At 42.7% G+C, this 239,300-nt stretch overlaps 2 protein-coding genes across 4 annotated transcripts; both read left to right on the forward strand.

Annotated features, from left to right (window-relative positions):
* The first annotated feature begins 2,687 nt into the window (after positions 1-2,687).
* Positions 2,688-33,946, forward strand: gtdc1 (glycosyltransferase-like domain containing 1). Of its 3 annotated transcripts, none has more exons than XR_003299813.1 (12): positions 2,688-2,720; positions 8,463-8,644; positions 12,278-12,445; positions 13,946-14,119; positions 15,274-15,381; positions 20,949-21,017; positions 21,212-21,346; positions 28,664-28,773; positions 29,670-29,814; positions 32,665-32,751; positions 32,916-33,007; positions 33,287-33,946. XR_003299813.1 is itself a non-coding variant. In XM_026376441.1 (12 exons), the coding sequence occupies exons 1-12, from the start codon at positions 2,709-2,711 to the stop codon at positions 33,359-33,361; spliced, it is 1,341 nt and encodes a 446-aa protein (XP_026232226.1). In that variant the 5' UTR covers positions 2,688-2,708; the 3' UTR covers positions 33,362-33,946. The 3 variants fall into 3 exon arrangements, 2 of the variants coding, with proteins under 2 accessions (XP_026232226.1, XP_026232227.1); XM_026376441.1 differs by having other exon boundaries at positions 32,665-32,735; XM_026376442.1 differs by lacking the exon at positions 15,274-15,381 and having other exon boundaries at positions 32,665-32,735.
* Positions 33,947-72,477: 38,531 nt separating this feature from the next.
* On the forward strand, positions 72,478-239,095 carry ttn.1 (titin, tandem duplicate 1). Its single transcript, XM_026376632.1, is given in 238 exon segments — positions 72,478-72,698; positions 76,418-76,521; positions 76,821-77,024; positions 77,462-77,749; positions 77,893-77,978; positions 78,523-78,743; positions 78,978-79,131; positions 81,807-82,067; positions 82,441-82,554; positions 83,566-83,830; positions 84,348-84,403; positions 84,488-84,746; positions 84,973-85,045; positions 85,223-85,432; positions 85,740-85,882; positions 86,082-86,209; positions 86,778-87,005; positions 87,081-87,319; positions 87,424-87,656; positions 87,744-87,908; positions 88,027-88,195; positions 88,416-90,112; positions 90,253-90,531; positions 90,876-91,142; positions 91,429-91,701; positions 91,803-92,066; positions 92,458-92,718; positions 92,831-93,091; positions 93,229-93,492; positions 93,598-93,858; positions 95,391-95,651; positions 95,771-96,031; positions 96,193-96,334; positions 96,421-96,589; positions 96,895-97,126; positions 98,329-98,613; positions 98,834-98,953; positions 99,123-99,311; positions 102,260-102,310; positions 106,897-107,175; positions 107,437-108,003; positions 108,223-108,504; positions 108,593-108,871; positions 108,952-109,233; positions 109,332-109,610; positions 109,703-109,990; positions 110,093-110,371; positions 110,457-110,738; positions 110,984-111,262; positions 111,575-111,853; positions 111,976-112,635; positions 112,735-113,013; positions 113,094-113,375; positions 113,473-113,751; positions 113,854-114,132; positions 114,227-114,505; positions 114,587-114,874; positions 114,961-115,239; positions 115,494-115,775; positions 117,499-117,777; positions 117,869-118,150; positions 118,234-118,512; positions 118,625-118,912; positions 119,031-119,309; positions 119,387-119,668; positions 119,828-120,106; positions 122,065-122,355; positions 122,544-122,831; positions 123,207-123,323; positions 123,569-123,851; positions 124,095-124,278; positions 125,148-125,228; positions 125,520-125,787; positions 128,405-128,467; positions 128,851-128,922; positions 129,119-129,196; positions 129,686-129,913; positions 130,605-130,694; positions 130,853-130,942; positions 131,202-131,591; positions 131,767-131,841; positions 131,941-132,003; positions 132,184-132,461; positions 133,326-133,407; positions 133,793-133,891; positions 134,087-134,182; positions 134,396-134,521; positions 134,757-134,831; positions 134,999-135,088; positions 135,411-135,446; positions 135,690-137,711; positions 138,130-138,180; positions 138,667-139,065; positions 139,247-139,525; positions 139,977-140,246; positions 140,326-140,465; positions 140,934-141,060; positions 141,210-141,476; positions 141,594-141,860; positions 142,518-142,781; positions 143,227-143,366; positions 143,487-143,613; positions 143,850-144,116; positions 144,255-144,521; positions 144,757-145,023; positions 145,270-145,409; positions 145,918-146,044; positions 146,561-146,703; positions 147,683-147,806; positions 147,905-148,171; positions 148,551-148,648; positions 149,105-149,273; positions 149,532-149,801; positions 149,916-150,182; positions 150,268-150,546; positions 150,938-151,346; positions 151,647-151,771; positions 151,857-152,123; positions 152,370-152,639; positions 152,754-153,053; positions 153,148-153,450; positions 153,624-153,811; positions 154,047-154,161; positions 154,352-154,639; positions 154,851-155,002; positions 155,631-155,778; positions 155,923-156,100; positions 156,200-156,321; positions 156,511-156,798; positions 157,173-157,469; positions 157,591-157,777; positions 157,900-158,015; positions 158,186-158,485; positions 158,813-159,112; positions 159,295-159,400; positions 159,648-159,844; positions 159,983-160,291; positions 160,389-160,667; positions 160,921-161,220; positions 161,466-161,768; positions 161,869-162,065; positions 162,157-162,340; positions 162,534-162,836; positions 163,095-163,394; positions 164,100-164,218; positions 164,344-164,521; positions 164,788-165,072; positions 165,208-165,501; positions 165,581-165,880; positions 165,970-166,151; positions 166,302-166,431; positions 166,759-166,949; positions 167,117-167,546; positions 167,754-168,059; positions 168,490-168,671; positions 168,768-168,897; positions 169,085-169,236; positions 169,326-169,473; positions 169,910-170,075; positions 170,340-170,491; positions 170,817-171,113; positions 171,915-172,214; positions 174,857-175,171; positions 175,257-175,405; positions 176,000-176,150; positions 176,228-176,509; positions 176,600-176,902; positions 177,177-177,479; positions 177,857-178,138; positions 178,249-178,436; positions 178,526-178,637; positions 178,829-179,131; positions 179,367-179,675; positions 179,994-180,275; positions 180,391-180,690; positions 180,895-181,188; positions 181,281-184,250; positions 184,369-184,689; positions 184,774-185,058; positions 185,219-185,524; positions 185,632-185,795; positions 186,014-186,251; positions 186,445-186,720; positions 186,804-187,103; positions 187,359-187,661; positions 187,754-188,053; positions 188,219-188,506; positions 188,627-188,929; positions 189,053-189,355; positions 189,473-189,778; positions 190,260-190,547; positions 190,717-191,007; positions 191,094-191,381; positions 191,479-191,761; positions 191,883-192,190; positions 192,289-192,393; positions 192,542-192,739; positions 192,834-193,130; positions 193,250-193,837; positions 193,967-194,269; positions 194,359-211,638; positions 211,729-212,025; positions 212,193-212,780; positions 213,006-213,308; positions 213,440-213,736; positions 213,828-214,115; positions 214,218-214,523; positions 214,694-214,996; positions 215,076-215,381; positions 215,506-217,269; positions 217,383-217,676; positions 217,866-218,150; positions 218,252-218,551; positions 218,677-220,743; positions 220,907-221,209; positions 221,311-221,616; positions 221,854-222,144; positions 222,255-222,554; positions 222,779-223,084; positions 223,233-223,535; positions 223,692-223,973; positions 224,137-224,730; positions 224,936-225,223; positions 225,309-225,608; positions 225,713-226,015; positions 226,214-226,516; positions 226,625-227,209; positions 227,300-227,602; positions 227,912-228,211; positions 228,327-228,902; positions 229,002-229,307; positions 229,474-230,079; positions 230,218-235,313; positions 235,391-235,547; positions 235,639-236,099; positions 236,199-236,352; positions 236,608-236,931; positions 237,750-239,095. Coding segments are annotated over 237 exon segments (89,631 nt in total). The 5' UTR covers positions 72,478-72,698; positions 76,418-76,430; the 3' UTR covers positions 238,043-239,095.
* The last annotated feature ends 205 nt before the right edge of the window (positions 239,096-239,300 follow it).

The following is a 239,300-nucleotide window of genomic DNA, read 5'->3' on the forward strand; positions in this document are numbered from 1 at the left end:
CAACCGGCATTTTCAGTGTCAAAATATCACAAAAAATTGGCTTTGGAGGAAAAAGTGCAAAGTGCCTCCAGTGAAGCGATGAAATCAGCTGCATCATAATTATCATATTAGTATGTATGTGTTCTTGTAGCTTTACAATAAGGATCAGATTTGTTAATTATCATGTAAAGCCTTTAAATGCCTTTAACCATGTGTCACAGTTTCATAGCTTTGGAGCCAGCCTAGATATTCATCAGGCAAAAAACTGACAGCTGACACAGCAGCTTAGAAACTCGGAGATTCTGTATTTATGGCATTTATTCATTCTCTTGTTAAGTTTGGGATCTGCTACAAAGAAATATTCCTGTGATTTGTGTTGAAAACACTTCAAACTGTCCGTCAGGATTTTTACCGTGCGATAGTTTTCCATGAAATACAGTAATGCTAGAATTCACTGCAGTGAAACTAACTGAAATGTCCCATTTCATCACGTGTTCCATGTTTTTCTATTAACGCTTTAATTGGAACCAGTGTTTTCTCTGTAACATGTAAAATATGAATGTTCAGATCATAGTAACAACCTGATAATTCAAAGGTCATGAAAAGTCCTGGATTAAATCTGACTGTCCAACATCACACCTTGCTGAATGCTCCATTGAAAGAAGTAAAACACGGTGTAAAATATTTGCTTGGGGGGGTCTTTGTTTTGTTTTTTTCTCTCTAGCCCTGATAATTTTCATGCAGACTGTGACTGGACATCGAACATGATGTCCACGTCATGAAACTGGGTGGGATTGTTTAAAAATCCGCATTATGCAAAAAAATCAAATAAAAAAAGAAAGAAAGAAAAGAAGAAGACGTAATAATGATTATTACTATAAAGACATGAAGTGAAGCTGTTTTTATGTACAGTATTATAAAGGCCTAAAAGCTGTGTGGTGCTATCATGTTTTTAACTTCCTGTGTCTCGTGTTCGAAACCCCACATCAGGAAATTGCACTCTACTCTCCAAATCACTACAAACTAAAAAATGAATTTAAAAAAAAAGAGGGAAAAGTCTTGAACACGCCTTGTCAGTGTTGTATCTTTGTCTTCTTTTATTTACTGTGACGTTTCTTATTTTTATCCTCTTTAATTATTTTTGCCAACTAACCACACGATTTTGGGCCTCCTGATTTTTTTTTCTTTATGTGAAGGAACATTTAAAGCTGTGTGATTTTCAAAATAAAGTGTCGATGTGAGTCTTAAAAAGGACAGGAAAGAGTGGGAAAAGAAAGGGCTCAAAAAGATCAAGGTAAAAAAAGGACAGAGCCTTTTTTGTGTGTTTTTTCTCCAGAGAAAGCCTTATTATATGCAAACCTTCTCATCTGTCTGCAAAGTGCCATCCCTGTACAGTGTACATCACCTGTGTCCTCTCTGCTCTGCTTCAGTATTAAAATACCGATTTCATCTTGTTTTGATTCGTCAGTATTAGTGTAGTTAGACAGAAGTTTGTTAGTTTACATATGTTTGTGCAATTTTCTGTATTTGTTGATGACAGTATTTTTGTCAGTATTACTTTTTTTGTTTTTGTTGAATTTTCCAATACATTGTTTTGAGAATTTACCACTTTATTTATGTGACTCATTTTATATTTCCTAATTTTATTTATTTCATACTGTAGTGTACAGTATTAGAGTTCCTCACGAATAGATATATTTTAGTAAAATGATTCTGTCGAAGACTATTGGAGCAAAAATATGAATAGAGAGCATCTGTGGTATTTGGACAGTTTTACTTTTTTGTTGCTTTTTTTATTTTCTTTGAAACTACTGGAAATTCTAAATTCGGGGAACTTTTGATACAATGATTATTGTGAAAACACTGTATTTTTGAGAATAAAAAAAAATCCACTTTATTCATCCCACTGAAGAGGGAGAGACGAAGGACTGATGACGACGATCCTTACGATGAAGGAATTCCTGAAATGTCTGAAGTATTATTATTGAATTTGTAATTTTTCTTGGAAATGACCATGCTCGAATAAATGTAGCCAAATGAAATTTTAATAAAGCTGTGTTATTCTTCCTGGAAGGTGTCGTCCACTGCTGTTTAATCTCACAGCACATCATCAGGATGTGGTTCAGCACAACACGTGACAAATACCTGCATAAGCAGTAAGCAGTACTATTAAAAATCCTTCTCAAACGTGTTGTTCTGAGAGACACAGCGTCCACAAAGTGTTCAGCACATTCATTTTAATCCTAAAAAGCTGAATGGGAACACTACAGCCGCAGTACTTTTACTACTACTACTAGCTCATTTTGCTGTCCTGTCATTAATTACTGCGCCTGTGGTATTAGTAGTATTAGTATTACTGCTCTTGGTACTGCCACTCACTAACTCTGCTACAGTTAGTATTACTACTGCTACTACTCCTAGCTGCTACTGGCTACTACAACCACTACTGCAATACTTCTCTCACTCCTTCCAATATTACTTTTACTGCACTAGTTACGCTTCAGTTACTGTTACATAAGTACTACCACAATGAGTACAGTACTGTTGCTTTTACTCCTACGACTTTTACTAAAACTGCTACAACTACCACCACTACTGTATCGTTTACTGCTGTGTAGTAGTAGTAGTAGTAGTAGTAGTAGTAGTAGTACCACGTATATATTACGTTAATAACTGCGACGTGATGACGCACGTTGGCGTGCGGCGTGCAGCGTGTTGGCGCCGGGCTGATGGAGTCGGAGGTGAGTGTCCCGCTGCTGTTGAATCGATTCTCGGTGTGAGCGGACTTGTGGTCGTTCGTTCCCCACTGGGACACAGACCGGGGTGTCTCTGCTGGCATCGGCCCGGACAGTGTCCCGGTGCCCTCACAGGTTGTTACATGGGCTAACTCGGAACGCGGAGGGTTGTTTTTAGCCAGTTAGCTGTTAGCTGCTAGCAGAGCCTGCGCTGTGTTTGGCTAACGGAGCTAACAGCTAACAGAAGGACTGACACCCAGCGTCAAAAGACTTTTAAGGATATTTCAGTAAACACATGTACTACTGTACTTCAACCGAGTAGTTTGGAGTAAATCTTTTCAAAACGTTCGTATTGTACCTCAAACTACAACATTACTTCTCGAGTACTGAACTTAATAACCTATTATCAGACTATTAATTTAACTAATACAATTCTAAAATCAGTAAATTTGTTTTAATTAGTTAATCAGTTCAATTTGTGCTGTTTGCATGTGTCCATGTTTCAATGATTAGGTCATATTATTATTAATTAAAGCTATTCATTGTTCGAAAGATCATATAAAAAATCCCCGTGGACAGTTGTAGTTTTTTGTAGTAGACCTGTTGTCCTTCTTGTTTTCCATCATATTTTGAATAACATTGTTGAGTTATACGGAATATAGTAATTTCTGCTGTAAAATTGAAGTTCATGTATGATACCCAGTTTAATCTAGGAGACACTGTAAAGTATCTAAAACTGTAAGTACTGCAGGAGATGTTTATTATTACTCTGTTTAATATTGTGTGTAAGAGCGCATTTGAAGGATTTTACAATCAGAACAGGATCACAGAATATGACTCATGTTTTAAATTGAAACCACATAATATGAAACAGATTTTTAGGGCTCATATTTTTGTTTCAAGGCCCTAGAAAGTCTCATAATCACAGCAGAAATGAGTATTTCTGAAGGGTTTTATGATGTCCTGTGAGTTTCATGTAGATTGCATACCTTTCAAATTTAAATTTGATTGTAAATGCCAAACAAATATTGATCTTTGAGCGGCGTAAACTTACAAGCTAACGTTCAGATGTTAACTCTAGCTTTGTAAAGACCACTTCATTTTGTCCTACATTAGGCATGCTTCTATTAATACTACCGTTGTTTTGTACCTGCCGCTGTGAAATGTTTGAGATTTCTGTTGATGTTTGTAGGACCGGTTATTTAATGTTGGGGTTCATCTGTCTGTTTATTGGATTCAGATTATTTTAATAGAATGTTCAACTCCACCGTGACCTCTCTGAACATGTTTGGGTGTCGTGTGGCTGTGAGCTGTTATGATGTACAGTGCTAAACACAAGTTTTCCTCTGGGGATTCATCAAATTGTTTGTCTGTCTCCATTACACAAAGATAGTTATATAAAAATGGATGTACATACATTTATACATACATGATCACTTTATTAGGCACACCTATCCAATCTAATAAAATTCACTACAGCAGTTGTTGTTTTTCTGCTTTTGCAAAGTTATAATTTTAAGTCAAAAATAATCAAAATAGTGATAGTTCTACTATTTTTATTTTTATTTTTTATTTTTTAACTCTTTGGGTCACAGTGGCCGGAGTGCATCGTATTAAGAGGTGATTCTAAGGTTTTGGCCAGTTGTTAATGTAAATGGTGTGGCCTGGAGGGCATACCTTTGGTAAAGAAAAACTTGGATTACCATTTTCATTTGTATTTATCTACAATGTTCACATCAGGTTAAAATCTAATGTATAAAATATGGAGGGGAGAATGTGTTGTCGTTAATGACAACATAGAGTCCACAGGTTTGTCCTGAACCGGATGACTCTGCTCTCCCACCAGGACCTGACAATGTTCCTGTGAGTGCTCAGCCTCCACAGTCTTCTGGTGCCCTATTTGAATATTGACAAAGCATCGAGGAGCTGGTGTTTGTGTTTTTAGTTAGTGAAGAGGGCGTGTTTGGGATAAAACACGCGTGTTTGGGATTAAACACGCCACGTGTTAAGTTTATAATTATTTACAATCAGTAAGTCCACAAACAAGTTCACTTTCTTCACATCAGAAATTTTGATCATACATCATAGAGGTTTAGTCAGCGGATGTTTCTGGTATGTAGCTGAGATAGTATAATCCGATTAACAGTTTGAAACGTCAGAGGGATGTGCGGTAATAGTGGAGTATCTTTCTGTGGTGTCAGACGGGTATGATATCACCAAGACGTCATGTCAGATGAAACAGTGAATTCCTGCTGCGCCCACAGATTCACAGCAAACATCATCATGAAGAAGCAGAAAAACATTTCCAGCGTGATTCCACTGACAGACTTTAGTTTCCAGCCTCACTCGGCCGGCTGACTCAGCCTCTCAGATGACTTATTAACCCTTCACCGGCTCACTGCACAGGGGGATTCCCTGCCAGGGGGAAATCGATGACATTAACCCTTTGTTTCATGTGTGTCGGCAGCCTTCCATGTTTGCAGCAGTGGGCGAGGAAAGGTGTCTAGGTGATATGAGTCTGCAGAGCTGGAATCCCCCTCAGTGGTTTATAGGGACTCTTGGTGTGTAAGGTGGAATGATCTGTTCTCTCTGCTTTACTCGATCAATTTCACATTTACTAATAAACTTCCTTCCATCAAACACTGGACGGTCACACTGAGCGGGGTCGTCACATACTTGATATTCCACTGCAGGATTCACATTTTCATTTTCCCCCATTATTTTCTCATTCCCTACTGTGGGTCAGCTTTTTTGTCCATTTCCCAACGTGAAGTACGTTCAAACTTTGTATTGACGTTCTCACCAAAAGTGTCACCTTCAGCTTTTTGACAAGTGTTGTACCTGGAAGTTACCTTTCTGCCGACTGCTCGGACCATTTTTATTGTTCTAATGATGTTCCAACAGTAGAAGTACCCTAAAAGTAATTTTATCAGTATCAGTATTGGTACTGTTATTCCTGGTGAATTTGATCATTAAATTTAATGGGCATTGTTTTGTTGTCTCCATCATTAGAACAGAAACTGTGACTTTGATTGTTCACTTTAACTTCATCTAACATTAGATGACTGTTAAGATTATTGTTTGTCGATTATTATTACCCCATTGACTTTAGACATTTTGTCAATTCTTGTTTATTTCACAATTTTGATTTTTCCTTTTACTGGTTGTCAGCTTTTACACCGTTTATGCTGACTTTTAACATTATTTTTATTTATTTTTTATTTTTATTTACTTATTTTACATGAGTAAATAAATGTGTGCTCTTTTTCAGATTCTTGCATTTTGACTTTTTATTCTTCTTTAATAATTGAATGGTACTTTTTAGTTATTGTGCTCTGTCAACTTCTTTCTTTTAATTTTTTCATTTCATTCAACTTTCATTGTCTTGTTTGTATTTCTCTTCATTCATTTGTCCACTGTCATCTCTCCCTTTCAGTTTTTATCACTGTTGAAGTTGTTTCAGCTTTAATTTTTTCTTTTTGTAGCAACCCATTCTTTGGTATTTAGATGTTAACTATTAGGTTTGTACTGTATAAGGCAATCGTATCTTTTGATCCTATGTCTGATCGACAACTACAAATAAAAATCTTTTTTTTCTGCCAATCATCACATTTTCCTTCACACATAAACAAATAGTGCTGATGTGAAATATTTCCCTTCATAAATTGCTAAAGTAAAACAAACTGATCCCTTCAATTGCAATGTCAAAAAGGTCAGAACCCACCGAGTTAATCAAACCATCTCTGCCCTGATACATTCACATTTTCATTTTGCACATTATTTGACCGCATTCAGGAAATAGATTGGACCATTTCAGCACAATGGACGACATTATGCCCGTGTTTCCAATCAGATTTTTATATTTGACACATTTGCATTTAACCTCTGCTGAACCGGCAGACTGGTATCTGTCTCCCACTGGCAGAAACAGAAAAGAGTGAGCAGATTGCACAGCTCATTTCCTTCTCCAGATATGAGTGGCATTACAGAGCTGCAGGGAGCAGATATTGACTGATTGAACAGTCTGTGGGCGAAGACTGAGTGCTGCTGCTCCTACATTAGCTCCCATTGTGGGTAGCTAAATGGAGAGCGGACTGGAAATCACTGCGAAGGGATTCAGTGGAAGGACAGAAAGCTTGGGCACTGTAAGTCGTCCACTTCCTCCTGTTGGCCATGTAAAGCTCCTCACATCATAATGGACTCAGAGCTTTGCTATCAGGACACATTGTGCTGCAAATAGATGGATGTTACTGCTTTACTGTGGTTTATTACTGTAAAGTTAACTCTCTGCAACAACAATCACTGTCAACAATAGTTTGTCATTTACTGACTGAAACGTTTAGGAAGATGAGCTCTGTGCTCAGGACTACGTCGCCTCCAACAGGCTGCTGTGTGTTTCACATGCCACAGTGTGACAAATTATGTTTATGTACCATTTATAATTCCCATTTTTGATGAATTAACAAACCACTGATTTAGCCAAAACGTGAAATGACAAATGACCATGACCATGTGTGAAAGCCTGGAGTGGCTGTTCATTACCTGAACCTCTGTTTAACCCTTTCAGGTCAGCAACCTGTAGTCAGTTCGGCAGTGTTACAGGTTTCAGACAAACATGAAACAAAAGTAAAACAGGTAATGGATGGATTGGGCCAAGAACAGAGGATGTTAAAAAACTCTCACACTGAGAAAGCTGACAAGGGGCTAAACTTTAAAGTGGGTTTATCGAGTGTAAGTGTCGGCAGCAGAGATTGTGAAAGCGTTCTTTACTATGTCCAACTAACATTTGTCAGCAAACAGTCCTACAACGCTTGACGTTTACTTAGATAAAAGACTGAATATTAATTACACAAAAATCCTGTAATTTCCAGATATCCAGTAGAAGAGTTGTTGCAATGGTGTGAATGAAAGTGAATTGATTCAGTTAGACTTTTTACACTAACAATAACAGGATCTTTTCTTTTGACAAGATCAACAAAAGGAGATTATATTTTCAAAACCTGTATGTGCAGTCTGCTCTGGCAATATCTTTAAGCAGAGCAAGTTTGTTCTTTACTTTTTCATGTTTAGTCATCCTGAGTTTGCTTTGTTGCTCTCACACAAATGGCAGCAACAGGATGTGAACACGCATACTGTTACAAACATTTAAATTTGGTTCTGATTGTTTCCTGCTGCAACTAGTATTTGTATTAATTCATCTGTCATTTTCTTAATAAGCTGGTTCATTTTTTTATCTACAAACATTAAAAAGTGTTGTAGAGATTTTGTAGACACCCTCAAACATCTTGTTTGATTTCACCAGCTTTGGATTTATTCTCCAAGCTGTGGTAAGAACGACTAGCTTTTGTAAATTGCCCAGTTCATGGTGGGACATTTGTGTTAAGCTGTGCAGGGCAGCTATAATTCAGAACCCGTGATAAAATCAAAGCTAAAATGTTACCATAGGCTAACATTAACATTTGCTAAAACACAACGTGACAAAAAGAAAGAAAACAGAAGAAAGAAAACACAGTTACTGCAATAACTTTGAAATGAATATAACAAAGAATCAACAGTTCATTTATAAGCAGGTTCGGCAAAGACTCAACTGTGTCAAAGTCGATGACTGCAAAGAGCTTGTCAAAAGCCAAATGAAACAAGTGTAAAACTGGATTGAATTTATAGTTTTATCAGTCAGTCAACTGTCTGCCTTTGACCTGATAATTGTGTCTGTAATATCATCACTAATCTGCGTGCCTCCTCTCTCAGGCTCCTGTTGTTCTTCTGGTGGAGCCGTTTTACGGTGGCTCGCATAAGCAGCTGATTGACCTGCTGAATGCAAACATTGATAACTGCTCCGTCTTCACACTGCCCGCAAAAAAATGGCACTGGAAGGCAAGAACATCCGCACTGCACTTCAGTCAGACCATCCCCACCTGTCCATCATACAGGTAAAACTCATACAGGTGACCTCATACAGTAACATGTCTAGCATACTGGCAAGGCTTGTACATTATTACGTAGTGGTTGTACACTTAATGTTCAACTTTAAAAGAGTGGTTTGTTATCACATCAGACTAGAATCTTTGCACAGCACACACTTAACTAATCTCTCCGCTGACTGTCAGCAGCGGCCAAGGCAGACTGGAACCCTCAACCCCATCGTGAGAACTCTCCTTAATACTGTACGTGATCACTTCCTTTTTCAGTGAGTCATCAGTGAGACCAAATAACACTATTCTTTTTTCAGATTTCTGGAAGTTGACCAGGAAGCTAGCTGACTGTCAGAATATAATCTACCTAGTTCATGATGGGTTTTTTTTTTTTAAACTGTGCAAGGCAGCTAGAGCTCTTAACCTGTGGTAATATCACAGGGATGAGTCGTGGATTGGAGGTAAAACTGTTGGAGAAGTGTAGACATACATCCAAAAGCTCCTGCCAGGGGTGTATACGCCTGTAGACCTCCTGCCTGGCAGCTCCAACATCAGCATCCGTTTACGGATATGTCCACAATCTCTCCTCTGAACATGACCAAACCACCTCAATCTGGCCTCTGACTTTACCTCCAATACATCTGACATGGTCTGTTCCTCTGATGGACTCATTCCTGATCCTCTCCATCCTCATCACTCCCAAAGAGAACCTAAGCATCTTCAGCTCTGCTACCTCCAGCTCTGCCTCCTGTCTTTTCTTCAGTGCCACTGTCTCTGAGCCATACATGTCCTGCACTACTCTAAAATACTTCTCTGCCACTCCAGCCTTCCTCATAAAAACCACAGCTCCTCTCTCTGCACCCTGTCAGACACTTTCTCTAGATCTACAAAGACACAGTGCAACTCCGTTTGTCCACCTGTGTACTTTTCAATCAACATTCTCACATCCACTACTCTTTCCCACAACTTCATTGTATGGCTCATCAGCTTTATTCCTCTGTAGTTCCCACAGCTCTTCGTCGACACTTTTCCTCCATTCCTTGGGCATCCTCTCACAACAAACTATTCAGAGCCTCTTCTGCCACCTCTCCATACCTCCACAGGTATGTCATCGGGACCAAATGTGTTTCCATCTTCCTGAGTGCCCTCCTCACTTAGCCCTATGTTCTAGCCTTGCTACCTTTCCATCTGGTCTCCTGGACGCACAGTATGTCCACCTTCCTTTTCTGCATCATGTCAACCACCTCTCTAGCCTTCCCTGTCCTAGTCCCAACATTCCCCACTGTCAGTCCTACACTCTTGCCTTTTCTCTTCTCTTTTTATTTCTACGAACACACCTTCTCTTCTACTTTCTCGACCAACAGTAGCCCAGTTTCCAACAGCACCAGTGGCAGCCTCTGTTAACTCAGTGCGGCTGATCTAGTATGAAGTCATGTTGATGATTTGCATGTTTGATTTGGCAAAAGTTACATTAGATGCCGTTCATGAGGAAACCCCTCTGCAATTTCCCAGACTTGGAATTGAATTGTGCCCCATTGTGGTTGCATTAGATTGGGATTAGGCTAACATTTGGTAACACTTATGATCTGATGAAAAATGTGATGGCCCACATTTTTACCCGTTGTTTAGCCTGGAAATCAGACAGTATAAAATTAGTTATTACACTGCTTTCAATGGGAAAGACAAAACAGTGGGCAAGCTAGCAACAATTAGCCAGTGTTAGCTGTCATCAGCACCTTTGCTTTATGCTACTAAACCAGCTAACGAGACAAAAAACACTTTTTTTTTCATTCATTATAATGTATGGATGGAACTTCTTAATACAGAGAGGTGCTGTTGTAGTCTCCTGATCCAGATAGCCTGGCAGCTGCTACATGCAGATTGTTATTAGTATGAAACATTTGTAAATGTGTAGATATACATACAAATCTGTGAATTTTGTGCAACTTATTCAAGAACCCAGAAACTACTAAAACTCTCAAAATAAACTTTGTAACTGATTGATTTGAGAAAATGTTGTCAGCAGCTGGAGTGGAGCACTTTATATTTTAGTCAGGTGTTTCTGATTTTAACCCCAATTTAAAAGTGTGAAGTGATGAGGAGCAGCGTGAGCAGGGTCTGATCACAGGTTTCAGTGACTCAGAGGTCTGAAGCTGCTGACTAATATCAACACACCAACATCAACCTGATGCTTCAACTCTGAGCTACTTAAAATTGACAGTTCATACCCAGAGATCAAGAAAGGCCTTAATTCACTGCTGGTTGGGTTGTTTCAGTGTGTGGGGGTGCTGACTCATTCTTAGATTGTGTTTTTTAAAAAGGGCATCATGAACAAACATGATTCACTGCCCTACTTCGTACCTTTTTCTGAATTTGAACAACTGCTTGTTGCTGACGGTATCGCAGCTGCAGCAGCACGTTGGCGGGGCATCTGAGAATACAACATGATGACTTTGAACCATTAAGCTGGTCGGCCATGTACGTTGGTAACAACACATTTTATAGTGTAGATAATCACTGAACCCCGCCCCCTCCCAACACCTGACCTGATAATGATGATAATGAAGATGTGTTGTATTCTGTGTGCTCAGTAATCTTTGAAACTCGGGGTGTCCTTGACTGACCATGTCCTCTGTCTTCCACTACAAACTTGGACTCTCCCTTCATCACTCATGCACCAACCCTCAGAATGGGGGACTTTAATGTGGCTTCTCCACGAGCCACCACTGATGACTGAGAGACTCTCAGACCTGGATTAGGCTAATTTCCTGGACCTGATGGGGTGTGTTTTCAGGCGTGTGGCGCAGAAGTGGAACAGAAATCAGTCTTCCTGTGGTCTCTGATTCAAACCTTCAACAGTTTCTGAAGAACTCCAGAAAGGAATCACCTGATGGAACATCCTGACATGAAAACTCAGTTTTCTTCAGATCCCTCACCAGAAGTCAGTGTTTTCTTATTAAAGCTCTGTACTTGAGACAAGACTGGGATTCTGTGATATAGGTCTCTGTCCTGAGAAACCTTCAGATGGTTTTAGTTTCTACAGACCTGCAGCTAATGAGTCTTCACTTATTAATCTGCCTGTTTTTATTAAATGTAGTTGCTTTAACAATTATTTTATTTTATCCTCCATCAGGCCAAAAACTATTTTCAGTTACACTCACACGATGAGGAAACGCAGCAATTACGCTGGAACCAGACCTTCTCCTCCTTTTTTATTTAACAAAAATTGACAAGAAACCCTCAAAGTCACCACAGGACACCGCTGAGCTCATGGAAAGACCTGCTGGATTGATCAGCACCTGGAGTGTAGACTGTTGAGTAAATAACAGGAGATTGGACCCTTGGCTCAGATAATTACATTTTTAAACTTATTGCACAACCCTACTATACAACTCATGTCCTGCTCATGACCTCAATGTATTTTTATGAGAAAAAGTTCTGATGTCTTTATTTTAGGGACCTGTCAAACTGAATTTCATTGTAGCACCTCTGATGACGATAAAAAAGATCTTATCAAACGTTTGGTTGTGAATCATTTTGTAAACCTGTTTTGGGCGCCATCGATCCTCAGACCTGCTCAGAAGATTCTAACCCTAGGTTTAGACTCTTCTGTTAACAGCATGCTTTATCTCTGTATGTCTTCCCCTGCAGAGTCCTGTTCAGCAGCTCGGTCCTTAATCTGTGTGAGCTAGTGGCTCTCAGACCAGATCTGGCCCATCTTAAGAAGGTTCTGTACTTCCACGAGAACCAGCTGGTTTATCCAGTCCGCAAACACCAGGACAGAGACTTCCAGTATGGATACAACCAGGTCCTCTCATGGTAAACACCAGTCCTTTTTCGCCTTGTTTTGTTGTGTGGGCACATGATGATTACTGTGTTATCCTGCAGAGACCTGACAACTCTCAGTCACAGATGCTGTAGTGGTCTGACTCTTGGTGCTGGTTTTACTGTGTGTTCTTTTTTAACGTCTGTGTTTGCACTGGAATGAGTTTGATCAAAATTAGACTTGCTTCTCCAGCATCAAGTTTTAATAGCAACACGAAACCTGAGAGCCGCATTAACTTACTGTTTGTTGCCTTGCTGAGCTGGAACCGTTTGTCTTAATGAGCGTGTCAGCTGCGTGTGATTGGTTAACAACCTGGGCTGATATGATTGGTTAATTACTTGTGTAATTGTAGTGGGTGATGTTGTCATTAATCAGACGTCCAACAGAAAAGTGATTGTTGTTGATCTGCTCGGCAGCATGTCAATAAGTCGCAGTCTCTCCATCTCGGCTAACGTCGTTACAGCAGCATTAAATAACCTTTGATTAGAGCCAGCACAGATCACTCTACTGTAAAGGCAGACCAGGCTCATTTCATACTCAGATCAGGATTTCCAGTGGTGCAGGGGAAGGACACGCATTCATGATCAGGATACAGAGTTTACTGAAACTTTGACAGGAAAATTCCGCAGGTTTCTTTTTAATATGAACTTCAAGCTGTCTTCGAACAGTTTCAGTCAGATAGGTCTGGTTCTTAAAAACTGGTTCCTCCCTGCTCTGTTATAGTCTAAGTTGAAGTCCAGTTCGTGGTTTCAGTTGTCCTTTGATGAACGCCTACAAGGACTACAGACATGCTTCTCTTCATACTGTAATCAGGTGTACTGCAGGTTTCTTGTCTGGTGCAGGTTTGGCCAGGTGATAAATTCACACATATGAAGATAGTGGCCTATAGCCCAACCACGTGGTGTTCTCCCTGTTTTCTGCATAAAGCTGAACATGTTTATTACTTTATGTCTACATTAAGTTTTAAAACCTGTTTTTTTTCTAACAGCATCATGTCTGAAATTTTAAATATGACGCTGCAGTCGCTCCTATATCAGCTGCTGAGCGGCAGGAACTGCAGCTGCTCTGCTTTTTATGACCTTCTGCAGTTACACTCTTGTTTCCTTCTCCATTGTCGTCTGTCATGTGTGACTCTTCCCACATTGGCTCTTTTTTGCCTTCAGCAATTGGTTTTTCTTGTTTTTTCACAACACTTGTTGGTTCGGACCCAGTTACTGAGGTCCAACAGGATGGACCCAGATGCAGATCATAGATTTATTGATGGAATCTTGATGTTCCTCTGAAAATGGTACATCAACAGGCAGCTGGAGAGAACCTACTTGTGGACTGTCAACCACATGTGTGGGTGTTGGGACAGACTCTGTGTCTTTGTTTCTGGCCTGTCCCTCTTCAGCCCCTCATCTCTAGATTTTCTGGAAGTAGCTGCAGCTGTAGAAAATCTTAGTATTTACCATTTACTAATCAGTATTTGTCTGTGTGGTTCTGTGATCCAGCCTGGTGTCAGACGTTGTGGTGTTTAACTCGTGCTTCAACATGGACTCCTTCCTGTCCTCCATCTCCTCCTTCATGAAGACGATTCCAGACCACCGACCAAGAGACCTGGACCAGCTGATCCGTCCTAAGTGTGTGGTCCTAAGCTACCCGGTCCAGTTCCCTGATGTCAGCAGGTCAGTGTTGTCCTACTCCTCAGGTTAAGGAAGAGTTTGGATGGGAGCAGGTTTTAATGATGTTCAATTAATGTTTGATTAGTTTTAATCAGCAGCAGCTGAGTTCATCCATAAATGTTAAATCTGACAGGGATTACTGGTTAGAATGGGGGCCCACGAGCAGAGTCCTGGTGAAGGTGTGTAAACTAAACCACATGTCTGTTATAAAGAGTGGAGGGTAGGGTGAAGTGGAGGTTTCATTCTGTAAAATTATTAAGCGTATGAACAAACTGTGTCTTTACAGCCTTAGACTCGCATTAGAATCCACAGAATCCACTTAAAGAGGAGTCGAAGAAATATGGAGACCGTGAGCAAACATTGGCTCCCTGCTGTAGAATTAGAGCTCAGATCAGGAAGTTCTAACGTCTTTAGTAGCGTTACTATGCTGTAGAAATACTGTTACAGGAAAAAGATCTGTATTCAAATAATATAGTTAGTAGATGTGCTAAAAGTATTTCTTATACATACATACACATAAATATTACTCTTATTAACATTTTGCTGTTCAGCCGGTTTAGGCTACATTAAAATTTAAATACTTTACTGTTTAAAATACAGCAGTATATAATATTCTGTAATATCGTACTGGATATTTGTTTACCAAAAATTGCTATTCAGTTGCAACTGGACTTTAAAGTTCTTAAAGATATTTCACCTTCGATCCAGATGTTTCATCAGTTCTGTATGTTTGTAGTATTGTACAGTACCTGTATAGAAATGCAGGTCTGTAATCTCATATGAACATTAAATATTTTATCAGAGCATAGAATAATTACTAACCACAACTGTAACATCATTGTAGAAGGAGTAAAACTATAAAGTCACATTAAATTAAAATACTCAAGTAAAAGTAACTTGAATTTGTTCTTGATTTTTACCTTAAAATAACTACAATAACTACCGCACCCTGGCACAACAACATTTAGCTCAGACATTTATTGAGAACAGTCTCTGGATTTTCACAATGTGTTTAATCAGAATGTTCATGTGTGATTCAGCTTTAGCTTCAGTCGGACTTTGAGGAGAAGACACTGTGTGTGTGTGTGTGTGTGTGTGTGTGTGTGTGTGTGTGTGTGTGTGTGTGTGTGTGTGTGTGTGTGTTGCTGTACGTACAGTGTGTGCAGGATCAGTGCAGAGCTGCAGGATGACTCTTCTCTCCCTCCAGTGTTTCTCAGCTCATTTTCACATGTTAATGTGTCGGATCCAGAGCAAACTCACACAGTGTAAGTAAGTGATTATATGCATGGCCGACAATCCCTCCACCCGCCCGCGGTCCTCCTACCGAACTTTGAGCCCGCCTCTTTGAAAATATAAAATGCTCACAGAAACAGAGCAGGGGGTGGAAGGGTGAGGAGGGGAGGAGGGAGGAATAAACAGAACGGGCCCAGAGCTAAACCGTTTCTTCTTCTGGTCTTCTGTTTGAGCTCCTACTGGTGGCTCTGATTCAGCTTCACTAACAAACTGAGAATCTGATGGACATCAGGTTTCTATGTATTAGTCAGTGCACACATCTGTAGTGCAGCATGTATCAGCCATAAGCTGTTTCTAGTGGGCTGGGTTCAGATCTGAAAATGACTTTCATCGTCGATCACAGTAAGTCGCAATTCAGCATGAAAACTGTCCTGACTTTTCTTGATCTGTTAAAACACAGTTTTACAGTGTCAATCTGAAGTCTTAAATTGCATTCAGAGCGCTCTAAAACTGGACCTCCTGGTGTAAATCAAAACCAGATTGGCTTAATTAAAAAGAGTTGAGAAGCAGAGCAGCTGGGCACAGACTTTGCACAAAAGGTTCGAGTCCAATTAAACACTTCAAGTTAAACTGCATATCCCAATCACTATTCCTCATAGGAAATATTTGAATACTTGCTAACTTGTTTACATCATCTGTCTCCAGTTTCTACTTTTCTTGTTTTTCTGTCACTGTATATCTGAGAAAATGCTCCCAGCTCAAATCCAGTTTGAGAGTGCAGATGAATTAATCCTGTGACGTTACACTGAGGTGAATTCCTGCCAACCCAAATCGAAAAGTGTCTTTTGTGGGGGGCATCTGGTGTGTCTGAATGTGCTGAGCCCTCTTTGGCATGTTCTTTGTCCTCTTTGTAGTTGGTGTGTTTGCAGTATCCATCTATCAATTGGCATTTGAGTGGTGGACTGTAATTTAATAGTGATTGACCCGAGGCAGCAGAAACCTGCAGAGGGCCACAAAGACATCACATCCATCACAGCCCAGCAGCAGGATGCTGACTTCTCTCTGAGTATTGTTGGAATGAAATCAGATCAATGTGGACACCACATGATCAGCAGGTGCCTGATTCTGGAGAACCCAGCGGCTTTTCTTCTCTGTTGAGACCGGTCTGTTTTGGTCTTTGTGCATTCCATTTTGTTTTTGTTTGTCTGTACAATATGACAGAATTCTCCATCAGTCTAATTGGAACTAGACCACATTCTAGGTCTAGGTTGGGTTCTGTTCTGTTGCTGCATGGTTTTAGTCAAGGAAGTGGTGAAAGAAAAACTTAATTTTTGAATTTAGTTTCCTTGGACCCTTTGTACTCGCCCTAAATATTCTGAACTCCTGTTTGGATCTGGTGCACCGAAGAAACCAGACCCAGTTCCTTTTGGAAGGAAACTCTGTCTACTGTATGTCTTTTGTCACATTTTAAAAGGTCTGTTTGAAGGTATCCTGGTTTTAAGGTCCAAGTTAGAATCAAGTTTAGATTTGAATTAAGGTAAGGATAATGGTTGACTTTTTTCCACTAGGGAGGTTCTGTAGTTTAATCTTAGACAGTTAGCTGCGATGGTTAAAAGCAGGAAGTGAAACACGTAGGGTCCGAGAGATCAGGTACCTGTGTCAAAGGTTATGTTGTGATGGGATAAATTCTATTGGTTGGTTCAACACCTTTGTTAAAATGAGAAATTAAGTGGTTTCTGTTCTGGTTTAAAAAAATCATAATAAAAAAAAATCATGGCAAATACTGTCTACATTTTAATTGATAAATGTTTGATTCTGTTTGTCAGGTTTGGCTGGTTCAGTTTAAACCGGGCAGAAGTCTGTTCTGGTATCCCAGTGGGATCAGTCTTTAATCTGTACACAGATCCACTGGACTACATTAGAAGGAAAGAGTACCTCCTGTCATTTCTATGCTGATGACACACCAATGTTCGACCTGTGTGGTGCCTTCTACCTGCTGACACTGGCAGAGAGACAAACCTGCTGTGGTCTTTTCCTCCATGCTGACATGAAGTCGACTCAAACGCCGAAGAAGAAATTCCACAGGGGGGTAAGGAGCTGTGTCCTCACAAGTACAGAGGGACCACCGTGTGTGGGCGGTATTAAGAACAAATCACCGGCGCTGGTTTGATCTTTAATTTGTTCTCTTCATCAAGTGACTTCAAACACACATATGGAGCCAATTGTGGTCATCTCACGAACCAACGAGACCAGAGTCCCCGGCAAACCTCGACATCCAGCCCCCGCCGCACTGTAGTCTTCAGCATTAGGGTGGAGGTCAGAGCAGAAAGAAGGTGGTGGGCAGCTGTTCTCATCTGTGCAGATTAAACATGTGAGGGTGTGATTAGGAGAGGAGCTTCCTGCTTCATCAGCTGCCTCTAATCAAACTGCAGATTTTCCACACCAGGTCCTCTAGGGATTCACAGCGACACATGGTGACTGAAGGTTAAACCTCAGTCCAGCAGCCTGTCCAGGTCCTAAACCCACAGATGGTCACACGTTAACCACTGGGTGACTTGGATGAAGTGCAAAATTGCTCTTTACGCCTCTGGCCTTTCTCACCCTGTTCCCACAAAATAGCTCTCACTCCACCTGTTGTATCCCAGAATGCATTTCACTTCAACCAGCTGTGTCCTTATTTTTGTGATTTAGAGCTGTGTTGGTGTGATCTTGGTGTAATCTTTCTTTAATGTGTACAAAGTCAAAACATGATAGGTACACTTTCTTACTGTGAAAAGTGAAAAGTCAAACTGTCAAACATTAACGGCTGTGTTGAGATAATGTTACATCGCAGTACTCTTTGTTCCGTCCTGTCGTTGCTGGTAACAGATCAGGCAGGTTTCACATTTATTGTTTTGGGGTTTTACAGCCCAGCAGCAGATGCTGCAGCTTCTCTAGACCGAAAATAATCCGATCGCTCCCGATGTCGCAGTTTTGCCTCCATATGATTGTTACATAACTTCATGTTGTTCCCCAAAACCAGCAGAGAGAGACACCAGGAAAACCGTTTAACTGTCAGCTGTATCAGGACAGGTCAGGATCCTCCTCAGGCCTTGTCTCGTAATGACTGTAATGTGGATCTTAATGTGCCATAATGACCTGCTGAGAATCCCCCAGTCCATGGGACCCTCCGCCCCCCTCAGAGGCTCTGATCCACAGCTCTGTGCTAACGAGATGGGTTTTGAAGTGACAGAAACCTTCGAGCTGTAAAAACCCTTCATAACCGGGGTGAGACCAGGACAGTTCCAGGCCTCAGGCCCCAGGGCTGGATCTTCATTCTTAGCTCAGCTTCCTTTACTCTGTAAACTGTTTTAAACAGGGTCAGAAAAACTAGATACCAGAAATGATTAAAACACATCCCTGTGAGTGGTTTGGACTCACAGCCCTCGGTCAACAAACGCTCAGGTCAACTCAAGTTGATATCTGTTCCCCAACATCACAAACTTAAACTTAGTAGGTTTTAAATTCTGTACAACACACATCCTCATGTGGAAATAATCTGAGTCACATGCACTGTCTTCTCCTGTTTGATTGGAAACGTCAGTGGTCTGCTAGTTTCAGCTTCAGTAGGAACCAGACAGTTGTGGAGGCACTGTGTTAAAGCACCGGTTGAGTTTTTGAGACAACAATGCTCACATGGTACAGTAAATGTGTGCTGAAAGTGCTTAGACCAGTTTGATCTAATTGGTGTACTCTGTGATCCTGCAGCTTCTAGAGAAGCCTGAAAGCACCTTAAACATTAAAATGAACAGACAAGGTTTAGTTTATTATTTGAATGTTGCTATTTCTGTAATGTGACATTAACCTCTTAACAGCTGGTGGTTTGTTTATCTACCTGATGTGAGCACGTCCAGGTTTGACGACAGCATTGAAGACAGTGAATCTGAAGCTGTTGTGCCACGTGTAAGGAAACACGAGCCCTGGAGTTACATAGGAAGGCAGGTCAATACAAAACCACCTTTAAAACCCTCCAGAATCGAACAGCTTTTTAGCTGTGTAATGTTGAGGTAATGGAGGTAACGTTGTTCTGTATGTAGAAAAGACTTTTATTTCCCAGGTTGTCCTCGTGTAAGCCGTCTCTGCAGCTACAGACTCTTGTGATTATGGCCAATAAAGTAAATGAGCAGAATGATTTTTGACCTTCATCTTTTCATCTTTAATCAGACTCATAGAGGTGAGGTCATCACACAGATTACTGTTGATTTATCAATAAGATAATTGCCCCCCACCCCATCTGTGGACACACTCGTGTTTTTATTGCCTCCAGTCAAACATCTAATTTCTAAAATGGATTATTGAATCAAGTTTTCCCAGAGGCCTCGGAGCAAAGCCATCGCTCACACTGAACCACAGTCTGTTTGTGTTACATAACGTGTCCGTCCAACTTTCCACTTGGAGGCTTTTAGAAAACAGTTAATATCTTCAGTATCTGCATGTCTTGTCCCTGCAGCTTAATGTCTCATTGTCTGAATTAGTTTTTTTGTCTTCATGTGTTAAATGTAATAAAAACATTTGTACTTGTAAATATCTACATGTCTACATTTTAAGTGTCTAGGTCTAGGTCTTCATCCCTTTGTTGTCTTCTGTCTTTGTGTTCTTTAATCTTCAGATGTCTTTGTGTCTAAACAGTTACTACTACTTTTCTAAATGTATGTTGAGAAGACTGGAGCAGCATCGTTTCTCTTTGCACCAGCACATGGTTCCTTGTTGGTTTTTGGCTTGCTAGTTGGAAGGAACCTTGAGCAAACTACGTTTTATTCCACCTCCTTCCAGAGCTCAACAATAATAAATTAACCAACATAGTTTTAAAGACCAGAAGAGTGCTGGTCATACTGAATGACGTTCGGCCTTTTCCTTATCTTTCTCAACGAGCTGATTTAAAACAACGTTTGGTCTGTGAGCTCTTTGATCTTCACATTAACAGTCCAGCAGGTTGTACGACAGATCGCTGACACGTTCACACTGACACTTTTTTAAAACAAGTGTGATTTCTGTGAATAACCAAACCTGCTGGTCCTTGTTTTTAAAAGTAAATGTTAATTTGATTAAATGTGTTGAAGATCTTTTAGGACCGGAAGCTGAGGACCTGGACTCGGCTTCCTGGACTTAGACAATTATCGATGGCTTGGGTGTTGAACTTTTTACTTGTTGGTGATGACCTCATGTAGGTTTTTTCATTATTTTAAATTGATGCTTGAAACGTTTTATACTCTGACCTAACTCTGGGCTTGTTTGACTGAACTTGGGTGTTGGCATTGATTTGGGACTTGTTTGGAGACTTTTGTTAATTATTGACCAGCTCAAACCTTTGCTGAATAATGACTTCAAATGAGTCAAAGTTTAGCACTGACAGTGTCATGTCCCCTTTCATAGGAAACTGCTGTGATGTATATCAGAGACCACTGACTAATGTACAGTTTATACTCTGGTGTTGTTGTTCTGTGGATATGTATTGATTAGTGGTAATGAGGTGTTCAGGGACAATCAGGCAGTCAAATACTTCTGTTGTTTTCACATATACAAATACAGTAACAAATTATTCTGCGTGTTCTTTTTTTAGGCTTCTGCCCAAACACAAACTGGACTGCAGGTGGGTCAAGATCAGCCCTGATCATCAACACACTTTAAGGTAATACATGGAGCTTTACTTTCTGTATATGACCTTTTTATGAAATTAGCAAGCTATGTATGGTGAAATCTGCCATTTCCCTGAAATCAAATCAGAGGAGAAGCCCATTTTATTCACGTTCACTGTTTCAACCTTTAATGTTAATGTGAGTCCAGACTTAGTGACACTAATCTAAGTTGTCATAACCCTGACAGTTCTGAGGAGTTTTCATCAGAAGAGCAGGGTTCACGTCAGTCTACATCTAAAACCAGAACTGACCAGAAACTTGTTCCTAAGGGGGACTCTGAAGACCACATGAAACCTCTGCATATTGTCTGGCCTCACAGGTGGTAGGTAACAAGTATGTTGTCAGGACACAGAATGTCACTTGATGAGACAAAGCTGAAGAATGAAGATGTTACTATCAGCTCACAGTTAAAAAGTTAAAATAATAGATGTCTGTAGATTAGTTGTTAAATATGAAGTAAGACAGAAGAATATTAGTAAAATTACACAGTTGAAAATAATGATCTAGAAAAATGAATGTGTAATAATTGAACAGAAAAATGACAAAATAATATACATAATAAAAAATATGAATTAAAGAAAAGACGAGAAGAATCGGAAACACAAAATATTAGCTATTAGCAGACTAGATAACGCCTAGCCTAATCTGTTGTGCTTTTGTGTCTTTCAGTGTAAAACTCTGTAAATTGCTCTTATTGTGATGTTTCTGAGAGTTTCTGTGTCGGATGGTAAATGGGGGCTCAGGTTGTTCATGAACATGTTTTAAATCAGATTACGGGAGAGAAAGCCGAAAGTCCTCTGTGATTTTCACCTTTTCTCTTGTATCACTAACAAAAGCAGCGGTCGTGTAATCTGCTCTGAACTGAGCAAAACACTGACAGATTATTGTAGTGACGGGCCGGACGCTTTTATTCTGGTAGAAACCAGGATTTCCACTGAGAGGTTCTGTTAATCTCTCTGATTGAAGCTTCATCTGTTTTTCTGTTTAATCTGCGAGTGGCCTGGATCCTCAGATCACAGCTCCGTCTTATTGCTGCTGCTTTCCAGGGGAGGGGAGGGGGGAACAGCTGTTTCAGGTGAAGAAGCTGCAGCACCGGCGCTCCATCCTGTTGGGGTGGGGGGTTAAATCTGTGTGAGAGCTTTATGCTGATCAGGGTCAGTGTTTACCTCCAGAGGATTGGGGCCCAGAGTCTGATTGAAAGAGGAAAAAAAAAAAACAGTAAATAGCAGGTGGTGGAAACGCAACACAGCGACGACAGTTTAATACACGGTTGACTGGATTCACTGTCCTTCAGTCAGGAAGCAAAGATGGACAACAACATCAAACCGGCAGGCTGCTGTAAATGACTGAAAAGACAGAGAAACTCTGCTCATGAATAACTAATGCTGCTGATACTAAGAAAATGACAGATTTATTATCACTGTCAGAGAACAAACGTTCCAGATCTTTTATTATTTATTTACCACACATGTACAGTATTGTTCAAAATAATAGCAGTACAATGTGACAATGCAGTGTGGTGTTCAATCAGGGAGGTCATTCATTTTGTGAAAAAACAGGTGTGAATCAGGTGGCCCCTATTTAAGGAAGAAGCCAGCACTTGTTGAACATGCATTTGAAAGCCTGAGGGAAATGGGTCGTTCAAGACATTTTTCAGAAAAACAGCGTACTTTGATTAAAAAGTTGATTGGAGAGGGGAAATCTTATAAAGACATGCAAAAAATGATAGGCTGTTCAGCTAAAATGATCTCCAATGCCTTAAAATGGAGCACAAAACCAGAGAGACGTGGAAGAAAACGAAAGACAACCATCAGAACAGTCAGTCCCTCTGTTAAAAAAAAGGCATGAAGTGCAGAAGAGGTTCCAATTTGCCAAAGAACACATCAACTCACCTAAAGAGAAATGGAGAAACATTTTGTGGACTGATGAGAGTAAAACTGTTCTTTTTGTGTCCAATGGCCACAGACAGTTTGTGAGACGACCCCCAAACTCTGAATTGAAGCCACAGTACACAGTGAAGACAGTGAAGCATGGTGGTACAAGCATCATGATATGGGCCTGTTTCTCCTACTGTGGTGTTGGGCCTATTTATCACATACCAGATATCATGGATCAGTTTGCATATGTCAAATTCTTGAAGAGATCATGTTGCCTTATGCTCAAGAGGACATGCACTTGAAATGGTTGTTTCAACAAGACAGTGACCCCAAGCACACTAGTAAACGAGCAAGTCTTGGTTCCAAACCAACAAAATTAATGTTACTGAGTAGCCAGCCCAATCCCCGGACCTTAATCTAATCGAGAACTTGTGGTGTGATATCGAAAAGGCTGTTTCTGAAGCAAAACCAAGAAATGTAAATGAATTGTGGAATGTTGTTAAAGAATCATGGAGTGGAATAACAGCTGAAAGGTGCCACTGGTTGGTCGACACAGATGTGAAGTAGTTAGAAAAAACTGTGGTTATACAACTAAATATTAGTTTAGTGATTCACAGGATTGTTAAATCCTAGAAACAAAAACCTTTGTACAAAATAGTTTGAGTTTGTACAGTCAACGGCAGACACTGCTATTTTTTTTAACACTTTCAACTAATTGCCCAGTTTCACAGCCTTAAGAGCTGCATGTCATGAATAGTGGGTCTGGTTTGTTTTCTGAGAATCTACTGCACCTACTGGTAACTTGTTTGACATGTAGCAATAAAAAATAGACTAAAAACCTGGATTATTCTGGTTAGTCACATTGTACTGCTATTATTTTGAACAATACTCTTTCTGGGAGTCTGTTTTAACCACCACCATCATTGTCCCAGGTCCAGACCAACCGGTCTCCTGGAAAAAGACTGTTCAGCTGTAGCGACCAGTTTATAGACTCTGATTGTTCTGGTCACGATCAACAGTTATTCTGTCTCAACATTTCCGTTTCCTGCTGAGACTCTGTAGCTCCACCGTCACCTCTCTGCTGCTTCATGTGTACATACAGTTTTTGTGGAGGAGTCGACATTAGAATGGGTTTTATTTTTTGTGATTTTATTGTAACGTGTCTCCTTTGTCTCTGTAGTGATGAGCCCTGGTTCACTTTGTGGTTTCAGCCTCACATTGTGAAGCTCAGTAAATAATATTTGAATTTTAAAATGCACCTCTTGGGTTCAACATGAAGCAGAATATTTAATCACTCGTCTGTAAATGAGACCATCACAGTTTCTTCTCTTGCCTCATCATGCATATGAATGAGCTCTGCTCTGCACTGAGCATGCTCACTGTGCCACACTTCATCTGATCTTTAGGAGGAGGATGACGATGAAGGAGCACAGAGAGGGAAGGAGGCTGGGAGGTGTTGGGGTTTAACTATGTAAATCTTTAAAAAACTGAAGATGAATATAAAATAAGACATAAAACAACTACAGAAAATACAAAATAAAAGACAAAGCAGAAAATCGCAATAAATATTGACCAGTAAAAGCAGTGTTCCCATTGTTTTTATCCTGCATTTGTTTCCCTTGAGTCATTCGTTTTACTGCTGTCTGCAGTAAAACCTGGACCGTTTTACTGACGAAAACCCAAAAACATGAAGATTCTGAATGAAGTTATGCAGCCTCTGATGAGATTCTTTCTCCTGTATTGAGGCATCTGATTGGATGGCAGCAAGCCCAAACATCCACCCAGAACAAAGAACCAGATTCTCATTTCCACTTCAGGGAGTCGCTGAACCAGAACCAAGAGGTTCCCAAATCCTGAACCCTATGGACAAAGGTTGCAATGTGTATGTAATATGAATAAACCTGTTACAGGTTTGCTTCAGCGATCTGGTAGAAACAGACCTGAATACACGAAGACATGAAGGAAACAATCTATATCAGATGTGGCTCATGGATCTAGCAGCAGAATGTGAGTAGAACAGAGACCGTGTTCTATGGGCTGAACAAACCCATCAGGACCTAAGCTGGAAACAAACACCTGTTCGACCAATCACAGGCTCAGGTGTCACTGGGCAGAAAGGAAAACTGAACCCCAGGCTGCTCCTTGTCCACGGGGGTGTGAGCGTGGACACAGAATTGTGAAGTGCTGAGTGGGCTGAGTCCATTTACACGTTTGCTCCTGGAACCCGGAGGACCATGGAAACCCACACAGGTTTAAGCCCATGACCACCCTTGGCCTCCACACTGTCCTGAATCAGCTCCTCTCGGAAACCGAACATCTAACGACAAATGTGCTCAGTTTTTTCTCACTGATTCTGTGAAGAACAGTGAAAACAAGGTTGGATTCAGTGTCTTCTCTTATCTGATTAACAGGTCAATACTTTACTCCAAAAAGGCAACAGTTATTCAATTAACAGATTAGTTGCTGATGAATTTTCTGTTGATCACCTAACATATTTTTTTTGAGTTGCAGCTCAGTGTTCAGAGCTTCATTTTGTTTTGTTATTGTATTAGTATCCATCTAATTTTAACTGTCCCCACTTTGTAATTAACTGTCATGATTCCTCTGAAAAGGGGGAGGACGGGAGCAGCGTTATTTCTCTCTCATTCAGTCTTTGTCCTCGTCCGTATCAGCATGGGTGGGACAGAGGGATTGGCTGCTCACAGAAGGAGTTAAAAAGATTTTGGGGAAATGAGGGAATTATCTTTGTGTCCAGAGGGAAACGAGAGACTGAGAGCTGAAAATGAGAAGAAATAATCTGCTCACTAATACCTCACCTTAGGAAATCCACAGAGGTGCTTCTCGCTGTTGACTCTGCTGTTTGACCTTCACGCTCTGCACGAGTTTCTGTTCCAGTAAAGCAGCTTTCATTAACAATAGGACTAATGTGGTGACTTGTGTGGGTCTTTGTTTTATCAGACCACCAACAACTCAAAATCAAAATAAACACATTGGCTTTTATTTTATTTTAATGACAAAATTTACAGACTGACTTACCAGAAATCAAACAATGAAAGAAAAGACAATAAAGGAAACCATTAAATACCAAACTCTGATGCTTAAAAATGTGATTTAGATTCAAATTTTAACCTAAAACTTTAAAGAAAGCCTATGAATATAAAAATACCTTTGGATAAGCATGAAAAGCATCAGGTTTATGTCTGGTTTCTACTTGACTTAAATTCAACTAATTTATTATAGTTTCGTAGAAGTTTTATTAACGCTTTTTATTTTGTCTCATTTTCTGTCTACGAAAATTTAGTCAAATAATAAAATGCATTAATTTTATTCAAATATTCAGAAGTGTGTAGTTATGTTCTCTAAAAATGTACACAAAAAAAATTGGTCAAATATTTGTTTTCCTAAAAATGTTTTACCAAAATTGTCAGAATTTTTCTCAATAAAATGTGCGTGGAGAGGCCTGAAGACCACCTCGGGCCTTGGACAGAGCTCTGTCAGACCGACAGCTGGAGAAGATCAGTGCTGTGCTGATTCGCTCTGTGAGGTGATCAGTTCAACCTGACACATTTTCAACCTGAGCCTCAGTCTGTAAAATGTCCCTGTCCTGTGGATAATGTCCTGTGTGGTTCCTGTTCCTATAGCTGCACATGCTAAGGAGCCAAACCAATATACAGTGGCAAGAATAAGGATGTGAACCCTTTGGGATTATGTGGAGTTTTGCATTAATTGGTCATAAAATGTGCTCCGATCTTCATCTAAGTCACAACAATACTGCTGAAAATAAAAGCACACAAACATTATATGTTTTCATGTTTTTATTGAACATGACATGTAAACATTCACAGTGCAGGGTGGAAAAAGTATGTGAACCTTTGGACTTAATAACTAGTTGACCCTTCTTTGGCAGCAATAACCTCAACCAAATATTTCCTGTAGTTGCAGATCAGACCTGCATAACGATCTGGAGTCATTTTGGACCACTCCTCTTCACAAAACTGTTTCAGTGTATTAATATTCTTGGGATGTCTGGTGTGAATGGCTCTCTTAAGGTCATGCCACAGCATTTCAATCGGGTTGAGGTCAGGACTCTGGCTGGGCCACTCCAGAAGTTGTATTTTGTTCTGTTGAAGCTATTCTTTTGTTGAATTACTTGTATGCTTTGGATCATTGTCCTGTTGGATCACCCATCCTCTGTGGAGCTTCAGTTGGTGGACAGATGGTCTTACGTTTTCCTGCAAAATGTCTTGATAAACTCTGGAATTCATTTTTCCATCAATGACAACAATCCGTCCAGGCCCTGAGGCAACAAACCATGATGCTCCGCCATGTTTTACAGTGGGGATGAGGTTTTGATGTTGGTGTGCTGTGCCTTTTCTTCTCCACACATAGTGTTGTGTGTTTTTTCCAAACAACAAAATTTTGGTTTCATCTGTCCACAGAATATTTTGCCAGTAGTGCTGTGGAACATCCAGGTGCTCTTTGGATGCAAACTTCAAACGTGCTGCGATATTTTTTTTGGATAGCAATGGCTTCCTCCGTGGTGTCCTCCCATGTACTCCATTCTTGTTTGATGTTTTCCTTATTGTAGACGTGTCAACAAAAATGTTAGCATGTGCCAGAGATTTCTGTAAGTCTTTAGCTGACACTCTAGGATTCTTCTTTACCTCATTCAGCATTCTGCGCTGTGCTCTTGCAGTCATCTTTACAGGACGACCACGCCTAGAGAGAGTAGCAACAGTGCTGCAACAGTAAACCCAAAACTGATGTGTGTTTTTAAAGGGCAACACATCCAATATCATCACACTGATTGGACTCGAGGTTGGTTCACTCCTGGCTCCAATTAGCTCTTGGAGAAGTAATTAGGCTAGGGGTTCACATACTTTTTCCACCCTGCACTGTGAATGTTTACATGTTATGTTCAATAAAAAAATGAAAACATATAATGTTTGTGTACTATTATTTTCAGCAGACTGTGTTTTTGTACTGTTGAGAGTTAGATGAAGATCGGAGCACATTTTATGACCAATTAATGCAAAACTCCACGTAATCCCAAAGGGGTCACACACTTTTTCTTGCCACTGTAGACCTGTAGCCTTGACCTCCCACCTAATGAAAATCGTGGAGAGGCTCATCCCCAAACACCTCTGCTTCGAAATGAGCGCATCAATAGACCTGCTGCCTACATGCCGAACATTCAGGTGGATGATGCCATCATCTACCTGCTGCACTGGGCAGTGACTCACCTGGAGACAGCTGAAACTGCTGTTAGGGTCATGTTTTTTACTTTTCAAGTGGCTTCAAGACCATTCAGCCGGCAATGCTGCGAGGAAAGCTGTAAGGAGCAGGAGTAGATAGACAATCTACTCCTGGAGTACCTCACCAACAGGCCACAGTACGTGAGGCTAAGTAACTGTGTCTGTAGTGTTAGCTTGCAGCACTTTCCACTCACCCCAACTGGTCAAGGCAGATGGCCGCCCACCCTGAGCGTGGTTCTGCTGGAGGTTTCTTCCTCTAAAGTTTTTCCTCTTCACTGTCTCCTGGTGCTGCTCAGTGGAGTTGTTGGGTTTTCTATATAATTCTTTAAACAGTTTATACAAGGTTTAAGACATTACAGTTTTGTAAGGTCTTGAACCTTAAACACTGTAAAGTTCCTTGAGATGACTTCTATTGTGATTTGGCGCTATACAAATAAAATTGAATTGTCGCTGCTGCAGCGTCTATGGGTTCATGAGAATCACTGAGAAACTTTTTTTTTTTTTAAGGGAACATGATAAAAACCCGGAGCTGTTCTTCTCCACTCTGCTGAAACTGAAGGATAAACAACTCCACTTCCACGTGTCCGTCCTCGGAGAGACGTTCACCGATGTACCAGGTATAGCACACACAGTTATTATTTTACCCAGATCACATTAATAACTTTACATTAAAAACTGCGAATCAAATTCAGGAGGAAAACTTCTGATTTAATCTAGACTAACTGGAGGAGGAGATGCTTATGTTATCACTGACCTAGAGCAGCATAAGAACATTTTTATATGATTAAATAAAATGTACAATAAAAAAATTCCCAGTTGGGAACCACTGGTCTGCATTTACCTGGTGTCTGTGAGTCTGAAGATGTAATGTCTGAGTTTCTGGGGCAGTTTCTTCACCACACTTATTGTTAGTTTGACTTTTCTCTGACCTTTAAGACTCCTCACATCTCTGTAGTTTTTTTTCAGGCAGGAAGTAGACGATGAGTTGGAGTTTCTAATTGATAAAACACACCGTGTATCATCAGCTGATGATGCTGTAATGAGTGTGTGTGTGTTTTAGTGTAATGAACACATTCTAGAACACACTCTCAGTTATTGAGACGTAAAGTTTTACTGCAGCATAAACACATTGACCATAAATCCAGCTTCATATTCTCTGATTAGCTTTATGAGAGCTGGAAAGCAATCACATTAGGACAATTTTAATCAACTTTGATTTTGTTAATAGGGTCAGAGTATTGATTATTTTCACCCCTCACCTGTTTGTCTTCCTGCTCCTCTCATAAATGTCCCTGCTCATAAACACCAGCCTTTTTAAAAAAGTGTTTTTATCTCATTTCATTTTGTTCCTGCTGAAAAAACTCCTGAACTCTACAATTTGTTAGAAAAGTCACAGTAGGACGAATATCTGTTTTTTGTTTTTTTTTAATATTACACTTTACATCAAATTCAGTGAGTATGCTTTTCTTGGTATAGTATGACGTCTGTCTGTCTCTCCATCTTTGTTCTGCAGAAATCTTCTTGGAGGCCAGACGTCTGCTGGACTCTCACATCCTGAACTGGGGTTTCCAGTCCAATAAAGAGGATTACCTCCGAGTGCTGTGTCAGGCTGATGTGGTTGTCTCCACTGCCAAACACGAATTCTTTGGAGTGGCCATGTGAGTCCGCATCACCTGAGTTACTGTAAAGACACTGATATTCATACTGTAAATAACACATTATCATATTGAGTCCAGGGTCCGATGTCTCTAAAAGGATTTTACTGAATAATTAAACCAAACTCACTGTTTCTGCCCGGTGCGTTGGCTGGTTGCACAAGACTTCCTTCTGGGCATTTGATTATCAACGTAGATGTGAAGAAAACAAGAAAATCTAAAGTGGTCTTTGCTTTTTAATGCTACTTAATCTTGTTGAAGGCTTCAGTGTCTCTGCATTAAAAACACAGGATCCCTCAGATTTAATATGTAATAACTTTATTTAATCAGGTAGTCATTTGTTATTGACATCAGTGTCTTTTAAAGCTGAGTGACCTGATAGAAACCTTCTAGAGTCCTTCACAGTCCTGTAGATGTCGGTTGGCCTGCAGCCCAGACTTCAGTCACCTGCCGACCCTCTGATCTCTGTCTCAGGTGGATTAGAGCTGCAGGGTGAACATCCAATCAGACACTGAGCTCTCTGAACTACAACCAATCAAACGGGTCTGATGTGACGCTCTGATCTTCACCTGTTTCATGTCTGAGGTTGTTTGTAGCTGACAGAGACTCGCTGAGGTTTTCACTGAAGTTTGCACATCAGTTCATCACAGAGTGAACAAAAATAAAACTGGTTTAAATCAATTTCACATGTCACTGTGGACAAACTTATCTGAAATATGTGAAATAGTAAGGTGGCAGTGAAAATATTAAGAAATATTATACATGTATTTAACTAATGTTAAATCTGAGTACATTTAAAATGAGGTATTTTACAAGTAATTTTATATTTACTTGAGCACAATTTCACCACCCTAATAGTACTTGTACTCCTCTGGAACTAGTATTTTGTTCATTAGTTTTCATAGCAACCCCTCAAATTAAAGAGCATTCATCAAGTATCCAGTTACTTAATGACCTGGTACTAAACTTAGCAGGTTTAGCACTAGCATCCACAATGAGGCTAACTGCATACGGTAATGTTTCATGTTGGATGTAATAACAATGTGAGTATTTGATAAAAGTGTGAGTATGATTTGTGTACTCAGCGCAGACCTCTCGCTGTTCCCTCTCTTTGATAATGAGTCAGGAGCTAATTATGGCAGAGAAGAAACACTGTCGTCCCTGAAGTGGGGGTAGTCATGCTTGTTTGTCTTTGATCCAGTATCGAGGGGGACCAGGACCCTCAGCTCCCCACAGAGCTCTGTTGTTCATACAGACTCTGAAGGTTCACACTGAGAATTGTGGACTTTAAATCATTTAATAAGCACATGGAGTTCGGTTGGTGAGGATGACGTTACATTGCGGCTTGTCCTTTGGCTCCTTCGTGTGAGGAGAAGTGCTCAGTATTCACCATTTAAAAAAATCACATGTACTTATTATTTACTGTGGACAATATGAAGAAATGTCACACGCAGAAGATTCTACTATTATGATGTAGATAAAAGAGTTTTAAGTGTTAAGTACAGTAAAATATTAGCACAGAAATACACTATCTACTCACATGTTGAAATATTAACACTAGCTAAACTTTGGTTTGTTAGCATGCTAAAATAAATACAGGCTAATCCTAACATTTATCTCATTAATTCACCATTAGTGTCACCTAGTTATAACGTGAAACAACGTGCCTTTAAGATGGTAATGTTTCCTTACACTGACTGTCCTAAATTATAAGTAATCTTTTCTGACATTACATGCTAATCTGTAATTTTAGTATGCTAATATTAGCATTAAGCTTGTGCTAGTGTTAGCATGATAACTGTCATATCATGAGAAATTTATCGATAATTTAATTTTAAGGCACAAAACTTTGGCTCAGGTGGTAGCGCAGTCATCAAAGAATCCCCGAGTCAGTGGTTCGATTCCCGGTAATAACTCTCACTTTCACAAGAAATGATAAAACTACGTCTAATGTCAGGTTGGAAGCAGTAGAACCACAGAAGAAAAGGAACAGTAGAAACCCCTTCATGTGAGTGTTGATGTCCGTGTGAGTTTCATCCTCGTTAATCAGGTTTAATCAGATTAATTGTTACCCTCGTGCTTTTGCCCCGAAGCTGCAGCAGATAATTAATCAGAGACTAACGTTTGAAAACACTGACTCACATCACAACTAAACTGACCTCAATAATCCACATCACACAGATCCAGGATTGGACCCTCTGAGATTCTGTTTAGAACCAGGTTTTTACAGGTTCAGATCTTTGGTTAGAGTCAGACATGCTGGTTAAATACGAAACGTTCCCATCGTGAAGAGATGCTGAGATTGAAAAGTCATCAATTATTCATCAGTGATCCACAAAATATTTAAACAGGTCAGTAGAGTTTCAGTTCAGTCTGTTCTCACTGCTCCAAAGTCGTGTGTGTGTCACATTAATGATCCTTTAACAGCAGATATTATATGTTTTCATCTGTTGTAAGGTGTCAGTTTTAAATCGGAGGGGATGAACCATATGTTTCTCAGCCACCAGTTCAGTCTAATATTATTATTCACTATTTAACGTGTTCTTTACTGTGTCTTATTTGTCAAAATGACAAATCCAAACATTCAGGCTGGTCCAAACCAATCAGCTGAATACTGGTTCACTGGTTTGTGATGCCATTATCTTATTGAAGATAGAAATGACAGAAAGAAGACACCGCTTTTAGGTTTTCTTCAGTCTGTCTCATGTTTTTGTGGATTCTTTGTGACCTTCAGTCTGGGGGTCTTCCCCAAGTCTGTGTCCATGGTCCTATTGTAAAACTGAAAATGGTAAAACAGAAAATACTCCAGTAAAAAGTTCCTGGACTGAAGTAAAATGTTTTTATCCTTCACAGGTTAGAGGCTGTACACTGTGGCTGTTTCCCTCTGTGTCCCAAGGCGTTAGTGTATCCTGAAATATTCCCAGGTAATAAATCGCACAGGTGAGTCCGAGCTGGCCCATTGTAGTTAAAGTGGACAGGTTCCCATAAACCGTGGGGGTCTTTCAGGTCACATTTGTCCCAGTTCACAGTGAGATGGATATTTACTGGTTACACTGGTTACTGTGGAGCTGTAGTTGTTCTTCTCTGGTGTTTTATTATTGCAGCAGAGTACCTGTACTCCACACCTGAGCAGCTCTTTAAACGTCTTCAGGAACTCTGCCGGAGGCCTGATGTCGCCCGCAGACACATCCTTAAGGTAACCATGTAAAATTTAAATTTACATCAAATAATTTAGTCCAAAATCACTGGATCCTACATTTCCCATAATGCAGCAGGGTCTTGTCTTTTATTTATGGGGGATTACAGAAATGAGGGAATGGTTCTTTTAAAAGTTGAAAAGTTGAAAGTTGAGTCAAATTCAGAAAAGGTACTTTGGCTCAGGTAGAGTAATCGCATCATGTTTCCCAACACACTCAACTTTTACTATAGGCACGTCAGAATTCATTCAATTCAAAAAAAATATTTTGTTCTCCAGGTGGACACCTCGTCTTTCTCCTGGACATCTTTGAAACAACGTTTTGAGACTCTACTGGCAGGCGGAGGTCCCTGAAGGCACCGTAGACCGGGCCACTTAGACCTGGGTCCATTAGAGTTGGAGCTTTGAAGGCGGTCGGAGCGTGTGCCAGGCCGCCGTCATGCACGACTCTACGCCATGTCCCGCAGAAAGTGGCGGTGAGGTCCTGGCCGCGCATCTCCGGGTACCTCAGAGTGTCTGCTGAGCTGGAGACACTGAGTCTGGACCTGTAAATGTCCCCGTCTTCTCCGTCTGGAGAACTTGCTTTTATGCGTGTGGTTTTTGGGGAGGAGGGGGGGTTAACGTGTAAAAGCTTTCATGTTTCCAGAGGCTGTGCCACCTCATATATCCGTCTGGATCCATTTTTATCCTTTGTTGTGTTTCTGCTCTTCACCGCACCGACTGAGCGGCAGCCAGGCACTGGTTTCTGTCTGCAACCCCACCTGAGCTGCCAGGTTTGGGCCTGGAACAAATTATTACAATAAAGTGGATCCACAGATGCTAGTTAGCGCTGAGGCGATGGTACATCACACACTTATTAGTTTATAAACTCCTGAAACTAATGTTTATTGTTATTAATCTTTCACTTGTTTTTAATAAATGTCAATTTTTTACTTAAAATTTCTATTTGAATTTTGGTCTAATCAAATAATGCCTGTAAAATATGGAGGCCCTTTTTCACCGAGAAGAAACTCACGCAACAGTGTCACTAAAAATAATGATGAGGAAACATATTTGTACCAGAAAAAGTCGTTTGCTGGATTAAAAGGGATTTTTAAGGGAAGTTAAAATTAAGATAAGCCGACAAAATATATAATTACATTACAAAATACAAATAGTTACTGCAAGTGATGATAAAAGGTTGTAAAGTTTTAAATCTGATGTTAACAAAGAGATGCAGGTAAGTAAAGAAAAATTTATAGAGATAAAGATTCGAAATATGACAAAATCTATGGGATTAAATCAAAAGTTTTACAGTAAACAAATTAAGACAATTAGTCAAAATGAACCAAAAATAAATATAATAATATAATTTAAAAATGTTTGTAAACAAATCAAGAACTATCTCTGTGGACTGGCTCTGACTGGAGAAATAAAAGAAAACCAAATACATTTTTTGGAAGTTCAGTTGTTTAGTAGTAATGACATAATAATAAACCTCCAGAACAACTGGCTGCTAATAAAGTTTTTACTGCAGAGTCTATAAAAGCAGAAGCATTACAGCATTTAATTGGCCTGTTAATACATGTGTTTACTGTGTAGTGTGTGACACCTTCAGGTTTTTGGCTCGGAACCTGTTTCTGTGTCCAGTGATGGTCGGTCTTGGTTGAAGTGTTGGAGCGTGTCCAGCCTGCTGTCTTTGTGGATCTGTCCTCTCATGCATGGCTGCATTGAGCGTCATATTCTGCCATAATTAAAGTGTCTTATTCTCTGGCCTGAGGTCAGATATGAAGACATGATGGTTTGTTTCTTCGTGTGAAGGCCCGACATGTTTCTGTGTCCTCGATTTGCGAGCTGCTTGACGAGCTAAGACTCAACACTCATAGAAAAAACTTCACAAACTCAGTTAGTGACAGCGAATTAAGTTTAATATATAAGAAAAGCAATCAAACAAGGTTGCAGGTTTTTATTTTTACTCTTAGTCATTTTTTACACTTTTATCCAAAATTACTTACGAGTGATGTACAAGGCAAAGGCAGGGTAAGCGCAAGGAGGTCTTGCCTAAAGACCCCTACTGGAGGTAGGACACAGCTGGGATTTGAACCCGATATGGAGGGTGGCAATGTTACCACTACACTATCCATCAATATCAAAATATTGTTGTTTTCACGTTTCACTAGGGTGCAGACCAGGAAGAACGCAACCCCTTTGGTTTGATTTCCACATTTGAAGAAAATAATAAGAATAAAGACAAAGAAATGACTAAAGAAATATTAGCAGATGCATGAGCTTAAATATCAGATTCAGTTCTAGCCGTGAGCTAGAACATGAGCTCTATTTGGTTGCTTTAGCCTTCATTTGTTTAGAGGGAGTCTAATGGTTTAATGAAACTCAGCTCAATTCTCTGTGGCCAGCTGCTGTTTGCAGTGTATCATGGACTTACACAGACCTGTCACTGTTGTACTGTGAGCCTGAGAAGAACTTAAAAATATGAAAATTCTGAATGAAATTCTGCAGCCTTGTTATTTCTCTAGCAGGATTTATTCTTGATTAACTAATTCTATATCTGCGCATGTGCGAGTCAAACAGGGCTGTCCACATATTTTAGCCTTTCTTAATCTCAATAGAACCCACTAAAAATTATGTTGGTTTACAGTATTTCTGTGCAGACGAAATCGAGAAGAGAAGCAGTTTAGTTTGGGGCTTTTCTGCAAACTGTTGGATTATCAACAAAGAGCAGCAACGTTAATTTCACGCTTCAGGAGTGAAGCTGGTTTCAGTCTGATTGTGGTTCCAACACCTCCAGCACTAATGAACATGTCAGGCTGCTGCTGTTTGAACCTGCTTGTTAGCTGTTAGCTAATGTTGAAGTGCTGGAAGCTTAGCTTACAGTAGGAGTAGTATCAACTTCTGGAAATGACGCTGCCTATAAAAAGTATTCACCCCCATGGATGTTTCATCCTTTTATTGACATTATAAATCAATCTTGGTCAATAAAAGTTGGCGACTTTGACAAAACAATTTTAGAAAAATACCTCATTGATGTCAAAGTGAAAAAGGTTTCTACAAAGTAATGTCAATTAAATAAAAATATATAAGGTGAAATCAGTGTTTGCATTAATATTCACCCCATTTAAAATGACTGATCTAATCCAACAGAGGTCCAGATATTGGTGCTAGTAGACCCACAATTAGTGAAATGGGGATCGGGTGCAGTGAATGTGTCTCAAATGATTACAGTATTTACAGTACTTGTGTCTGGAAGTTCCAGTCACTGGTTCTTCAGTATTCCTGGCTATCATTACACCATGAAGACAAAAAAACACTCCCAGCAACTCAGAGAACAGGTAATTGAAAAGAATAAGTCAGAGGATGGATACAAACAAATCTGACACTGAACATCCACCGGAGTTCAGTGAAATCCATCATCAAGAAATAATAGGAATATGAAACATGTCTAAATCAGCCTAGAACAGGCCGTCCACACAAACTAAGTGACCGAGCAAGAAGGAGAGTAGTGAGAGAGACCACTAACACACTGATGACTACTCTGAGGGAGTTACAAGCTTCAGAAACTGAGATAGGAGAGACTGTACATACAACAACTGTTGACCTGGTTCTTCACCAGTCAAAGCTTTATGGGAAAGTGGTAAGGAGAAAGTTACTGTTTAAGAAAACTCCTGTTAAATCATGAATTTAGTTATAGACATGTGAAAGACTCCATGGTCCAGTGGGAGAGGGTTCTTTGGTCTGATGAGATATAAATGGTGCTTTTTGTCCATCAGACAAGACGCTATGTTGGGAGCACACCTTATTCAGTCGGCAAGACAACTACGGCTTGGGAGAAGATTTGTTTTCCAGCAAGAAAATGACCCGAAGCATACAGCGGAAGCTACACAGAATTGGTTTACCGACAACAGGGTCAATGTTCTGGAGTGGCCGAGTCAAAGCCCAGACCTCAATCCAATAGAGAATTTGTGGATGGACTTAAAACCCATCCCCACACAATCTGACAGGGTTTGCACAGTTTTACAAAGAAAAATGGCAAAAAATTCCAGTGTCCAGATGTGCAAACCTAACTGAGACCTATCCACACAGACTCCATGCTGTGATTGCAGCCAAAGGTGCTTCTACTAAATACTGACCTAAAGGGGGTGAATATTAATGCAATCACTGATTTCACCTTACATCATTTTATTTGATTACTTTGTAGAAACCTGTTTTCACTTTGACATTAATGAGGTATTTTTCTGAAATGTTTTAGTCAAAGTCGCCAACTTTTATTGCTCATGGTTGATTTATAATGTCAATAAAAGGATGAAACATCCAAGCACCAACATAGGCACTATACTATTGCTTATCCTGCTCTTACCAACAATGTGCTGCTGCCAGAGATAGCCACTAATGCTGCTGGTTAGTGTAGCGGTAACATCATTGCCTCCCATGTGGGAGATGTGGTCTACCTCCAGTAGGGGTCCTTAGGCAAGACCTCCCCACGCTGCCCTGTCTACCCTTGTAACTTGTACCGACTTGTAAGTCGCTTTGGATAAAAGCGTCTGCTAAATGTAAATGTAATGCTATTACTCCTGCTAATACTGCTAGCACAATACCTGCTAGCTGCTGTGGCGTATTAGTGTTATAGCTCCATGCTGCTGGATGTTCGTGTTTTTTTATCCTAACCAACATTTGAATCCTGTTAGCTTAGCTCTGCTAATGCTAGGTAGGTTTTGTACCCATCTGGCTTATGTTAGCTCTGTACTGGCCCTGTCTGTTATTTAAGACGTCCACTTATTTATTAAATACATAATAAAGTGCTTAACTGAACGTATTATTATATGTTAGACATTATTATTATACTTGGGTTTCTTTTACTTGAGGCTGATGTCGTCCTGCTAATGCAAAACGACTTACTTCTGAATTAGGGTTGTTTTTGTAACGTTTACTCCAACCTCGTCCTGCTGAATCACATTTACCACCAGACTGACATGGGGAATATCATCATCGACATCATCACGAAGCCCCCCCACCCCCCATAGCGAGCTGCTTTGTCACACCTGCCTCCAGCCTTTGATAAATTATCCTAAACACTTCCCTGGATCAGGAAACATGTTGAAATAAATGTCTGTGTTTGATGTGGAAATGTAATTTAGCCAGTTTTGTACAGTGAGCAGCAGAAATAAAAAGGAACCTTAACCATCAGCATCAAAGCCGTGCCGACTGTCAGCCGCTATCTGGGGATTTATTTAAAAATGCAGCAGTTGAAAGATTCATTTCTAAATGAAGGCCAGCCTCAGTTTTCCTGCAGCTTCAGAGAGGATGCCCCTCCCTGGAGACATTAGAGCATTAAAGGTGCCGTAATTATCTGAGCGAGCTGCCAGCTCCGCATTAGCTTTTTACTGCTGCCATATGTTAGCTGCTGCTCTCGGTGTGTTCGCAGAGGGACAAGAGCAGAAAGAACAAGGAGGAAAAAGACGAAGCTGTCCTCGTGTGACACAGTCATATGCTATCAATGTGCTGCCATGTTTTTAATGGGCCCTGTGGTTAGAACGTGGCACGCCTCGTCTTTTTCATCTGATTTTCTTTTGTAAGTGAGGCAGCAGGCAGCCGTCCATCACCACGAGTCTCATCCAGAAACTCCTCAGTTATTATATGAAATAACTGCTCTGAGAGGTTTGGCTGCATCACACAAACCATCCAGAAACTCGGAGACTTGGAGTCCTAAAGGAAATGCTGACTTTACTGCAGAGAGAAGAACAGGAGAGCAGCTCCAGGCTGTATATAAGGTGTTAACGTGTTCATTCAGTGAAGCCACACTATGCAGCTCAACATAAACCAACCGAGGTCACGTCAGCGTGTTGACAACACTTCATTTGTTTTGTTAACAGGCTTTACCGGTTCGTATGTAACTGTTACTGACGGTGATGTACACATTACATCAAATGAATCAATAATATCAAAACTAAAACTGCCAGAGCTGCTCAAACAATAATCACCATACCTTAGAACACAGCTGCAAATTCTAATGTCAAATGTTTTGATCTTTTTAATTTGTATTTTTGATTAATTTTTTCACTTGAGAATAATTTTAAAAATAGATTTTCAAAATGGCTGCTAATTATTAATGGACTGATTGTAGCCATGGTAACAGCACACATATAAATACTAATATTATTCTAATCCTAGTTCTAGTTTAGCTAGAACATTATTTTATTAGCTGTGAAAGACATTTTCAGATATTATGTAAATGACCTGAAGCTTTTTCTCTAATGTGCATTATCCCTGTGAGCAGCAGTAGTTCCTACACATATTAATACCATATTTTTATGACTTTAAACATGCACTCAGGAAAAAGACATTATTTTCTACTGTTTCACCAAATGTAGTTTTCAAAAATCAGGCATCCGGCTTATGTCAGAGGGAGAAAATTGAAACGCTGTGTTGATGGTTTTCTTGGCCTCGTCGGTCCGGTTTGGTTTTTGTGTTTTCAAGTGTTGGTGTTTTCCAGTAGGGAGGTCACAGAGCTAATCCCCCCCTCCCTCATTTACTCCTCCTCTGCAGAGATTCAGTAAAACACTCGACCACAAAAGCCTGTTTAAGTCTGTCACTTTCCCATCGTTCCCTGTCGTGCTGCCAAGCCCTGAGACATCTGATTTAAGGAATAATAAAATGCAGAGAAATGGTTTTCCCATAATTACAGACTCTCTTATCTCGGCACGAGAGACGGAGAGAAGAAAAGCACAGATTCCACACCGAGACGCTGCTTCAGCTTTTAAATGGATATAAAAAGAATATGAAAGTGTTTCTGGCTGATTCGAACCTGATGTGTTGAACTGAACCACAGATATAGTTCATTTCACTGCGACTGAGCAGCCTTCTGACAGATTATTAATGGGTTTATAATAAGTTCTTATGTAACATTCGTTTTTCTCTTTATTTACATGCATGTGTATCGCTGATGTTTCCTGTGTGCAGTTTATTTAAACCTGAAACTAAAGTTCTGTTTTTGCAGTAAAGTTATCTCCTGCGTCGGTGTTTTACAGTTTATGTGGGAGATTCAGGTTAAACCACCACCTGCACCACCTCCCCGTCGCCCCCCCCCACATCACCTCAATACAGATCGAGCAGCAGGGCGTCCACGACTTCTAAAAGTGTTGTCGGCCGAGGTCTGACGCTCAGATTCTGGCAGAGAGCAGAAACCAGAGAGGATCTGGCAGCAGAGACCAGGATCCAGAGTGGAGTCCTGTAGCATGGCTGTGGCGAGGTGTTGGTTCTGAAGGTGGAGCTGAACCCCGCATTTATCTCTGTTTAGAACAATGTGGGTGAGATCCCTCCCTTCCTCGAAAAGGCCTCTGCTGGAAGGTGTCGCATTAAGAACTGGATCTGGAGTCTGGGAGGAGGGAGCATGGCTGAGGCTTGGCTGGGGGACAGACTGCAGACCGGAGGAGGGGTTGGAGGGGGTTTCTGGGCCGCTGTGGATCGAGTCCTGGAACAGGATGGAAGGACTGCGGCGCAGGGCGGCGCTCCAAGCTGTCAGCAGGCTCTTGATGGAGCGCTCTGAGGTGGATGGGGCCCTCGCGGGGCCTCTCAGCACATAATTGCATCCAAAAGGTGTTGTCAGCGTGCCAGGCGCTGCGGCCGCTCAGCTCTGCGACTGCAGAGCTGCACTCGTGTTGTCTCTGGCTCATAAGTCATAAAACACTCAGCTTTGCCCTCATACTTCCTCCAAACGTCACGTGCAGCACTGGAAGACGTACTCGGGTATTTGTACAGTGCAGCTTCACTTTTTTCATTTGCAGAAGACCGAGTCCAGTGATGAAGGATTTGTACTCCTAGTAAAAGATGTGTTTTATTCGGCTCATTGTAAAAGTTAGTCGTCCTGTATTTGGTTGATAAAGCTTCAAAAGAACATTCCCTTTCCACCCGCAGACCTTCACTAAATGATTTAATTTGCTTCTGTGTCTCTGAGGGTTTTGTTAATAAGGTCAGGATCAGCACGGATCCGTCACCTTCGAGGACTCTGCTCCTAAACGGTTAATAGTGTGTGATGGTCGACATCTTGGCCTGCCATGTGTCATTATTACGCTGTTGACCCAGAGCGAGCGTGCCATGCATATTCCTGCAGCTCATTACGGAGGCGCGTCCCTGACGATCATCCACACCGACACAATCATTATGAATAATTATCATGTCCCGGTCACGTGTTTTTTAAATCTGCCTGCAAACACGAGACTGACGTACAGACTCGGTGTCTCCGATGCTGCCTTACCGTTGACCATCACTTTAATCTGGACTGTCCTGTGGTGCTTCACCTGTTGGTCGGCTCAGTATGGAATGAATGAATGAGGTTCAAACCAGAGAAAACCAAACAATGATCAGAGACTTAATTTTCAGCTGTTAAAGAAGTTTGAATGTTCACATTTTTAGCAGGAATCTCTTTTTGAACCGTGGTCAACAAAACTCTTTTTCATGCTTTAGATTTTTTTCATGTCAGGATCCACCCTGAACCCCCAGCCCTGGGACTGACCGACTCCCACTAAGACAGAGGATAGATGGAGGTTAATTCAAGTCCCGAATAAATGGACTGATGATTGATCGTACGGGCCAGACCAGCACAGAACCAGCTCTGACCTTGTTCTGGTCTGTACCCACTGTGCACACGACTGGTCCTGGTCCAGGCATGGAAACAGAAATCTAAAAGTTTCCTTCACTGCAGCATATTGAAGCCAGACCCCCACAGACTAAAAGAGCAAGTTCCACTTGAAGCCACAACAAAGACCCGCAGACTTTAGAGTCCTGCAGGAACCTCAGCCAGGACTGAAATAAACCCAGCACAGACCAGAAACGTATAAAACTACAATCCAGCGGTGACAGAGGTTCTGAAAGAATCACGTAGGGGTTCGGGATAAGCTGAGGTGATCACAATAAATGACACACAAACAGCCAATTATAAAAGTAAAAGCTGATTATTTATTCGTACCTGTTTGGCAGAGCTTCCGGTCTTCCCGGGATTAAACACTCACTCAGTGGTGTTTCCACTGATGGTTGCTGCTGATCTGAGCCACATTCACCAGAACAACAAACGGTGTAAAGTTAAATTTTCTGAGTTCTTATGAAGAAGACACTATTTTAAATGTAGCTTTGCAGGTTGTGATGGTGGTGGTGGACTGCTGATCTGCTGGGTTTTACTAACAATGTGAAATTTACATTTGGTCATTTGGCCATGAAGACTTTTGTTCTGAGGGCAACTATGTTGCTTTGTAGGGTTAGGTAATCCTAACCCTACAAAGCAACATAGTGAGAACACAGAGGGAAGAATAGATGTTTTTGATTTGATTACCCAAGGTAAATGCAAGAATCCTGAAGTTAAATTCAATACCTTTTAAGACCGTTTTCAAGGACGATTTCAAAATAATTTAAGACCTTATCGCCACTTTATTAAATTTAAACCAGTTTGAGTTTCTCTGGACCGCTGAACACCGAACAGTGCTCCTGCCAGCTGCTCCCAGTGATGCGTCTTAGCCACGGTTCAGACTGGTTAACAGTTGTCAGTTTAACTATTTTTCTCATGACCCATAACTATCCAAGACCAACTCCTGCTCTCTGAGTTTATATCTCAATAAAAGCTTTTGGCTGTATCATTAGTTTCCCTTATTACAGCTTGCTTCTTTTAGTCATTGATTAGAAATTAAAACATCTTTTCAGCAAGATTTCTAGTTAACTTTTTTTTAAAATAACTTTTAAAGCAGACAGAAACAATAATAAAATGTAAACTGTTCCGCACCAGCTGGCCTCTGGACCATATAACCACCTTAATATGCTGTATTAGCCAGCCCTGGATGGTGGTTACGGACAATTAGGCAGCTAGATATTAGATATGTTTCTGTTATTTTGTCCATCCCAGATAAATGTACCTGTGGTGAAACATCCTCGGTCCTAAGATCAGTACTTTGTGGCGAATGAAGCTCGTCTTAATCGACATATGCTGAGGAGAGAAGCGACGTGGTGTTGGTTTGAATAGATGACTGTGCAGAGACGAGTGTCGGCTGTATGTGAAGGATCTGACCTTTAAAATGTATTTAAACTATTTCCAGCAGCTTGTGTACACGCTATACTTTCAGAGTCACTGTAGTAATGTTCAGTTTAACATCCTTCAAATGTCCATTACACATTTCTGTCTTTGTGTCTGATTTTCTGCCTCAGAACTCGAGGAAACCAAAAGCGAGAAATTAATCCTCTCTGCTGAAATGATATTGTTTTACAGCATCGCTCCACGTGAGTCGACATGCTTACGTAATCTTAATTTTCCTTTTTCTTCCTCCGAAAGTTTGAATTTGCAGAAGCCACAGTTAACAGGCAGTTAATATCAAAATGGGTCGGCCGTGCCTTTTACGCTGATTAGTTCAATTTATCCAAACTCACATTTGCTCTCGCTGCTGAATGAAAATACACAGAACTGTTTTAATTAATACGACAGAACATTTTACTATAAACTTCACATATAAAAAAACCAGGAGAGCAGAGAAGAAAATAATTGGTTTGTTTTTTCTGCAATTTACATTTTTACTCTTGAACATGTTTTTACATAAAGTGATGGGAAAGTATGGAAGACAAACTATGCCAGGAATAGAAGAAATAAGAAATCATGAAACTTCTCCATTATGGAAAATGCAAAAACAAGTATTCTGGGATATGTGGCATAAAATAAATGTGTGGAAAGTGCAAATTGCCATCCATTTTAACAGTGAAAATCAGGCTAGAGATCATGGGTAAATCCCAGTTCCTCTTGGCTTCATGTCGAGGTGACTTAAGACAACACATAAAACCGTGTACCACCATCGTCTCCAATTTCTCTGTGGGAGTTATAAAGTTTGAGGTTAATCTGTGTTCTTTTAAAACTTATTTTCTGCAAAGGATGTGTGCAAATATGGAAGACCAACAAAAATCTAGATGTAAAAAAAAATGTGTAAAAAAAACAAAACAAAAACAAAAGGAAGTTAAAATGAAATGAGATGGACAGGAGAGAGAAACTACAACAAAACCTTGAAACTGAGAGAAACAAACCAGAAAGTGAATGTTTGTGAGTGTGAAGAGAGCAGTGTTTAACACACAGTAATATAACTTTAATCATTGGAATTCAGGAGTTCAACCAAACTAAATGGACTAAATCACCATTTTAACAACCACCAGGTTGGATTCGGAGACACTTACTGAGAGCTGCTCTGTCGTCTCGATTTTAGCTCCTTCAAACATATTTAATATTTGTGAGAGAACGAAAACCTGCTCTGAGGGGAAATTTCATCTAAAGTCTGATTGTTTTTCACTCTGGGACGTCTTGATGGGCTCGTTTCTCGTCTCTAATCTGTGATGAAAGCTGCAGAGAAAGTTTTTCATGACTGCGTCAGAGCGACGACGAGGATTTCCACGTCTCATCAGACACTTGCGACACTTCATCGCAGAGTGCGACTCTCCAATCTTGGAGCAGAGGAGATTAAAGGGGAATTACAACATAATCTTAAATAATCCAGTGAGCTCGGACACTGGAGTGCAGAGTTATTCTGAGGCCTGACAACACTGTCAATCAATAGGCGGATTAGAGATAAAATTAGCACGAAAAGTTCGGGCTCGTTCACACAGATGATTCATCTGAGCGAGATAACGCTGTGATTAAACTCATAATGGATTTAATATTTTTAAACCCACTGATGGTAGATTCATGGTTTGCTCTTCGTTGTCAGGAGGTTTGTTTAGTCTGGCAGGAATTTCCATGTAGAGATTAGAATATCGTCTTTATTTCAAACTTCAGCTGCATGGGGTCAACTTAATGTACGCACCCCCCACCAGCACAGCAGCAGTGTAATGTTGATTTGGGTTTAATGAGCGTGTTCAGCCGGTTCGGAGATCTGGAGTTTTTCTGTCATGTGCATTTTCTCTTACGTTCTGTGGATGAAAAATGAACCCGTAAGACAAACGTTAATCCTGTCGTGGCAACGTGTTCGACGCAGTACTATTGATAGTATTACAAATCAATAAGTCACGAATATATATTAATACTAAGTAATAGATTCATCAATAGAACATATCAGTTGTCTGTATTACATTCATTGGTTTCTCTAAATCTGACACTGGCTTTACTGCATGTTGTGTAATAGAAAATGTTCTCATGTAAAACAGTAACTAGTAACTCAAACGCTCAGAAATGTAATGCAGTAAAGTAGCAATAATCAAGTACAAGTACCTCAAATGGCATGTTTTTGGTCACAGTTACTCAGATCAGCTGTTGTCTTCAGTGGATCGTGATGTTCAGACTGATTCACTGTGACACTGATGGAAAAACCTAAAAAGGTGACGACTCTGAATGAGGTTCTGCTGCCTCAGTTTCTATAGGTTCTCAGTGGATTTCTAGAAGAACACCACAGATGATGTTTTCCTCAGGAAGGGGAAGGCACACAGACGACATGTGTCTGGAGTTTGGACGGTGGCCTGAGGAACCTGCAGCTGCCCAGGCTTTAAGTACTTTGTTGTATTTATCACAGTCTGTCCACTTCATCAGTTCTCTGTCCTCGCTCTGAAACAGGGTCAAGCTGTCGTCAGAGGAGCTGAGAGTTTTTGGGGTTTGAATCGATTTCTGAGTGACGGATTAAGGCTGTGCCGCTGCTGACTGTGGTTGCTTTGGAGGATCGAGGCCAAGACTTATCCCAGCATCACCTCAGATTGTGTTCTCAACACAAGCTGCAGCGTTGATCCATGTTTGAATTAGAGCTCAAACTATCAGGCAGTAAACACATTTACTCAAGTACGGTTTTGAGGTATTTGTACTAATGTCCACACGTGTCTGACTCTGAAGTGGCTTCACCTTAAAGTCAGGCAGCAGGACTCCGGTCTGACACAAAACCAAGTTTCTGTTCTCCAGGCGTCTGTGTGATGGAGGAAGACAGCAGCTCTAGCACCACTCAATCAGCGAGTGATGATATTATATCGCTCCTCCCTGCTTGGACCTGGACCTGGATCTGGACCACCTCTCCCCACAAACAAGACATCTGCTGTCCCCACCCTGCTGGTGTCTGGTTCTGGACTGGGACCACTTGAGTCACTGTTAGTAAAAGCTCAGGTTTAAACTCTGGATTCTTTCCTCCCTCTGGTTTCTGCAGCCGTTATAAACCTCGAACAGTAACTTTTAGAATCTGTTCTTTGTCTCATCTCAACAAATGTTTTTAAAAAGTGGTAAAAGTCTGTTTCTGCGTCTTGTCACATTTGTTCCGTTTTCTTCCTCAGAGACTTGGAGACCTGCTCCGTCGACGTCAGCGGTGATGTGGAGTCACGGTGTTCTCCTCGGGGATCAGTTCTCACACATCGTCTGTGTTTAAACATGAGGAACAACAGAAACCAAATCTGAGCGCGAATCAGTTCCTGAGAAGACGACAGTGTTTATTCAGCTGGCGTCCTTTGTCGCGTCCTCTCCTCATCCTCAGCCTCGTGTCGTCATCTCTGTCCTCGTGGTGTTGATCACATATCAAACTTGTCCACCTTCTGCTCGGAGGTTCAGTGACACCTGAGAGACCTCGCTGTGGGAAGGAAAACAAACAGAAAGAGGAGCTGCTGGAGGTCGCTCGGTGCCGCTGCATCAGGACGCCGTCTTCCCTCCGACTCCTCTCAGGTTCACACTCCTCTCTCCTCTCAGGCTGGGAACTCTGCCGCGTTTCAGATCATCTCGGGTCTTTTCTCAGACGCCAACAACGCTAATACACTGAATCTACAGGACCGAACAAAACTGCTAATGCATTTCACCTGCTACTAGTAGGAGGAGGAGTATCAGTAGTATTAGTAGTTTTATGTATTCATCATATTTTCTGTTCATTTAAAACACAGTTCTACGTTTTCTTTATGCCCGTACAGTATAAGGGGGTATGAAAGTACCAGTACCTCAGCTGTGTACTAATATTCGACCCCGCAGCTGGAAAAACTCGTTTCTTTGACATTGTTGAAATAATTAAGAGAAGCAGAAGTTTGAATAAGAGCTGATGAATCTTTCATGCACGTCTGAATATCTGAGCGAGTGTCTGGTTTAACTTAGTTAAAAGCAAATAACAGAAACGAGTCCAGAACCCGTCCCCCACCCCCGCCCCGTCCCCCACAGCCTCTGTAGAAGAAACAAAAGGCGAGTCGTGTCAGAGGCTGCTGGGTTTCATCAAGTTGCCGCTGCGACAAAGACAGCAGCTCTTGCGTCCCGCTCTCATCATTAATTGATTCTTGTGATTCGCTGCTCCCACAAACCCACAAACAAAAACCCGACTCCACAACAACCGCAAGACCACGAACAACCAGCGCATGATGAAACGCAGCCCTAGGGCAGAAAATAATGAGGAAACACCGACCTGCAACACTTCTCTGTAACGAGACTTTGTTTCTCAGTGATCATAGGAAAGTTTGAGTCCTGCAGACCCTGATCCTGATCCAAGAGTCAAGTTTCTGACCCATCTGGGTGACAGGGTTAACACTGTCACATTGTCCAACAAAAGAACTGCAGAACTAAATTAGAGACTGTATATGAAACAAAATTAAAAAAGGTCTAAATAATTTAATGTTGCTCTGTGATTCAGAGACATTACTGGACAGGACTGTGCTAAAGGTCCAAAATTCTGAACCAGATCCTGTAGGACACCTGGAAACAGAAGAGCAGGTTCAAAAGTGACCAAAAGACATGAACACAAGCATTAATACACCAAATCTAAAATCTGCTTAAGGATAGGTAGTGGTCTTTGGTCTCTATTAAAGAAGGGAACTGAGTCCCAAAATTCTGAACCCAAACAAAATACAGGGCCTAGGAAAAATACCCAACATCCAAAAAGGATAATTAAATCTGGTTCAGATCTGGTCTGGAATGGGACCCTAAGGGTTCTTTCACACCTACAGGCTTTAGTTCGATTATATCAGACTCAAGTTCGTTTTCCCTCTTGGTGCGGTTTGTTTGTTCGTGGAGACGTGAGGAGGTGAAGTGTCTCATAGAGACCAGGTCTGATGTAACTTAATAAACAATAATCAACAGGATCGAGGACCAACCTGTGTTAACATTCATAGTGAACTCATCTCTCTCCTGTCACACAAACGTACAGTAGAACAACACTTCACTTCCTGTATTTATTGTTTCTGTTCCCGCCGCAGAGAAACATCTGACCAATAAGAGGAGAGGACGTTCTCACGTAGTTAAAGTGACGTGTTTTAGCTCACTTTTTTTTTTCTGTGTGTGAAACGAAACCAAACAGAGAAGAAACTGCTCCAAGTTCAAAAACTCATCAACTCATTCGGACCAAAGCAAACCAAGAACAAGGTCTAACCAAAGAAATTTAGACTTGATGGAACAAAGGTCAATTAGACCCCATCCTAAAACAGAAGTATAGGTTTACTAGATCACATCTGGGAGCCGAGGACAGTAAGACCCAGTCCACAAAAGACCCAAAGATTAACTGACCTGTTACCAAGTCAGACCTGATTTGAAAAGAACCCCAGGACACTTGGACTTGGTCAGTGTCAGAGTTTAGACCTGTGTGAAGCCTCGTCATCCTGGGTCTAATCATCCAGCCGGCCTGAACACTTTAATGAAACGGACTCCTTATGATCCCAGCGAGTTCAAGGAGCAGCAGCACAAAAAAGGCCAGACAGAAGGAAACCTAACGACTCTTACAGTTGATAGATCCAGAGGAGCACAGGTCTTTCCTGGGGTACTCGGGCCTGTTGTAGCTAAACTACAAAGAAAGAACTGGTTCAGTCCGGGTGTCAGCTGAGATTAATCCAGTCATAAAATAGCACAGAAACATTTAAATCATGTCAGCATCTGTGTTTAGGAGCGTGCTGATTTTAGTGCAGACTGATGAAATCCAGCTCAGGTGGTTTCTAACTGAGATGTTGGGGTTTAACTTTTGCAGGTTGAGAGTCAAACTGGTAAAACCAACAATGAAAGACTGTGAATGTTATTCATGTTCTTATCTCCTTACTGAGGTCTGGTCCGTTGGACTCTGGGGGTTCAGTCTGAACCAGCAGTTTTACTTTAATCTTTTGGCCGGGCACAGGAGAGAAAAGGTATTTAGTGCTTTACTCCTCAAAGCTGCTTAGAGAGAGAAGAGACTTGAATTTGGTTCTTGAGCGAAACAGAGGAGCAGGATTTATTCTCAGATTGAGCCACAGATTATAATTTATCCAAAAACATCTCAGGGACTCGGTTTTCTATTCTGTAGGAATAAAGTGTCTGTCAACATTTAAAAAGCATCTGTCCATAAATATTCAACTAAACCATTATCAGTCTTCTTCATTCACACACAGTCAGAAAGAGGGAAACTCTATAAATCTGCATCAATCAAAAGATTAAAAAAAAAAAACCTCTACATCAACATGTCACAGTGCTGCGTTCTTACTTTACTGAACACATCTACCAACCACAATCGCCTCCGTCTGTGGAGATGCACAGAAAAACACCAAACCACCAAAAGAAGACCCAGAATGACCAAAACCAGACCCCCACGGTGTGACGGTGTCGGGGTGGGGCATCAGTTTCACCTGGTTTTAAACGGGCGTTCACCTGGAGGACGAGCTGCTGTGTGTTTCTGTAGTCCAGCACCAGGAGTAATGAGCTGTGAAGTCGAAGCCAAACCACAGTGATAATCACAAACACTGGTTCATATTAGCATTCCTCTGAGGCCAGACCTGATGAAACCCTGAAAGAAACTCTTTCTTTTCCTGTAAATCTCTGTGAAGTGGATCTTCAGTCTGACACGTTCACACATATGTTGTTGCAAATTGGAAATAATTAACTTGGCAAAAGCAGAATGCTTCAGTGCTGTATTGTTCCTTTATGAAGAGTGTAATTAATGTTTAATTTAGGAGGCAAATGCAGATGTAGAAAAGGCACAAATGGCAGCATGCTCTCTGCGTATTTAAATATTAATGACTTCAGTCAAAATAAGACTCCACATCCTCTTTATGAAGAAAAAAGTCATTTATTTCTTATTCTTTTTCATTTTCTAAATGAGAAACCACTCAGTGTGACTCGGTTTCACTCTCACACATCAACTTTTCTTCGTTCATTCTGCTCTTTGTCTGCAGTTTGTGAACTCACTGACCAGAGTCTAGTCAAATCCAGAGTGGGTAAAACCTGCCATACCTCAGCTGGTCTACAGCGAAGTCCACCAGTGGTTTTTGTTTGCGTCTCTTTGTGGTCACTGGTCTTTCTGTGCTTGTTCTGGGTCTTTTTCGAGGTTGTTTTGACCAGCACAGTGAGGTCGTTCTCAGCAGACTATCATCAGAGACACACGCCAAGTCCATGTTCTTTGTACACGTGGATTGCAGGAACAAATAAGACACAAACACGTTCCGGACTCTGTGAAACTCAGAACGCCTGCAGCTCTGAACAGAAACCACTATGAAGAACATGAGTCGGTTCTGAAATGTGCAGAAACGGCACTGACGGTAAAGTTCTCCTGCTGGAGTCCGGATTACCATCAGAGTTTGTGTCCGTGCAGCTGGCATGTAGTTGGCGTGTTGAACTGTACCTTTGTCCCTGATGAGATTAGGTCATGTGACCTGCAGCTGTGATGTGAGCGCAGAGCTTATCTCCAGTTTTCAATGAAGGAGCAGAGTAGGATGTCGTCTCTTCCTCTAATCTTTAATATATCTTTGAAAGTGTTGTTGAAGCGATTAAAGCTGAGTCCCCTCGTTTGCTGTTTAATCATCCTGCTCCATGAATCTGTCGACTTTCTTTAAGATGTAAGAGGATTTGAAGATGAGGCCTAAGTGAGCATCTCTCCAGATTTCATCTTTTATTGTTCCACTGATCCTGGATCAGGTCTGAGGTGGTTCTGTTTGATCACTATCATTTAACCTGGGCATTAAGAATGAAAGAAAGAGGGTTCACACACAGATCCCTTTGATCAGATGGTTCAGCTCAGTCTTAGGGTTTGAATGTTTCACATTTCAAGTATGAAATTACGTTTATGACATAGATGAAATATTTATAGTCTGATTATTTAGTAATAATCTAAGTGACACTCAGCAAGATGAAAAACTTTTCCTGTTCAGCAGAGACTATAAAGCTATAAAGTCTCAATGGAGATCTCAATCATGCAGCTCCAGGTGTCATGAACAGCGTCACTGACATGACCATAAACTTTAAACTGTCTTCAGCTGAGACTCTGAAGCATCAGTCTGTTGGTGATCTGCCCTGACCTGGCTGTGGTTCCCCAGCTGTGTTCCCTGGTCAGATCCTGTCAGTCGCTGTTCAGGGTAGAAAGCTATGTTGGCTCTAATTAAACTATCTGCTGGTCCAAAGTCTGTGATGTTACTCTGAACTGTGTTTGGCATGGTCACACTTTTGAAGCTCAGGATCAGGATCATCATGATGGACATGGTTTTATTCATGATGTTGAACAAGGATGAGCTAATTCTTATTATTTTGTCTTATTATATTATTTACATAAAAAGAAAATAATCATACATCAAATCTTTCCTTGTTCCTCCACTAGGTTTGTTGTTCGTTCAAGTTTTAATTTTGCATAGGAATAGTGATAGTTCATTTATTTAACATCCATCTATCTTTACTAACAGATTAACAGTCTTGTTTCTTCTTCTTTTCTTCTACATTACATTACAGTCATTTAGCAGACGCTTTTATCCAAAGCGACTTACAAGTCATTACAAGGTACAAGGGTAGGCAGGGCAGCGTGAGGAGGTCTTGCCTAAGGAGGTAGCCATAGCTGAGATTTGAACCCCAGTCTCCCACATGGGAGGCTGGGGGGGATGTTACCACTACACTAACCAGCCGCCTACTGTGGTCTACTTACCACAGTTTTTACCCAATTTGTTCATGTTAACATTGAGTCTTCCATGCACACAAAGCCAATTTTGGAGTTCTTCAGGGTTCTGTGCCTGGACCCAGTCTTTTCACTTAATACATCTCTGTAGTTAAATGCTGCAGCCAGAGTTCTGACTGGAATTAATAGGAGAGATCATTTTTCCCCCACATTAGCTTCTCTCCATTGGCTCCCTGTAAAATCCAGAATTGAATTTAAAATTCTTCTCCTCACTTATAAATCCCTTAATAATCAGGCTCCATCTTATCTTAAAGAACTCATAGTTCCATATTTTCCAAGCAGAACTCTCCGTTCTCAGGCTGCAGGTTTACTTGTGGTTCCTAGAGTTTCCAGTTGTAGAATGGGAGGCAGAGCCTTTAGCTATCAAGCCCCTCTCCTGTGGAACCAGCTCCCAGTTCAGGTTCTGGAGGCAGACACCCTCTCTACATTTAAGATTAGACTTCAAACGTTCCTTTCCAAGAATTAAAACTTTTCACGTAGTTGATAAAGCTAAAAGTTCACCAGCTGATGATCCATGTAGAAGCTTGGTTTTGCAAGTAATGGCAGTTTACTGTAGCTTATACGCTAGTTAGCCAGACATGCTAACATTAGCAGTTAGATCAGAAAAACTTACTGTTTAATCTTTTCATTTGCATAAAAAGAAAACACAGTTTTTTCTGTTTTTTTCAGTAACATGAGTCCCGAGCTGAGACACCACGTGAGGCGTTCAGGGTCACATGTTGAAGAGATCTACTGTGATGTCTCCTCTTGATGTTTTTGGGCACTTCCTGTTTTTCTGTGGTAAAGGCCAAAAAATGTTGATTTCAATTATTCATCGGGTGCAAGGAGACACGACACAGGATCGTGCTAATTAGCATCATGTCAGCGAATGTCAGGCAGCAATTATGTTAATCCCTGTGAGCGCTTCGAAGCCGCCCTGTCACCTTCAGCTCCAAGAGACACTCGCATTAACATCAGCGACACCAAGAGCGACATGAGCCGCTCTCGTTATGTTAGTGTTATCCTGTGTTTCATGTTGGTGCCACATTTGGACAAAATCAGGCAGTTGTTTTGTTGTCATGTGTTGTATTTATCCTTCTGTTAGCATAAGTAGACAGAGCTCCGATACATCACATGGTAATAAACTAACAAACCTGTGTGATCTGTACGGAAGCTCAGTCCTGCCAGCAAAACACACAACATGTAATTATAACACTTAAAATACTCCTGGTGATTTTAAGTTGTTTTTTTTATTATTATTAATGATACTACTTCCTACTGTGGAAACACCACAAATATGGAAAATGGAAAATTAATTATATTGTTTTCATTATTTAAACAGCTGCGATAATGTAAACTACGGTTTATGAATTAACAGGTTCTTTAATAGTCAGTTATGTTTGTATTGGAACAGTCTCAACAAGCATTCACTTTACGTTTTGTCTGTAAAGTTTTGTTGGTAGTCTTTTTATTTTTGTAAACGATAGAATCTCATTTAATTGTAAATCAGTGATTAGTTCTGTCTGTACTGTGACTCCGTCCTGTTGGTTTTCAGTCAGTTTTCATTTACTGGTTGAACCATTTATTTATTCCCAGACTCCATACTTGGGGACAATCTGCCAGGTGTGCGTATTTCCCTTCATTCAGGTAAACAGTGCATTTTCACATGCTGATGTCAGAACGTTCCTGTCAAATTACTGGAACTGTGGGTGTGAATGGGAGGTGACAGCGACCTGCTGCTGAACCGTCAAAGGTTTTTAAGGTTTTCACTTCTTCTGAACCACCTCTGCCGCGCTCGTATTAACAACAGCAGATAAATGAACCCGGCGCTTCTCGCCCCGACTCAGTGGCCAATCGGAGCCGCCGAGCTGCGAGGCCTTTCCTCACAGGGGAAACTAATTTATTGAGCTCACGGTTGGAGGAAAATACACCATTAAAGGGCATATTTAAGCACATTTGCAATCCTTAGAAGAAGGTAACGGTTTTTGAATTTGCCCCAGCTTGAAGGAGAGTCTTTAATGTTGTGTCCACGGGACAAACGCACATCAAAGCAGAGGACGTTCCTGACGCTCTAAATCAAATACTTGTGGATTAAGAAGGGAGGGGGGCAGGTGGCCCCCAGACTGTCCTTTCTGGCAGAGCTGCCGGGCACGCCGCCTCGCTGAGCGCGCTCCAACCTCAGCCTCGTGCCACGCTATCGTTCCCCGAATGCAAATTAAATCCAGGCGACAGGAGCTGCTTTGAATTCCTGCAGGAGGGGTGATTCCCCCCCCCGAACACCCCCCCCCCCCCCCCGCCTCCCTCTGCTCTCCTCTCTTATCAGCCCAGCACTGGGGGAGACGGAGAGGGAGGGAGAGGGAGTATTTGTATGCAGAGGTACCATGCTCCCAGTCATTTATGTATCTGGCACACCCACCCCCACCCTCTCTACAAACACAAAAAAACATCTTTTGATGTTCCACAGGCTGCAGGAGGACCAGGGAGTCTGCTGACCCCAGATCAGCCCAAAGAAACCAAACACAGCAGGGGGCGCTGTGGGGGGTCATTAGCCAGATAAATAACCATCACAGTCATCTACGCAAAGCAACAAGTCTTCAGACCTGAACACCTGCACCCTGTGGTCGGGGTCTTTACGGGACCAAACCCATACAGATCTTGATCTGAGGGGAACTGAAACACACCAGACGTGACCCAGGAGACCAGGACTGAGAGAACGAGTCAGTCAGACTGGTTAATACAGTCTATCTATAGTCTATAGTCATTAATTGTCAGTAATCAATCGATAATCAATACTAAAACTCCACTCTTACCAAATAAAACGGTCCAGAAGCAGGGTCAGAAGTGAGTTTATCATCGTTTTCTAGTAGAAGAGAACTGACTGCTCAGTTCTGTCTTTTCTCCTTTGTTTTCTGGACCGGTGTGGGTCTGGTCCAAAAGCGACTTTGTCCAGGTTCAGAGTGATCGCACAGTTCTGGTCACATCTCATTCTCTGTATTATGGAAACAGCTGACACGATAACCTCCTGCTGGTGTTTTATGTAAATGTTCTGCTGGGTTAAACTGTGGATGAAGTCCAGTCTCTCTAGAAGGTCTAGAACAGACCTCTGTTCTAGAAGGACTAGGACAGACCTTTTAATCTGGGTCAAACTGTAAAACCCTGCGGTGTCCTCGGACCTGTCAAATCCAATTTTGGTGTCTCAGATCATGGAGCGTTCCGCGGTGCGTTCACTAACACCTAGGACGTGGGAACAGATGAGATGATGCGTGTGGGAATGTTTCAGTCTTAGGGTGTTTCCTCCTCTCTTTGTTCCCACGCGTTGGACTCTACTCTGGTCTTGGTTCTAGTCCAGAACTGATCCAGTTCAGTCTGTTTATGGGGTCTCCCCTGTGCCGGAGTGAAGCTGGAGGTTTTGGCTGAGTGAAAGTGTGGTGAGAAAATAAGTCTGATTAAGATCCACTGATGAAGATTTAGAGCCTCATTATGTTTGTTGACCCATGATGGAAAAAATGTTTCCCACAAATTTTTAACTGTTGATGATCCACAAGGTTTTTCTTTCACTGAACCAGGACCTGTTTCTGACCAGACAGAGAAAAGTCAAAATCTTTTTCTGAACATCGTTAAAGCAGCTTCTCCTCCAGTGTTTATAACGAGGACACTTCTGTTAAAGATCGATATTACAACCAGTTAAGACCCGAGACTCAGTAGAACAGAATGAATCAGCGGAAGTGGTGTTACTGCACATAGTACTGCAGATACTACCACAGGTAGTACTACAGTAGTACTACAGGTAGTACCTGCTGAAAACTAAACTCTTCCCAATCTTTCTCTGCACCTAAAACCATTATATAAAAAACTAAAAAACTTCATGAACACCTCATGTAACTCAAGCTTACATTTTAGTTCTTCCTGACTTAGATATTTTAATTTGTGCCTCACTTGTAATTCACTTTGGAAAAAAGTAACTAAATGTAAATGTAATGTATATAAATGTAGTACTATAGGTAGCACAGCAGATAGCATGGCAGGTATTACTACAGGTTGCACTGCAGGTATTACTACAGGTAGCACTGCAGGTATTACTACAGGTAGCATGGCCGTCTTAATTATTCATAATTGTTGTCTGAGTTGTTTGTTTGCTGTAAACACAGTGATCAGGTTCTGTTGTGAAACTGGACCATGAAGGTCGAGTCTCACTTGCTGAATTGGACTCAGGATTGGGAGTCTCCTCCTCCTCCTGCTCTCGCTCCTGCTCCTTGTTCTCTACAGCTTCCCTCACAGGAACCTTATTGTCTGTTTACGGCGCTCGTTAACATAGCGTGGGCTTCAACATGCTCTGTGTTACAGATCCGTGACAAACGTGGCCTCAAGGCCAACGCACATTCCCCGGACTGCAGCTGAGACTGACAAACAAAACAAAACCCCTGTCAGAACTTGACTGTACGGAAGACCACTGCTGTCAGAAAAACAACTGCTCATGAGATTTGCCTTGTCTTTTAATTGATCAAGAGACTCTAGCTTAGTTCCTAAATTAAATATATAAAATTAATAAATTTCATGATTTAATAATCTGTATTTATCAGAAACTTTAGGAAGAGGAGCCGTTTGACCAGATTTTCATTTAAACCCAGTGTGATGCAGTTTGAGTATTCTTCAGTCGACCTGCTAAACAGCGTCTTTTAATTCCTTCTGATAATTAATCGATTGATTTATTGAATAATCCGCTTATAAACCAGCTGTGATTTTCGGAGTCTGGGAACGTTAGCGTCTGCTTCCTGAACCACTGAACAAACGTTTAGCTCCGAAATCTGTGATTGTTCCCATGATGCTTTGTGTCTCTGCCAGTTTCCAGCAGGATGTTTTGTTTCTGTCTGTGGGGGGGTCTCTCTAGTCTCTGGTCTAAATGACTAAATGTAATCTGGATCAATCTGGGCCCGTCCTCCAAGCAGCCTGGGGGTCCAGGCCTCACCGTCTGCACCAGGTAAACATTAGCATGGCAATTATCCTCAGTTTATTTAGCCAATTAAACCCCTGTTGTTGTTTCTGCGTTGCCCTCCCAAAAGGAGCAGCTGATCACATGGATCTGGTGAATACAATTTCATTTCTTCTCTGTCCTCTGCATGGAGGTAGTTCAAATCTGACCTTAACATATAAAATGGATCTGAAGAACCAGTTCTTCACATCTATCAAGCCTGGAGCTGTACTCACTGTAAACTGGATCATCCTCTTAAGGCTGAAGAGAGAGAGACAGACAGAGAGAGAGACAGACAGAGAGAGAGACAGACAGACAGACAGACAGAGAGAGAGAAAGAGACAGAAAGAGAGAGAGAAAGAGAATTGAATTTTCAAAAGCCTTTATTACAAAATATTCAGAGTAAATAAACCGACAAACAAAAACGTGCCACAGACCAAAACATCAGAAACATAACATCAAACAACAAAATAAATAATGACAGAGATAAATAAACACATCAGTAAATAGAGGGTTCAGCCTCTGGTGAAAATAAACTAATCCCTAAAGAACAGTGTTAAACACAAGATCGTCCTCCACCACAGAGCAGAGGACATCGTCGTAGCACCACTGCTGAACAAAACCCGGCAGATTGTTCATGAACCTATAAAACTCCGGATTGATCCTGCTGGTGAATGAGTTCACAGCGATCGCCCCGTGCAAGATCCGCCACTGAAGATCTCCAGTTCTCTTGTTCAGGGGGGCCTTGTAGAGGACCCTCCACGTCGGGTGCAGACCAACTGCTTGGGACAACCTCCTCCTCCACACCGTGTCCACCCTGACCCCCAGTTGGACTCTATGCAACTCCACGACACAGCAGGCGTACAGAGTCTTCCCCGTGATGGTGTAGAGGGTGAAGCACCTGGTCGAGTCTCTGAAGTCCAAAGTAAAACCAAGTTCAGGAAAAAGATCTCGCTCATCCGGACTCTCCACGCCACTGCAGTAATCTTGCAGCATCTGTTGCTCATCAGCAGACAGTCTAGACAGGACCAGTCCCAAAATCCTCTCTGAGGCCCAGGCTGATCTCAGACCCAAAGCCGAGGCCAAGGCCAGTGCGTCTCCCAGGTCAGGACCAGCCACGTGAACCAGGCGCTTCAGCGTTGTCAGGCCAGAAGAGAGCAGAGCAGGAGTCAGACCCGGGGTGGAGCCGGCGTGGACATCCAACCGGGCCCTGCATAGCAGGGGCTCAGCCAAGAGCCAGTGCAGGGAAACCGAAGGCTCCAGCCTCCTCCAACCAAACAGCCGCCAGGATCGAAAAACACTCCGATAAAACACAGGTAAAACTGAAACATCAAAACAAGTGGAGTCCATTAAAAACAACGCAGAGTCCAGGTGAAGCGCGCCAGCCGTCTGTAGAATGGCAGAGGCCACGGGTCTCCAGACCACATCCTCAGGTCCAGAGAGAAACCTTTGGACAAACTGCAGTCTGAAAGCGGACACTCTGCTGGACAAGTGGATCAGACCTTGCCCGCCTTGATCTTTGGGTAAAAACAAAACACACTGTGGCACCCAGTGAAGCAGGTTCCAGAAAAAATTCAAAATAATGGACTGAACCCGTTTAAGAAGATCAACAGGGGGGTCCACACAGGCCAGGCGGTGCCAGAGCCCACTGGCCACCAAGTTGTTGATCACCAGAGCCCTCCCCCTGTACGACATCTGTGGCAGTAGCCACCTCCACTTTTGTAACTTCCCCTCCACCTTCTCCACAACACCAGCCCAGTTCCTACTTACACTCTCTTCATTCCCCAAATGCACACCCAAGTATTTAAATCCCCCCCTCTGCCAGGTGAGACCCCCCGGTAGAGTGGGAAGCCCACTCCTCCACCTGCCGACAGCCAAGAGAGAGAGAGAGAGACAGAGAGAGAGAGAGAGAGAGACAGAGAGAAAGAGACAGACAGAGATAGAGAGAGAGAGAGAGAGAGAGAGAGACAGACAGAGGAGAGAGAGAGAGACAGAGAGAGAGAGAGAGAGAGAGACAGATGAAAGAACGAATCCGTAACGATCCGTATGAACGACTCGTTAAAGAACTGTAGAGCTCGCTGACATAGAGCCTGAGCAGCCTGGCTGTCACGTGACAAAAGAACGAGGACCTGAGTACAGACTCACAGTTGAGTGAGTCGTGAACGAATCATTTCTGTTTCCTGTCCTGCTGACTGAGCTTATGGAGCTGCTGCCATGTGGCGAGAGAAGGTACTGCAATGAACTGGAAATGAACGAATCACTCACTGAGAGAACTAATCACTCCCAAGTCATAAAAAAGATTCGTTCATATTGAACGAATCGTTCAAGACCGAAACATCACTACTAAACGGCACCTGGATGAAATGCTGAGGGACTGTTGGGTTCTGTAACAGAGGGTCTGTGTTTGGACATGTGCTGACGTGCCACCGGTCCGTTTTCTCTCTTGGTTCCTCTGCCTGTCTGTCTCTCTGTATCACAACCTGTCTGTGTTCAGCTTAGGTCGTAAACACTGCAAAAGTGTTTTTGTGGGATACTATACGTGTACTGTTGGCAGTATAAGTACAACAGAGTAGTATCTGGGTCTGGTTTCTGCAGAGACTCGGATCGCCTGCTGCTGCTGCCCGTTAACGAGACTCCTCCTGTAAAAAGCTTCTGATCATCTTTGACCGTCACCCCTTTAAAACGATATGATTCAGCAGCACATGCACATGTTCTCTTGTGTTCTGGTTCCGGTGTCAGAGTCCCATGGCTCCTCCATCTTCCTCATAGTTTTCCTGTTTTTGTTGATTCTGTCAAACAAGTTGATATTTTTTCCTCCTCGAGAAATTTAACACGGTGTGAGTTTGGGGTTTGAAATGTGGACCGTGTAGCTGCTTCAGGATCTGTCATCTGCCCACATCAACACAGACGGTAGCGTCTGGATCCAGTTCAGCTTCTGTGGCATTTGAAGGTGCCATTTGGAGCAGCCACAGTTTAACCTGAGCAGGTAGACGTCACAGAGTCTCGGCTGTGACCTGCTGCACTGAGAACTGGTTCCTGTTGTTCCAGATGATCTGAGTCTTTGTTTCCACGAGTTTCGTGCTGAAACCTTTGTTTTTTGTTTGTAGGTTCTGACTCCACTCTGACACCTTTTTCCAGCCGAACAGGGGAATTCAGCTTCTCACCCGTTTCTCTTTAGAACTCTGAAAGCGTCCTCATTAGCATGCAGCGAGCCGGCCATGCAAATCGTTTGAAATGCAAAAACATCCAGTTTCTATATTTCATCAAGGAGCTTTTCATGTTTAATAAATTACAGACAGTCCTCCAAGACTTTGTTATTCATTAACCAAAAAGCACACAATCGGGATCCATTTAAAATCTTAATCACAACCTGCAGGATTATTTGCTTTCTGCTAATATTTGCCTTGACGACGGGGTGCAGGGGGGCGCAGAAGCCTGCAGTGTCTCAGCGTGTTTGTAATGGGATTAGATGCTGAGCAGTGTCAGTGTGTCACTGAAACAGTTTCACACACAGACGAACCAACTGCAGGCTGCTGCTCTACAAACTGAGAGAACATCTCTGTGGTCATGACCTCGTGGGTTCAGAAGGTCCTGTCAGAGTTTGACAGACAGACAGACCTGTGACCTCAGGTCCAGCATAGTTACTGGTCCAGAGCTGATCATCAGAGCGGATGAAGCGAACACGGTTAATACTCTTCCTGTGCTGAGCAGAGAGATCAGGTTGGTGAGGGAAAAGTGATTTAGAAGAAGGAAGATTATGTATTTTCCTCTAAGGTCATTTTCTTTGGCAGCTGCAGTACGAGGCAGACGTCAGCCTGAGAAGACGACCTGCAGTCAAAACTAAGGGTTGAAAAAACCTCATGTGCTTTAATAGGTCAGCTTCCTTTCACAGACGAGTTGTGTGACTCTAAACATCAACAAATCTATTTATACTATTATATATAGTCCAGTGAAGTTTGGTGGTAATGAGAGAAATACATCATTTATAGTTAAATACGATTTGCATTATTCACATGAATCAGTAATAATACAGATGATTTCTGTGTTCTAAGATCTAACAAGGCGAGTATAGAGAGTAGACCATTGTCTGATGCTAATAGAAGCTCATTAGTAACCTTTACCAGTGCTGTTTCTGTACTATGATGTACTCTAAATCCTGACTGGAAATCTTCATACAAGTTATTACTGCACAGGTGGTCATATAATTGCTTAGAAACTACCTTTTCCAGAATTTTAGAGATAAAGGGCAGATTGGATATTGGTCTATAATTCACTAAGACTCCTGAGTCCAGAGTAGGCTTTTTGAGTAGGGGTTTGATAACTGAACTGACACCTTTACTGCCGTCATATCCCCAAGACCGAAAAGGGACATTTTGACTTCAATCATTGTTTAAATACTAAGTAGCTCGAGTCTCTGATCCACCCGAGTCACAGCACCAACTCTCTCCATTCTTACACTGAAGGTATTTCCTGAATCCTCACAGACTCCTCTGAACATAGTCCGGTTCAGTCCTGGAAAACTGTAATGTAGTCTATTCCTGAGGAATGACAATATGTTCTCCAGGAAATGATGCCCCGCGTTTACCAAGTGCTAGTTTGAAATGTGACTGTTCAGACTCAGTGTGAATCAGCAGATTAATTTCTCCCTGTTTTAAATTAATGACAGTGTCCTCACCATCTGTCCACAGTGAGGGACTGAGGGGCATCAGCAATATGTCCACCACCAACGGCAAAACTAATGAATGAATCATGGCCTTTGTGCCAGAGACACACAAAGGATTAAATATTTCACTGCCGAAGTTTAGCACTGATCCAACAGTTCAGGTTCAAATCACAGACAGGAAATACTGTCGTCAGTGTCTGGCGTCCCCTTGGGACCGAGGTCCAGAGTTTGAACAACAGTGAGGAAATTTCCGCCTGTGAACCTCCTGCTCTGCTCTGTTTGTTACAGCTGCTCCCTGCAGGGGTTTGAGTGATCTGAGGGCTCCTGGAAACCCAGGCTCAGGACCCAACTCTGGCCTTTTTGTCACCTTGTGTTGACAGAACTGCTCAGATCTCCAACTTGACAGTGCGACACACTGACAGTGCGAAACAAAAACAAGAAGTTAATCATGGAAGGAAGCTGCTGCTGTTTAACAAGGATGGTCTGTATATGTATATATATAATATTGTTCTTATCCATTTCACAAAAATTTAAAATGAATCAGATGACTGGAAGAAGGTGTTGTGGACAGATGAGTCCAAATCAAATATGAGGTCTTCAGATCAAACAGAAGAACATCTGTGAGAAGCAGAACAACTGAAAATATGCTGGTACAGTGCTTAATACCTTTAGTCAAGCATGGTGGAGGCAGCATGATGGTCAGGGTGCTTTGGAGGTGCTAAAATAGGACATATGCACACCCATTAAACAAACATATACAGAGTGATGGTAGAAAAAGTTAGTGAAACACTGGGCTTACCTAGAGTCAGGTGTGAGCAAAGCTGGAGTCCAATCAATAAAATGAGCAAGGAGGTGTGGCCGAGAGCTACCTTCACTTATTAAAACACTCAAACTGTGTCAGTGTTGGCTGGGTTCAATAAAGACATGAAAGATCAGGGCTATTAGTTTTTTCAGATAAGAAAAGAGGGTTAGGGTTAGATTCAAATATTTTCATCATTTAATCTGTGCCAGGTATTTAAAACGCACTAGTGATGGACAATAAAAACAGGAAAACCAGCTCTCCGAGCCAAACATAGCCGTGGTCATCTGTTGGATCTTGTCAGTGTTTAACCAGTGTCTCTGCAGGTGAAGCCGCTCCACCCTGATGGCCTGAGGTCTAACTGGAGCAGCAGGTTGTCAGGGAGGCATTCGGGACATTGTTTGGCTTCTGTCTGTTGTTGCTCCGACTGAGCACGAATGCAGCAGATGTCTGCTTGTATGGCGAGCTGGCAGCCGGAGCGGGCGGCAGCTGCCAGAGTCCGGTGCCAAACGCCAGCAGTAGGTGACAGATGGAGCGTCACGTTCAGGAAGGGATCGAACCTTCTGCTGCTGGAGGTGAGGCTCTGAGGAATGTGGCAACATGAGTCTCCACCTCCACCGAACATTACCATCACATTAACAAGGAAATGTGTGAAGAAATGTGTTTGTTAATTCCTTAAACGTTGTCTTGTATTGAGTTAATCAAAAAAATGTTAAGTCTGAGAAACGGAAAGAAAGAAGCCGGGACAGCCGTCAAATTGTAGCTTTACTGAACCAAGTCTCCGGTGCAGGGAGAATATTTCATGTTCTCATGTGAATCAGTCAATTAGCAAAGAGAACTTCTGATGTTACGTTCCTGACGCAGACACCAGGAGCCGTACTGATGACGGCTCGTATATACCTCTGGAAGTGGGTCTGTGTGTCACCATCTCAAACACTGGGCTGATCCAAAGTGCTGCTGAACAGCAGTGATTTGCAGTCGACCAACATCTGTTCACTTTTCAGATTAAAAAACACTTTGGGCGCCTGAAAGGACAAATTAAAGACTGTGCTCAGTGGGATTATTAAAGTGATCTGAGCTGCAGGTTGATTATCCAGCTTCAACAGAGCACGTGGACAACTCGTCATCAGCACTTTCACTGTACAAACAACAACAGTTCCTGAGGTCAGAGGTTAAAATCAGGATTTCCTAGAAATTGAAGAGTCTCAGTGGAAAGTGTGACAGGACTCGATCAGTGCCACGTCTGCAGCTGTGCTCTGAAGTCTGACCTTTCAACACATGTAATACACAACTGTCATTAATAAGTTCTTGTTCTTAGAGTAGGACCAGATTCAAGAGGACTCGTGTCTTTAAGTAATGTATCAGACAGGTGATGAGCAGGTACAGAGAAAAGTAAAAACAGAGCTGACGGTCGCTCCGCTCGTCACCCTCTTTCTGCTGGTTGACTGTTTCAGCTGTTGTCTGACTATTTAAAAACTGCACATGTGATTCTGGTTTTTGAGAAGCTAACATGTGGACCAACACCTGCTGCGTGTTGAGCATCACCTGTCCAGCGTACGGTGGAATCCGTGTTGTAGCTGTTTGTGGACTCAGCATCATAACAAGGTGAAGCAGCAGGACACGTTCTCCCGGCAGCCTTCCTCCGAGGCCACGCGGCCATCAGGGATCTTTGGACTAATTGAGGGACCTGGCACCAAACAGACAAACGCGCCGTTTGTGTTGCAGCCGGGGGGGGGGTGTTCCAGTTCTGGAGGGCGGCTCATAAATCTGAGATGAGCCAGTTGGCTTCCTGTGCAGGCTGGTGAATATGGAGGCGAGCTGACGGATGATGGAACAGGACTCTGGGGACTGAGGTTTAGCCATATGGCCCTTTAGCCCGGCCTGCGCGACAGAGTGGACAGGGGCGAGTCGCTGAGGTCACTTCCTGCCTCACGTGGGACCTGCAGACTGCTGATCTTAGGACACCAGAGAGTTCGGCCCCTCCATCACCAGAAACAGGGAGTGTGACTCTGCGTCCATCTGCTGACAGCTGACAGCCGACCTGAGGTAGGGGTCAGACCGTCAGAGTTTGGACATTTTCAGGAACATTAGGATAAAAACCGTGACTTTAGCCGAGTCTCACCGGTGGATAAAATCCGATGTTTCTTCAGGCTCCATGCGTCATTTTTTAAACAGCATTATTTTCTGCAGTAAACAGCTCAACACAAAGTGTTCTGGAGCAAACCAGGAGGTCTGAGCTCCGACGGCCTGAATTATATTAATCGCAGTGAATCTAATCAATGTTGTTAATCGCTCGACAGCTCTAATAAAACCGACTGGAGGTTTTGTCAGGGGAACGTCCGATCAGTCAGGATGAGATATTGGACAGGTCGGTGCTGTTTTGGCTCTTGGTTCCAGAGGGTTAAAATGTGACAGCGTCCCCCCAGAACAAACCAGGACGAGTCGACTTCCATCAAAGAGGAAAACGAGTGGCTGTGTGACCCAGCCTCAAACTGTCGCTCTGCAATAATGAAGTGTTGGACAGAGAGTCTGACACTCGGGGGGCTCAGAGAGGGCTTTGATTAAGTCCTCCGAGCTTCATTAAAAACCATGAAAGCTCATTTTAGAGACAGGCCCCCTCCTCCTCCTCCTCCTCCTTCATCTCTCCACCAAACCACTCATCACTTTCTGTTTCTTTTCTCTGTTTGTGTCTCTGCAGAACGTCTCTCGCACCAACGCATTCGCACACAAACCAGGTTTTCTCACAGAAACTAAGTCCTTGAAAGCTGCATCATCATTTCTCCGTCACACAGGTGGAGCTGCCTGTTCTAATGAGGCCGTGTCAGCCAAGTGTGTTGTCGAGTTAACCCGAGTTACAGTGGGTTAATGTGATCACTGTGGACGTGTGGAGACCCGGGAAGAGGCAGCTGCAGGGCTCTGACTTCAGGTGGATTTGCGTTTTTAGACCGTTGAGATTTTCCTTGACTGGAACTGAGAACCAAGTGGGACGAGTGAGTCCACGGACTGAAAGAGATCCAGGTAGAGCAGGAGGAAATGAGGTCATCAGATCCAGCTGGGTCTGACACCATCCGTCACTCAGTTGCTTAATAAACAGTTTTACTCCGCTCTCCGAAGACTGGGGGAGGAGGAGGGGGCTGATCTCGGGTCCTGGTTGGGATCAAAGCCAAAGTTAATTTGCCAGTTTGAAAATCAGAAAATGAAAAGAGAGAAAAACGTTTCATTTCTGAACCAAATCAAAAAGCAAAGAGTTTATGTTAATGCTGACCGACAGCAGGAAGTCAACGCCGCCGCTGACATCATCACTGACGCCGCTGACATCATCACTGACGAAAAAGTCAAGTCTCCGAAAGTAGAGAGAGAACTGTTTAACAGCAGAACATCTGGATCTGGGTTCAGCAAATTTCATTGCTATTACTATTTCTATTACTATTCAATCTAGTTATCACAGAACTGGGAAGTCTGGGAATCTGGATCACAGTCGACCATCACGGCTGCAGCTTCCATATTATTAATATTGTTATTATTGATTTAATGTTATTGTTATTGATTTGTTATCGATATTGATATTGTTATATTTACATTTATATTTTTAAATTGGTTTTAATTGGATCACTTGTTCACTGTCAGAGTTTCTAAATGATTTATGATTTAACATCACTGACTGACAGGATGTGCCTGTTACTTGTTTTAAAGCTGTAGAAACTTGAAATTGGAATCTCACAGATGTTGTTGATCTTGTGTTTTATACATATTATAATTGATCTGTAATCACTGGTTTGATCACATCCGTGTGTTTCGTCGGCAGACGTCCAAGTGAAGCTGATCTGACTTATTAAAGCCTCTGTCAAAGTGAGGACAACACTGAGAAACGAAACCAGTGATGTTTGAAGGTTGCTCATTGTGTTTTCAGTATTTTCCTCGGTGCTGCTCTGCTCCCTGCTGGACGCTCTGCTACACTGCAGCTGCACACACCGACTCCTCTGCTCCTCTAACAGTTCCTGATTTACAGAGCCTGTAGAGAAACTAAATCTATAACAACTGTAAAACAGGTCATCAAAACCATTAGTAAGGATTAAACAGACTCATTTCACTGTGGAACTTGTGTGGTCATCTCTGTGGATCCTGATACAGACCCCATCTCCAGGTACAACCCGAGCACAACACACAGACCTGAGACCAGCGGGAGACTCAGGTCGAGACTCAACAACATAGAATCACACAGACTTTTTTATCCTTTAACCACTGTGTTTGTTTCTTGTTGTTTTATTTTGAAAAGCTGCTTCCTGTCATCGCCACATAACGAAGCTCTTGTCTTTAATGCTCTGATGAAACCTTGCCGTAAGGCTGTTACAGTGTTTTCAGAGTTATTGAGCTCTGGATGATCCTGGTCTGGAACTGCTGGTCCAACAGAAAACCAGATGTTTCTGTCCAGTTGTGATGCTAAGAAACCTGGTTTCTCCAGAGACATTTCTCCTTCTGTTGACACTCAAGCAGGTTTCTAATTAGAATTTCACCAAATGCTGCAGACAGGGAGAGAAGAAGCTAAACAAAAAAGAGACATTTATGTTCCCTAGTGTCTTTTTATCGGAGAAGATTTTTTTGTGGGCTCCTAATATAAACTGCGTCAGTAGTTTTTCAGTTATTTACAGTTAACTGTCAGTTAATGACCTGTTGCTTACAACAGGTCACATTATGTCACTTGTGGTTCATTTTAAATACGAGGACCGAGACGTGTGGTTGCATTGAGGCTGAGTCGCTGTAGTTTCCAGCAGCTGTGGTAACTGTGGTCCTACAGATCCAGAGTTCCTTTTAATATTAATATTTATATTTTATTTTTCATTTTATAGAGTTCAGCCTATAACAAACTTTTGTAAACCAAGTGTGGAAACAGTTGTCAGTGATGGTTTTTCGTCTGTTTATTTCTATATCTCCAGATGGTTTTTACTCACTTTGAGACAGGATGCCCCTTTATTTTAGGGCAGTTCTAGAGATGTCTTTTATGTACGAGGTCAAAGACATCATTCTAATCTCTTGTTGCTGTGTGAATAACCTACACAGGAATAAATGAGATTACAACAGTGTGGATTTAACTGTTATGTGTTTAGTTTCAGTTCAAGGATCAACCTCTTTCAGAGGAGTCTCAGTCACACTGACACCATGTGAAGTAGCGACGAAGGTTTAAGACAGACTGTCCTCTGACAGCCCCCCCACCATCTAATTGACTCAGAGGAAAATTTCTCCAATCCAGTTGTCCGAAGCTTGTTGTTTTTTAACAAAGTACTGACAAAGTAACACTCTCCTTGACTTCGGTTTTTGCCTTGTTCCTCAACTGGAAGTCGCTTTGGATAAAAGCATCTGATAAATGACTGAATGGAAATGGAAATGAGTAAAGGGTCTGAATACTTCCGTACATGGGACTTCTCAGTTTTAAAAAAATATATATTTAAGACATTTCTGAAATTTAGTTTTCACTTCAAATCAGTACATTACAGGGAGAGGTAGACAGAGAGGATGAAGCTCAACTTAGTTAATGACATGTAATGGAGACATTTGATAGGAGAGAGGAGAGGAGCTCAGTGTATCAGTAGAGTTACCCCAGCAGAATAATCTATAGCAGCAGAACTAAGAGATGGTTCAGAGTCACCTGATCCATCTATAACTATAAGATTTATAAAAAAGGAGTCTAGTCTTAAATGTGGAGAGGGTGTCTGCCTCCAGAACCTTTCTACCATTCCCATTCTACATCTGGAAACTCTAGGAACCACAAGTAGACCTGCAGCCTGAGAACGTAGAGTTCTGCTTGGAAGATATGGAACTATGAGTTCTTTAAGATAAGATGGAGCCTGATTATTAAGTGATTTATAAGTGAGGAGAAGAATTTTAAATTCAATTCTGGGTTTTACAGGGAGCCAATGGAGAGAAGCTAATGTAGGAGAAATATGATCTCTCTTACTAATTCCAGTCAGAACTGTGGCTGCAGCATTTTAGATTAACTGGAGGCTTTTTATGGAGTTATTGAGACAAACTATTAATAATGAATTACAATAGTTCAGTCTGGAAGTAACAAATGCATGGACTAGTTTTTCAGCATCACTTTGGGACAGGATGCTCCTAATTTTAACTTTAATGTTTCTTAGGTGAAAAAAGGCAGTTCTAGAGATATCTTTGATGTATGAAGTGAAGGAGATATCCTGGTCAAAGATAACTCTGAGATTTCTTACAGTATTACTTGAGGCCAATACTAAGTCATCAATGGTGAGAACGTGATTAGACATAGTGTCTCTGAGATTTTAAGGACCAAACAGTAAATCCTCTGTCTTTTCTGGATTTAGGAGAAGGAAATTGGAGGACATATACATACTTTATATCTGACAGTGTTTATTAATGTTCATCTACTCATAACTGACACAAACTCAGACAGACCACACACCCGGCCAACAGACGATTGTTGAGCTCAGGTACATTCTCTGTCTATTTCCGTCAATTTCAAAACCAGCTCTAAATCTTATTTGGACAGAAAGTCACAAGCTGTCCAGTAACCGCAGTGTCAGATACAGACGCCGGAGAAACATCATGGGAGTCAAATTGGAAGTACAGTGCTGCAGTACAGGTGAAGTACCTGCAGAGGGTCCTGGTGGTCTGAGCAGGTCTCTGTTCAGAGGACTGTATGAGTCTTGTTTATGTCAGTCTCTGTGGTCTGAGAACAGGATCTAGTGTCCTGCAGCTGTCCTCTCTGTGGACACCTGAGCCGACCATCTGAGACTGCTGCAAAACCCCCGAAACAGAAATGGAGCTGCAGAGTAACTCAATCTCCCTACCCCCAGTAAGACCCCCAGTAACACCCCCAGTAAGTCTCCCAGTAACACCCCCAGTAACACCCCCAGTAAGTCTCCCAGTAACACCCCCAGTAAGACCCCCAGTTACACCCCCAGTAACACCCCCAGTAAGTTTCCCAGTAAGATCCCCAGTAAGACCCCCAGTGAGACCCCCAGTAACTCCCCCAGTAACACCCCCACTAACACCCCCAGTAAGATCCCTAGTGTAAAACAGTAACTAAATGTAAACAGCTGGCATTATCTTCTGTAGTATATGGTCTCTGTGAGTGGATTTGAGTCTGTGTGGTGGATTCTAGTCTCTGTGGGTAGTAACTGATGATGGATCACAGACAAACTGATGGATCTATCTTCCAAGCAGAACTCTACGTTCTCAGGCTGCAGGTTTACTTGTGATTCCTAGAGTTTTCAAATGTAGAATGGGAGGCAGAGCCTTTAGCTATCAAGCTCCTCTCCTGTGAAACCAGCTTCCAGCTTCAGGTTCTGGAGGCAGACACCCTCTACATTTAAGACTAGACTTTTTTATAAAGCTTATAGTTAGAGATGGATCAGGTGACTCTGAACCATCTCTTAGTTCTGCTGCTATAGGTTAGTCTGCTGGGGGAACTCTATTGATACACTGAGCTCCTCTCCTCTCTCCTCTCTCCTCTATCCATTCAAATTCTACCATTTCATGTCATTAACTTTGTGTCTTCTCTCTCCTGTAGTTGTGTTTCCTCCTCTCTGTCTCCCTCTCTCTGTACTTTTCTGCAGGTATCCTCGGCCTGGAGCTGTACATCTCCAGAATCCAGTGGACCTGCCCAATGTTCTTGCTGCTTGTTGTTGTCTTTATTGCCTGCTGTTCTTTTCTCTCTTCTCTTTCCACTCACCCCAACCGGTCGAGGCAGATGGCCACCCACTATGAGCCTGGTTCTGCTGGAGGTTTCTTCTTCTAAAGGGAGTTTTTCCTTTCCACTGTTGCCTAAATCTTGCTCAAATGGGATTGTTGGGTTTTCTCAATTTTTTGTATAAATATTTTCTGTAAGGTCTTAAACCTTAAACACTGTAAAGTGTCTTGAGATCACTTCTGTTGTAAATTGGCGCTATACAAATAAAACTGAATTGAATTGAATTGAATTGAATTGAATTGAATTGAATTGAATTGAATTGAATTGAATTGAATTGAATCTACATTTACATTTAGTCGTTTATCAGACGCTTTTATCCGAAGCGACTTACAAGTGAGGAACAAGACAAACGACCTAAGTCAAGGAGAAAAAACATCAAAGCAAAGTGCTGTTAGAAAGTGTTTCTGATTTAAGAGATGTAAAAACAAGAGAGCAGAAAAGTTTTTTTTTTTTTTGACAGGGTCAGTGGACTGTGCTGTGCTTCACATTGGATTAACATTCAGTGTCTTTGTTGTCGACGATAAACCAAAATTTATTGTGGAACACAGTAGAAACATTTGAGTTTATCACAGCATTTCTTTTTGTTTCTACTTTTTAAAAATGCTAATTCTGTTGATGATTTTTTGTCCCTGGGCAGATGGAGATTAACCAACAAATCTCTACTGGAGTCTGAGTCTGTAATAGGCGTACCGCTCACGAAGGTCCGTTCCTAATAATCAACCACAGATATTAACAGACACAACAGGAAGTGTAAACATGTTTCCAAAAAATGGAAAATGATTGAAATATGAAAAATGATTTACAGAAGTTTTCCAAATCTGGATCCAGACTGTGCTCAGCTTCAGACACATGTCCTGGAACCACCAGGACTCTTCCTGGAGCTTCTCAGCAGCAGGAGGACTGGTCAGAACTGAGAGGGGGACGATGAAGCCAAGTGCAGAGAAGAAAACCTGATCCAGAACGTTTGAGACCTGAGACTGGGCTGGTGTCTTATCTCGAACCAAACAGCCAAGAGGACACTGGGGACTTGAGGACAGGTGTCAGACTGTCCCATTAGATGGTCTGTGGAGAGACCTGAAGATGTCAGATCAGACACTTTTCAATCCAGTCTGAAGGAGGATCTGTCAGGAAGATCGGGGGAAACCCATGAAATCCAGGTGTGAGAACCTGTAGAGCTGGAATCACAGACAAAGGGGGCCACTCAGAACTAAATCTGTGAATAACTGCGTAAAAAAGTGATGTAAAAACATTTCTTACCAATGAATTTTTTAGGAACATGTTTTTACTTTGTTGTTTTGGGTCATGCGTTAGTGTAGACTGACTTCATAAACTGAACCCTACAGTAATATTACTGTGATCTGATCATCACCAACGGTAGCAGACAGTGAAATGGATCAAAAACCAGTTCACTTACTTTTTCTTGCTTGCCAGTGTGCAGGAGCCCTTTCAATATATTTTTGATGCATTTGTTGGAGTGTGGCTGAGGACCTGTGTCACACGTCATGTCCTCTTTCTTCCCATGTTTCCTGTCAAGCTGTGAAAGACTAATGTGCCAAAAAACAGATGGTAGATAAAGGGTTTCAGCTGCTGCTGTTCTGGTTCTCTACAGAACTCTGGTTCAGTTTGTGACAGGAACTGTTCAGGTTTTTAAAGTGTTTCTCTCTTCGGATCTGTTCATGAAATACTCACATAATATCAGGAACTGTTTTACTGCAGTGCTGATAGTTTTAGACTTGAAGTACATGTTAGTTTTGTTTCTGCTGCCTGATAGTATTATCACAGACTCTGTAGGGGCCTCACTGCTGTGAGCTGAGACTTACAGGTGGACAGCCCACTTTTTAGTCCGGGTCCAGTCCTCGGGTGTTTGGGATTGTTAATAAAGACCAGTAGAGCTATGAGCTCAATTACATGTTCGTACCATTGTCTTCCTGCAGAGCTGAGTGCTGCTGACTGCAGGGATGGATGCTACCAAACGCTGAGGAGCTACAGGACTTGGGTTCTGGGCCCAGCGGGCTCAACAGATGCTGATCTACAGAGTGAAGCTCAGACAGGACTCAGACTGTGTCTAGCTCAGAACCTGGATTAAGAGTTGTGAGGCGTAAACACAGTGTGTTGTAACAGTCAGAGGGTGTGTGTGGGGGAGGGCGAGGTAGTTTGAGTGACAGGGACAGCCCGGGCTCCTTTTGGTCAGCACTTATTTAATGACTGTGACACTTTCCTCCATCACACAGATCCTCTGCTTCTCTTTAAGTCTTTAACAAACCAAACTCCTCTGGGACTTTTCATCGAGTTGCTGTCGTACAATCGATCTGAATCAAAGCCTGATCAACACTGACGGGGGCTCTGCCAGGTGGAGGTTGCATAAATGGCTGCCATGTCCCATCATGCCCCCCTGAGGGTCCCACTCGGCCAATGGGGAGTGTCACTGCAGTGATGATGCAGGTTGTCCCCCTGGTATAAAAACCTAAACCACCATCTGGGCCCTCCTGAGCAGTTGGAGCATTCCCAGCCTTGCCTCGGGTGGTGGGATTGCGAGGAGGGAAAGCAAAACTACACGGCCTCACTGTGTAGTTTTGTTTTGTTTGTTTTTTTTTTTGAGGGGGGATATTTCGAGGCCTAACCGTTCTCGCCTTGGATTTTTCTGGAAAAACCTTTCTGGATAAGGAGACTTGTGAGACTCTTCTGGGCTCCGTCCCATCAGATCGAGGCACTCTTGTGGAAACAAGTGAGTAACGTGACGTGATTACCTGCCTGTGCTGACAGATGTGGTGTAAAGGGGCTAGGATCAGACTGGGACGGGGTTTTTGGTGAACTGTCTTTGCTTGTTGGTGTTTTTGTGTTGGTGCAGTTGGAGGAGGCCGCGTGCAGCAGGCTGAGCAGGGATCTGAGAAAAGCCAAGAATAGCTGCTGAGAGCATGAGAGTGGCCTGTCAGCTGGGCCGATGGCTTTTTAAGGGAATCAGCAGCAGGGCTATCAGTTCTCCTCCAGCTATGTGCACATGGTGGCTGTCAATCAACCTGCAGCGGTCAGGGTGGGGGTTCTGTGGGGTAGTTGAACTATTTTTGGTTACTGCCATATGTGTCGCTTGGATTCTGATCTGTAAATATCAGCCCAGTTGATCCGGTTTGATCCAACAGGAGGTTTTTTTGGTTAAGGTTGTTTATTGGTTGTCGATTGATTTGACTGATCAGTGTTGATCAGCTCGGGTGTCGACTCGCGAAACTCAACGCCTTTGCTCAAATCAGCTGACAGCAGAAAAATCCAGCAGAACTAATCAGATAAATCACCGATAAGGCTGATTGATCACCAGCTGCTTCACCTTTAATTTTACAGACGATCGATTGTTTCAGTAAGAATTCACAGCTCGATAAGAATGGACCTGTACATGGTTTATAGTTTGATTTGTTTATATATATTTATATCTATTTAATTGCAAAAAGAAAGAAAGTGAATGTTTCCCTGTAAAAAAAAATGTATTTTACATCATGATCTCAAACTTTTATAAAGATGTGCTCTGTGTTATTTAAGATTTACAGTAGCAGATTTAAATTCTCTGATGAAATTTAGTTGAATCTGTTCATTTCTTGTTTAATTCATCTTCAGGTTTTCGTTTAGTTTTTATATTGTTTGAAAAAGGTCGCTGTGTTTTATACAATGAAACAGGCCTTGAACGAAAATCTAAAGTAACTGAAACAACTAAAAGCAATTTTTATAGATACATTCATTATGTATTAGTAGTACTAGACGTACTCAGATATTGTACTGCAGTAAAAGTAAGAAAACCACAAGTGACTGTCAGTGGAAAAACCTTTTACCTGCTGCACTGACAGAAATACTGCAGTAAGGTATCACAAAGGAAGTATTACTGCACAGTTACTGTGTCTGCTGTCGTGTCTGATGTTATGATTTTTCTCAACCCACAGTCTGAAACCTGAAAGATCCAAAGTAGAGGAACTCGGCCCAGTGTGGAAATACAGAGATAAATCCAGAGACGTTTTTCTGCTTAGTTTTGAGGACGTTGCTGATTTATTGGTTTATTTAAACTGTTGAGTTTGAAACGAATCAAGCACGAGTGAGAAAAGATTAGAACAGGAGGAATGTGATGAGTGAGTTGGAAAATTCTAATTAAAGTTGAAATTAAAAAAAGTTGAAAGTAAAAAAATGAATTACACTGGAAATAACAGTGTAAAAAGTTTTGACTTGGGGGCCCCACACGAGGGTGCAAATTACTGCTCTGTTCAATTAAGCTGTTGCCCCTACACTGGGGATTAAACCAGTTCCACCCTGAGAGCCTGAGCCTTCAGCAGAGATCTGCTGATCAGGACGTGTGCAGAGCGTCACGGCTCACGAGCTGCTCTCCTGTGCTCTGCTGTGGACACGTGTGTGAAGGACCGTGACCGACGAGGACACGTCATGAACCTTGTGACTTAGTATTGTACTAACCCCCCCCGGCCTCCAACACACACACACACACACACACACACACAAATGTTGTGTGTTTCATTTTTAAAACGTTAATGTTAAATAGTTAATAATAATTAATTTTAGACAGTCGCAGTCCCCCCACCTACCCCCCCACCACCACATTTACCTAAATGTCCCATTTGATCTGTTTCCTACAACCTGACAGTCGCTGTATCTGAAATAACTCAAGTTAATAAAAGTGAAGTGGGGTTTCAACATGAATTTAGGTTTAGTTAGTTTAGTTAAGTTTAAGTTTAAGTTTAAGTTTAGTTAAGTTTAAGTTTAGTTAAGTTTAAGTGTAGTTAGTTAAGTTTAAGTTAGTTAAGTTTAAGTTTAGTTAAGTTTAAGTGTAGTTAGTTTAGTTAAGTTTAAGTTTAGTTAGTTAAGTGTAGTTAGTTAAGTTTAGTTAGGTTTATGTTTCGTTATTTAGTTTTAGTTTAGTAAGTTAAGTTAGTTCCGTTTAAGTGTATGTGTATTTAATTTCGTTAGTTAAGTGTCGTTCGTTACGTTTAGTTTTTTAGTTAGTTTAGTTTAGTTTTTTTCGTGTCGCGTTTCGTTCCGTTTAGTTTCGTTCGTTTCCGTGTAGTAGTTTCGTTCGTTTAGTTCGTTCGCAAGTGGTCGTTCGTTCCGTTTCGTTCGTTTCGTTTCCGTTTAGTTTCGTTCCGTTTCCGTGTGTCGTTTCGTTCGTTTCCGTTTCGTTCGCTCCCTGTCGTTCGTTCCGTTTCCGTTCGTTCCGTTTCCGTTTTCGTTCTTTCAGTTCGTTCGTTTCGTTCCGTTTCGTTTCTGTCGTTCGTTTCCGTTTAGTTAGTTTTGTTAGTTAGGTTTTAGTTAAGTTAGTAAGTTCTTACAGATGAACAGAAACAGAGGATCTGACGTCACGTAGTTTAACCAGTGAACAGCTGGGAGCGCGTTCACTTTACTGCTGGTATTAATAAAAACTGCTGCAGAGTCTAAACTTAACTCCAAACCTGAGACCCAAACCAGGACGCAGAGGGGCTGCAGACAGACCCAAGGTCACAGCAACATGTCTGAGGCGATGAGTTATTGATCAGCTGGTGATGATCTGCTTATTCTTTGACATTATTTTATTCATTTCCTTCTTTTTGGTGTTTGTTTTTATCATGTCTCTGAGGGAAACTACGTTCTGCTTCTAGTTCTGGTTCTGGTTTGTTCAGTCACATACTGTTTGTCCCTGTTTATTTCATTTGATGAGATTTAATGGAAAAATCTGCAGAGTTTTTCTTCTCCTAATGACTCTGACACGCGGCCGACTCCAGCTGCTGCCGTCGATCACCCCCCGCCCTCCCCCAGTAACTACTCTGACATTTATAGCTCACCCCCGTCTCACCTGTCTCACCCCGCTGAGTGAATCTGAAGGCGACACTCAGCACATTTTCATTCAAGACATCAGACTCTTGTCTTTTAGTTCAAGAGTCTGTTCAAATGTTGCTCCTCGAGTCAGCATAGACTCAGTTACAGATCAACAGCAGCCGGCAGAGGAGCTGATGAAAAGAGCTTCGGTCAAACGAGAAGTGTGTGTTGGTTTCATGTGTGAATGTGAGGAAGGTTCCAGCCTCCTCATCGCGCTGGGCTGAGTCTTTCTCTCAGGAAGTGGCTCCAGTAAAGATGCCTGCTGCCTCTATGAGTTGAGCATCTGTGACCGGACGCCTACAAACCTGGGACATAAAATGTTCAATTCAAAGACAAGAACTACTTTACGCACAGGACATTGATAGTTTTCCTTTTTATCAATAGGAAAATAATTGTTTTCTGATGGGGTTTCTTTGTCATTATAACAACATTAAATGGACACATGGAGCAGTCAGAGCTTGGTTAGGTTTAGTACGGAGTGGTTCAAAACCTGCTGCACATGTGATGTGTGGACAGCTCTGATTAAAACTGAGCAGAAAGTAGATGCACATTGTTCCACAGCAGATGATGAATTCACACACCCGCTGTGTTTGTGTTTCTGTGCTGCAGGGTGCCGACCAACATGTCAACGCAGGCGCCAACGTTCACACAGCCGCTGCAGAGCGTTGTGGCACTGGAGGGTAGTGCCGCCACGTTCGAGGCTCAAGTTAGTGGTAAGGAGAAATTTCAAGTGTGTTTGTTTCACTGCTGAAGAGCTCTATGCTGCTTCCTCCACTTAAACATGAATGTTCTCAAAACATAAAAAAAGTGAAACCGTGACCTGGATAACCTTCAGCAGACGCTCCCTCAATCAGTAAACACCATCGGCTATAAAATCTTCAGATATGAACTGAATATTTTATATATATTTTCTGCATTGGTCTAAAAATAATCAAAAGTTATGTCACATAATGTCAGTAAGACATAGCTGAATCTCATAGTTGATGGGTTTGGGTACTTGTTTCTTCTGCAGGTTCTCCAGTTCCTGAGGTGAGCTGGTTCCGTGATGGCCAGGTTCTTTCCACCGCCGCTCTGCCCGGCGTTCAGATCTCGTTCAGCGATGGCCGCGCTGTTCTGAGGATCCCTGCTGTGACCGCCGCACACAGCGGAAGATTTTCTGTCAGAGCCACCAACGGCGCTGGACAAGCCACGAGCACCGCTGAACTCCTCGTTACAGGTGAGACCGCAGGTAGAACTTGATACATACTGAAGTGGACTCCACTAAACTTGATGTCTGTGGTGGAATGAATAAAAACAGAATTGCAATATTGACAGACAGTATCCAACATTAAATTCCAATCGGTTCCATTTGAGGACAGAGGCCAAATAAAATAGCTTCAAGTCACATTTTCAGGATGAATAGGAACAACTGAAGAACGTTTTTGGCCCTTCATTGTTTGACCTTTACAAACCCTGACCCTAACCCATATAAGAAATGACTGAACATCATGTTTTTTGGTCAGTTCTTAAAGGGAAATAGCACAGTGTCATCAGCGTAGAAGTTATGAAAGATGTTTGTTAGCAGCAGAAAGCTTCAGATTTGATGATTCTCTTCATTATAACTTAGATCATGTAATAATGCCAGTTTAAATGTATTGATGCTTAACTCTGCAGCGGAGACGGCGCCTCCAAATTTTCTTCAGAGACTGCAGAGCACCACAGTGAGACAGGGCAGCCAGGTGAGGCTGGATGTCCGAGTCACTGGGATCCCCACACCTGTGGTGAAGTTCTACAGAGAGGGAGCCGAGATCCAGAGCTCAGCCGACTTCAAGATCCTCCAAGAGGGAGACCTGTACAGTCTGCTGATCGCTGAAGCCTTCCCAGAGGATTCTGGGACGTATTCTGTCACCGCCACCAACAGCAGCGGACGGGCCACGTCCACCGCTGAACTGTTGGTTCAGGGTAAGCCTTTAACCTTTAACCTTTCTGACATTTTAATATGAATAAAATGTTAATGCACAAATGAAAAAGACATCTGTTTGCTAAAAGAGAACCTTTAAATCAGATAATTACTCAGACACTCACCTGAAGGTTTGTGGTTTCAGGTGAAGAAGTCGTTCCAGCAAAGAAAACCAAGACCGTGATTTCAACTTCTCAGGTTTCACAGACCCGTCAGACCAGAGTGGAAAAGGTACAAAGACTCCACCCACACGCTTCCCATCATTTTTAATTCATCTTTATTTATTCTATTCAGTCCTCAAGTCAAATGGACACTTCTCATCCCATTTTATTCTATTCTTTATGTTTTCCTATTTAATCTACTCAGTGCCTCTGCTTCATATATTCTTATTTTGCTTTATTAAATGTACTACTTTACTAATTTCCTTTATTTCAAACTTAATGAGATTTGTGGGACTGTCATTCCATTTAGAACTGTCTCATCAGACTTTATCTAAATTCATCTAATTTATCTAAATCTATTATAAATTAATCATCTCATCTAATTTCTTGTCCTTATTTCGTGATTTAAGCTCAGATCACTTTGTTTCGGTTATTTTGTTATTTCATTTTTATTATTATTCTTTATTTTTATTCTCTTCAGTTTATCGAATTTGCCTGAACTGGATTATGTCATTTTATCTTATCTCCTTTCTTGTTTTATTGAATCTTAGTTTCTAGTCTAATCTAGTTTAATCTTCTAATGTTTTTTTTCTCTGTATGTGGTTTGTCCTCAGAGGATGGAGGCCAGTTTCCAAGCCACCGCCATGATGGAGATGCAGGTGGATGGCGCTGAGCTGACTCAGCAGCTAGCTCACAAGACTCCACCCAGAGTCCCTCCCAAACCCACATCCAAGTCCCCGACTCCACCCTCGCTGGTCACCAAGGTGACCGCAGGACGCCAACAGTCACCTTCACCTGTCAGACACGTGAAGGCACCCACGCCCACACCTGTCAGGTAAAAAATAGAATAGACAGGAGCCTCCGAGCTGAACAATCAGACAAATCATTCAAAACCCAAATCACACTGCTGTTTTATTCAGTTTGAATTGCTCAAACTTATTTTACTTTATATTATTTAACTTTTTTCTTTTCATATCACGAATGTACTTGTATGTGAAGTAATTTGTGCTATTTAATAAAATTTTATTTGATTCTCTCACACTTCAACTTGCTCCATGTCCTCCATCAGGCCCATCAAGTCCCCCATCACCACACGCAAGCAGGTGGCCGCTGGGGCCGACGTCCTGCCGCCCTGGAAACAGGGAGACTACGAGTCCATCTACAGCACAGTGACCAGCATCACCCAGGTGGGCCAGGAGCAGCAAGTCACCGGGGTCAGAGAGGTGAGGCAGGGGCTGCTGGGGGTTGTTTCAACACATGGTGTTCAACAAATGCAAGGAGCAATTTGAGAGACCTGAAGAATGAGAGTGTCAGATCTGGTTAAAACATCAAAAACTGAAAATGTAAATAATAATAATAATAATAATAATCATTAATAAAAAATTAATGAAATTCTTAAAGAAAATCTCAGAACAAATAGGCTGCAGAGCTTCATTAAGCATTTTCATGTTTTTAGGTGTTGTTCACTCTCACTGTGAAACAGTTGTCTGAACATCTCATCCACTGCAGACAGCAGCTGAACACTGAGAATTCCGCTGCTGTTAATGTCATAGTTTGACCAAACAAGTTGTAAAATAGTTCACAAAAATGACCTCTAAGCAGATCCATTCAAAAAGGAGGAGGCTTTTGGCTGTGACCACAGTGGTGGGTGCCGTTGACCTGGCTCATGTTCGTCAGCCCGTGCATGTTGAAGGTGGTCGAGCTGAAGAGGAGGAGGCTGTAGAGGAGGGGTTAAGGCAGCAGGCTGCTGCCACCATGGCTGTCGATCAACAGTATCAAGCCGGAAGGGCAACAAGAGTGCAGGCTGACCAAATACTTACTTCTGCTCAAGAGCTAAGATCTGAAACCACCCTGCCACTGCCTCAGGTTAGACAGGCCACCAGTGCAAAGAAATCTGTTACATGAGTATCATAAGTCACAGTCAAACTGAATCTACCAATAGCAGGTAATGTTCTGGGACACATAGTGACTGCTGAAGACATGGAACCAAAGGGAACACGCCAGACGTTCCAAAGGTGAAACTGCAGTTCCTCTGATCACCACCAGATGCCGAACCTGGACATGAAACCAGGATTTCTGTGTTCAAGTTAAAAAAAATCCAAGTTAAAATGTACTTTGGTTAACGATAGTTACTTTTGTACTTACAATTCCTTCACTTTATATTTATAATCTAAACTTTACGTCTTCCTGTTGTCGATCAAATTGCTCCATAGTGTGAGTGTTGAATGTTTACTTCTTAAACATGTGAATGATACAACATCATGTTTGTATATGTTTTCTTAATAAGTCCCTATGATCCTGAAATATAGGATGTACCATCTCACAGCTTGAAATGGGACTAACCAACAGTCAGACAACAGACGATGCCATTTAAACTTTGTTGTCAGTGTCTGGTTTCTCTCTCGAATGACACGGTCACCGTTTTTTAACCCAGATCTTTTTAAATTCTGTTTTTCTGAAAACACCTCTGGTTCAAAGGGTTTTAAAGTTTGGGTGGAAAGGAAGTAAATCTCACCTTCAACTCATCCAAATCCTCCACCGTACAGTCCAGTCCAGTTTTGTTATCAGTATTGATTCGTCACTCTGAAATTCTTAATCTGTGCCACATTTCCTTCACTCCTATGAATGAATACTGGTCACTTAACACCCATAAGGACACAATAGTTAATCCTTGTGATTTGGTTATCAGCCACAATGGGCTAAAATGGCACTGGAACCATCTGGCAGACAAGATGAGAAAAGTTTAACCCTGCATGCCAGAGGATGGGACAACGTTCTGAGCCACAAAGAAATAACACGTGAAAGAACTTTGATCATTTAGACACAGACTCGTGTGATGGGGAAAGGAGTATCTATGAAATCTCTAATGACCAAGATGTGATTTCATCAGTCGAAGAAAAGAGAAGCACTTTAGAGAGTCGCGTGGAGACACCATCAACTGACAACACGTGTATTAGTCCATCACACATGTCTCCAGATCTCTTGGCTGTCTTTAACCTCAGAGACTCGTCACCTTATTCAAACAGCGATAACGTTCCCCCTGACACAAGCAAAGAAATGTTAAGTTTTCATGACCGTGATTTTTTACCTGGTTGGTCTGAGGAGAATGTTTTGGATACCACCTCAGTAGGCTGGAGCTCCAACTCAACCAAGACCTATCTCCAGTGATTCCTCAGCCTGAGGAGCAGTTATCTCTCCATCCGTCATGTGTGGCTGCTTCACAGATTTTCTGTAATCTTTACTGCCTCATTTTTCAGTTTTGTCGCCACAAGTTTGTGGTTCACTTCACTTTTCTTCACCTGCAGCAGTTTTTCATCTGTTCATGTTGCCCTTTCTTTTCTTAAGTGTGACTCTCATTTACTGCATGTCAAACAGATTTGCATGGTTGTCCACCTCAGATAGGCTGAAACATTGACATTAGTACATGCACACAAACAGAGTTTCGCAGGATTCAGTGCTGCTCAGCGGTCAGGACATTTAAACTATAATCTTCAATCAAAAAAGCTTAGAAACAGTAATTCTTACTCTTCAGGATCAATAACTGCATTCAGTTTTCCCATTTTAGTAATTCATGGCTTAAAATGGCATTGTATGAGTGCTTCCTTTGCCATTTCTAGTCAGACAACAGCACCCAGGACGTTGTTAGCTTATCTTAGTATGAACACTAGAAACAATGGGAAACAGTTAGCCCGGCAGAATTTAGTTCAAAATGGAACCTCCCAACCCCTTGTACCCACTGTAGTTCTTTTGAGTTTGAGTCATTCTTATACAAACTGAGTATAAAATTCACATTTGAAAACTTTCGAAACCTCCAAGACAAGGTTTTAGTTGTTAATACCAACTACACTTCCTGTCCTGCCAGGGATGTTCTGAGATGTATTGCTGCTTGTGTCTTCAGGCTGAGGGAGGGAAAAGAGCCGGGGCGGTGGCCACAGTGGTGGCTGCCGTTGACCTGGCTCGTGTTCGTCAGCCCGTGCATGTTGAAGGTGGTCGAGCTGAAGAGGAGGAGGCTGTAGAGGAGGGGTTAAGGCAGCAGGCTGCTGCCACCATGGCTGTCGATCAACAGTATCAAGCCGGAAGGGCAACAAGAGTGCAGGCTGACCAAATGCTTACTACTGCTCAAGAGCTAAGATCTGAAACAACCCTGCCACTGCCTCAGGTTAGACAGGCCACCAGTGCAAAGAAATCCCAAAATTACCAAGAGATTTGACCAAATAATCAGATGAACTGTCTCCGTTGTTATATATTTACCTATCTCAAATGTCTGTAGAGCCAGTAACCACTCTCAGCTGTCCTTAATTATTACAGAATCAAGTAAAATAACTATTTCATAGCTGAAACAGTTAAAAAAAAGCAGGTGCTAGATAAATTGCTCTAAAAAGACATCTATGAAGATTCTCTGTAATCCTGGTCTAAAAATCGAAAGGACAAATCTCTTGATAACCTATCAATATTTACAATATTTGTTTATTTTCCAGCTCAAAATCTTCTTGAGGTTGTAATGTTCTTTTGAACTCTGTTGGTTACTCCAGATTCAGAGAGCGACAGAAATATCGTCCCATGTGGACACTGGTCTCGCCCCATCTCCAGTTCCACATTTCACTGTTTCTAAAGTTTCTGTCCCAAAACCTGAGCTTAGCTCTGAGGTAAGGACAGACAGCATCAGGCAAGCAGCAGAAAATAACCTTTGCAGAGTGATTGAAACTTTAAACACATAACAACACTTTAAATGTAACACTGAAAGTCATTTTATAGTGAGTAATTTAACATGAAACTGATACTTTGCTAAGCCCCGCTGCATTGCAGAATACTAACTTCCCCAAATACAAAAAATATCAAGACAGAGCTGCAAACCTTAGTTTAGACTCTTCCGCATCTTCCTTTGCACTTAAAAAAACAAAAACCTTTTTCTGCTCTTTTCTACTCACATCTCTTGAAACAGAAACACTTTTTTGATAGCACTTTGCTTTGATGTTTTTTCTCCTTGACTTAGATTTTGGTTTGCCTTGTTTCTCACTTGTAAGTCGCTTTGGATAAAAGCGTCTGATAAATTACTAAATGGAAATGTAAACTGAAAGATGAAATCTGTAATTCTAAAAAAAGATATAGTTAGCTACAGTGTGTATGTGAGAACTCTTGGCCTTGGATGTTGCACGTGGTTACTGCTGTAGGTAGTTAACTGGTTAGCAACATCAGGAGCTTCAATGACCATATTGGTGAGAGATGAGAGAAACCAACCAATGAGAAACCAACACACTGTTCAACCCTTTTCCTATATTAAAGGGGTTGTGTTTTTAGTTTTAGAAAAACTAAAGAGTGTGACTGCAGCTCTATGTCAGGTGCCTCAACAAGTAAAAGCAAAAGTAAATCCAAGCTATGAGTCAAGGTTTTTCACAGCTTGCCTGAAATGCAAACTTGTGGTGATCCTTAGTGTAGAATAGATAAAATGTCTACAAGATAACAGAGATGAATCTAGTTTTAACCTTGTTTTTCTTCACTCCCTTAATCAATAAACCAGTCCCCATCCCCTTCTTTGATCTGTCGTTGTTTTAATAAGACTAACGTTCCCATGCTGTGGAATAACAAGAACTTAAGACAAACCAGCACATTTTCTTGATAATAGTGTGCTTGTTGTTCCTCCTCTTTGGGCCGGTCAGGTTTCCATCGCTGGCTCAGCTATTGCCACTCTGCAGAAAGAGTTATCCTCATCCTCTGCCACCGCTAAAAAGATCATCAAGCCTGTCAAGTCTCCCAGTCCATCTCGTAGAGTGGCAGAGACCCGACTGATAGAAGAGCACATCCCTCCACCATTTAAAGACTTCCCTGACAAATATCAAAGTGGTTTTGGCACCGAGTTGCAGATGGGGGTGGTGTACTCAGGGTGCATGGAGAGAATATATGAGGACTGGGGAACCCAGGTTTGTAAAGTAGCTAAGTGGACTGGATCTAAACAGGACAAGAAAACCTGCTTAGTGAATGAAGGTCAGTTCCTGTCTATAGGACCAGATCTGTTTTCATCCATTAACAAATAGTATATCCTAAGGAGCTGACTATTCCCACTCCCCAGAGCTCGAACCATTGTGAGTTCAGTTGCCCTTATTTTAAAGAAATTGACATCATATACATGCATACACAGATTTTTGTCTTGTTTTTATAAGTCTGGTTTTCTTGATGTCTGTGAAATTCCAGGACATAACATGCCTCTAATAAAAACTTTAACATGCTCATCCATGCTATTGACAGTTTCATTCTCACCTCTTGAGCCCATCCAGCCTTACTTCCATCCTTCTGTGCTGTGTCATCTTCACTGCGCTGGATGTGAACAGCTGTTTTAAAGCCCTGTGTCACATGTGCTTGTGGATTTTTAAATGGGTGTTTTTGTTGTTTTGTTTTCTGGATTGTTTTGTACTAAAAGAAGTTATGAATTTCCAACAGGGAGTGGAGGCAGCAGCTGTGCCTTCAGCTGGTGGTGTAGTCCCACCAACACTGGTGTCTGTAAGTAGCTTCATTTTTCTCATAACCACCACCACCACAAAGTGTTTTAATGATACTTTAAGAAATGACAGGTTTTGTCTGCAGGGCTTGAAAAACACAAATGTGACAGAGGGCGAGTCTGTGACCCTGGAGTGCCAGATCAGTGGTCACCCCGCTCCCGTTGTCATGTGGTTCAGAGAGGACTACAAGATCGAGAGCTCCATTGACTTTCAGATCAGCTACGAGAACAATTTTGCCCGGTTGGTGATCCGCGAGGCGTTTGCTGAAGACAGCGGACGTTTCACCTGCACCGCCACCAATGAGGCGGGAACCATCAGCACCTCCTGCTACCTGCTCGTCCAGGGTCAGTACACACAGTAAAACCTGAGAAAAGTCACAACTACATACAACTTCAATTACTTACTAGCATCATACTTCCCAAATAGTAAGTGCTCTGAATGTCCAAGGTACATGTTTCAGTTTATATTTTACCTTTTGCTAAACTTTGCTCCTCTTAGATATGATTGAAACACCCGGTATTCCTTCTTTTATCTAAATACAGCAGAATTCATGTTTTTTTTTCTCTTTAGTCTCTGAAGACATTGAGAGCAGAGGGGAGATGACTGTCATCACAGAACATGTTGAAACTGCTCAGAAGAAACTGTGAGTTGATTCAAAGTTAGCACAGTAAATTAATGAATACTTGATAAATATAGTTTAACACTATCACTCAAAAATCAAAACTTAACCAAGGATTATTGATCTTGTTTATTTTTAAATTGTTGAAGCATAAAGATTACAAGTGGTACAGTACAATCCTAAAGTGATTTCTATTTCCAGTGTAACTGAAGAAACCAAAGAGGAGACTGTGTGTCAGGTGACCATGGCTGAGTCAGATGCGGCTGCCACAGCTCCCTTCTTCATTAAGACACCCAGCGTTCAGAAGCTGGTGGAGGGGGGAAGTGTCGTTTTTGAATGCCAGGTCGGCGGAAGCCCCAAACCACACATTATCTGGAAGAAGGGCGGCATACCGCTCACTACCGGATACAGGTATGTACAGTAGTATCTACCTTTGTTGCGTCTGATTCATCATTTCTCCCCCTTCAAAGTTTCATCAGAGATGAGCTCTGACCTGAGATCCACACAATGATCTGTAGTCATGATAAAACCAGATTGCCATGAAATGAGACCAAGACCTTTTCTAAAGAATAGCCCATTACATTACATCCATTACATTTTTACCAAATGTGTGCAAGACTGTAAAAATGTGTTCATATTATGTCTAAGTCTAATGAACACTGCAGCCTCTCATGATTGATTGGTCCCTAACATGCCTTTCTCCAACGCGCTGCATCAGATACAAAGTTGCCTATAAGAAGGAGACTGGAGAATGCAGGCTGGAGATCTCCATGACCTTCTCTGATGATGCCGGAGAATACTCTGTCTTTGCCAAGAATCAGCTTGGAGAGGTGTCACACACTGCCAGTCTACTGGAGGAAGGTACATAAACATTTGCAGCAATGAATGTAACAACCTAAAGAGACAGGAAAGCAAAGACAACAAAAGATGAGACTGAAAGACAAGTTGTGTCTTCAAGGACCTAAGAACAAGAATAACTTTCTCTGGTATCAGCATAAGCACAGACAATGAAATGACTGCCAGAGCTCATGTAATGTTAGATGTTTTCTTTTTCTAACAGAGGAATATGAAATCTACATAAAGAAGACTGAAGTGACAGCAATAGTGGAGGAGCCCAAAGTGGCAGATGTCCCACCCGTTGTTGTTACCAAAAAGGAGCAGATGACCACCACTATTATCTCAGGACAGGTAGGAGCATCATTACCCGGATCTGTCCTAGTAAGAGCCAGGAGTTGTTGAGAAAGTTTGAAAGAATCAGAGTAACCTGCTAATAGGCCTTCGGACAAACTTATCTGTCCTTAGCACCACCTCTTTTCTGAGCTTTGTCTGTGCATTCAGTCCCATATGAAATAGATGTGGAATGTGCGTGAGTGTAACATAAATACGGGTGCAAGATAAATACGGGCCTTATATGGAACCATAGGTTGAGGCAATACGAATATAACCTCTTTAGAGAGTGTCCTCAGTGAAAGATATTTAGCCACAATAAAATACAGCCAAGGAATTACTACTGTTGTAATGGAAAAATGAAAACAAAGTGTTGAGTTTGAATATTGCAAATGTCACCAATCATTCCCCTAATTTGTAGTGTGTCTTTCTAAGCCCCGGCACTTCCTAGGAATTACTATATTTCAATTATTAATCAAATCTTTATATGATCACTTAGCAACAGCCGCCCGTAAAATAACAAAATTATTGTGGAGAACTACTGTGAACATTGTACATTCAACCTCCTACCATCTCTTCATATCTGCAGGAGTTCCATCTTTCTGCCATTGAGCAGAGAATCATTCAGGAGATTGAGTTCCACATCATGAAAATTACCTACAGAGAAATGGTGACAGAGGATGGAGAGCTGATGGTGACTGCTACTCCAGCCGAGGCTGTGCAGCCAACCTTTGACACTCCTGTCAAAAACTATAGGATCATGGAGGCAATGAGTGTAACGTTCCACTGCAAGATGTCTGGAATGCCACTCCCCAAGGTAATGAGATTTTCATGAACTTAAATCCAGTCTCCTTTGTTGAACAGAGTTTCACAATGACATGTGTTTTGGTAGATTGCTTGGTTCAAAGATGGTCAGCGGATCAGGCCTGGCGATCGTTACCAGATGGAGACTCTTCAGGACGGACGAGCCAGTCTTCGTTTGTCCATTGTTCTGCCAGAGGATGAGGGCGTGTACACCGCCTTCGCTACCAATGTGAAGGGAAATGCCGTCAGCTCTGGAAAACTGTACATTGAGCCATCAGAAGCTGGACCTCAAAGATACCCACTGCAGCCAGCAGTGCAGAGGATCAGGTAAGGTTTCACTCTACAGACCAAAAAGGACTATTGGTCTGTAGTAGTAATAGAACTGTGGTCACCCAGATATTGGTGGTAATAAATCCTGGTTACTTTCTCAGGTCCACATCTCCACGTTCTCTGAGCCGCTCTCCTGGCCGTTCTTCCAGCCGTTCACCCGGACGATCTCCAGCTCGCCGCCTTGATGAGACTGATGAGGCTCAGCTGGAAAGACTCTACAAACCCGTGTTTGTCATGAAACCTTCCTCATGTAAATGCTCTGAAGGTCAAACTGCCAGATTTGACCTGAAGGTTGTTGGCAGACCCATGCCTGACACATATTGGTTCCATAATGGTAAGTAAAAATTCAACACTTTCTAGAAATGCACCTTTGTTTGTCACTTTGTGACTCATTTTGTAAAACTATTTATTCTTTTCCCAGGACGACAAGTGGTTAGTGACTACACCCACAAGATAGTGATTAAAGAGGATGGTACTCAGTCCCTGATCATTGTCCCAGCCATGCCTCAAGACTCTGGAGAATGGACAGTTGTTGCTCAGAACAGAGCTGGTCGGACTTCTTTGTCTGTAAATCTTACTGTTGATGGTAAGACTGCAGTGATTTTGATTTTCAGTTAACTCTGTTCAATCTGTTTTAAAAGAAGATAACTGTGACATTAGGCAACTTCAAGTTTTCTTGACAACTTCTTTTCTTGCATTCTCAGCAAAAGAAACCTTGGTGCGACCACAGTTCACTGAGAAGCTGAAGAACATTAGCGTAAAGGAGGGCACTCTGGTTGAATTGGCCGTCAAAGCAATTGGAAACCCTCTGCCTGATATCGTCTGGCTAAAAAACAGTGACATTATCGCCCCACACAAGCATCCAAACATCAAGTATGTTAAAATTTAAGCTCTATAGCTGTAGTAACATTTTCGAAGTGACTCTCAAGCATCCAAACAAGTTTAACTATGTTTATAAACGACTGCATATACTGTACATATTTAAAGAAATACATACCGTTCATTTTATTGACTCTGTAATGGTAGCATTTTAATGGTGAGTATACATTTCCATTCTAGTAACCTAAATGTTAAAACTGTTCTATTGTTTAAGGATTGAAGGAACCAGAGGAGAGGCTAAATTCCAGATTCCCTCAGCCGCTGGTTCAGACAGTGCCTGGTACACAGCTACTGCCATTAACAAGGCTGGTAGAGACACCACTCGGTGCAGAGTCAATGTCGAGGTGGACTATGTTGAACCTGAACCAGAAAGGAAGCTTGTGATTCCAAAAGGAACCTACAAATCCAAGGAGATTGCTCCTCCAGAGGTAGAGCCCCTTCATCTGCGCTATGGTCAGGAGCAGTGGGAGGAGGGTGATCTTTATGATAAAGAGAAGCAGCAGAAACCACAGTTTAAGAAGAAGCTGGCATCTGTTCGCATGAAACGCTTTGGTCCAGCTCATTTTGAGTGCAGGCTGACCCCTATTGGTGACCCCACCATGGTTGTGGAGTGGCTGCATGATGGTAAACCTCTGGCAGCTGCAAACAGGTTGCGCATGGTCAATGAATTCGGCTACTGCAGCCTTGACTATGAAGTTGCTTATGCTAGAGACAGCGGTGTCATCACCTGCAGAGCCACAAACAAGTTTGGAGTTGACCAGACCTCAGCCACCCTGATTGTCAAGGATGAGAAGGGCCTTGTTGAGGAAACACAGCTGCCTGAAGGAAGGAAGGGAGCCCACAGAATTGATGAGATTGAGCGCCTAGCTCATGAGGGAGGACCATCTGGAGTCACAGCTGAAGAAGAAACAGAGAAAATGAAACCTGAGATTGTGCTCCTTCCTGAACCAGTCAGAGTGCTGGAAGGCGACATTGCCCGTTTCCGCTGCAGAGTAACTGGTTATCCAGCACCTAAGGTTAACTGGTACCTTAATGGACAACTTATCCGCAAAAGCAAGAGATACAGACTTCGTTATGACGGTATCTACTACCTAGAGATCACTGAAATCAAATCCTATGACTCAGGAGAGGTCAAAGTAGTGGCAGACAACAACATGGGCTCAGCTGAGCACACTGTGAAGCTGGAGATTCAGCAGAAGGAGGACTTCAGAACTCATCTGCGGCGTGCACCAGATGCTAAAGCAGCTGAGGCTGCACCTGAACCTGGAAAAACACTATTTGAGGTGGTGAAGACTGAGAAAGCTGTAGAGGAGTCTCAGCTGAAAGAGGTGGTCAAGCTCAAGAAGGCCCAGAGAATTGTTCATGAGAAAGCTACAGAGGAATCAGAGGAGCTGAGGAGTAAGTTCAAGCGCAGGACTGAGGAAGGCTATTATGAGTCAATTACTGCAGTGGAACTCAAGTCACGTAAAAGGGACGAGTCCTACGAGGATTTGCTTAGAAAAACCAAGGAGGAGCTTCTCCACCGTGCCAAGGAGAAGGAGGAGGCTGAGAAAAAGAAGGAGGAGGAGCGCCAAAAAATTACTGCTAAACCTCTCAAACCAGAGAGGGTCAAGCTGTCAGCCAGCATGGAAGCTCCTAAAATCTTGGAGCGCATCACCAGCCAGACAGTTGCACAGCGTGACGAAGTCAAGTTCAGAGTCAGAGTCGTTGGCAGACCAGAACCTGAGTGCCAGTGGTTCAAAAATGGTGTTCAGCTGGAAAAGTCTGACCGTATTTACTGGTACTGGCCTGAGGACCATGTTTGTGAACTGGTGATCAGAGATGTCAGAGCAGAGGATTCTGCTAGTGTCATGGTTAAAGCTTCCAACACCGCTGGAGAGACTTCAAGCCATGCTTTCCTACTGGTGCAAGGTATCACAGTGTTTATAATTTGCCTGTAGTTCTATATTCAAATAATCTCATTTCTAACAGAGTTTTTTATTTGTTTGTTTTTTGTTTTGTTTTTTTGTTTACTTGTTTTGGGTTTTTTTTTTTTTTTTTGCGTTTTCTAGCAAAGCAAGTCATCACGTTCACACAGAAGCTGGAGGATGTCGACGGCAAGGAGAAAGACACAATGGCTACTTTTGAATGCGAGACCAACGAGCCTTTTGTTAAGGTCAAATGGCTGAAGAATAATGTGGAGATCTTCTCTGGAGACAAATACAGGATGCACTCTGACAGAAAGGTTCACTTCCTGTCTGTGCTGATGATAGAAATGAGGGATGCTGCAGAATATTCCTGTGTGGTGGTAGATGAAGATATCAGGACAACTGCCAAACTTAATGTCGAAGGTGTGTTGGCTAATAACAAACTAAGCTTCAACAGGACAATACCTAATCTTTTCTCTTCTCTCTGCAGGACAGCATAGGACCACATATTACTTAGTAATATATTAACATATTATAGGTTTCCTCATATAAATGCTTAAAAACAAACTTGATTTCATTCACAGTTGAAAGAAAGGGCAGGTGCACTTTAATAAGCTCACACACCATTATTTATAGATATTAACAAAATGCAGGGACACTGTTCCTCTCTGATGGACTTGATAGGTACATCTTGTAAATTAAATACTGCCCAACTGTATTTTCACTAAAACTGTACTTACTGACTATGTGTATTATGTGATCAACAGGAGCCCCACTGGAGATCTTAAAACAGCTAGAGAGCACTGAGGTGCCTGAGACTTATTCTGGAGAGTTTGAGTGTCTCGTGTCCCGTGAGGATGCTGAAGGTAGCTGGTTCTTCGAAGATCAGCTGCTCTCTCCCAGCAGTAAATATGTCATGTCATCCCGTCGTGGAAGACACACCCTGTCCGTCAAAGATGTCAAGAAGGAGGACCAGGGGAAATACACCTTCCTGGTGGGAGAGTTCAAGACAAGTGCCTCACTGAAGATGAAATGTAAGTTATAAAAGTACAGAAACTGTTCAAAGTCTACATGCACATTAAATACTGACAAATGACAACACAGATGTTTTTCATCATTTGCTAGGCAGACTTGTCAATAGGTTCTATTCACATGAGGATCGAACTTATGTTTTGGAACACTAGATGAACTTCTACCATCACAAGGCACCTTACAATCTGAAGCTCAGTTGTGATGTCGTAGTGTAAAGAATACTACGGCATCTAGGTTAGTTTGTTCTTGATGTATCTATTGCCTAACATGTTTCTTTTGATGTTTCAGTGCGTCCAGTGACCCTGATTCAGCCTCTGACTGATCTCACCGTCTGTGAGGGAGACATAGCTCAGCTGGAGGTCAAGTTCTCCCAGGAGAATGTTGAAGGGAGCTGGATGAAGAATGGACAGCCCATCGCAGCCTCAAACCGTGTGCACATTGTTATTGACAAACAGGTCCACAAACTCCTGATTGAAGACACCAGCAAGGACGACTTTGGAACATACTCCTTTGTTGTTCCTGCTCAGGAGATCTCAACCTCTGCAAAGCTGGTCATTCAGAGTAAGTTGTCTCAGATGCATATGCATAAAGATTTTAGTATTTAGTATTCCAAAATAAAATTTTACAAACTACATATTTCATATAACTATCTTGTGTTGCAGCTATTGGTGTCCTAATTCCACTTAAGGACACTAGTGCCATTGAGGGCACCAAAGCTGTTCTGGAAGCCAAGATTTCTGCTCAGGACATCAGCTCGGTCAAATGGTACCATGATGACCAACTGCTGACTCCCAGTGACCGAGTTCAGATGGTGGCAAAGGGAGCCAAGCAGCGTCTGGTCTTCAACAGGACCTATGCCTCAGATGAAGGACAGTACAAACTGGTGGTTGGCCGAGCTGATACCAGCTGTAGATTCAGTGTTCAGAGTAAGTTAAAAACTAAGAAATGGAGTAAGATTTAAACACATGTTGACAGACCTTTAGTCAAACAGACTTAGTTTTGCATGAATTAGATGATAGCTGTGTTTTAATTAGATAAGTAAATAAATATGATAGTACTGATTTTAAGTACTTCAGTTAGTGGTTAAGTTGGTACAAAAACCCATCCAAGCCCTCATGTGAAGCTTCCAGAGCAGGTTTTCTGCCACATTGAAAAGAACAATAAATAGTGGTCCTTCACAATGTCAATACAAAAATAGCTTTTAGATACAAAAATACTAAAGCTTAGCTAATAACAGAAAAAAACATACTGTATGAGGAAGTTAGATTTCAGTCTGACACCTTCATCTGCTGGACTAATTCTTATTGCATCTCACAGCTGTCCAGATTATGAAACAAATAAAGGACAAACAGTGCTCTGAGTCCGAGAATGTCACCTTTGAAGCTGAGGTTTCTCACCCGGGCATCGATGCCTTCTGGACCTTCAAGAGGCAGCCACTTAAGGCTGGCCCCAAGTACAAAATGGAGTCCAAGGACAAGCGCCACACCCTAACGGTGATAGAGGCAATGAAGGATGAGGAGGGCGAGTACATGTTCGCTGCTGGTGAAAAGATGTGCAGTGCTAACCTCACTGTAACAGGTAAAACTGGCCACATGAAATCAAAGTTTTATTTGCAAGCCCAGGAAACCCAACCTAGCAACCGTCATTTAATAATAATACATAGTAACACTGACTAATCTCCTGTTTCAAGGTGGTGCTATAAAGAAGCCCCTGCACGATTTGGTGGTGGCTGACTCTCAGACCGCCGTGCTGCAGTGTGAGGTAGCGAACCCGTCCGCAGAGGGCAGGTGGCTGAAAGATGGCCAGGCCGTCGACTTAAATGAGAATGTGGTGAGTGAAGCTGACGGTGCCATCAGACGCCTCGTCATCATCATCACCAAAGCCACCGACATCGGAGAGTACACCTATCAGGTCGCCACCTCCAAGACCACAGCCACCTTGAAAGTTGAGGGTAGGTCCAGGTTTTAGAAAGGAACAGATACACAGAACCCAAAAATCTGTTTACACATTTTCTGATGACACAATCCGTTTACAGATTTTTGTGCAAAACGTAATTACAATAATTAACAATGATGTTTATCTCCACAGCTGTGAAGGTAAAGAAAACCCTGAAGAACCTGAACGTGGTCCAGACTCAGGAAGCTGTGTTTAGTCTGGAGCTGACCCATGAGAATGTGAGAGGAGCACAGTGGATCAAGAATGGTGTGGAGATCCAGCCCAATGACAAATACGAGATTAACATTGAAGGCGTAGTCCACACCCTGAAGATCAAGAACTGCACCACACAGGACGAGTCTGTTTACTCTTTTAAACTGGGAAAACTGTCTGCAAATGCCAGGCTCAATGTTGAAAGTAGGCAAACACTAAGTTCAGATTTTTGAGTTTCTAAAAATAAAAACTTGAAAGAAGTACCCAGAAGTACAGTAATGCAGTTACAATACACTGTTTTATCCACAGCCATCAAGATCCTGAAGAAGCCAAAAGACTTAACGTCACTGTTGGGTGCAACTGCCGTATTTGAAGTTGGCATCTCTGAGGACAACATCCCCGTAAAATGGATGTTCAACAATGTGGAGCTGACGGCAAATGAGCACTACACAATACTCTCTGAGAAGAAGACCCACAAACTGATCATCCAGGATGTGGACAAGAGCAAAGAGGGCGAGTACACTGCTGTGGTGGCCCACCTCCAGAGCAGCGCTCACCTGTTCGTCGAGTGTAAGTGTTAGCTACATGAAATGTGTCTGAAAATAACCAGCAAGGATTTAATTTGTTTTTTGGAAGCTACAGAAGTTTCGAGTATTAACTGCCAATAAATAATACCTCTACTGTGTTACTGTATATACTACTAGTAACATGTCCTACAAACTGAAACAAGATTTAACAATGTTTTATGCACAGCATTAAAGCTATTTATGCTGTTTCTCAGCTAACATAGCAGCTTGCAATGCTAAAACCTAGTCTGGAATTCTTCCATGTGTGTTAGGTGGGATAACAAAATTAGTTAAATGAAGACAAAGCTAACCTGTTCAATGTTAGCTGATGTGCAGGTGGTGTTAGCCTATTGGACAAGCTGACATTAATGTTTGTCCATGACTATAAACCATGTGTCATATCTTCTGAAATATAAACCTGAAAACCTCTTGTGTTGTCAGTGTCATTGTTTGATGTCAGTGGTTTTTCTTCAAGCACACAGAAAACACTCGGGATGAGAGCTGTACTGTACAACATCACAGGCTAATGTTGTCATTGCTTCTCCCTTTTTCAATAGCTTGACGACTTGTTAACTAGAAATATGAAGATAGAGGTAAATTTGTTTGTAGGATGTCAGTGTTCCCTTCCATGTGTTTTTATTTCACTTACATGATGCTTTTACAATAAAGTTATAGGGCTGTACTGACCGTACTCAGAAGATTTAGGACTTCACATCGACTTGTGTACGACCTGTAAAAACTTCGAAATCCATCCATCATCTATATTGGTGAATCAGGGTGAGAAAGGTGACACGTAGCTGGACTCGTCAGCAGTGTATCGCTCATGTAGAGATGATTCAGAATCACCAGTTAACCTAAGCTGCTTTGGACTGTGGGAGGAAGCCAGGAAACCCACGCAGGTACAAGACAACATAAAAACTCCACAAGACGGGATGTCAGGTTCCCACCCAGAACCTCTTCACTGTGAGGAGATGGAAAATCTGTTGTCTAGTTGAAGGACTTTTGTTTGATTGTAGACAACTTTCTGTAACTGACTGTAAGCTGTTGGACACACTGGGCTGCACTGCATGAGATGAGAAATTGTATTTCTTCGTGCTTCCATGGTCGTTCTGCCTATAGTGAAAATGACAATCACACAATTAAGAACATAATGTATTTGGATAAAATTAATCTTTTATATACTTTTTATATCTCTGTGTATCTATTAAAAATCAGTTGTCTGTATTATTGTATATTTAAACTCTTTTGGAGTTTAAATATCAAAGTAATTTTTTTTTTGCTAGATGGTTTTATTGAAATAGATAGTGGCAGTTACAATACACATTGTGACCATTTCTATAAGAGCTCAGTAATAATATCTAGCAACAGAAACCTGTCACTGTCTTAAAGAAATGTTGGTTTTGTTTTATTATTTTTTTCTAAGCTTTGATTTTTACTCACTGAAGCCTCAGTGTTGCAGCCATGCTAAATGAGCCCCTGTATATAACTGCAGCGAAATATGTTGACTGACATTCCCTTATTGTATTTTCTCCTTAGCTCTGCAAGTCACCAAACCCATGAAGAGTGTGGAGGTGCCAGAGACTCAGGTGGCCACATTTGAGTGTGAAGTGTCTCACTTCAACGTGCCCTCTATTTGGCTGAAGGATGGAGTAGAGATCGAGATGAGCGAGAAGTTCAGAATCGTGGTACAAGGAAAACTCCACCAGCTGAAAATCATGAACACGAGCAGAGACGACTCTGCAGAGTACACCTTCGTTTGTGGGAACGACAGAGTCTCTGCAACATTAACTGTCAGCCGTAAGTTCTTTATGTTGACCATGAATTATTTCTAGTATAGTTGGTGCAAAACTAAATTAACTCTTCATTCTCTCTTAGCTCAGTTTCAGGGAACTTAAATCAGTTTTGTTGTCTTCCAGCCATTCTGATCACAACGATGCTGCAGGACCTGAATGCTCAGGAGAAAGACACAGTCACCTTCGAGGTGGACGTCAACTATGAGGAAATTACATACAAATGGCTGAAGAACGGTGTGGAGATACGTTCCACAGATAGATGCCAGGCTCGCTGCAAACAGCTCACCCACACTCTGAGCATTAGGAATGTCCACTTTGGAGACAGCGCCGAGTACACCTTCATGGCCGGCTCTGCAGTTACTACAGCCAAACTTTATGTTGAGGGTAAGGTAATCTTGTTCTTCTGAAGATCGTTTAACATATCGTAAAAACTCAAGTAGTCCAACTATAGTTGACCTAAGAATCGCTACTTGACCCAGTTATTTCTTTCAATGGTCCGACACACCTTTAATATTGCTTATGTCAGTACTTTTTTTCTGTTACAGCTCGTGTGGTTGAATTCACTAAACACCTGAAGGACCTAAAGATCACAGAGAAGAAGAGGGCGACTTTTGAATGTGAAGTTTCTGAACCAAACGTCCAGGTGATGTGGATGAAGGATGGTCAGGAGCTGGAGATGTCCGACAGGTATAATTGTTCACTTCCAGCTTTTAAAACACTTAAACACGTCTTAATGTCTCAATCACTTTCTACATTACCTGTGTTTTGTGCAGATATAAAATGACCTCAGATAATTATATGCATCGCCTGGTTCTGCCGTCTGTCCGCCTGTCTGATGCTGGCGAATACACTGCTGTGGCTGGGTCCAGTATGTCTAAGGCCCACCTGGGAGTTGAAGGACGGGATGTCAAGATCTCTGAGCCTGCTAGCAGAGACATCACTGTGAGTTCATGTACTACAAACGCATGTTGGTGCCCTACTTGGGATTTCTGTTCTGACTTCATTATATATTCTCTTCCCAAAATTCCCACATGAATTCAGTTTCAGACAGTTGACCTTACCCACTGTATTTTTATTACTTGAATTTTGTTAGTTCTTGTGGCAGCACAGCAATAATCTGATCTGCTGGAAGTAAAACATCCCTGTGTTCTCATACATACTGCATTTTTCTCAGGAAATGGGAGCAGGTTTTCTGAATTCTTGCAGCAGGATCTCACATGCTATGATTAATTTGTCTCACTTTGTAGGTTGTTGAGAAACAAAGAGCAACCTTCGAGTTTGAGGTGAATGAGGATGAAGTGGACGGCCGCTGGATGAGAAATGGAGTGGAGATTCAGTTCTCGGTGGAGGAGAGGTTTAACTATGTCACCATCAGGAAGCTGCATCGCCTCACCATCTCAGAGACCTTCAGGGGTGACGCTGGGGAGTACACCTTCTTAGCCGGCAAAAACAGAAGCACCATGAATCTTCATGTCAGACGTAAGACATGTTCAGATTCAATTTTTCTGAAAATATGAGTACAGTCCTTTCACCATTGACTCCTTTACTGAAGCATACAGTAGTTCCACTACCACAATGTAAAAGTTCTGCCTTCAGATCAACTCAAGTAAGAGTACTTCCAATATTTGTGACCCTACTACAAATATTTGCCATGTATCAAAGGCTGAAAGGACAGATTGTCACAAAGCTAGGATCCGACTCCATTGCCAGAGACCACAGGACACACAAACTTAAGTTAAATGAAGGTTTATTGACAATAATAGTGCAATGGATGAGTCGCAGGAGTCAGCAGCCAAACAGAGCTTTCACCAGGCGAGTATGGTGGACTAGGAGGGGAGACAGAGTTAGGTCAAGTCTTTGACTGGATCTTGAATAGTGTTATGGAGGTTACTCACTGGAGTCTCGGTGAGTGGTGGTCGAGTGCAGGGAGAAGTAAACGAGATGGGAGCCGGTGAGGTGCCGTATACTATGGAGGGCTGAACTGGAAGTAGTGGTGGCTTGTTGACCGGAGAGTAAGACAACTTCCAAAATGGCCGACAGTAGAGTGAAGCACGTGTGGCCTGAAGAGTGAGTTATGTAGCATTATCACAATACGTTAAACAATCCAAAAGGCAGAATGAGAGGAAAATCCAAGATCATACACTACAGAGGCGTCCAAAACAGTTGAGTCCGTAAGCAGAAGTGCAGAGGTCTAAACAACAATCCAGATCAACACCAAAAAACAGGACCAAAAGCAGAAATCCACTATGCTGTTAGCAATGCAAAGAGATGGTCCAGGTCATACGCAGAGGGGAGCAGGAACAGGATCCAGATCCGGTCTGGTACTGTGAGGGGAAGGAGAGGACAGGTCAGGCAGAAAACACTCACGGTACCAAAGGGATGAGCAGAGACAGGTTCAATATCAGGAAGTCAGTCTGAAAGAACGCTGGATAGCATGTTTTCTCAGGTTGATGTAAGACTATCTGGTGGAGCTGAGAGGCACCTGCTTAAGTGGGGAAGGAGTGGCACAGGTGTGGATAATGAGTAGTGAGTCAGGGAGCGGGAAAACCGGAAACAGACAGACAGGCAGGAGAGAGCTGGGATCGTGACACAAGTGAAGCCAGACAATGAAACGTTTGCCCTGTCCTGTACTCTGAGATGTGGGAGAATGTAGCTTAATTTCTTCTGTTTTGTGCCTTTAGTGCCGGAGCCTCCTCAGATTGTCCGCCACATGGAGCCCCAGACGGTCATGTCGGGTAGATCTGTTCGCTTTTTAGTGCAGGTGAGCGGCCTCCCACAGCCTCAGGTGTTCTGGTACAAAGACTCCCAGCCTCTGTCCACCAGCTACAACTGCAAGTTCCTCCATGATGAAGACGAGCACACACTGCTGCTGCTTGAAGTCTTCTCTGAGGATGCCACCGTCTACACTTGTGAGGCCAAGAACGACTATGGAGAGGCAACAAGCTCCGCCTCTCTCACCGTGGAAGGTATGTTTAGGAATTTATCACAGCAAATTTTCAGCTTGGCTGTCAGAGCAGGCAGAGTTGTTCATTTGGTTATTAGTTGTTAACAGTCTAAACATTCACAACAAGAAAAATCAGTGTTCAATATAATTAATTTCATCTCAAAATCGGAGTTTAACCAGTTGAAACTTGATGAACTGCTTGAGTGTGAAACTTGATCATATTTCATCGCTTTGTCTTCCAGTCCCTGAGGTGATCGAAACTGTGGCTCAGGTCTCACCACCAGCCCTTATCTCCCCCATACGGGACGTTCTGGTCGCAGAGGGGCATCCTGCCCAGTTCCAATGCACTATCTCTGGGGAAGGTAGAAGCCACTGCTCACTTCTGTCTCAGTTGAATTTTGATGAACTGCAGACAGGCTCTGTGTAACTGAGTACTGTTAGAGATGCATTTAATTTAGTTCTGCATATTTGCTCCTTCTGTTTAATTGAAACTTTTCCCCCATGTTTACTGAGTGAACGCTGTGTCTCCAGATCTGCAGATTTCTTGGTTCTGTAAAGACAGAGAGATCAAGCAGTCAGACGTCTTCAGGATGTCTCATTACGGTGACACCTGCCTGTTGGACATTTCCAGAGTTCTCCCTGGACACGAAGGAGAATACTCATGTGTTGTCACAAATTCGGCAGGAATGGTCACATGTGCTGCAACTTTGAATCTTGAAGGTGAGTTTTTCAGATGCTCATCAGCCGTTATCTGTCAGGTTATACTGTCAGACCTGTGCATGAGCTTCAGTAGTCTTCTCTGCTGCTTGTTCATCAGTAGAGATGCTCTGGTGAAAACCTTGATACTGTAGAAAAAGTTTTAAAAATCAGTTTCACTGTCAGCTGCTTTGTTAACAGTGGTCTTAGTTGGAAGTAAGCAGCCACAAACCAGTGAGTACTTGATCAGTCAGAGTGTCTCTATCTGTAACTACAGCACATACTGCTCAGATGTGGTTGTTGGTGTCACAGAGTCATGGCTGTTAAAAGGCAGCATGGTTCAACATGAAGGAAAGTTTCAGACTGGTATATTTGGTACAATCCCTTTCTGCTGCAGACGGCAGCATGTTGTGAAATCCTCCAGAGTCAGATGAGAACATAGGCGTTAGTGTAAAAGTGTTAGCTTAGCTTAGCCCTAAAACTGTCAAAACTGCTCCAAATTTCTAATGTTCAGGCAAACAGCTTAGCCAAACTGTGTTGGATTTATATCAAGGGTTAATCGTGTTTTAACCCTGGATCCCTTTGTACTGGATAACACAGATACAGATAGATAGAGTCTGGCTAACACAGCCAACAAGACAGTTTTGAGTTATAAAACTCCACAAAGCTGTTGATATGCACCAAATTATGAATCACGTTTGCTTTTTGTTTTGTCAGAACTTGACTCTAATTGGGCAGTTGTAAACAGTAACAAAGACTAATTAAGTATTTCCTCTCTTTGTTTGAATGATGTGACAGAAACGGTTTCTGACAGCATGCAGGACAAATATATTGTTACATCTGCTAGTAGCTGCACTGTATCTGTTTTGCTCCTCACAGGTGACAGTCTTGCAGGTTTCTCTTGATGCATGACATCTTCTCTTCTTACACGAGTAGCTCTTAACAGTAGGGATTTCTTTACTCTGAGACACCGATCTTTATTTCAGAGGAATACAGCATGATCAAACCAGAGCTGAATTTTGGAAAGCTGGTTTCCTCACACTTGAGCACAGACTTTAGCCTTTATTATTTGTAACTTTGGCTCCGGTTTGCATGATTGACAGCGGAAATCAGCCACTGACTGATCCTGACTGATCCTCATCACTCTACTCCAACTGCACTATTGGCAGCAAGCTGTGACACAAGTAACCTAAAGAAGTCATCAGAATGATGTGTTGACCTAATCCTTCTACTCTTTCTTATTGCCTAGATGAAAAAGCCTTAGTTAGTGTGTTGAGCACTGGGGCTGAGACTAAGCTAAGTCAGAGAACGGAGACTCAGACAGAGGGTTTCAGCTCTCTGTTGGTTGAACAAACAACCCAAAGTTATGAAATGACTGAGATGGTCTCTGAGAGTTCGTCCATGTCTTGGAGGATGGTTGAGATTGACATGGAAAGTGTGAGCTCACTGGAGAGGAGCTCTGAAAGCAGCTTTGATATCAAAGTCTCAGCAAGCCCCAAACTGCTGATGGAAATGAGCGATGTCCAGGTGAAAAGTGGTGAGGTGGCCAAGTTCAGCTGCTCCTTCAATGGGCAGCCCTTCACCGGGGTGGCCTGGGAACATAACGGCCAGAGCCTTGTGAACATAGAGCGGGTGAGGAGTTCTCAGAGTGGAGGGTTGTTATCCCTTGTGATCCAGGATGTCGGCGTGGCGGACCAGGGCACATACCGCTGCACCGCCACCAACCAATGCGGCCACAACAGCTCCTCTGCCCGGCTCACAGTTGAAGGTGGTTAATGTTTCTTTTTTTATGAGTCTGTCTCTCCATCTGGTCCACCCCAAACCTCCACTGCCCTTCCTGCTTTATCCCCTCCTCTCTTTATTTAATCTTTCCTCATAGCCTGTAACCTGTTGTAGTACTGTAATAGAATAACAAGCTTTGTAGTGTAGTTATCCTCTTGTTGCTGTTTCCAGCTTGGCCTCACTAACCTCATCCTCCATCCTACTCATCCTCTTAGTGTTTAGAGTCATAGCCGTATTCTCTCTGACCCCTAATTACTCTCCCTAACTTTATTCTCACCCAGCTAAAGAAGCAAATCTCAAAGCAGAAACCCCCATCCCTACCGATTCTGTGCGTAAAGTGACTCAAGCAGACAGGGAGACCCCTAAAGGTCCACTTGACCATGACAAACAGGAGGTGGTGGAGAAGCCAGGACCATCGCCTCCATCCTCCCAGAGACCTTACAGCCTCATCAGCCACCTGTATTTCCCTGATGTTGTGCCTCATGACGATCGAGGTCAACGCCTCTCCAGCTGCCCCGAGTTCCTGATCAAACTCCCCCCAGAGCTGCTGACCAAAAACAGAAACAGTGGCTCCTTGTATTGCGTTATGAAGGGGGTCCCCACACCGTTTGTCATTTGGTTGTACAACCGTTTGAATGTTGAGGATTCTGTTTCTTACTCTCTGAAACATGACGGCCCCCTGTGCTGTGTAAATGTTAAAAATGTGGGACCCGGACAAGGGGGCTCTTACACTTGCAAACATGTCATCTCAGCTGGGGATGCTGAGTGCAGCAGAGTGAAGAAAGGTTGGCATCTGCATGCTTTTGGTCCTTGTGCTCTCTCGGGCTTTGTTTGGCCCACCACTCATCCACACTGCTTTCCACCTACACGATCAGCAGAGGCACACTTCTTCAACAAGGGCTTAACCACTGTGTTTAGGAAAGGATGTTGTCCTTTGAGTCCTGCTTCACTGACTAAATCATTGACATATAAGAGATAAAAAGACAGGGGCACTCACTGAGCGTTTTCCAGAAATCCAGAAGGGCTGCACACTAAAGGGTAAAAAGAAGCATGGAAGAATGTCAGTTTACAGAGCAAATGGATGATATGGATGCACGACCTGTCTCTTATTCTAACAGTCATGCACCATATGAGACTTCATGTTTAGTTTTGAGAGTGGTTTTAATTCATAAATGTTTGTGTCTTTGCAGTAACTGCAGTGGCAGAAGAACCTATGATTCAGGTTCAAGAGGAAGTGAAAGGTAAATATTATTTCATGTCAACAGGCAGGTCTTCTTTTTTCAGTTGTTGTCTTTATGTCTTAACACAGGATGTGTTTTTAATATTATGAGTGTATATTATGTACACTACCATTTTTTAAATATTTTAAAAACTGGAAAAATGTTTTGGAAAAAAGGACAGTATTAATATAAAGATGTATGTAAAATGGCTAAAACCTGCATTGTGGTCATGTTGTCTATGCTGTAATCGAGGTTGACTAAGCTGTAGAGGCAGAACGAACTGTTTTCAGAACAGCTGATTGTGGAGTGTATGTGTCTCACTTTGCTTTAAACTGTCATTATTCCACTCAGCCTTCTCTAGCTCAACCACCACAGTGGAGGAGGAAATCCAGGAGTTGTACTACACTGGCCTAACGTTACCAGACAGAACCAGAACACTTGAACTCAAGCCAGAGTCTAAACGCTATTCTAGCACTTTGCAAAAGAAAAAAGAAAAACCAGTTTTCCTCAGCAAACTTTCTCCAGCAGCTGCACCTATTGGTGAAACTGCTATGTTTAATGTCAAAGTGTCTGGTTTCCCTAAGCCAACTGTTCAGTGGTTCCACAATGGGCAGACTATAACAACTTCATCCACATATACATTTGTCCATGAGCAAGATGAGCATAGCTTGATCATTAACAAAGTTCAAAGGGAGTGTGAGGGAGAGTACTCCTGTATAGTCAGCAATAGATTTGGCCAGTCAACTTGCACTTCTTATTTGCATGTTCAGCTTAAAGCGCTAGAAAGGGAGAGAAAGGTTGATGGTACATTATTCGTACCAACTGGCAAACCCCCAGAATTCACTAAAACCATACAGTCTGTTCAGTTGTCTGAGGGAGGTCAGGCTTTCTTCACATATGTGTTGACTGGAGACCCTTTACCTCAGGTTCAGTGGCTCAAAGGCAGCTTCCATATTCAGCCCAGTGGGTTCTGTATCATTGTGAACAACCCAGATGGATCAGGCTTTATTAATATTAAGAGTGTCAAACAAGAGCACTGCGGTGTCTACACCTGTAAGGCCTCCAACCCATATGGGGAAGCATCTTGTACTGCTGAACTGCTGGTATTAAGGGAGAAAGATGAGGAAGAAAAAACATTAGTTAAGAAAACCAAAGGTTTGAAGATTTCCATGACGGAGCAAACCACAGAATCCAGATTAAGCCAGGAAAGAACGCGGTCTGATCAGATGATTTACACCATTAGCACAGAAGACCGGCAGATTATTCCCAGCGAGCAGGTAGAAACCCTCAAAGAGCTTGATATCTATGCAGCCGCCATTCATCGAGAACAGCTCACCCAACAGGTAGCAGTGCTGCAGTCTCATGAAATACAAGAAAGGGTTTCTTTGGCTCCCACCCATCCACCTCACGTCTCAGCTGTTCCTATGAAACAGCTTCACATGGCGACTTTCTTATCTTCAGTCCAAGAGAGACAAAAGATCATTGAGCAACACTCTGAACGAATTCCCAGCCCTGATGTAGTTGAACTTGAGTTAGTTAAAGAGCAGCAATCCAAACTCATGTCAGCTACATCTGAAGAAGTCCTCTCACTTGCCACAGTAAGGGCTAAGGCTTTGACAGACCAGTTTTCAGAGTTTGTGAAGATCATGACCGAACCCAAGCAGCTTGTTAGTGGTCACCAAGTAGAGGTCACTGTACCCATTCTTGATGGAGCATCAGGCATCATGCACAGACCAGAGGAAGAAAAGAGTTTCGGAGTCACAGAGGGGGTTAAGATTTTATACTCAGCTCAGTCTACAGGACAGGTGACACTCACAGGCGGACATTCTGAGCCCCTGCCAGAATTAGATGCAGCTGTGAAACCCCTGACAGAGAAAGAGAAGTATAAACCATTGGTAGCACCAGTAAGTGAGAATAGAGTAGCGTTATCCAAGGAGCAAAAATTGGAAATACAAAGACCAGAGCAAGAGAATATCACCCCATGCAAAGACACGGTCTATAAGTCAGCTATAACTGCTGAGGAGAATTACGAACTCCGAGGCGAGCAGGCAGGACCAGTTCCAGGTATACCATCTTCAGTGTGTCTACAGCCTAAACGAGAGAGAGATAGACTCCTTAATCTGCAAGTTATCAGTGACCAGGATATTTTACAGTCTGAGGGTTGGTTCAGCAGGGAAAAGCCCTCCACAGAGCAGGCTGAAGTAAGAAAGAGTCCAACTTTTCTGAATTCACTAATTAATGATGAACAGAGGACTGTAGTTTGTGAGGCAACTTCAGAGTTTGAAGCAAAGGCCGACGCTACATCCATTCAGCCGAAGAAAGAGTTACCTCAAACAAAATATCTTCAGTCAATTCATGCGTTACCACTTTTATCAAAAGAAGGCGTAATTACCATCACTACACCTGACCAGCAGGTGGCAACACAGAAACAGGAAAAGGCTAGGAGCCATGCAGCTACCTCACAGGAAAGAAATGAGATCACAGCCGATTATTATAAAGACCTCAATGTGTCATTAGCAGGGTTTGAGCCAAAGCTTCGAACTGAGCCCAGACCTCTGAACATCCTCATGGTCTCCTCCCAGCCCATGCAGCTGCCAAAGGAGACCCCTTTTGTTACAGACATCAAACAGCAGCGAGCCCTTGTCCAGAAAGAAGATTACTGGAATATCATGCACTCTCTGAATGTCACAGACACTCAGACTCTCGAGGAGGGTCATACAATTGGTCTTGAAACTGATGAAAAATTCAAACCTAAGATAGACATTGAGCCCAAGATCCCCAAAAAGCCCATTTTCATAGAAGAGAAAGCAGTTGCTTCTGAAAGCTGTACTGTTTTAGAAGCTACTGAGCAGGATTTTGCATTCCAGATCCAGGAGGGCCAATCAGTCCGACAGTCAGTGATGCTAGAAGAAAAGCATGTCGTTACGGGAGAGTGGTCAGATGAAATTTATAAATCTGGGGGCTCAACAGTCAGTGTTGCAACACAGCCTAAAGGAGTTTTGCTGGTCCACGAGTCTCAGGACACTCAGACACTACCTAAAGAACTCAGCTTTGTCATTCAGATTCCCAAACCATCGCATTTGAATATACGTCATCAGCTCAGAGATGCACTTCAATCTGCTGTGGCCACTGATCAGCCAGTGTTACTGGCTGATGTTATAGGAAAATTAAAGGCTGTGGAGGTACACGAGGTGAGAGTTCAAAGACAGCAAAAACAGGTCACATATACATACCTGATCACAACACCAGGTGTACCATTGGAAGTCACACTGTCTTTTGAAAATGAATACCCTCAGACAGCTGAACTCAGGTCTGAACTCCAGGTAGCTCTGCATGCTATGGTTTTCCAGGAGCATCAGTGCCTTTCTTTAGAGCAACCAGGTACGATGGCGATTGACAAGCCTCAGAAAGTGCTGGTCAGCTTGGCACCTTCTAAAGAGGTCTTATCATCTGTGGTGGATACTGTGATGGTGGCAGAGAACATTGCTCGATTTAGTCCTGCTGAAGTTCGGTGTGCATCAATCAAAACTGAAGCCAGTGCCTCTGTCCAAAGTGCAGCAGTTCAGAGTCAGTCTGAGATCCGTGAGTCTAAGCAGGTGTGCAGAAAGCCAGTGAGGTCCCAAAGGGATGCCAGTGCCACTGAACTGACCACCGCAGTACCTGTAAGCCAGGTTGGACAACATATGGACATTTTTGTCCACAGAGAATCTAAAGAGGAGTATCTTTCAGAGGCAATTATGATCAGTGAGTCCTCTGACAATCTGGTAGATTATCCAGTTGTCACTGAATCTCTGGAGGACTTTTGCTCTGAGGAAAATGGCAAGGCAATTTTTACAGCCACCATAAAGTATGTCAACAAAGTAAATTGGTTTTTCAATGGGCAGTTGGTGAATTTCGGCAAAGAGTTTAAATGTTCTAAAGACCACGACACATACACACTAGTCGTTGAAAAAGTTGTCAAGGAAAAGCATCAAGGAGAGTATGTCTGTGAGGCTGAGAATGAAGCTGGCAAGACTACAACATCTTCAAGACTCACTGTGGTCTCAAGAGGTTTGATGATGAGCAAATCTGTCATTTCATCATCAGCTAACTTCACACACTGGTGAATTTCAAATCCTGTTGTCTGCATACCTCACCCATACCTCATATTTTATATGATCCTAAACTTATATTATGCTAAATTTATCAGGTCTCTGGCAATTTTCCAAGAAAAAATAAATGGGATAGTTTGAGGTATTGAGCAGACAGCAGTGGCATCACCACTTTTGTAAAGCTCATCCATACCTCCACAATTATTATCACCATAACCATTCCTCTTTCATTCCAAAGAATCACATTTGACTTTTTAAACATTCACCACTTCTGATTCCTGGTTCATTCTTCTATGCATGCTTTTTCTCCATCTCTTATCACATCTTCAACCCAAACTTAAAACCATTTTCCTCCTCCACAGTCTGGATAACGTGTGTGTGTGTGTGTGTGTCATTTTCCATCACAGGTTCACTATATCACCACCTCCTGCAGAAACATTTCTCGTTGTTTTAATCTCAGCTACCTATCTTTATTTACATTCTAATTTGTATCTTTCTGTCTCTCCAAAAACACAGTGAAACCTGTGTTTAGGCACAGAATTGTCCCTGTGGAGATCAACATTGGCAGCACTGCCAAGTTTGAATGTGAAACTGAGGATGCTCCCAACGTGAGTTTCAAGTGGTTCAAAGACGGACACCCCATCAAAGAAGGTGACAAGTACAGGATTATCAGTCGCTTCAGCACTTCCTCTTTGGAGCTTCTGAATCCAAAGAAGGAAGACTGTGGTGAATACACCTGCAAGGCGTCCAATCGGCACGGTAGTGACGAGTGCTCGGCCTCTCTCATTGTGACAGGTAAGAACAACGCATGTTTCCCTCGTCTTCGCTGGTTGAGCTTGGAGCTGTTATTGGTGTTGAACAAAACTTGAATCTAGAGCTTCAGTCGAATTGTTTCTCCTATGAGATGTCATCTTATGTTGTTCTTTGCCAGTCTTTTGGTGGTTGAGCCTTTATGCGGTTGTTTTGTGAGCTTTCTTGCTCTGCTGTAATTGGCAGGTAAATTAAAAGGTATGACATATTACAACTAATATGTTTCTCTCTTCCTAATTCTCATAGAGCAATATCCTCCTGCCTTTAGAACTAAACCTGACCCTCAAACTGTGTATGTTGGAAAGAGGGCTATAATACAGTGTGTAATAACAGGATCCGCTCCACTGAATGTTGTCTGGCTAAAAGACAACCAGGCCTTACCCAAAGTACCAACACGCTACCAAGCCTTTTGGGAAAAGAACAAGCACACTCTTGAGATAACCAAACTTGAGTCAGCTGATGAGGGGCTTTATGTGTGCAAAGTATCTAATAATGTTGGGACGGCCGAGTGCAGCATGGAGCTGCATGTAATTGATAAGCCCAACTTTGTTAAGCCTCTTGGTCCAGTCGCAGCTGTGGTCGGAGCTCCTCTACACCTGGAGTGTCAGGTGGATGAGGACACTGGAGTAACTGTCATCTGGACCAGAGATGGCAGAAAAGTCCACCAGTCTCCAGACTGTAAACTGTCATTTGAGGATAAGACAGTTACTCTTGATATCCCAAAGACCACTCTGAAAGATTGTGGAAATTATGTATGTACGGTGACAAATGATGCTGGCAGTGCATCTTGCTCCACTTCGGTGAAGGTACAAGGTAAGAGCTGTCTAGTTGATTTTCATGGATACTGCAGAATTTGCAGCTGTGAAAATTAACAGCTTTACTCAGATTTGTCTGATTCTGTGTGAATATAGAAATGCAGCCACAGCTGCCCTTTTTCAAGTCTTCAATCTCTTCTCCTACAATGTTGGGTTGTTATATTAAAACAAATTCTTTGACTTCTTAATGGATCTCTTTACCTGCACACCTCTCCAGAGCCACCAGTCTTTGTAAAGAGGCTGGAAGCAACAACAGTTTGGAAGCAAGGCAGTACTGCACGGCTGCAGTGCACAATCAAAGGATCCCCTGAACTACACACCACGTGGTTCTTTAATAACAGTGACCTATCTGCAGGTGGCAGATATGATCTCAGTCTGAAGAATGGCGTTGCCATTCTTGAGATACAAGATGTCATATTGACTGACAGTGGGAACTATACCTGTGAGATTCTTAATGAGTCTGGCTGTGAAAGCTGCAGCACTAAAGTAACCGTGAAAGGTGTGTAGACTAAAGTAGTATTTATAAGAACACAAGCTCAATGACAATTGAGTTGTTGAAATCTAACTGTACAAAATATTCTGCTTAGAACCACCATCTTTCAGAAAGGAGTTAGTCCCTGTAGAGGCAGTCAGAGGAACCATAGCTGTACTGGACTGTGAGATTTCAGGCTCTGCACCATTTGAAGTGGCCTGGAAAAAGAATAGGAAATGCCTGTTCACAGATAAGAAGTACCGAATAGTGTCACAGGGGTCCCTGACTTCTCTGGAGATCCACTCATTTGAAAGTGCTGATGCTGGCGAATACGAATGTGTTGTATCAAATGATGTTGGATCAGTAACCTCAAAGTCAGTGGCCAAACAGAAAGGTTAGTGTTATATAAAAAACGACTAGGATTAACTTTCGTTATGTCTGCTGTTGTTCATGTTAATATTATTGTTATTTCAGAGCCACCTATGTTCTCAAAGAGGATTGAGAGTTGTACAGCAGTGTTTGGAAATACAGTGAAACTCCAGGGAACCTTAAAAGGCTCAGCTCCAATTACAGTCAAATGGCTGAAAGACTCAGAGTTGCTGAGAGATGATGATCCAAATGTCAAGATGACATTTAATAACAACATTGCCAGCATTTCCTTTTCATCTGTCGAGATTAAGCATGGTGGAAAGTACACTTGCCTTGCTGAAAATGAGGCTGGACAGCAGAAATGTGAAGCTGTCTTAACAATTCAAGGTTAGAACACAGTTGTGTATATTCAAACTCCAAAATTGTTTTGAAGGTTCAGATGCAGATTTTTGATTCTTCAGTTTAAAACTACTGTCGTATTTTAGAACCTGCTAGGATCTTAGAGAAAGCAGCGTCCATCAGTGTGACAGCAGGGGATTCAGCTACATTGCAGTGCACAGTTTCTGGAAGCCCTGACCTCAAAGTGAAATGGTTTAAAGATGGCAAGGAGATGATCAGTGGGCGCAAATATAAAATGACTCTGAAGGAGAATACTGCCATCTTAAAGATTTTCGCAGCAGATAAAGGAGACACTTCAGAGTACAAGATGGAGGTATCCAACAAAGTTGGAAAAGACCAGTGCACCTGCTCAGTCACTGTTATAGGTTAGTTTTAGACAAAAAATGTATTTAATAAGAACCTCCAGATTTGGCCCTTGATGACACTTTGACGTTTGATGTGTTTCCTCCTCACACAGATCGTGCAGTTCCACCATCTTTCACCAAAACTCTAAAGAAAGTGGATGGGAGTATTGGTAGTACTGTCACCTTGGAATGCAGAGTTGCTGGTTCTCAGCCAATGGTTGTTTCTTGGTACAAAGACAATAAAGAAATAAACAGTGATGACAAACAAAAGGTTGATTTCAGTGAGAGTACAGCCACAGTGACAATAACTGACCTGGGTCAAAGTGATGGTGGTGTTTACATGTGCCGGGCCTCTAATGATGCTGGGGAAAAGGAAACCAGTGGCACTTTGTCAGTCAAAGGTCAGAGGACTGGATTTGCCTTAATCCTGAAATTTAACAAGCATTTGATGAGGAGTTACTGACGAGCTTAAACATGCTGTGTTTCTTCTAATATAACTCTAGAACCCCCAGGCTTCACAGTGAAACCTCAGTCCCAGGAAGCTTCACCAGGATCAGATGTTGTCATAAAATCAGCCTTTACAGGATCTGCTCCTCTGGTTGTGAAATGGTTCAGAGAGGAGAAAGAGATTTTCACTGGGGCAAAAATTTTCATAAAGAAAGATGCCTCTTCAAGCTCATTGGAGCTTCACTCTGTGAAACCCAGTGACTCTGCTAAATACACATGCCAAGTTTCCAATGATGCTGGGAAGGTGGATTGTACTGCAGTCCTCTTTGTTAAAGGTGCTGCTTCATTTCTTTCTTTGAAAACACAAGATTGTCTCAACCTAACCCCATTTTTACTGTAAATGTTACTGTTAATTTACAGAAGCCCCAACATTTGCAATGAAGCTTCAGCCTTTGCTGCTGTTGAAAACTGGACAGCCTTTAAAGTTGTCTTGCAAAGTGCAAGGAACACCTGTTATTGCCATCGCTTGGCTTAAAAATGGCTCAGAAATTGGTTCAGACGACAGACACACTATGTCCTTTGACAGCTCAATAGCAACTCTGGAGGTAGAAAGCTGTTCTGTCGAGGACAGTGGAGATTATGTCTGTGTGGCGACCAGCGAGGCCGGCAGAGATGGGTGTAGCAGCTCAGTTACAGTGAAAGGTTGGTTCAGTTTTTAGTTGTGTCTTCACGCAATAAGCCCCTTTAGACTGTTGGGACCATGTCTGGTCCACAGTGTTCAACACTGGTTGCTTCAGTTCAAATTCAAAGCAAGCTGCATATACAAGGGTAAAAGAAACAGCCTAACAAATAAAGGGAATTCTGTGGACCAGACTGGTCTCATCAGTTTGGAACATACAGTAGTTTTCTATTGCCTTTAAATATAACGTTTATTGTTTTTTTTATAGAGCCTCCAGTGTTTGTGAGGTCTTTCGAATCTGCTGAACTTGTAAAGGGATCAGACATTATCTTGGAAGGAGCCGTTTCAGGTTCTGCTCCATTTGAAATAAGTTGTTTCCTCAACGATAAGCTGATAAGAAATGACAGAAAGCACAAGATAAGTGTGGAAAATGACACAGTCATTCTGCAGATCATAAACTGTGAGACTGGAGATGCTGGGATGTACCAGTGCACTGTTGCAAATGATGTTGGGGAAACATCTTGTTCTTGCCAGATTTCACTGAAAGGTTAGTGAACAGACAGGGTTATATACTGTCACTGGGTTCTCACCTTGCATGCTGCACATTTTCTTTATGTCAGATGTTTATAGATAAAATGTAGAAATAATGCTTTGAACATTTATTTACGTCATTGATATTGTCCTCGCAGCACTATGACATTTTCTCCACATTTTGCTTGTCCTAAATGTACATTATATATTTTTGTAACTTGTGGTGATGCTGTTATTTTTCCAGTAGGGAAATACATTTTTTGCCATGTTGCTGACTGTGTAGATCCTCCTGCAGCCTGCAGTCTGACTTCTGGTCTTCTCTCACCAGAACCACCATCATTTGTTCAGAGACTCGAGGACATGTCCTGCATGGTGGGCTCTGAAATTTCTATGAAGTGCATGTTATCTGGATCTCTTCCAATAATTTTCTCCTGGATCAAGGATGGTCATGAGCTCACTGAAGACGAGCATGTTAAGATGTCCTATGACACCAAAAGTGCCATGTTGAATTTGAAAAATGCTCAGTTATCACACGGCGGGAAATATGTCTGTCAGGCACAGAACAAAGCCGGGACTCAGAGATGTGCTGCTATGGTCATTGTGACAGGTTTGTAGGACATTTCCAAGTCTTCATTGTCTCAACTGTCTGTTGCTTTTCTATCCAGCTTGATGTTTCATCTGTCGCATTAACACTGGGTTAATTCAGTTTTGATCGTTTTGTTATTTTAGAGCCGGCGAGTATTTCAGAACATGCACAGTCGATCAGTGTAACCCAGGGTGACCCAGCCAGGCTTGAATGCAAATTCTCAGGCACCAAACCCCTTAAATCCAGATGGTTGAAGGCAGGAAAGGAACTGATCTCAGGCCAGAGATGCAGAATACAGAGTACAGATAGCGGCTCTGTGCTCAAGATTGTTAAAACAGAGAAAAGTGACAGTGGTGAATACTCTTTTCAGGTTTCAAATTCTGCTGGTTGCAACTCTTGTAAAGCATCAGTTACTGTCCTGGGTCAGTTTATGCCAAAGTCTTATATTGTTATTTCATTTTCAGTTTGATTCATACAACCAACTTAACCCTATTTTTGCACTTGGTATGTAATAGATCAAATTATTAAACCATCTTTCACAAGAAAACTGAACAACACAGAAGGCATCAGAAGAGAGTTTGTTCATCTGGAATGTGTTCTATGTGGTTCCCTGCCAATGACAATACAGTGGTACAAAGATGACCAAGAGATCCAGACTGATGACAAACACAAATGCAAATTTTTTGAAAATGTTGCACTTCTGGAAATCTCTCAACTGGACAGTAAAGACAGTGGCAGCTATATCTGTGTGGCTACAAACAAGGCAGGATCTGTGCAGTGCTCTGGGACTTTGTCTGTAAAAGGTTCAAACATTTCACATCCTTAGCTCTTTCTAGCATTAAATATATTTGTTGTGTTTTGTGGATGTTATAATGGAAGCGTTGACCTTTTTCCACCAACAGAACCACCATGCATTCTTGAAAAGCCTAAATCCATGAATGTTTTGCCTGGCTCAAAGGTCCAGTTTAATGTACTGGTCTCTGGTTCACCACCGCTGACAATCAAGTGGTTTAGAAACAACAAAGAGATTTTTTCCAGTGCAGACTGCGCTGTAATGAGAGACAAGACGTCAGGCTCACTGCAGCTCTTCTGTGTCGAATTGTCTGATTCTGGAGACTATGTCTGTGTAGTAGAGAATGATGTGGGCTCCAGCTCTTGTCAGATGAAACTCTTAGTAAAAGGTTAATATTGGTCTCTCACATCATCAGTTTTCTTCATTTTTTACTGCTAGCCAATCTAACTTCTGTCTCTGTTTTTTCAGAACCCCCCTTTTTTACTGAAAAACTTGAAGGCGTATCAGTAGTAAGGGTGGGCAACACTATGGTGTTTGAGTGCAAGGTTGTTGGCACTCCAGAGATCTCTGTGCATTGGTTTAGGGATAGACATGAGATTCATCAAAGTGGCAGACACAAGATGTCGTTTGTCAACTCTGTGGCCACTTTGGAGATTTGTCACATTAGTGTACATGACAGCGGGAAATACTTCTGCGAAGCTCGCAATGAAGCAGGCACACAGAGTTGCACTGTCAAGCTAGAAGTGAAAGGTTGGCTTTTTTTACATTGACATACTGTTTCAGTTGAATGTCAAATAAAGTTAAACGGATATAGATTATTTTAGTTTGATTTGCCTTGTTATTTCAGAGCCTCCTGTGCTTGTTGAAGAGCTGACGTCTCTTGAAGTTGTAAAAGGTTCCACAGCAGTGTTTGCTTGCAAGGTGGCAGGCAGTGCTCTGTTTAAGGTTACATGGTTGAAAAATAAAAAGCTAATCAAATCCAGCCCAAAGTATTGGATTAGCACTGACGGTCAAAATGTGGGCTTGGAAATCCAGGACTGTGAGCCGGAAGATGTTGGTACTTATCAGTGTGTAGTAAACAATGAGGTCGGGAGTTGTACTGGCTTTGCAGCTTTGTCCCTGAAAGGTTAGTTTTACAGAATACATATTATATCTCTTTAACATACATTAGACATGCAGCACTGTGCACTTGTAATTTGGGTGACAGTTAAATTGTTTTCTTTGTTAGTCCCCCCAGCATTTGTAAAGAAGATAGAAAATGTCTCCACTGTTTTGGGAGATGTTGCAGTCTTTTGCTGCGTCGTGGAAGGTTCTCTGCCTCTCTATGTACAGTGGCAAAAAGATGAAAGCTGGATCCCAGAAGATCCATTAATTGAGAGAAAGTTTGAAAACAAACAGGCCACCCTCAGGATTCCTGCTTGTGACGTGACTCACAGTGGGAAATATACCTGTCAGGTTGTAAATGAGGCTGGGCAGGACAAATGTTTTGCCTCCCTCACAGTGCAAGGTACCTGTGCCTCATGCATGATTCCTCTGCCTAACAAAAAGCCAGCTATAACAGCAATAGCAGGTGCACTCACCTCTTTTTCTTGATGTTGTAGAGCCACCTACTATCCAAGAGAAGCCAGATGTAGTTAAAGTGACTTGTGGAGACCCAGTTAGTCTTGAGTGCAGGATATCTGGAACACCTCAGATCGGTGTGAGATGGACCAAAAGTGGCAAAGAGTCCAAGTTGAACAGAAAACACCACATCTGCTATGATAACAACCTTAGCCGACTTTCCATAGAGTCCTGTCAGCTCGAAGACAGTGGAGAATATCTGTTTGAAGCCACAAACTCTGTTGGGACTTGCAGCTGTAAAATCACGCTCGTTATTTTAGGTTTGTAAAATAGTCATTATACATTTAGGAATTTCTGTTTGACTTTGAATCTAACTGTTTTTTTTATATCGTTTTAAACAGAACAGACCATTCCTCCAACATTCATCAGGGAATTAACAAACATTCAAGCAATTATGGGTTCAGTAGTTACGATGGAGTGCAAAGTAGCCGGTTCTCTTCCAATATCAGTTGAATGGAGCAAAGGCAAACAAAAGATCAGCAAGAGCTCCAAATACAGACTTCTGCAGTCTGAAAACACAGTCTCACTGGAGTTCAAACTGACTGAGGGTGCAGATACAGGAGAGTATTCCTGTAAAGTTGCCAACAAAGCAGGCAGCAGTGTGTGCAGTGGCATTCTTACAGCTAAAGGTTAGCAACTAAAGATCAACTTTATAAACTTTAATACACAGAGGCCGTCATTCATGTCACTTAATACTTTTCTGTGTGGGTTTTAGTGCCACCAAGATTCATAGCTGAGCCTGAGTCGCAGGCTGTTATTCCAAAGTCTACGGTGCTCTTTAGAAGTGTCTTTGAAGGAACACCTCCATTTACAGTGAAATGGTTCAAGGATGATATTGAGCTCATCACTGGGCCTTTGTGCATGATTACCCTGGAGAAATACTCTTCGTCTGTAGAACTCTACTCAGCAGACACTCTGTGTTGTGGGATTTACTCCTGCCGAGTTAGCAATGAAGCTGGTGCAGTGCAAAGTGCAGCACAGCTGTCGGTGAAAGGTTGGACTATTCTCTTTTTTGTCCACCAGCATCCCCACTCAGTTAACTCCATCTTTTTTCTCCACCGTCACAGCTCCGCTTTACTTCATTGTCATGTTCCCTACATAACCACCTTCCCCTTGTTTTTGTTTTCAGGGATATCTGTGTTGTCTTCTGAGTCGCCTGCCACCTGTCACTGTCTGCATCTGCCATAAGCATTGATGCTCAGGTGTTAGATTATGATAATACTAACTTTAATCTTTGTAACTTTTCAGAACCTCCTCAGTTTATCCTGAAACTGCCTCCCACTACCTTTGTGAAGCAGTCTGTGGGGCACCGTTTTGAATGCAAAGTCACCAGCACTCGTTCCCCAAATGTGTGCTGGTACAAAAACAACCAAAAGCTAACAGATGGAGGCAACTATAAAATATTGTTTGTGGACTCAACTGCATGCCTTCAACTGCATAACACAAAGTTTGAGGACAATGGAGTCTACAGCTGTGAGGCTCATAATGATGCTGGTAGTGTGAGCTGCAGCACCGTTCTCACAGTCCAAGGTCAGCTATTGAATATATACAGTATATTGGCTCATGTTACAGTTTCATGGATGTTGAAATGAAAACCCACTGTGATGTAAATTGTTTTTCTTGTTTTTGCTAAATGACCTACAATGGCTTGTAAAAGTATTCATACCCCTTGAACTTTTCCACATTTTCTCACATTATGGCCACAAACATAAATATATTTTATTGGAATGTTATGTGAAAGACCAACACAAAGTGGTATACAATTGTGAAGTAGAAAAAAAATTATACAGAGTTTATTTATTTTTTACAAATAAAAAACTGAAAAGTGCAGTGTGCAAAAATATTCAGCCCCCTTTTCTCTGAGTGCATCCAATTGCCTGTAGAAGTTGCCTGATGGTTGCTGACTGATTAAATGTTGACCCAATGACTGAATAGAGTCCACCTGTGTGTAATTTAATCTCAGTTCATACACAGCTGTTCTGTGACAGCCTCTGTGTTTTGTTAAGAGAATATTGGGGAGCAAACAGCATCATGAAGTCCTAGGAAGACACCAGACAGGTCAGGGATAAGGGGATAAGGAGAAATTTAAAGCAGGGTTAGGCTATAAAAAGATTTCCCAAGCTTTGAACATCTCACGGACCACTGTTCAGTCCATCATCTGCAAATGGAAAGAGTATGGCACAACTGCAAACCTACCGAGACATGGTCGTCCACCTAAACAGGCCGAACAAGGAGAGCACTGATCAGAGATGCAGCTAAGAGGCCCATGGTGACTCTGGATGAACTGCAGAGATCTACAGCTCAGGTGGGGGAATCTGTCCATAGGACAACTATCAGTCATGCCCTGCACAAATCTGGGCTTTATGGAAGAGTGGCAAGAAGAACCACAAGAAGTCCCGTTTGCAGTTTGCCAGAAGCCAGTGACCCAGCAAACGTGTGGAAGAAGCTGCTCTGGTCAGATGAGACCAAAATTGAACTTTTTGGCCTAAATGCAAAACGCTATGTGAGGCGGAAACGTAACACTGCACATCATTCTGAACACACCATACCCACTGTCATGACATGGTGGTGGCAGCATCATGCTCTGGGGCTGCTTCTCTTCAGCAGGGACAGGGAAGCTGGTCAGAGTTGATGGGAAGATGGATGGAGCCAAATACAGGGCAATCTTGGAGGAAAACCTGTTGGAGTCTGCAAAACACTTCTAATCTGACTCAGCTTGAATTGTTTTGCAAGGAAGAATGGGAGAAGATTTCAGTCTCTAGATGTGCAAAGGTGGTGGAGACATACCCCAAAAGACTTGCAGCTGTAATTGTAGCAAAAGGGGGTTCCACAAAGTATTGACTTAGGGGGGCTGAATACTTTTGCACAATGCACTTTTCAGTTATTTATTTGTAAAAGAAAAATAAACTCATGTAATATTTTCTTTCTACTTCACAATTGTATGCCGCTTTGTGTTGGTCTTTCACATAACATTCCAATAAAATATATTTATGTTTGTGGTCATAATGTGAGAAAATGTGGAAAGGTTCAAGGGGTATGAATACTTTTACAGGCCACTGTACATAATTGTCTTTTCCAAATTAATTTCTCTGATCTCAGTATGACATGAGCTACCTTTCTATCAACATTAACATAAGACACTAATGATCTTTGCTCTTTCTCTGGGCGTAGCAGAAACTGAACCTAAACACATTCCTCAAATTTAATTTATGCCCCATGGCGTTAAATTGCTTGCTCTTGCAATATTTTCCAGAGTCCCCATCCTTTAATAAAACTCCCAACCTAGTGAAAGGCATAAAAGGGAAAGACGCCAGCTTGCATTGTGAGATGTACGGCACCCCACCATTCCAGGTTTACTGGTACAAAGATAAAAGACTGCTAAAGGAGAGCAAGAAATATAAGCTAGTCAGTGAGGGCAGCTCAGCCACGCTTTACATTATGCAACTGGAGCAAGAGGATGCTGGTCTTTATGAGTGCAGGGTGTCAAACAATGTTGGCAGTGAATCCTGCTGTACTACCATTAGTCTAAAAGGTCAGTAAAGAATCAGGATGATAAACATTTCAAAAGTTTACGTCTAGTGTGAACCTCTCTTCTCATGTTGAATTGTTCCATCACTATTCAGAGAAGCCATCCTTCGACAAGAAACTAGTTGACCAGTCAGTAAGACTCGGTCAGCAACTGACACTGACAGCTACAGTGAAAGGCTCTGAGCCTTTGACCGTGTCCTGGGTTCAAGACGAAGATCATATTCTCAGAGACAGCGACAACAGGAAAATCACCTTTGAGAACAATGTAGTCACACTTGTAGTGCACAAAGCTGACTCGACTGCAGCTGGTAAATACACCTGCCAGTTGGGGAACGATTCTGGAGTTGTGGAGTCTGTCTCACAAGTGATTGTTTTAGGTTTGTAAAACTCCAGACCATATTATTTTAACACTGTGAGAGTGTAAGTATTAATTAGCTTAATGCTTTTCCCTAATTTCTAGAACCTGCTTTTATTGTGGATAGCCCAGAGTCCTTGAATGTGAAGTCAGGAGAAAATGCAGCTCTTGAAGTCACAGTATCTGGTTCACCAGAACTGAAAACTAAGTGGTTCAAGGATGACAGAGAGCTGTCTGCTGGTCCCAAGTATCAGATGTCCTTTTCAAAGAAGCTTGCTATCCTGAAAATTTGGTCTGCTGATAAAGCAGATGCTGGAGAATACAAGCTAGAGGTTACAAACCATGTTGGTCCAGCCTCTTCCAAAACTAAGTTGACAGTCTCAGGTTGGTGACTGCTGTATATATTCTACTTTGCCAGTTATTTATTTCTTTTTTACATCTTGATCTTTTATTTAGCAGCTGTCTTAGAAATACTTTGTTGTTCTTCTGAACATAGACAAGTTGATTCCACCAAGTTTCATAAGAAAGGTGAGAAACACCCAACTTGTTGTGGGTATGCCCGGTGGGATGGAGTGTAAGGTCACTGGATCTGCTCCTTTGACAACTTCCTGGTTCCACAATGGCCAGGAGATCAAGAGTGGTCCAAACTACATCATAAGCTGTGATGAATATACCTGCAAACTGAGAGTTCCATCTATTAAGATGTCAGACTCTGGCAAATACACATGTAAAGCCGTAAATGCTGCAGGAACCAGCGAGACAAGTGCTTCAATGAATGTCACAGGTCAGTAGATGTGAATAAACTACAGAATTATCTTCAGGACAGCACAGGGGCAAGCTTATTACAGAAAGCTAATGATTACCTTACCACAAATCTTTTTTTTACTTTTAATCGACCCCAGAACCTCCATCTTTTGTGGAACTGCCTGAGGCTGAAGAAACACTGGCTGGCAAAAATGTGTCTTTCTCAGCTAAAGTGAAAGGTAGCGCCCCCCTGAAAGTCAAATGGTTCAGGGGAGCTAAGGAAATGCAGCATGGCAGAGGCTGCGAGATCTTTCTGAAAGATGATCTGGCCACTTTGGTGCTTCACAGAGTTGAGAACTCCAATACAGGAGAGTACACCTGCCAGGTCATTAATGGAGCAGGAAAGGAAAGCTGCCCAGTTTACCTGTTTGTGAAAGGTTTGTTAGAGTGATAGATGTGTTTTCACTTCCAAAAGTATGTTTCATGTGACTGATCACAGAATTACCTCTCTCAGAACCAGTCCACTTTGTGAAGAAGCTGAGGGACATGTCCTCTGAGAAGGGCAAACCTCTGAGGCTTGAGGTCACATTTGCTGGAACCCCAAAGGTGAATGTGTCCTGGAAGAAGGATGGTAAACCTATCTTGGCCTCACATCAGTACAATTTCATTACCACAGACACCTTTTGCATCCTGGAAGTTCTTAGCTCTGACAAAATGGAGGCAGCTGGTAGATACTGTTGTGAAGTGGACAATGGAGTCGGGAGTGACAGCTGCGAGTGTGAAGTGTCACTTCTAGGTAAATATTCACGTGTATGTTGTTGTGCTTAAGTTTCATTTGAAATTATTGATGACTGTTCATTTGTTTGTTCACTTGCTCTTCTACTCATTCTTTCACTTATTCATTTACAACTCAACATCCGTAGTTATGTTAAATTATCATCCTTTTTCACTTCAGAACGGCCATACTTTGTTGAAAAGATGGAGCCAGTGGAGGTAACTGTGGATGATCCACTTACCTTAAAATGCTCTATTGCTGGAACTCCTGAAATCTTTGTGGCTTGGTTTAAAGCTGAAGGAAAGCTGTGCAAGTCTACCACTTGCTCAATGGACTTCTCAAATAGTGTTGCCACATTGAAACTGATGAAAACAACCAAGTTTGATCATGGCGAATACATCTGCAAGGCAGAGAACCAGGCTGGTTCAGCTTCCACCAGCTGTAATGTAACAGTAAAAGGTGCTTCCTGTTTTCCACACTTTCTTTTTCTAATGTCAATCAATCCTGTTGTGGTTGTCATTTTATTCCACGGACTTGTTCAAGGGCAGTAAATCTGTCAACAACAGGCTCTACACGCTTGTAACTTCTTTTCATGGACCCTCTTTCTTTTCAGGTTTGCCCACTGTCCAGTAATGATTCTTTACACAGTGCTTCCAGAAATATGCGAACCTTCATTAGAAAGAAAATACAAATAAAAGTTTCCCCCAATGGGGCACTTGAGGTGGTACACATAACATTTCATCCATCACAGCAAATTTAACTGACATTGAAATTCACAGCAACACAACAATGAGCTCATTTCTAAGATCAGCATTACTTCTCCCACAACCCTTACACTTTATCAAGAAACTGGAGGAGGACACTTCTTTCATGATTGATCAGCAACTGAAACTAGTCGGAACACAACCTGGGAAACTGAGGATCTATGTCAAATGGAAAAGGGATGGAAAGTTGGTTTGGGTTACCTAACAGTAAAGTGTTAAATTACTGACTGCTTAACTGACTGATACACTTTCCAGTGCAGTTGAAACTGACGTCTTCCTTGCTTGTGTCAGACACAAATCACAAACACGTAACATACCATCTGCTTGCAGAGACCTCCACAAACTACCTGCTACTACTAACCACTACTAATTAACTACAGCGATTACTTTTCTCAGAACCAGTTCACTCAGACAAATACTGGATTTCAAAACTAGCAACTGCTCCAGCATCCTGGAAGTTCCCAACTGTAACAGTCCTGATGCTGTTAGGAAATAATCATGTGAGACTTTCATTTTACATCTACCACAATAAAGTCAAGATAGGTAAAGCCACAAACAACTGCACATCATCATCATCATCATTTTAAGGTAATTTCAAACTCATCAAAATTTTGAAATTAAAAATGTATTCTTGGAAATCCCCTGCACATAAACACATATTTGATAGATGTAACATATAATACATCCAACATTATCACTACCTTCTGTAGAACCTATAGATTTTTATTGTGAAGATTTTGTAAGAATAATGACACTCATATATTGTATGTGGAAAGAAGAATGATTAAAAGGTGAAAAGTACATATCAAATATTGGTAACATAAATCTCAGATTAGGAAACAGCATTGTTTTATTCAACAATATGGAGGGACTACATGTTGTACAATATTTAGAACACAGACTGCAGCTGTGTGATGGAGGTCTTTAGCCTTTGCCCTGTTACTTTGGTTAAAAGCATCTGACAAATAACTAAATGTATATATGAATAATTGTTAGGAGGAACCTGCTTTTACTACTCTAGCCTGTCCAGTATGGACAAAGAAAGCTCCCTTTTTCGCATTTCCTCTCTTTTCATGCATGTTAACAAACCTTCAGTTCCTTCGAACCCTGACGATTTCTCAACAAATGTCAGTCCTGTCTGTCCTGCTCGTGTTGATGTACTGTAAATAGCAAACTAACAGTTGCTTCACCTCATGAGTTCACAGGTACAGATGCTAACTTCCAGCATATTCTCATGTCTCGTGGTCCTGTGCTTCTAAATAACAAGAAAGAGTTTCTATTCTATCAAGTCCTTGATTATGTTGGTGGATATGTTGTTGGTGAGGTTTAGGTTGGCCAGTAGAGCCAACGGAGATCTCTGGGGGCATGTTTTTGATGTTGACCTGGTTGGGTCAGTTGAACATTTTCTTGACCTGAAAAAGGGACTGATAGGCAGGTAGTATTTATGGTGTGTTTGTTAATAGGGTGGATAGTCAGTATTTGTTGGCTTTTTGTTGCAGGTTGTTTTTATGTTGTAAGTCCTATTGGTCTCTGTTTCACCTCACGCTGTGGTAAAGGCCCGGTGACCTTGTGAATCGCATGCTGAATTTCGAACCATTGCCTCATGTCATAGCAGGGTCTAATGTTTTTTTTTACTTTCTGTCCCACTAACAGAGCGCAAAGTCCCTCCAAACTTTACCAAGAGGCCATCTGAATCCATAGTGGATTTGGTGGGAAAAACTGTGAAGATGGAGTGTCGGGTGTCTGGCTCTCAGCCACTGACTGTCACCTGGTACAAGGACAACACTGAAATCTATGCCTCTGACAAACATGATGTCAGCTTCAGGAACAATGTGGCTGTGCTTTGTGTCAGAAACGCCACCAGCTCTGATGGTGGCACGTACACATGTGAGGTTTTCAACGACGCAGGCAAAGCCTCATGCCAAGTTTTTGTCACCATCTCAGGTAGGAGTGTGTCAGTTTGTCTTTATCATTCTTCATTATTTATCAAAAACGGATCATGAATGGACTTGATGTATTCAGCATGATCCTCTAAAGGTTTCAGATAAATTCAGCAGTGTCCTGTCCATCATGTTTGTGTTTGAAAAGCAAATATCTGTACTTGTCCTGCTTCTCTCCTACCACTCCGTTAGAAACTGGCCAGGCTCCCAAATTTGATATCCCTCTGGAGCCAGTGACGGTGAGCGAGGGAGAGAAGCTGAGCCTCAAAAGTCACATCACCGGCTCTGCTCCACTGACCATTCAGTGGATGAAGGATAGGAGGGAGCTGAAGTCCAGCGGAAACACCAGAATCACATTTGTTGATGGTACAGCCTGTCTGGAGATCAGCCCAGTCTCAAAGACTGATACCGGGGATTATCTCTGCAAAGCTAGCAATGCCACTGGCAGCGACTTCTGCAAGTCCAGAGTCACTGTGAAAGGTAACAGAATCAGATTCATTCCATGACAATTATATTGCTATACACTGCTCTTTGTTTACTTTCTAGTTTTCCATTAATGTTTTCTTTTAAATGCAATAAATTACTAGAGATGTTCTGAGCCAATTCAGAGGGTCGTAATGGACAAGCTCCACAGAGTCAGTGATTGGTGAAATCCAGTGATTCACTAAACTCTCAGCTGCAGCTTCTCGTGTTTGTTCAGAACTGACACTGCATTTACTTAAATTTTTATGATAACCTGATTACAAATTACAACTATTTCACAATTGAAAATTGGGCCTCTTTAATGACAGTGGGCGAGGTGTGACGCTGTGTCTGGCTTTACACAGTAAATTCACTTGCACAATTTCTTTTCAGACAAAGGAGCCAAGGCTACCCCCACCGAGGCTGCTGCTCCAGCTGCAGCTGCTCCTGTGAAAAGGCTCGACAATCTCTTCTTCATCGAGGAGCCTAAAAATGTTTCTGTCACAGAGAGTGAGTACAATCATCTGGACCATTGGGCCTGAAAGTGCTGTACAGTCATAATAATTCAGTCCAACAGGCAGTGAGGAACAGTAGGACTGGGGACAAATATGTGACAGGCTTATTAACACTGAAGGAAACTAAATTAGAAATGCAAATCTGAATCTTGGTATAAATAAATAACTGTAGTACAGATGTAATTTGTAGCATGCCCTGAGAAATTCCATGTAGTCACATGTTTACCTGGTATTTTGCAGAGGGCACTGCAACCTTCATCGCAAAGATTGGAGGTGACCCGATCCCCAGCGTGAAATGGATGAAGGGGAAATGGAGGCAGATCACTCCTGGTGGTCGTATCTCCATCGAGCACAAGGGCCAGGATGCCAAACTGGAGATCAGAGAGGTAACCAAGTCCGACTCTGGCCATTACAGATGTGTCGCCAGTAACAAGCATGGAGAGATTGAGTGCAGTGCCCAGATGGAGGTCACCAAAAAGGAGGAAGTGGAAGAAATCGGAGACTTAAGGACAAGACTGAAGAAGTAAGAGATGTGGCATTAGGATGTATTTTATTGTAGAGCACTGATTTTCTGTATGAATGATTTTTATGTTTGTCGAAGTCTGTTTCCTTTCAAAAGCTGTAGGATGGATAGGAGAGAAAAACAGAGAACGTTCATGAGAGCTCGTAGACCCTTGTTAACCCTCTTCAATAAGGGAAAATTCCATCTTACTGGTCCTGTTGTTAAGGCACCATCATCTCTAACTGTATCTTTAATTTTTGTCAGGACTCCATCAAAGCAGAAGAGTCCCAAGAAAGAAGAAGAGATTAATATTGTGGAGTTGCTAAGAGGTCATGACCCCAAAGAATACGAGAGGATCCTGCGGGACCACGGAATCCACGACTACCGTGCCATCCTACAGGCTGTCGAGTTCCTAAAGAAGGAGAAGGAGATGGAGACTGGAAGAGTGGTAAGAGATTTTGTGTCAGCACTAAGGTATAGTTATGTGATTACAGCTACAAGGTAGACCAACAAACATTCAATCGACGGCTAACAATCTGTTAACAGCAAGTTTTGGGACAGTATAACAGGTATATAAGACAATTCACAGATTTTGGCAGGTCTATCCTGTGAAGTTGAACAGTTTGTAGAGTAGATTAGGCCTGTGTTATTCTTTTTGATTTTTATACGTAATATTGAATAAGTAGAACAAAAGCACCAGCAGTAGGAGATGATCAGAATGGATCAGTGCAACACGTTACATGATTTTAGAATCAATTTATTGATTAACAGATATTTTATAACAAATAACACTTGCTGGTTTGCTTCATCCTCTACTAAAGTAAACCTTTAAGCTCTGGACTTGTAAAGCATCAACTAGGCTTTAGGAAGTAGCTTTTATACATCAAATAAATGGAGAAAACAGTTAATACTGACGATTATGGTTAGTTGTATAATTTGGTGTTGTACTGTCTATGAAGATTATCGTGAACTGATAAAGTTTCTGCATAGAAGGCTAAACGTCTTCAAGAACTTAAAACAAGTCCAGTTGGGTCTGGTGTTGTACTGCAGCATGTTAACAGATACAACACAGTTTACATGGTACAATAAATAGGAAGACTGCAAAACAACCATCGGAAACCAGAACATGGATTTTGTATCACCTCCTAAACAGAGCCCAGATTTAGTTCCAGGTCAATGTTTCCACATGAGGTTACAGATTGTGAGCTTCTTTTGTGGAAAAGGCCGACTGCAGCCACGTGAGGACACATTTCAGAGATGTGAAAGATACAGAAAGAGTTCAGGTAAAACAGTGTGACATTACCTGTTCCTCTGCAGGAGCTGGAGCATGGTGGTCGGGATGAGGAAGAGGACATGGCCCGACTGATCGAGCAGCTGGAGGGACGTGTTGGCACAGAGGTACCAAAACCCTGCAGCACCAGTAAACCAGTATATTAGCAGTATATTTATACTATGAAATAGAGAACAACACGTCATCTCTAGGTGAAATTCCTCAGCAGACAATTTAAACACAAAGCACATTGTGGAAGTACATTTTGTTACCATCCTGCTTTTCTTTGGTCCTAGAGGGAAAATATCAGTAAAGGTTTTTTGGTTTTTTGTGGCAATGAAATTAAAACTGTTGTAGAGATGAATTCTTCCGAGAGGCTCTGACACTGTTGAAGTGACGATAACATGTTGAAACTTTAGCCCGTCACAGTGTTGGAGGACATCACTGACCAGGTGACAACAGAGAACCAGAGCGCCACCTTCGAGTGTCAAATCAAGATCAACTACCCAGAGATCACTCTGACCTGGTACAAAGGCACCCAGAAACTGGACAACAGTGAAAAGTACAGCATCAGCAGTGTGGGCAACAGCCATTATCTAAAGATCAACAACTGCCAGGTCAAAGATCAGGGCAACTACCGTGTGGTGTGTGGTCCTCACATCTCCAACGCCAAGCTGACGGTCACAGGTACGAGTCAGTGTTTGAACTTCCTGTCCCGTCTGCTGAACACTTGTCTGGACGTCTTTAATGTGTCTTCGTGTCCCGCTCCTTTATTTTATTAACAGGTGCCAGTTACAAGACAGGTAAGCTCAGTGACGGAGAACTAACAAAATTCTGACTGATCTCTTTGGACCTGCTGGTTCACATGATGTGTTCATTTCTGTTTTGTGGAGTTTTGTTGTTGTTGTGTCATTGTGTGGAGTTAAGACCAAACAGGAATAATACTCAAATAACATGAGATGAATCAAGCCATCAGTGTTGTAAACTAACAGAAATTCAAATCAGAAATGAACTTTGATTATCTGGTTTTAGCCGACAAGATTCAGTTTACTAAATGCATCCGAAGCATCGAGGTCAGTGAACGCCACACTGCAACCTTTGAGTGCGAGTTGTCCTTCGATAACGCCACCGTCACGTGGTACAAAGATTCATGGGAGCTTAAAGAGAGTCCAAAGTATAACTTCAGGGCTGAGGGCCGACGTCACTTCATGATCATCTGCAACGTAACTGCAGAGGACGAAGGTTTGTTACCAAACATGAAACGGGGGAAAAAAAAGGAAGAGAAACATTTTAAAGTAGTTTTTAAAATAACAAACTTCCTAACAAAGAGCAGAGAATGAAGCTTTGATGAAACCAATCAACTCAGATTTTAGATGGTAAAGTTTAAAAGCCAAAATATTTGATTTCTGTTATTCAGTATTACGGTCAGTTTTGCATTGTGCATAAAGTTTAATTATATCTTTGGGATATGTTGGTAACCAAATCTGTAAGATTCATCTGTAGATACATAAAACACATCAAATACCAGGGAAACACTCTCTTCACAAAGTTAAGAGACAAGAGAGAAACCTCTGTAACTTCTTTGTAAGCACTTAGCACTCAAGTTACACTAGTTAACACTCACAACACACCCTAGAAACTCTACGGTTCTCCAGGGGAGGTTCTCTTTGTAGTGTGACTGGGCCTTTAAGCTGATTCTGCCACATGTTACGTTTAGTGTCTTCATCAAAATCTGCCAAACAGCACAAATCATGTCTCCACCCCATCAGGCGTTTACTCTGTGATTGCGCGTCTGGAGCCGATGGGAGAAGCTCGAAGCACGGCGGAGCTTTACCTGTCAGGCAGAGGTGTGTACGTTTCCTCAGACAGACGTCACTAGAGTTCATGTTAGTGCCATTTACAGCAGTGATAACATGTTTCACCTTGTCCTTTCACAGAAATTGGGTTAGGAAAGATTCCTCAGGGTGAGTATTTAAAAAAGCAGTGTTTGTAAATGACAGTAAAACTGAACATGTCTCCTGGCATTTTTGTACCGTGTCTTAGGTCCTAACCGAGTACTTTCCCAATGTTAATTTCCAGTAAGCAGTACGCTGCGATTCATGGTCACATGGTGTTCACTATTATCATTTCACTGTGTGATGGAAGAAATGCAAAGTTTTACTGTCAAACACATTTTAACCAGTATTTACATTCAATTCAACATTAACAGTAGTTGTGTTTGTGCTGAAACATGTAGACGTCCCAGACTTGTCAGTTCAAGTTCCAGAAACTGCCTCCATGGTTATTTGCAGAGGTGAGTCTGGGCCAATAAAACCTAACTTTAGCTCTAACCTGAATCTGTTGATGTCACTCAGAAATGTCTTCTTCTGTCAAAAGATTCTTCCGAATTTTATCACTATGAAGAGAGAACCGAAATGAAAGGTATAAAAAGTCTGTGAATCGTCACTTAACGGCTACACTTTGTGTCTCTGCGTGAAGAAACGTGAATGATTTATCCATCATCAATAAACACTGAACCTTTTCCCTCCATCCTAAAATTTAACCATCACCTTAACTCTCACGCTAAATAACTGAGTGGATATGACGAGTTCTGAAATAATACCTCTCTAACAACACCAACAAGTTACTCGTGCTCCCCAAATACAATTCAGATACCACTAAAATGGAAACCAATGCACAGAGGAGGATTACTGCAGTCAAAAACAGTCAAGATACATTTTGAGGTCAACTTCATCATTTCTGGATCGAGTTCAGAAAGTGAAAAGAATATATATCAAAAAATAAGTTTAAAATTTTAATTTTGATTGAAATTCACATAATGTTTAAATTTCATATAAAAAAAATTTATTCTAAAAATCACAGATAAAACAGAAAGGCAATTCTTTCTGTTAAAGTGAGTTGAATCTCAGAATCAAATTGATTGTTTCACATCATCCTCGTCTGTACAAAGCTGAACTCAGATCTTTAACTGCTGCTTGTCCCTCACTGATCTTCCGTAGCTTTTCAAAGTCTGACAGTTCAGGAAGAGTCGGTCTCGGTCCGGTACTCCTCTGTCACAGGTATCAACATCTGCCCCCCAACTCATCCTTCTCTGTGTGTCTTCAGACATCTGTTCGGCGTTCTGGTCCTTTGTATGTCTGTCCACTGTGTTTCACTTCTGTTTTCATGGTTCTTCACTGGTTCATTGGTTATTTGTGTCTAATCTTTCATTTCGTCCTTAATAGCTCAGACAGTTAAAACCTGCCAGTCATGTTTCATGTCACAGTCAGGTTTTTTCACTAAGTTCACCTCTCTCCTTCACCAGAAGAGAAAAAACCTGTCGAAGAAATAGTCGAGAAGTTCGAGATAATAGAAGAAATCCCTGAAGGTACAATGGCTTAGAAAAAGCAGGCAATCCGGCTTGTGGCTGTTGATCAGAGCTTGTGGCTATGACATAACGAAGCTGCTAGTCGCCTGTTTTTTGTTTTGTTTTTTTTCCATATAAAATGGCACAGTTGCTGCTTACACAAGCTTTTCATTCTTAAATGTCTTAATTTAGCATCTGTGCACGTGACATAGATGATGTTCTGCTCTCATCTGTCTTCTACTTTCATGTTTTGTTCCTCCTCTTCCTGGCTTAGTTCAGTATTTCTTCTCTTAAGCTCAGATTAATCCTCACTAGAGCTTTCTGTAGAGTAGGTGGCAGAATTTTGAGAATTTTGAGACTGTAGTTGTCGTCCTTTAATGTAATGTCTGTCTTGATCTTTCAAGTTCCTGAAGTTTATAGGAGACCGGAGGAGAAACCCTCTGAGCCTGCAGTTCCGCCTCCATCTCCAGTGAAAGGTATCTGAAACACACCTTCTTATTTTTATCATTTGCTCATTTCTTATTTCTCTACCTGTTGTCTGTTGGAGGACCTTTCCATGTCGGTCACACTGTATGTTCCATTTGTCATTTATTTGTGATTCTTTAAAAAGAAAGTCTTGATAATAGCATGTAATGTGTTCAGAAAACTGAAATCAGTGATGATGTTTTAAAGTACCTGAAGCCAAGGAGCTGCAGCCTGAAGTAACTGCCGCTGCTCCACCTCACAGAGAGGAACCATCGACCCCAGCAGGTAAAGTTTCAACTGTCTTTTTAAATGAGCTCATGATCTTACAGAGTCTTTATTGGCTCACATTTTTCACTCTTCTTATATAATATAATGGAATTATATTATTACATCCACATAGTATTAAGCAGTTTTTACATGTTTCTTTACTTCTATCTCACTTTTTCTTCTCTCTCCTTGGAAAATGTTGTTCTTAATATCTTATTTGAGTAAAATCATCCTAAGGTGATTTTTGTCTTTAGATTTTCTTTTAGTGCAAAACTCACTGTTGTGTGAAGTGATTCTGTTCTTTGAAGTTCTGTGTTCTTACAGTGCGTCAATAGCATTATGTTCTGTCTGTCTGTCCTGCTGATTGGTTGTCTGATGGTGCCTGTTGTACAGATTCATGTTTTGTGAGTTACTGTTTCCTTCTTTTACTCCTGGAACTCTTAAAACTGTGCACACTCTGCATCGACTCACAGTCATATTTTTCTGTTAACCCTGAAAAACCTACAGTGTACCCCAAACCACAACCTAAACCAGAGATGGTTCCCAGAAGGGTCACTCCTGAACCTTATCAACCCAAGGCAACAACAGCAGAGCCAAAAATGGTTCCTCCTGAGCCTAAAGTGCCACCTGAAAAACCAGTGGCACCTGAGCCTGAAGTAGCCAAAATAAAGCCTGAGCCTGAAGCAGTGAAAGTTAAACCTGTCAAGAAAACACCGGAAGCTCCAGAACCAAGAGGTAAAATAGTAGACAGTAGTGTGTTGTACTGCTGCTCGTTGGGACAGTAGTGTTGTACGGTGTGTCTATAGTATTGTTTCATGTTGCTGGAGTCTATTTTTCAACACGTTTGTGTTCATCTTGAATGCTCTAAGATGTCCTTACGCTAACGTCTTCTTCACTGCTGGATCTTCTTAACTTAAGATTGTTTCACATATTTGGAGTTCACTAAACCTGGGTGATAGGATGTTAGGCTGCAGCATTTTGTAGTATGTAACCCTGTTCCACACTAACTCTGGAAACCAATGAACTGGCTTTAGAGCAGTTCACACCATGTTATTGGAAAAACCTTGTGACAAGTGGAAAACCTTTTTGTAACTTATCGCTAAAGTGCCAGCTGTAACCAAACCGGAAGAGGCCATAGTTCAGCCTATTGCTTTCAAGATTACTCCACCAAGGACTGAAGATATTTTAACGAAAGATACTGGAAGACCAAGCTTTTTTCATTGTTGAACTCTTTCATGTGTTTTGTCATGTTCTCATTTCATGTGGCTTGTTGTGTAACCTATCCCAGTCTATGTTGTGTTATCATGTGCTCTGACTATGTCTGATTAGTTATTTTTGTTCTAAGCACTCGACAGAGTGGACTCCTGTACTGAAGCTTAAGTTGTTCCCAGCATGTTACTGAATGGGTGTATACTGTTCTTTAAAGCACCAGAACCACCAAAACCAGAAGAAACTGTAGTTCAGCCTCCACCAGCCCAGGTTCCTCCCTTCACACCAGAACATCTTCCATCTAAAGGTATTTATTACTCACCCTCAATATCTTTAATTGTCCTGCTTCATTTCCTTTCATATCTTTTTTCAGTCCTTGAATTTGCTCACTAAGAGTATAACCTTCAATTCCATGTCAGTGTAGGTCATTACCTGTAGATTAAACAACACATAATGTTCTCTTAATACAAGATGTACCCAGACCAGAGGAACCTGTAATTCAACCATCCGCACCAGTGGTCATTCCACCCAAGGCTGAAGCTAAGCCAATAGAAGGTACTGCAAAGACGTCCTCATTAGTTGCTTTGATGTTTGATGTTTTGTGTTGTTGCCATAAATAGCCTTCATCAATTTCCAATCCATTTCAGCTTTTTGAAATGCTTTGAAATATCCCATAGAAATGAGTCTTTGCACAATATTTGACTGTGTGTGCTGACCACTCGTTAGAGTGGGATCAGCACTTTCGCTTTTTCTTTCAACACATTATTAAGAAGATAATAATCTTATAAATAAATGTTCTTCTAAGTTGTCTCAGAACCAAAGACACCTGAACCAGAAGCACGAAGACGTATATCTGAAACAGAACCAGAGGAGCCAAAGAAGGTTCCAGAAAAGGTTGTGGTAGAAACAAAGAAAGTTCCAGAAACATTGAAGCAGGTTCCAGAAGAACCAAAGAAGATTGTGGTAAAAACAAAGAAAGTTCCTGAAGCCACAAAGAAAGTTTCAGAACCACCAAAGATAGTTCCCGAAGAACCAGCAGTTGTTTCAGTTACACACAAGATAGTAACAAAATCAACAGCTGAGCTGGAAAAACGTCCAGAGGCTTCAAAGGTAACAGAGGAAACAGGGTTTCACCATCCAGCACCAACACCACCGCTTCATTTGGAAACACTGGAACAAATTCCTCAGGCTGAAAAGCCACAAGGTAGATACATCTGCAAAAAGATTTAACATCTTAGTAACTAATCTTTTGTCTTCTTGATTTTTTAACTTTGGATATTTCTTGTGACTTGCTGTTAGTTAATTCTTCAAAGGTTTTGTCTTAATGTCTGTGCTCATGTGTGCTGACTGTTTGTTACATCATATTAATTATTAAACAGTCGAACAGAGGGAGTTTCCACAGGAACCAACAGCACTAGCAAAACCAAAGCTGGAGGTGGAGTCACCCATCAAAGGTATGCTTAATCTTACAAATTCTCTGGAACTTTTAGAAAGTAGACACAAGTCAGTTTCATGTAGTTTGACTGGGTGTATCTATATGTACCTGAAACCAGATGTTGTCTCTGATGGAGACATAGAGATCCAGTCAAAGCCTACAGAACTTCCACAGCAGAGAGGTAGTGTTTCTTAATATCTGCAGTTTCGTAGTAAAATGACGATCACAGTAGACAACATACCACACTGAAATCTGTGTTTTTGTGTCTTGATGGTTTTTGTTTTGTCTTGTTGTGTTTTTTCTTGGTCACCACTCCATGGTGCAAATCTTCATTCTTGGGTGATATCTTAAAAATTACCAGCTTCCCTGAAGGTGTTTGGAGAAAGGATGTCTTTAGCTGAAAATGTTGGACACAAGCAAGAGGAAATTAGGACATATGAAACAGACTTCAGAGATGACAACGCATTGAAAAGGGAGATGAGACATCAAATGGTGTTTGAAATGGAAGAGCAGCAGGCCTCTACCTGGAACTTTGAAGATTCAGAGCAACTGGACATTGAGCTAACACGCACACAATATGAGGCTGAAAAACTGGAGGACAATGTGCCATATAAAGAAGCAGGGTTTGGTTTAGAGGCTGTACACTGGAGGTCTGTCTCTCCACAGTTAAAGGAATCTATCCTTCTTTCATCAAAAGAAGGCATCACTCGTGAATCTGAAATGTCTCAACCTACAAAAAAGGAGGTTTGTCCTCCTGACACTGAATTCACATCCAAAAAAGTGGCTTACAAGAAAACTCAAGAAAGAAAACTCAGTGAAGCTGATGTCACCTCACATTATAGAAAACAGAGGAAACCTACCAAAATGTTTTTATCTGTTCGTCGTGAAGAAGTTCAAGAGGATACTGTTTCACAAATGGAGGATCTTGTTCAACCTAAAATCTCATATACATCAAAAATCATAACTGTACCAAAGAAGTCTGAAGAAATTAAAGAAGTCTCTCTTTTAAAGCAGACTGAATCTGTTGATCCATCTGAAAGATCCATATTTCTGCCTCATACAGATACTGTTTCACCTACACCTGATGGAAATCTGCCCCAAAGTCATCCAAGAACATCTTTTCCACATCATATGACAGCCATTTCTACTGAGAAAGACATAACACCATCAAAAAAGGGGGGGTCTCTGGGGGATAAAATCACAAAAACTTCTGAAGCTGCAAAAAACAAGGTATCTATGGAGAGACAAACTCCCGAGGTGGAAGAAATACCTTTTGAAGAGGAACTTGTCCCAGCAGCAAGTGGAGAAGTGTCACCTCCAGTGTCTACAGTTGTTCCTGCTGAAGAAGTGACCCTACCCACGAAACCTATACCAAAAGACGAGACTGCACCACCTAAAAAAGTTCCACTAAAGAAGAAACCACTTCTCACTGAGCAAGAAATGCTTGAACCCAAGAAACCTACTCCTCAAAAAGTATTCACCCCTGAGGTTGATTCTCCTCAGGAGGCAAGAGCAGCCACAACTAAACCTCCACCAACAAAACAAAATGACAAGAAAGCAAAAAAGGGCCTAACTCTTCAGAAAGGTATTGTCTTATATTTCTGCGAGCCTAATGAGATCATGAAGCTCTTATCACATGTCTCCCTGTAAGGTCTCTAATAACAAAAAGTGGTTCATACATTAATCCTTTTGTTGGTGAGCTGAGTTTGTCCATTGTCTTTGTAACATGTTTTTATGTTGCTCCTCTGCAAAGTACGGCACGTACTAAGAAACTTTAACTATTAACCTCTTTCAATGTTGAATTTAGATTTTCCTTCATGAGCTGACTTTCTTCCATCTTTCCTGTCAGTTCTTCTACCTGTTTACGTTGTTTGGAGTAATCCATCTTGCAATTCTCTTTCGCTGTTTATAAGTCCTGTTTGGCCATGTTACTGTCTTGGTCGTGATTTTGGCATCTTGTATTCCCAAAGTGTCTCCTCCAGAGGAGAAGAAACCTTCTGCACCAAAGCCTTCCCCTACTCCATCACCTCCTGCTCCTGCTCCAGCAGAGAAAGTTGCTCCTTCTGCAGGTAGCCTTTTCAGTTTCTGTGTTCCTCATCTTTGCTGAATTCTCAAGTCAGCCATGTTGTTTTTCCTCTTGCTCATTTGTGTATTTGTGTTGTTGTCCTAAGTTTTCGTGACTTTAATTTTCCACGTTGCTCATTATGTTTTGACCAAACTTGTTATCTTCCTGGTCATGACCTTGGCGTCTTGTATTCCCAAAGTACCTCCCCCAGAAGAGAAGAAACCATCTGCACCAGTACCAAAGCCTTCACCACCTCCTCCTGCTCCGGCAGAGAAAGTTGCTCCTCCTCCTGAAGGTAGTTTCTTCACTTGACTTTGTATATTGTAAACTACATGTATTTCGTCCTACTTTGTTTTAAAAGGTATCCTCGTGGTTTCTTTTTTTTTTATTTTACATGCTTTTGTAATGTTCCCCCACTCTTCTTTTGCATTGGTTCTGTCCATCGGTGCTTGTCTTGATTCACTGTGTTGTTGTCTCAGTCTTGATCTTGGTATCTTGTATTCTAAAGTGTCTCCTCCGGTTAAGAAGAAACCATCTGTTCCCGAACCAAAGCCTGGAGCACCTGCTGCTCCTGCAGCTCCTGCAGCTCCTGCTGCTCCTGCAGCTCCTGCAGCCAAAGTCACTCCTCCTGCAGGTAGTTCTTTCACTTTGATTTGTGTTACAACTGTCCAGTGCTTGTGTTACTTGTTTTTTTGTTTTTTTTTTAGATATTCTCGATGTTGTTTAGTTGTATCTCAGTGTGTTTTATCTTTGTGTTATTTTCTTTATTCTTAATATCTTAAATCTAATGAATGTTTGTCTTTAATGTGTTGTCACTTTCATATTTTCTGTCTTCTTGGTTATGATTTTTGGTGTCTTGTACTCCTAAGTGGCTCCTCCAGAAGAAAAGAAATCACCTCCACCCACACCAAAGCCTCCAGCAGAAAAAGTCATTTCTTCTGCAGGTAGTTTCTTCTGTTTGTCATGTTGTTTAAACCCCTCATTTTTTCCTCAAAAAAACTCTTTGGTCTTAACAGCCTGAATTATTTGTCTGTTTTGTTTAACTATCTGTCAGTTGTTGCTTGTTGACCAGATCTTTGCCATTGATTTAATCAAGTTGGCATTCTTATAGCTCAAGTTGCACCGATGGAAAAGAAAACCTCTCCACCAGCCGTAGAGGCTGAACCCTCTCCTGTATTGGAGGAAATCTCTACACCTGAAGGTAATGTCTCGTCTGTAAATTTTATTTGTAGTCTCTTCTCTTTCTTTTACATTTGTGTCACCTTGAATCTTCATACATAGCAATCTGAGCTTTGATTTAAGAAATTCCTTCATTTTCTAGATCTATTGGTCTTTTACTTCAGCATAACTTACAATGATAAAAAATGTTGACACCTGTGAAAGTTATTGGATTCGTTGCTCACTTTAACAAAATAAAGAAAACAATGCATGCCACGCCTTCTTAACTCTCCTAAATTTACCTTCTTTGTCTTTGATTTTATGTGTTGTGGGTACTTATATTGATCTTATTTCAATCTTTCCAGACAAAGAACCAGTTTCAGCACCTGGAACAACTAAAGGTATACCAAATATTTGCTTCTTTATTTTAGAAACACTGTACCATTGAATTCAGATTGCTATATTAGTTATTGTGTGAGAAACAACAATGATATCTGGGTTTTTGTTGTTGTTGTTGTGGTTGTTGTTTTCATTTTGATGTTGATGCTGGATGTAAATTCTTTGTTGTAAACAATGAAATGTTGGGTTTTCTGTACGTTTGTATTTTGATGTTATAAAAAGTCTGTTTACTGCCTCAACCACAGCTCAACCACCTCTTAAGCAGAAGGGTAAGGTTTCTGTTGAGGAGACAAAAACACCTGAATCACCTAAGTTGGGGCATAAATTTACCAGAATACCCAAAGTGAAGGAACCAGAACCAGAGGTCATTAAGCTGAGGAAGGGTCCTGTGAAACCTCCAGAGCCCCAGAAACAAATTGTAACTCACAAAGCCAAAGTGACAAAGCATTGTGATTCTGAACTAATGGTTCATGGACTTCACGACAGAGAAGATAGAGAAATAATAACGCTTGGAAGAACTGAACAAATCTTCACTGCAGAGGAGGAGTTGATTCAGTTAGGGCATTTTGAGGAAGCTGAAAGAGTAGGAGTTTCACGGAAAACAGAGAAAGAAGGTTGGACAAGATCCCTAAAACCACATGAAGAAGTGCAAGAACCTGAGGTTTCAAGCGTAGATCAGAAGAAAATAATTAAACTGCCAAAGGCAGATAAGCAGACAGAATCTGTTTCTGAACCTGAAAAGTCAGGAAAGCCTGAGGAAGAGTTACAAAAGGTCAAACTAAAAAAGGTGCCAACCGAGCCCAAAAGGGCTGAGAAGGAAGTTGTAACTCAAAAAGTTGAACTAACAAGGCACTATGACATAGAACTGACAGTTGAGAAGCTCCGCAATAGAGAAGATCAAGAACTAATAACGTTCAGCAAAACTGAACAAGGCCTCACTGCAGATGAAGAAGCATCAGTCCTGGGCCATAAGGAGAAACCTGAAAAGCTCGAGCCAGGAGATGATAAATCAAAATGGATAAGAACTCCTAAAGCCTTAAAGGATGACAAACCTGATCTTGATTTAACTAAAAAGACAATTGAGAAATTGCCCAAGAAAGAGCAGGAGCAAGAAGTAGTGACATTGAAACAATTTGAAAAGCCCCAGAAACCTGAAACACCTGAATCTCCAAAGGCTAAGACAGAAGCAAAGGTAAAGACAGATTCTGCACATACACCAGTATCTTCTAAGAGAGGTGAGAAGATACAGAGAGATCAAGCCACAGCTGCTATGAAACACAGAAAAGATGAAGACGCTCCCTCAACAGGTCCAGAGGTAACTCTGGACTCTGTCAACAAGGACCAGAAGGAGATCCCAGCGAACAAAGAGCCACCACCTAAAAGTGAGAAACCTACACATGCACACAAGCTTGGTGTAGCACCTAAAATTATTTCCACACCAGAGAAAGAACAGATTGTGTTGAAGCCTTTCACCAAAATTACCAAGCCTGAAGAAAAGCCAGAGAATGCTGTGGAGAAAGAGAAAAAGAAGCCAGCAGAAGCAAAGATACCCAGTCAAGACCAAACTTGTAAAAAACTGAAAGCACCACAAATTAAGCAGGTTGAAAAGATTTCAACTCCAAAAATAGAGGATGAAAAACCACAGGATCAAGAAGAACCAACTGTTCCACCCAGGAAACCCAGTCTACTAGAAAAGAAAGAAGTGACCCCACACAAAGAAGCAGAGAAAGAGATTCCACAAAAACAAACAGAAGTGCCCAGGAAAGGTACTGAACTCAGAAAGACTCCATCCAGAGTCAGTAAGGAGAAGGCAGAAGAAGAGCTACGCAAGCCCACTGAGCAGCTCAAAAAGACGCCTTCACCAAAAGTTGATAAGACAAAGCCTAAAGAGGACAAACTAATTACCACTGAGAGGAAGCCAAGTGCGGAAAAAGCCACAATTCCCAAACCTGTTTCACCTAAAGACAGTGTACAAGCTGTAACACTCAAAATGGTTCCAAAAAAACCTTCACCGGAGGAGGTTTCAGCACCAGAAAAGCCCAGTGAGGTGCAAATCCCCGTGGTAAAGGAGGTCTCTCCTGGAGCCGTACAGATGAGGAAAGTGCCCACCCAGCCAGAGGAGGAGGTGCTTAAAGTGGAGGCTAAAGAAGTGGAAGGTGAGGAAGAAGAGGAGGCCTGGGGCTGGGAGCTGGTTCCCACAGAGGACTGGGAAGGTGATGTGGTGGATGGGGCACTGGAGACTCCGGGCATGCCTGGCGGCAAACGAGGTGATTCGAGCTGATTGCTCTGGAAACCTGTCATCCCGTCTAAGGCGACTCGATTAATCCTCACCACGTCTATATCTAATAACTTGATCTTTGGTTCATCTAGAGCTCATCTGTGCATTCACCATTCATCCACTGTGATGTTCCCATGTTGTACATCATGTAATGTTTGTCCTCAAATGTATCATCCACATCAGTCATTTAGTGTTTGTGTCCTTCATTCATTTGTCAAACATTTTACTCCTTCTCTGTCCTCTTCATCATACGTATCATTCATGTAATGTGAAAATATATCTTTGGCATGTTGGCATGTTTGGTGTTAGCGATACTCAAATCTTCATCTTGGTTTCTGCTGGATTATTTGCACCAACACCGACTTCTCTAGAAAAGTTTTAAATTCATCTTATTGTTTCTTGTCCAGAGGGAAAACCCACAGAGGAGCCACCAAAAGGCAGAGGCAGAGGATTTGGGGGTGAGAATGAACTGACATTAGGACTTTAATACTAACGGATTTGCTCTTTCAGCTATGTTTGAAAGTCTTCCACCCGCTTCATTTACATTTGTTGTTTGTGTGTTAGCTGTTAGCTGTCTTGTCTATTTCAATAAAACAAATGCTTTGTGTGGAGCCGTACTGATGACACAGGTAGGTGTCAAGCAGGCTTTCAGCAGTGTTCTGCTATTTTCAGCTTCACATTCACTACATCAGCTGGACATGGCTTTCTTTTTGTCTGTGTTGTCTCGTCTTTTTTTACTTTTAGGGTTCTTTAGAGAGAAGGTGGTTATGAATGACTGCACACGCTTCATCTTAACAGAATAATTTATTCTGTGCACCTCTAATACTAAAATGGTTCAATTAAAGCAGTTTACTGTTGAATAAGAAAGGTCATTCCATTGTTCAATGTTTGACTCTTCACAAATCTGAAACTAACTGGACGAGTTTCTGTATGTGATGTTGCAGCGAGACAGACCCCATCTCCTGGTGATGGCGGGCGGGGACGGGGCTTGAGGCCCGGTGGTAAAGGCCCATCACCACCAGAGGAACCCTTTGGAGGATTCAAGCTCAAGGCTGTACCTCTGAAGTTCATCAAGAAGCTTCAGGACATCGTGTTGCAAGAGGCAGAGTCCATAGGCTCATCTGCTGTGTTTGAGTGTGAGGTCTCGCCCTCCACTGCCATCACTTCATGGATGAAAGATGGAAGTAACCTCCGAGAGGGCCCCAAGCACAAATTCACCTCTGATGGCAAAGATCGCAAGTTGAACATTATTGATGTCCAGCTGTCGGACACTGGTGAATATACCTGTGTGGCCAAGAATGCTGGCAAGGAAATATCATGCACAGCCAAGCTCATTGTTGAAGGTAAGCTGTGGGTAAACATAGTATCACCAAACAATTCATTATTTATTAAATTGTACTTATTATGTTGACTTATGTTGAAGAAACAAGCTTTTCATAGGCATCAACCCCAGGTATTATAGTGACGTCTGTATGGGAGAATATCAAATGATGCTGTTTTTAAATTCTAAATGTGTCTGTGTAGAGCTGCCTGTGAAATGGCTGAAGGAACTGGAACCAGAGACAACATGTATGAAGGGTCAGCCTATGTACCTGACCTGTGAGCTGAACAAAGAGAGAGATGTGGTCTGGAAGCGTAATGGTGTAGTCCTGAAGAAACAGGCTGGAAAAGTGGCCATTAATATCATTGGTTTGCAGCACGCAGTGACCATCCAAAACGCCACTGACGATGACGCTGGCATCTACACGTGTGAGGTAGACGGGCAGGAGGACGTCAAGACTACAACAGACGTCAAAGTGATTGGTAAGCATTAGGCATCCAGTGAATAAAGACTGATGAGAAACGCTTCACTCAAAGACACATTGTCCGCTTACAATAATTATTCCGGTTTAACATTGTGCTCAAATTATTCCAGGATACCAGGATAACAAATAAGGCTAAATCAAAACTGCTAACAGCTAACATGTTAACTCACTAACTAGCTTGGAAATGTGCAGGAAAAGGCAACTTTGGGAACTTAAAACATCCCTTAACTTTGATCATGGACTTCATTAATCTGTTTATCACAGTTGTGATGAGTGTGAGTTGCCTGTAAATGACCTAATTTAAACATGTTTAGTCCTTCAGTGCTGGAGGAATCATCTGCTGCTCTGTCTGCTTCTAACAAACAATCAGTAGATGTGGAACCAGGCTTAGTTTAAAGCTCAGACCTCAGTGCTGACACTGTTTTAATCCTTCAAATCTGTGTTGTCAGAAATCATCAAAGACTGGCTGGTGAAGCCTCTGAGAGATCAGCATGTGAAACCGAAGGCCAAGGCCACGTTCAAGTGTGAGCTGTTCAAGGACACTCCCAACTGGAAGTGGTTGAAAGGAGACACAGAGCTCACTCCATCTGACAAGGTGGAGATCACTAAAGATGGGAAAGACGTGACACTGGCCATCAAAAACTGCCAGCCTGATGATGTTTCAGACTATACCATTGAGGTTGAGGATCGCAGATACACGGCCAAACTGACTCTTGGAGGTCGGTGTGATATGCACAAACTATGTAAAAAAGTTATGAGGACAATAAAAAAAAAGCTAAAATATATGTTTACCTTCAGAGCGTGAAGCAGAGATCCTGAAGCCCCTGTCCAGCGTGGAGGTGGTCGAGAAAGAAGAAGCCCACTTTGACACAGAGATATCTGAGGATGACGTAGTTGGCGACTGGAAACTAAGAGGGCAGGTGTTGACGAGATCTCCGGTAAGATTTTAAAAAACACCTGACAAGAAATGTGGTCTTCTCCTATAATAACAGTATTTTTTTAACAATAAAGATAAGCTTGTTGTGAAATTAGTAAAAGCATTAGAACTAAAGTCACTGGTGGGACTGTTTTATTGTTTTGTTTGTGGCGTCTACTGTGACGTCTTATGAATTTATTTAAGACTAAAATATACTTTGAAACAGTTATTATCATGGCACTTTCCAAAAACCTTCACTGATTGTAAACATATCTTGTGGAGTTTCAGCACTGAGTGCTTTGTATAATTACTGTTGGAACAAAAACTGTTTCAGGAAGAATAAAAACAGAAATCCAACCAATGCTAGACAATTTTCTTAGTCCATTCAGATGACTTGTTAAACAGATGAAAAGTGGTATTGATACTAAAACTCTGGTATAGCATTAGCACAAAAAAAACAAGACATATTTGTTCTGTTTCTGTTTCTTAGACATGCGACATTAAAGCTGAAGGCACAAAACGTTTCCTGACACTAAAAAATGTCCAGCTGGACCAAGCGGGTGAAGTGACGTATCAGGCTCTGAATGCAGTCACCAGCGCAATGCTCACTGTCAAAGGTAAAAATACACTGTTTTTGACTGTTTTTTTGTTTGGTGCAAGCTGCTGCATTTGTTGCTCTTGGAAAGCCGAGGTATTCCAGAAATGGTAGGAAAAGTGTCGGCTGCGTTGTTGCTTTTGTGAATAACTGCTGATTCACACCTCCCAGAGATCGAAATGGGCTTTGTTGAGCCACTGAAGGACGTTTCTGTGCCTGAAAAGAAACAGGCCAAGTTTGAATGTACCATCACCAAGGATGTGCCAAAAGTCATGTGGTTCAGGGGGGTGGAAATCATCACGCCAAGTCCTAAATATGAAATAATTGACGATGGAAAGAAACACATGCTGATCATAAACAACTGTGAGTTTGATGATGAGGCTCAGTACACAATTGAAGTGTTGGGTCAAAAATCAACCGCTCAGTTGATGGTGGAAGGTAAGTGGCAGACACGTCACGCTCGATGTCATGTGTTGTCATTCAGTGTTTGTGGCTTTAAAGTGTCCGATGGCAACAAACCGCCCTGTTTGTGTGCATTGACTTGATGTGTTCCAGGCATGAGGCTCAAATTTGTGCAGCACATTCAGGACCAAACAGTCAAAGAAGGTAACACAGCACGATTTGAGGTTGAGATGAGTCATGAGAATGTGCCAGTGGTTTGGTACAGAAACGAAGTCAAACTCCACGTGGGCCGAAACGTGGTCACACACGTGGAGGGGAAGAAACACAGTCTAGAAATGAGGATGCTGACTGTAGACGATACCTGCCAGATTAAGGCAGAGGCCAAAGGAATTTACTCCATTGCAAAACTGACTATTATAGGTAACAACACATTGTCCGTTCTTTTTTCTGCATTTTGTACACACAGTATATTCATGTTGGGCAGTAACTGCTTAGAAATGTCACTGTCATTTAAATACAACTGCTTTTTGTTCTATTTGTGCCGTTACAAACCTCTTCAACCTCCCTGAAGTCAACATTTAGTTCACATTGATGAATTTCTTTGATGACTAAAGGCAACAAATCCTTGTTCTTGTTATTAGTTAAACAGGTAGCTTAGAGGATCATTCAGCTGCATAACAACTTGGCTTCTATTGTTATAGTTGTCTTCTTTTCTGTCCTGACAGACATTTGTTCTGTAAATCATGAAGCCTATTTCCTTACACAGCTCTCCCTCTGCTCTCATGTTAACACTTTCCCTTTACACAGAAACAAAAGAGGTCAACCAGAAATCAAAACCTTAGAAATGAGAAAACGAGAGAGAGAAAGCTCAAATTCGAACTGCCCATGGAAATAGATCTCAATTCCAAAAGAACTTAAACCTGTAGCCATGAAACGGATACCTGTGCAGTAAGATTGCTTAAGTTGAAATAAACTGTAGCGATCCTTTAATTGAAAGCAGTTAACGATGCCAATATAGTAAAGTGAACAAACGGCATGTCTGTATTTTACCGACACTGACTCTCGGCTGTGTTCCAGAGGGGGACGCTGTCTTTGTGGTGAAGCTGCAGGATTACACCGCCACAGAAAAAGACGAGGTGACTCTGGACTGTGAACTTAGCAAAGACGTCCCTGTCATTTGGTATCACAACGAGAAGGAAATAATCGCCTCAAAGATGGTCATCATGAGGTCTGAGGGCACACGCAGGTCTCTGATCCTGAAGAAAGTTGAGCAAAGCAATAAAGGCAAATATGTATGTGACTGTGGAACAGACAAGACACTGGCCAACATTGATATTGAAGGTAAATGAAGGAAGGATAAGTCACATCATTGACCTGCTGATCTGCACCATCCAAAAGTAAAAGAAGAATTAGAGCCACACGAAACACAACTATGAGTTTAATGAAAAAGATCTATGTGTTAAGTGTTTAAAAGGTTCTGAGTAGAAAGAATCAAAATTCTGAGATAATTTTATTAATCAAAAGAAGAAATCAAAGAAACTATGGTATCTTAAATACAAGCTAATAAACCGTTATCTTCTAGGGTTTCCAGTCTCGAATTTTTAAGATTAGGAGTTAGTTATTAGTTTTTTTGTCTTTTTTTTTTTATTCTTGCTTTTTCATTTACCCATTATCTGCTTCAGCATAAAAAAAGGTGCACTGCAATAATTTTCATGTAACAATAGTTAACAGCACACAATATACTTTTGCATTTAATGTTCTTTTTCTCACATTTTTAAACCTCTAGCTCGTGACATCAAGGTCGTTCGGCCGATTTATGGTGTGGAGCTGTTTGATGGAGAGACCGCTCGTTTTGAGGTGGAGATCTCTGAGGACGATGTCCATGGGCAGTGGAAGCTGAACGGAGTAGTCCTCAGTTCTTCCTCTGTGAGCACTACATCACATAACACCTCTATATTTCTCCCAAATGTCTTCCTGAACTCCCCACATACACAAATCTAAGCTCTTCTGAGTTGTTAAAGACTAATTATTGACATTATTTGACAGGATGTCGACATCATTGAGGAGGGAGGCAAACACACACTGATCCTGTACAACTGTAAAGTGTCTATGACCGGTGAAGTGGCGTACACCGCTGCTAACGCCAAGTGCTCTGCTAACCTGAAGGTCAAAGGTAAAACCAACAGCACAGATCTAATTTCTGTCTATACCAACCAGTCCACCTTGATGTCTGTCAGTCCTAATGTAAATGAAAAGTGCGTCTAAACGTAAATGAGAAAACAAAATCTTTTGTTTAAAATATGTCCGTTAGCACTCGCACAGTGTTTGGAGCTAATTAACTTCAGCACTTATTTCTGTGTTGCCAAGCCCAAAGTTATTATCCTGACCTTCCTTTTTGTTTTCCTTCAGAGCTTCCACTGAACTTCCTCACGTCACTGAGCGATGTTCATGTGTACGAGAAGGACGAGGCAAGATTTGAGGTCGAGGTATCACGAACTCCAAAGAGTTTCCGCTGGCTGAAAGGCTCCCAGGAGCTGCAGAGTGACGACAAGTACGAAATGATCCAGGAGGCACAGACGTACAGTCTGTTGATACGATCAGCCGCGTACGAAGACGAGGCAAAGTACATGTTTGAGGCCGAGAATAAGAGGACGACTGGCAAACTCATCATACAAGGTAACCCCACGATTTGACTGAAAGGTTCTTTTGTGATGTCACTTGGTTTGTTCATGACAATAAGTCAAGTATAGCGTCTTTCCAAATGGACAGCAACTGTAATAATAAGGAATATTACGTTGTGACTTTTTCCTGCAGGTATTCGACTGGAGTTTGTCAAACCGATTAAGGACGTGACAGTAAAGGAACGTGAAACTGCTGAATTCAGTGTGGAACTCTCCCATGACAAGATCCCAGTGGTATGGTACAAAAATGATGTCCGTCTGCATCCCAGTAAGGTGGTCCACATGTCGGACCAAGGAAAGGTCCACACATTAGGCTTCAAGGAGGTCACCATTGACGATACGTCAATGATCAAAGTGGAGGCCATGGATAAAGCCGTCAACGCCATGCTAACCGTCATCGGTCAGTATTACTTTACATGTGTTAAGATTCATGATGGATAAGATAAAGTATCCAGAGAGGAAGTCTGGAAAGAGTCTTTCCAGATGCTGGTGTTGAAGGTACCAGAGGAGTTTTGATAATGGACTGGAAATCTGAAAACTAGACAGAAATGAGACTTTAGAGAGATTAAAGATTTAGAGGTGATTCTTAAACGTTTGACTCGTTTGTGAGATGAAAACCTCTCATTTCTCTGCAGAGGGGGACCTTTATTTCACCACCAAGCTACAGAATTACACGGCTGTGGAGAAGGATGAGGTGAAGCTGGTCTGTGAGCTTAGCAAGTCTGTTGCTGATGTCAAATGGTTCAAGGACGGGAAGGAGATCACTCCTTCCAAGAACATTGCTATCAGCACTGATGGCAAGAAGCGCATCCTGACTGTCAGGAAGGCAGAGAAGGCCAACATTGGAGCATACACCTGCGACTGTGGCTCAGACAAAACCACAGCCAACCTCAACATTGAAGGTGAATCACATGCTGGGAAAGTTCTAAATGTCTGCACTTCAACTGGAGAAGTCTTCTAAGACGTATGGCTGTTATTACGTTCAGCATTGTAGGTCAGAAATTACTGCATTTAGAATGCTGGATTCTTGGCTGTGCACAAACACTAGATTTCACATTAGAACATGTGGTGGTACTATGGGAACACACAGCTGTTTGTTCATATATGTCTGTGACATTTACAGATTGATGATTTTTGTTTTCATGCAGAGCGGGACATCAAGGTTGTTCGTCCTCTGTACAGCGTAGAGGTCATAGAGACAGAAACCGCTAAGTTTGAGACAGAGATTTCAGAGGAGGACGTCCATGGAAACTGGAAATTGAAGGGAGATGCTCTGCATCAGTCTGCTGTGAGTCAAACCAAAGACGTGTCTTATATAGACAAAAGACATAAAACTGCACGTCACATACTGTACTCTACACCCTTCACATACTTGTTCTATGAAGAGTGTTTGCATTTTATGTTGCTTTAAATAGAAATGTACTTTCTACTCCATTTCACATATCTGGCATTGTCAGCAGGGGAAGGTGAGTGAATATGCTCAGGTATTGGACTGTGACTGTCCAATTTTAGTACTTAAACTTTACCTGAGTACCATTTTGTGATACTTTACTCCACTACAACTCTTTTATTTCACTGTAGTTGTGACTTATTTTGCAGATTCCGATTAATAATACAAAATATAATCAGTGATAGTTGATAGAAACAGCTTTTTTGTGGTTAGTGGTTTCACATTAGTAATAGATAGTCTGTGTTTATCATCTTATAGTTTATCGTTGCCCCTTTAACCTCCGGGACACCACTATTTTTACCTTGATAGTAAAATATCAGAATTAAATGTCACGGTTTTCTTTCAGGACGTTGAAATTAAGGAGGAAGGAACCAGACACATGTTGATCCTCTATAACGTCCGTATGGACATGGCCGGAGGGGTTGACTTCTCAGCAGCCAATGCCAAATCCAACGCTCAGCTCAGAGTAAAAGGTGGGGTTTGTTTTTGTCAGCTCTTCGTCTCTATTGGCTCCTGAGGCTTTGAATCTTGTTCCTTGCCATTTACAGTAAATCTTCAGGAGAGGAAAATGTGTTCATATTGTTATCCCAAAGGTACTGGTCAGCGGTAGAACATATTCAAGATCTTAAAACAGAACCTTTGACTTGAATCAAACAGACGTTCTTATTCTGTCTTTTTGATAGCCAGTTGTTCTGTGACTAACTAGATAATCTGATAAATTTACATTTAAATCTAAGTGAGTAGTTCTTTCTCCAGTATAGCACAGTGTTGTATGTTACTGTCAGTCGTCAGCCATTCACTTCCAGATTTATCTTCGACACGTCAGACTTTATCTAAAGTGGGAGGCTGTTCTCTGATTACAGGAACAGTAACACGACTCCCTGGTGTTTCACAGACTTTCTGATATGAAACCAACCTCAGTTCAGCTCAGGATGTCCAGGACATACGTTCCTCTTTATTGACCATGTCGTCTTCTTCTTCTTCTTCAGCTCGGTCCATCGGGCTGATGCGTCCTCTGAAGGATGTGACTGTGACGGCCGGAGAGACAGCGACCTTCGAGTGCGAACTCTCATACGAAGACATCGTAGTCGAGTGGTTCCTGGGAGGACAGAAGATGGAGGCCAGTGACCGGGTGAGGTGCAGCACTGACATGCGCTACTTTCCTTTGTCTTTATTTTTAAGTCTGGATGTCTCATGTAAATATTTGCAGAAGATTTTTGTTTTTAGAAAAATCCTGTAGAATTCCTAATCCTGTGTTGGAAACAGATTCAGGAAGACTAGAACAAACATTTGTATGTGGGATTCTTTAGTACATTCAGTAATAACAGACGCTATTTGTTTTCATCACAATTTCACAGTGTTCTTGGAATACAAATAAATAATTTCACTGTCAAATGAAAAAAATTATCTTTTAACAACTGATTCCAGTGATTTGTTTTGTCAGTTGTGTTTCAAGATGATGATAGTCCCTTTTCTAGCAAAGCTCTGAAATGGGACTAAAACAGGAACATCAGTTCACTGGTTCTGTTGCTTTAAGAGAAAGAGATTTAAACTACAGACTCTGCTGCAGTTAAAAATAACCAGAGATAGGAGAGTAGCTGCTGTTATCTTTAACAGACCCCCTGCTGTCACCACAGCTTATTTTGGTAAAAACACCCACAGTTAGCATTACTCTTGAGCTTAACTTTTATAGAATAGTTAAAAACAACAGTCTCTTCCGGGGTTCAGATTCACCCCTTTCTGTACTCAGAGACAGATATTAATATGGTTTAATAGTTTAATATAAACTAAGGAAATGGGAAAACACAAAATATCAATATCATAAAATTACGATTTAAAGAAAGATGACACGAATGCTGTAGGAAACTTTCCATCTCATCAGCTGGTCTAGTTTGTTCCAACCAGTTTCTTGCAAAGATTTATTCATCTTTGGGTTCGAGCCTGTTTCACTCTAGACTGAGACATTTTTTAAATTAAAAAAGTAATGGGCAGGTTCATCAATGCGAATAATCGTTAGTTCCAGCTTTAAAGGATACTTGCAGTGCAATGTCTAATGTGACCCCATGGTTCATTAAACAAAATCAGCTTAGTAAGGTTTTTGTGTCTTGCAGGTAAAGACCCGGGTGGCTGGTAGAGTTCACACTCTGACCGTCAGAGATGTCAAACTGTCAGAGGCCGGAGAGGTCAAACTGACTGCTAAAGACTTCCAGACTCAGGCTCAGCTCATCATCAGAGGTCAGATGCTCAAACACACCAGGGACAGTAAACACATCAGCAGGTGTATTTTTGCTTAATACCTGAACCTTTGCTTTTATGTGTGTGTGTGTGCTCAGAGCCACCAGTGGAGTTCACAAAGCCCCTGGAGGACCAAACGGTGGAGGAAGAAGCCACCGCCACTCTTGAGTGCGAAGTTTCCAGAGAGAACGCTGAAGTGCGATGGTTCAGAGAAGGACAGGAACTCAGAAAGACCAAAAAATACGACATGATTGTCGACGGATGCAAGAGAGCGCTGATCATCAACAGCTGTACTCCAGACGACGCAAAGATGTACACATGCGACGCCAAAGAGTTCAAGACTTCCTGTTTCCTGGAGGTTACACGTAAGGACAAAAATTTTGCCTCCTAGAATCTGTTGAAATGTTTTCTAAAATCTCCTAGGCATCACCTTCATAATTGAGATTGATTTATAAAGAGAAGAGTCACATACTGATTTTTTATTTATAGGGGAGTGCATGCTGCTAGTAGAGAAACAGAATTTATATCAAACTGTGGAAATCATAAAGATAAACTCAGGATATTAGGGGATAAACATAATAATCCCTACAGCTGCCTAGCACAAAGCAAACTGATTATTTTCCAATTCAAACTGACTGAATCTATTACAGCTAGTATATAATGTTCCCTCCAGTAGGAGGCAGCTGAATCGTGTTAAATACTAGTTGCACTGAATTGCTGACAGCTTGGTCTTTATGCCAACAGCTCCTCATGTGGAGTTTACAAAGCCTCTGCAGGACGTGGAGGTCAGAGAGAAGGAATCTGCCAAGTTTGAATGTGAAGTGTCCCGGGAGTCTGCCAAGGTGAGACCTGCAGACTGATCCCTCACAAAACTGTGAAACCAGATCAGCCCCATCTGAAAATTGAGTCATGGCAACTGGACCAATATGTCCAATATGTGAACATATCCCATTTTAGGTGTTAAGAGGGGGTGGGCAGAGGTGTGACTAATACATCCTCCCCATCCTTTGTTTCACCTAACGATTCCATTCAGGCCAAGGGGATTGACCAACTATCTGCAGACTGAAGAAGCTACTTGATGAGTAGTGAAACGTTTCAACCTACCAAGCAGGAAGTCCAGTTACCATGACTCAGCTTCCAGATACCTTCACCTGAACGACTGAGAATCTTCACAGACATATTGCTGCAGATCAGTCCTAGTTTCTGTTGTTAAATGTTTGTTTCTAGAACTAAAAGGAGCATGTGAAATGATAAACAGGACAACATATCCCTGATGAAATATAATTTCTTCATATCAGGTTCGTTGGTTCAAGGACGGCAGTGAGATCCGCAAAGGAAAGAAGTACGAGATCATTGCTAAGGGAGTCCAGAGGATCCTCATCATCCATAAGTCTGTGTTTGATGATGAGGCTGAGTACGAATGCGACGCCAGAACCTCCAAGACCTCTGGCATGCTCACTGTCATTGGTGAGGAAAATTATGTTTCTGCTGAAAACAGCAACTCCAGATTTTCAGAGCAGCGTATTCAGAAAACGACATAAATATATCAAAGCAAAAGGAGTCAAAACGGCAGCTCCTTCTCCATTAGCTATTTGCAGTGTTGTTAAAGCAAGGATTTAAATGGTAATTTGCTGATTACAGCTAACTTAAAGCTTTCTCTGTGGCAAGTGAAGCATTCATCCCTCTTTTTCTACATTAACTCCTGATGCTCTTCTGTCATGACAGAGGAAGCAGCTAGGTTCACCAAAAACCTGTGTAACGTGGAGGGAACGGAAACAGACAGTGTAAAGATGATCTGCGAGGTGTCAAAGGCCAATGCCGAGGTCACCTGGTACCGTGGAGACGAGGAGCTGCCAGAGGGCGGTCGCTACGAGCAGGTCATGGATGGACGCAAGAGGATCCTGATCATCCAGGACCTGAGAATGGAGGATGCGGGAGAATACAACTGCAGGCTGAATCCGACCGTCAAGACGTCCGCTATGCTCAAACTCAACGGTGAGAAAACTCATGATTAAATCACTGATTAAATTTGTGTCTTCATTACAGTTTTTAAAATGTTTGTAACATAACAGTAAATATCTGCCAACACTTTCCTCCTCTTCTTTCCAGAACTGGCAGCTGAGTTCATTGCCCGTCCTCAGAACCAGGAGGTGGTGGAGGGAGAGAAAGCTGAGTTCGCCTGCTCCGTCTCCAAAGAAACTTACGAGGTGAAATGGTTCAGAGGTGACAAGGAGGTCGAAGCCGGTGACAAGTACACGATCATCAGTGAAGGAAAGAGAAGAGCTCTTATTGTGAAAAACTGTGAGCTGAAGGATGAGGGAGGCTACGTTGCTCACATTGGCAGCGTCAAAGCCTCAGCTGATCTGTATGTTACTGGTAAGACTCGTGTTCTCGTTCTACATTGATCTTTGGTGATTTCAGACAAAAGGTATGGTGTTAATCAGTTTTGATTGTATTCCAGAAAAACTGAGGATCATCACACCAATTAAAGACACCGAGGTGAAGGAGGGAAGTGAAATCATGTTCAACTGCGAAACAAACGTGGATGGAGCGAAAGCAAAGTGGCTGAAGAACGAGGAGACCATCTTCGAGAGCAGCAAGTACATGATGGCTCAGAGGGACAACATCTTCTCTCTGAGGATCAGAGACGCTCAGAAGGCCGATGAGGCCACCTACTCTATCATGCTGACAAATCAAAGAGGAGAGCAGGCCAAGTGCACTGCCAGTGCTAAAGTCACCGGTAAATAGTGATTTTTACCATTTTCAGTTTCCTCTCAATAAGTGACCTAAAAACACATACTTGGTTGTCATTTTACATTTCCATGTTTCCATTGCATTGAGTAAAAAACTATAACTTGGAAGTGACTAGATATGTTTTTACATGGGGCCTGTTTAATTTAGCCACTGGAAAGTTTTAAGCTAGCTAATGGAGATAACTTTAGCTTTTGTTTACATCTGTCAGAAATGAGTGTGGGGCTCATAATCCTATATTAAGATCCATGCAGCTGTTCAAAAACTGAGACTGTAACCTCAAAGATGCACATTTCAATTACGAAAATAAAGAGATACATGTTATGCAATCAACATTTCATAGCTACCTACATGACAATACTGACTCTGTGATTCCACAGAGGAGAAGCTGAAGTTCCTGGAGCCCATTGAGGACATTGAGACTCAAGAGAAAAAGACCATCAGCTTCATTTGTAAAGTGAATCGACCAGAGGTGACAGTGAGGTGGATGAAGGCCGGTCAGGAGGTGACGCTCAGTAAACGCATCGTCTACAGAGCCGACGGCCTGAAACACACCCTGACCATCAAGGACTGCGTCATGGATGACGAGGGCGAGTACACTGCAGTAGTTGGAGACGATAAGTGTGCAGCCGAGCTGATCATCAGCGAGGCACCAACGGACTTTACTGCACAGCTCAAAGACCAGACCATCACTGAGTTTGAAGACGCAGAGTTCGCTTGCAAACTGAGCAAGGAGAAGGCTGTTGTCAAGTGGTACAGGGATGGACGAGAGATCAGAGAAGGACACAGGTATCACAAACCAGTTTCATCAGAATTGTTTTTTTTGTTTGTTTGTTTGTTTTGCCTCAATAGCAAAGGTGGAATTTACACGAGAAAAGCTAACACCAACATCACTTTGTTCATGTGTCTTGTCATATTACTGAGAAACGGTCCAAAAATATCCTGATCAGGTCAGAGACACATTTACCTTACAGCATATAAAAGAGATGCGCTTCAAAATGAGCAGGGAGAATGCAGAATAAACTCTGATTTTCTATTTAGTTTTCATGGTGATCACTTTTACTCTACCTTTGTCTTGTGGTTTTGCAGATATCATATGGAAAGAGAAGGCAAAATATGCAGACTGATCATCAAGGAGTGCAGACCCGATGATGAATGCGAATATGCTTGTGGTGTGGATGAGAGAAGGACCAGAGCGAGGCTCTTTGTTGAAGGTGAACTTTTTAGTTCTCTGTGAATTTTTGAACTGCGGGATTAGATACTCTTCGGTGTTCATGTAAGATGATCTTTGTTCTGCAGAGACCCCGGTGGAGATTGTCAGACCTCCTCAGGACATGTTCGAACCTCCTGGCTCAGACATTGTGTTTGAGGTGGAGCTCAACAAGGACAGAGTGGAGGTGAAGTGGATGAGGAACAACATGATCATCGTCCAAGGAGACAAATACCAGATGATTAGTGAGGGTAAAGTCCACAGACTGCAGGTCTGTGAGATCAGGCCCAGAGATCAGGGAGAGTACAGGATCGTGGCAAAAGATAAAGATGCTCGAGCCAAGCTGGAGCTGGCAGGTGAGTCAACATTGAGATGCATATTCCACAAATCTACCCCGATTTATGAAAACCTCTAAAACATTTAACCTGCTGTTCACTGGTGAATAGTCCTATATCACTCATGTGATTTACGGCATTAGTTTCACTTTACATGTCGAAGAACTGAGGCACAATTGAGAGATTGGTTTGTAGAAAAGTAGAAAGATGTTATGTTAGAAGTAGTTCTAAAAAATTCTTCTTATAAATTCTTCTGTCTTTTCGCAGCTGTTCCAAAGATCAAAACTACAGACCAGAACCTGGTAACAGATGCCGGCAAGCCCTTTGTCATGAGCGTGCCCTATGATGCTTACCCTCGTGCCGATGCAGAGTGGTTCTATGACGGGGTTAGTCTGCCCACCCAGAACATTGATACCTCTGTTGACAAGACAGAATACCGCCTCAAGAGCCCCAGCAAGGAGGACAAGGGCCGGTACAAGGTGGTCATTCAGAACAAGCATGGCCAAGGAGAGGCATTCATCAACCTGGACGTGATTGGTGAGTGTGGGAATTACATTAATGAAGGGTGACTGGATAGCCACCAATTGATGTTGGAGTTCTGTTGATGTCAGAAGAGTTTCTATACTGGTATGTCATATTATCTTTTTTCAGATGTTCCTGGACCTGTGAAGAACCTGAGAGTGGTCGACACTGCTGATGGCGAAGTCAGTCTGGCCTGGGAGGAGCCTGAGAACGATGGCGGAAGCAAGATCATTGCCTATGTTGTGGAAAGACGTGACGTGAAGCGTAAGACCTGGACTCTTGCCACAGATCGTGCTGATACTCCAGAGTACTGTGTCAGCGGCCTCCAAAAGGATTCCATGTACCTGTTCAGAGTCTGTGCCAGAAACAGGGTTGGCAGTGGACCCACTGTTGCAACAGAAGACGCTGTTCAGGCCAAGAACCAATTTGGTAAGCAACATTCCAAAGATCCCACTTACTGGTATATTCACACTATCTCCACATTTGAAATTTAATCTTTAATGTGTTTGTTTTAATCCATCAGATGTTCCAGATGCTCCAGAAAACGTTGCAGTTGCCAATGTGAACAGGTTCGGTGCCACTGTCTCCTGGGAGCCTCCCAAGTTTGACGGCGGCTCTGAGATTACTGCCTATGTGATCGAACTACGGGACCGGACCTCTGTAAAATGGGAGGCAGCCATGGTTTGCAGTGCCAATGACCGTTCAGCCACACTAAACGATGTGGTGGAAAACAAGGAGTATATCTTCAGAGTCCGAGCTGAGAATAAGGCCGGCATCGGCAGGCCCAGCGCTGCCACCAACCCTGTGAAGATCATGGATCCCATTGGTAAATCAAAAAGACCAGTTCATATCTTTCTAACACTTGAAATCCATTTTGTGTCAGATGCCTGTAGGCTTTGTTCCTTTAACCTACTGGTGGGCTTAAATAAATATTAAGAATGCAAAGGCTCAGATCCCAAAAGATGTATCTTCAATGTACCTTCTGTGTTGTACCTGCAGAGAGGCCAAGCCCACCCCTGAACTTAAACTTCATTGACCAAATCAGCACAGCGGTCACACTTACCTGGGAGACACCTACCAGCGATGGTGGGAGCATGATCACCGGTTACATTATTGAGAAGTGTGATGAAGGCTCAGAAAAGTGGCTCCGCTGCAATGCTAGGCTGTGCCCAGACCTCTCCTACCGGGTAAAGAGTTTACATTATCTTATTGTGTTCTGTTTTATTTAAATTTACATTTAGTCAATAATCAGACACTTTTATCCAAAGCAACTTACAAGTGAGGAACAAGGCAAAAACCTAAGTCAAGGAGAAAAACATCAAAGCAAAGTGCTATCAAAGAAGTGTTTCTGTTTCATTACTGGATTAAGGGAAAAACTGCTATGAATTTTACTGATTTTTACTGATTTGCTGTTCTTGTTAGGTGTCTGGTTTAAAACCTGGTCAGAAGTACTTCTATAGAGTTTGTGCTGAGAATGCTGCTGGCGTTTCTGATCCAGCCGAGCAACTTGGACCTCTGCTTGCAGATGACCCTCACGGTATGACACAGACAGTGAATCCAATTAGAAATCTAAACTGAAACACAAACAGTCCAAATATTTAAAATCAGGTATACATATTTTCAGTTTCATTCCTAGAAGCACAGGAACAGTCTATGAGATGGCTGTAGAGCTATTTAACCAACATCCTTTTGACTAAACGATGTAAAATACATTTCTTTTTCTGAAGTTGCTCCAACCTTGGACCCGAGTGCCTTCAGGAAAGGCCTTGAGGTGATTGTTCCTCAGCCTCTCACCATCAGAGTCCCTATCACCGGATACCCAACCCCTGTTGCTAAGTGGACTTTCAGAGACAAGGAGCTGACCACTGCTGATGAGCGTGTGTCCATGGTAACAAAGCCAATGTACACAGAGCTGACCATCAGCCCGAGTGTCCGTCCAGACAAAGGCACCTACACCGTGCAGCTTGAGAACGATGTCTCTTCTGTCTCTGGAGACATTGATGTCAACGTCATCGGTAACACCAGTTTCTCTGACAATATACTTTCTGTAATTAGATGTGTTAAAGGAAAATATGGCCCATTACAACACTGAGTACATTCATTTTTTTATGGAAATTATATGTATCTTTGTTACTAATATGTTTGTCTAATAAAACCAAATTTGGAATTATACACGGTTACCACGAATTTAATTTCTTATGCACTTTGATTTTTAATGTCTTCCAGCATGTCCCAGTGCTCCCAAAGACTTCAAAGTGTCCGAGGTGACCAGACACCATGTTCACCTGATGTGGGAGGTTCCAGAGCATGACGGAGGAAGTCCAGTCACCCATTACCAAATTGAGAAGCGAGAAGTTTCTCGAAAGACCTGGGCCAAGGTACATCAGTGTGCTTTTTACTACTGTGCTCTTATCAGAAAACCCTAATAGATTCAGCAATCCATATTTTGAATGTTTTTATAGGTTAGAATAATGTTTACAGAAAATAAAATGATCTGCTCTAATGATGTAGATAAAGTCAAAAAAAGTAGCTAGACTAGTTAGATTTAAGTGAATTTACTTGCATGCTGGCTTGAAACAAAACTTACTTTTGAAGAGCCTGTTGGGATCTTTAAACATTTACCAATAGTTTGATTAAAAGCTGGATCTTGACACAAATAATTCAATCATAATTAAAGCTCTTTTGTTCATGGTTAATGGCGATAAATGTTTTGTTCTTTACATTTTTTAATCTGTTTTCTGAAAAATTACAAAAACTAAAACATCATGAGCAAACAAAAATACAAAAAGCATTCAGAGTGAGTCCAAGTGGCAACAAATTCAAGTTGAGGTTTAATTCAATTCAATTTTATTTGTATAGCGCTTTTTACAATTGACATTGTCACAAAGCAGCTTTACACAGCCAAAGAACAGTACATGAACAGTGAATGTGTAAGACTCATAATTATCAGATTCAGGTTCATCAGCACAATGCATCTAACTACTGTAATAATTTTCTTTTAACCAGGTGGCTACTGGTGTCCTGGACTTGGAACACACTGTAACAGATGTGATTGAGGGAAAAGAGTATTTGTTCAGTGTCGCCGCCTGCAACAAGTGTGGACCTGGAGAGCCAGCCTACATTGATGAGCCAGTGAATGTCTCTTCTCCTGCAAGTGAGTATTTTTTCTGAGACTGAAATATTAAATCCATCAGATAAGACAAAGGTAATGGCGTGAGTTTCCATTGGTTTTGAGAACATTTTATTATGGGTATTTTAAATTTAAAAGCTTAATTATATTATGCCTCTTTCCCTACAGCTGTACCCGATCCACCAGAGAACCTGAAGTGGCGTGATAAGAGCGGCAAGAGCATCTTTCTGTCCTGGGAGCCTCCAAAGTATGATGGGGGTGCTCACATCAAAGGATATGTTGTGGACAAGTGCCAACGTGGTACTGACAAGTGGGAACCCTGTGGTGACCCCATCCCTGAACTAAAGTAAGCCAATGAAAATATTTGTAATTATTTCTCCAAAAGCTTGTGATTAATGTTTTGTACATCGTGGGCCAGTTGAGTATACTGTATTTGTGTTTGTAGGTTCCAGGTCACCGGTCTGAGCGAAGGTCAGTGGTATGCCTACAGAGTCAGAGCTTTCAACAAGTTGGGAGCCAGCAGACCCTGCAGGGCCACCGATGAGATCCAGGCTGTGGATGCTAGAGGTAGACCTGTCTTTGTTCATGCAGACTTGATTCCGTTGACATGACCATGACTAGAACAATGCTGTTCTTAATTTAGGAATTTTTATTTAGGGAAAATTAACCGTAACAGATAATCTAAAAAATATATTGAGATTAGTGAGATAATAATTAAACCTGAGATCTAAAAATTGTCTATAATAATTCTAACAGAGCCTCCAGAGATCCAGCTGGATGTCAAGTTGCTGGCTGGTCTGACTGCCAGGGCCGGTACCAAGATTGAGCTTCCTGCTGATGTCAAAGGAAAGCCTGATCCACGAGTGAAATGGACCAAGGCCGATCTGGTCCTGCGGCCCGATGATCGCATCACCATTGACACTCAGCCAGGACACTCCAAGCTTTGCGTTGCCAACACCACAAGAGAAGACACTGCTACCTACATCATTGAGGCAGTTAACGCCTGTGGACGTGCCACAGCCACAATCGACGTCAACATCCTTGGTATAGAAGCTAATTTATTGACTGATTGACTGAGCACTTAAAGCAGTCATGTATAGCCTCCAAATTCTAGTTAGATGTGTTAGATGAGACTCTAAAAAGTTTACTTTCTCAAAATCACAAACTTGTGATATGTTGTTCTGTATTGGTTGGAAATTTGTATTGCAATGATAGAAACTCCAGAAGAACAGTTGTGTTTGTTTTTTGCTACAAAGATAAAGGTGCTGGTGCTAATAATATAAAGGCTTGGCCAGATGTGATGTAACAACTTCAGTTCTCTATCATCTATTTGGTTGCGTCAATAAAGAAGTGTCTCAAAGTGATTTCTAGCTAGATGTAAATCTTTTCATGGTTTCATGTTTCTTCCTCCTTTTTAGATAAACCCGGCCCTCCGGCTGCTTTTGACATCTCAGAGATCACCAATGAGTCATGTTTCTTGGCTTGGAACCCACCCAGGAATGATGGTGGCTCACCCATCACAAACTACATCGTGGAGAGTCGTCAGACCGACAAAGAGGAATGGGTGAAGCTGTCAGCCACTGTGAAATATACCACTTTCAAAGCATGCAAGCTCACAGCTATGAAGGAGTACATCTTCAGGGTCAGTGCTGAGAACCAGTATGGCATTGGTGAACCTGCAGAGCACATGCCAATTGTTGCAAAGTACTCTTTTGGTAAGTTGTTTTACACTACTATCTAACTTTCTATTAAACAAGGCCCATTTTGAATCCTTGATTTAAGTAGCTAAACAATAAACTTCTAGTGATCAGTAATGTTCTTTTCCATCTGTTTTAGATCCTCCTGGTCCTCCAACCAGAGTTACTCCCTCTGACATCGCCAAGGATGCCGTGACTTTGACCTGGTTCGAGCCGGACGAGGATGGCGGAAGTCCCATTACTGGCTACTGGATTGAGAAGTTAGATCCAGAAAGTGACAAGTGGATCCGATGCAACAAATTGCCCATCAAGGACGCAACCTTCAGGTAATTTAACATAACTGTGAAATCACAGCTATAAAGACGAACATGATCATCTGACAGTGAGATGAGGAAATCTTTATCTGAGAAGAAATCTTTTTTTTTTCTACACACATTTTTGGGTACAGGGTGAAGGGACTTACTGCCAAGAAGAAGTACCGCTTCCGTGTTCTGGCTGAGAATCTTGCTGGACCTGGAAAACCAAGTGCGGAGACTGATCCTGTGCTCATCAAGGATCCTATTGGTGTGTCATATATCATTCAGTGCAAGATATGATTGAACTAATCAACCTCTATACTGCAAAAGTAATAGGATTGGGGGAGGAATGGGAGAGGAATAGGGTCAAATGTAAGAGTAAAAGGTTTGGGAATAAGAATAATTGGATCATTATAATAATACCGCACTCTTCTTCAGATCCTCCATGGGCTCCTGGTAAACCTGTCGTCAGAGATATAGGCAAGACCTCAGGTGTGCTTGCATGGACTCGTCCGGAGCATGACGGTGGGGCTAAAATCGAAGGCTACATCATTGAGTTCCAGAAGACTGGAAGTGAAGAGTGGATCAGGATTGCAGAGGACATTCCTCAGACTGAACACCAGCTAAAGGGTCTGATGGAGAAACAGGAATACTCATTTAGGGTCAAGGCTGTCAACAAGGCCGGTGAGAGTGAAGCCAGTGATCCCAGTGACCCCGTGGTCTGCAAAGAGAGACTGTGTAAGTTTAACTCCAGGTTGTTGGGGAGTATAATGTTGTTTATTAGGGAAGAGGTTATACTCCATGAAATATTTTTTATTTAACAGGTCCTTTAATTATGACAACCACATGTTCCAGTGGCAAAGATTGAAATTTTTTGAATAACATTCAATTGATGGAAATTACTATCCTTTGGTAGTATTGATCTTATTATATATTCCCAAGTGGATGCTTACGAACTGGACTTTACGCTCGACATGTTGTACATGTTTGGGCTACAAGAAATATTCAAGTGCTCTTGATGAATAAGGGATACAGAAGTAATACTCCTTGTTCTCCATTTAACAGACCCTCCTTCAGCTCCTCAGTGGCTGGAAGTTACCAATGTCACTAAAATCAATGCCGACCTGAAGTGGCAGGCTCCCAGCAGTGATGGAGGCTCACCAATCACCAACTATGTGGTGGAGAAAAGGGACGTGAGGCGAAAGGCCTGGCAGACTGTTGACACCACCATCAAGGATCTCAAGTACACAGTGACTCCTCTCAATGAAGGGTCGCTGTATGTGTTCCGGGTCGCTGCTGAGAATGCAGTCGGGATGAGTGAATTCTGTGAGCTGGAGGATGCAGTGCTTGCCAAGGACACTTTCAGTAAGTTTGTTTACTCTTAAATTAGATCATTACAAATTGGTTGAACATTGTTGTTGTATGTGTGTTAGCAGTACTTTTTTCAACTTTTATTTTTGAAGTTTTGGATAGTAGATGCTGCAAATAAGAGAAGCTAGAGACGTCCTGCCTAGAATTCATATTAATGTTTATCATGGTCTCTGCAGCAACTCCTGGACCTCCTTATGCCCTGACTGTGATGGAGGTCACCAAGAGACATGTGGAGCTGAAGTGGGAAGCTCCCAAAAGCGATGGTGGAAGACCAATAACCAAGTAAGATAATTAAGAGCTGTAAAACTACTAAATAAATTACTATGTGTGTAATTATTGAACTTAGTAATAGGCCTATTACATAGGTCGTGTATAGAAAGGTGAATAAGCTAAACTAGGTTTCCATTCATATTTTGTAACAGATAACAAGGTGACAGAAAACTTATTTACCTTTCTCACTGTAACAATTTTAATAAAAACAGGTACACCGACGTAAAGCTATGTTCAACAAGACTTTTTGCTTCCCCAGGTATGTGATTGAGAAGAAAGACAAGGTGGGAACTCGTTGGATGAAGTGCTGCAAAACACCAGACAGAAAAACCCAGTTTAAGGTGACGGATGTGGATGAAGGATCTGAGGTTCAGTTCCAGGTCAGAGCTGAAAACGAGGCCGGAGTTGGAGAACCCAGTGAACCCACAGAGATCCTCACCATCGAGGATCCAACCAGTACGATATTATCAAACAGTTACAAACAGTGGTTAAATGATGCATTATATATATCTTTTAACTAATGGATTGATCAGAATGTTTCTCCTGTAGGATCAGTGTGTTGTAGAGCTTCAGAAACATTTCCTCTCTCCCCAGGTGCTCCATCTCCTCCTCTTGAAGTGACCATTCCTGATGCTAGCAGGGAACACATCAATGTCATCTGGAAGCCTCCAGTCAAGGATGGTGGCTGCCCGATCACTGGCTACCATGTAGAGGTGGCTGAGGCCCGCCCGGAGCTGAAATGGCTTAGGGTCAACAGCAGACCCATCAAGGAGCTAAATTTCAGGATTGAAGATGGAATTAAACCAGAGAAGAAGTATGTCATTAGAGTTCGTGCAATCAATTCTGTTGGCGTTAGTGACCCCTCCGAGATCTCTGACAAGGTCTTCACCAAAGATCCTGACTGTAAGAATTCACACGTATCTGTTTATTAAGAATGAAATAAAACCAGTGAAAACACTGAAAAAATACCTTAATTAAAATCTTCTTCTCTGATCCCAAGGTGCTCCAACTATGGATTTGGAGGCAAAGGATGTGGTTGTGGTTGAAGGAGAGAAGCTGCATCTAAACATCCCTTACAGGGCAATCCCAACACCAAAGATGGTGTGGCAGAAGGACACAGTGGAGTGCAAGGCTGACAACCGGCTCTCCATGACAATAGAAATTAACAGCGCTCACCTGGAGCTACTTAAGTGCACACGTGCAGATGCTGGCACCTATGCCATCACCCTGGAGAATAGTCTGGGAACTGCCACTGCAGCTGTGAATGTCAAAGTCATTGGTAGGATTTCCTCCACCTAAAAATGCTCAAAAATTATGACACTGTGCTTTGATCACATGTTATAAAGTCCAGGAATAAGTCCTAATGTCACTTCCACCAATTGTTTTCCATTAATGCTTTGCAGTAATGTGTGCATATTTGGTTTTCAATTTTTTCTTGGACGATGGGACTTCATGGCCTTAGTATTTCTGAAACTGTGCCATCAACTGAGCCATCTTCTGATACATTTTTGCTTCCTCCCTAAATCCCCTAGGAGTCCCTGGCAAGTGTAAAGACATCACCTCCAGCGATGTCACCAAGAACTCCTGCAAGATCAGCTGGGAAGCTCCAGAAGATGACGGTGGCACCCCCATTGTCAGCTACACTCTTGAGCGTCGCGAGGCCACCAAGAAGACCTACATGCCTGTTACTTCAGGAGAGAACGTACTGACCTGTAGCGTCAAAGACCTTTTCATCAATTGCGAGTACTACTTCAGAGTGAAGGCCGTCAACAAGGTCGGAGCTGGAGAATACTTGGAGCTACGCAACCCAGTCATCATAGAGGAAATCAAACGTAAGTTCTCATGTTGATCTTTATTGTCGTTAGAAGCCTGTTAGTATGTACAATTTCCACATGTATGTAATCTGTACAATTGGCTAAACACTATAAAGACTTTAAGTGAAAAAACACCAAATTGTTCTTCAACCAAATGTGGTTCCACAGAAGAGAAGTGACTGTCCTTATGCTGAGATAGCACAGTACATATCCTGTGTTAAACCTAGTGAAAAGCTCAGACATACGATCTTTTATTTACACAGAGAAACCAGATCCTCCCATCCAGGTGGAAGCTCATGATCCGACGTCGAAGTCCATCACAGTCACATGGAAGGCTCCAGACTACGATGGTGGCTGTCCCATCCAGGGCTACATCGTAGAGAAGATTGAAAAGGATGGTGAGCGTTACGAGAAAGTCACTCCAAACCTGGTTCCTGGTTTCTCTTATGTGGTGACGGGTCTGAAGGAGGACATGGAGTATCAGTTCAGGGTCCGAGCAGAGAATGCTGCTGGACTCAGTGAGCCATCACGCAGCACACAGCTTGTCCAGGCTGCAGACCCCGTTGGTAAGAAGAACTACAAATGACTTTATAGAATTTATTCACTGAAGTATCTGGCTTTCAACATTAAATAAGCACCATCTGTTTGTTTTTACTGTTTTATCAGAAAAACCAAAGGTCACCCTTCACCCCCGTGTTCAGTCCGGTCTGTGCATTAAGAAAGGTGAGGAGATTTGCATTGAGGCCTTCATCTCTGGCTCCCCATATCCCAAAGTCTCCTGGCTGAGGAATGATGAGGATGTCACAAAAGAGCCAAGCAAGAAAATCATGCCTTTGGTCAAGAAAAAGAAAACCAAGGCCAAGGTCTGTGTCCGAATAGAGAACACCCAGAGTCCTAATGAACTTTTACATATTTTAAACATTTCAAAAAATTTTAAAACTTAATTCCATTTAGGTTCCAGAGCCAGAGGAGGAGTTTTTGACTCCATTGCGTGAGCGTCTGGGTCTGGACCAGACCAAGAGGGGCCAGTCTGCATTGATGATTCGTGATGCAATCAGACCTGACCACGGAAACTTCACCGTCAAGGTGGAAAACATTCATGGGGTTGCCACGGCCTCCTGCGTGGTCAATGTCCTCGGTAAGAAAGATAGAGTTAAAGCACATTTGTAAAATATTTCTAACAGTATTTTGTATAATATTTGCACAACACAATAAACTAAACAGAGTTAAATGAAATAACGAAAAATATGATTTATTTAAATTAAAGCCACAAATTAACATTTCAATCCTCTTGAAATTAAACTTTGAATCAACTTTTCTTTTTCTTGCAGACAAACCCGGTCCTCCCATCAACATCACTTTCGATGACATCAGAAACACCTCGGTCATCTGTAACTGGGAGCCTCCTGAAGATGATGGTGGCAGTGAGATCCTGAACTACATACTGGAGAAGAAGGACAACAAGAATGAGGAGATTGGTTGGATTACTGTCACCTCCACCCTTAAGGGCACGAGCTGTCCCGTCACCAAACTCATCGAAGGAAAGGAATACATCTTCCGAGTCACAGCGGAGAACAAGTACGGCTGTGGGCGACCATGCATCTCCGAGCCAGTGGTTGCCAAGAACCAGTTCAGTAAGTAAAGCATGAAAAAGAACCAACAAAGAACATTTGAGTGTTGTGTTATTCGCTTAGATTTCCAAATCATTCTGCAGAACACTAAATGTTACAAGAAATCCAATAGACAATGACATTTATTATATCAGTAGAATCCATCAACCTCGTCTCGTTCTGTTAAAACGTTGAAAAGTTTGCACATATAAACTTATTTGTATATTTAAAAAAGTTGAGCGTTTCTTCACTCATATTTTCTCACTCCCCACCACCCCCTAGATCCTCCTGATGCTCCTAACTCCCCCCGAGTCCATGAAGTGACAGCGAGCACCGCCCACATCTCCTGGCACGAGCCAAAGGACAACGGCAGCCCAATCTTGGGTTACTGGATCGAGAGGAAGGAGGTGAACAGTAAACACTGGACCCGAGTGAACCGAGCCCTTCTCAGTTCTCTGGATGTGAAGATCACTGGACTGATGGAGGGACTCACCTACATCTTCAGAGTGTGTGCTGAAAACCTGGCTGGGCCCGGGCCTTTCAGCGAGCCCTCCGACCGCATCGTCACCATGGACGCCATTAGTAAGTGAAGAGTTAAACTCAGTCTGTCTGTCTGTAGTAGCCTTTTCTAATCACCAGAAGTCAGATCAATCATTTCTCCAAGTTTGAAGAAATCATAAGCAGAAGGAGCTCAAATACTTTTAAAGCACATGAACCAAAACAAACTTTAACAACATAAAAGGTTTTTGATATGAGCTCCATATCTGTCTAATTATACCGTTACATCGATTTCCATCTTTTCAGGCACTGAATTGTGTTATTGGTTTTGTAACATCTAAATTCAGTGACTGATTAGACAGCAACCCCTTAATGATGATCTATCCAAATACCTGCAACACAGGAGTAAAATGAAGTTGAATGAAATCTATTATCACAGATAAATTCTCAAAACAGTATATATTCACAATGTAGCCCATATAATACAAAATGTATATATCACAAATGCCTTTGTATGAGTTTCTGATGTTGGTTTTTGTAGTGTATTAAAACAAATAAAAACCACATCAGCTGGAAGAAAAATGTCTAACAGCACTGAGCTTGGTCAACAGCTACTTAAGGCCCATTATCAGCGTGTAGTTAGGTCACACTGATTCACATTTAGCAGAAGCTTCTATCTAAAGCAACATGCTTGCTACCTGCTCTCTAAAGCACAATCCTTATATTGTTATAATGTTGTTGTGCTGGTAATATTCCCTGAACTGTTAAACGTGTCTCTGCCCCCCTCAGTGCCTCCTGGCCCCCCTACTCCATGGATCGTGGATACTGGGAAAGACTTTGTCATTGTGGCCTGGAAGCCCCCACTGTACAACGGTGGGGCAGACATCCTGGGATACCATGTTGAGAAGGTTTGGAAAATTATTTCAGAAAAACTTGGACTCAAAATTACATTTGCAATAATTAGTATATGTGCAGCTGTAAGTTATTCTTTGACATGGACCTGCAAAGTAAAATTCTTGTTTTCTTGTCACAGGTTTTGGTTGGAGAGAAGAACTGGACTCGAAGCACAGAGTTTAGGTGTAAGGAGCTTACCTACACTGTGACAGGTTTGAAAGAGGGAGGTGATTATTATATTCGTGTCATCGCTGTCAATGATGCTGGTCCGGGAGCTCCTGGTGTTACTGAACCTGTCACCGTCAAAGAGCCTCTAGGTAAGAACGGTTTTATTTTAGGTATAGACAGCAAGACAGTGTTTTACCTCATCATATTTTAAGTGGTATTGGTTTTATGCATTAAGAAAAACGTGTCAAATCAAATTCAATCACACTTTTCAGGGTGGAGTTGCATCCCAGGAAAGAGAACTGTTAGCTTTTATTGTGAAGCAGCTGCAGGAAGCACTACAACCTGACAAAACATGTTTTGCCTGCTAATAATCAGATTCCAACTCAAATCTAATCTTGGTGTGAATCTCCATCAGAATCTCCCACCGTGAACTTGGACGTCTCAGTGAGGAATGGCGTCATCATCAGGGCAGGTGATTCTCTGAGGCTTCCTGCTGTGGTGATTGGCAGACCACAACCAGAGGTAAAATGGACCAGAGATGATGCTGACATTGACAAAGAGAGGATGATCGTGGAGACGGAGGGCAAGAACAGCACACTGCTCATCAAGGCAGTAGTGAGGGCCGATCATGGAAACTACAAGATCTCAGGCACCAACAGCAGTGGAACAAAAACCGCAGAGACCAGGGTGGATGTTATGGGTCAGTGTTACTTCAATACATCTTATTACTTTTCTAATTCAGAGAAAACACACGTTTCATATTTTGCAGATGGTAATGTACCAGGTAAAAATTACTTTAAATAGCTGACATAGCTGCTGGTCTGTATCTCTACAGACGTACCTGGACCAGTGGTCGACCTGAAGGCTGTCACAGTCACAAAGAAGAACATCACCCTCACCTGGTCTGACCCCATCGAAAACGGCGGCAGCGACATTGTTGGCTATGAAGTGCTAAGAAAGGATGCCAAGAAGAAACTGTTCCGTCAGCCTATTGAGACGGCATCTTGTAAGTGTGTTGTCCAGGGCCTGCTGGCTGGTGAGGAATATGACTTTAGGGTTATTGCAAGGAATAAGTACGGTGATGGAGCTCCAGCTGACCTAGGACCAATCTTGGCTGAGGATCCCAAAGGTAAACCCACCAAAATATGACCTGCAGACATTTTTGGAAAAACTGTCAAGTGTTGACCAAACTTATTTTTAATTTTTAGGAACTCCATCTGCCCCTGAGAAACTGCGGTACACCGACAAAAGCAAGGACACCATAACTCTGACCTGGCAGCCGCCTCGAAGCGATGGTGGCTGCCCCATCATAGGGTACTACGTAGAGAAGATGAGGTCTGATAGCAATGAATTTGAAGTGGCCAATCGTAAGGTCTTTACTGAGTGCTGTGGCACTATTGAGAACCTCTCAGAGGACCAGGAGTATCAGTTCCGTGTCAAAGCTGTGAACGAGGTTGGGGACGGAGAGCCATCCAAGTCCATCACAGTCACAATCCAGGACAATAAAAGTATGCATCTCATTCTTAAGGCTGATTAGTCTGGGTGATGCTAAGATTAAGAAGGGAGCAGCAAATCAACAAATTTCTTTTGTCCACAGTTGTTCCTGTTATTACAGTCCTGAAGTACTTCAAAAGCAATTCCATCTTTGTGAGAAAGGGGTCAGCCATAGACATCCCAGCTGAGGTGAAGGGACTCCCTCTACCAAATCTCCAATGGATGAAGGACAATGTGGTGATTGAAAAGCCTGATGAGGGCAAGATGACGATGGAGACTGAGGAGGTGAATTCTTTGATAATAAACCCTTGCTGAGTCAGATGTCTTGGTCTGTCATCAAAGGATGAAGCTTTTTAGATTTCTTTGGTAAATCACATTTTTGTCTAGCTGCAGTTTGAGAAGCCAATGAAAACCCAAACTTTTTCATATCTTTAGGTTGACAGAACGACTTTGACGACAAAGATTGCGATCCCAGAAACCATCAGACAGGATAAGGGCAGCTATAAGCTGGTGGCTGAAAACTGCCACGGCAAAGCTCAACAAGTCATTAAAGTTGAGGTCTTCGGTAAGAACATTTCCAAAATACTGAATTTTCCACATCAGATTTTGTTTCCACCTTACCACTATTACATGTGTAGCATAGATAAATTTACATTTACATGACATCAACATTTAGTCATTTATCATTATTTGACACTTTTATCCAAAGTGAGACACAAGGCAAAATATCTAAGTCAGGGAGAAAAACGCTGTAGAAAGAGCTATTTCAGTTTAATGGGCTATGTGCAGGATAAAAAAAAAAGTTTTATATAAGTGCAGAGAAAGTAGAGAAAGAGTATCTGTGAGAGTGACATCATGTTCGTCCTTACATATTCTGACCCTGCATTTCCAGACCGACCTTTTCCTCCAAGGAACATCGTGGTCTCGGACATCAAGGCAGACTCATGTTATTTGACCTGGGATGCTCCAGAGGACAATGGAGGCAGCGACATTACAAACTATGTTGTGGAGTTCAGAGATGCCAGCAAGAAGAAGTCTGACTTTGATGTTCTAACCATAAACCTCACGGACAGGAGATACCAGGTGAGTGAAGGCTCCAGGAACCGAAAAATGGACAAGAGCACTACACTGACGGATTAATGTTAACAAAGACTTTAATTCACATTCAAGATCTGTTAGATTGTAATGAAAACAAATAATGTTTCCGTAAAGCATTCGATCAAATTTCTTCATTCTGTTCTTTCCTTCAGGTCAACAAACTGGACTTGAATGGTGCCTATCAATTCAGGATCAAAGCTGAGAACAAGTATGGCGTCAGCGACGGCTGTGACTCAGAGAAAGTCCAGCTGAGGGATCCATTTGGCCTTCCAGGACCTCCACGTAACCCCAGAATCATTGCTGCTACAGCAACTACCATGACCTTGACCTGGGATCCTCCTCTGGATAATGGAGGCTCAACCATCCAGGGATACTGGCTGGAGAAGAGGGAGCGCGGTGCGGTGTACTGGGGCCGAGTCAATCGGTCTCCAGTCACCAAACCAGCAGTGAAAGGCCTGCAGTACACTGTGCTCAAACTCATGGAAGGAACAGAATACCAGTTCAGGATCTCAGCCTGCAATGCTGCAGGAGTCGGACCGCCCAGTGAGCCCTCTGAGTGTCGCTTAGCTGCTGATCCTTGCAGTAAGTGTTAACCCTGGTCCTAAAACCTTCACTAGATTGTTTTTGTTTCAATCTAACATATTTTAGGTAATGTTTACAGTGATAATACTGTCCTGACATGTTTGTCTCACTCAGAATTTCACATAGATGCTCTGTAAGATGTGATTTTGATGCAAAGCACAATGCTATGAGTGAAATCTAATTAATTTACTGCCTCTGTGCTTTAAGATCCACCCAGCTCACCTGGAACCCCTCTGGTCAAAGACAAGACCAAGAACAGCATCACTCTCACATGGAGCCCACCAGACAAAGATGGCGGTAGCCCGCTCAAAGGTTACATCATTGAAGTGCATGAGGAGGGCTCTCCTGATTGGAGAAGGGTGAACCCCACTGACAAGCTGCACCCGTCCACTGAAATCACTGTCCCAGACCTGAAGGAAGGCAAAAAGTGCAAGTTTAAGATTTATGCTGTGAATGCTGCTGGCAACTCTGAGCCTGCCAGGACGGGCGACATCCTGGTCCAGGACATCTTGAGTAAGAGTCACACAGAAATAATATGGGTCCCCCAGCCACAGCAATCAGGAGACATGAGTTTGGTACTCCAGATGGTTGTTGTAAATGCTTTTAAATGAATGTTGGAGAAAGATAAGTGTCCCCTTTATAATCTGATGATATGATCTAAAAAGAGCCAGAAACAGGACAGGACACTGCTGCCTGTCCACAAGAATTTCCCTAAGTGGTTTAAATAAAGTATATCAAGTATATATATATCGTCAGATCTGACTCATTCAGTACTGCATTATCAGTACTGAGAAATTATCAGACAGGTTTTTGATACTGGAGCAGACATTGTTTCGAGCCTGTGATCTGTGTACACAGTCTACAGTATATTGTAGCATCAACATCTTGATGTCAGGTGATGCAGATTTATTAAAGACCTGTTCTGTGTGTGTTTGTTCTGCAGTTGAGCCGACTGTGACTTTGGATGTGAGCGCGAGTGATCTGCTGAACTGCAGAGCAGGAACAACCATCAGGATTCCCGCCACCATCACCGGACGACCTGTGCCCAAAGTCACCTGGACTTTTGATGGAACTGCAGAGACAGAGATGAAGGACAAACTTCATACACTTCCTGTGGACTCAGAGGTCAGTCTAAATTAGATTTCCACTATGTCATTACCCAGAGCTCTGAAGAATAACTATTAAATACAAGTATGATTTTAACACACTTTCTTTTGTCAGGTCCACTCCACTGACACAACCTCAGTGGTTGTGATCCCGCAGAGCAAACTGAACCACAGTGGTCGATACATCATCAACGCTGAGAGTCCTGCAGGGCACAAAGTGGTCAAAGTTAGAGTCAACGTTCTCGGTACACAAACATTTAAAGATTCACGTGTCATGTGTGAACTGCAGCAGTAGCTGTAAAAGAATGTACTTAAAAGACCAGTGTGAATTACAAAATATTTAAAATAACTATCAAATAATCTTAAAATAATTTGAGATAAAAAATAAGAAGTGGCCTAAAACATGAGCTTTCTTGTTTTCTGACTCTGCAGACCTGCCTGGACCTCCTAGAGACCTGAAGGTGAGCGACGTGACAAGGGGAACCTGCAGACTCACCTGGAAACCCCCAGAGTGTGACGGAGGAGACAGGGTGAAGAGCTACTTCATCGAGAAGAAGACAGTGGCGGGCAAAGCCTGGACCAAGGTACAGCCCCACACTTGGAGGACTCTGGACTGTGTGTGTGTTTCTGTTCCTGCTCTAGTGTAAGTCTGATCCTCATCTTGTTCCTCTAGGTAAACCCGGCCTGTGCTGCTCAGTCTCTGGTGGTTCCAGACCTGATAGATGGCCAAGACTACCTGTTCCGCGTCCGTGCTGAGAACAGCTTTGGCTTAGGCCCATTCCTCACAACCATCCAGAGGACAAGAGCCAGAGATCCCATCCGTATGTTTGTTTTCGTGCAAGTTTTAACTGTTAGCACTGGCCAGGTGTTTTCTGAGCTCACTGATCATACTATAAAGTAAATTAATATTCAGACTTTTCCAAACACAATTTATAACAAAGGGCTAATTATTAAAAACTAGTAAACCAGCACCACCGTCTCACAAGGAAAGAAAACTTATTTGCAAACATGCACCTGCTTCTTTTCTATTGTTCAAGTGCCTACAAAATGTATGTTCACCCCCTTGGATGTTTCATCCTTTTATTGACATTATAAATCAGTCATGGTCAATAAAAGTTGGCAACTTTGACAAAAAATTTCAGAAAAATACCTCATTAATGTCAAAGTGAAAACTGGTTTCTACAAAGTAACGTCAATTAAATAAAAATATGTAAGGTGAAATCAGAGTTTCAAGTGTTTTAATCACTATGTCTTCAGATCCTCCTGATCCCCCAACGAGGTTGAAGATCCAGAATGTGAGGAAGCGGACCGTGACTCTGACCTGGAAGGCGCCAAAGAATGATGGCGGTGCACCTGTCACTCACTACAGCGTTGACTTGCTCTGCTGGGGCGCCGGTGGCACCCAGAAAGAGTCCTGGAGGAGGTAATCAACCAAACCCTTGAACCCAATTTGTACTGAAAATCTGGACTTCCCTAACTTAGTCCACTTAAAATGTTTGACTATGGACTAAAAATCTGTGAAAGTGGCAACACTTTTTATTTTTGCATATGTTTGAAACACCTGAGGTCAATAATCGATTGTGATTTTCTCACTGGACTGAACCAGATCTTGTTTCTGTGGCCACATTTTCTGTCCTCACTTCTGAAGTGTGGAACTGATAACTGTCAAATGTGTTGTGCCCCGTAGGTGTAACAGAAGAGATGTGGACACCACGAGTTTCACAGTGGAGGACCTGACAGAGGGAGACGAGTATGAGTTCAGAGTAGTGGCATACAATGAGGTGGGAGCCAGCCGGCCTTCGTCCACTGCCGGACCCATCATCATCCAAGACCAGACTTGTAAGAACAGGACTGGATGCAGGATCCAGCTTATGTTCACTTTTTAAATGCTCTATCGCAAGTCAGACCAATTCAAACCCAGATTTGTTGGAATACTTTCGGATAGTTACATTAATATTACAAACATTTTATTTCCTGTCTCAAGATTTTAGCAACATTTTGACATTGTTTTCTGGAGGTTTCTAATCAAAGATCTTGATGTAATTCAGTAAATATTTGCTGTATTCATTCAATTTTAACCATCATCATTCATTCAATTGTACAGAAAGAAAATTTTTCAATCATCGAAAAAGAATAAAGGGTAATTTTGCTCTTTGTCTTGCAGGTGCTCCATCCATCGAGCTGAATGAGTTCATGGAGGCTGAGCAAGGTAGCGACATCAGCATCGTGGCCAAAATCCGTGGCTGTCCATTCCCCACGCTCACCTGGTTCAAGGCTCCGCCCCACAAGTCTGACCACAAGGTGGAGGTTCAGTACGATGAGCACATCAACAAGATTGTGTCGGACGACAGCTGCACGCTCCTCATCCAGCAGGGCAAACGTCCCGACACTGGCCTGTACACACTGGTGGCTTCCAACAGCCTCGGCAAGGCATCCAAGGAGATGAGGCTCAACGTGCTCGGTATGAACCAGACCAGATGTTTTACTGACTTAACTGAAACATACTTAGATTAGTCCAAAAGCGTAAGAAGGTCGTTCGGGATTTATCCAAGAACCTGCTCAGCAACATCCTGTGTTCTTAAGATGTCTCGTCGATTTGTGAATGATTTCCTCACGTAATCCGTTATCCCAGCGCTTTCTAAACGACGTCCTCAGGCCCAGATATAAAGTATAATTATACTATATAGCTCTGGTTGATCCTGCCCAATAAAGTTAGTGTTTATTTGATGTGTTATTGATGAAAGGGTAACGTCAGCTGTAAGCTGTCGTTCAATAACAATTAAAAACCAAAATCAGCGGAATTCACGCTGACATGTTTCCTCATTTCCTCATTTGTTTTAACAGAAACAAACATCATCTAGTGGAGCAAAAGACCAACAATCATGTTTATAAAATGTTCCATTACTACAATTATTCTTCTAAATTTATTTAAAACAGTGGACATTTGTGTATGACTGATTTTATTAATTATATTAATTTTTCTTTTATAGACAGCCCCTCCCCACATTAACATTTGATTATGATTTTTACAGAAAAAAATATTTGCAAAAAAAAAGTTAGATACTGTATATTTAAATAAAAACCTATAAAAAAAAATACAATTAAACACGTGAGTAAACATGAGTAACCTTGCCAACAAGTAATATAAATAATCACCATTAACATCACCTAGGACCTGCTCTAAACCATTCTAGTAACAGAAGTCACAGTCTCAGTCACTGTGAAGATTTCAGTCAGTTTCTAAACCTCTGTGTGGTTGCAGGCCGGCCCGGTCCACCATCTGCTCCCATTAAATTCGAGGAGATTGGAGCTGAGAGGATCACACTGTCCTGGCTGCCACCAAAGGACGACGGTGGATCCAAAGTTACAAACTACGTCATTTGGAGGAGGGTGGCCAACAGGAAGACTTGGGTGCCCGTCACCAATGAGCCTAAAGACCGGATCTGGACAGTGGAGAACTTGATGGAGGGACACGAGTATGTGTTCCGCATAATGGCCCAGAACAAGTATGGAGTCGGAGAACCCCTGGACAGTGAGCCTGAGGTCGCCCGAAACATCTACAGTGAGTTCAGCTTTTATCTCATTTGCTACTGACACTGAAACTAAGACTTAAATCAGCCTGCAGCACTTACCTTCTAAAGTATATTGAGCAAACAATCACTTCACTGACAGTTGCTGTTTCATCTTTAGACCCTTTCAGCCATTAAGTCAACATAATTGTGATGTGACAAATGAAGCATATCATTCAATATTTCTTATGTTTATGTGGGAATCCAGAAAGTTGAGTTGGTGAGAACTCAAGAAGCCAAACAAATGAGAGATGAAGCATCATCCCGTCCCTAACCAGAACTCCACCAAAAGTTCTGCAGTTACATAATAAAATAATAATAATAAATTTATTTATAGAGCACTTTTCTAAACATATGTTACAAAGTGCTTCACAAGACAGACAAGAAACACATGTAGCCCAACAAGATCAACTTGAGCAAGCACTAGGCAAACAGTGGAGAGGAAAAACTCCCCCTAGGGGAAGAAACCTCCAGCAGAACCAGGCTCAAGTTAAACGGCCATCTGCCTCGACCGGTTGGGGAGCAGGAAACAGCTATACAAACAAAACAATAATACAAACAACTACCACATCGGTCCTTGGGGAGACCAGTTCCAACGTAAAGACATTGTAATCTAATGGAGAGTCTTCCCAAGGACAGATTTGTTTTAGCTTACAGAAGATCGCAAAAGGCTCGCCGGTAGAGGTATGTTTTAAGGAGAGTTTTAAAAGATGTTACTGAGTCAGCTGATCTTATATGCTCAGGTAAGCTGTTCCAGAGTTTAGGGGCTCTAACTGAAAAGGCTCTGTCACCTCTAGTAGTCATTCTGACATCGGGGACATACAGAAGATTTCTACCAGAGGATCTCAGGCTACGTGCAGGCTCATAAGGCTTTAAAAGCTGGGATAAATAGCTGGGGGAAAGGCCATGCAGAGCTTTAAAAGTTATTAATAAAATCTTAAAATCAATCCTAAAACATACTGGCAGCCAGTGTAAGGAAGCTAATACAGGAGTGATGTGATCGTATTTTCTTTTTCTAGTTAAGATTCTTGCAGCTGAATTCTGAACAATCTGGAGCCGATTAATAGATTTCTGGCTGAGACAGGTGAACAGACTGTTGCAATAGTCAAGGCGTGAGAAAATAAATGCGTGTAAGATTACTTCAGTGTCATGAAAAGAAAGAATTGAACGTATTTTGGAGATATTTCTAAGATGATAAAAACATGCCTGGACAAGCTTTGTGACATGATGCTCGAAGTTAAGTTTACTATCAAACCAAACACCAAGACTTTTTGCAGTGGGCTTAGAATTATCTAAGAGAGAATCTGTGCAGGGCAAAATGTGTTTGGCTATACGTTGTGGACTGATAACAATTATTTCTGTTTTGTCAGAATTCAGCTGCAGGAAATTTTGAGCCATCCAGTTTTTTATCTCATTTATACACTCGTGTAAGGAACTCAGTCCCCCGTGGTCTGATATCTTAAAGGGACAGTACAGCTGAGTGTCATCAGCATAGCAATGAAAAGAAACACCATGTTTGCGAATAATATGTCCCAAAGGGAGCATATACAAAGAGAACAAGATTGGCCCCAGCACTGAACCTTGTGGGACTCCGTACTTTACAGGAGAAAAAGACGATTTGTAGTTATTAACGGTAACACAAAACGATCTGTTGGACAGGTATGAGGAGAACCAGTCCAGTGCAGTGCCTTCTATTCCAGCCCAGTGCTTTAGCCGGTCTAACAAAATTTGGTGGTCTACTGGATCAAAAGCAGCACTAAGATCAAGGAGGACAAGAATAGAGCACAAACCAGCATCAGAAGCCAACAGAATGTCATTAGTTACCTTCAGTAGGGCGGTCCCTGTGCTGTGGTGTTTGTGAAAACCAGATTGGAATTCGTCAAAGATCTCATACTTGTCTGCAGCAAGAAATAAGTGTTTAGACACGTACTTTTCTAAAATCTTTGATATGAAGGGTAGTTTGGAGATTGGTCTGTAGTTTTCGGGGGATGAGGGATCTAGACCAGGTTTTTTCAAAAGAGGTTGCACAGATGCAATTTTAAAATAATCTGGCACAATCCCAGTGGACAGAGAAGTATTGAAAATATTCAGGAGAGAGGGAGCAAGCGAATCAATGATCGAGATTAAGAACTTAGTTGGGATGACATCAACTGGGCTGGAAGATGGTTTCATTTTAGAGACAGTTTGTAGTACCTCAAATACGGACATGGGAGGAAACTGGCTTAAAGTGCATTCTCTAAAAGGGTGTGAAACTATGACTGGTGAGGAGTTGGGGATGACAGAAGCTCTGATTGATTCTATTTTATCATTAAAATAGGTTAAGAACTTCTCACAATCTGCATCACTTTCAGCTGGGATGCTAGGAGGGGTTGGGTTTACTAACTTGTCAACAGTCTGAAATAAAAATTTAGGATTATGGCAGTGAGCAGTGATCAGGTCTGAGAAGTATTTAGATCTGGCATTCTTTACCATCGTACTGTAGTGGAGTAATGCTTCTTTCATAGCTTCATAATGCACTTGAAGTCCGATTTTCTTCCATCTCCGCTCAGCTTTCCTACACTCAGCTTTAGCATAGTATGCACCTACACCCTAAATGACTGGAAACCCTGGATACTTTCTGTCCTTACCCCTGCAGCTGTCCCTGGCCAGTGTGAGAAGCCAACAGTCACCAGTATCACCATGGACTCCATGACCGTCAACTGGGAGGAGCCAGAGGATGACGGCGGCACCCTAATCACTGGTTACTGGCTGGAGCGCAAGGAGACGACGGGCAAACGCTGGACCAGAGTCACCCGCGACCCCATCCGTCCCATGGGCATGGGCGAATCATTTGTGGTCAGTGGACTCATTGAGGGATCCCAGTACCTGTTCAGAGTCACCGCTATCAACGCTGCTGGGCCTGGACCCGCCAGCCCCCCTACAGATCCAGTCTTTGCCAGAGATCCTATCTGTAAGAATTACACTTTGAAATCAGACAAGTCTATGTTTTAAATTCACAGATCAAAATGCTAACCACCTGTCATCTCCTCCCACAGCTCCACCCTCTCCTCCAACCCCGAAAGTTTTTGACTGGACAAAGTCCACGGTGGACCTGCAGTGGATCCCTCCTCTGAAAGATGGAGGCTCCAAGATCCAGGGCTACTGGGTAGAATTCAAGGAGGCGGGCACAGAGGCTTGGGTCAAGGTGAGAAGGGACCTGAGATGAGTTCATTATCATACAAAATAAAAGCCTGACAGTCTTTTGTCAGATCGGCCGTGGTTTGTGAGGAGTACAAATGTAATTGATGACGTGATGTTTGTTAAGTCCTCTTCCCATTTTAGGATAGGTATTTAACCATCTTAGGATTCAAATATTAACAGACTCGTGCTAGGGCAGCAGGACCAGATCAAATCTTACAGAATTGTTTTAGCATCACTTCTTTCCGCAGTATTCTTTTCAAGACACGTAAGACAAAGTAGGCAGATAAAAAAGAAAAAAAACTGAAAAACCACAAGCAACACAAGAGAGCAACTTACACAGAGAAAATGTTGCATCTTCTGCTTTCAACATGCATTGATGGTCCACAGCTAGTATTGAACTGTGGACAGTTATGTAGTGTGTACTGTTAAATTAGATACATGGCTCATATTTGTGAGTGAACCTCAATTCTGTTTTTCTTTCACCTGCAGTCATCTGGTCACTGACTTTTCATACCCTTATAAATTCTGGGACAGGACATAGTTTGAGAGGTAGATCTGTGCTTAAGAACGTTGGTAGAAACTGAATGTGTCTTTTCAGGCCAAGGAGACTGAAATCCGTGGCACTCGGCTTGTGATCACTGGTCTGAAAACTGGTGGTCAGTACAGTTTCAGAGTAATTGCCTTCAATGCTGCTGGTAATGGTGAGCCGGGAGAAGTTCCAGAGGTACTCGAGGTCAATGACAGGACAAGTGAGTCTTAAATCTTAAAAGACTTTCAAAAAGTTTATATGGGATAAGCAGAATAAACTTTGAGTTTGTTTCCCCAGTTGCTCCCGAGGTTGATCTGGATGCATCAGTAAAGGAGAGGATGGTGGTCCATGCCGGTGGGGTGATCCGCATCATCGCCTACGTGTCAGGTCAGCCGTCCCCAGAGGTTACCTGGACTAGAGATGGGGCTGTGCTGCCTCCTGAGGCTAAAGTGGAGACAACAGCCATCAGCTCATCTCTGGTTATCAAATCCTGCACCAGAAGACACAGAGGTGTCTACACTCTGACTGCCAAAAATGCTGGAGGGGAGAAAAAGATGAATGTCACTGTGGAAGTCCTGGGTGAGTGTTTTGAAAAAAAAGTAATTTTGACCAATATAAAAACACAAAAAAATGCTTGTTTTTATAACACACGCTTATGTCCTCCCTCAGACGTCCCTGGGCCTGTTGGCATTCCTTTCACTGCTGAGAACCTGACGATTGACTCCTGCAAGCTCAACTGGTTCTTCCCTGAGAATGACGGCGGCTCTCCCATCAGTAACTACATCATTGAGAAGCGTGAGGCTGATCGTAAGTCCTGGACCTCACTCTCCTACACTGCCAGCAGACAGAACGCCGTGGCTCACGACCTCACCCCCGGAAAGTCCTATTTCTTCAGAGTGGCTGCTGAGAATGCAATTGGCATCGGACCGTTTACAGAGACTGCAGCCGACATTACCATCAAGGAACCCATGAGTGAGTTTAGTTAAACATGGTGATTGCTTAATCCTGTTGGAATATTATGGAAAAATTCAGGATTCCTGAGTTGAAGTCAAAATTTTAATGTCAGAATTCTGAACGCAAAAAAAGGTAAAAAATTTGGAGTAAAATTTTTAGAGAGATGTTTTTGACATCAGTTGTCATGAAGTGATCATTTTGCATTTACAATTAAGAAAATGACAAAAACAAACAATCACTAAATGAGTTCCCATCTTCACAGTTAAAAATTGTCCATGTGTTTTGTCTTTAGGTGTGCCAGACCGCCCTGAAGATCTGGAGGTCACCAAGGTCACCAAGGATTTGATCAGCGTTGCCTGGAAGCCGCCAAAGTATGACGGTGGTTCAGAGATTACTCTGTACATCCTGGAGGCACGTATGATCGGAAAAGATAAGTTCACCAGGCTAACAAAGGAGCTGTTGTTGGAGAGGAAGTACACCCTTGATGGTCTGAGGGAAGGCGACTCTTACGAGTTCAGGGTCATCGCTGTCAATGAGGTCGGACCCAGCAAACCATCGTTCTGCACGAAACCAATCACATGCAAAGATGAACTGGGTGAGAACTTAGTAATGCGACTGACAGCATTTTAGTTCATTTCTTTGAAAACCAAGGTACAGAGACTTGAAATACTGCTGTTCTGTTTAACTATTAAGTTAATACATTCTCATCACAGTGTTCATCTTGCCTTTTATGGGTTTGGTAAATATGATTTTGCTCACTATTCTTTATTTTTATTCTTATTTTTGTACATTTGGGAGGTTAATGAACTTTAAATACTTATGTAATGATTCTGTTACTAAAAACATATTCATAATAGATTTTTCACATTTTTATAGTGGTAAAAGTAGCTTGAATAAAAATAGTAAAAATGGGAAGACCATGAAAATCTTCAGCATTATTACATTTTCTGACAGCATTTTCTGTACTTACAGAGCCACCAACCATTGAGCTGGACTTCCGTGATGCAATCATCATCCGTGTGGGCGAGAGCTGCCTGTTGCAGGGCCGCTACACTGGCAAACCTTCTCCGTCCATTGTGTGGTACAGAGACGACAAGGAGCTGAAGGCTGACAAACACATCGTGTTCAAGAACACGCTGACGACCATGTCACTGGGCCTGATGAAGGCACAGCGAGAGCACAGTGGCAGATACGTGGTGGTGGTGGAGAATAGCACAGGATCTAGGAAGGGAGTCTGCAACATCACAGTTGTTGGTATGTAGCAGGAACTCCGGGAGACACAGATCTGGCACAGGCTTGCATTATCCATGATAAGTGGATAGGCTTATATTCCTACATCATTGGTATTTCTTTCTTCCGTGCAGACCGTCCAACTCCTCCTGTTGGCCCAGTAGTGTTCGATGAGGTGCACAGGGAGTATATGGTCATCTCCTGGAAGCCTCCTCTGGACAGCGGTGGGGTGGATGTGTCCAACTACATTGTTGAGAAGAGAGACGTCAACAGAGACATCTGGACCACAGTGACAGCCGCCACAACCAAGACCACATGCAAAGTAGGCACACGTTTCAGGGGTCCAAAAAGACCAGTTTTAGTGGATGTGGATTAGTGAAGATTGACGGTAATTGATGTTTTTTCATGCAGATCCCCAAGCTGACAGAAGGTAGGGAGTACATCATGAGAATCTCTGCTGAGAACATGTACGGCATCAGTGACCCATTGGAGTCTGAGGAGATGAGAGCCAAAGATCTCTTCAGTACGTTCTTCTCACACCCTTCTTTGACACAGTTACTTCTTCACATTACAGCTGTGTTACATTAATTTCAAATAAATCCAAATATATAGCATCTACATTACTGACTAGAATAAGATTCAAAAAACTTTATTAATCCATTGATCCTGAAATATGCCATGATAATCTAGTTTTTTGTGCCCCCCCCCCTGCAGGAGTCCCTGAGGCCCCAGAGATGCCAACAGTCAGGGAAGTGTATGCCAACAACGCACTGGTGCTGTGGAACCGCCCCCGTGATGGCGGGAAGCCCATCACCAACTACATTCTAGAGAAGAAGGAGACCATAGCCAAGAGATGGTCCAGAGTCACCAGAGACACACTATACCCAGCTACTCAGTACCGAGTCCAGGACCTTGTAGAGGGATGCGAGTATGAGTTCAGGGTTATGGCTGAAAACGAGCTGGGAACCGGAGACCCCAGTGTTCCCTCCAAACCCATTCTTGCAAAAGATCCTATTGGTCAGTGTGACATAAACTGGTGAAAAACAGAGTTATTGTTGTATTTATATTATCTTATTTCCACAAGTGTTTTTATTAAACTACTATTGCTCATTGTTTCCTTGTACATCAAAAACATAAAACTATGATATTCAGTAGTATTATATATTCAAACATATACAAATTCTTCTCCAACACTGTTTCACCATATACCATTATGTAATTGACTGTCTTTACTCCTGTTTCCCCCCCACAGTACGTCCCAGCCCACCAGTTACTCCTGAGGCTTATGATAAGACCAAGGACTCTGTCAGCCTGAAGTGGAAAATGCCCCGCCATGATGGAAAGGGCAGGATATTTGGCTACCTTGTTGAATACCAGAAGCCTGGAGCTGTGGAGTGGATTCCAGCCAATGAGAGCCCTGAGCAGTGTCCTGACCTCCACTACGCGGTGACAGGCCTGACCGACGGAATGGAATATGCCTTCAGGATCTTCACTGTCAATGCTGCTGGCAAATCTGACCCTGCCTATGTCAAAGATCCAGTCAAAGTCCACGACAGGCTGGGTAAGATTTGATTTGTAAAAATTTTGTTTTTTTGTTAAGTGCAGCATTATTTTTTGAAGGACACATAGATTTTGTTGTTTACCCTCCACGGCCAAAGTGATTTTGATTGCCTAGATAGTTAACTGCAAACATTTTACAATACCAAAAAAAAAACAGCTGGCATCCCTTTCATCTCACAAAACTTGACAGCATCTTTACATGAAAGTTGTCTTAGTTTGTAAAATCTATATAACTATCATGACTTTGTACTTGTTTCTTAGTTATGGACGCTGTGCATTATTCATCATTTAGTAAATCCATTCCCTTTTCTGTCTACAGAGGAGCCAGAGTTGTTGTTGGATGCCAACATGGCCCGTGACCATCTTGCCATGCTCGGCACGGACATCACCCTGAGTGCCACCATTAAAGGTGTACCAACACCCACTGTGAGCTGGAAGAAGAATGATGGAGATATGCCTTCTCACCTCACCGTTGCTGTCACTGCCACCGGCAGCAAAGTCTGCATCCCCAAGTGTGTCCGCGCAGACTCTGGAAACTACACAATCACTTTAGAGAATGCTGCAGGAAAGAAATCAGCAACTGTTGCAGTTCTTGTGCTTAGTAAGTGAAACATTTATCAACACAAATGTGGGCCAGTGTTGCTCACTTTGTCTTCACGCCAAGAAAAATATATCTAAATTTAAAATACATGTGAATTTTTCTCTAACCCACCCAGACAAGCCATCTCCTCCCAGAGACCTGGTGGTCTCAGAGGTGACCAGCGAGTCTGCCTACCTGACATGGAAAGCTCCTGAGGATGATGGTGGTGCTGTGATCTCCCACTACGTTGTGCAAAAAAAGGATGTCGCCTCAGATCAGTGGGTGCCTGTTTCTGCAGCCAATAAGAAGCTGAGTCTGCTGGCCATGTACTTGATGGAAGGAATTCAGTACCTTTTCAGGGTGGCTGCTGAGAATCAGTTTGGCAGAAGCGACTACGTGGTGACAAAGTTTCCCATCAAGGCTGTTGATCCTCTATGTTAGTAAAAGTTGTAATTTGTCTGTTTTCCTAACTGTAAAATGCAAACAGAATGCAAATTAAAAGGGTGTGTCTTTTACATACATGTACATTTATATATGCAATACATTTCTTGTGACATCAAAATAAGCAAGCAGAATGATGAGCAGTCAAAAATTTAAACCCACTAATAATTAACAATTAATTATTCTTTTCTGGTCACAGATCCTCCTGGCCCACCAAAGAACTTGCACCACACTGATGCCGAGAAGACAGAAGTCTGGTTGGAATGGGAGTGGCCTGACCGCACTGGTGGAAGTGAAATCACAGGCTTCATTGTGGAGTACCAGGAAGAGGGCCAGGCTGACTGGGTCACCTTCAAGACTGTGAGCAACAATCACACCCATGTCACCAATCTGGAGGATGGCAAAACTTACCGCTTTAGAGTTAAGGCTCAGAATGCCATTGGTGTGAGCCGCCCTGACACCAGCGTCCCCATCACCTGCCAGGAGAAGACATGTAAGATATATGATTTTTACAGTATTCTACAGAGCATTCTAATTTTCCTTACACCAAAACATTACAATATTGTTAACTGTTTTCTCTTATAGTGCCACCATCTATTGAAGTTGACGTGAAGCTTATTGAAGGACTTGTTGTCAAAGCTGGCAGCGTTATTGCACTTCCTGCCAAGATGTCAGGCATCCCCATTCCCACTGCCAAATGGATGACTGATGGCAAGGAGATTTTATCAGAGGGCCGGTATCACATAGAGTCTGTTGGATCCTCAACCACCCTCAGTATCCCTGAGTGCCAGAGAGGAGACACTGGAGAGTATATCCTCACTGTGTCCAATCCTGCAGGTAGCAAGACTGTTGCCCTTCATGTCACCGTGCTGGATCTTCCAGGTGCACCCATTGGACCCATCAACATCTTGGAAGTCACTCCTGATCACATGACGATCCAGTGGAGGGCACCCAAGGATGATGGTGGTACGCCCATCATCAACTATGTTGTGGAAAAGAAGGATGTGAAAAAACCATGGGAGCCGTGGTCTGTTGTTAGCTCTAGTGGCATCAGCACCAACGCTAAGGTGTCCAGACTAGAGAAGGGACGTGAGTATATTGTCCGTGTTCGTGCAGAAAACAAAATTGGCATTGGTGCTGGGCTTGAGAGTCCTCCCACTATTGCAAAGCACATGTTTAACCCTCCTGGACCCCCTGGTCTGCCAGAGTGCTCCGATATCACAGAGAATGCTGTGACAGTGGAGTGGAGCCTGCCTGATTATGATGGAGGAAGCCCCATTAGTGGCTATGTGGTTGAACGCAGAGAAATGACAGGAAAGTGGATACGTGTCAACAAAACTCCTGTGCTGGACCTTAGGTACAGAGTCTCAGGTCTATTTGAAGGCAACAGCTATGAGTTCAGAGTATTTGCTGAGAACATTGCTGGTATCAGTGAACCTTCTCCCACGTCTGACCCTATCAAGGCCACTCGTGCTATTACCAAACCTGGACCCCCTGCCAATCTTAAACTGAAAGACTGGAGCAAGACCTATGCTGACATCTGCTGGACCAAGCCTACAAGAGATGGTGGTAGTCCTATTCTTGGCTACGTGATTGAGGCTCAGAAGTCAGGAACCACGCAATGGAACAGAATCAACAAGGACCTCGTCAAAATGTGTGCCTATAGAGTGCCAGGTCTTATTGAAGGAATGGAATACAGAATTCGTGTAAGAGCCACCAACAAGGTTGGAGACAGTGAGCCAAAGGAACTGGCTCAGACCGTCTTGGCAAAGGACATCCTGGTACCCCCTGAAATTGTTGTTGATGTATCCTGCCGTGACTCTGTGACAGTCAGAGCTGGTCAAATCCTCAGTTTAATCAGTAGGGTGAAAGGAAGACCTGATCCAGATATCACATGGACCAAGGATGCCAAAGCCTTGTCTCGGGATAAGCGCACTGAAATAAACAACAACTACCCTCTGTGTGAACTGGTTATCAACGAAGCAGTCAGGTCAGACTATGGCAAATATGCCATTGTTGCCAAGAACAGTAGTGGACAGGCACAGGCCACAATTCTTGTCAATGTTCTTGACACACCAAGAGCATGCCAGAACCTGAAAGTAGCTTACGTGACCAAGAACTCCTGCATGGTGTCCTGGGAGAACCCTGAGGATAATGGAGGCACTGAGATCACTCAGTACATTATTGAGTGTCGCCAGCCCAGCCAAAGAGGTTGGACAGTTGTCTCCAATGACTGTACTAAGCGCCTTATAAAAGCTCCTCTTACTGAGGGTTGTGAGTACTTCTTCCGTGTCAGTGCAGAAAACAAGATTGGTGTTGGTCCACCGACTGAGACCAAGACACCTGTGTTAGCAGTGGATCCCATTGAAAAGCCTGGGGAACCAGTTGACTTCCATATCTCTGAGATTGGCAAGACCTTCTGCTTCCTCAAGTGGAAGAAACCAGACTACGACGGTGGTAGCCGTAACCTAGGTTATCATGTTGAGAAGAAGCCAAAAGAGGCTGAGGAATGGGAGAGGCTGCACAAGGGTGCCATTAAGGAGACTTACTTCATGGCTGACAGGTGCATTGAAAACCAAATCTACCAGTTTAGAGTTCAGACTAAGAATGAAGGTGGAGAGAGCAACTGGGTGACCACAGCTGAGGTCCTGGTTAAAGAACAGCTTGTGGAACCTGAGATCAAAATTAAATTGGATGGAACCCTTGTCGTCAAGGCAGGAGACCCTATTGCAATTGAGGCGACAGTGAAGGGCAAACCTCAGCCTGATGTGAAATGGACCAAGGATGACAGCAAAGAGGAGATTAAGAAGGGTCCCAAACTTCAGATTGAAACAGGTGCTGACTTCTCAAAGCTTTTGCTTACTGGCGCCAAGCGTACAGACAGTGGCAAGTATGTTGTAACTGCCTCCAACACTGCAGGAACCTGCTCTGCTCATGCCAAGGTCAATGTACTGGATAGGCCTGGTCCCATTAGGGATCTCAAGGTGTCCGGTATTACCACTGACAGGTGCCATTTAGCCTGGGAAATCCCAGAGGATGATGGTGGGTGTGATATCTACAACTACATTATTGAAAAATGTGAGACCAAAAGGGGAGTCTGGTCGGTCCACTCAAATGCTGTAATCACCAACAAAGCTAAAGTCACCCGTCTCATAGAGGGAAATGAGTATATCTTCAGAGTTCGTGCTGAAAATAAGATGGGCCCTGGCCCTGCAGTTCAGAGTGAGGCCATTGTTGCAGGCACGCAGTTCAGTGTACCTGATGCTCCCGAAGCACCGGAAGTCACCAAAATCGCCAAGGAGGAGATGACCGTGGAGTGGTCAGAGCCTGATAAAAATGGTGGAAAACCAATTACAGGCTATTTATTGGAGAAGAAGGAAGAGCATGCTGTTAGGTGGTCTCCTGTCAACAAAGATCCAATGCCTGGAACACGTTTCACAGTTACTGGACTCCGACCTCTCCATGACTATCAGTATAGAGTTAAGGCTGTCAATGAAATTGGTATCAGCAGCCCAAGCAAGCCTTCACGTGCCATCACTGCCAAGGATGCAGTTGGTATGTAACTAAAAATAATAGAAATTATGTTGACATTATGCTTAACATTTGATTGATACATTTCTTGTGGTATTCCTGTACACAAAATTAGTGTATAAGTTCACATATCTTCTTACAGAACCTCCCGCACCTCCTACCAACGTAAAAGTTTTGGACAGCACCAAGTGCTCTGTCACACTGGGCTGGACCAAACCTGTATCCGATGGTGGAGCTCCCATCATTGGCTATGTTGTGGAGATGAGGGTGCAGGGAACTGCCAAAAAAGGAGACGACGGATGGAAGAGGTGTAACGTAGCAGCTCAGCTGGTCGTCTGTGAATTCACAGTCACAAGTCTGGATGAGAAGCTAGTGTATGAATTCAGAGTGTCTGCTCAGAACCAGGTGGGCATGAGCCTGCCCTGCAACTTGGAGGGTGCTGTGATCCCCAGGGAAATTCTAGGTAAAACGTCATGACAGCCATACAGTTGTTTCATCTCATGATAACAAGATAATAGGATGTAATCTGTACTGTTCCTTCTAACAGAGGCACCAGAGATTGACATGGATGCCAACCTGAAGCAGGGACTGACAGTGAGAGCTGGTTGTCCCATCAGACTTTGTGCTACCATTAGAGGCAGACCACCTCCCAAAGTAACTTGGAGAAGGATGGGCATTGACAATGTAGTCAGAAGGGGAAAAGTGGACCTCATCGACACCATGACCTTCCTGGTCATTCCTGACAGCACCCGCGATGACTCTGGCAAATATTGCCTGACCCTGCAGAGCCCTGCCGGAGAGAAAGCTGTGTTTGTCAATGTTAAGGTTCTAGGTAAGACCCGAAATTATCTGAATAATGCATTAAAACCTATAAGGTGTGTGTATGTATACGTATATATATATATATATATATATATATATATATATATATATATACCATCCAAATAACAATTTTGACTTGAATAGGAAAACTGTCATATTTTACCTGACAGATACACCGGGACCTGTGATGAATCTGGAAGCTGCTGATATCACACAGACATCAATCATGCTGTCCTGGAGTCTTCCAGAAAACAACGGTGGCAGTGAGGTCACTCACTACATCGTCGAGAAGCGTGAGATTGATCGTAAGACATGGGCAACTGTCAAGGCCGAAGTCGAGAAGGATAAGATTCCCTTCAAAGTCAGTGGTCTGATTCCAGGCACTGAATACTACTTCAGAGTCACAGCTGTCAATGAGTATGGTTCTGGAGTTCCCAGAGTGACACCCACTTCCTACCTGGCTTCTGACCCTCTCGGTATGTGTCATCTCTTAGTAACACCAGAACCACCAGAATAGCTTATAGCTGCACATTATGCTCATTTTTCTCTTTGCTTTAAGTCAATAGAAGCACTTGTTTTTCAGATAAGCCAGACCCTTGTGGGAAGATTGAGGTACTGGATATCACCAAGAACAGTGCCACAGTTGGCTGGATAAAGCCGGCGAGGGATGGCGGTGCCAAAATTGATGGCTATGTAATTGAATACATTGAGGTCAAACCGCCTCCAGAACCTCCAGCACCTGTGGAGGTTTGTTGTGTGATCAGATTTATTAGTCTTCAGCTGCTTCAACTAATTAGATTTTTAAAAAAGTTAACATTTTTTCCTGTTGAGTTATTGAACTCTAATACTGAAGTTAATAAAACTGTGCTGTGTTTATCCTTTAACATATTTTTTAATCAGTTCTTTTTTTTTTATTATTCAGTAAACCAGAAAACTGCAAAGTATTAATTTTTAACTTGCCACAGGTTGCAAAAGGAGAGGAAGTTCCTCCACCACCTCCTCCGCCTCCTGCAGTAGAAGAAGAGGAAGCAAAACCTGAAAAGGAAGCATGGAATACCTACACAACAGTGAAAGGTCTGACAGTCAGCATCAGTGGCCTGAAAGAGGGCAAGCGGTACAAGTTCAGAGTAGCAGCCAAGAACATCATGGGTTTGAGCATGTTCACTGAGACTAAGCAGCCGGTCGAGATCAAGGAACAAATGTGTAAGTTTTATCATTCGAATAAAAAGTGTTTTTTGTCATTATGCAATGACAGGCTAACACCTATATATCTTGTTATGTCTAGCTATATCACGAAAAAACCTTGCTGAATAGTTTTTAAATAACACACACCATGATAATGTTAAAATATACTGTAGCACTGTTATCCAAGTATAACAATACATTTAAATTGCAGTGGAGCCCAAGATCGTCATGCCAGACACACTAAGCGCCAGAGCTGGAGCCAAACTCAGGGTGGAGGCACTGGTTTCTGGAAAACCTGCCCCGACCTGCAAATGGATGCGTGGCGAGAACGCAGTAGTCCCATCCAGTCGTCTGGCTGTGCACAAGTCTGGCAACCTGTGTGTCTTGATCGTCAAAGATGTGTCAAGGACTGACAGCGGAGATTACAGCCTGGAAGCAGAGAACAGCTCTGCAAAGATTATCCAGGCCCTAAAAATCATCATCAGAGGTCAGCATTATCCACAATAATGTGAAGAAAACATTTTTATTTTGGATTTAGAAAGGCATAAAACAATTCTCTCTGTGTTTCAGACATCCCTGGTCCTCCTGAGGGCCCGGTGGAGATTAGCGACATTGACTCCGATGCATGCTCCCTGTCCTGGAACAAACCACTAGAGGATGGAGGAACAAATATCACTAACTATGTGGTGGAAAAATGTGATGTAAGCAGAGGTGACTGGGTGACGGCTCTCTCTTCCTGCCCAAAAACCAGCTGCAGACTTGGAAAGCTCATTCCTGGAAAGGAATATGTGTTCCGCATCCGTGCTGAAAACCGCTTTGGTGTGTCAGACTTCATTCAGTCTGGCAGGATGGTCGCCAAGTTCCCCTTTGGTAAATTTAACTGAAATAGGTTCCCAGTGCAGGTTTTAATACATTTACATCTAAATTCCTGTTCAAGTCTAAAACACTGTAAAGTGCCTTCACATGAGTTCTGTTGCAATTTTGCGCTAAACAAATAAAATTCAATTCAATTCAATTCAATTTTATTTGTATAGCGCTTTTTACAATTGACATTGTTGCAAAGCAACTTTACACAACCAAAGTAATTATGTTACCAGAATTGAAATGAATGTTTTTTATCACCAGATGTCCCTAGTGAGCCTCTTAACTGCCACATCAACAAAACCAACAAGGACTGTATGTTTGTGGCTTGGGATAAGCCAGAGAGTGACGGTGGCAGTCCCATCACAGGTTACTACATTGAGCGTAAGGAAAGAAACAGCCTGCTGTGGGTTAAGGCCAATGACACAGTTGTACGTACCACTGAGTATCCATGTGCTGGCCTCATCGAGGGCCTGGAATACACCTTTAGAGTTTCAGCCATCAATCGTGCTGGCCAGGGCAAACCAAGCAAGAACACTGACTTTGTTACTGCCAGAACACCTGTTGGTATGTTTGCTGTCAACTCCTACCCAGCAAACATATTTTATTCATTTTACTTTGTTTCTTTATGTTCACTTAAGTTACTTTTTGTGTCCCAGACACTCCAGGTAAACCTGAGGTCTTGGATGTAACCAAGAATTCTGTCACTCTGGTTTGGACACGTCCCAAAAATGATGGCGGAAGCAAGATTATTGGGTACTATGTTGAGGCTATGCGGGTTCCAGGAGACACTTGGATACGCTGCAACACCAGCAGCCAGAATGTCCCAAGGGAGGAGTATACAGTGACAGGCCTGGAGAGAGAACTGCAGTACCAGTTCAGAGTCATCGCCAAAACTGCTGTCAACATGAGTAAACCCTCTGAACCCACAGATCCTGTCCTGGTCTGTGCAGAGAATGGTGAGAGGTTTTGATTGGACAGGCTGATAATTCAGTCCCTATGATAAAACATTACCATGTTTTCAGCTTGAATTCTCTAAGCCTTTAAATGTGAAAGATAAAGTCAGAGGAGTATTTCTCACATTTGAGCTAAATCACATATCTATCTAACCTCATTTAACGCAGTTCCTCTAAGGGTAGAGCTCAGTGCTAGGATGCAGAAGGGCTTTAAGGTGAAGGCGGGAACCACAGTACTCCTGGAGGCTGAGGTGTTTGGAAAACCCATGCCCAGAGTGACCTGGAAGAGAGGTGATGACAGTCTGAAGTCAGGGGAAGGTCAGGTCATCACCCATCAAAGACATCACTTCCAGCTGGAGATGCCAGCAGTCAGTAAGGAGCACACAGGAACATATACCATCCTGGCTGAGAACACCAGTGGCTCCAAAACGGCTGAGATCCAGGTCATCGTCCTGGGTAAGTATTCAATTCTTCTCAACCTCTACTGAACAGTTCCTATTCAAATTAAATTGTATATAATGTACAAACTGCCACAATGTGCCGTGCTCAGTTGGTTAATGTTTAATTGCTTCTTAGATGTGCCTGGCCCTCCTGCCAGTTCAAAATATGTTGAGGTGTTTGCAACCAGTATCAAGCTGTCCTGGGAACCTCCTGTGAAGGACGGTGGTGCAGTTGTCAGCAGCTATATTGTGGACAAGCGTGAGACCAGCCGAGCTAACTGGGCTCAAGTCTCTGCTAAGATCAAAGGTGACATCCTGGAGTTCAATGTAGAGAAGCTCATTGAAGGTCATGAGTACCAGTTCAGAATCCGTGCTGAGAACATGTGGGGAGTTGGAGACCCCCTCATCACCAACCCTGTCATTGCCAAGAACCCATTCAGTGAGTCATCATCAGCATTTCACCTGGATTTATTAGTATTACAACAAACCATTTTACTGTCAATTTCCACCAAAGAAGAGTCTTTATAACTGTACTATACACTTAACTCTGGTATCTCTGCAGCTGTCCCTGGCCCTTGTGAGGCCCCATTGATCACCAACGTGAGCAAAGACCGTATGACTGTTAGCTGGAAGGAGCCTACTGATGATGGAAAGTCCACCATTCTTGGCTACATGCTGGAAAAGAAAGAAACCAAAGAAATTAACTGGACAAAGATAAACAGAAAACCTATGACAGACAGGAGTCTGGACGTTACAGGCCTTACAGAGGGAGCTGAGTATGAGTTCAGAGTCACTGCCATCAACTTAGCAGGACCTGGCAAACCTAGCGAACCCTCTACTGCCACCATTGCACAGAATCCTTTCAGTGAGTGCAATGACCTCTTTAAAAAAATTGTATTTTGTTAATGAGATATTTATGGTTATTTCCAAAGATTAGACTTTCTATTTGTGATCTAAACTATATAATTATGCTTCTACCCAGCCCCTCCTGGTCCCGTTGTGAATCCCAGTGTGACAGATACTGCTAGTGGTACCATCAGTCTCACCTGGACCACACCCACCAACAATGGTGGAACCCCTATAATTGGATACTTGGTGGAGTGCAAGAGGACTGACACAGCAGACTGGATTCGCTGCAATGTCCCCAGAAATCTGCAAGAAACCAACTACATCATCCAGAATCTGATTGATAAGGCTGAGTACCAGTGCCGTGTCACGGCTGTTAACAAGGTTGGATTTGGCGAGCCAGTTGAAGTACCCGGCAAACATGTTGCCAAGGACATAATTGGTATGTACATTTCTGATTAACCTGCATTTATTTTAATTCTGGAGGATAGTTAGTTTAACACAGAGTGCAATACAACTAGATTTTCAATTTTTAAAAACCAGTAAAAACCTAAGCTTTCATCTCATAGTTATATCTCTCATATCTCATAACATTCATCAGTCATAACAGAGATTATGACTGATGTAAATTAACTATATAATTTAAGCTTGATAACATCTAAACAAATCAGGCCATGTTTATAGAAAAGGTTTCTGGTTTGTTTTTGGGTTTTTTTAACAGCCTAGACTGGCTGAGTTACTATATACTTACAGTCATCATTTGTGTGTGCTTTTCATTTATACATTCTATTACATAGGATAACTAGCATTATTTTTGCTCTAATTGTATGCATGTAAAACTATTGCAGCTTCAAAAATAAAACAAAAATGCTCTGTCTTCATATTTTCTTCAATAAAACTGTGCATTGTATATTTCATTGTAGTTGCTCCCGAGGCAGAGCTGAGTGCAGAGCTGAAGGACGGCCTAGAGTTACGCGCTGGTGCCACGATGAAGCTGCAGGCTATCATTAAGGGTCGTCCTACTCCCAAGATCACCTGGGCAAAGATGAACACCAACATCAAAGACCGCCAGGGCATCATCATCAAATCTACCCCTACTGACACCATAGTAAAGGTGGAGAATGTCAGTAGATATGATGCTGGCAAATACATCCTGAACCTGGAGAGCTTGGCTGGCATGAAGATGTACACCATCGTTGTCAAGATCCTTGGTGAGTGAAGGACCCATTAAACTCAGTTTTATGGATATAGATGATTATAGATAGGTCAAGATCATCCAATCAAACAAACAATTCTGGACTCAGCAGTAAAAAGGAAAATGATTTAAACAAAAAAATGTTTTAGGCCACAATTATTATAAATGTTTCTGTATGTCCCCAGACACTCCTGGTCCGCCAGTCAATCTGATGGTGAAAGAGACCACCAAGGACAGTGCCTCCATCTATTGGGATGCTCCTCTAATTGACGGTGGCTATGATGTCACTCACTACATTGTGGAGAAACGTGACACTGAGAGGAAGGCATGGTCCATTGTCTCCAACAACTGCACGAAGACATTATTTGATGTTCCAGACTTAGATGCTGGACGGTCCTATTTTTTCAGAGTGTCAGCAGTTAACCAACTCGGTGCTGGAGAGACCTGCGAGACAGTTGACTCTGTCAGAGCATCAGGTGAGTTAAATAATCACAGACTATTGTGCTTTGCTTTTTGCAAGTCTGATACTCACTGCACATACATTTACTTTTACTTTCTACAGAGGAGCCTGGGCCTGTCATAGACTTCAAGACCCTGTTGGTTACCAAGGACTCCTGTACCCTAAGCTGGAAGAAACCCCTCAGTGATGGTGGCAGTCGGATCACCTGCTACATCTTAGAGGTTCTCAATGGTGAAGACAAGTACAAAGAGCTAATGAGGTCAAAGAACATGCAGTACAGTGCCAAAGACCTGGTGGAGGGCAAGGAGTATACTTACAGGGTGAAGGCTGTGAATGACTCAGGAGAGAGCCCTGCTAAGGAACTTAAGGTGGTTGCCAAAGACCAGATCAGTAAGTAGCTTCTAGTAAAATACTTCCAGATGCAAACAAAGGAAATGTGCAAACTGTTCACAGTAAATTTTCATGCACTTTTTCTTTCCATCTGCAGTTCATCCCAACTGTGACTTGAGGGACCTGCCCAGCATGTGCTACATTGCCAAAGAGGGTAGCACCGTCCGTCTAAAGATCCCAATCTCTGGCAAACCTACCCCTAAGGTCTCCTGGAAGAAGGGAGATGATGAAGACCTAACGGATACTGGCCGAGTATGTGTCGAGTCGTCCGCAGTCAACACTACTCTCCTCATTAGAGACTGCCAGAGGAGTGATGCTTCTAAGTACACCATCACCCTCAGGAACAGTGCTGGAAGTAAAGAGTCCACCATTTTTATCAGGTAAGAATTAAACTGATCAGGGCACGGACGTTCAGAGATGTAGAATGTAATAGAACATAAATGTCAATATATTCAATCATTAGCACAGGTAAAAACTATTTAATAACCGCTCACCTTTTAGGGTGGTGGGTAAACCTGGCATCCCTATTGGACCCATTAAGTTCAAAGATGTTACTGCTGATGGTGCTACACTGAAGTGGGGTGCTCCCAAAGATGATGGTGGCTCAGAGATCACCAACTACATCCTGGAAAAGAGGGACTCCATTACCAATATGTGGGTCACTGTGTCGTCTGCTGTCGAGACTAACACCATGAGGGTTACTGGCCTCCACGAGGGCACAGAATATATTTTTAGAGTCTGTGCAGAGAACAAGTACGGTGTGGGAGAAGGACTAAAGTCTGAGCCCATTGTTGCTAAACATCCATTTAGTAAGTATCTGTAACTTTTTTATATTTTTTCAAAGCAGAATAGTGTTGAACTTAAAATGGAGCTTTTTGCTAACTGTTTGATCATTGCTTTTCTACAGATGTTCCAGATGCTCCTCTCCCTCCTCAAATCATGAGCATGCGTCATGACTCTGCTTACCTGGCCTGGTCTGACCCCAGGAAGACTGGAGGATCTCCAATTACAGGTGCACTCGGCTTGAACGTCAAACATCTGTTGTTTATTCTGTCAATAAACATTCATTTTATCTGTACTACCTTTTGATATTTATATGTTGTGTATTTGAAATGCGATTTTAATGTAGACGTTTTTTCCCTCATTGATATTACATGTAGGCTACCATGTTGAGTTCAAGGAGAGGAACAGTATTTTGTGGAAGAGGGCGAGCCCAGCTGCCCTGAAGATGAGGGAGCACAAGGTCTCTGGGCTGACTGAAGGCCTTGAATATGAGTTCAGAGTCATGGCTATCAACTTGGCTGGCATTGGCAGACCAAGTGCTCCCACAGATCCACAGGTAGCCCTGGATCCCATTGGTAAGTTTAAATTGTTCAAGTGGCAACAATTACAAAACAAAGACTAATTCAATGACACAACACTAAATTCCTATTTTTATTTCTTTATTATTAGATGCCCCTGGTAAACCTGATGTGGTCAGCATCACCCGAAGCACTGTGACCCTGCAGTGGACCGAACCACAGTTTGATGGTGGCCACAGGCTGACTGGCTACATTATTGAGAGGCGCGACCTGCCATCTAAGGTCTGGGTGAAGACCAACAATGTGAATGTAGTAGAGCCTGCATACACAGTCACTGATCTGCAAGAAGGCTGCAAATACGAGTTCAGAATCAGGGCAAAGAATGCTGCTGGTGCACTTAGTCCACCATCTGAACAAACAGATACCATTATCTGCAGAGATGAATACGGTGAGAATACAAAATTGCGTTTTATGCGATTCTGATCATTTCAGTAAGAGAGTATGACCACAAGCTAGAGACACGGTATACTACATGATAAATTAAATGTTTAATGCTTTCTTCAACAGCTGCACCAACCATTACTATTGACGCACAAGTGATGGAAGGTCTGACTGTGCGAGCTGGAGATACAATTGTCATTACTGCCACAAGCATTTCAGGCAAACCTGCACCAACGTCATGCTGGTCAAAGGGAGGGAAGTACTTCAAACCCTCTGACCTTGTTCAAATTGAGACCACTGCAACTTCCTCTACTCTGTCTTTAAAATATGCAAGCAGAAAGGACTCGGGAGAATACACCATCACTGCCAGCAACCCCTTTGGTGTAAAGGAAGAAATTGTCAAAGTCAAAGTTCTGGATGTTCCTGGTGCTCCTGGGCCCATTGAATGTAGTGGTGTTTCCTCTGAAAAAGTCACTCTTACATGGACAGCTCCAACTGAGGACGGAGGTTCTCCTATCAAGTATTACACCCTGGAGAAGAGGGAGACCAGCCGTCTGCTCTGGACTGTCCTGGAAGAGAATGTCATTGACTGTCACTATGTGGCCAACAAGCTCATCCAGGGCAATGAGTACTTCTTCAGGGTTTCTGCTATTAACCAGTATGGAACCAGTGAGCCATCTCACTCTGAGGCAGTCAAGATGGTTGATAGATTTGGTATGTACAGTTAGGTTTGTTTTTCAATGTGTTTATTGTACTTAGATGTTTAAAGTTTAAATAAAAGCATTAAATATCAATAAAGTCTTAACTTGCAGATTCATGATTGTATTTTCTTTTTATGTGTAGGTCCTCCTGGTCCACCATCCAAACCAGAGGTTGAAAAAGTAGATGGACATTCAGCTACTGTGACCTGGAGAAGACCAGCTGAGGATGGAGGAAGTGATATCATAGGTTACAGTGTTGAGAAGAAGGAGAAAAGGGGAATGAGATGGATCAGGGCATCCAAGAAATCTGTAACTGAGCTCAGCTTTGAAGTCACTGGTCTTACTGAGGGTGTAGAGTATGAGTTCCGCATTCTTGCTGAGAACAAAGCTGGATTTGGAGAGCCAAGTGAACCATCTGTGCCTGTTAGAACAGTTGTTGCTGCCTGTAAGTAAAAAAAAGTTAAAGTTAGTATTTCAGTATTTCAGAATGTTACATTTAGTTAGGACACTAACCACTTCTTTTATATTTGGCAGTTGTGCCTGGACCTCCAGTAAACCCAAGAGTCACAGATACAACCAAGACCACTGCCACTCTAAACTGGGGAAAACCTCTTGATAATGGTGGACTTGAAGTCATTGGGTATCTGATTGAGCACAAAAAGGAGGGAACAGAAGAATGGGTGAAAGATACTACGTCTCCACTTAGAATCACAGAGTTTGTCGTTCCAGAACTAGGAACTGGTACAAAATATCACTTCAGAATTAGTGCTGTAAATGCAAAAGGAGTAGGTGAACCTGCTGAAACCCAGGAATTGGTTGAGATTGTAGAGTGTGCAGCTGAACCAGACTTGGAGCTGGATGTTGAGCTGAGAAGAACTCTTGTCGTCAGGGCTGGCTGCTCTATTCGACTCTTTGTGCCAATCAAGGGACGTCCTGCACCTACAGTTACCTGGACTAAGGAAGGTGGTCCTGTCCCACGTGCAGTCACTGACAGCACTGAGTCATTTACAATGCTACTCATTCCTGAGAGTTCAAGGATTGATGCAGGGAAATACGAGCTCACCCTTGAAAATTCAGCTGGAAAGAAGTGCGCCAATATCCACGTGAGAGTTCTGGACTCACCTGGACCTCCACTTAACTTAAAACCAGTCAAGATTGACAAGGAAAGCATTACTCTTCAGTGGGAGATACCTCTTATTGATGGTGGATCCAAGATCACAAACTACATAATTGAGAAGAGAGAATCAACACGTAAGGCTTTTGCTACCGCTGTTACAAATTGCCAAACCACTTCTGTCAGGATTGGTGACCTGGGTGAAGGCTGCGAGTACTATTTCAGAGTGTCTGCCGAGAATGAGTATGGCATTGGTGAGGCTGTTGAAACTCTGGATCCAGTTCGTGCATCACAGGCACCAACTCCGCCAGGAAGTATTATTCCTACTGATATAACTAAGAACTCTGTGAGCCTGGCTTGGACCAAACCCAAGCATGATGGTGGAAGCAGAATTACAGGATATGTCCTTGAAGCCCAGAAGAAGGGAACTGATCAGTGGGCACATGTAACAACAGTCAAGGCCATGGATTTCACAGTGAAGAGTCTAAATGAGAATGAGGAGTACATTTTCCGTGTAATGGCTGTCAACCAGTCAGGTAGAAGTGCTCCGTGTGACAGCAAACCTATTGTTGTCAAAGATTCTACTTCACTGCCTGAGTTTGATCTGCGGGGTGTATGTCAGAAGACTGTTATTGCGAAGGCAGGAGATGACATAACAGTTGAAATTCCAGTTATGGGACGTCCTAGACCAACTATCTCTTGGCAGAAAGATGGTCAAGCCCTGAAGCTCACACAGAGAACCAATGTGGAGACTACTGCTTCTACTGTTATCCTCAGCATAAATGAATGCACCAGTGCAGACAGTGGTACATTCACCATGACAGGAAAGAATATTGTTGGTTCTGTGTCAGACAACATTTTCATCAAAGTGCATGATGTACCTGGGCCACCTAAGGGTCCAGTCAAGATTGTGGAAATATCTCGTACCTATTGTATCTTTGCATGGGACACTCCTGAGAATGATGGAGGTGTTCCAATCAACAATTTTGTTGTTGAAATTAGAGACACAACTTCCCAGACATGGACAGAACTGTCTTCCACTGTCATCCGTACCATGTTCAAAGCCATTCGTTTAACCACTGGATCTGAGTACCAGTTCAGAATAAAGGCTAAGAACAGATATGGTGTTGGGCCACCCATCACCTCAGAGGCAGTAGTGGCTGCCTATCCATTCAAAGTTCCCGGACCTCCTGGGACACCTAGTGTTGTTGCATTCACCAAGGACTCAATTACAATCGGCTGGAACGAGCCTGTGTCTGATGGTGGAAATGAAGTCATTGGTTATCATGTAGAGAGGAAAGAAAGAAGCAGTATCATATGGCATAAGATCAGCAAGGGTCTTGTGAACGGAAACATCTTTAAATCCACTGGGCTTGAAGATGGAATTGCTTATGAGTTCCGTGTAATGGCTGAAAACATGGCTGGAATTGGTAAACCTAGCAAGGCCTCAGAACCAATGCTGGCCTTGGACCCTGTTGACCCACCAGGTCAACCTGTACCAATATTTGTCAACAAGAATGCCATTACCATTCAGTGGACAAAGCCTGAATATGATGGTGGTTTCAAAATCACTGGCTACACAGTAGAAAAGAGAGAACTGCCTGCTGGTCGCTGGATCAGAGCAAACTTCACCAATATCATTGAGACATCATTCACTGTCAGTGGACTGACTCAAGATGCCTCCTATGAGTTCCGTGTAATTGCTAGAAACTCAGCAGGTGCCGTAAGCATGCCTTCTGAGCCTTCAGACCCAATTATTTGCAAAGATGATGTCATCGAACCACGCATTATGGTTGATGCCATCTATAAGGATCTTATTCTAGTGAAGGCAGGGGAATCCTTTAAGCTTGATGCTGACATTGCTGGTCAACCAATACCATCCATGGTTTGGACCAGGAATGGAAAGGAGGTTGAGAACACAATGAAACTTGAAGTTAAATTTACTGAATTGACCACCACTCTATCTAACAAGGATTCTATAAGATCAGATGGAGGGGAATTTGTTTTAACTGCTACTAATGTTGGTGGATTTGCAAAGCACATCTTTAATGTTAAAGTTCTTGACAGACCTGGACCACCAGTTGGACCTCTTAAGGTGTCTAATGTCACAGCTGACAACTGTGTACTCACATGGGCTCCACCTGCAGATGATGGTGGTGCCAAGATTGAAGGTTATGTGATTGAGAAGCGTGAGTCAAGCAGATTGGTTTGGACCAATGTGGTTTCAGATCTTCAAGTAACGCAATATAAGGTGACCAAGCTGCTAAAAGGAGATGAATACATCTTCAGAGTTATGGCAGTAAACAAATATGGATTGGGTGAGGCTCTTGTTTCAGAACCTACAATTGCAGACAACCCATACATGGTTCCAGATCCTCCAGAAAATCCAGAGGTGACAGCTATCACTAAAGATTCAATGGTTGTAATGTGGCAAGCACCTAAGAGTGATGGTGGAACTCCTATCATCAACTACAATGTTGAAAGGAAAGACAGAATAGGCCTACGCTGGGTAAAATGCAACAAGAGAAAAGTCAAAGATTTACAATTCAAGGCAACTGGTCTTGTTGCTGGACATGAATATGAATTCAGAATAACTGGTGAGAATGCTGTTGGACAGAGTACACCAAGTGTTTCCAGTCCATTCTACAAAGCAACTGATGCACTGTACAAGCCAGGGGCTCCATGCAACCCCAGAATTTTGGATACTACTAGGTCCTCAATTACTGTTGCCTGGAACAAACCTGTATATGATGGTGGCTCAGACATCACTGGCTACATAGTGGAGACCTGCATCCCATCTGAAAAGGAGGAAGAGGAAGAATGGACCATTGTGACACCTAAAGAAGGTCTACTTGCTACATCATTCACGATTATTAACCTGAAGGAGAACCAGGAGTACAAGATTAACATCTCAGCTGTAAATAGTGAAGGAGTTGGAGAAGCAGCATCCATACCTGGTAATGCCAAGGCAGAGGACAGGCTCCTCCCACCTGAGATTGATTTGGATGCGGATCTCCGCAAGGTTGTCAATCTTAGAGCCTGCTGCTCTCTCAGACTGTTTGTGCCTATCAGAGGCAGACCGGCTCCTCAGGCTAAATGGACAAAAGGAGATGGTGACCCTATTGAGAGAGCAACTATTGAGAGCACAAGTTCATATACATTACTTGTAATTGAAAATGTAAATAGATTCGACAGTGGGAAGTATAATCTTACAGTTGAAAACAGCTCTGGCTCCAAGACAGTTACAGTCCAAGTCAGGGTGCTCGATACACCAAGTGCCCCACAGAATCTGAACATTACCGCTGTAACAAATGAAGCTGTTACTCTAACTTGGGAACCACCGTTGAATGATGGAGGTGTAAAGATTAAGAACTATATTGTTGAAAAACGTGAGTCAACAAGGAAAGCATATGCTACAGTTAATGCTAACTGCCATTATACCAAGTTCACAGTTGACCAGCTCCTGGAAGGATGCAACTATTACTTCAGAGTTTTGGCTGAGAATGAATACGGCATTGGCTTGCCCATAGAAACTGGGGAATCAATTAAGGTATCTGACAAACCACAGCCACCTGGCAAAATAACCCTGAAGGATGTTACTAAAAATAGTGTCACCCTCTCCTGGGAGAAGCCCGAACATGATGGTGGCAGCAGGGTGGGCTGTTATGTTGTGGAGATCCAGCCTAAGGGCGTTGATAAGTGGACCCAGGCTGTGATTGTAAAAGAAACAGAAGCTACTATTAGTGGACTTAATGCAGGCGAAGAATACATGTTCCGTGTAGCAGCAAGAAATGAGAAGGGAACAAGTGACCCACGTCAGATTGGTGTGCCTGTAATTGTAAAAGATCTTGTGATTGCACCTGTTGCCAAAATGTTGTTCAACACATTCAGTGTTTTGGCAGGAGAAGATTTAATAGTGGAAGTGCCATATGTTGCACGCCCTAAAGCAGCAATCTCCTGGGTAAAGGATGGCCAGTCTCTGAAGAGAACGACCAGGGTAAACTTTGATGCAACAGACACAATGCTAAGCCTCAACATAAAAGAAGCTACGAAGGATGATGTTGGACACTACCTTATCACTCTAAGTAATACAGCAGGACAAACAACTGCCAATATTGGTATTGTTGTTCTTGACAAACCCGGCCAGCCAGGGGGTCCAGTGAAGTTGGAGGAGGTCACCTCTGACAGTGTCACCATCTCCTGGAACCCACCAGACTATGATGGTGGTTGCACTATTAAAAACTACATTGTGGAAAAGAGAGACACATCTACGACAATCTGGATGGTTGTATCTCCTAACCTTGCAAGGACCAAAATAAAGGCAGGTAGACTGAAGACAGGTTCTGAATATCAATTTAGAATCTCAGCAGAGAACAGATATGGAAAAGGGCCAAGTCTTTTATCAGAGTGTATCTTGGCTCAATATCCGTACAAGCTCCCAGGGCCTCCCGGAACACCATCCATTGCAGCCTGCACAAAGGATAGCATGGTGGTGGCCTGGAATGAACCTGTCAATGATGGTGGAAGTCCTATCATAGGCTACCATCTTGAACGCAAAGAGAGAAACAGCATTCTGTGGGTCAAAATAAACAAGTCTCTTATTACTGACCAAACTTTCAAGACCAGTGGTCTGGAACCAGGAATGGAGTATGAATACAGAGTTTATGCTGAAAACATTGTTGGAATTGGAAAAGCAAGCAAAGTGTCTGAGGGCCATGTTGCAAGAGATCCATGTGATCCCCCAGGCACCCCTGAGGCAACAAAGATTACTAAGGACTCTGTTAGCATTGTTTGGACAAAGCCTGAGTATGATGGTGGGGCAAAGGTTACAGGTTACATTGTGGAAAAGAAAGATCTTCCTGAAGGCCGTTGGGTGAAGGCTAATTTCACTAATATCATTGAAACAGAATATGTTGCAACTGGACTTGTGCAGGATAATCAATATGAGTTTCGTGTCATTGCCAGAAATGCTGCTGGTGTTTTCAGCATCCCCTCTTACAGCACTGGCCCAATCACTGCCAGAGATGAAATTGAGCCACCATGCATCAGCATCGACCCAGAGTACACACAAAACATTGTGGTTAATGCTGGAGACAACTTCAAGATTGATGCAGATGTTCATGGCAAACCATTGCCCTCTATTCATTGGATGATTGGGGAGCAAGAACTGGGTAACACCATTCGTAGAGAAATTAAAAACACTGCAACAAAAGCCAACATATTTGTTAAAGAAGCTAAACTTTCTGATGGAGGTCAATACACACTGCTGTTAAAAAATCCAGGAGGTGAAAAGGCTGTAAATGTCAATGTGGTTGTTTTAGATAAACCTGGAGAACCGCAAGGACCTCTTGTTGTAACAGGAATAATGAAAGACCGATGCTGCCTTGCATGGAAACCACCACTACAAGATGGTGGCAGCAAGATCTCTCACTACACTGTGGAAAAAAGAGAGACAAGCAGACTAGTCTGGACTGTTGTTGGCCCAAAAGTGGAGAATACTTGTCTAAAGGTTACTAAGCTCCTGGAAGGAAATGAATACATCTTCAGAGTCCATGCAGTCAACCAATTTGGAGTTGGAGCACCACTTGAATCTTTCGCTGTCATAATCAAAGATCCATATGTGTCCCCAGGATCACCGAAGAATGTAGAAGTTTCAGATATTAAAAAAGATTCCATGGTGCTTACCTGGGAGGCTCCATCTGAAGATGGAGGCAGTCCTATAACTGGATATATAATTGAGAAACATGACAAAGAGGGTGTACGATGGACCAGATGCAACCGGCAAACTGTCACTGACTTGACTTTCAAGGTTACTGGACTCCTGGAAAGCCATATTTACGAATTCAGAGTAGCTGCTGAAAATGCTATAGGTGTTGGTGAGCCAAGCTCCCCAACTGTATTCTACAAAGCACTTGATCCCATCTTCAGGCCTGGACCACCACATAATCCAAGAGTTACTGACACAACTAAAACATCAGTATTCCTGTCATGGGGGAAACCTGTTTGCGATGGAGGCTGTGAGATTCAAGGTTACATTGTTGAGTGCTGCACTACAACAGTATCAGCTGAGGCTCCAGCTGCAGATGCCCCTGCGGAAGAATGGATAATCTGCACACCACCAACGGGTGTCAAGAAAACCAAGTTTGAAGTAGCAAACCTGCAGGAAAACCAGGCATACATGTTTAGAGTGTGTGCTATTAACAAAGTTGGAGTTGGCGACCATGCCGATGTCTCTGGAGCTGTCGTTGCCCAGGACAGGGCAGAAGAGCCAGACCTTGATATTGACCCAGCACTGAGAAATATTGTCACCATTAAAGCTGGAGCTTCACTTAGGCTCTTTATTCCCATCAAAGGAAGGCCAGCTCCTACCATCAGGTGGAACAAGGATGAAGCTGCTCTTAAAGAAGGTGCTCAGGTTGAGGTGACCAGCAGTTACACATCTCTTGTAATTGACAAGATGAGCAGAAGTGACAGTGGAAAATACACAGTCGCTGCAGAGAACTCCAGTGGAACCAAAGCAGCATTTGTTGTTGTTCGTGTTCTTGACACACCTGATGCTCCTGTTAACCTTAAAGTGAAAGAAATTACAAACCAGTCAGTGACACTGGCATGGGAACCACCATTGTTGGATGGTGGGTCCAAGATCAAAAACTACATTGTTGAAAAGAGAGAAAGCACACGTAAAACATATGCAGCTGTTGTAACAAATTGCCATGCTCTTTCATGGAAGATTGAGCCACTCCAGGAGGGCTGCAGTTATTACTTCCGAGTCCTTGCTGAGAATGCATATGGTGTCGGTCTGCCTGCAGCAACTGTTGACCCCGTTAAGGTCTCAGAGGTGCCTCAGTCTCCAAAGAGCTTAATTGTTACAGACCAAACCAAAACTAGTATCTCTTTAGCATGGGAGAAACCAGAGTATGATGGTGGAAGCAGAGTTTTGCAGTACCTACTTGAGGTGCAGCTCAAGGGCCAGACGAAATGGTCTGGTGTTAACACATTTAAAACAACAGAGACTACTGTATCTAATCTGAACCCAGGGGAGGAATATCTGTTTAGAGTTACAGCAGTCAATGATAAAGGAAAGAGTGACCCCAAAGTACTTGCTGGTCCAGTAATGACCAAGGACTTGGTCTTTGAACCAGATGTTCGACCAGCATTCAGCAGCTATAGTGTCAATGTAGGGAAAGACCTGAAAATTGACATTCCCATCTTTGGACGTCCTACACCAACCGTCACATGGTCTAAAGATGGAGCTCCTTTAAAGTTCACTACCAGAGTCAACATTCTCAATACACCAACACATACAACACTGAGCATTAAGGAGTCAGCAGGTGATGATGGTGGCATGTACAGTATAAATGTTGCAAACTCAGCTGGAAAGAAGGATACAACAGTTGAAATCATTGTACTTGACAAGCCTGGACCTCCCTCTGGCCCTGTGAAGTTTGATGAAATCACAACACAGAGTGTCACTATTTCATGGGCTCCACCAAAACACAACGGTGGCTGCCAGATTTCAAACTACATTGTGCAGAAGAGAGATACTACAACAACAACATGGGAAAATGTCACTATTAATTGTGCCAGAACCACTATAAAAGTGCCTAGACTGAAGACTGGAGCTGAGTACCAGTTCAGGATCATTGCTCAAAACCGCTTTGGCAAGAGTCATGGCTTGGATTCATCTGCTGTTGTTGCCCAGTACCCATACAGAGAACCAGGGCCCCCAGGCACTCCCTTCATCTCATCTCTCTCTAGGGATCACCAGAATGTTGAGTGGCATGAGCCCGTCACAGATGGAGGCAGCCCTGTTCTTGGCTACCATCTGGAAAGGAAAGAGAGGAATAGTATTCTCTGGGTTAAGATCAACAAGACACTTATTCATGAGACCAGTTTCAAGTCACACCCCTTGGAGGAAGGCGTTGAATATGAATACAGGGTTTACGCTGAAAATATTGTTGGCATTGGCAGGTGCAGTAAGGTCTCAGAGGGCTGCATTGCCCGTGATCCATGTGATCCTCCTGGCACACCAGAATCCATCCATGTGACTAAAGACACGATTGTCATTAAGTGGAGTAAACCAGAGTATGACGGTGGTAGTAATATAACTGGCTATATTGTGGAGAAGCGTGATCTGCCAGAGGGCAGGTGGGTAAGGGCAAATTTCACTAACGTGACAGAGACCCAGTTTACTGTAACTGGCCTAACAGAAAAAGCCCAGTATGATTTCCGAGTCATTGCTAAAAATGCTGTTGGCACCATAAGCAAACCATCCTTCAACAGCGGACCTATCACTGCAAGTGATACAGTTGAGGCACCCAAATTTTCTATTGACCCTGCATTTACGAAGACAATTATCATTAACGCAGGAGAGACATTCAAGTTAAATGCTGATGTTCATGGCAAACCACCTCCTACAATTCAGTGGTTCAAGGATGATAAACCAATTGAAAATACACTCAGACTAGAGGTAAAAAACACAGAAAACCATGCAATGATTGTCATTAAGGACTCTGTCAGGATTGATGGCGGAATTTACACAGTTCTGTTGACAAATGAGGCTGGCAGTGAAACTGTTCCATTTAAAGTCGTGGTCCTGGACAGGCCTAGCCCGTGTGAGGGACCCCTCCATATTACTGGAGTAGCTGAAGATAGATGCACACTGGTATGGCGTGCCCCTCAACATGATGGAGGCAGTCTTGTTACACATTACATCATTGAGAGAAGAGAAACCAGCCGTCTAGCTTGGACTGTTGTTTCTAACAGATGTGAGACCACATGCTACAAAGTCACCAAATTATTGGAGGGCAATGAATATATGTTCCGTGTAATGGCAGTTAACAGTTATGGTGTCAGTGAGCCACTGGAGTCTGGTGGAGTGATTATGAAGACCCCGTTTGTTCCTCCCAGTGCACCTCACGTTCAAGATGTATCCAACATCACCCATGATGGAATGACCATTACTTGGTCTACCCCGGAAAGTGATGGTGGCAGTGAGATCACAAATTACATAATTGAAAAGAAAGATAGAAGTGGAATCAAATGGACTAGATGCAATAGGCAAAAGGTCACTGATCTCTCCTTCAGAGTTACAGGCCTAACCACTGGCCATGAGTATGAATTTAGAGTTTCTGCTGAGAATTTAGTTGGAGTAGGAGAGCCAAGTCTTGCAAGTTCATACTATAAGGCCTGTGATCCCAAGTATAAACCTGGTGCCCCAACATACGTTAATGTAATTGACTCTACAAAGAGTTCTATTACAGTATCATGGGGCAAGCCTCTGTCTGATGGTGGAAGCACAATTCAGGGATATATTGTTGAAGTCTGTAAGGCTGAGGAGGAGGAATGGACCATGGTTACTCCCCCAACTGGCTTGCGTGTCAACAAATATGAAATTACTAAGCTTACTGAAGGCCAGGAGTACAAGATCAGGATTTGTGCTCTGAACAAAATAGGAGTTGGTGAGCCAGCAGCTCTCTCTGGAACCGCTAAGACAGAGGAAAGGCTAGATCCACCACACATCCAACTTGACTCTGAGCTGAGGAAGGGCATCACTGTTAAAGCTGGTGCATCTGTTAGAATTCATATTCCATTCAAGGGCAGGCCAACACCTGAGATTAAGTGGACCAAGGATGAGGGAAACTTGACTGAAAAGGCATTAGTTGAGAAAGGTGTTAACTTCACACAGCTGTCCATTGACTCATGTGACAGGAGTGATTCAGGAAAATACACTCTGAATTTGACCAACAGCAGTGGCTCTGGATCTGAGTTTGTTGCTGTTAAAGTCCTAGATACACCAGGTCCCCCTCATAACCTTGTGGTTAAAGATGTCAGAAAGGACTCTGTCACACTTGTATGGGATGCCCCACTGATTGATGGAGGTTCAAAAGTCAAGAATTATGTAATTGACAAACGTGAATCAACCAGAAAGGCATATGCAAACGTGTCCACTAAATGCACAAAGACAACATTCAAAGTTGAGAACTTGATTGAAGGTGCTATGTATTACTTCAGAGTAATGGCTGAGAATGACTATGGAATTGGCCAAGCTGTTGAAACAAAGACAGCTTCCAAGGCATCTGAGGTTCCACTACCTGTTGGAAAAGTCTTTCTCACTGATGTCACCAAGGCCAGCGCCTCACTTGCCTGGGAGAAGCCTGAGCATGATGGGGGCAGTAAAATAGGTGGCTACCTAATTGAGATGCAGCCTAAAGGTACAGATAAATGGGGAGTTGCAGCAAATACAAAGACATGTGAGGGCACTGTCACAGGACTCACAGCTGGAACAGAGTACCTATTCCGTATCATTGCTTTCAATGAGAAGGGTAAGAGTGAGCCAAAGGCACTTGCTGCACCTGTTGTTGCCAGTGATATGACAATGGAGCCAAGCATTACAATGCAATTCAACACTTACAGTGTATTAGCTGGAAAAGATCTGAAGTTGGAGTTCCCTGTGCATGGCAGGCCCAAACCTAAAGTCACATGGACCAAGGATGGCCAGCCATTAAAGGTGACATCCAGAGTCAATATAATAAACACTTCAGCAACAACTGGAATTCAAATCACTGACGCTTGTAGGGAGGACTTTGGCAAATATTCAGTTACAGCTACCAATAATGCTGGCACAATAAGTGAGGAAGTGACCATCATTATCCTTGACAAACCTGGTGCACCAACAGGCCCAGTGAAGGTTGTTGAAGTCAGCAACACCTTTGTCCATCTCTCCTGGGAGCCCCCAGCTTACACAGGTGGATGCCAGGTAAAGAACTATATAGTAGAGAAGAGAGACACCACCACAACAACATGGCAGTCAGTCACCACACAGCTTGCTAGAACAGTTTTTAAGGTAACAAAGCTGAAGACTGGTGCAGAATACCAGTTCAGAATCATCGCTGAAAACAGATATGGAAAAGGTGTGCCTTTGGAATCCAAGGCTATTGTTGTGCAATATCCATACAAACCACCAGGGCCTCCAGGAACACCATTTGTCAAATCTGCAACAAAGGAAATGATGATCATTGAATGGAATGAGCCAGTCAATGATGGTGGAAGTGCAGTTATTGGTTACCATCTTGAAAGCAAAGAGAGAAGTAGCATCCTGTGGAACAAATTAAACAAGACTCTCATCACTGACACTCAGTTCAAGATCTGCAATCTAGAGGAGGGTCTTGGATATGAATTTAGAGTTTATGCTGAAAATATTGTTGGCATTGGCAGATGCAGTAAAGTGTCTGAGTCATTTGTTGCTCGTGACCCATGTGATCCTCCTGGGGCTCCAGAAGCAGTGTCAATTTCTAAGAATCTAATCAAGATTCAGTGGACAAAGCCTCAGTATGATGGAGGGAGCAAAGTCAATGGATATATTGTGGAAAAGAAAGATCTTTCCTCCCCTGATGGGCGTTGGGTAAGGGACAACTTCACTAACATAATTGAGACAGAATATACTGTTACTGGTCTGACAGAGAATCAGCAATATGAATTCAGAGTTATTGCAAGAAATGCAGCTGGCGTTTTCAGTGAGCCATCTGACAGCTCTGGACCCATTACTGCTACTGATGAAATTGAACCACCAAGGGCCTCAATGGATCCTAAATATAAGGATGTAATTATTGTAAATTCTGGAGAACACTTGCTTCTTGATGCAGACATCTATGGAAAACCAGTTCCCAATGTTCTCTGGCTAAAAGAGGGCAAGGAAATGGACAAAGCTCTGCGTATTGAGGAAAAAACTACACAAAAACGTGCAGCCATAACCATTAAAGATGTAACAAAGCTTGACAGTGGCCACTATGAACTTGTCCTTAAAAATCTAGGTGGTACAAAGAGCTTCCCAATTAATGTCAAAGTCCTTGACAAACCAGGTCCACCCACTGGACCGATGAAGGTGACGGGAGTCACAGCAGACAGGTGCATCCTTGCATGGTCTGAGCCAGTGCTAGATGGAGGAGCTAGTATTACTCACTATGTCCTGGAGAAGAGAGAGACTAGCAGGTTGTCTTGGACATTAGCTGCATCAAATATCAACACTCTGTACCATAAACTAACAAATTTGCTTCCAGGAGACGAATATATTTTCAGAGTCAGGGCAGTCAATAAATACGGTGTGGGTGATTATCTTGAGAGTGAACCTGTCATTGCACGCAATCCTTACAAGCCACCTAGTGCTCCAGGAACTCCGGAAGCAAGTCAGATCACTAAAGACTCTATGGTTTTATCATGGACTGCTCCTGAACAGACTGGTGGAGCTGACATTACAGGCTATCACCTTGAAAAACGTGACAAAGACAGTGTAAGGTGGACAAAGTGCAACAGACAAAAGCTGACTGGTACCTACTTCAAGGTCACAGCTCTGATGACGGATCACTTCTATGAGTTTCGCGTTGCAGCTGAGAATGAAGCTGGAATAGGAGACCTCAGTGAATTGTCCCTATTCTACAGAGCATGTGATGCCACAACACCACCTGGACCTCCACACCATCCGAAGGTGACAGACTACACAAAATCATCTGCATCACTGTCCTGGGGCAAGCCTGCCTTTGATGGTGGTGCTTACATCAAGGGCTACATTGTTGAAATGAGAGAGTATACATCAGTGCCTGTTTCAACGGTGGAGGCAGAGGTAGCACCAGCACTAGAGGCCTTAGTTGAAAAAGAATGGACCATGTGTACACCACCCACTGGAATTCAAGCCACTAAACTCACAATAACAGACCTGAAGGAGGGTGGAGAGTACCAGTTCCGTGTCTGTGCTATCAACTCTGAGGGAGTGGGTGAGGCAGCCAATGTCCATGGCATTGTGGTTACCTCTGACAGGACAGAAGCACCAGAGATTGAGCTGGATGCTGATCTCAGAAAGGTGGTCTCTGTGCGTGCTGGTGGAACTTTGCGTTTGTTTGTCACCATCAGAGGAAGGCCTGAACCTAGTGTAAAATGGGAGAAAGTTGAGGGTGCTCTGACAGATCGCACAGCTATTGACACCACTAGTTCATACACAATGCTAGTCATTGACAATGTGAACCGCTTTGACAGTGGCAAATATTCACTAACACTAAACAACAGCAGTGGAACGAAATCTGCAGTTGTTGCTGTGAGAATTTTGGATACACCGAGTGCACCACAAAACTTTGCTGTGAAGGAGGTCAAGAAAGATTCAGTGACTCTATCCTGGGATACTCCACTATCCGACGGTGGTTCAAAAATCACAAACTACATTGTAGAAAAAAGGGAGTCTGTCAGGAAGGCCTATACTACTGTCACCAGCAATTGCACAGCCAACACATTTAAGATTGAAGAGCTGCCAGAGGGTGGCATTTTCTATTTCAGAGTCTGTGCTATTAATGAATATGGCCAAGGACAGATGGTTGAAACCAAAGAAATCAAAGTAGCTGAAGTACCTCTGCCACCAAACAAAGTTACCCTTGTAGATCTGACAAAGACCAGTGTGTCACTGGCATGGGACAAACCTGCTCATGATGGTGGAAGCAAAGTGATGTGCTACAATGTAGAATTTAAGCCTAAGAGTGGGGATAAATGGGGCACAGCATGCACAGTCAAGGTGCCTGAAGCAACCATTCCCAATCTGACACCTAATGAAGCCTATTTATTCAGAGTTGTTGCAATTAATGAGAAAGGAAAGAGTGAGCCAAAGGATTTTGGCTTGCCTGTGGTTGCAAAGGATGTTGCAATTGAACCATCTGTCAGTTTACTGTTTTCTACATACAGTGTAAAGGCAGGAGATGACCTCACCCTTGAGGTTCCAATACGGGGTAGACCAAAACCTGTTGTATCCTGGAAGAAGGCTGGCCTTCCTCTGAAACAAACATCATCGGTGACTATCCTAAACACTGAAAACTCATCCAAAATATTGATTAAAGAGGCTAAAAGAGAACATGTTGGAAAGTATGAGATAACACTAGCTAACACAGCAGGAACTGTCACTGCAGATATTGGAATTGTTGTTCTTGACAAACCAGGTCCACCTAAAGATATTAAGGTGGAAGCAGTGACTTCAGACAGTATCACACTATCCTGGTCACCACCAGATTATGATGGTGGCTGCTCCATCAGTAACTATATTGTGGAGAAGAGGGATACAAACACACAAGAATGGCAGCTAGTAGCGAGCAGTGTTGCCAGGACATGCTTCAAGGCTGGTCGTCTGACACATGGAGCAGAGTACCAATTCCGTATCTATGCAGTTAACCGTTATGGAAAGAGTACATATCTAGATTCCCCTGGAATTACAGCTCAGTACAATTTCAAACAACCTGGACCTCCTTCCACTCCTAATGTGAAGTTGGCCACCAAGTCCTACATGTTGGTGACCTGGAATGAGCCAGTGAGTGATGGTGGTAGCCCAGTTCTGGGCTATCATCTGGAGAGGAAGGAGCGTTCTAGCATTCTTTGGACAAAGATTAACAGAGTAATGATCAAAGATACAGAATACAAAGTGACTGGAATTGAAGAGGGGATGATGTATGAATACCGTGTCTATGCTGAAAACATAGCTGGTATTGGAAAATGCAGCAAAGTCTGTGAAGCAGTAGCAGCCAGAGATCCATGTGATCCTCCTGGCACACCAGTAGTCACTGCGGTTACCAGAACATCTGTGTCCTTGTCTTGGGATAAACCAGAGTATGACGGTGGGGCCAAGGTTTCTGGCTATATCATTGAATGCAGAGACCTTCCCGAAGGACGCTGGACAAGATGCAATTTTACCAACGTGCCTGAGACCCACTATGATGTGACAGGCCTTACAGAAGGTAGCCAGTATGATTTCCGAGTCATTGCTAAGAATGCAGCTGGATTGTTCAGTGAACCATCAGACAACACTGGTCCCATCACTGTCAAGGATGATGTGGATCCACCACGCATCATGATTGATGTGCGGTTTAGAGAGACAGTGTTTGTTAAAGCAGGTGAAACTCTGAAGATTAATGCTGACTTTGCCGGACGCCCTGCCCCTGTCATTTCCTGGACGAAGGATGGCAAAGAGATTGAGCTGAGAGCCAGAATCCAGATTGTTTCAACTGATACTAGCACTGCTGTTATTATCAAGGACAGTATTAGAAGAGACTCTGGACAATATGCCCTGACTCTACAGAATATTGCTGGAACAGTTACTATGCCAATAAACTGCGTGATTCTAGATAAGCCAGGACCCCCAGCAGGACCTCTGCAGATCACAGGTCTCACAGCTGAGGCGTGCACTCTTTCATGGGGCCCTCCTCAGGAGACTGGTGGTGCTGATATCACACATTATGTTGTTGAGAAGCGGGAGACCAGCTGCTTGGCATGGACGCTGGTGAAGGGAAACGTCACAAAAACATTCTTCAAAGTTACAGGACTGCTAAAGGCCAATGAGTATACCTTCAGGGTTTTGGCTGTCAACAAGCAAGGGCTTGGTGAGACTCTGGAGAGTGATGCTGTAAAAATTACAGATCCATACACTTTTGCTACCGCTCCAACTAGTGTTGATGTTACTGCCATAACTGGAGACTCAATGACCCTCACCTGGTGCAAGCCAGCCAATGATGGAGGCACCCCCGTTATTGGATATATAATTGAGCGTCGTGAAAAGACAGGTATGCGCTGGATCCGTGTAAACAGAGATCCTGTTGTTGAATGTATAACAGTCATAACCAAACTGCGCAAGGGTTGTGAGTATGACTTCAGAGTCTGTGCTGAAAATGCTGCTGGTCTGAGTCCCCCAAGTGACCCTTCTGCAACATTTAGAGCATTGGATCCTCTCGTTGTTCCTACTCGTCCAACCAAGCCAAAGATTGTCAGTTCAACTAAGGACAGTGTGTCCATTGTCTGGAAACCACCAAACTTTGATGGAGGTGCTCCAATCCTTGGATACAGTGTAGAATACAGAGACTACATCCGCAAAACAGAGCCAGAGGTTGAAGTAGAAGAGGAAGAATATGAGGAGGAAGAGTTATCTGAATCACCTGAAGAACTAGCAAGATGGATTGAGGCTATCCCTCTTACAAAGAGCTTAGAATTCACAATCATCGGACTAAAGACAGATGGACAATATGAATTCTGTGTCAAAGCAATAAACAAAGTTGGCAGCAGTGTACGGAGCCCATACTCTTATCCAGCTGCAGCTACGGACAGAACTGCAGAGCCATCGTTTGATGTTGATGTTGAGATGCGTAAAGTGCTCATAGTTAAACATGGAACAGCATTTACTCTCAATGTACCATTCAAGGGAAATCCTGCGCCATCAGTGGCATGGGCCAAAGAAGGTGTTGACCTGAATGTCAGAGGAACCACTGAGTCAACTGAGTCCAGCACGTCACTCACTATTGAGAAGTCAACTAGATATGACTCTGGAGAGTACTCTGTGACTATTGAATCACCACTGGGAAAAGCCACATTGCCCATCCTTGTCAAGGTGCTTGACTCTCCTGGACCCCCAGTAAATGTCAAAGTTTCAGAAGTGACTAGAGATTCTGCAACACTCACTTGGGAAGCTCCAGAGAATGATGGTGGTGATCCAGTGAAGGCCTATCATGTTGAAAAACGTGAGGCCAGTAAGAAGGCTTGGGTGTCTGTAACCAGCAACTGCCATGCATTCACTTACAAGGTAGAAGACTTGCAAGAAGGAGCCATTTATTACTTCAGAATAATTGGAGAAAATGAGTATGGAGTGGGTGTCCCTCAGGAGGCTAAAGGTGGAACCAAGATTACAGGTAACATATTAAGTATCCAATATAGAATTTATGCAACCTTCGTTATTTACACAAAATGTACTTGATAAAAAATTCTACTGTCTGTTACAGAGGTACCGAGTACCCCTATGAAACTTGGAGTTGTGAATGTTACCAAGGACAGCATTACAATTGCCTGGACAAGACCAGAATACGATGGTGGTAGTAGAGTCACTGGCTACCTCATTGATGCCCTGGAGAAGGGACAAACAAAGTGGGTGAAGTGCGTCACTGTGAGGACCATGACCCATACTATCAAGAATCTCAGGGAGGGTGCAGAGTATTTCTTTAGAGTTCGTGCTGAAAACCATGCTGGACTCAGTGAACCAAAAGAGATGATCGTACCCGTTATTGTGAAGGAAATACAGGGTATTGACTTCTATTTACTATTACTGCTATTACTATTTTGATATCTACATTAAAATAATGTTTTTAAAAATTGTGATAATAAATGCAACTTTCCATCTAACAAAGAAAGATGGTGGTACTAGTTTTGGGTCAATGATTTATTGCTGTCCTGTTTGCTTTTTCAACAGAGGCTCCTGAGTTTGACCTAAAAAACTACCCCAAGAATACAGTTTATGTGAGGGCAGGATCTGACTTGACTTTTGAAATTCCTCTAACTGGCAGGCCCATGCCTAAGGCTACTATGTCCAAGAACAATGTTGCCATCAAAGGATCCCAGAGGCTACAGACAGAAGTAACACCAGACAGTTTAATCATCTCCCTAAAGGAAAGCACTTCAAGTGATGCTGGTAAATATGAAGTCACTGCCTCCAATGCAGGAGGTACCACCAAGATCTTCATTGTCTTTGTTGTGCTGGATAGACCTGGTCCTCCTATTGGTCCAGTTGAGATCGGAGAGGTTGGCGAAACCACAGTGTGTCTGAAATGGGCTCCTCCAGAATATGATGGTGGCAGTCCTGTTACCAACTACATTGTTCTGAAACGTGAAACTAGCACTCCTACCTGGGCAGAGGTGTCAACTAGCATTGCCAGAAGCTCCATTAAGGTGACAAAACTGACCAAGGGAGAGGAATATCAATTCAGAATCAAGGCTGAAAATCGTTATGGTGTCAGCGACCACATTGACAGCAAACCTGTTACGATAAAGCTTCCATACAGTAAGTCACTGCACCTGAATTCATTGTGTAATTTTAGTGATCATGTTCCTCATCTGTAAACTATGTGTAATAAACATCAGTCTATTCAATTATTCTGTTCCAGAATAAACTTTTCCTCTTATTTTCTTCTGATGATAAGTTGATATACAGTATGCAGAGGGTAATCTTATTTATGGATGATAAATATTTTTGGATAAATGCATACATGAATATTGTCTTTTACAGCTATTCCGGGACCTCCATCAACACCATGGGTCAGCTTTGTATCTAGAGAGAGCCTGACAGTCTGCTGGAATGAGCCAGTCAATGATGGTGGAAACTCTGTAATTGGATATCATCTCCAGATGAAGGAGAGAAGCAGCATCCTCTGGCAGAAGGTTAATAAGACAGCAATCCCAGGAAACCAGTGGCGAGTCACAAACATCTGTGCTGGTCTCATCTACGAATTCAAGGTGGCAGCTGAAAATGCTGCTGGTATTGGAAAGATGAGCAAGATCTCTGAAGAAGTGCTTGCTATTGATGCCTGTGGTAAGTGTATTTAATTTAGATCTCCATCTCTAGTCTCAAAGCAACATCAAAATCATTAAATCATATATACTTACTATAAAAAATTATTTGTTGTCTCATAAAAATGCATCTTTCTCATTTTATTGTACCAGAGCCTCCAGCAAATGTCCGTATCACCGAAGTTACCAAGAGTTCAGTCAGCCTGGCCTGGCAGAGGCCTCCATTTGATGGGGGCAGCAAGATTACTGGCTACAATGTGGAAAGAAGGGAAGCTCCCAACGGAAGATGGGTGAAGGCCAACTTTACAAACATCATTGATCTGGGCTTTACTGTATCTGGATTGACTCAAGATGAGTCTTATGAGTTCCGAGTGTACGCAAAGAATGTAGTTGGGTCAGTTAGCAACCCATCTCTCATTGCTGGTCCAGTCACTTGTGTTGATGCATCTGGTGAGTTTTCTTTATTTCTTTCTATTATTATGTGTATTGTTTTCATTTAATTTTATTTCATACATCAGTAGTAATATTTTGTGTCAAACAGGTGCCCCAGCTATTGACCTTCCTCCAGAATATCTGGATATTGTTCAATACAAGGCTGGAGCTTCAGTTAAGCTCAGAGTTGGAATCATGGCCAAGCCTCTACCAACCATTGAATGGCTCAAGGATGGAAAGGAGCTGGTAGCATCCTCTACTGTCTCTGTTGAAAGCACAACAGATTCTTCTGCTGTTCTAATCAAGGATGCAACTCGCCTTGACACTGGCTCATATGAGGTCAAAATCAAGAATGTTCTTGGATCAGCATCTGCAACAATCAGGATTGAAATCTTAGGTAGAAGTTCTTACCTTAAATCCATTTGAACTGACATAATTTAATTTACTGCAAACCTAGATCATCTTCCATTATTACTCTCTTATTTTTACTTCCTCTTAGACAAACCTGGACCTCCAGCTGGCATCATAAACTTCAACTCCGTCACGGCAGATAAGATCATCTTAAGCTGGGAACCTGTGCCTGAGTCTGACCAGGGAGGTTCCAGGGTGACCCACTACATTGTTGAGAGGCGAGAAACCAGCCGAGTGGTCTGGTCAACAGTTTCAGATAAGCAGGAGCAGACACATGTCACTGTTGGCAAGCTGGTGCGTGGAAATGAATATGTGTTCCGTATCATGGGTGTTAACAAGTATGGAAGTGGAGAGCCACTGGAGTCAGAGCCTGTCATAGCAAAGAATGCCTTTGGTAAGTTTTAGACTGCTATGATTAAAAAAAAAAAGTTCTATGAGCTATGCTGTGAGCGTTTCTTTAACTTTTCCTTTACTCAGTTCTTGTTTTCCTTGTATAAATTCATTTATTTCTTTCTCATCTAGACATTTGCATTACTTAAACTAATTTGTTTTCCCTTTCACTAGTAACCCCTGGTCAGCCCTGTACACCGGAGGTGAATACCATTACTAAGTCCACCATGGTGGTAGAATGGGACAAACCAGGTGTAGACGGAGGTAGTGCTGTCACTGGCTACTACCTGGAAAGACGTGATAAGAAGAGCTTGCGCTGGATCAGAGTTTACAAAGACCCTATCACTGACATAAAACAAACTGTCTACCACCTGACAGAAGGAAACGAGTACCAATATCGTGTCTGTGCCATTAACAAGGCCGGAGAAGGGCCATTTTCTGATGCATCAGATTACTACAAAGCTGCTGACCCAGTGGGTAAGTACATTCAAAGATTGTCAAGTGATACATCAAAAATAAGCGTACATCCACAACCTAATACTTTTTTTTCCTATAGATCCACCATATGAGCCTCGCAAGCTGAAGATCGTGGACTCTACTAAGACATCCATTACTTTAGGGTGGTCCAAGCCGGAATGGGATGGAGGCAGTGAGGTCACCAGCTACATGGTGGAGAAGCTTGTTGAGGGAGAGCAAGAATGGACAATGGTTACCTCCAAGGGAGAGGTCAAGACAACAGAGTACACAGTCCACAACCTAAAACCAAATGTCAATTATTTCTTCAGAGTCTCTGCTGTCAACTGTGCTGGCCGTGGGGAGCCTTTGGAGATGACTGAGCCTGTGCAGGCTAAGGATATCCTGGGTAACTTAAGCCCTGATAATAAAAATGTTGCAGTGTTTTCAGTCTACAATACATTTTCTCTTATACTGCTCATACAGTACGCCTATGGATGTGTGACGTTGTAAATTTTTTCTAATTTTCACAGAGGAGGCCCAGATTGACTCAGATGTGGCAATGAGAACTCACTACATTGTTAAGGCTGGCAAGGATGTGGAGCTCTCTGTTCCTCTGAAGGGCAGACCTGCTCCAACTGCTTCCTGGAGCAAGGGAGAAGAATGCATTGATCGTAACCCCAACTATGAGTTCCACCACTCCGACACTACCACAGTCCTTGTTATGCGTGAGGTGACCAGGCTCGACACTGGAAAATACACAGTAAAGATTGAGAATGGTGTTGGAGAGCCCAAGATGCTGAACCTGTCCGTAAAGGTACAGGACACTCCAGCTCACTGCAGGAACTTGGTCCTGAGGGATGTGACCCGTGGAAAGGTTACTCTCTGCTGGGAACCTCCACTGCTCGATGGAGGTGCTGAGATCACAAACTACATTGTTGAGAAGAGAGACTCTTCCAAGAGATCCTACTCTGCAGTGACAACAAAATGCACAGACACTACATACACCATTGAGGATCTCTCAGAAAAGACATCCTTCTTTTTCCGTGTGTTGGCAGAGAATGAGAATGGTATTGGAGATCCATGTGAAACACTTGAGCCTGTGAAGGCTACAGAAACTCCAGGTCCAGTCAAAGAGGTTTCTATGAAGGATTCATCCAAAACATCTGTTCATTTACAGTGGCTAAAGCCAGATTACGATGGTGGCAGCATAGTTTCAGACTACATTATTGAGAAGAAACTCAAGAATGAGGATTGGTCATTGGGTGGAACTAGCAGACAGTGTGAGTTTGAGGTCAAGAAACTCAAGGAGCACTCAGAAATGTTCTTCAGAGTTGCTGCAAGGAATGAGAAGGGCCAGGGTGACTTTGTTGAGATTGGGCCCATCAAAGTCATTGATTATATTATCACACCTGAGGCAAGCCTTGCAGAATATCCAACGGGCCGCATCAGTGTTCGCCTGGGTCACAATGTGCACATCGAGCTGCCTTACAAAGGTAAACCAAGACCTTCTCTCCTGTGGCTAAAGGACAACCTGCCTCTAAAGGAGAGTGACCAAATACGTTTCAAGAAGACAGAAAACAAAGCCACTCTAATAATTAAGAACGTGAAGAAGGAGAATGAAGGTAAATACACCTTGACCCTTGACAATAAAGTCAACAGGAGATCCTTCCACATCCATGTCATCACACTTGGACCTCCATCAAAGCCTGTTGGACCCATCCGACTGGATGAAGTGAGAGCTGAAAGCATCATGATCTCTTGGGATGAACCAGATGACTATGGCGGTGGAGACATCACCTGCTACACTGTAGAGAAGCGCGACACCTCCCAGCCTGACTGGAAGATGGCTTGCTCCAGTGTAGAGGGTACTCAGTACAAAGTCACCAACCTCATCAAAGGTGTCCAGTACCAGTTCAGAGTGTGTGCTGAGAACAGATATGGTGTCAGTGAGCCTCTGATCTCACAGATGGTCATTGCCAAGCACCAGTTCAGGCCTCCTGGCCCACCAGGCAAACCTGTGGTGTACAATGTCACTAATGATGGCATGACCATCCAGTGGGATAAACCCATCTATGACGGTGGTACCCCCATTCAGGGCTACCATGTGGAAAAGAAGGAAAAGAACAGCATCATGTGGCAAAAGGTGAACACTGTACTAATCAAAGAAACAGAATATAGGATTTTGGAACTTATTGAGGGTCTTGAGTACTCCTTCAGAGTCTATGCCCAGAATGATGCTGGATTCAGCCGAATGAGTGACGAGAGCAAGTCAACCATGGCTGTTAGTCCTGTTGGTGAGTGCTGATTCAGGCAATTAAAATCATGTTTGCTTACACTTTTTACACATATAGCATTTAGTAAAAATAAAAGAAAAAATTATTTAAGCGATGTGTCTCATGTTTTTCAGATCCTCCTGGCCAACCTGATTACACTGATGTGACTAGCGACTCAGTGACACTGAAATGGGAGGCACCTAAACGAGATGGTGGTAGCAAAATTGCTGGTTACAACATTGAGAAACGGCAAGGACATGGGCGCTGGTTCAAGGCTAACTTGACTGATGTACATGAATGTCAGTATACTGTAACTGGACTGGCAACTAATGAACGCTATGAGTTCAGAGTAATCGCCAGAAATGCTATTGGAGTTGTCAGTCCCCCCTCCAACTCCTCAGGCTTAATTGCAATCAGAAGTGAAAATGGTAAGTAATGACAGGACAACATGACAGTACACATTTGTAATGTTAAATTCAGAGCTGAATGCTGTTCTTGACATTAAGTAATTGGTCACTCTCAGGTCATCATTCTGAAAATTATATATGTATTTTTTATACTACTTTTATAAAAGTTAAATATCACAATTGAATGCCTCCAACTTTTCCTCAAACCAGCTTCTCCAAATATTGAGTTTGGACCAGAATACTTTGAGGGTCTGACAGTCAAGGCTGGAGACAGCATTAGGTTGAAAGTGACTATCACTGGACGCCCAGTTCCCAAGGTTGTCTGGTACAGAGATGGTGTGGAGATTACCAAAAAGATGATGGACATCATCAACATAGCAGGATCCAGCACCCTATTTGTCCGGGATGCTGACCGTACACACCGTGGCCTCTACACTGTGGAGGCTACCAATGGATCTGGATGCAAGAAAGAGAACATTCTTGTTCAGGTCCAAGGTACTGAGTTTGATATTTGTCTCTGTATGCTTAGTATAGTTGTTAACACCTTCATATTTATTTATTTATGTTGTAACACCAATCTCACACATGTGATGCAGACACACCTGGGGAACCAGTGGGACCCATCACTTTCAGCAATGTCTCTGAAGGCAAGTGCACTGTGTCTTGGAACCCTCCAGAGAACGATGGCTGTTCTGAGATTTCGCATTACGTTATTGAGAAACGTGAGACCGCCAAGATTTCATGGGCCTTGGTGTCTGATGAATGTAAAGCGTGCACTTTCAATGCAACCAAACTCATCAAGACCAATGAGTACCAATTCAGGGTCTCTGCTGTTAACAAGTTTGGAGTTGGCAGACCTTTGGAGTCCAGCCCCATCATTGCACAGATGCAATACAGTAAGTAATATGACTGACAGGATTTAAATAAAAATGCAATATTTCAGACCAGCGTAAGTTAGATGCATTATATATATTTATCCAGTGCACAGATAACATTCCTGTGTCAAAACATTTTTCCCCAGCTACTCCTGATGCTCCAGGCACTCCAGAGGCCACTGATGTGACAGGAGATAGCATCACCCTGTCCTGGACTCCTCCAACATCTGATGGAGGAAACCCCATTCAGTACTACATCCTGGAGAAACGAGAAAAGAAGACTGTGCGGTTCTATAAGGTGACTACTAAGAAGCCCATCATCGAATGTGCACACAAGGTGCTTCACCTGACAGAGAATATGGAATATGAGTTCCATGTCATGGCTGTAAATGATGCAGGTGTTGGTGCTCCTAGCAACATCTCTATACCTATCAAAGCCGCTGAGCCAAAAGACATTCCCTGTGCTCCATCTGTGGTCTGTGTGTCTGACTCCACCAGCACTTCTATCAGCCTAGAATGGAGCAGGCCTGCAGATGATGGTGGCATGGAAATCCTCGGCTACATTATTGAGATGGTAAAGGCAGAAGAGAAAGAATGGAAGAGAGTAAACCAAGAGCTGGTTGCAGAAACAAATTATATAGCGACTGGTCTACAGACAGGAGCTGAGTACAAGTTTCGGGTGGCAGCTGTAAATCATGTGGGTAGAGGTGAGGACAAGGAGACCCCAGAGCCTGCTCAGGCTGTAGACAGGCTAACACCACCACAGGTGGATATTGATGCCACTTTCAGGCAGACACACATTGTTAAGGCGGGAGGTTCAGTGTGCCTGGGAATCCACTTCAGAGGAAAGCCTTTCCCCACTGCCACATGGGTGAAGGAGGAAGGAGAGTTGAGTGTCATGTCAGAGATTACAACTACAGATGGCTACAGTTCCCTAAGTATTGAGAAGTGTTCTCGAAATGATACAGGCAAATACATTGTTAACCTAGAGAATTCCAGTGGCAGTAAAGCCATTACATTCACTGTAAAGGTGATGGACACTCCTGGACCTCCACAGGCTGTTACTTTTAAAGAGGTTTCTAGAGGCTCTGTCACACTTACCTGGGAGCCTCCTGTCAATGATGGTGGTGCCCGAATCCATCACTATATTGCAGAGAGGCGTGAGGCTAGCCGCCGCACTTGGCAGCAGTGTGGTGGCAAGTGCAAACAACACTGTCTGAAGATTCAAGACTTGCTGGAGGGAGTGCCATACTTCTTCAGAGTCTCAGCTGAGAACCAGTATGGTGTGGGTGAGGCATTTGAGCTGACCGAGCCTGTCACTGCCACTGCAGAGCCAGCATCTCCAAAAAGAATGGACATCCTGGACACCACAGACAATTCTGTATCATTGGGCTGGCTGAAACCTGAGCATGATGGCGGTAGCCGTATCCAATGTTATGTAATTGAGGCTAAAGCAAAAGGCACAGACAAATGGGTTGTCGTTGGCAACACCAAGAATCTCACCTATGTGGTGGAAAGGCTCAACAAGGGCGATGAGTATGACTTCCGTGTGAAGGCTAAGAATGAAGCTGGCTACAGCAGGCCCAGAGAAACTCTGGCTCCTGTGCTGGTTAAAGAGCCTCACATTGAACCTGCTGCTGACCTCAGTGAGATTACCAACCAGCTGGTTACATGCAGATCTGGTAGCACCTTTGTCATAGATGTTCCCATCAGTGGAAGACCTGCTCCTAAGGTCACCTGGAAGCTAGAGGAGATGAGGCTGAAGAACTCGGACAGAGTATCCATAAAAGTAACCAAGGACAGAACCAGCATCTCAGTCAAGGAAGCCATGAGGGGAGATGGTGGTAAATACTACCTTACTCTGGAGAATGTGGCAGGAACCAAAACCTTCACAGTTGAAGTTAATGTCATTGGTAGACCCAGTCCTCCAGCTGGACCCATCAAAATCTCCTCAATCACATCTGAGTCCTGTGTCATTAACTGGCAACCACCAGAGGATGATGGTGGCACTGACATCACCAACTATATTGTGGAGAAGCGTGAGTCTGGCTCCACCGCCTGGCAGCTGATCAACTCCAGCGTAAAGCGGACATCTCTTTACGTTGGTCACCTGACCAAGTACATGCAGTACACATTCAGGGTCTCTGCTGAGAACAGATTTGGTGTCAGCAAGTCCACTGAGTCTGAGACCATTGTTGCAGAGCATCCTTTCAGTAAGTACTAGTCCATAAAGTAAATATTTTAATTTATTCACTTATTTTGTGTATCAACACAATACACAAAAAATACAACTACTATAAAACATTTCTTACACTGTTAGGCTTTAATTTTAGGCAACTATGTTTAACAACAAATTGTCATGATTGTTATTCTAAGCACCTCCTGGGCCTCCAACAAGACCTTCAGTGTTCAATGTCACTGCTAACACAATGACCCTGAAATGGGAGGAGCCCTACCACGATGGTGGAAGCAAGGTTACAGGCTACTGGATAGAGAAGAAAGAGAGGAATAATATCCTGTGGGTAAGGGAGAACAAGATCCCTTGCTTTGAGTGCTACTACAAGGTGGAGGGTCTGGTTGAAGGCCTAGAGTATCAGTTCAGGGTGTATGCCATGAACAGTGCTGGGCTGAGCAAAGCCAGTGAGGCCTCCAAGGGAGCAGTTGCTCAAAATCCAGTTGGTGAGTTTTGACACTGTTTAATATCACTCTACCTGGTTGCTTTTAACTAAATGTGTATGGCTCAAACATGTCTAACAAACAACTTTTGATCTGATGATTAGATCCGCCAAGTAAGCCAGAAGTCACAAATGTTACAAGAACCACTGTCTCCCTGAAATGGTCTGCTCCACTGAATGACGGTGGCAGTCCTATTGTGGGTTACATCATTGAACGCAAGCCATACACTTTGACTGGTGAGGGCCGGTGGCTCAAGTGTAATTACACTAATGTGACAGACACTTTCTACACTGTGACCGCCCTGGGAGAGGGTGAGCCCTACGAGTTCAGAGTCATTGCCAAGAATGCCAACCAAGTGTTCAGCACACCCTCTGAGTCCACTGGGTCTGTGCAGTGCAAGACTGACTTTGGTAAGCTCTACTGTACACATGCGATTGTGATAGGATACCACCAATGGGCCACACTTTTTCTACACTTTTCTAACCTTAGCAAATCCTAATTAAACAATAAGGTGGAATTTTTCATGTCTTCTTCTAAATCAACATTAGCAACAACTGAAGGATTAGAGATTTAATTTGACTGAATATGTTACAGCCACAACCAAGTACTAGAACCAAGTTCTCATAACCATGTTCCCTGGTTAACAGAGCCTCCAAAGGCACAACTGGACAGCAAACTTTTGTCTGAAACAGTAATGGTCAGAGCTGGTTCAGACCTGGTTCTGGATGCTGCAGTGGGAGGCAGACCTGACCCGAAGGTTTCCTGGTCCAAGGGCAACAGGGAGCTGGAATTGTGTGAAAAGTACCACCTGCAATACACTGCCACAAGGGCCATGGCCATCATCAAGTTCTGTGACAGAGATGATACTGGAAAGTACATTCTCACGGTCAGGAATGTAAGTGGGACCAAGACTGCTGAGGTCAACGTCAAGGTGCTAGGTATGTTGTTTTTAAACGTTCATCATTTAATGCAATGCATTTAAAGAATACTTCGTAGCTTAATTTATTCACATGAATCCAAATTGACTTTAAATGTTACTTATCTCCAGACACTCCTGGAGTGTGTGATGGCAGTATTCAGATTAGCAAGATCACTGAGGAGTCATGCACCCTTAGCTGGAAACCTCCTGTTGAGGATGGTGGTGATGAGGTCTCCCACTACATTGTGGAGAGACGTGACACTAACAGGCTCAACTGGGTCATCATGCACACCGAGTGCAAGGAGGTGACCTGCAACATCACTGGGCTGTTCAAGAACACAGAATATCTGTTCCGAGTTCGGGGAGTCAACAAATACGGACCCGGAGTTCCCTTACAGTCAGAGCCCATGGTCGCCAGAAACACTTTCAGTAAGTGCATCAGATCATATATCATATATCCCACAAATATCTGAGGACTGTTTTTGTTCCTTTATTTTAAAAATTAGATTGAAACTTGAAGTAAAAGAAAGACAAATCCTTCCAAAATTTAGCGGCTTACAAAGCAAGAAAATTATTAGATTAATCTACAAATCTCAAATCAAATCTTGATAACCTCTAATATTCAGTGGCTCTTAAATTTTGTCTTCCTCCAGCTGTACCAAGCCCTCCAGGTGCTCCAGAGATCCTTGTTTCAGGAAAGGACTTTGCCACCATCCAATGGCTAAAGCCAGAGAGTGATGGCGGAAGCCCATTGATCCATTATCTGGTGGAAAGACGCGAGAGAAAGAGTGCCCGTTGGGTGAAGGTGAACAGGGATGGAGCTCACCTGGACACCACACTGAAAGTGTCCGGTTTAACAGAAGGCAACATCTACCAGTTTAGAGTGACAGCAATCAACAAGGCCGGAGAGAGTGAACCCAGTGAGGTTTCGCTGTACGTTGTCTGCAGAGTGCCAACATGTAAGTTCAGTTCTTTCTAATTGCCTAACATTACATGCAGAAGAAAATCTACCCAGTGATTTTTAGATTTTTTGTTTCTTCTTTAAGTGCATTTTGTGACATGATTATTGGATGATTAATTAATGTTTTGTCATCTCTCTTATTTTAGGCACCCCTGCTGCTCCTTCCATCCCCCGTATCACTGATACCCACACTGACTGCATCAGCCTGGCCTGGTCCCGCCCAGTGGAGGATGGAGGAGCTGATGTGATTGGCTACATCTTGGAGATGCAGGAAGCTGGAACAGAGGAATGGAAGAAGGCCCATGAAAAGATCCTGCGTACTACAGATTATGTGGTAACTGGGCTCTCTGCAGGCAAGAAATACTGTTTCAGAGTGGCCGGCATCAATGTCAATGGGACAGGAGACTTTAGTGAACCCTGCGCTGAGACAGAGCCAGTAGAGAGAATTGGTAAGTCAACAACTGAAAAGCAGTTGAACACAGCATATAACAGCAATGTGTCAATTACAGTGCACATAAAATGACTTCACTGTAACATCAGAATTCTTATACCTTCACCATTACAAACCCTCATGCCGTATATTAATAAACTGTGTTCCTACACAGAAACGCCTGACTTTGAGCTCCACGATGATCTGAAGAAAACAATCTGTCTGCGTGCTGGAGGCTGTCTCAGACTGTTTGTCAATGTCACTGGTCGTCCCACTCCTGCCATCACTTGGAGCAAGCCTGGTGTGGACCTCCACAACAGAGGCTTCATTGAGGTCACCAACACATCCACCACACTCATAATAGATAAGGTTCATCGCTACGATGCTGGCAAGTACACACTCGTGGCTGAGAACTCTGCTGGAAAACAGGAAGTCAACGTTCTGGTCAAGGTCTACGGTAAGTTCAATATTTTATACCTGAGAAGGGAATGGAAATGTGTAACTTAAAAAAGCGAATTTTGCAAAATACTTTGAACTTTTGACTTTATATAATACAGTCACTTTAGGGAAATTCACTAATAATAATAATTTAACTGTATGTGTGTATTTTTTATTATTAGATACCCCTGGACCACCTGGACCACTCAAAATCAAGGAGCTGACAAAAGAATTTGTCTCCATCTCTTGGGAAGCCCCAACTGTGGATGGTGGTGCTCCTGTAAACAACTACATCATTGAGAGGCGTGAAGCGTCCATGAGAGCTTACAAGACTGTTACCTCCAAGTGCAGCAAGACATCATACAAGATTGACAGTTTAATGGAGGGTATGCTGTACTACTTTAGAGTCCTCCCTGAGAATATTTATGGAGTTGGAGAGCCCTGCGAGACACCGGATGTCATTCTTGTTTGCGAAGTGCCACTGCCACCTCACAAGCTGGACGTAATTGATGTTACCAAGTCCACTGTTACCCTGGGCTGGGAAAAGCCAGAGCATGACGGTGGCAGCAGACTTACGGGCTATGTCATTGAGGCCTGCAAGTTTGGCACTGACAAGTGGATGAAGGTTGCCACTCTAAAGCTCACAGACTTTGAACACACCATTGAAAAGCTGAATGAGAATGAGCAGTATCTGTTCAGAATCCGAGCAATCAACAGCAGAGGAGCCAGTGATCCCAAAGAACTTGTTACAGCCGTCACTGTACAGGAACAAAGAGGTAACACAAAAATGCTTCACAACATGAGGTTAAACATAACATGTTTTTTAAATTGTTTTAGGCAGAAGCACGTAGATAAAACAGTGTATGCGTTTTCTTGCCACAGAAAACTATAACATCCTACAGGGCCTCAATATTTACAGTGTTTCTTGTATTGATTAAACTGCATTTATGTCATTTCTGTGTTACTGTTGTTCCTTTCTAGTGATGCCCATAGTGGACCTCTCCAATATTCCTCAGAAGATTGTCAATGTCCTAGCAGGCAAGACTCTGGAGCTGGACCTGCCCATCATTGGCAGGCCTCCTCCTGTCTGCTCCTGGTACTTTGGCGATAACAGAATAAAAATCACAGACCGTGTGAAGATCAAGAGCACTGGCAAGTTCTCCAAACTGACTATTTCTGACACCACCATTGATGACACCGGTGACTACACGCTGGAGGTCAAGAATGCTGTTGGTGTCATCACTGAGGTCATCAAAGTCATCATTCTCTGTAAGTAACCATTTCTCATTTCATATTGTGTTCACTATACCAAATGTCAGTCAAATTAACTGTCAATTTTTATTTCTGTTACCAGCTAAACCTGATGAACCAAAGGGGCCCATCAGGTTTGATGAGATTGATGCCACCACTGTTACCTGTAGCTGGGATCCTCCAGTCAGAGACGGTGGAGCTCCCATCAGTGGCTATGTGGTAGAGCAGCGTGATGCTCATAGACCTGGCTGGATGCCTGTCTGCGACTCTGTTAGTCGACCAACCTTCAAGTTTGAGAATATGATTGAGGGAGATGAGTATGTCTTCCGTGCAGCTGCAGTGAATCGCTACGGCACTGGAGAGTTCCTGCAGTCGGACATCGTCACCTGCAGGAGCTTGAAGAGTACGATTTGTTTTTTCTTCTTATTAGACATTCAGCCAATATAATATTGAAAAAATTACTGTATATCAACTGCAGTATGGTAACAATTTTGTCTTCCTCCACAGATGTGCCTGGACCTCCCGGCCGCCCGACCATATTTGATGTTTCTCGTGATGGCATGACCGTGGTGTGGCATCCACCAGATGAAGATGGTGGACTTGAGGTTTCTGGATACATTATTGAACGCAAAGAAGTTAGGTCTGACAGATGGGTGCGTGCCAACAAGAACCCTGTCACCATGACCAGATACAGGTCAACAGAGCTTATTGAGGGTCTGGAGTATGAACACAGAATCATCGCCATCAACGCCAGAGGACTGAGCAAACCAAGTCTACCATCCCTCCCAGCTGTGGCAACCGATCCCATTGGTAGGAGTTTGAAGTAGGAGTAGGAGGAACAGTTTGAAAGCTTATTAGATATAATGATAATTATTAGAAATTAATTAAAACTGTTAATTCAGTTATAGTGGTGATATCAAAAGTCTTAAAATATTAAATTCAGACCCATCTTTTAAAAACAGCAACTGGAAATACCTATGAAATGACATGCTTACCTTTCCTATTCAGATCCACCTGGCTGTCCTCAGAACCCAAGGATCACCGATACTACCAAATCCTCAGTTTCACTGGCCTGGAGTCCTCCCGACGATGAGGGAGATGCAAGGGTGGATGGATACCTGATTGAGATGCAGAAGGTAGGCATCATGGCCTGGATCAAGTGCAACACAACACCATCTTTGATCTGTGAGTACACGCTGACCAACATGCCACAAGGAGAGGAGTTCAAATTCCGTGTGATGGCCTGCAATGCCGGTGGTTCTGGAGAACCTGCTGAGGTGCCCGGAACTATCAAAGTGACTGAAATGCTTGGTAAGGACACAAGGGTTACATAAGATAATATGATCTTACATATAGGATAATTTGCATATGTATAAACAAACACAAAATAAAACTGACTTTGTAACTATTCTGCCCCAGAATCTCCTGACTATGATCTGGAGGTGAAATACAAAGATGTGTACGTGGTTCGCCAGGGAGGAGTCCTTAGACTTTCTGTGCCCGTTAAGGGCAAACCTCACCCAATCTGCAAGTGGTCGAAGGATGGAGGTGCAGTGTCCAACAAGGCTATGATCGCTTCCACAGAGGATGCCAGTGAGCTGGTCATCAAGGGAGCTGAAAGGAGCGACTCTGGTGTATATGACCTCCTGCTGGAGAACAAGGTTGGCAAGAAAAAGGCCCAAATCAAAGTGAAAGTCATCAGCCGCCCAAACGCTCCAGAGGGACCAATGGTGTTTGAGGAGATCCAAGCCACCTCTGTCAAGGTGTCCTGGAAAGCACCCACTGATGATGGTGGCACAGAAATTCTGGGCTACATTGTTGAAAGGCGTGAGGCAACCAGAAATGCGTGGTATACTGTGGACTCTAGAGTGACTGATACTCAGCTGGTTGTCAAGGGTCTGAAGGAGGGAACAGAGTACCACTTCAAGGTGACAGCTGAAAACTCCTTTGGTATCAGTGCTTCTCTAAAATCTGAGCAGCCACTGGTGCCCAAGACTCCACTCTGTAAGTATTGCTATTGTTATGTGTTAAGTGCATTTGAAACATTTAAGATAATTCAGTGGTGAATTTAAAAAAAAATCTTTTTCAAACCAGGTCCTCCCGAGCCTTCAAGCACCCCACCAGAGATAATGGACGTCACTAAGAGTTCAGTGGCCTTGGCCTGGTCCAGACCAAAAGATGACGGTGGTTCTGCCATTACTGGCTATTTTGTTGAGTACAAGGTGGTGACTGATGAGACATGGTCCCGTTACCAGACTAAGATCACCTCTACCATGTTTACTCTGCCTGGACTGAAGCCTGAAACAGACTACCAGTTCCGCATTATTGCTGTCAATGACATTGGTGAGAGCGAGGCTGGTCCTCTTTCTGATCCAGTCACTTGCAAGGATCCATTTGGTGAGTCTCCCTTACTAATACCTAATTACTAATTTAAGAGCTTTGTAATTGTTACAGATGATGGAACTTTGTTGGACATCATCAGATGTATTATTCACATCTGATGATGTCCAACAAAGTTACATTAAACCCAGGTGCAATCAGTTGATCCTCAACCTCAAATTGGTGGCTAGAACATACTAAGAAAATACTCTCTCAGAATATAGTTTTACAGACAAGAAAATCTGAATCAAAATATAGAGTAACTATTGATAGTTTCAATATGTCTCAAAAATAAGAGTTGAATAAACTTTTTTTCTTTCCTTTCAGACAAGCCAAGCCAACCTGGTGAGATTGACACAGTGAATGTGACAAATAACTATATCACCATCCGTTGGCAAGCTCCAGAGTGCGACGGTGGAAAACAGGTCCTCGGCTACTGGGTGGAGTGCAGAAAATCCACTGAGAGCACCTGGAAGAAGTGCAATAAGGAGAGGCTTAAGGAAATGGAGTACACCATGCTTGGACTCATTGAGGCCACACAGTATGAGTTTAGAGTGTTTGCTGAAAATGAGACAGGAATGAGTAGACCACGGAGGACTGCTGCATGCATCAAGACTAAATTGAGTGGTGAGTTCAATGAAATGTGCAATGTGAATTTTTTCTGTATGCATTTAGTCTTAATTTTTTCCAGTCACTTTACCAACACAGTTCATAAACTTTCTTCATCGATTTGTATTTACAGTTGAAGCTAAACCAAGCTTGAGAAAGGAAATGGATGAAGTAACTGCTAAGCTTGGCCAGCCCGCTGTAATGAAGTGCCAGATTATTGGCAGACCTGTCCCTGAAATCAAGTGGTATCATACCGGCAAGGAGATTGTTGAGTCCCGCAAGTACGAGATGAGCTCTGATGGCCGCAACCACTCACTGTCCATCATGACTGACCAGCAGGAGGATGAAGGAGAGTATACTTGTAAGGCCATCAATGACGCTGGAGAAGCTGAGACCACAGGCACCCTGGTGTTGGAAGCTGCTCCATCCTTCCACCCTGAATACCCGCTGAAGGAAACCTACTACGCTGGACTGGGAACCACTCTGCGCATCCATGCCGTCTACATCGGCCGCCCTGAGCCTAAGATCATGTGGCTGCATGGCGCAAAGACTCTAGAGAACACAGAGGACATCAGCATTGAAACCACTGAGCACTATACACACCTGGTCATTAAAAATGTGCAGCGAAGAGTACACGGAGGCAAATACAGGATCAGACTGCACAACCACTTCGGCAGGGCTGACATTGCATTCAATGTGGAAATCTATGGTACGTTGATGCAAATTCCAGTGCAAAAAGAAACTGTATCTGTAAAAGTGATGCTAGATGCATTATTAAATGTAATTTAACCCTAACCTCTGCTTCCAGACAAACCTGACATACCTCAGGGTCCCATTGTCTTGGATGCTCTCCTGAAGAACTCTGTCATCATAAGCTGGAAACCTCCCAAGGATGATGGAGGCTGCATGATCACTAACTATATTGTGGAGAAGCGTGAAGACAAGGAGGGTGCTGAATGGGAACTGGTGTCTTCATCTATTAATGGCACATCTTGCCGTGTGCCTAACCTTGTTGACAGTGCCGGATACTTCTTCCGTGTGTATGCCCAGAATCGTTATGGCAGCAGTGAGCCACTGGAGCTCACTTCACCTATCCTTATTAAGAGCCAACTGGGTAGGTTTAATCTAGTGACAGGTTATGATTCAAAGTACTTAATTCTTAATTTGTGTAGCAATGTATGCATAAAACTGTCATAGATCATGGTAATTTAAATTAGATATCTATATACACTATGTATAAGTGCTGACAAAGATGTCTGGTTATATATTCCTGTCCACAGAGAAACCATCACCACCTCTATCACTTGTTGTGTCTGGAATTACCAAGGACTCTTGTGTGGTTTCCTGGAAACCACCACTGAGCGATGGTGGATCCAAGATCAAGAGCTATTGTCTTGAGAAGAAGCACAAGAAGGACAAGAAGGAATGGACTGATTGGATTCCAGTGACCACAGATGAGATCAAACAGACAGTATTCTCTGTGAAACGCCTGACTGAGGGCGTTGAGTACATCTTCCGTGTGAAATGTGAGAATCTTGGAGGAGAGAGTGACTACAGTGAGGAGACTTCTCCCTTCGTCCCAGCTGCAGCTGTTGAGATTCGTGCTCCTGCCTTTAAGGAGGAGCTGAGGAACATGAGCGTCAAATACAAAAGCAATGCTACCCTTGTCTGCAAGATCACAGGACAGCCCAAGCCCGTGATTAAGTGGTTCAGACGAGGAAAAGAGATCCACTCTGATGGAAAGAAGATCAAGATCCAGGAGTTCAAGGGAGGGTATCACCAGTTGGTCATTGCTGAGGCTGATGAGGAAGACTCCACTGTATACCAGATCAGAGCCACTAACCAGGGGGGCTCTATCTGTGCTACAGTCTCACTGGATGTTGAAAGTAAGCTCATATATAAACTGAATCACTGCTGAGACTAGTTGATTTGAACAATACCAATATAAACATAAATGATTAAACTATTTTTAAATTAAAAATAAAACATAACACCTAACTGTACTACTTTTTTTCCACTTCCAGTCCCTGCCAAGATCCACCTGCCAAAGAACATGAAGGACAAGGAAGCCATACCTGCCCTGCGTGGAGAGGTGGTTAATATCAAGATTCCTTTCAGTGGCAAACCAGATCCTGTCATCACATGGCAGAAAGGACAAGATCTCATTGACAGCAATGGTCACTACCAGGTCATTGTCACCAGATCATTCACTTCTTTAGTATTCCCCAACGGAGTGGAGAAGAAGGATGCTGGTTTTTACATTGTCTGTGCCAAGAACAGATTTGGTATTGACCAGCAGACAGTTGAGCTGGATGTTGCTGATGTGCCTGATCCTCCACGTGGTATCAAAGCCAGTGATGTCTCACGAGACTCTGTCACATTGAACTGGGTGGCCCCAGCAAATGACGGTGGCAGTAAAGTCATCAGCTACATCATTGAGAAGTGCCCTACTACTGCTGAGAGGTGGGAGCGCGTTGCCCAGTCTCGTGACACTCGGTACACTGTTATCAATCTGTTTGGAGGAACCAGCTATCAGTTCAGGGTCATTGCAGAGAACAAGTTTGGACAGAGTGCTCCATCTGAGACCAGTGGACCTGTTATGACGAAGGAAGACAAATCCAGAGTTCTTCTCTATGACAGTGAAGTTGACGATACTGGACATGTCCCCAAGGGCAAGGCTCAACACTCTGATGCTAAAAACATGCACAACAAATATGCCATTGCAGAGGAACTGGGTAGAGGTCAGTTTGGCATTGTTCACCGCTGTGTTGACATCAGCTCTGAAAAGACCTACATGGCTAAATTTGTAAAAGTGAGAGGTGCTGATCAAGCAATAATCAAGAAGGAAATTGCAACACTGAACTTGGCCAAACACACAAGCTACCTCCTCCTCCACGAGTCTTTTGACAGCCCTGAGGAGCTGGTGATGATCTATGACTTCATTTCTGGTGTTGACATCTTTGAGCGCCTAAGCACAGCTGAGTTTGAACTGAATGAGCGTGAAATTGTTAATTACATCAGGCAGATTTGCTCAGCTCTTGAGTTCCTGCATGCTCAGAGCTATGGACACTTTGATATCAGACCAGAGAACATTGTGTATACAACAAGAACAAGCTCTAATGTTAAGATTATTGAGTTAGGTCAGTCCAGACATCTGACTCCTGGAGAGCAAATCAAGATTCAGTATACCACTGCAGAATATGCTGCGCCTGAGATCCACCAGTGTGACATGGTTAGCACTGTAACAGATATGTGGTCAGTTGGTGTCCTTGCCTATGTACTCTTCAGTGGACTTAATCCATTCACAGCTGAAACCAATCAACAGATGATTGACAATATCTCCACTGCAGCCTACAGCTATGACGATGAATCCTTTAAGCAGGTTAGTGTTGAGGCTTTAGACTTCACAGACCGCCTAATGACAAAAGAACGTAAACATCGTATGACTGCTGCTGAGGCTCTGGCGCATTCTTGGCTGGTCAAACCTGCAGAGGAGATCAGCACTAGAGCAATCCCAACTGGCAGGCATAAGAGATACTACCAGACCATGGTTAGGAAAGAGTGGAACACTGTTGTCTCTGCAGCTCGTGTGGCCAGTGGAGGCTCCATCAGATCCCAACGTGGCGTCTTTGTTGCCAAGGTGAAGATCGCTCCATTTGAACATGGTCCTCTTGCCGGCCAGATTGCCCATGCAGTGGTGAATGAGGGAGACAGTGTGAAATTCATCTGCAACATTGATAACTATGATAGTACTACTGAAGTGACATGGTACTGTGGGGTCAGACAACTTGAAGCTGGTGACAAATATGAAACTGAATATGAGGATGGCCTGGCTGTAATCACCATCAACAAGGTCACAAGAGCAGATGATGGCACTTACAGATGCAAGGTCGTGAATGAATACGGTGAGGACAGCGCCTATGCAGAGCTGTTTATCAACAGTGTTAGATCTTTCCGTGACTTCTTCACCACACGTGTAGTCAAGAAAACAAAGCGCAGAGTTGACACTGCCAGAATGCTTCAGAAGCCACCAGAGTTCACCCTCCCTCTGGTCAACCGTACTGCCTACATTGGTGAGGATGTGCGCTTTGGTGTCACCATCACTGTTCACCCTGAACCTCGTGTCATCTGGCACAAATCTGGACAGAAGCTCATCCCTGGGCATGATGATAGGAAATACACCTTCATCAGTGACAAGGGTCTGTACCAGCTGGTTATTCACAACCTTGAGAAAGACGATGATGCTGAATACAGCGTAGTCGCCCGCAACAGGTATGGCGATGATAGCTGCAAGGCTCGTCTTACTGTTGTTCCTCGGCCTAAACCAGCAGACCTCACCTTGAGGCCCATGTTCAAACGCTTGCTTGCAAATGTAGAGTGCAGAGAAGGCCAGAATGTACGCTTTGAGATTAGAGTATCTGGCCATCCCACATTGAAGTGGGAAAAGGATGGCACACCTTTAGCCTTTGGACCATCTATTGAGCTTGTCTGTGAGGGCTTGGATTACTTCAGCCTTCATGTAAGGGACACCCTGCCTGAGGACTCTGGTGTGTACAGAGTAACTGCTACCAACTCTGCTGGATCTGCCAGTTGCCAGGCCACGCTTAAAGTAGAGCGCGTCACTCATGTAAAGAAGGAATATGAGACCAGTGAAAAGGAGAAGGAAAAGGTAGCTGGAAAGGAGGAATTGGACAAAAAAGTGAGACTGTCTCAGATTTTGGCCGGCACTGTTGTGACACCTCTACCACCCACTGCAGTACAAGCCGTCAGGGAGGCAGCAACCATGTTCAAACCTGCTGTGACAACTAAGAAGGGTGAAAAGACTGAGGCTGAGATACAGAAAGAGCAAGAGGAGAGGAAGAAGCGTGCAGATGAGAAGAGACTACGTATGCCCTATGTTGTCCCCACTCCTCGTGTCATTAACCCAGCTGATCTTGAAGAGGATGTGGAAATAAAACACTTTAAGCCACTCTCAGACATGAAATGGTACAAAAAGCTGCGCGATCAGTATGAATTCCCAGAGCCTATGGAGAAAATCAAGCAGAAGCGGATGAAACGTATTCGTCTATCCAGGTGGGAGCAGTTCTATGAGGTGCCTATCAGGATCAAGGATCAGTATAAGCCCAGATGGCGTATCACAGCCATGACTCAGGATGACCTGGAGACTGTGAGACCTGCAAGGCACCGCACTCCATCACCTGAGATGGATGCCTACCACAGGATCAGAAGGAGGTCCCTGGGTGATCTGTCAGATGAGGAACTGCTACTTCCTGTGAATGAGTACCTGTCTATGAAGAGAACTGAGGAGGAGAGGCTTCGTCTGGAGCAAGAGTTGGAGCTTGGCTTCTCTGCTTCTCCACCTAGTCTAAGCCCAGTGCGCTTTGAGCTGTCTGCCCTCCGTCCCTCATCTCCTAGAACCGTCTACAGTGATGGTGAAGAGGGAGAAGACATCCACAGGTATGACTCCTACCGAATTCCATCTAAATATGAGGCTGGCCCAAGTTTTGTCGAGCTCCGCCAACGTCATGACAAAGCCACATACAAACCCCCAAGAGAGAAACAGAGGGTGTATGAAGAGAAAGAAGATCAGGATCTGCTGCGGCCACACACAGCTGTTCAGAGAATCTCAACTTACAAGAGTGAACTCAAAAGAATGGAATTTGAGGAGAAGATGCGAACCTCAAAAAAGGAAACGACTGTCACTGTTGCAGTAGTCCCTGAGCCAATTGAATCTGACCACCTGACAGCACTTACATCAGAATACATTCCTAAACCAATCAAAAAGGTTCCTCTGCCTGAAGTTAGGAGATCTCATTCACCTGAAAAGGCCGTAAAGACAGAAGTGGCCCTTCCTAGAATTGACTTTGCGTCTAGGTATGAGGAGAGGAAGCAGGCTCTGAGATCTGAGAGAAGATCTGTGGAGAGGAGGGTTGAGGTGGTAACACAGGCTCCCTTCAGCCTTGATCATGTCCCACGTATTACTATCAGGATGCGATCCCATCGTGTACCCTATGGCTCTAACACTAAATTCACACTCAATGTCCAGGCCAAACCTGAGCCTGAGGTCAAATGGTACCACAATGGAAAAGAGATTCATCAGAGCAGCAAATACCTCTTGACCAACATCAGCGGAGTTCTGACACTCCAGATCATCAACTGTGTCACGGAAGATGCTGGCACTTATCGTGTGGTTTGCAGGAACGCAAAAGGAGAGACTTCTGACTATGCCACACTAGATGTAGCAGGGGCAGAATATGCTGCGTTCTCTTCACTCCGCAAGGACGAGGAGCCTCCATCCTCCCAGCTGCCAGAAATGACCAGAACAGAAGTGTATCACGTCTCCTCCTCTAGAACAACAGTGCAGGAAACTGTGACTGAAACTGTGAAAGAAACCACCACTGTTGTTGAGAAACCAAGGGAGAAGCCAAGTATTCCTGCCAAGATTGTGACCAAACCACAGTCCCTGACTGTAGAGGAAGGGAACTATGCAAGATTTGAATGTGATGTGGATGGTGAACCAGCACCTTCTATCAACTGGATCCATGAAGGAGCAGTCGTTGGCTCCTCTGCTCGTCACCACATTGTATCTACTCAGTACAGCTCCTCCTTTGAAATCTCTGCTGTCGAGAAGTCGGATGAAGGCAGCTACACTCTGCTGGTGGAAAATGCCGGAGGCAAACAAGAGGCCCATTTCACTTTGACAATCCGCAAGTCTCAATCCAAAGAGAAAGTAGTTGCCCCTCCCAGAGTCACCTCTCCAGAGGCTAAGTCCCCTCTTGCCAAGTCCCCTGAACCAGTAAAATCTCCCCAGAGAGTAAAGTCCCCTGAGCCAATCAAGTCACCTCAGAGAGTTAAGTCTCCAGTCTCACCAAAATCTCCAACACCAAAATCTCCAACACCAAAGTCCCCTACTCCCAAATCTGCAACTCTATCCGAGAAAGAACGAGTGACTTCTCCAATCAAGTCACCAAAGAGAGTGATGTCACCAACTCCTGAAAAGAAGCCGTCCTTCTCTGTCGGCCTGAACGACATCAGTGCAACCACTGACTCTATTGTAAAGCTGTCAGTCAAAGTCACAGGGGAGCCCAAACCTGCAATCTCATGGATGAAGGATGGAAAGGTAGCATATTCTAATTCTTATTTATCTAAGGTAAGAAAGAAAACGTTGAGTAATAATCATGTTTTCCTGAAAAACAGGTGCTGTCTCAGGGTGGGAGGTATGAAATCTTTGAGGAGTATGGCTCAGCTTATTTGGAGATCTATGAATCAGAGGTCTCTGACACTGGTGTGTACAAGTGCACTGCTGTCAACAGTGCTGGAACAGTGTCAACGACCTGCACAGTCACTGTACGAGGTAAGATATATCACCTGACAGTGGTTATAATGAATTTGCAGCTACAATCATTCCCACTGTTTCCTTCCATAAACTCGTGTATTTGTTTTAGGCTCAAAAAGCTCCAAAACAAGAACTGAAATCTCTGAGGAAGTCCTGTCCTCTGTGAGGGAGGTGAAGTCCTCTTATAGCCAGATGTCTATTACAGAGGGCCAGTCTCTGACTCTGCGGGCCAACATTCCTGGGGCCTTTGACATCCGGTGGATTCTGAATGGGGTGGAACTGGCCGACTCAGAGCAGTACAGATTCGGAGTGTCTGGAAACGACCAGACCCTGACCATCTGGTCAGTCGGCGAGCGTGAACAGGGGATCATCACGTGTCAGGCTCAAACACAGCGAGGTCTTGTCAGGTGTCGGTTTGATACTGTGGTCACGACCAAGAGATCAGAAGCACCCCACTTCCTGGTGCAGCCCAGATCTCAGAACGTGAATGAGGGACAAAATGTGAAATTCACTTGTGAAATTGCTGGAGAGCCTTCCCCTGAAGTGGAGTGGTTGAAAGACAACATGATTGTGAGTAGTTTTCACTTGAAAGTTATTATCTGTGCTCCCTAGACTACCTTTAGGTTAAATGATGATGGAACACATCTGTATGTGTCTCTCTCTATACAGATATCAGTCACATCAAACATTAGACTGAGCTGCTCTAAGAACGTGTACAGTCTGGAGATATGTGAAGCCACAGTTGCAGACAGCGGAAAATACACAGTAAAAGCCAAAAATCACTTTGGACAGTGTTCTGCAACATCATCCCTCAACGTGCTCAGTAAGTTTTACTGCATCGCAACTGAAAATGAAACTGGACACTACACTATACCTCAGTGTGTTTAGTTAGCCAGATACTACACTGTGATTAAACCGAACTAAATCCAACCCTTAAATGGTAATCCAAGACATACTGTATAACCATCGCAGCCTACACGCTTGTGTATGATGACGCTGCATGTACAGTTCCATACAGGGTTCTGTACTTGTGCACTTTGTGATATGAGCCATGTGCTTCTCATTTGCATTCTCACAGCTCTTGTTGAAGAACCAACAAAAATGATGATTGTGGGGCAAAGAGCTTCTACTGATACTGCTGCCAGCATGCAGAAAAGTTTCTCTGCCTCTTCAGTACATATGGAGGCAGCTTCCATGCAGGCCAGCAGTTACAGCAGCAGCTCCCGCACTGCTGCTGCCGGGTTTTTGTTTGAGAGCATGTCTGCGACTAGCATGTCTGCCATGAAAGCTGAGTCAATGGTTTCCATGAGCTCCAGCAGCAAGATGATGGAAATGTCTGCTCACTCGCATGCTGAGTCCTCCTCCTCCTCACTGAGGGCCCTTACCACAGGGGTTAAAAGAGGTGAGATGCATTTTAAAGTTGGCCTGAATCTGATGGTTGGTCTGTAGCACGCAGGTCTTTAATCATATGAGTGAAGTTGACTGAAAATGAATGTGATGTACGAGAAAGTGCTGCTTGTTTGAAGACTTATTTTGTTCTTGTCATGTAATCAGTCATTGACTTTTGAGACATTTTCATTTCTGAATTAATCACAAATGATTGGAAACCAGAATACTGTGTTATAATATTAATCACATAATTCCAGTCTGAAAAATGGCTGCACAGTACAGTGGATTTTCACTTCATATGAACTACTAATTTTGCATCACAACTTCCTGATGGAATCACCTGGGTGAAGTAAAGAATTATCCCAGATATCCCTAGCTAGCCAACCTCATTATTATTGTGGCTGGACTACACCAGCATATTGTTAAGTACTGCTTGGTTTGTAAGCTACAGCAGCTGAACCACTCATTACAATACACATCATCAGGTTCTCAGCTATTTCAGGAGGATGGGTAACTGAATTTTAGTGGTTCTTACTGAGCACAGGAGAGTTCTGACTTGATCTGTAACGATAGACAAGTGAGCAGAGCAGTTCTTCATCAGAATCGCTTTGTTGTGCTGAAATGAACCTGCACCTTGGACCAAAGGTAAAAAATATTCTTTTTAGTACACAGACAAGACGATAGACGAGTCGATAGATGAACTGCCTCACGTGTTTCCCACCACACTACGCGCTTTGTCTGGAGTTTCCTTGTGAAGAAGACTTGGCTTATTTATGTAACTCAGAAAACAGCCAATTAAATAACACCACCCATTCTTTTCCTCCTTAACAGGCACCCCGCCTAAGATTGAAGCTCTTCCACAGGATGTCAGTGTCGAACCAGGGAAGTCCCTGACTGTGGCGGGGGTGTTCTCTGGAGATCCTGCCCCCACTGTACAGTGGGTCCGCTCAGGTCGAACCCTCCCCAACGGGGATGACCGGTACCGTGTGGAGAATGCCGCTGACCTCTCCACCCTCATGATCTCAGCAGTAAAGGAGGACGACGCTGGAGCATACACCCTTCGACTGTCCAATGAGCTCGGCTCCGACTCTGCAACTGTCCGTGTTCACATTCGGTCCATGTAAAAAAGTAAAAAAGATAATTTATATTTCCCATTTCCCTCGTCCAGAACCTTTTTATTTAGTGAATTAGCAACAATAATCTACTTGATAAAGATCTGGATTTCTGTTCTTGTAAATATGAACTATTTTTATACCAATCTTGACATTAATTTATGCCAAACTAGACTAAAGTCTAAAGTTGTTATAAAATGTGCCATATTGGACAATTATGACCTAGGAACCACTTTTCTGTGACATGTACATAATGTATATAGCCGAATTTAACGGTTATGGGAAATGTTATGCATTGTTATTTATGACAATAATATTAACTGAAACTAAATGAAACTAAATGAGGTTTAACAGGAGAAAGTTTCATTAGGAACGAATACCCTGTTAAACTGAGAAACTAAACTCTGTGCCTCAACGATAAGTTGAAGTCTTAAGATTGCCTCAGCAGGTAGAGAGGCTCCCTGTTGACGTTAGGAACCAGAAACCGAAAGACAAAGTTGTTGTGGACGCGCGTCTGTGCGTGTGATATTACAGTTTCCTGTGAGTTGTACCATGAGAATAAGACCCTGAGTGCTGTCTGCATCACCCTCATGTAAGCAGCATGAACTGGCCTTGTGCTCAGACTGACTGTGTCATACCACCATGATTTGATGACCTGCTCAGAGTGCGAGCGGCCTGCACTCTCAGCGTTTAGATCATTTATTACAGAGCGCTGCTTCTGGCACAGGACGGCTGGATTGGCTTTTCAAAACATCTCCTGGCCAAAACTAAAGAAGAGAAAGTCAAAGCTGGCTCTGCTGTGCAGGAGCAGCGCCGTCTCTTGGAGGATAGTTAGGTAACGTGTTTGTGTGTTTGAGTGCGAGTGTTTGTAGCTTTTAGTCGTTTCACCTCGTCAGTAGTCAGGGACGTGATTCACCACAGTGCTTCCATCTCCTGTGAAAGAAAAGAGAAGCAGTTACGCTTTGCCCTGCTCTTTGATTTATTTGGTCTGTTGATGTAGAACTGTATTTGATCCTCCTTGAGTTTTATGCATTACTGATTTAATAAAGCATGATTTCAGCACTACACACCATCTCTCCATGTGTTTATTGTGTCTGTGGTGTGTTTTCCTGCTCGTGGTCATGCTGAACTCATGTGTGGCCTCCAGAGTACATAAGAGATACCGATACTGAGATACTTGTACAGTACTAATTGCTTTTTCTGTTATTCCATACTTGTGTTTTTTTCACTACACTACATTCCTCTGGCAGCTGGAAAGACCTAGAGCTGA

This window comes from Anabas testudineus, chromosome 21 (assembly GCF_900324465.2).
Source record: "Anabas testudineus chromosome 21, fAnaTes1.2, whole genome shotgun sequence".
NCBI classification, from domain to species: domain Eukaryota; kingdom Metazoa; phylum Chordata; class Actinopteri; order Anabantiformes; family Anabantidae; genus Anabas; species Anabas testudineus.

Coding starts and splice junctions, on each gene's coding strand:
- gtdc1 (XM_026376441.1), top strand. Junction 8,645..12,277: donor CCCACCTGTCCATCATACAG/GTAAAACTCATA, acceptor CTTCCCCTGCAG/AGTCCTGTTCAGCAGCTCGG. Junction 14,120..15,273: donor CAGTTCCCTGATGTCAGCAG/GTCAGTGTTGTC, acceptor CTGTACGTACAG/TGTGTGCAGGATCAGTGCAG.